At 46.2% G+C, this 268962-nt stretch overlaps 2 protein-coding genes across 2 annotated transcripts; one reads left to right on the top strand and one right to left on the bottom strand.

Moving 5' to 3' along the window:
- Positions 1-52836: 52836 nt before the first annotated feature.
- Positions 52837-204069, top strand: LOC100081634 (cytochrome P450 7B1). Its single transcript, XM_029068605.2, has 6 exons — positions 52837-53045; positions 171529-171665; positions 182564-183154; positions 183608-183814; positions 192543-192721; positions 199929-204069. The coding sequence occupies exons 1-6, from the start codon at positions 52891-52893 to the stop codon at positions 200235-200237; spliced, it is 1578 nt and encodes a 525-aa protein (XP_028924438.1). The 5' UTR covers positions 52837-52890; the 3' UTR covers positions 200238-204069.
- Positions 204070-210630: 6561 nt separating this feature from the next.
- On the bottom strand, positions 210631-212295 carry BHLHE22 (basic helix-loop-helix family member e22). Its single transcript, XM_029068863.1, is given in 2 exon segments — positions 210631-212178; positions 212181-212295. Coding segments are annotated over 2 exon segments (762 nt in total). The 5' UTR covers positions 212281-212295; the 3' UTR covers positions 210631-211516.
- Positions 212296-268962: the final 56667 nt, after the last annotated feature.

Raw genomic sequence — 268962 nt, forward strand, 5'->3', positions numbered from 1 at the left:
CAATGCTTATCAATATTATTATATTTCCATTCGAAAATGTTCTGAATCGAACCCTCCTCGGCCACGGAGCCTGCCACCCGGTCCTGTAGCGCAGATGCCGTATCCGACTTCTAATGGACGTGAGAGGGGAATGCGAAACCTCTGGAGCAAGTGAACGTGGTAAGAGCCCCAAACCGTTGATTGATTGATTGATTGATTGCATTGTCAGGATCAGAGTAGCCCAGAGATACCCTCTAGGTCCCCTTCCTTCTTGGGTCCCACAGGTCCCGCAGAAGCTGCTGAGGTGGGATTTAACCTCCTGTCCCAATCCTGCCACTGATTTAAACTGAGTTGGTTTAAACTTAACAATCGTTCCACCATCCAAGTCATTCCCCATTGCTCCTCAGGGATATTCAGCTGGAGAGATTGTAAGCTTTTTTTCTACATGAAGAGAATGATTGTTCAGTGCATGAAAAGCCCTGGTCTTGAGTGCCCTCTTACCTCTTTGTAATTGTTCACGATGGAAAGAAGACTGATGGCTAGCCCCGCTGGTCCTCCCTGTTGCCTGCAAATGAGCTTCACGGAAGTCGCCCAGAATACGATAGTGTTGTTTCCTCCCTGGGAAAGAATTCACAGGTGGGAACTAGACCTAGTCTCTGTCCTTGGAGGGGCTCACAAGCTAAAAATACCAGCGTGGGGAGGGAATAACTCTGTCATTTTGTACTCTCCTTAGCACTTAGTTCAGGGCTCTGAACGCAGTGAGTGCACGATAACAATAATAATACTAGTATTTGTTAAGCGCTTACTATGTGCCCTACACTGTACTAGGCGCTGGGTAGATACAAGGTAATTGGGTTGGACACAGTCCTTGTCTCACAGAGGGCTCAGAGTCTTAATCCCCATTTTCCAGATGAGGTAACTGAGGCACAGAGAAGCAAAGTGACTTGCCCAAGGTCACACAGCAGATATGTGGTAGAGCCAGGATTAGAACCCAGGTCCTTCTGGCTTCCAGGCCCACGCTCTATCCTCTGAGCCCTGCTGCTTCTCTGTAAATAATAAATTCTATTGATTGAATGATCTTTGCCCTTGTGGGCAGTGGGGTTGGCGGGGGGGTGGGCAGCGGAGACCCCCCGCGGGCTTGGCTGGGCAGGGATCTTCAACTGTGAGCTCGAGGAACGAGAGGGGAAATCATTCCGGCTCATCATTCCCGTTCCCGGGCTTGGCTTTTCGAGAAAGCATCTTGGGGGCGCTCGCTTAAACTGGCATCCCAGCTCATTGTGGTCGAACCTGGAGTGGCTCCAATCCAGTTCCTTTCCTTTTTGACATTTACATCAACACTGCCCTCCCCTTCCTTCCCCCCGGCCCCCTTTTCCTCCGTTTTGGAAGTATTATCCGTGGCTCCGAGTTCCTCACTCTGCTCATTAGCGTGCCATCTGGACAGAGAAAATCGGTTTAGATGGAATTGGTTCAGGCGCTCCCCAGGGTGCTGGGTGGTGTCCTTAAACGACAGCGAGCCAGAGGCAAGAGTGCCCCAGCAACAAGCTTCCTTGGGCCCACCCAAGGCTATCGAGCATAATCAGTTCCTCCACTGGGGCTGAGGGCATTCTAGAGGGGTGGTTCGCCCTCCTCTAGGGGTTAGCCGCCCTGGAGAGGGAAGTGGGGACTCAGGGGAGGAGGAGTCGGATGCAGCAGTTGATCCATTTGCCATGTAACGAGGCTGATGTCTTGACAGCAAACACCACTAACCCTGAAAGTGTGTTCTCTTAAGAGAAGGGAGATTATACCTTTGGACCTTGGGATGTAAGATACCAAGCTCCCAGAAAAAAGAGAATTACTGTAGCCCCAAGTCACAAAGAAATGGAGAAATCCTCCTCTCTTCTTCCAGTGGGTCTCAAGCATGCCAGTAAAATCAATCAATGTGCCCAGGAGGACATAGAGTCCAAAACGAGGTGAACAGAGGATAAAATCACCAAAGAAACAAAAAAACAAAAAACCGACCAAACCAAAAGGACAGCAAGAAGGCCCAGAACCCATCTGCAGCGTAACCATAGGCAACTGCACAAACTCACAGGGAGCGTCAAAGCTACCGAAACAACTGCCTTTGGGGTCTGCCAGGGAGCCAGCTGCCGGTGGGAAGTGACTATTTCCCATAGTTCGACCCTGCCGTCCAGGGCTGCGTGTCCATGGGGCGGGGCTCTCGACCCGCAGAACTTGGCTTTCCTATCGTTCGACTTGCAAAACCTAAAGACCCAGTTGATGACTTATTTGGAAAACCCCCGGATACCCCATTCCAACAAAAGGAGAGGGCGGAATGCAAGTTTGTGTGTTTGTTTTTGAAAGCACATTTCAGTGAACTTTTCCTTCCTTAACTCGAGGCTGCCCTCAGTGATACCGTTCGAGACTTCACCTGAGCGACTGCTTCCTTCCCTAGAAAGAGATATGTGTGTGTGTGTGTGTTTTGTTTTGGAGGGAGGAGGAGCTGGGGGGATGGGTTCCACTTACTCCCGCCCAGGGTTAAATTCTTTTCTTTGATTTTCATTTACATAAGCCCCGGGAAAACAGATGAAGACTCTCTGTTTTTATACCCCCTGGATCCACGAGGGAAATTCGGGAACGTTCGGAAACCAGGGTCCTCGAATCATTTTGGCCAGGAGAGACGCCGCTAGCTCCAGATTGGCGATCTAGAGGTGACAGTGGATTAGGCAGAACTGTGCTTTTTATTTCCTTCCCCACCAGATTAGAGAGTATAAAAGCAGTCACCTGTCAACCCAATCCAGCTATGAAATTCAGCAGGCTATTGTCCCAATCACTGCTTTCAATCACTCTAAACGGTCTCCAGAGACAATCATTATTATAGGACATGTTCCTAAGAGTAGATAAATGGAAGTCGACCTGCCAGCCGGCGGAGGGAAAGATGGACGGTCTTGGCCCAAAATATGAAAGGGCCTGGAGCTTTATTGACATTTACATCAAAAATAGTTAGCAATGAAAGCAGCTGTTGCAGAGAGTTTTCCCCACAACGTGTTTGGAATATGCTGTGAATTGAAATACAGATCTCCAGACAAGCAATTTACCTTCTGTCAGTCTCCATGTGCTTGCAGCATTACTGGGTACTTGCTGTGATAGCCCACTTAAAGCTGCACATGTGTACCGTTTGGATGAAAGATTAACTACAATTTGAGGCAGGAAGTAACGAATTGTGGAGTGTCATTCATAATGGCCTACATTGTCATCTGCAGGGTAAACCACGGCAAGGCAGCGCCTCTGTTGTGACTGGCTTATAGTATCAGATGTCATTCATTCTAATGAAGGTCTGACTACAATTCTAATAAGCAGAGCGCAAGACAGCTCAGGATTAGAAGCATTAATCTGCCTTGTTTGTTGACATTAAAGTGATGGCTAAAATGCCATTATGCAAGAAATTCTTTCAGAAGCGATTAAAAAGGGGCAATCTTAATACAGGGTATTTCATCCCAGAACAAAGGGTGTGCTGGGAGGTAATCTCTCTGTTTACGCTTGTCATTTGCTACTGTATATTGATTTTTTTCCCCTTCTAAATCATTTGTACCACATGAATGTTTCTGAGGTTTCGTGGCCGAACTGCAAATTTCCGGGGCCCGGGACGATTCCGATTCGAGGTCTCTGCGGGGCAAAAATCTGAGTCACATTCCGGGCGAGGTATGTGGAAGTGGGGTGGGTTTTGGCTCAAAACCACAGGATGCGGTATTTAGCGATTCTTTGACGGGAAGAATCAACCTAAACGGTGCTAGTTGTAGACCTGAGGGAAGATGCGTTGGGAGTTGCTGGGGAAGGAGGGAAAAGGGGAGTGGAGGGGAGCAGGAGGGGCGCAACTCAGAAAAGGGGCTGGAAACGGCACTTGGTTTCATCTAAATATAACAAGCCATTGATGGGGTTTGTTTTCTTCTTTCATTCTGGCCTGGGAGTTGGTCATTTTTCCACTGATGAGCTGTCCGAGATTATAGGGTCAGGACAGAACTGCCAAGGCTGATTTTTCCATCGAAATCAAGCTCCTGATCAGTCATTATCAACTGGAACGGAGGTGAATTTCTTTTTCGGGAGGTCTAGGCTGGAGAGTTGCCGTCATTTTCCTCATTCGGCAGAGGAGTTAAGGATTTCCTTCTTTCTCTACCTACTTTGCTGTTGCTTCCCGGGGTGGTGGGAGCAGTTTCTTACTGATTTTGCCCCTGACTTTCTGCAAAATGAAAAAAGAATCGGGAACGACTGTTTTATTTGAGAACCAACCTGTGCAGGAAGATGGCTATTGGTGGAACGCACAAAATATTCCAACTCCCTCCTTGTTTTGAGTGTTTTATCAATTTCCAGAGCTGACAAGTTTTCCAGCTCAGTAGATTGAGCAAGTTTTCCCTTGAATAACCTTTCTCTAGAGGAATGGCGGGCAATGTTTCTGAGCAGAAGAGTCAAACAAAAGCAAATATTTTGAACAGGTCCCAAATAGCCAGTGGGATAATTTAACCACAAATTAACACAACTCTCTTCATTGCTAATCTAAATGTCTCACCCTCTCCTTCCTCCCCCACAACTTCCCCCCGCCACCCCCAGCTCGAGAGCCAGTTTGGTTTGCAGAAAAGCCTGACGTCTCCAGAGCCATAGGTGACAGACCTCTGCTCTACAATCTGAATGGGCAACGTGTTCCAAAAAGCCAACAGGGTCTCTAAAGACAAGATTACTCGCTGTCCTTAAATGTAAATATCGGAGTTCAGGGGCATCAGCTGAAAGTTAGCTAAATTGCTGTGTGTCTGTGGGAAATACCCTGGCCCTCTCTGTGTCTCAGTTTCACCTCCTCCAACAAAAGGATGATATTCTGCCTCAGAAGAAAATAGTGAGATTAAATAGCATGAGGCAGTAAAGCATGTCTGATATCAAGGACTACGCAAATTAAAAAGCAAAGAACCTATATATGAGAAACATACGGTCTGTTCCCCAGAATTTGTTTCAAAGCCCATAAATCTGAGAATCCTTTTTCTGGGATCGGCGCTCCAGAATTCTGGCAAAATTTTGACCAAAATTGCAAACGTGTCCAAATTGTGTTTATTTCACAAAGCATAAGAAGATCCTGCAGGGTGACTTCTGTTTCCAGGGAAAATGCCTTAATTGACTCTTTTAGGGATTTTCTGCCAACAAATAACTGGAGGAAATCACCTGCAGATGTCTGGTTGCTGGCACAGGTGAGCTTTAGGACAGTCATACCAATTGCCATGTGTCTGAAGCGTAAAGAAATGAAATTGGGCAGCCGTCCTTAAAAGAAGCATTCTGAACCCTTGTCTTTTCTACTGCTTTTTGGAAAGGCTTTCAGGGAATTCTGCTGTTGGATGAACTTTGAGTATCACTGGATCCAGGCAGATGCTTGTGGCTTCAAGGTAGTGATGGGGAAGCTGACCGGAGTGGAAAGTGAGGGAAAATTGTGAGGAAAAAAGTGAGGAAAAAATATGTCTGCTGGGTCATCTTGGGCAAGTCAGTTAGCTTCTCTGGGCCTTAGTTACCTCATCTGTAAAATGGGGATTAAGATTGTGAGCCCTAATGGGGCAGAGACTGTGTCCAACCTGATTAGCTTTTATCTATCCCAGCGCTTAGTACAGTGCCTGGCACACAGAAAGTGCTTAAATAAAAAAACCCCTGCAAGACCACTGATACTTTTAATCTTAGGCAACTGGGTTCTAGTGGGCCCCGATCTGTTTTTATTCACACCAATTGGGCAGCATGGCCTAGTGGAAAGTGTGAGTGAGAAAATCCAGCCTGCTGTGGGACTTTGGGTAAATTGATAATCTCTCTGCTCCTAGGTTCTCTCACCCGTAAAACGGGATTAAGATAGCTACTCACTCTCCCTCTTAGACCGCAAGGCTCATGTGGGGCAGGAGCTTTGTCTGATCTGATTATCCTGTGTGAACCCCAGTGCTTAGTCCAGTGCTCAGCACAAATAATTACCATCATTAGCAATCATTATTATAAATCTCTTGCAGGTCATTGCTCCCCTTAGTGTGTTTGCGACTGTGGTGCTTTACAAGCAGTGGGCTCACGCCCTGTGGGGTCATCACCTCTTCAGTCAGTCGAGTGGTCACTTCTCCTGTCGTCCAACCGTGCTATCATGTGGTATCACCAGCAACTCCCACTGTGGACAGAAAGGGGAAGGGGAGAGAGAGAGCGCGCGCTCTCTTCTCCCATACCCCAATCTTTCCTTGGCCTCAATAGCAATGATCAAAACCTTATTAAAGTTCATCTCCTCCAAGAGGCCTTCCCGTACTAGGGCTTCATTTCCTCTTCTTCCACTCCCTCTTTGTCACCTTCTCATTTGGATCTGCACCCTTTACTCACCCCTCCCTCAGCTCCACAGCACCTACATACATATCGGTAGTTTATTTGTTTATAAATAAATAAACAACAAGCTGGACTGTAAGCTCACCGTAGGCAGAGAACAAGGCCAACCAACTCTGTTATACTGTACTCTCCTAAACACTTAGTACAGTGCAGAGCACCCAGGAAGAGCTCGATAAACACGATTGACTGACTGATTGGTTGATTGATCCCATACAATGTGGCTGGCTAGTTGAAGTGATTGGTCGCTAGCTTTTTGTAGATGCTTGGAGCCCCGAGACTAGATCTTATTTTCGCTGCTGGTCTCACTGTAAAATTTTGTATGTCTGTATTCCTCAGTGCAGAGTGAGCTCTTTGTGGGCAGGTGATGTGTCTTAATCAATCAACCAGTAAAATGTACTAAAAGCTTGGAAGAGTACAGTTCAATTGGAAGAGTACAGTTCAACAGAGCTGGTATTGAACACGATCTCAGCTTGCAAGGAGCTTACAGTCTACAGAGAGAGACAGACATCAAAGAAATTAGGGATATGGGAAATAGGAGAGTAAAAGGGTATTTACATAAATGCTGTGAAGCTGAGGTGAGTATCAAAGTCCTTCAGGGCTACATGGCCAAGCTCATAGTTGAGGCAGAGGAGAGGGCAGAGAAGTTACATAAAGGGCTTAGTCTGGGAGGTTTTCTTGAAGGAGGCCTCTTGAGATGCAGTGTTGCCTACTGGTTAGAGCACGGGCCTGGGAGTCAGAAGACCTGGATTCTAAATTCGGCTCTGCCACTGTGACCTTGGACAGTCCCTCAACTTCTCTAGGCCTCAGTTACCTCATCTGTAAAATGGGGACTAAGACTGTGAGCCCCATGTGGGACAGGGACTGTGTCCCACCTGATCAGCTTGTATCTACCCTAGTGCTTAGTACTGTACCTGGCACGTACTAAGCGCTTAGCAAATGCCATAAAAATATGATTATAGGACGGTTTTGAAGGTGGGGAAAGCTGTGGACAGTCGGATATAAAAGGGGGTGGGAGTTCCAGGCCCGAGGGAGAACTTGGGAAAGTGGTCGGTGGCCAGATAAATGAGATTGAGGTAGCGTGAATAGATTGATGTAAGAGGAGCAGAGGGTGTGCAGTAGGAGATGAGCAAGGTTGACTAGTAGGAAGAAGGCTGATTGAGTGCCTTAAAGTTGATGGTGAGAAGTTTCTTTCTGATGCAGAGGTGGATGGGCAACTTTTGGAGTTTCTTGAGGAGTTTTTTGGGAAAATGATCCGGGCAGTTGGCTGAAGTTTGGGCTGGAGAGGGGGGATGTGGGTAGGAGGGGAGACAGGAGGCAGGAAGGTCAGTGTGGAGTCTGATGGAGTAGTCAGGGCAGGAAATGATAAGGGTTTGGATTAGCAAGGTAGCCACTGGGATGGAGAGGAAAAGGCAGATGTAAGACTGACGGGATTTTGTGATAGGATGAATGTGTGGGTTGAATGAGAGAGATGAATTGAGGATAATGCCAAGATTTTGCTGTACTTTCTCAAGGATTAAGGGAGTACACTTCGCTGAGTGACTGCTCAATAAATACTACTATAATTTCTACTAGTACTTTCATCTCCCCCATTTAGACGGCGAGCCCATGATTGGGCAGGGATTGTCTCTGTTGCCGAACTGTACGTTCCAAGTGCTCAGTACAGTGCTCTGCATATAGTAGGCGCTCAATAAATACGACTGACCGAATGAATGAATAATACCGATTCTAATACTACGATGAAATGATCCTGAAATGCCATTCGGGTGACTAAAATCTTCACTCTTACTCCTCATACTAATAATAATTTTGCTTTTATTAAGTACCGTCTGTGTGCTAAAGCACCGTGATAAGTGCCATGAATCAGGTCAGACACTTCCCTGTCCCTCTTGGGGCTCACAATCGAAGGAGAGCAGGGATCCAATCCTCATTTTACGGATGTGGAAACTGAAGCTCAGAGAGCCTACGCGACTTGCCCGAGGTCATCCAGCAAGCCAGTGTCAGAGCTGAGTCTAAAAATCTGGTCTCCTGAAACCCAGTCCCGTGCTCTTTCTTTTAGACCTTGCTCTCTTCCAAAAATCGTCACCCTAGCAAGTGTTCTCCCCAGTCCTTTTACTCATCCAGGCTGCTTTAGTGTAAACAGAGTAGAACAGTGAAGAACTAAGAATCTAAGAAAGTGTTTTTTGGAGAACAGCATGTTTGAGGAAATGCCTTTTCTTATAGTGATTGCCAAAAGTGCAAAGTGCAAGCAAACTAGGCCAACTATGTTGAGAAACTTAGCTTTTTTAACCAAGTTGATTGTCCGTAATTTCGTGGAAATCAGGATTTTGCTTTAAATTTGGCTGGAACATGGACCCAAATAAAACTGTTTCTGGGTTCCTTTTTCCTTCCCTGATTAGACAGTGACATGAAGGACGGAATATTTTCAATCTTTTTCTGCATCATTTTCCTAATTTCAAATTCCTGTGTTTTCATCTTGGCCTTACCCATTCGTCCTTGTATCTCCTTATAGGACCTGGGGGCCAGGTAGCTATTGATGATGACATCAGTGACCTATATCAGTCTCCAAGAGTATGAATGAATCTCTAAGAAAGAATCCAGAAAATAAGGGAATGGGAGAAGCTAGGGCAGTACCCAGAAAGCAGGAAGGAGGGCCGTGACTGAGTTTTCACCTTTCATTGCCAGCTCAGTGTCATTCAGTTAATCGATAGTATTTATTGAGAAGAGCACTCTACTAAATGAGTAAAGAGGGGGTTCAGCGGAGTTAGAAGACTCTGGTCTCTGCCCTCAGGAAGCTTACGTTCTAGCGGTAACTTGAGGTTCACAACTCAAAAGAGAGATGGAGAGAAAAGTTTTTGAAAAGTTGAGCTTTTGCTTCAGATCTGATGACAGATTTATTTACTTATTTATTCATGATAATGGCAAATAAAACCCTTCTCAATTGCACAGTCTTTTTACTCAGAAATTCCCCCAGAAACTCTATCGCTCCATTGGCAAGTGTTTCCATAAGAAGAAAAGTTTATGAAACATGTTTAAATATTTATGGAATGATAAAAATGAGGCATTAATTGGCAAACAACTTAATTAAAATGCCTTCTCAAGTAATTAGCAGCCAATACTTCCCTCTCTGTTTTGCATGCCATTTGTCTTGTTCTGTTTGTTCAAGTCTGCCTGTCAGTCAAACTTTGCTTCAGGTAATTTTTTTAGCTCTGTGGGGAAAATCTTCAAAAATTACATCTGAATTTAAAATATTTTGATTATCATTTTTATCCAACAAATTCTCTTTTTCACTTCATCCTCTATATGTCCCAGTAAAGCGCCACTTGGGGAATTGAAGGCCTGAAGATGAAATTCAGCATCAAGGCATTACAGAGTTTCCAAAAACACTCTCCAGAGAACAAACTGAATCAATCTAGAATCAACAAACAGTGCAGTTAATTAATGAGAACACCATAAGGGAGCTTTTTTAAACAATGTTGACTGCTGCTGCCTCAGGACCAATAGCACCAGAAGTTATTGCTGGTTTGAAAGGAGGGATTCTTTCATTCCCCCAAGGCACCTTTTGCTTCCATTAGCTATTTACCACAACTTTTCCTTTTATTCGCACCCCAGAGGGAAGTCTCCTTATTTGCTAAATTACTTTTTAAGTGATACTTCTTCATGCCAGTAGCCTGAGGTACAGCACTGAAGACGCCGTTGAGTAAATAATGACAGATACAAACTGTATGGAGGTGGGGAAAAAACAACAACTTTAGGTAGATAGTTCCCAAAACGTGAATTTCCAGGTGGCAAATGCGACCTGGAGAAATCTCCTTTTTCTGGCTAAGATGGGGCTTTGTCAGAGAGGATCTGGTTCTCTGGATTCCAGGAATCTGGCTTGAGGCCAACTGGAGGAAATCTAAGATACAGTATCAGTCAACAGACTTTGTGAAATCCAAATCCAAACAAGGCAGGTTGGACAAAATGCTGTTGCCCTGCTGGCCATGGCTGATAGCTTCTTTTCTCTTTCTTCATCCAGTGATCTTCCATATTATTTTGGTTCAAAAAGAGGCTATCCACATTGCTCTCCGACCTTGAGTGCCTTCCCCTTTCCCTCTGGCATCTGTGGGAAAGAGCACAAACTGATGACGCTCTAGCCATGAGGTAAAGGTCTATGTTGAAAATGAGTAAGAATGTCTGTGGTGGCAAGGACAGGGGTCAAAGTGGAGTTTGCTGACCATGTCAACAGGGACTGACATGACTTGAGTATAGTCTGAATGTTTTTCTGAAATTTTCTGGGGCGGCCAACAAAAATCCAGAGTGGACTAGAGTCTCACTTATGTATAGCTCTTTTATTCGAAAAATAAGGAAAGATAGAAAGATTCAGATTCTTGTTTCCCACTTAGCCTCGAGGCACCTTTCTGCTGATGACAATCTCAGGTATATCAGTAGGAGGCTGGGTTGAAGATGATGATACTTATCCAGCTCTTAATATGTGTACTCTTAGGAGTAAATACTCTTTACTTTACTCTTACTCTTTAATACTCTTAGGAGTAAAAACAAGATAAACAGATTTGATACAGTCCCTGTCCCGCCAGGGCTCCCAGCCTAAGAGGAGAACAGAAATTTTATGCCCATTTTACAGATGAGGAACCTGAGGCCCAGAGATGTTACGTGATTTGCCCAAAGTCACACAGCAAGCAGGTAGAGGAGTTGGGACTGAAACCCAGGTCTTCAGATTTGTGTTCTTTCCACTAGGAGTGCAGTCTGGAAGTTAATGTGGAAGGAAACTATAATTTGAATTAAACTTTATCGTCGTGAATTTTTTTTATTGTGATTTTAAATTTAATTCAATAAGATAGCTTTCAAAGAGCTTTCTGACATATTGGGTTTTTTTTCTGTTTTGTTCTTTTGTTTTTTTGAGTATTGAGCACACCCTCAATTTCTCCCAAACAGATGATCCCTGCTATTTTAGTGGGATTCATTAACTCAGAAGTTGTAGTAATGGGATTTATCGACAGCCTACTGACTGCAGTGCCCTCTCCTAAGCAATTGGAAAGCACTGCAGAGTTTGTGAAATGGAGAAAGGCAGCTTTGGAAGCAGATACTGCTATAGGAGACTTCTAGGCCACTGAGTTCTTAGCAGTACAAAAAGGAAAGAAATTTCTATTGAAGGAGAAGCAATCTCATTTCCTGAAATTTGCTTTATTTCATTTTAAGACAACATGCTTTAAAGAAAGATGTGCTCCATCACCACAAAACCAGGATTCAATAAGACAATGTAACTTCTGCTTTATGACTTCCTTTTTTTTATGCTTACAGTCTTAATCCCCACTTTACAGAAGAGGGAACTGAGGCACAGAACAGTGAAGTGACTTGCCCAAGGTCACACAGCAGATGAATGGCAGAATCGGGACTAGAACCCAAGTCCTTCTGACTCCCAGGTCTGTGCTCTATCTGCAAAACCACATTGGCAGAGAGAATCCAACTCTTCATCTCCACTAAAAAGCTTCCTGTAATGCCCTCATTACCCATTCGATCAGAGTTGACCTGAGCTCTCAGTACCTTAGAGAGCCAACGTCATTCTTAGAAGGAAGTCTGTGCGTTCTCTGTTCTGATTTCCTTATACAATCTGCAGTTAGCATTCCCCTACCCCTTTCCCACATGGATTCACTCCCCTCTTCCCTTTCCCTTCCCTTCAGAACAGAGCTGGCAAAAATACCAAAGGCCATCCCTGAAGGCCTCTGTTGAATGATCCCCAAGGGTCACGTCTTTCACTTCCCAAGTATGTTCCCAAGCTTGTCTAGAGTTCATTCCCTAACAGAGCAGCAGCATGGATTCGGGGGAAGAGCACGGGCCCGGAGGTCTGAGGACCCAGGTGCTAATCCCGGCTCAGAGGTAAAGGATATCCAGGAATTCTGATAATATTCCCTCCCACTTAGACTGCAAGCCCCAAGCGACAAATGGACTGGATTTGGCTTGATTATCTTTTATCTACCCCAAGCTCCGTGCTTAGTACGTAGTCTGCACCTAGTAAGGACTCAATATATACCTTTGATTGACTGATAGTAAGCATTTAATAAATACCAATCAGTCGTGTTTATTGAATGTTTACTGTGTGCAGAGCGCCGTACTGAGTTCTTGGGAAAGTACAATATAACAGTACAACAGGCACATTCCCAGCCCACAGCGACCTTCCAGTCCACCTCCATTATTATTATAATGAAAGAATCTCCCACTGAGAATGAAGGATAGACCTTAGTCCAGTCTTAAAAATTTTGGGATACTGAGAAAGAATTGACAACGGTGCCGGTGATTTATGCCGACTCGCACACTCTCACCTCTGCCCGTGGCGTTCCTGCAGGGCCGCGGAGCACTTAGTGCAGTGTTTAGCACATAGTTAGCCCTTAACAAATACCACAATTATTAGAATAATGAGCAAGAAGGGATGCAGGCATGGCAGAGTGCGGGCAAAAATTATCCGAATTTAAACCCCTTTATGGCTCAAGTGACCCCAACATAGTGCTGATGCTGCATGATGGCATCAAAGACTAGCAGAGCTACCTCAGTTGGTCTGGAGTGAGTTCTGAGTCAGGGGTCCCAAAAAACGAAGCGTCCTCTTTGATCTTCCTGGACCTCCAGCTACTTGCTGCGTCGGCAACTCAATAAATACCCTGGGATCTATTTTGCCATTGTGCGTGTCACTCCCATTAGTGTTAATGGAAGTTCTGCCTGTGCATCGAGAGAAGAATATGCCCCTTGTTTCAAGTGCCGGAATTATTTTTTACTTTGCAGGGAATACCATTAGTTATAATGAGAATTTAGGATTCGATGGAGGTGCAGGAGCTTAATGGGGAGAATTTAGTGCACTTTTACAATCTGATTATGTTAAAAATGTCCCAACTTATAGCTTTTTCAAGCAGACATAATGGACCTTATTCAATAAGTTTGCTTAATCAGGTGTTACATGAGGAGAAATATTACTATTCCCCTAAAAGTAAAATATTATGTTTCTTTGCAATATTATAGGGTCTCCTCCCCCACCTCCTCCTCTTCTTCCTTCTTGTTCTCCTCTTCCGCTGTCACCACCCCTATCATCTTGCCATACCGGCTCTGTAGAGTTTAATTTTGGGGGGAAAAATGTTTATTATAATAATGTGTAATTATCTGGCCTCATCTGCAAGTAAAAAAAATCACACTAAAGGTTTCAAAAATATCTTTAAAGCTCATAAATCTGACTCCATATGGAAAAGAAATTTGTCATTTGACTTGGCAAATACACTCTTTATGGAATCTCCACGAAAGACAAAAAAGGGAACATATCTTCTTTTCCATTTTTTCCCCCTTTCCACCGAGGACTATAGAGTCAACTCTGTCAGGGGCGGTTTCAAAGAGGCCAGCAGACGCCTTCACCACGAAACCCTGGTTTTCAGACCTGCAGTGTGAGTCCTGGCGGGTGGAGAGCAGACACTCACTCCTCCCAGGTGGGTTATGGCCCTGCCCACTCCTCTCTGACTTGCTATTGAAGGAATCCCTGGGTTCCATTTTGCAGCTGACTGTAAGCTCTTTATGGGCAGGGAGCGTGTCTATCAGTTCTGTCGTACTGTCTCCCAAACACTTAGTACAGTCCTCTGCATACAGTAAGCTCTCAGTAAATACGTCTGATAGATGGACATACAGATTCAAATTCAGAAGTGCTCGATGAATGAAGGGTATGTACGGAAATGGGACCCCCTGCAGATGCCTGGTTTGCCTATAGCTTGGGCCGGCCCTGCCCCAGTGGAAGGGATTCTAGCAAGTGAGCTCCCCTCTCTCCAACCCTTCTGCCCATCAGTCCACCCCACTTGGGCCAGTTTTATCCCTACTTTTTTACTCCCGTTTCCAGCCACTGACCTTCCCCCTTCACTTCAAAATATCCCCTCTCTTGCCTCACGACTAGGGATGCAAATGGAAAATGTTTCCAAAGCAGAACTGGCTGAACTGGAAGGAGTGTATGGGTGTGGGTGTGGGTGGGGGTGTGGGTGTGGGTGGGGGCACACGCACGTAGGGATGGCCTTCCATCCAGTTTTGTCCTGGATGTCCGTTTTTCAGCTGGTCTGTGCCCTGTTCTGTTCTGATTCGGCACCAGGCACATCGAAATCCTATACTTTGGGTTTGGAAACATGTGCTTCCTTGTGACGCCCCCCCCCCCCCCCTTTGGGTTGTATCCCGTTACATCCACTGGTGCTACAGTTACTGTGAGAACGATGGTCTTGTCTGTTACTAAGGTTCCCTCCGCAGCACAAGCAACTCACCTACTTCCCAGACGATGGCTGATTAAGTCTCAGCTTTGGCAAATTTGCCAGGGTCAGCAAATTCTGCCTTCCAGTCCAAATCCTATGGAGGCCCTGATCCCACCCTCCCCCCCCCCACTTCCACGTGCCCCAGCTCTATCCTTTTTGTTTTCATGATATAAAACTATTAAGAATGATAAAAATAACTGTGCTTTTTGTTGAGAGCATACTATGTGTCAAATATTCTACTAAGTGCTGGGGTAGAGAGAAGATAATACAGTCCCTCTCCCACATGAGACTTAGTCTAAATGGGATGGAGAACAGGTCGTGAATCTCCATTTTAAAGATGAGAAAACTGAGGCACGGAGAGGTTAAGGGACTTGCCCAAGGTCACGAAGCAGGTCAGTGGCAGAGTTGGGACTAGAATCTGGGTGTCCTGACTCTCTGTCCTGGGCGCTCCCACTGAGCCACACTGTAAACCGTGAGCCCGTTGTTGGGTAGAGATAGTCTCTGTTGCCGAACTGTACTTTCCAAGTGCTTAGTATGGTGCTCTGTACACTGTAAGCGCTCAATAAGTACGATTGAATGAAGGAATGAATGAATAGATCACATTGGCTTCCCACCGGGCATCGTTATTGTATACAAGAAATATAAAAGATTAATCACTTAACTATGTTCAAGATTGGAATTGAGGCTTCCCAGGGACTCAACAGCTTGGGTGGTTGGAAGAGGAGTAATAATAGGGTATTTATTGGGCACCCACTGAGAGCAGCACACTCTACTAAGTAATTGGAAAAATACAAGAGAAGCACAAGACATCTTCCCTGTCCATAGTGAGCGTATTCTCTAGCGGAGGAAATCATAATGAATCTTAATGATCATTGGGATATTTGTTAAATGCTTACTATGTGCCAAGTTCTATGCAAAGCACTGGGGCACGTTCAGGCTAATCAGATCAGATACAGACACTGTGTCCCATGGGGCTCACAGTCTGAAACTGTGGGAGAATGCGTACTTTATCCCCATTTTACAGAGAAGGGAACTGAGGGACGTAGTGACTAAGTGGCTTGCCCTGGAATTAGAACCCATCTCTCCCAAATCCTAGTCCAGCGCTCCTTCTAGGTCCCGCTGCCTCCCAAGGCTGAAAGAGTCATGATGGATTCACCTACTCTAGACCTCTCCACCCATTTATGAGCACTCTAATGGGAATGCACAAGGACCCAAATTTGTGAGCCAGAGGAGAGGTGAGCTTGGTGAAGAATGGTATCACCCATTCTTCCCTTTGGGATCGGTTCAAGGAGGGGAGGAAAGATGACTTTTTGAAAAGCATGCATAAGAGAAATTGTTGGATTTCCTAAAAAGAGACTCCGTCATTATGTTTTTACTGTTCAGTCTTGCAGAGCACAGTACAGGAGAAAGCTGATTTTAATAAGCAGAGCTTAAGGGAAAAGCCTTCTCCAGAGGCAGAAAACAAAGACAGGACTGATGCATGGAGCCCATGGGATTAACTCCAGAAATAGTGAGTTCATGGAATAAGTATCTTGGGGAAAATTTGATAAACTCTTGGAAATTAAGGTAGTACTTCAAGTGACCGATATTTGGCTTCCGGTTTCTACTCTCGTGGCCAGATTGAAGTCTATCTTGAAGAGATGTGATGACAAAGTTCTACTGTAATTACAGAGCATGGCTGGGTTCCAACACTGAGGCTACAGTCTTTCCTCAGTAACTCTTAGGTATCTTTAATTAAGCTCAGCTACTTCTTCACACCTATCAATCAATCATATATTTTCTCTCAATCAATCAATCATAATTGATAAGAAGAGCGAAGGCATTCCAAGCCAGAGGCTGGACGTGGACGAGAGGTCGGTGGTGAGATAGATGAGATTGAAGTACAGTGAGTAGGTTGGCATTAGAGGAGCTAAGAGTGCGGGCTGGGTTGTAGTAGAGAGCAACGAGGTGAGATAGGAGGAGGGAAAGTGACTGTGAGATAGGAGGGGCAAAGTGATTGAGTGCCTTAAAACCAATGGTAAGGAATTAGTCTGATGCAGAGGTGGGTGGACAACTACAGGAGGTTCTTGAAGAGTGGGTGAGCACGGACTGAACGTTTCTGTAGAAAAATGATCCGGTTGGCGGGACATCTGAGTAGAGATGTCTTGAAGGTAGGAGGAAATCGAGGGAGAGGGAGAGCTATCAGAGCTGGAGATGTAGAGTTGGGAATCTGCATAGAGGTGAGAATTGACACCACAGGAGTGAGTTCCTGTAATTCATTTTAGTATCTCGTCTCCCCTGCTAGATCGTAACTCTATTGTCATTCATTCAATAGTATTTATTGAGCGCTTACTATGTGCAGAGCACTGTACTAAGCGCTTGGAACGTACAAATCGGTAACAGATAGAGACAGTCCCTGCCCTTTGATGGGCTTATGGTCTTCTAAGTGCTTAGTACGAAAAAAATTAAAAATAATAATAATAGTATTCATTTAACACTAGGTAAGCACTCAATAGATACTATTGGCTGATTGTGGGCAGGATCCTCAGAGAGTTAATGTCGGGATTGAACATTTAGGAAGCCAAACGGAGGCAGGAGGAAGGTGATGTGATTGTGTCCAAGCTCAGTTTTCTCTAGGATTATGTTTCCAACTGGTTTTTGGCTCTGTTTTACATCATGGCTACGGCTTGGGTTTTGTTTTGTTTTCTTGAAGAGTTCTGGGAGAAGAATACTTTCCCACTGTCAATTTGCCATTTTTGTTTAAAAAGCATTTTCGGAAACATATTTTCCATGACTGCAAAGGAACTAAAAGTGTCCAGCTGGGTTGGTTCCAGGTCTTGAGTGATGTCGCGGACGAGAACTTTAAATGAATGTTTTGGGGGCAGAATATTATTAGCTGATGACCAATTAGTTATTGATCAGTCTTAACCATTAAGCAAAGCCCCACCCTGAGACAGACATGATGTAGAAACCCTGTGACCTAGTGTTTATGAACTCATTTATACCATCCTCAGCAGTTTTGTATACGCTTCTTTTCAACTGTCAATTAGATTATTTATCTTGGCTACTCTATTTGTAAATTTTTTCTTTGTCCGTTTCTCCTGTTACAGTGTAAGATCTCTGTGGGCAGGGAATGTAACAATTCTTCATTTTACCCTGACCAAGAGCAGATTGAACACCAAGAGAGTGCTCAATAAATACTAATACTTAGCAAAGTAGTTAAAACCAGCCTCTACCTGTTTGTCTCTATTTTACACTCCACTAGACTGCAAGCTCCTTGTGGGCACGGGTCCTCTCCCAAGAACTAAGTACAGTGCTCTGCACACAGTAGGTGCTCAATAAATACCATTGATTGATTGATTGATTGATTACTCTCCAGGATGTAACCAGCAGGGCAGGAATAAATCTTAGAAAGTATTTTTTCTGTATATCTCACGCAGAGCAAAAGTTTTTTGGAAGGCTGAATCGTTCAAGTTGGGTAAAGGGTATAACTCTGTTTAGTATAGTCTGTTTATAGTTGCCCTGCCCTTTGTAGCTCTTAGTGGTACCAAAGTGAGGGATACAAGTTGATTTAAAATCCATATGGGGGAGTGGGAAATAAGTTTTTCCCCGTTATGGAGCAGTTCCTCTCAAGGCACCAAATAGGGCCAAATCATACCCAAATGTCTTAGAATCTAAGGGGCATTTGATGCTCTAAAAGTTCTGGAATAACAAACTGCAGAAAAGCAAGCTTACTGAAAAGGTGGTGTTTTAAAGACCAAAGAGAAGTGGAAAGGGCTCAGGCCTGGAAGTTGGAGGAGCCGGGTTCTAATCTCAACTCTGCCGATTGCTTGCTGTGTGACCCTGGGTAGGTCAGTTTCCTCAACTGCAAAATGAGGATTAAATGCCCGTTCTCTCCTCTGCTTAGAATGTGTGGAACAGGAACTGTGTCCAGCCTGATTAACTTGTATCTACTCAGTGCTTAGAACGGTGCTTGATTCACGTCTTGCCTTGTCTTATGCTGTCCAGTCGTCTCTGACCCATAGCGACGCCATGGATACGTCTCTCCCTGAACACCTAAACTCCAACTGTCATCATTCTGGTAGTGTATCCAAAGATTTTTCTAGGTAAAAATATGGAAGTGGTTTTCCATTGTCTCCTTCCATGCAGTAAACTTGAGTATCCACCCTTGACTCTCTCCTGTGCCGCTGCTGCCCAGCACAGGTGGGTTTTGACTTGTAGCCGATTGCCTTCCATTCACTAGCCACTGCCCAAGCTATGAATGGAATGGGTAGGCCTCTGCTTGACTCTCCCTCCCGTAGCCGAGACTGGTAACATACTGAAAAGTCTCCAGGTATGTCCCTGAGAGGGGACTTGAGTCATAGTAAGCCCTCAACAAATACCATAGTAATGATGATGACGATAATGACGATAATAAAAAAGACAGATGCTCTCAAAAGGAATCTGCAGTGCTCATCAACATCCCGACCGCAGCAGCACAAAGTGACGCCCACCAGCATTCTGATGCTCTTCCAAGGGGACCTTCAGTGCTCTTGAACAGCCCAATCCCGGCCGCTCAAGGTGATGACCATCAGTTCAGCGATCAATTGCATTTATTGAGCGTTTACTGTGTGCAGAGCACCGTACTAAGCCGATGTCTTCCCGCCGCGACGACGGATGATGGAGTCTCTCGATGGGAATGATGGATGAGCTGCAGCTCTGAGATTTCCAGGCTGAGAAACCTGCACAAAGGAACTGCTTGAAGTGACTGTGCGTGTGCAGTAGGGGTTTCTCATTCTTTTGTCGAGAAGTCCCATGAGGATTAAGTTCCGTGGGCAGCATTTCACTCAACACATGCCTTAAACTCCCTCCCCCTTGTGACATACCTGTTGTCTGCCATTCTCGGGGATGCTACATTGCACCCAGAACACATTTATCAGAAAAAAAGGGGTCCCCGAGCTTGTCAAATCGAACCAGAGCAACGTGGCCTGGTGGATAGAGCGCAGTTCTGGGAGTCACAGGACCTGGGTTCTGATTCTGGTCCGCCTCTTTTCCGCCCTGCATCTTTTGGCAAATCACTTCACTTTTCTGTGCCTAGTTTCCTCATCTGCAAAATGGGGAGTAAGACTGTGAGCCCCGTGTCCAACTGGATTAGCTTCTTTCTATCCCAATGCTCAGTACAGTGACTGATACATAGTAAGTGCTTGATAAATGCCAATAAAAACAATGAGCTACAAGGCAGCATACCTGATATTATAACAGTTGGGCAGAGCAAGCATTCGATGCCAGGGCAAACGAAAGGAACGGAGAATAAAGGTTATAGAGTGGGCCGGGGGTGTTTGTGCCTGTGTTTACGTACCCAGGCTCATGATCACGTGACCGTGTCTTAGTGCAAAGCCTGAAATTCGATTGGTTGCCTCAAGTAGGATTTCAACTGAAATGTTTGAACCTAGGACCGTCCCAAAGTCAGCCACTCAACTGTCACTCTCCCTGCCACACTCGATCAACGGTATCTGTTGAGCGATTACTGTGTGCAGAGCCCTGTACCCAGTGCTTAGGAAAGTACTGTATAATAGAGTCGGTAAACACATTCCCCAGCCATGACCATCTTACAGTCTCGAGGAGGAGGCAGCCCTTAATTTAAATCAATAATCTTCCTGGTGCTTAGTCAAGGGGGTTCTTGTCCTTTTCAGAGCCGCGTTGTGCCCGGTCCCGTTTTTCCATGGCGGCCAACGGTGGGGGGAGGAGAACTCTGTGGGCACTAAATGCCGCCGAACCATGAAGGAAAGAAAGAACCCCAAATCAACCCGCTCGGAGACATTCAGCCGGAGCGGAGCAGGCACTGGTGAGTTGGAACCCGATCATCCTGAGCATCTGCACCGTTCCTCCTCCGAGAGGATATGCTAATCATCTTTCTTCATGGTCACTAACCACATAAGGACAGCACCAGACGATGCCAGAGGTTGTGGTCCTGCCGCACTTCTCCGGCTTTTCCGCAGAAGTCAGAGAATATCCGTCAACCTCGTCTTTGGTCTCCTCTCCTGATGAAGGCAGATGTTTATCTTCTATCTGCACTATCTGTCACCCCAGCGGCTGCCTTCCTCTGGCAGAACTTTGGCCGGATTCTGAGGCCGTCGCCCGCCCCGCTGGAGAGATTACTCTGGTCACTCAAATCGGTTTATGGCTAAAAACATTTATTCTTCATTTTGATAAGCCCTGAACCAATGGAAATTTGCTCCCTCACACTTTTGCCAAGCGGAGGACCATGTTTATTTCCAGCTATATGGGTCATGAAGGATTCCCAGCTGTTCGATCGTCAGTTTTGCATTGCTGCACTCAACAACATCTGTTTCCCAAAAACAGGATCCAGCTTTGAGCGTTCAAATAGAGGTTACACCATATGCCAGCAGACCACTTAGTTTTTACCTTGGGAACCAACTTTACCCCAGTCAAGGTACCAGAGGAAGAGCTGAGTATTTAAATGCTTCCCAGCATCAGTCACAGCTTCCCAGGCTCTTCTCTTTTCCCACTATATATAGTAAAAATTAGTTCCAAACATATACCGCAAGCTGTTCGTCTGTTTAATTATTAACTGGAAGAAAGTTTGTTTGCAAAACAGTCGAGATGTATTTTGTGATAGACTCTGATGCAGGAAGCAGTGCCATGGAATGATTTTTGCAAATGATGAAACGTTGTTAATGTGCCAGCTGATATCAGCGATCGATCTCAGCCCCTCCGGACCAAGAATGTTTGCCGCCCGTCATTAGGACACCAAAATGTCTACAGGCGGAGCGTTTGAAATGACCAGCGGTGTGCTGTGAGAAAGAATGCTTTTACCTCAGGGTGTCGGCTTTGATGGTCAACTGGGTTCTTATAACTTGCTCTTCTGTCTTGCAGATCCTTATCATCGCTGGTTTTCACTGTGTGGTGACTGAATGCAAAGCCCTTGAGGCCTAAGTACATTTTAAGGAAAAACCACAGTGACTAATATCTTGCCTCGATGTAGTCCTTTCCACCATTTCATTTTAGCCTCCCAAGTCCCCGAGAGGTAGGGAGAGGCAGGTATCATTGTCCCTGTTTTACAGATGAGTAAACTCAGGTCTAGAGGGGTTTAATGACTTGCCCAAGGTCACACAGCAGAGTAGTGGCAGAGCCGGGTCTAGATTCCAGGCCTCCTGATTCCCGGCCCCAAGGACTTTCCATAACCTGACTCCCTCTGTGACAGCAGATAAACTCAGTGATCTACCTTTCGTTAGATTTGCATCTCTCTGTCAACGCGGATCCCATCCCAATCCAGAAACCGAATTCATCACCTCAGAAACTTCTTGGCTACTTAGGCTTGCCGTGACAGGCCTGGGCGAGAGCAACACTTCATTTGAAATCCCAAGTTTCTCGCCCGTGCATAGATTTCTAGCCTTGTTGTCAAAGGCAAAGGGAATGTGCGACTCGGAGATTTTTCTGGATTGTCAGAAATTCGTTTGTATGAAATGCTGGAAGCCAGTTTGGGCTTCCTGGACATTTTGTACTCGGGCAAGGCTCCAGATTTTTCCAGATACAATAATAATAAATGATATTTGTTAAGCACTTGGTATGTGCCAAACTGTACTAAGCTCTGGGGTAGATAGAAGCAGCGTGGCTCAGGGGAAAGAGCACGGGCTTTGGAGTCAGAGGTCATGAGTTTGAATCCCAGCTCTGCCACTTGTCAGCTGACTGTGGGCAAGTCACTTAACTTCTCTGTGCCTCGTTACCTCATCTGTAAAATGGGGATTAAGACTGTGAGCCCCACGTGGGACATCCTGATTCCCCTGTGTCTACCCCAGTGCTTAGAACAGTGCTCGGCACATAGTAAGCGCTTAACAAATACCGACATTATTAGATACAAATAATCAGATCAGAGTGCCTTTCCCGCACGGGGCTCACAGCCTAATCCGCTGCCCTTATCAATCAATCAGTCGATCCTATTTATTGAAATCTTGCTGTGAGGAGCACTGTACTAAGTGCTTGAGACAGTACAATACACCAGAGTCGGTAGACTCGTTCCCTAGACCGTTGTCTGCTTTTGTTTATCTTCTCTGTTTTTTCTGCCCTTATCATAGTATTATGAACTAATTGGACCTGGGCCACTATTTCACTATTAACACAGTTCCTCAATTGAGAAACAGCATAGCCTAGTGGGTAGAGCACAGACCTGGGAGTCAGAAGGGCCTGGATTCTAATCCTGGCTCCACCTTTGGTCTGCTGTATGACCCTGGGCAAGTCACTTCACTTCTGTTACCTCAGTTACCTCATCTGTAAAAGGGGGATTTCAACTGGGAGCCCCACGTGGGACGTGGAGTGTGTCCAACCTGATTAGCTCGTATCTACCTCAGTGCTCAGTACGGTGCCTAGAATATAGTAAGCATTTAACAAATACCTTTTAAAAAATTATACTTATTGAACACCTACAGTATGCAGTCAGACAATCAATCAGTGGCATTTACTGACCACTTGCTGTGTGCAGAGCACTGTGCTAAACCCTTGGGAGAGTGCCATCAAGTAAATAGATCTGATCCCCGCCCTCCAACAGAAGTGCTGAATTGGCTGTTGGGAGAGATATAAGGGGGCAGGGGGAGGTTGAGGTAGATGTGATTAATCAGGGAAGACCTCCTAGAGGAGACATCATTTCAGAAAGGCTTTGAACATGGAGAGAGCTGTGGTCTTAGTCCAGTGCTAAGGGCTTAGTACAGTGCTTTGCACACAGTAAGCGCTCAATAAATACGATCGAATGAATTAACGTGAAGGGTGAGGGAGTTCCAGACAGAGCGGAGGGTGTGATCAGGGGGTGGGGGGCAAGAGAGATGAGAATGAGGCCCAGTGAGCAGATTGGCGTAATAATAGTATTTACTAAGCGCTTACTATGTGCAGAGCACTGTACTAAGCACTGAGAGAGAATGCACAGGTTGGAAATAGACATAGTCCCTGTCCCTTGGAGCAACCAAGTGGATGATCTGAGGTGGAATGGGAAAAGGTACAGTCTCATCAGCAGCAGGCGGGTCTTCAGACTGAAAGGTAAACCCCGTTATTCCTACCATGGGATTTATTAAGTGTCTACTACAGAATAGTAGTAAAAGTAACAGTCAATCATTCCTATCTATTGAGCATCCCATGGGAGGGGTGCACTGTGTTAGACGCTTGGGAAGTCTAGAACAAGGGATGTGTTCCCTCCCACAATCAGTTTATACTCTCCTAGGCGTGACAAACATGAAAAAGACAGGATACTATGTGCTTAGTCCTGTGTGGGGGTAGACAATAATCAATTACAGCCTGGCAGCTGCCTGGTGTCCCGGCACACGGATTAATTAGCAGTGTTCTTCTGTTGATTTTTAATTTATGACTCTGGACAGTCCTGAAGTGCGTAGCCAGGGGTGAAAAGACACATCGAGAAGAAATGTCTTTTCAGCAAATTCTTCACCAGTAGTTTGATAACCTGCCGGGTCTTTGTTTACCTGTTTCACACAATTTGCCCACAATTTGCCCGTAAGGAAAGAGAGAGCTGCTGACAAAAGTATTCACGCCTTTATTTGCATTGAGATTTCCAAAGAAACCAATTAGTTGTTACAACTACATCTTGTCTTATTAGTTTAGTTCTTCATTAAAGTTCAGTCATAGTCAAAGGGAAAGGGTGAGCAAGAGAAAACCGATCTGAGTAAATCTTTTGCCCCTATACAAAATCACAAAGCCTAAATTCTAAGCCTGGAAAAGAAATCTGGGAAATGTTTTAAGAATGATTTGGTAATTGAAAATGATCTACCAGAACAAATTAAAATTCTTGAAGTTCTTTGCAGCAGCTCTTTCTTTCCGCAGTTAGCTATGGGCAAGTTGTGTAACCTAGTGGAAAGAGGTTCTAATCCTGTCTCTGCCACTTGCCGGCTGTGTGACCTTGGCCAAGTCACTTAACTTCTCTGGACCTCAGTTTCTTCATGCATTAAATGGACATTCAATCCCTGTTGTCGCTCTTTGGCTGTGAGTTCAATGCGGGACGGGTTCTATGTCCAGCCTGATTACCTTGTATGTACTGCAGTGTATAGTGTAGTCCTTGGCACATAGTAAGAACTTAAGAAATACCACAAGTATTATGGTCATTATTGTGTCGGTGTCTTCTCGGCACTTTTCACGAGCCTCACGCTGTGCTAAGAGCTGCAGTAAATACGGTCAATTAGTTGAGACACAGCCCCTGTCCCCAAAGGGCTATCAATCTAAATTACCCGGAACCATCAGAATGAATCACGGAGATGCAGTTTTGCCTAATGGAAACACCATAGGAATGAGAGTCAGTAAACTCTAGGTCTAGTCCCAGCTCTGCTGCTGGTCCGCTGTGTGACCATGGGCGAGCTTCCCTCCGGAGCTGATCTCAGTGTTTCTCAGAGGTGGGCTGTGATGAAGACCAGGCAATACCTATTTCAGGCCCAATACCATATCTGGCTAAGGCAGGCATCTCCGGCCAAGTTTGGCTTCCCCCCAAAACCCGTTTTTTCCCTTCTTCCACACTGTATGGAGAGAAAAAGGAGTTACAGATAAGGCAGGTGTTAACCTTCCTCCAGATGCAGAAACTATTAGCACCCATGCCTTATCTTTAACACTCCTGCTAGAGGGAGGAGGCTGTTGTCTTCAGTCTGTCACTTTATTCATCAATTACATATGGCCCATTGACAGTTTGCCAATCAAGACGTGAATGGCATGATTATCTGGTAATTATACATTTTGGCTAGAAATCTCCCCTCTAAATGAGAGAACTCACCAGCTTGAGACAAACAGAGGGATGAAACGTTTCATAAGGGTGGGTTGGCTATCCCCATTAAAAAACTAACATGCTTCTATGCTTGGGTTTCCTCCTTATCAAAGCAATTGTTTTCTGAAACATAAACATAGATTAAGTGCACTTGAAGCCTTCGAGAAATAAACTTTAAGGCCATCAGACCACAAGCAATGCCTCACTGGATAAGACCCATGGATGGAGAGTCATCCTACGAGTCTTGGGGAACAGAGCTTGGTTGCTTTGGTTGTCTCCATCAAACCATCAATAAGTGGTATTTATTAATCACATACTGGCTGCAGAGCACTGTACTAAGTGGTTGAAATGGGCCATCCGATATCCCTCACTTTTCCAGCAAATAATCCTCGGGGTTTATTGTTTGTGAATCGAAACCATCTTGAGCCTTCTTCTATCATCCCCAACCTTCCCCATAAAGTCTTAGAAAAGAGATGCCAAAAAACTTTGCCCACACAAGAGAGTGAAGTGAAGATAGTAAAGATAATAAAGCAGCGTGATGTAGTGGATAGAGAACGGGCCTGGGAGTTAGAAGGTCAAGGGTTCTAATCCTGGCTCTGCCACTTGTCTGCTGTGTGACCTTGGGCAAATCACTTTGCTTCTCTGTGCCTCAGTTCCCTCATCTGTAAAATGGGGATTGACACTCTGAGCACCACATGGGACAGGGACTGTGTCCATTCCGAGTTGCTTTTATCAACTCCAGCATTCAGGACAGTGTCCGGCACATAGTAAGGGCTTAACAAATGCCACAATTATTATTATTAAGATTTTGAGCTTCGCGTGGGACAGAGTCCTTGTCTAATTCCCACTGGTATGCTCTTTCCCAGGGTTTAGGACACCGGTCTGCCCAAGTAAGCGCTTCCCTACTAAGTCCTCATTTTCTCTTCTCCCATTCCCTTCTGTGATGCCCTTGCACTTGGTTTTTCTCCCTTTAATCACCCCCTCCCTCATCCCCACAGCATTTATGTAGAGATCCGAAATTTATTTATTTGTATTAACGTCTGCCCGTCTCTCCCTCTGGACTGTAAACTAGTTGTGGGCAGGGAACGTCTCTACCAACTCTTATATTGTACTCTTCAAAGCGTTTAATAAATGACCGATTCATCGATTGAATGCATACTATTACTACTAAAAGCAAAAAGTCCTTGAGTCCTTCAGACATCAGAGGCCAAGCTAGTCATCAACCACAGTTTCATTCTCCTGGGGATTGATTTTTGAAGTCTCTAAAAGCACTTGCTCGTTCATAGCGACCAATCATTCATTCATTCATTCAATAGTATTTATTGAGCGCTTACTATGTGCAGGGCACTGTACTAAGCGTTTGGAATGTACAATTCGGCAACAGATAGAGACAATCCCTGCCCAATGACGGGCTCACAGTCTATCTCAATATTGAGATGACTACTCTGTGCAGAGCACTATATTAAATGCTTTGAGGAAGATGATAGAATTAGTAGATAGGTTTTTGTCATGGTATTTGTTAAGTACTTACTATGTGCCAGGCACTGTACTAAGCGCTGGGATAGAAACAAGGCAATTGGGTTGGGTACAGTCCATGTCCATATGGGGCTCACAATGTAATCCCCATTTTACAGATGAGATATAACAGAGATAAAGAGAAGTTAAGTGACTTGCACAAGGTCGCATAGCAGACAAGTGGCAGAGCCAGGATTAGAATCCAGGTCCTTCTGACTCCCAGGCCCCTTGCTCTATCCATGAGGCCACACTGCTTCTGTGTTATGATCCCTCACAGGAGTTTACAGTCTAGTGAAGGAGAGAGACACAAAGGTAAATTACAACTAGGGGAAGTAATGGAGCATAAGCAGTGGGTTGTGAGTATATACACAATAAGCGCTCAATAAATACGATTGAATGAATGAATGAGTTTATGTGCTTACATGGAGTGCAAATATTGACATTGAAGTTGGGGACATTAGATTCTTGACCCAACAGTTACCTCTAGCACTGAAGTATTTTACTTTATTTTCTATGCTCGGCCCTTATTTACAAATATATGTTTCTATTTGGATTTCAGTGACAATATATATTCAACGACTTAAACCCTGAAGTACTTGAACCACTTCCTGATATGTTCTTCCCCCGTGCCTTGTTTGTAAACAGTTTCTTCCTGTCATCCTGTCTCCTGACTTAGATTGCGAGCTGCTCGAGGGCAGCATCCAAACGTCTTGCTTCTGTTGCACTCCCCTGTGTGATTGGGACGGTGCCTTGCACTCGGTATGCAATCAGTAAACTACAGCGATGGATTGATTGGCTTGGTTTTATCCATCAGTCCATCAATCAGTGGTATTTATTGAGTGTCCACTGGGTAACGAGCACTGTACTAAGTGGTTGGGTTGGACCATCTAATATCCCTCGCTTTTCGAGGCCGGTATCCCTGTTCTCTTCGATAGGTCCCTTTTCTGAACAACCGATCGCTTGAATCCCATGTCGGGCAGGGACTGCTTCCGATCTTATTCTAGTGAACTAGCCAGGTGCTTAACATAGGGCTTGGCACAGAGGAAGTGCTTAACAGATACCAGTTATTATGATCATCATCATCATTATTACCACTATGCCATTCCTCTTTAAAATGTTTGTGGGCTGGATCACTAGCCATTCTTCTTAGTTCATTTCATTCTCTTGTGGTCATTCCTCCATTGTTTTCAAGTGGCATTAGCTAAATGCAACGTGAACTCAGGGCATTTTTGGTTTCCTCTTTTTATCTTTTCATGGTATTTTTACCATGACATCTTGCTACCTTGTTTTTCTCCCTCCCTCCTTATCTCCCTCCCTCCCAATTCTCCACTGACTTCATTTAAACTTCCCCAGGTCTACTGGTTTGGTGAGCTGTGCAGAAAGAAAGCGGGAAAGAGATTAAAAAAAAAAAAGGAGTTGAATATCCAGGTGAGTTTTCCCAAGCTCTCGGCACTCTCATTAGGATCGAGGTTTTTACCGTTACATCTGCGCAGCCCATAAAATCTAAGCAGCAACAGAATGGCAAAGTATGGAGAGGAGCTGTCACAGACACATCTCTTCTCTCCACCTGCCAACGTCCAGATGCGGTACACGATTATGTTCAATATGGGTTTAAGGCCCACGGTGAGATTCAAGATGAAAACCGTAAAGCAGAAAACTCCAAACTCCTCTTTGTCCTTTGTGATTGAACAGTTTTAGAATAAGTCACAAGTACCATCTAGAAGTTTCGAGTTGGATTTTAGGCCATTCTCTTGCTCAACTCTGTCACTTGTAATACCCTGGATTTTATGGTAATGGTAATGATCTTTTATTTTTATGGCATGGCTGAGCTAAGATTCTGGGCAGAATGTTCTCTGCTTGTAGAACTCCCTTCCCCTTCAAATCCACCAGACGACAGCTCTCCCCAACGTCAAAGCCCTCTGACATCATATCTCCTCTTCCAACGAGCCCAGTCAGCCAGTCAGTCGTATTTATTGACCACTGTACTAAGTGTTCGGGAGAGTACAATGTAACTGACACATTCCCTGCCCATAATAAACTTGTAGTCTAAAAGGGAAGACAGACATGATTGATTTTTTTTTTCCCAAGTCATACCCTCCTAACTCCCCCCTCGGTACTTCTGAGTCAACTATGCACTTCTGCACTTAGACCCAGCTATAGCACCTACATATCCTACTATTCAAGTCCTTACTCGATTTTCCTTTCTCTTCTTCTATCTGTAAATCACTTTGGGTCTGTCTCCCCACTGGACTCCTAGAGGGCAGGAATCATATGTTTAACCACTGTAGTCCCCCAAGTACTTAGGTGCCTAAGGTGCCTTAGGTGCCTCCCTGCACCCAGAAGGTGCTCAGTAAATACCACTGATTGATGATGGACTAAGGTCAGAACAAAAAACTCGACCTGGTTCCTACCCAGTGGACCACTAGTTTTTTGTTGTTTTTTTAAAAATGTTAAAATTGTTAAGTGCTTGCTATATGCCAGGGACTGTATTAAATGCTGGGATAACTACAAGCCAATCAGATTGGATACAGTTCATGTCCCATGTGGGCTTTACAATCTTAATCCTCGTTTTACAGATGAGATAACTGAGGCACCGAGAAGTTGAGCGATTTGGCCAGCGTCGCAAAGTAGACAATGGCAGATGTGGGATTAGAACCCAGGTTTTCTGACTCCCGGACCCGTGTTCCTTCCACTAGGCCACAAGATCAAAACTATGGGGGATAGTTTGCTGAGAAGAGTTGCTAAAAGTTGTCATTTTCTTAAATTCTTCTCAAAGGTATAGTCCTTACTACCCAATTTAACTAACTCTGCAAACTCTGTGAGAGTCCACCCAGGCACAGACATGAATCTGGATATAGTTGCCTTGAGTTTAACCCATCTCTCCCTCTCCCCAGTTTACCTGTCTGGAGTGAGGACAGCAGAAATGGGGAGACAAGACTGAGAGTGGTAAAGGTTGGTAAACCCAGCTCAGTTGGAAAAGCCCCTAACAAGCTTAATGTCAGTTGGAAAAGCCCCTAACATTAAGCTTGTCTGGGCAGATCTGGGCCCAGCTAGATTTTTAAAATGTGAGCCCACTGGGGGAAGGGACCGTCTCTCTTTATTGCTGAATTGTACTTTCCAAAAGCTTAGTACAGTGCCCTGCACACAGTAAGCGCTCAATAAACACAATTGATTGAATGCATGCATTTCCCCGCCTCCAAATTGTCTCCCTAAATTTACGGGCTCCATGCAGAAAGAGACAGGACCAAGTCCTACCCGTCAGACTACCAACAAGTCTAAGGTGAAACAGTGCCTCAAGTCTTGACCTCTCTAGGGCCGACAAGAAAGGCAAAAGGCAAAGCAGAAAATGCAGGTATCAGCAGTAAGTAACCTGCCTTGACAAGACGTAGACTGCCGGGTTGAGAATGTGTCAGAACCCAACCCCTAGATCCAACCGGGAATCGGAGAGAAATAATCCCCATTCCTGATTTGGTGCCAGGGTTGTGCCAGAACGGAGAAAGGGCATGAAGATTGAAAAACTCATCAGGACCGACGCCTTACTAGCGCAGGTGTTGCTTGACTGCATCGATCAATCAATCAATCGCATTTATTGAGCGACCAGTGTGTGCCGAGCACTTGGGAGACTACAATATAGCAGAGTTGTTAGACGTAATAATAATAATAATGTTGGTATTTGTTAAGCGCCTCCTATGTGCCGAGCACTGTTCTAAGCGCTGGGGTAGACACGGGAATCAGGTCGTCCCACGTGGGGCTCACAGTCTTAATCCCCTTTTTACAGATGAGGTAACTGAGGCACCGAGAAGTGAAGTGACTTGCCCAAAGTCACACAGCTGACAGGTGGCCGAGCCGGGATTCGAACCCATGACCTCTGACTCCAAAGCCCGGGCTCTTTCCACTGAGCCACGCTGCCACTTGTCAGCTGTGTGACTGTGGGCAAGTCACTCAACTTCTCTGTGCCTCAGTTACCTCATCTGTAAAATGGGGATTAAGACTGTGAGCCCCACGTGGGACAACCTGATTCCCCTGTGTCTCCCCCAGCGCTTAGAACAGTGCTCTGCACATAGTAAGCGCTTAACAAATACCAACATTATTATTAGACATATTTGCCTGCTGATGTCTGGTTTGGTTTTTTTTAAGTAGTTGTTAAGTGCTTACTATGTGCAAAGCACTGTTCTAAGCACTGGGGAGGATACAAGGTGATCAGCTTGTCCCACAGTCTTCATCCCCATTTTACAGACGAGGTAACTGAGGCACAGAGAAGTTAAATGACTTGCCCAAAGTCACACAGCTGACAAGTGGAGGAACAGGGATTAGAACCCATGACCTCTGACTCCCAAGCCCGTGCTCTTTCTACTGAGCCCAAGCTGCTTCTCTATTCTGGACGGAAGGTAATTTGTTAATCGACCAAAAGTATTTATTGAGCGCAGTGCGCTGGACTAAGTGGTCGATAGATTGAAAGATCCTCACAGCAAAACCAGTACAGCTACAGCCTAAAAGGACGGAAGGGTAGGAAGCTCACCGAGCTGGCCAGCAACCCTTGCATGGGAGGATTTAGTTTCATCAAGGAAAGACTCATGACGTGTGATGTAGGCTATTGCCTGGGAAACCATTTTGGGGAGGGAGTCACCAGAAAGAAAGCAAAAGATTCTCTTACTGGAGTCAAGAATCCAGCGGGTAGAGCACAGTAGCCAGTCCTTCTTCCCTCAGTGTTTAATGCTCTGCCCACGAAGCAAATAGGTCAAAATAGGGATGGAAGAATGGTTTGGGGCAACGTATGATGCTCTACCGTTGAAAAAAATCCCGAGGGAACATTCGTTCATTCCTTCAGTCGTATTTATTGAGCACTTACCGTGTGCAGAGCACTGTACTAAGCCCTTGGAAAGTTCAATTTGGCAACAAATAGAGACAATCGCTACCCAACAACGGGCTCACACCCTTAACCTCCCCTTGTTTATCCATTAAATAATACTTAAACTTGTTCATCCACTTATCCCTCTATGTATTCTTGATTTATTTTAGCTTGCACAAATCTTTACATATGCATTTTTTAATACTTCTGCCATCAGATCTGATTGCACTGAACTGCATCTATCCTAATGTTTATAACAGCGCTCGGGCACATATAATTGCTTAACAAATATTACAATTATTATTATCATTGTTATTAGGAGTCTTGTTTCTTTCTCCTCCTCCAGTTTGTGTCCGTCAATCTTCCCCGTTAAAATGTAAAGTCTTTGAGAGCAGAGGATCACGGGGCTCCTTCTCTGCTGACCACGCTTAGTACATCGCTCTCCGTAACGTAGATATTCAATAAATATTATTTAATGGATAAACAAGGGGAGGTTAAGGGTGTGAGCCCGTTGTTGGGTAGCGATTGTCTCTATTTGTTGCCAAATTGAACTTTCCAAGGGCTTAGTACAGTGCTCTGCACACGGTAAGTGCTCAATAAATACGACTGAAGGAATGAACTTAACTGATCAATTGATCACTGGTCCTTTTGAGTACTTAATAATAATGTTGGTATTTGTTAAGCGCTTACTGTGTGCAGAGCACTGTTCTAAGCGCTGGGGTAGACACAGGGGAATCAGGTTGTTCATTCATTCATTCATTCAATAGTATTTATTGAGCGCTTACTATGTGCAGAGCACTGTACTAAGCGCTTGGGATGAACAAGTCGGCAACAGATAGAGACGGTCCCTGCCGTTTGACGGGCTTACGGTCTAATCGGGGGAGACGGACGGACGAGAACGATGGCGATAAATAGAGTCGAGGGGAAGAACGTCTCGTAAAAACAATGGCGACTAAATAGAATCGAGGCGATGTACAATTCATTAACAAAATAAATAGGGTAACGAAAATATATACAGTTGAGCGGACGAGTACAGTGCTGTGGGGATGGGAAGGGAGAGGTGGAGGAGCAGAGGGAAAAGGGGAAAAAGAGGGTTTAGCTGCGGAGAGGTAAAGGGGGGGGGGGGTGGCAGAGGGAGTAGAGGGAGAAGAGGAGCTCAGTCTGGGAGAGGATTTTAATTTCCAGCTCCATACTATTTGTTTTTAACCTTTCCTCCTCCCAACAGTTCATGTACTATATTGGGGGCCCAATTTTAATAATAATAATAATAATGTTAGTATTTGTTAAGCGCTTACTATGTGCCGAGCACTGTTCTAAGCGCTGGGGTATACAGGGTAATCAGGTTGCCCCCCATGGGGCTCACAGTCTTAATCCCCATTTTACAGATGAGGTAACTGAGGCACAGAGAAGTTGAGTGACTTGCCCACAGACACACAGCTGACAAGTGTCAGAGCCGGGATTCGAACCCATGACCTCTGACTCCAAAGCCCGTGCTCTTTCCACTGAGCCACGCCGCTTCTCTGTGCAGAGCATGGTACTAAGTGTTTAGCATATGTAAGTTAATGTTTAAGATCATTATTATTGTATTTATTAATGATAATAATAATGATATTTGTTAAGCACTTACTATGTGACAAGCACTGATCTAAGCGCTGGGGTAGATACAAGGTAATCAGGTTGTCCCACGTGGAGCTCACGGTCTTAATCCCCTCACAGTCTTAATCCCCATTTTACGGATGAGGCAACTGAGGCACAGAGAAGTTAAGTAAGTTGCCCAAGATCACACGGCAGACAAGCGGCTGAGCCGGAATGAGAACCCGCGACCTTCCGATCCCGGGCCCGTGCTCTCTCCACTGTGCCACGCTGCTCGTTACGGGCAGGGACCTTGTCTGATAATCCCGCTGTATGGTACTCTCCCGAGTGCTTAGTAGAATGCTCTGCACATATTAAGTGCTCAATATATCCTATTGGTTGATTTAACTGAGAATATGCAGAAGCGGAAAGGTGAGGTGAACATACGTAAGTGCTAAGGGCAACTGTTGAACGGATGTTACCTGAGAGGTGGAGCTTAATCCTGGAAGGCCCCTAGAAGAGGTGGACTTTTCCTACGTAGGTGAATAAGAATCTAGTCTCTTCATAGAGTATGCCAAGAAACACAATTCCCAACCCTTTCTCCATTAGCCTCCCTGCTGGGAGATTCTTTACTGTTCCTTTAACATAAATCCTTCATACTTCATACTGCGGAGTTCTTATTTGTTAAGCGGCGAACATTTCAACCAACTCGGTCATACTGTACCCTCCCAAGTGCTTAGCACTGTGCTCTGCACACAGTGAGCGCTCAATCGACCAATCGGTGATATTTACTGAGTGCTTACTACGTGCAGAGCTCTGTACTAAGTGCTTGGGAGAGTACAACAGTCTTAGCAGGCACGCGCCCTGCCCGTAACGAGTTTACAATCAGATACAGTTGGTTGATTGACTGATTTTCTCGATCCTCAGTGGAGATGGAGAGGATGGTGTGGGCTCCCGAGGCAACGGGAAGTAAGGTGAGGCAATCCACAGGCACAAAGGTTAATTGTGACCCCAATCCTCATCCCACATCCTCATTCACTCATTAGAGGGTGAAGCTGTTAGCGCTAGTTACCAGTGCCATCTGTTCCCCGTACATTCTTTTTCCCTGCCTTCAGACTCTATCGGGGCATGTCTGGACTCTCACTGAGCAGGCCAGGTATCGCTCTAGTGATTGAATTGAATCGAGGGATTGTTCTTGCTCAGTGGAAAGATCATCGGGTTTGGGAGTCAGAGGATGCGGGTTCTAATCCCAGCTCCGCCCCTTATCTACTGCGTGACCTTCGGCAAGCCACTTCTCCGTGCCTCAGTTACCTCAACTGTAAAATGGGGATTAAGACTGTGAGCCCCACGTGGGACTATCTGATTACCTCGTAGCCCCCCCGCGCTTAGAACAGTGCTTGGCACATAGTAAGCGCTTAACAAATACCATCATCGTTATTATTATTATTACTCCTAGATTTATTAGAACGATAAGTCACGTCCAAACGTTCGCACCTTAGTTCCGGTAAATTAAACCCCCTTCTAGACTGCGAGCCCGTTGCGGGCGGGGACCGTTTCTATTTGTTGCTGAATTGTACTCTCCAAGCTTTTAGTACAGTGCTCTGCACACAGTAAGCGCTCAATAAATACGATCGCATTAAACAGAAGGTTGTGCAGGGATCTCTCTGGAACCGCCTGCTCCCTAGCATTGCCTTGCCCACATCCCGGACGCCGGATTTCCAATCGATCGGCAGTAAATACTGAGAGCCCCGCAGTGCCTGGCGAACACTGTGCGGGGCTTTACCAGACTCTGCCCTTCTGCCAAACCCAATTTTGTCGCGGTTAGGTGGGCTGACTCTGAAATGCTTCACCATTTAGCCTCATGGCCTTCCGCTAATAGGAACCGACGGACTCCGGGAATCCTCAGCTCAGCTCCCCCGGCCCGGATCGTCTATCCACCGGCAAATGCTAAAATCGAACTCGTCCGTCTCCGAGACTCTCTGCGGAGTCGCCTCTGGACCAACGTGCGCTGCTCTGGTAGGGCGCGGCCTACCCTGGCTTCCCAGTGGTAATGACTTGTTCTTTGAATGGCAATTAACCTATTTAAGACCAATTAAGAAACGGCTCTTGAATAAGCCTGCTGTATTATTACAGCCCCACAGAAGATGACAATGATGTTTTAATTAAATATGGGAGCGAAAGGTCTCAGACTGAAGCTTACAGCTAACCAAGCAATAGTCATTTGGTTGCTGAACAGGCAAAGAGCTTTACGGTCTCCTTGCACATAGTCTAATCTCTGCCGTACTCAAGTTTGCTTAAGGCTAAATAGGTTTCTTCACTTGATTCTGTGCAATAAGACCGTGGGTTTTAAGGGCCGCTCGGTAAATGTTTTGCCGGCTCCGATTTTCGCGGTAAGGTTTTATTCGGCCAAATTAACTCGGTTAGTTACATGAGAGATTGAGCTCTATTACCTTATACCAATCGGCAGAGAGTCTCACATAAGGAGAAAATGCCCATCAAGGGCCAATTACACATGAAAAACTACTGATAATTATGGGAGCTGCTTAATATGTCTGAATTATTAAGTCTGACAGCATAATCCTGCTTTCTGTGCTGTTTAGTCTGTTGCTACCAGATGCTTAATGCATAGTAAATGTGACAGTGGAATAGAAGGCTTTCGAAGTTAGCTCGTTCGGCAAAATGAAGAAAACTACTTGGTGGAATGTAAGCGTAATGCACAGATGCTGAAACCTGGAGTCGGCTTCCCGTAATCGGATGGGCCTCGTTTAGAAACCAAACGATTCCCCGTCACTTCTACTCCCTCCTCCTGTGTGCTCAATTTCTTCCCACCAAGACGGCTGGGAAGGGCCGATCCAGCCCCCACCCCTATGTCTGTCTGTCTGGGGTGGCTAACGATCAGCCTCCGGGCCTCTCTGCCAAACCTGCTCTCTCCTCTATTTCCCCAGGTCATCCCTGCCCTGACGGCTTCTGTCGGTTTCCTCAGGTCAGGGTCTCTGTCTCCGTGGGGTTGAAGATGGCGGTGAAGTTCTGGGGCGGTCTTTAAGAAGCAGCAGCGTGGCCTACCGGAAAGAGTACAGGCCTCGGAGTCAGGGGACCAGGGTTCTAATCCTGCCTCTGCCACTTGGGCAAGTCACTCAACTTCTCTGCTCCTCAGTTTCCTCATCTGTAAAATGGGGATACAATAGCCATTCTCTCTCTCTGGAATGTGTGCTCCGTGTGGGATAGGCATTGTGTCTGCTCTGATTATCTTGTATCTACCCCAGCACTTAGAACAACGCTAGGCTCACAGTAAGCACTTAACAATTATTATTATTATTATTATTATTATTATACTAGAGAACAGGTGAGACCCCCCCCCCCAGGCTTAGCATTGAACTTATTCTCCCCAGTTATTCAGGTTAGGTATTTCCAGGATTAAAAGAAAAAGAGAATAGTTCTTGATGAAATATTTGTTCTTCAGTGACATTTGGACTGGAGTCCATGAAGTCACACCAGTCAAGAATGCAAAGGGACAATTATGCATGATATACTATAGATGATTAGGAGAGTTGATTAATATTTCTGAATTATTAAGTCTGACAGAATAATCATGCTTTTTTTCCCTTGTTTCTCCTGTTGACACCAGATGTTTAATGCACAGTAAAATGTGACTGCAGTAGTCTCTACTATTTATGTAGGAAGCACAAAAAGTGCATGCTAACACTGTGTGTGTATGAAGACATTATCGTGGAATTTATAAGACTAAGCAGATGTTCTTTTTTAGGATTTTCACTCATTTAATGTAGGTGGAATTCCCTTTGGAAGATGGGGATGAAAGGGAATTTTCTATGACAGAGGGGAATGAGTTTCTTTTCTAAGTGACACTTTCAGTTAATCAGTAATATTAATTCTAGACGAGAGAGGTTCCTAAATATCTGCCAGACTTGGCTAACACTCATGAAAATTTCTGTGGGTGTCTGCTTTTTCGGCGTTCATGGATTAGCTCATTTTTCCTAGAGTTGTGTATCTACTGAGCGCACATGTATGCATACCACTGTTCTAAGCCCTTGGGAGAGTAATATGTGACAGAGTCGGTAATAATAATAATTATTATTATTGTAATTATTATTATTATGGTATTTGTTGAACGTTTATTATGTGTCAGGCACTGTTCGAAGCTCTGGGGTGGATACAAACAAATCGGGTTGGACACAGATCGTCACCTGTGCCTTCAGCTGAGGGTCTCCAAGTACGGTATCAAATCAGAATTCCTCCCCGCTTTTAATGATATTTGTTAAGTGCTTACTATGTGCCGGGAAGCTCACTAAGCCGATCAGGTTGGGCCTGGGACTCACTGTCTCAATCCCCATTTTACAGATGGCATAACTGAGACCAAGAGAAGCTAAGTGACTTGTGGAAAGTCACCCAGCAGACAAGTGGCAAAACTGGGATTAGAACCCAGGTCTTTTCGACTCCCTGGCCCATGCTCTATCCACTAGGCCACGGTGCTTCTCGACTGTTCCCCTTCCCGGCCCTGCTCCCCCGAGCATCGCAGGAACCGGTTCTGGAAGCAGTACCGAGGAGGGGCGGAATCAGTTTCACATTTTTCCCTGTAGGGAGGAAGAGGTTCTAATTCCAAAGTCACAGGTATTGATTGTTACCTCTGAATAATCACTGTGGAATATTGTGGAGTCGGAAATCAAGTTTTCCTGACTTTCCATTCCCCCGTCTCATACTTTTTTCAAATACTGCACTATTGCCTTTTCTCATGCCCGGTGCAAGTCAATTAAAAACATCCCAATTCCCATTTTGTAAACTCTTTGGTACTTGCATGGCTATCTCCATCAAATGCCACTTTTATTTTCCAGAAATTTAGCGTATAAAGTAACCCGAGGGGATTCATCGAGAGCTCAAAGGGAGACAGTGGTGAATCAAAATCCTGCTTTATTGGTTGAGAATTTTTTTTACCAAATTAAAAGAAAAAGTCAGTTATCCCTTTTTACGAAGCCAGCCTCTCGCCTAGTGCTATATGGAAATCGTCTGCCTAATCTGTTTATTGTACAATCTGGTAATTTGGGGGAAACAGCTGTTTGGCAGACAGCTGTTTAATTTAACAAACAATTGCGGAAACTGGTCTCTTATTTGTAGTAAAAATACAAAAGAAAGTTGGATTTAAAATGATAAGGGCTCTCAGAAGTATTACCCTGTGCATGCTGGGATGAGGCCCCCGGGGGGGGTTAGGCAGGCTTCTCCCGTGGGAACGATAGAAGTGTTTTCTCCAATCCAGTGTTGAATTGGAGAGGAAAGGGAAAGACCTAGTTTTTTTTTTTCTTTGAAAAACATACAACACCCTTCATTGTTCCTGCTGCTGCTTTGAGTTGTGTTCTGCTGAAAGAACTTGCAAAACCAGCTGCAGTTCCCATAATGCAGGTAATAGAAGCAGCGTGGCTCAGTGGAAAGAGCACGGGCTTTGGAGTCAGGGCTCACGAGTTCGAATCCCAGCTCTGCCACTTGTCGGCTGTGTGACTGTGGGCAAGTCACTTCACTTCTCTGTGCCTCAGTTCCCTCATCTGTAAAATGGGGATTAAGACTGTGAGCCCCACGTGGGACAACCTGATTCCCCTATGTCTACCCCAGCGCTTAGAACAGTGCTCGGCACATAGTAAGCGCTTAACAAATACCAACATTATTATTAATAGAGAAACAGTGTGGTTTGGTGGATAGCGCCCGGGCCTGGGCGTCAGAAGGACCTGGGTTTTAATCCTGGCCCCGCCACGTGTCTGCTTTGTGACCTTGGGTAAATAGTCACTTCGCTTCTCTGGGCCTCAGTAACTTCATCTGTAAAATGGGGATTAAAAATGTGATCCCCATGTGGGATAGGGACTGCGTCCAACCTGATTAACTTGTACCTACCCCAGTGTTCAGAACAGTGCTTGGCCCATAGTCAGCGCTTAACAAGTACCGTGATTGTTACAGTGCCGCTCTCATGGAAAAAATCTGGCACCTCACAGACGCGCTGCACGTGTGCAGCAGGTGGGTGGAAATTAGCCATAGTTGGGTGGCCATTTTCTCCAGTGCTGCGTGAACTCTTCATTCATTCACACAAAGCCTCCTTTGAAAATAGAGGTCACTTTCCCTTTTGAATGAGGTACCTTATAAATGGCACGGCCACACCCCTTAAGAGCACGAGAATGACATATCTGAAATGTCATTCCACATGTTCTTCAATCTGGCCGAGATTAAAAGTAATCAATCAGTAGTATTTATTGAACTCTTTATTGAGCATTGAGCGGAGCACTGTAATAAGAGCTTAGGAGAGTGCAAAAAGTGATAAGTGCACTGATTCTAGGGACACAACCTTTCAAGCTTGAAAAGTTATTAGTTCAGAGCAAGAGTAATTGGATCATATGGGGATCCTGCACTGGAATGAACAGGATACAGAAAAGTTAGGGAAAGGTTGTGGAATGCCTCTGTTTGGAAATGTCTTTCTGCTCTTTTGAAAGCAGGCAAACCACCCCAGTTTGTTGTAAATCTGATTATTTATAAACAAACCTGTTTGTTTATAAATGGCCATTTATAAACGAAAGAGTCCCTCACTTGGGGAAGGAAATGATTATACGCCACCATCCTCAGTTGGATTTTTCAAAGCCAGGCAGACCGAGTGATGATGATGAATCAGCCTGGCTCCAACGACAGCACTTTTTGTTTTGGGACATGTGGTGGTGTAACTTTCCCTTGTCTGAGTGTACGCTTTAAAGTGCTGATCCCTGACTGATTTCTTGCTCCAAGTTCTCCCTGATCCGATGGAAACAGTCATTCATTCATTCATTCATTCATTCAATTGTATTTAATGAGCGTTTAGTGTGTGCACAGCACTGTCCTAAGCGCTTGGGAGGGTACAATGCAACAATAAACAGACACATTCCTGCCTACAATGAGCTTACAGCCTAGAACACAATTGGCATGGATATCATTATGCACAAGTGGCCTCCCATCCTTTGGTAGAGATCTGAACCTACCGATCCAACAAACCATACTATATAAGCAATTAACTCATCCACTTCTTCTACCTCTTTACGTGAAAACGTTTTCAGGGGCTGCTTCTGCACCTAACTGTAAGATACTTGCAGGCAAGGATCATATCTACTGAATCTTTCATAGTCTTTCCAGGTAACTTATATGCAGAGCTGTATACATATACGTAATTTATTTATATTAACATCTGTTGCCCTCTCTAGACTGTAAGCTTATTGTGGGCAGGGAATGTATCTGTTTATTGTTGTACTGTACTCTCCCAAGCAGTTAGTACAGTGCTCTGCCTGCAGAAAGGGCTCAATTAATAGGATCGAATGAATGAATGAATGACCCTTTCCTACAGGGACCTTTCAGTCTACAGGGGAAGATAAACATTAAAAATCCTCTCCCTAATTAGAAGTAGCAGTCATGAGTAGTAGTTGTCCTTATAGTAGCGTATATTGAACTCCCATTTGTTTTTGGTGCACTGAGCACTGAGAATAACAAAGTGTCATGTTTCATGCCCACAAGGAGCTATTAACCAAACCCTCCCTCCTCTCTTCCCTCCCTCTTTCTCCAACTGCATCCTTTGGTTGCTGATTCAGGGACTCTCACTTAAAGGAATTTTAGAGGAATAGCTTCACTACCCCTTAGCTGTAAAGGGCTACAGGGCTATATGGCCTCCCCCCAACATCCCCCCTCCTGCTTGGGACACTCCAGACCTTTTCCCATCATTTCTTCAGGGTCTCAGAGGGCTCCAGCGCTTGTAACCCAGGAGCTTAATCAAGTTCCCTCTAGCCTCTGTGTATGACATCCCTGCCTCTACTGGAAGAGTATATCTCTAAGAGAAAAGTGATCTAGGGTCATTTTGAAAAATGATCTAGCAAAACAGTTCACCCTCAGTCAGCAGAACAGAGCTACTCACACTCCACCTGTAAACAGTTTAATCTTTCATTAATATGCTATGTGCTTTTATAGAACCTGCAGTGACTAATAATAATAATAATGTTGGTATTTGTTAAGCGCTTACTATGTGCAGAGCACTGTTCTAAGCGCTGGGGGAGATACAGGGGAATCAGGTTGTCCCACGTGAGGCTCACAGTTAATCCCCATTTTACAGTTGAGGTAACTGAGGCACAGAGAAGTGAAGTGACTTGCCCACAGTCACACAGCTGACAAGTGGCAGAGCCGGGAGTCGAACTCATGACCTCTGACTCCGAAGCCCAGGCTCTTTTCACTGAGCCATGCTGCTTCCCTAGTAGTTTGCTTCTTAGGGAAGACCCACCGTGGGCCCCGGAGAGGAAGTGGTTAAAATAATTAGGAGATACTTGGAAGAGCAAAAGACTTAAGCAATACCTCCTCTGTTCCAAACCCCTCCGTGGGTCATGGGATGGCTGCCAGGATTATCATTTGGGAAAGAAGTCAGAAAGAAACATCCAACAAATTTGGAAAGGCAGACAATGAGGGAAAGGGCACTGAAACGAGAAAAGACGGTGAGAAAACAAAAGGAGAAGTTGTGATTTAAAGGAGGATGATAAAGTTTGGTGTTCAATAGAAAATACTGAGATAATAAGGGTGTCGCAACGATCGTAGGAAGATTAGGAAACGCACCCGAAAAGAAGAAAAGCAAAAAGTACAAATCACAGTCTTTCAGAAAAAATTTACTGCGAGAAAAATAAATGAGGACATTCCATCCAGTGCTGTAGTTCAGGGAAAACCAGGAGAAATAATGAAGATATTGTGGGAGAAAAAATAGGAAAAGAGATAGTGAAAAAGTCTGCTAGAATTAGGAAACAGTTTGAAAATAAAACAAAACTGTTCAAAGAAAATGTTAATTCTAGAATATTAAAATATATCAATATCAACCCGAAGGGTTAGGAAGAGTTCTGTTATGCTGCTGAGTTACAAGGAGTCTTTGGAGATGCCAGGAAATATTTTTTTCTAGAAAAATATCTCCATTGAAGATCGGTGAATCTTCGATTGTCATCAGTGTAGTCTGTAAATATTTTCTTCAGCACCAAAAATGTTTACAGGATTTAAGTATGTTCAAGTCAGCACCCCTCGTGTTCATCCCTGTTGCTGCCTCTGCTCATAATAATAATAATGATAACATAGTAATAGTGGTATTTGTTAAGCACTTACTATGTGCCCACCGCTGTACAAAGCACTGGGATAGATACAAGATAATCAGGTGGGTCACAGACCCTGTCCCACATGGGGCTCAGAGTCTAAGTAGGAGGTACAAGGTATTGAATCCTCCTTTTGCAGATGAAAAACCTGAGTCACAAAGAAGTGACTTGCCCAAGGTCACATCAGTCAGTAAATCAAGCAATGGCATTTATTAAACACTTACTGGCTGCCCAGAAGTATACTAAATGCTTGGGAGAGCACAATACAACAGAGCTGGTAGACACATTCCCTGCCCACAACTAGCTAGAGAAGCAAATGAGGGCAGGCAAGTGAGTCTCCTGAGGGACAGGGACCATGCCAATTCCCATTTGTAAATTCTCTCTCTGTGCTTAGCACAGTGCTTTGCACACAGTTAAGTCCTTAATAAATACTTTTACTATTTCTAAGTAACAGAGCTGAGATTAGAACCCACATCCTCTGACTCCCAGGCCTGTGCTCTTTCCACTCTGTCATACTGTTAAATTTTCAAGCCCCTTTCAGCATTACAAAGAATGTTTTCATCTTGAAGTTTTCTTTCCAAAATCTTTTTGTCTCAATCAGATGCTTGATTCTTCTCACTTGGGAGAAATTTTAAGTGCTTTCTGTTCTTCCCAGAATGCTGCCCTTCCCCCTTTTTTACCCATTATGAAATTGGTGTTACTTCCCAAATATCAGCACTCATCTCTCCCTTGGTTCCAGCTGGAAAATAAAACCTCAGCATCCTTTTTTAATTTAGGCAAATTCGGACTGCCAGTCCCGAACTCCATGTTTCCTTTCCTTCCCAACGTTTTTGTGGTTAGCCTCCCCTCTCTTTCTGGTTTCATTTCAAATCTGTGAGAAGTATATTTCAGAATTTTCTTCTACATATTCACTTCCTATTGTCATGGGAGAGATTCAGTTGCCAAAAAGGAGGCCCTTGCTTGAAACTCTGTGTTTGCAAATGGGCTTTCTTTTTTTATGGTATTTGTTAAGTGCTTACAATATACCCAGCCCCAGGTTAGATACAAGTTAGTTAGGTTGGAAACAGTCCATGTCCCATATGGGGCTCACCGTATAAATTCCCACTTTACAGCGGAGGTAACTGAGGCACAGAGAAGTGAAGTGACTTACCAAAGTCACGGCAGACAAGAGGTGGATTTGGGATTAGGAGAACCCAGTTCCTTCTGACTCTCAGGCCCATGCTCTATCCTCCAGGCTTCCCTGCTCCTCATCACGCTTTCAGTTATATTTTCTGCTTACCCACGTGACTGAGAGTGACATGCTGAAAGCCAAATTACAAAGTAGATTCCTTGAATTCAGGATGAATACATCATAGAACAGGCTTAGGACATTGAATAAATAATTCATTCATTCAGTCCTATTCATTGAGAGTTTACCGTGTGCAGAGCACTGTACTAAGCACTTGGGAGAGTAAAGTACAACAATAAACGGACGCGCTCCCTGCCCACAACGAGCTTACAGTCTAGAGGCGGGGAGACAGACATCAATGCAAATAAAGAAATTACACATATGTACATAAGTTCCGTGGGGCCGGGAGTGGGCAAGAATCAAGGGAGCAAGTCAGGGCGATGCAGGAGGGATGGGAGAAGAGGAAAGGAGGGGCTTAGTCTGGGAAGGCCTCATGGAGGAGATGTGCCTTCAGTAAGACTTTGAATGGGGGGAGAGTCTGTCGGATTTGAGGAGTGAGTGCTTTCCAGGCCAGAGGCAGGACGTGGGCTAGGGGTCAGTGGCGAGACAGCTGATATCGAGGTAAAGTGAGAAAGTTAGCACTAGAGGAGTGAAGCGGGCGGACTGTTTTGTAGAAGGAGAGTAGCGAGGTGAGATAGGAGGGGGCAAGGTGGTGGAATGTCTTAAAGCCAATGGTGAGGAGTTTTTGTTTGATGCGGAGGTGGATAGGCGACCACTGGAGTTTTTTGAGGAGAGGGGTGACATGACCCGAACAGTTTTATAGAAAATGATTTGGGCAGCAGAGTGAAGTATGGACTGGAGCAGGGAGAAGACAGGAGGCTGGGAGGTCAGCAAAGAGGCTGATGCAGTAATCCAGATGAGATAGGATGAACGATTGCATTAACGTGGCAGCAGTCTGGATAGAGGGGAAATGGTGAATTTTAGCCGAAATTGCGAAGGTGGGAGGGACTGGATTTAGTCACGGATTGAATACGTGGATTGAACGAGAGAGAGAAGTCAAGGATAACACCAATTTGTGAGGCGGAAAGGACGGTGGTGCCGGGAAAGTCAGGCGGGAGGACAGGGTTTGGGTGGGAAGATAAGGAGTGCCCTTGGGGAACTTATTCTTTACTCCCATGGCTTCATCTACCACCTCTATGCAGATGATACCCAAATCTACATCTCCAGCCCTGATCTCTCTCTCTCTTTCTGTAGTCTCGCATTTCCTCCTACCTTCAAGACATCTCTACCTGGATGTCCTCAAGCTTAACATGTCCAAAATAGAGTTCCTTATCTTCCCACCCAAACCCTCTCCTCTCCTGGATTTTCTCATCAATGTGGACCCACAGCTATAACAACTTAATCTGATGATACCCAGAGGAGACGGTTGAATTGTCCTTGGGTTTTTGAGAATGAAGAGACCGGCGTTTGGGGGAATCCTGAAGAGATGGTTGGATTGTCCATGGGGGCTACGTAGTGATGAGGCCAGTGAATAGAAGTAAACAGTCTGGGTGGTGATTAATAATAATGATGCTAATGACTGTGGTATTCGTTAAGCGCTTACTGTGTGCCAGGCACTGTTCTAAGCACTGGGGTAGATACAAGATAATCGGGTTGGACGGTCTTAGTACAGTGCCTGGCACATAGTAAGCGCTTAATACCATAATTATTATAAGGCTCACAGTCTTAATCCCCACTTTATAGATGAGGGAACTGAGGCCCAGACACGTAAAGTAACTTGCCCAAGGTCACACAGCAGAGGATTGGCAAATCCGGGATTAGAACCCATGACATTCTGACTCACAGGCCTGTGCTCTAGCCCCTGGGCAACGATGGTCTGCGCCAAGATGTGCCTTCGATACGGTTGGGCAGCGGAGGAGAGCAATCGTCTGTTGGATTTGAGGAGGGTGGGAATTCAAGATGAGAGGCAGGGCATGGAGAGGGGTTGGCGGTGAGATAGATGAGATCAAGGTACAGTGAGAAAGTTTTCTTTACAAGAGCAGAGTGTGCAGGCTGGGTTGTAAAGGGATTATCGTTTCAGCCTTCAGCTAAGTATAAGGTAATTGTAGGCATAATACAAAAGCTCACTTATCTCAAATATACATGTAGTTAGACTGGCTACAGTCACATGCAATCAGTTTGCCCTTTCTTTAGCAATTGTATTTATCAACACCTACTCAGTGTATTATTCCTCCTACCTTCAGAGCCTTATGGAGAGCACATCTCCTCCAAGAGATCCTCCCCGATTAAGCCCTCATTTCCTTTTCTCCCACTCCCACTCCCTGATTTGCTCCTTTTATTCATATCCCCCCCCCCCCCCCCCCCCCCCCCCCCCGGTGCAGCACTTAGGTACATATCTGTAATTGATCAATTTATATCAATTTCTGTCTCCCCCTCTAGACTGCAAACTCCTTGTGGGCAAAGAACGGGTCTGTTGTTATGTTGAACTCTCTCAAGTGCCTTGTATAGTGCTCTGCACAAAGTAAGTGCTCAATAAATACGATTGATTGATTGCTTCGCGCTATGCCGAGTATTTGGGAAAATGCAAGACAGGTTCTCTGCTTACAGTCTTAGGGGCAGTTTTTTGGGCTGCCATGGCTCCTCTATCCATAGTACTTGGCTGTTTATAGCCTTTGAATTTATCATCGCTTTTGATTTTTATGTCGTATTAACGTTTTTATTGTTTCACCTCTCCTTCTGCATCTTTTGCCTGTCCCTTCTCTCCATTTCGTTCTTAAGACTGTGAGGCCCCTGAAAGCCAGGCTCCACGGCTAAGTGAGAATTAGCACGCGACTTTCCAAAGAAGGGCTTAATAAATATTATGGCTACTACTACTAAATCTTCCCATCGTAATAAACATAGCGTGTAAACCTCTGCCTTTTCTGTGGAGCCGCCTAAAGCGTCGGTGGGTTTTCCGGAACAGTTACTGTGTGCAGAGCACTATCCTAAGCACTTGGGGTAGTACAACAGAGTTGGTAGCCATGTTCCCGGATCACAAGAGGCTTACAGTCTAGGGACTTCAGATCAGTGCCAGAGGTAAGCTCCATGTAATAACCTCTGCAGTCTGTGAAAAGAACCAGACATGGGAAAGCTTTTCTAAGCCCCCAGTAACCCACCAAAAGTTGGCTCAGCTTCTCCATTCGTTTCCCCACTCCTCCCTCCCTCCTTGCCTCCTATTATAGACTCATTCAAGTGTCCTTCATTCCTTCAATCGTATTTATCGAGCGCTTACTGTGTGCAGAGCACTGTACTAAGCGCTTGGAAAGTACAATTCGGCAACAAAGACAATCCCTTCCCAACAATGGGCTCGCAATCTAGAAGGGGTAGACAGGCTTCAAAACAAGTAAACGGGCATCAATATCATCAATATAAATAGAATTATAGATATACATACATCGTTAAAAAATAGAATGATAAACATGCACATATCTTTCTTGCTGCCTCTACTTCCTCGCTTCTAGCCGGCTGACGAGATGACCAAGGTGGGAGGGCTTTCATTCCCCACCGCTAATAATAATGATAATAATTATAGTGACCTTTAAGCGGAAACTATGTGGAAATCCCCACGTTGAGTGTAGAAACACACAATCAGATGTCACAGTCCTCGTCCCATCCCGGGCTCACAGTCTAAAGGGGAGGAGAACAGATCGTTCAAGCCCCGTTTTACAGATGAGGAAAAATGAAGGCCCAGAGAAGTTAAGGGATTTGCCCAAGGTCACACCAAAGGCATTCAGAACCTAGGTCTCCTGACTTCCAGGCCTGCGGTCTATTTGTTATATTGCTTCATGCCTCCCCTCGATCGGCAGGATTACGGAAGGTGGTGGTGGGGAGGAATCCCATCCTGTTGAATCATCTGACCCAAAGGACTCTCCAAGACTGGATTAATAATAGCAGCGGTCAGGAGGTAACTGATCTCAAGCAATCAATCATCCATCACTGGTATTTATTGAGCACTTACTGTGTGCAGAGCACTGTACTACACACCTGGCAAAGTACAAAACAGTAGAGTCGGTAGACAGGACCCCTGCCCACAGAGAACTTCAGAAGTGACCAAACACTCAGTACTCATACATTAGGATCACTGGTATCACAGGTGCTTGGTCTAGCTGGGCTGCGTAACCAGGAATTTCAAACTTTTACAAACGTTAGCATCAGCAAGGGTAATTACCCTTGAGAAGCAGCATGGTCTAATGGATAGAGAAGCAGTGTGGCTCAGGGGAAAGAGCCCGGGCTTGGGAGTCAGAGGTCACGGGTTCGAATCCCCGCTCTGCCGCTTACCAGCTGTGTGACTGTTGGCAAGTCACTTAACTTCTCTGTGCCTCAGTTACCTCGTCTGTAAAACGGGGATTAAGACTGTGAGCCCCACGTGGGACAACCTCATCACCTTGTATCCCCCCAGCGCTTAGGACAGTGCTTCGCACACTGTAAGCGCTTCACAAATACCACCATTATTATAGAGCACGAGCTTTGAAGTCAGAAGGACCTGGGTTCTAATCCCGACTCTACCCCATCTGCTGTGTGACCTTGGGTAAGTCACTTCACTTCTCTTGGCCTCGCTTACCCCGTCTGCAAAATGGAGATTAAGATTGTGAGCCTCATTGTGTTTGTGTTTGACCTCATTATCTCGTATCTCCCCCAGTGCTTAGTACAGTGCCTGGCACATATAATGAGTGTTTAACAAATACCATAAAAAAAGGATACTTTATCTCCCTAAACAGATCAGCTATGTGAAAATCATCTCTTATTTTTCTGAAACTAGGCAGATAAAATTAGTTATTATTTTCAGTAAATATGAACAATGCCCAGATCAGTTTTAGAAATAACAAAATTCTAATCCTTTTTTTTTTCTTTCTGGAACATAACCAGAACCATCTGTTCCCATATTCTTATATATTTCAGGAAGTATAGTGTTTAAGAAAGCATTGTGTAGAAACTTCAAAGAACTTTATAGAAGCTTTTCTAAAATTTTTATTTTGATGGGTCAGTGTCATTACAGGCAGTCCTCAGACTTACAACATACTTGAAAACCTCACCTTAAGTCAAAACGTATATTGGTTATACAGATATATCGAGAAGCAGCATGACGTAGTGGATAGAGCACGGGCTCTAATCTCGGCTCTGCCATGCGTCTGCTGTGTGGTCTTGGACAAGTCGCTTCACTTCTCTGTGCCTCAGTTCCCTCATCTGGAAAATGGAGATTAAGACTGTGAGCCCTATGCGGGACCGGGACGAGGTCCAACCCAATTTGCCTGCGTCCACTCCAGCGCATAGAACAGTGCCTGGCACGTAGGAAGCACTTAACCAATACCACAGTAATAATCATTATTATCTTTATTATTGGTAATATAGATAGCGCCAAGGAGCTCTCAATAAATATGACTGAATGGCGTATTGCTACTGAGTCAGAGAGGTTCCAAGATAGGTAACCGATTTTTATTTGATTGGTAGTAAAACGTACGCATTGATCATCGCTGGGGACTTTGCCTGGTGAACAAGTAACTCCCGACTCCAGCCAGCCTCTTTTCCCCCTACTTCCCCCTCCACCGGAGGATTTAAAACTCTTTCCCCACTTCCCCGTGAATCCTACGCACATCTCCAATTACTGCTCGTGCCTTCAGAGCTAGTGGAGTAAAAGGGGCTATCAATCAATCAGGGTATTTTATTAAGCACGTACAACATGCCAAGCACTGTACCAGGTGCTTCGGAGCGAACTGTACAGTACGGATGATGGACATGTTCCCTGATCACAAGTAGAGGGAGAGACGGGCTCTCCTCACCTTCAAAACCATCCTCAAATCACGTGTCTTCCAAGTAAATGGCCTTTCCCAATAAAGCCCTCATCTCTCCTGGCCTCCTTTCTGCATCGCCTATGCACCTGGACCTGGATCTTTTAATCACTCGACCTTCACCCCGCCCTCAGCTCCACCTCACGAACGTACATAGCCATACTTTACAGCTCCCCCCTCTAGACTGTAAGCTTACACAGAACGTGTTTGATCGATTGATTCCCTGTCCCCCAGCCGATGAGGCTTTCATATTTGTAACTCAACCAGCGGTCTTTATTCAGACCTAGAGAATGGCAGCACGGCCTAGTGGACAGAGCACGGGCCTGGGAGTCAGAAGGTTCGAATCCCGGCTCTGACCCTTGTCTGCCGGGTGGCCTTGGGCAAGTCACTTCACCTCTCGGTGCCTCAGTCATCTCATCTGTAAAATGGGATTGAGACTGCGAGTCTCACCTGGGACAGGGACCGTGTCCAACTCGATTTGCTTATATCCACCTCGGCACTTCATACAGTCCCCGGCGCACAATAAGCACTTAACACGTGCCATTGTTATTACTATTCAAATCCTAACTCCAGGGAGTATTCGACTGTTTTATTCAGCCTTCATCACCACTGGTGACTGAGCAGTTGCTCATATCAATCAATGACATGTATTGAGCAAGGGCAGAGGAAGGCTCAACCTAATGAGAGGGGTATTTCCATGTTCGACAAGCAAAACTATGAGGATTTCAGCCTTCCAAAAGTTAGAAAATTCTCTCCAATGCAAACCCCACTTCCTCTTTTAGTTTGTCGTACTCCAGGTTGGAGGCAGAGGGCTGGACACGGTGATCGCTCCCTTTGGTCTTCCGTTCCCCCTCGCTTCCATTCCCCCTCCACAGCACTTGTGTTGACGCCAGACTACTTGTCTCGTTTCGTTTCGTTTCGTTGTCTGTCTCCCCGGCCCAGACCGTGAGCCGAGCCCGTCGTTGGGCAGGGATCGTCTCTATCTGTTGCCGAATTGCACATTCCAAGAGCTTAGTACGGTGCTCTGCACATAGTGAGCGCTCAATAAATACGATTGAATGAATGAATATACGTGCGCATATAGCTATGATTCTATTTATTCCTAGAGACGCCTGTTTATTTGTTTCGATGTCTGTCTCCCCGCCTCTAGACCGTAAGCCCATTGTGGGCAGGGATGGTCTCTATCGCTGAATTGTACTTTCCAAGCGCTCTGCGCCCGGAAAGCGCTCAATAAATACGACTGAATGAAGGAATGATCTCTCAAGCCCCTTCCAGTGTGGGAGCCTGGGTTCCTGTCCCAGTTCGGGGAATTGACCTTTACGACATTTTCCTCCCTTGGAAGGGCGAGAGCCAAGCAGGCAGCTCATTCCTGACTTGTTAGGAAATCCCCGACCTTTTGTCCCCTCTAGGGAATGGCTGTTGGCTGAAGCGTTTGTGTGTTTGCGTGGGACTCTTCCTCCCACCTAAGGATTCTCTCCCTGCCTCACCTCCTTCCCCCCTCAGCTAGGCCCCGGGGAGCGCCAGGTTTCAGGTGAGGAGGAGGAGTGGAGGGTGGAGGTGCAGAGAAGCAGCGTGGCTCAGTGGAAAGAGCACGTGTTTAGGAATCGGAGGTCATGGGTTCTAATCCCGGCTCCGCCCCCTGTCAGCTGTGTGACTCTGGGCAAGTCACTTCACTTCTCGGTGCCTCAGTTCCCTCATCTGTAAAATGGGGATGAAGACTGTGAGCCTCACGTGGGGCAACCCGATGACCTTGTATCTACCCCAGCGCTTAGAACAGTGCTCGGCACATAGTAGGCGCTTAACAAATACCGACATTACTATTTATTGGGGGGATGTGAGAAGCAGCATGGGTTTGGGAGTCAGAGGTCGTGGGTTCTAATCCCCGCTCCACCTGTGTGGTGCTGTGTGACTTTGGGCAGGTCACTCAACTTCTCTGTACCTATTTATTTTGTTAATGAGGTGTCCATCCCCTTGATTCTTTTCATCGTGATTATGTTGTCTTGTTTTTGTCCCTCTGTCTCCCCCGATTAGACCTGGAGCCTGTCACTGGGCCTGGATGGCCTCTATCTGTTGCCCAGTTGTCCATTCCCAGCGCTTAGTCCAGCGCTCTGCACATAGGCAGCACTCAATAAATACTACTGAATGAATGAATGAATAATAATAATCACAATTATGGTATTTGTTAAGCGCAGACTGTGTGCAGAGCACCGTTCTAAGCGCTGGGGTAGATACAGGGTCATCAGAATGTCCCACGTGGGGCTCACAATTTTTAATCCCCATTTCTCCAGATGAGGGAAATGAGTCCCAGAGAAGCGAAGTGCCTTGCCCAAGGTCACCCAGCAGACAATGATAATAATAATAATAATGATTATGGTATTTCTTAAGCATTATGTGCAGAGCACTGTCCTAAGCGCTGGGGTAGATGGAGGGTCATCAGATTGTCCCACCTGGGGCTCACATTTTTCATTCCCCATTTTTGCAGATGAGGTCACTGAGGCCTAGAGCAGCGCAGTGACTTGCCCAAGGTCACCCAGCAGACAAGTGATGGAACCGGGGATTAGAACCCACGACCTCGGACTGCCCAGCCCGGGCTCTTTCCACTGAGCCAGGCTGCCGGGATCAGAACCCATGACCTCAGACTCCCAAGCCCGGCTCTTTCCACGGAGCCACGCTGCCGGGATTAATAATAATAATAACAATGATGATGTTGGCATTTGTTAAGCGCTTCCTATGTGCAGAGCACTGTTCTAAGCGCTGGGGGAGATACAGGGTCATCAGGTGGTCCCACGTGAGGCTCCCAGTCTTCAGTCCCATTTGACAGATGAGCGGACTGAGGCCCAGAGAAGGGAAGTGACAAGTGGCAGAGTCGCGATTCGAACCCCTGACTTCTGACTCCCAAGCCCGGGCTCTTTCCACTGAGCCCCGCTGGCGGGATTAGCACCCACGACCTCGGCCTGGCCAGCCCGGGCTCTTGCCACCGAGCCGCGCTGGCGGGATCAGCACCCACGACCCGGGCCCGGCCGGGTTCTCGCCCCCGAGCCCCGCTGGCGGGATCAGCACCCGGGACCTCGGCCTGGCCGGGCTCTCGCCCCCGAGCCCCGCTGGCGGGATTAGCACCCACGACCTCGGCCTCCCGAGCCCAGGCTCTTTCCACCGAGCCGCGCTGGCGGGATCAGCACCCGGGACCCGGGCCCGGCCGGGCTCTCTCCCCCGAGCCCCGCTGGCGGGATCAGCACCCACGACCCGGGCCTGCCCGGGCTCTCGCCCCCCGAGCTCCGCTGGCGGGATCAGCACCCGGGACCTGGGCCTCCCAAGGCCGGGCTCTCGCCCCCGAGCCCCGCTGCTTCTCGACCGTGAGGAGGAGAGGCAGGTTGGGTGAAAGCCGGAGGTGGTGAGGGGACGAGGCGGGGGCAGGGGGCGGGGCGGCCGGCCTATTTAGCCTCGGCCGCCGCCGCCGCCGCCGACTTGCCCTTCACACCGCTCGCCTCCCCGCCTTCGTCCACCGGCCGCCACCGGGGCCTCATGGCCGCGCCACCGCCCAGCCCGTCCTCCTCCTCCTCCTCCTCCTCCTCCTCCTCCTTCTTCTCCTCCTCCTCCTCCTCCTCCTCCGGTCCGGCCCTCGCCACCGTCACCGCCCTGCTGGTCCTCGCCGTCTGGCTGGTTGGCGGGCGGACAAGGTAAGGGGGGCGTCCCAACCGTAGCCCGGCCTCGGCGTCGCCCCCGGCCCTCCGTGGCTGCCGCCCTCTCGGCTCCTCGATAGCCGTCCCGCTCGTTCTTAAGCGCTTCCTCCGCGCCGGCCACTGTACTGAGCGCCGAGGTGGCTAATTAACTCATCGTGGTATCCGTTCGGCGCTTACTGTGGGCCGGGCGCTTCCCGAGCGCTGGGGTGGATAATTAATTCATTAATTATGGTATCTGTTCGGCGCTGACTATGTGCCGGGCGCTTCCCGAGCGCTGGGGTGGATAATGACTTCATTCAATAGTATTTATTGAGCGCTTACTATGTGCAGAGCACTGTACCAAGCGCTCGGAATGAACAAGTCGGCAACAGATGGAGACGGTCCCCTGCCGTTTGACGGGCTTACGGTCTAATCGGACTGTATTTAATTGTATTTATTCGATTAAATAATTGTATTTAATCGGACTTCATTCATTGTGGTATCCGTTCGGCGCCTACTATGTGCCGGGCGCTTACCGAGCGCTGGGGTGGATAATTAATTCATTAATTATGGTATATCAGTTCGGCGCTTACTATGTGCCGGGCGCTCACTGTGTGCTGTGGTGGACAGTTGATTCGTTAATTATGGTATCTGTTCGGCGCTTACTATGTGCCGGGCGTTTACCGAGCGCTGGGGTGGATAATGACTTCATCAATTATGGTATATCTGTTCGGCGCTTACTATGTGCCGGGCGCTTACCGAGCGCTGGGGTGGATAATCAATTCATCAGTTATGGTATCTGTTCGGCGCTTACTATGTGCCGGGCGCTTACCGAGCGCTAGGGTGGATGATCGCTTCATCAATTATAGTATCTGTTCGGCGCTTACTACGCGCTAGGCACTGTACCAAGCGCTGGGGTGGTTACTTAATTCATTATGGTATCTGTTAAGTGCTGACTATGTGCCGGGCACTTACTAAGCGTTTTAGTTCATTAATTATGGCATTTCTTAAGCACTTACTTCGAGCCAGGCCCTTACCGAGCACTTTAATTCATCGATCATGCTATTTGTTAAGCGCTCACTGTGTGCCAAGCACTTCCCGAGCGCTTTAGTTCATCAATTATGGTATCTGTTAAGCGCTTACTACGTGCCAGGCACTTACTAAGTGCTTTAGTTTATTAATTATGGTATTTCTCAAGTGCTTACTATGAGCCAGGCACTTACCGAGCGCAACAATTCATCAGTTGTGCTATTTGTTAAGCGCTTACTATGTACCAGGCACTTCCTAAGCGCTTTAGCTCATCAAATATGGTGTAAGGGGTTGCTATGGGCCGGGCACTGTACTAAGCACAGAGGTAGGTGCAAGGTAATCGAGTTGTCCCACGTGGGGCTCAGTCTTAGTCCCCATTTTACAGATGAAGGAACTGAGGCACGGAGAAGTGAAGTGGCTTGCCCCAGGTCACACGGCAAACAGATGGAGGCAGGATTAGAACCCACGTCCTCTGACTCCCAAACCCGTGCTCTTTCCACTAAGCCACAAGCAAACCGGGTTGGACGCGGTCCCTGTTCCATGGGGGGCTCAAAGTACTTCAGTGGAAAGAGCCCCGGGCTTGGGAGTCAGAGGTCGTGGGTTCTAATCCCGGCTCCGCCGCTTATCGGCCGTGTGACTTTGGGCAAGGCACTTCACTTTTCTGTACCTCAGATACCTCCTCTGGAAAATGGGGATTAAGACAGTGAGCCCCACGTGGGACAACCTGATTACCTTGTATCTACCCAGCCCTTGGAACAGTGCTTGGCGCATAGTAAGCGCTTAACAAATACCAAAACTATATGAGAAGCACCGTGGCTCTGTGGAAAGAGCCCGGGCTTGGGAGTCAGAGGTCGTGGGTTCTAATCCCGGCTCCGCCGCTTGTCAGCTGTGTGACTGTGGGCGAGTCACTTTGCTTCTCTGTGCCTGAGTTATCTCATGTGTAAAATGGGGATGAAGACTGTGAGCCCCACGTGGGACAACCTGATTCCCCTGTGTCTACCCCAGCGCTTAGAACAGTGCTCTGCACATAGTAAGCGCTTAACAAATACCAGCATATATACTTTTCTGCTTTATCGGTGACTAAGCACCTGTTCCTCCTCCCTCTAGGCCTGTGAGCCCCACTGAAGGACTGGCTCTGGTCTGCTTGTCTTGTATCTACTCTAGTGTTTAGTTCAGTGCTCGGCGTATATTAAAGTGTGTAAGGATTGGAGAGAGGATGAGGACTGGGGCTTGGATCATCCGGTTCATCATCACTTTTAGATTTATCTCCTGTGCTCTCTACCCACAAGTTACATCCTGTAGTCAAACACAATTTTACCACCTTTGGCGATATTATTCCCAATATCCCTCGTTTGTCCTGCATTGTTCTGAGGTGTAAATAGGCCCGTTCAACAGTTGGGACCAGTTTTCTCCCTGCCCTATCGATCGCGTGTTACCGGAGGCCGATCGCGTCTTACCGGAGGTCGATCGCGTCTTACCGGAGGTCGATCGCGTCTTACCGGAGGTCAACCGATCAACAGGAGCCATTGACGGGCTTACTGTACAAAGAACACTGTTCTGGATGCTGATTCTAACTTCCAAGTGTGTTGAAGGCTGCCCATACCCTGAGGAGGCGGCTTGATTGTAAATGGGAACAAGGCCATGAATTGTTTTGTTCGCGGATGGGAACAAGGCCATGAATTGTTTTGTTCGTGGGGTGTTTGAAAGGGTTTAGTGTGTTCCGTTGAATAGGGGAATGTTAGGGAGAGAAGAACGATCATGGAACGAGCGTGAAGTAATTATGGTACTCGTTAGCGCTTACTAATAATAATGTTGGTTTTTAGTTAGGTGCTTCCTATGTGCAGAGCACTGTTCTAAGCGCTGGGGGAGATACAGGGTCATCAGGTTGTCCCACGTGAGGCTCACAGTTAATCCCCATTTTACAGATGAGGGAACTGAGGCGCAGAGAAGTGAAGTGACTTGCCCACGGTCACACAGCTGACAAGTGGCAGAGCCGGGATTCGAGCCCGTGACCTCTGACTCCGAAGCCCAGGCTCTTTCCACCGAGCCACGCTGCAAACACCGTGCCGGGGTAGATCGGTAAGATGCAGTCCATGTCCCACGTAGGGCTCCGAGTCTAAGTAGGAGGGAGGAGTCAGAGAGAAGTTAAATGACTTGCCCAAGGTCAAACAGTAGGCGAGTGGCAGAGCTGCGAATCAGAATCCAGATCCGCTGACTCTCGGGCTCTTCCCACTAGTAGCGTGGGAAGCGCGTGGCTCAGTGGCAAGAGCCCGGGCTTGGGAGCTAGAGGTCATGGGTTCAGATGCCGACTCAGCCACTTGCCAGCTGTGTGACTTTGGGCAGGTCACTAAACCTCTCTGTGCCTCAGTTACCCCATCTGTAAAATGGGGATTAAGACTGTGAGTCCCATGTGGGACAAACTGATTACCTTGTATCTACCCCAGCACTTAGAACAGTGCTTGGCACATAGTAAGCGCCTACCAAATACCAACATTGGTATTATTATTGTTAGCACAGACTGCCTTCACACTGTCCATGGGACTGGAAAAGTACTCTGCGCAAGGTAAGCGCCTAGTAAATCCATCAATTGCACTTACCGAGCACTTGCCGTGTACAGAGTAAATCCAGTCTAACGGAGTTGGACGTTTCCCGCCCACAACATGCTTACAGTCTAGAGGGAGTCAATCAAACCAATCAGATATGATTGATTGAAGGTCAGGTAATCCCGCTTCTAGACTCAGTTTTGCCTCTGTCTCGCTTGACCATGGGCAGGTCCCTTACCCTCTCTGTGCTTTAGTTTCTTCATCTGTTAAATGGACGTGAGATCCCCGCGTGCTTTACCTCCTAGTTTGCAATAGGGACTGAGTCCGATCTGATTATCTAGTATCTGTCCAGTGTTTAGCAGTTTCTTGGGAACCAGGAAGTGTTCATCCCAAATACAATGCGTACGGTAACAAAAATGTTCTCCGTGTGATTTCCGTAGAAGCCTGTCAGAAATTCACGTGCCTTACAGGAATGAACTATGTCACTTGAATATCTGGTTTGCAATTTACGGTTAGCCTCTTGAACTTTGGTAGTGGGGGAAAAAAACTGAATCAAAATAAATTTTACATAGTTTCTCATATTTTTAACATAATAATTGTGGTATTCGGCACCTACTACGTAATAACGGTGGTATTTGTTAAGCGCTTACTATGGGCAAAGCACTGTTTTAAGCACTGGGGAGATACAAGGTCATCAGGTTGTCCCACTTGGGGCTCACAGTTTTAATCCCTATTTAATAGATGAGGTAACTGAGGCACAGAGAAGCAAAGTGACCTGCCCCAAGTCACACAGCTGACAAGCGGCGGAGCCGGGATTAGAACCCGTGACCTCTGACTCCCAAGCCCAGGCTCTGTCCACCGAGCCACGTTGCTTCTCCGGGACCTGTGATGGGGAAGGTGGACATCACCCAGTGTGTGCTAAGTAAAATGCCACCATCCTCAACAGGAGAGTAAACCCACGGAGGAGGGCAGGTTGTGTAGAGGGGGTCGATTTTGCTAAATAGCCCCATTACCCCCAGACCTCACCCAACAGCTGTAGAGAGGCCCCAGAGCTCTTCTCTCTGTGGTGAATGTTATGGAGAAATTCCTCCATCCATTCTTCCTCTGGCCCACAGCCGGGCTTGGAGTTGAAGAGTTGTTGGTGCCAGTCTCTTTTTGTGGTGAATACAGTGTATTAAAATGCTATTAATTAATACATTCATTCAATCGTATTTATTGAGCGTTTCCTGTGTGCAGAGCACTCTACTAAGCGCTTGGAAAGTACAATTCAGCAATAGAGAGAGACAATCCCTGCCCACACCGGGCAATGATAAATTATTATACTGTTGATTTCTAAGCACTCTCCCTGCTACTAGTTCTACCTATAACTTGCAGCAGAGAATGTGGGTAAAGGCTGATTTGTAGATGGGAGGAGATAAGGTAAGTTTTCATTTAATTTTTTAGGTTAGAATAAATATTTTTAGACCAGGCCTTCAGCAGGCAGGCATGAGGATGTGTCTATCCTTGCATAATGGGGTTTTTTGGGGTTTTTTTTTGCTTAGCAGCTGCTCTTATTAAATGCTTTTTTTTTTCCCTTGTGCCTTTCTCCAAAATTTTTCCTACAAATTAATAATGAATTGTTTTCCATAGCTCTTCCTCCTTTCTTCCACACACTATTTTCTGTCCTGAAGGAATTCAGCAATGTTCATTTTTCAGTTAAAGTAGGAAGGGTCTTAAAGTATCAAAAGCCTTCATTTGGAAAGCTCTAAAGAAATAGAGGAGGCAGGGTTTATTGAACATTACAAATGGGAAAAGAATGTATGACTATTTGAGCTAGTCTATTATTAACCCTTACCACTTAAATATTTCAGTCCTATCCTCTGCACTCGTATGAGCTTGGGTTATTTATTTGGACATCCAGTTATTTATTAGTGATTTCATCCTGATTCATTCTTACCCTTTCCTATTAAATCCCGATCTTCCTTCTGCTTCCTCTCTTGGTAAATCATTTTTGTCCGTCTGTTCATCCCATTAGATTGTAAATTCCTAGAGGGCTGTGATCCTGTTGCCGAATTGTATTTTCCAAGCGCACAGTTCAGTGCTCTGCGCACAGTAAGCGCTCAATAAACACGATTGAATGAATGCAGCGCCTTGCTTCTGTTTGTCCTCTTGTACTACAGAAACGTTCAGGACGTGTCCTCAAAAAACTCTAGTGGTCGCCCATCCAACTCCGCATCTAACAAACACGCCTCACCAATGGCTTTAAAACACTCCATCACCTCGCCTCGCTTCTCTCCTTCTACAACCCAGCCTGCAAACTTCGCTCCTCTAATGCTGACCTTTCCGCTGTGCCTCGATCTCGCTGCCGACCCCTAGCCCAGCTCCTGACTCTGGCCTGGAACGCCCTCCCTCCTCAAATCCGACAGACAGTGACTCTCCCCACCTTCAAAGCCTTATTGAGGGCACATCTCCTCCAAGAGGTCTTCCTTGACTAAACCCCTCCTTTCCTCTCTCCCCGCACCCCAGCCCCAAGGCACTTATATACGTATCTGTAATTTATTTGTATTGATGTCTGTCTCCCCAGCCTCGGGATTGCAAGCTCACTGTGGGCTGGGAATATGTCTGTTATACTGTTGTATTGTACTCTCCCAAGCACTTAATACAGTGCTCTGCACACAGTAAGCGCTCAGTAAATAGGATTGAATAGGAATGAGTGAATGCTCTTTCTACATGCTCACACTCAGTAGGCCTGCAGTAAATACTGTCGAGGACTATGATCTTTTAGATTTCTTACACAGAGCCTATTTGCTTTCTACGAAATTCCACAGTATTTCTACAGTGGTGTTCCTGATCGGATAGACTCCGGATTTAAGTTGTGGAAAGTTGATTCTATAGCCAACAGTACTTATTGAGTCCCCACTGGTTACTCACATTTGGTTTGCAAAGCAGATTTCTGTAAGGTCTGGAAAGCAGCTCCTTTGGCTTTCAACATCTTGTTTCCTAAATGCAAAAAAAAAAAAAATCAGCATTGCTTAATATTTTTTGTTTTCTCAGAATAATTTCCAATTGCTCTGATCGTGTGAATGGTGAACCCAAGGGGTGGAAGTTCTGTTTTTCAGCCACTTTGCACAGATGAAATGAATAGGTGGACCTAGGGTGCAGCTGCCCTGCTCCTCCTCCTCATCAAACAGTTTGATTGGCTCGGGCAGCCCCCCGGGGCTGTGGGGGTGACTGGCAAAGCTCCCGAGACCCTGGCAGGGAGGCTTTGCTCTGGGAAGTGGGGTGATCGTAGATCCACAACTCAGGTGTGTTGGACTCATGGACAAGACCTGAGAATTTCCCGTCAGGGCTATAATAATAAGAACGACAGTAGTAATCATTGTGGAATTTGTTAGATGCTTACCATGTGCCAAGCACTGTTTAAACAGTGGGGAAGACACAGATTTATCAGGTCAGACACAGTCCCTGCCCCACGTAGGGCACGCAGTCGAAGTAGGAAAGAAAGCAGATTTCTGAATCCCCATTTCACTGATGAGGAGACTGAGTCTCAGAGGAGTTAAATGACTTGCAGGACCCTTTGCAGAAGACTCTGCTTTACCTTTCGTCTTGGAGCCTGATTTGAAAAGCCTGCTCAAGAAACCCATTGTGAAGCCAAGGTTCTAGCAAGAAAAGGCTCATTTTTTCTCCAGGCTTACAGCAGGAAAGTGACTGTGGGCAAGTCACTTCACTTCTCTGGGCCTCAGTTACCTCATCTGTAAAATGGGGATTAACCGTGAGCCTCACGTGGGACAACCTGATTACCCTGTATCTCCCCCAGCGCTTAGAACAGTGCTCTGCACATAGTAAGCGCTTAACAAATACCAACATTATTATTATTATTATTAAGATGATGAAAATGGACAGTTATCCAGAATTTTCAAACCAAAAATGCAGTTTGCCTCAATCTGGGCATTTCCAACTGTGATATCTGTCAGGAACTCATTCTCGGAGTCATTGCTTTCCAATTTGCTTGGCTTGTGTAAGAGTGGATGAGAGAGATAGTCTCTTTCTTAAACATATCCAACTCAAACTGCCCTCCTGTGAGGTCAATTAGCCCATTGCGCATGGAAGAAAGTTTGAGAACTGATGTGGAGGGGTTTGAAAATTTGGAGTTTCAGGCCTGGAAGAGGAGTGATATGATGAATGCAGAATTGAATTCATTAGGCCTTGCCAAATGGTATAATTTGGCTTGCTGTCTGACTGCCCAGCAAAACAACTTTTAAATTCAGGAGTTGGGAGATTTTTTTTTTTTTCAAGTGCCTAAAGTTTTCCTCTGGGAACTTCAGAAAAACATTAGAGCTTTTATTGGCATGAGATCCCCTTTCCCCTTCTAACAAAATGCAGAGATGTTACAGTCCTTAATGGATTTATTTTCATTTTGGGATAATGTTTTCAAATACATTCGCAGCACGTGGATGTGAAAATAATCCGTAGCAGCGAATGAGAATCTGGACTCTTTGGAAGATACTAGTCCAAAGGTTTTGATATCTAAAGTCTTGTAGATAGGTTCCAAGCTCAGACAGGTGAGTCCCTGGTTACCAGCCTTTCCTGCACCCTCCAGGGCGAAGGTTTTTGGATTGTTGTGAGCCCAGCAATGATAATTTTGGTATCGATTTAAGTGTTTGCTCAGTGCTTGGGTAGGTACGTGATTATCGAATCTCACACGCTCCTCGCCCTAACCCGAGGCTCATAATCTAAGAGGTAAGGAGAGCACGTATCTTCTCTCTCCTTTTTCAGAAGAGGCCAAGAGATGGCAAGTGATTTGCCCAAGGTCACACAACAGGCCGGTGGCAGATCTGACTTTCAAACTAGGTCTCCTGACTCCCAGTCCTACGCAGTTTACACTAGGCCCCACTGCCTGAGTTCAAACATTGAGGATCTTATCGTCAATTTTCTGTTGAATTTCTTAGCCGTGGTGGATTTCTGTTCAAACTCTAGCCCGGCAGGCCTTCTGGGGGCAGGGCCTCTACTAGGCGTATGGAGAACTTAGAGTAGGAATAGTCACTGTCGGGTGAAGGGAGGTGGTGGTGGGGTAAAAAGAGGAGGTAAAGGAAAGGAAAAAGAGGTCCATCTAAATACATGATTGCTTGTTGCATTCAAAGGAAAGGGGGAAGTTACCTTACGTGTAGTGCAGGAAAATGTAATGTAGTGTTTTCCGGCTCAATTATCCAGGTTATGATTACTCAAGGTAATACTGTTAGTATTTAGCGAGCAACCACTAGGGGTGGACCCTGAATTAATCACTCGAGGAGTACAAACAAAAGAAACGGTGTATATTCCATACCCATAAGGAGCTTACACTTTAACAGAGGAGACAAACATAAAAATATTTACTAGGGAAGGGATTTATAGAGCAGATGGGAGGTCTCTTGGGAAACAGCTGGGGAGCGGAAGGATGAAGAAGTAACAGTACAGTGTTGAAGGAGTGATGGGGATTCTTTGGGAAGTTCATTTGTGATGGCTTTGATTTCACCAACAAAGTGGTGGACGTGGTTCTGTTCCCTCCTTTAAATTCCCCTTTTCTAGCCTTTTCCCCATCTTCCCCTTTCCTCCTCTTAATAATAATAATGGTTACACTAGGGGAAAAGGAAATAAAAGGGGGATAAATGGAGCAAGATGAAAAAGTTAGAGGTGAGGAGGAGGAGAGGACAAAGGGGAGAAGAGAGAGATGGAGGAGCAATGTTGTGGAGCCCAGCCCCAGATTGGCGGCACTGGCTCCAAGTGGGAGGCTGGAGCCCAGTTTTAGCTATCTGGGGACGGGGAAGTGGCCAAGAGCCAGTGGCCACAATGGCCCAGAGTCCAGGGGCGACTCCACAGCTACCTCAGGCTCTTCAGGTACGGTGGAGCCGATCCCATATCTGCCCCCTGCCGCTCCCCTCCCTGGGGGCCGTGGGAGAGAGAAAGGAAGGACGGAGAGACGGCCCCCCCCCCCCCCCCGCCTTCCTTGTCCCTCCCCCCTCACCCCTCACCGTAGTGGGCTCAGCGAAGACTCTGGAAACATCCCCCCCACCTCCACTGTCATCTGCACCTCAGACACTCTACCCCGAGCGCTGGTTGGGGCCGGTGAGAACAAGCAAAGCTGTGTGGCTTCATCTTGGGGTCTCGTCACATTCATTCATTCAACAGTATTTATTGAGCGCTTACGATGTGCGGAGCACCGTACTAAACGCTTGGAATGGACAAATCGGTAACAGATAGAGACGGTCCCTGCCCTTTGACGGGCTTACGGTCTAATGGGGGGAGACGGACAGACAAGAACAACAGCAATCAGCTGATTGGGGGGGTTCACAATTCCCAAGCAAGATTCATCTCCTGGGGGAGTGCTGAGATTTTTACACACACGTAAGCTCATCCCCTAGACCGTAAGCTCATCGTGGCCAGGGAATGTGTCTGTTTACTGTTATATTGTACTCTCCCAGCTGCTTAGTACAGTGGTCTGCACTCGGTAGTTGCGATTGAATGAATATGTGCGTGTATTTAATAGATATTTAATATGTATCCACTCCCATCGCTGCCTCCCCAGGCTCTGTTGTTGCAAACCTAAATGCTTAGAACACGGCTAAGCTCTTAAGTACACGGCTCTGCATGCGGTAAGCACTCCATAAATGCTGTCGATTGACCGATTTTACAATTTTTCCCAATCAAATTGCCAGGATTGCCGTTAGGTCCCCTCCTGGTTTCCCAAAGAGGCGATGACGGATGGTTCTGGCCAGTCATGAAGACTTTGAGACTGAGACCTGAGCAGAGAAACCGATTCAAGTGCTAGGTGCCGCTCACGTTCTATCCTCCCGGGCAGCCGTGTTTCCACTGGGCTGCAACTCGTCATCAAGTACACGCAGCGGTGACCGGTTTATGGCCAGAGTGACCGCAGCTGCGCCGTAGCACTGTAGACCGTCGGACAGCTGCCCGGGCAGCCGCTCCGATAGCCACCGACGTCTTCGTCGTTGAGGTTAGCCGGCTCTTTCAAGAATCCTGCTGCCCTCTGTGCCCACCATGCGCGATGCCCTAAGGGGTTCTACAGTCAGCAGCCTCCAACCCTGAACGCACAGCCCCAGGAGGCAGAGGTTTCTGTCACATCACCCAAGCACCTAGTACAGCGCGTTGCTACCGTTAGGCACCCCCTCCGCCAGCGGGGGTCTTCTTGTCCCGGATGGCAGAAATGGGGCCTTAGCCAAGGAGCCGAACTCTGCCCGGTGTGACCCACATCCCAGTATCCCGCATCCAGTGTGAGATGGGAGGATATTGCCTCTTCGCTGGCTTTTGCAGAGACCCCTGGGGGAACGCTGGGCGGCGAGGCAGGAGGAAGCACATGCCCCTAGGCTAAGCGTCGTTGGCCAAAGCCGACTACCGAATCCATTTCCCCTCGCAAGACTCAGAGCTGGGACCATTGTTTTCTATCTGCCCCCTGGGTACCGGGAGAGCTCCCGCACCCTCGGCGGGCTTGGTGGGCACCTGCCAACTCGTGGAAAGCGGCCCTCGATAAAGACGTTTCAAGTACACGGAAGCCCAAACCAGATGAACCCGTGCATCATTTTCCTTTAGTACTGACATTTGGAAAGGCTGTTTAGTTTATCTTGTGGGCCGTTTGGAATGGTTGCACATTATTTTTAATACTTCTGAGACCGTCGTTTAAGAGCCAAGAACACTTCTGCTAGTCTGCTTTTGAGTTGTGCTTTAACAATTATGCAGGCTCTAAAGGACTATTCGCCGAAGGAATGCGGATGGTAAAGCAAAATGACTAATGGAATAGCGGAAAAGATGTTCGATGTTTCTACTCAAAATGAAAACAGCAGGATGGATTTTTGGAATTGTAAACGTTAACAGCGAGGACATAATGAGTTGTTTTGAGATGTTGATTTGTTTGTAGCACTACATGACGGGCCCACTGATTACTAAGTCTTATTAACCATCTTAACCCTTTTGGAACTAGCCCTCCGACAGAGTTTGTTCTCTAAACCTGACTCAGGTGGTCGACGGTAACTGCCGAACTGTCGATCAGCGATATTTACTGAGCACCGACCGTGTGCCGAAGGTGTACTGAGCACTCGGGAGAGTACAGCGCGATAGAGGAGGCAGACACGATCCCTACTCACAAGGAGCATAAAGGCTGGCGGGGGAGAACCGTTCCTTGTTTCGGTCAGTAGCGTTGATCGGACGCTAAGTACAGAACGCTTGGGAGAGTCCAGTAGATACGAAACCAGATCCCTGCCTTCGGAGGGCTTACGGTCCATCGGGGGAGCAGGCCCCAAATAGTTTATACGACTAGATCGGAGGAAGAATTGCTTAAATAACAGGGCGTGTAAATTGGTAAACTGAGCAGTGCTACAGGTGGTTGTGTGTGGATAAGTGTTCTTTCTTTCTAAAAATGAAAACAGCGGAATGGATTTTCCAAGGGCAAAAGTGGGGCGAAATGCAGCCATCCTCATGCTGTGAGGCTGGGTCAGAAATATGAGCAGCTGAATCTAATTAGAGAGTCTTTGTGTGCTTGTCACTGATGGTCTGGAAATTCCCTTCTGATTTCTGACCATGATTTGTTTGCCTTCTTCAACCTCAGTGAGTCCCCCGAGACCAGTGTAAAACCACCCAGATAGCACGTTCGTAGTTGGTGGGGATTGTTAAAAGTGAGTTAGAAGTTAATTGCTGCTAATAGGTTTGTTCAGAGTACTCACTCCGAGATGATCGTTTTCTCCCCGACGGTGAATCATAGATGGGTCTTTATTATTATTGTCGTTACTCTTATTGTCATTATAATTGTGGTATTTATGTGCTTACTATGGGCCGAACATTGTACTAGGCACTAGGGTAGATACAGGATAATCAGGTTGGACCCAGTCCCTATTTCATATGAGAGTCACAGTCTAAGAGGGAGGGTGAGTAGGGATTGAGTCCCCATTTTACAGGTGAGAAAACTGAGGCAGTGAGAAGTTGTGAATTTGCCCAAGATCACTCAGCAGGCAGGTACAGTGTTCATTCAGTTGTATTTTTTGAGTGTTTACCGTGTGCAGAGAAATGTACTAAGCACTCGGAAGAGTACAATATAACAATGAACAGACGCATTTCCTGCCCACAACGAGCTTACAGTCTAGAGTGGGAGACAGATGTTACTATAAACGAATAAATTACAGTTATGGACATAAGTGCTGGGGGGTTGGGGGAGGGGGCGATAAAGGGGCTAAGCAAGCAGTTAGTACAGTGCTTTGCACACAGTAAGTGCTCAGTAAATACAATTGAAAGGGAGCGAGTCAGGCGACGCAGAAGGGAGTGGGAGAAGAAGAAAAGGGGCTTATTCAGGGAAGACCTCTTGGAGGAGATGTGCCTTCAATAAGGCTTTGAAGGGAAGGTAGAGTCATTGTCGGATTTGATGAGGAAGGGAGGATGCGGGTGAGGAGTCGGCAGCTAGACGAGATCGAGGTACGGTGAGGTTAGCATTAGAGGAGCCGAGTGTGTGACGGGACTTCAGCCAATCACCTTTGAGGAAGGACTTTATTAAATACCGCCGACAGCGTGACACCGAGAACTATCCTAGGCCTTTCGGCTGCACGTTTATGAAGCGACATCCCCCAACCCCTCCACACACACCCTGCCACCCTGGGAGCAAACAGACAAAAAAATACCATCACCAGGATCTTATACAAATGAGTTGCCAAAGCATAGGCTTAATTAAGCTAAGTTTCCCGATGGGAAGAATGGATGGGAGAATTAACCCAGTGCTCCCCAAATGGCATACTGGCCTGTAGAAGGGTAGGGTGGGGAGAGGGAAGGGGCAAAAGAATACCTCCTTCTCCACCGGGCCTGACTGATTCAAGACAAGCTCAGATACACTCCCCTGCTCTAGGCAGAAAATTGGGAGAGTTCCTCCAGTCTCCCTAAAAGGGTTGCCTAGAAGTCCATCATTTCCCCCGTGGGCCAACCAGGCGCTCGTACAACAACCCTAATTCACACAACCTAATTCCCTGCAGATATAGATAAAAATAAATGGTGGTATTTGTTAAGCGCTTACTATGTGCAAAACACTGTTCTAAGCACTGGGGGATACAAGGTGATCAGGTTGTCCCACGTGGGGCTCACAGTTTTAATCCCCATTTTACAGATGAGGTAACTGAGGCACAGAGAAGTTAAGTGACTTGCCCAAAGTCACACAGCTGGCAGATATAACAGGAAGGTCTCCTAACCGCCTCGAATTAGGCTACCAAGATCTTTTTTGGAATGAAGAGCAACAAGGCTCTGCTTCTTATTGCTACAGTTGGTAATGGATTCCCAAAAGGGCATAGTCGAAAGTCCAGTGTATACGACGTCAAGGGGGAAGTACAGATGTAGCAAACATAACGACCTGCCACCGCTATAAATCCAAAGACAGAAAACTGACATAAATGAGGATACGAATGCGGAGAGAAATGCAGAATGGTGACAATGAGAAAGTTCAGAGCACATGATTCAGGCATGTTTTCCCTCTATTTCAGCCTCAGTAAAGTTAGTTATGAAACTGCTACGTGTTACCAGGCCCTAAGAGAGGTGGGGAAATGGGCAGCAGCCGGGAGCAACTCCTGTTGGAGGGGAGGAACCAGGTGCGAAGGAGTGCGATTCTTCCCAGTTTTTCTGGCGTCTGACCCTCTGTCTTGGCCAAGGAAACCTCTCCCCCAGCCATATTTTCAAAGCTCTGTTTCTTGAGTACGGTGCCTGGCATAGAGTGAGTGCTTAGCAAATTCCATTTTTTTTTTTTTAAAAAAAAGGCAAGAATTGGAGTTGGGATTAGAACCCAAATCCTTTGACTCCCAGGCCTATGCTCTAGCCACCTGGCCATAATAGTGCTTCTCTTTGGTCTATTGTCTACTAACATCATTCTCATTCCCCGCAGCCACTCAGCACTCTTAACATATTTCCCCCAATAAGTTAAACTGCCTCAGAGCTCCCCTAATTGTCCATTAGCATGGCACCTGAACCCACACTAATGAATTTTTAGCAGCTGGAATCCTGTGGCTTTTAAATCTCCTGGGGACGGCAGGAATTCCTCTAATCCGGTCCTCAGGAAGGGACCCAGTTTTTCCAATGATCTAAAATGCTGGGGTAAGGACTCTTGCCTGGTTTCCTGGCTGGAACCCTTGTCTAGGAGAGGCTTCCATTTCCTTAGGTATTACCAGTTTGTGTTAATCACAGGTGGGCCGGGAAAGGTTAGAAAGGGAAATGAGGGATTGCCCCGTTGCAGCCAGAGTTTGACCCAGGAATAGGCAGGGAGTGTAATAACGATAGTATTACTTGGTGTGTCCCAAAAACTGGGCTGAACACGGAGGTAGGTGCAAGATAAGCAGGTCAGGCAAAGTCCCTGACTACATGAGACTCAACATCTAAAGGAGAGAAAAAGCAGATGTCTTTTCTAAATTTTTCAGATGAGGAAACTCCGGCTCAGGGAATGGTGCGTTTGGGGATTAGAACCTGAGTCTCTTGCCTTTTTTTAAAATGACGTTTGAAAAATCCTTACGTGCCAGGCACTGTACTAAGAACTGGGGTAGATACAACCTAATCAGGTTGGACACATTCCATCTCCCAAATGGGGTTTATGATCGTTAATCCTCATTTTGCAGATTAAGTAATTGAGGTATGTAGAAGTTAAGTGACTTGCCCCAAATCACAGAGCAGACAAGTGGTGGAGCCGGGATTAGAACCCAGATCGTCTGACTCGTAGCCTGTGCTTTTCCCATTAGGCCACACTACATCTCATTAATTAGGAGAAGCAGCGTGGCTCAGTGGAAAGAGCACGGGCTTTGGAGTCAGGGCTCATGAGTTCAAATCCCAGCTCTGCCACTTGTCGGCTGTGTGACTGTGGGCAAGTCACTTAACTTCTCCGTGCCTCAGTTCCCTCATCTGTAAAATGGGGATTAAGACTGTGAGCCCCACGTGGGACAACCTGATTCCCCTATGTCTACCCCAGCGCTTAGAGCAGTGCTCGGCACATAGTAAGCGCTTAACAAATACCAACATTATTATATTATTATTATAATTCCAAATGGCCAGTCTTCTCCCAGCCGCCTCAGTTGTTATGTTGGGGAGCCACCTAGGGATACGTGGCCTCTGAGCATTTCACGGTAGGGACTGTTTTCCAACGCCCTCGGTTATACCTTCCCTCGCTCAAACCCAGACCCCCAGTAGGCTCCCGAGTCATCTCCCCCACAGCATGCCACATTCTAGGATACCGCCTTTAAGGAAGGAGAGCCAGGTGTGACCAGGAGAGGTAAGAAGTTCTTTGCTACACTGCCCCACATCTTATTTTCCTCCAGTGATTGTAGCACAGAGTACTGAAGCAAGAAGGTATCCCTGAGGAGAGGAAACTTTTCCAAGCAAACTTCAAAACATTCAGCGGAAGAGACCTAATGTGGCTTCCACTACCAACTGAAAAAGACAAGGATTAAGGGGAGGGTTGTTTCAACCCTTCCATTATCTTTGATTAGGAAGCCAAAACCCCCAAAATGCAGGTAGGAAAAAAAGGTTTGCTAGGAAAACTTTCTTGTTGTCACCGTTCTGCATTTCTCCCCCCACCCCCCCGTTCGTATCCTCATTTACGTACGTTTTCTGTCTTTGAATTTGTAGCGGTGGCTGGTTGTTATGTTTGCTACATCTGTACTTTGCCATGGCCCTGACTGTAACTTTGCTGCATGATAAGATGAATAGGAAAAGGTGGAGCTTGAAAGAACTAAGGATTGCTCAGACTCAGCTATAGTCGGTGGCAAAGAAAATGAGAAAGAGCAGTCTGAGAGCATAGTGATTCACTAGTCTGATGCATGACATGCTTTTTTCCTGGACTCCTGTTACTGTAGAACGGCAGCATTCCACAGTGCAGGGTAGTTTAGCGTTCTGGATCTCGTGTTAGCAGCATGAATTTTCAAGATTACTATAGCAACTTGCAAGTCATTCCTTATGTTAGTATTTCTCAGCCTAACAGGCTGGGTTCCAACCTGGGAAAGTGCTGGAAAAAATTCAAGATCAATTTGCAGAATCCCTTAAGGAAAATGCGATGCTGCTTTATCGCTTCATGTTATTTATTATTATGGCATTTAAGTGCTTACTATGTGTCAAGCACTGTTCTGGGCGATGGGGTGGATGCAAGTTAATCAGATCAGACACAGTCTCTGTCCCGCACAGTATAAGTGGGGGAGAACAGTCATTGGATTCCCATTTTATGGCTGAGGCCCAGAGAAGTGAAGTGACTTGCCTGAGGTCACACAGCAGGCAATTGGCAGAGCTAGGATTGGAACCTAGGTCTTCTGACTCCCAGGCCGGTGTTCTTTCCATTAGGCCAAGCTGCCCGTCAGTGGCAGGAAAGGGTAAGTTGAGAAGAAGAGATAGTTATAACATACCTTTGTGGCAAGACTTTAATCCTACCCCGAATTTCGAAAATATAGTAAAGACCATTCAAACCATTCATGAACCAGATACGCCTCAAGAAAGCAGATAAGGGCTGGTGTGGCTTTTTTCATTCCTTGTTAATAATTTGAACCTAGGAGTTCACACCCTCCCAACACTCTGTGACACACAGGCATTTCCCATGATAAAGTAGAGTTTTAGATCTCTGTGGATGTTTTAGGGGGTACATTTTCCAATAGACATGTGTTATAGATGGGGTTCCCTTCCAGAACACCTGAAGGAGCAATATGAAATCCCTAAACTATTATTTAATCTCTGTTGAAGCATCACATAATATTTACATTTTTTATCCCAAACCCTCTAAAAAGAAACCAACTCAAAAGTATTAAAATGTCAAAACTAAAGTCAAACAAGAGGAGATTCAAGCCGCTTACTCTGAGACAACCCGGTTATCTCCGTGGTGCCCCCCTGTACTTTCGGACGAGGCGATCAATCAATTGTATTTATTGAGCGCCTATTGTGTGCAGAGCCAGAGCACTGTACTAAGTGCTTGGGAGAGTGCAGTATATCAGACACATTCCCTGCCCACAACGAGCTTATGGTGTAGATGGGGAGATAGATGCTGATCTAAATAAATTATAGATATGTACATCAATTCTGTGGGGGTGAGTGGGGGGGATGAGTAAAGGGAGAAAATCAGGGCAACACGGAAGGGACTGGGAGAAAAGAAAATGAGGGCTTAGTCAGCGAAGACCTCTCGGAGGAGGTGTGCCTTCAATAAGACTTTGAAGTTGGTGAGAGTAATGTCTCTTGATTAGGTTGATTAGCTTGGATCTACCCCAGGACTTAGTAAAGCGCCTGACACATAGTAAGAACAAATACCGTAGAAAAATATAATACAGGAGAATAAAACTTAATTCAGTTCCAATTTGCCAAGTGTCAAAGTGAGACTCCCAAATGTAGAATATTCAAGGTCACTTCTGTAACTGTAATAGACGGCAGTCACGTTGGTGGACCTCAGTCTTCTGGTACTTTGGCTATTTGTAATGCTAGGAGTTGGTGCTTCAGAAATTCCTTACCTTCCCCTTTGAATTTCTTCAAAACTCTTGGGTTGATGCCATCCACTTCAGATGATCTCAAATGATCCAGGAGTTTACAATTTAATCCAGCTTCCTAAGAAAAACAGTTACGGATAGGTATTTGTCTAACACCTTCCTTGTTTAAAGGCCAAACTGAGCATCGGAATGCACCTTTTACATCTGTCACAGGTGGCTTGCGTTATAGCGGTCCAAAAGCCGTAACTGGGAGGGAATGACCGTTCCCTTCCCATGTGACTGATCCCTTTATTGTTGAATCTTCTAAAAATCAATCCTTCCCACTCCCCATAAAATGATCCACTCCATTTTAGGCTCTCAAAATAAGCTGATAAAGCAGTTCAAGGAATCCTTTTTGTAGGGGAAAATTGGAATTTAATAAATTCTAAAGTTTCCGAGCCAACTCAGCTATGCAAAATGCAGGAGTTATTACCTTCCTGCCCTCATTCCATCAGGTTTTTCCTTATGAAATGAAAATGAAAAGGCTGATCCACGATCATAGTATCTCCGGGTTTTGAGCGCTCATGGATAAATGACCAGTAAATCATGTGTTTTCATTGTGGATGTCTCTCTTCTGATAACTCTATCATCTTGTGAAGATTTCTTCCCTTGTTTTGTACATAAGCAGGGGTAACTAGGATGAAGTTTTGAAGATTAGAAGCGATGTAAGAAGTGGAAATTTTATATTTTTCCTCACTCTCCGTTTGGCCTTCGGATGAAATTTGTATTCTAAATTTTTGGAAGGCAATCCACCCTGACTGGATTGCAAAGGGCAGGGCTGTCGCAAACACATGGAAAATTACCACCACCTCCTCGTTTATGATATTTGCCCTGGAGGGCTTGCAGGGCCCCAAACCTGGAGCTCAGCCCAGCCCACGTCTGCAGGGGGTCAGCAGCATCGGTCCTTTGTCCAAATGGAGATTAGATTGGATTTTTTTTTTTTAAATTTTAGCTTTGCCTGGAGCTGAACTGGCTCTTTCAACTTGGCTCAGGCACTCGCTTCAGTCCTTTGCCTGGGGACCACCACGCCTGGGGGTGTTATGGACCCCCTGTGGAGACCACAGACCATGTGAGCCCAGCCTTAAATCGCATTCTATCCTTAGCCCCAGAGTGAGGACGATGTAGATCTCCTGGTCATATCAACCCGTGCCTAAAAAAGCACCTAGAAGAAAAGCATTTGTTATAGCACAGACCTGGGAGTCCGGAGGTCATGGGCTCTAATCCCGGATCCACCGCTTGTCTGCCGTGTGACCTTGCTTAAGTCATTTAACTTCTCTGGGCCTCAGTTACCTCATCTGTAAAATGAGGATTAGATTGTGAGCCCCATGTGGGATAGGGACCGTATCCAACCTGATTAGATTGTGTCTACCCCGGAGCCTAGAACAGTGCTTGACACATAGTAAGCACTTAAATACCATCATTATTATTATTATTTTTATTATTATGATGATTGCTACCTAGACACTCATGGCCATCATCAACCCTCAGGTTTATACATTTATCCAGTTGTACATTTTATGACGTCTCTGTTTATAAATAGCTTTATAATCTGTCACTCCCATTTATGTAAGCTCCCTCTGGGCAGGAAACTCATTGGGATCCTCTTCCCCGGAGTCTCTCAACACTGCCTTTTTCATTTTCACTTCATCAGTAAAGATTTGATGGTACAAGGGCAGGAAGATAGTGACTCCTGCATTTCAGATATCCAAATAGGCTCAGAAACTTTCGAGCGTATTAAACCCCAGTTTTCCACAATAAAAAGGACTCCTTGAACTGCTTTATCACACTGTGGGCAGGGTACGTCTCTACCAACTCCGTTACATTATACTCTCCCAAGCGCTTAGTACAGTCCCTCTGCACCCAATAGGTGCTCAATAAAAACAATTGATTGATTATCAGCAATCTAAAACAGAGTGGATCTTTTACGGGGATCAGAGAGGACTGACTGTAGAGAATTATCTAAAATCTACCTCACGTACCATCCTGGCGTTCAGCTTCTCCAGGCTCCCGGCACTCACTTTCATCAGACAGATTGCCACTCGGATGTCAGTTAGAGTCCGAAGGGTGAGAGAAACTTTGAAGGCTGGCAAAAGCCTGGATTAATATAAGTCTGAAGCCTGTTGGCAGGGGATAAAAAGAGGTATGCTGTTCAGTGGCTCGGACCAGTTCTATTCCTCCAAATCTCCATGACTTTGGTCTGGGTGTAGCCAGGGCTTCGGATGACTTTCTTTTCATCGGCAGTGACGTGGAGCCTTTGCAGTTGAACTAGGCCTCAGCTCTCTGCCTCTGCTTGACCGGCGACGGTGAGGTAAATGGGGTCTAGACTGGGTCTCCAAAAGTGACCAGAAGTGGGCAGGAAATGTGTCTGTTTATTGTTCTATTGCACTCTCCCAAGTGCTTAATAGTGCTCTGCACACCGTATGTGCTCAATAAATACGACTGAATGAATGAATGGCCCAATGATGGGTAGACTGGAGTTGGGACCAAGTGTTGTTTAGGGATACAGTTCGTACTTGCAGACCCGCTGTCGGGGCTGGTATCCGCTGTCTGCATCCTTGAGCAGAAAATAATCCGAAGGGAGGCCACAGGGACCAAGGTGATCACTACAGTATTTATAAAGCACTTCCTACCTGCCGAGCACCAGGGTGCAGACAAGGTGACCGGATAAATTAACCAGTGGGGTTAATTTTTTGCATCCTAACCAAAGTGCAAGTTCGATCAAACTCTTAGTACAGGGCTCTGCACACAGTAAGTGCTCAATAAATATGACTGAATGAATGAGTGAATTGAAAATGGTCCAGGTGACTGTTCTGGGAAAGGCACCGAAAGAGAGCAGAAAAGCCGCTTGTAGAATAAGAGGTGCTGATATCGTTCTATCACACATTTTTATAACCAAAGTGGGTTTTTTTTATAACCTTGCCCTTTTTTCCAAAAGGAAGTGTTTCAAACTTGATTTTATTATTTCATTTCTTGAAGAAAAATGATCTGGATTAATTAAATCTATAATTGCTTTGATGGAAAAAGTTAATAAAAATTTTCATAAGTATACGTTCACCGGAATTCAACTCATTTTCCTAGCTGTGCAAGGACCATAACTTCATCCACTAAGCTAAATCGTCTTGCAGTTTACTTGAAAATTAAAAAGAAAAAATATATATTTTTTTTTAGGGGGAGGGCTAGAGATTGACGCTAGCATCTCTCCAAACCCAATAAGAAAGTATTTTAAAATGCAGGAACAAGTATCTAAAAAATTGGATTTAAAGGCTATAAATAAAATGCCTCATTCTATTTTTTCATTTTTCTTGACTTCTTAAGAACCTAGTTAGTTTTCAGCCCCAATTAAAAACCAAGACGACAGTTAGTGAGGACATGCCAGTATCCTCCAATGGAGGAGAGAGATTCTCTTGGTACGATGTTTGCCTTGACCTCAGTCCCTTGGGACGACATCCTGAGGGAGATGCCAGCCCCGCCGAGCCCCTGGAGCTCAGCGAGCTGTCTTGTGGGTTCACCCGCCACCTCTCGGGATCGTCTCCCTTGGATGGCCCCACTGGGGCAACTTGGGCTGGATCGGCTCTTGGGATCCCAAGGGGAAGAGTGGGAAGATGGCCAGGCTTGGATTATTCCCAGGGTGCTGGGGTGGCCTTGGGGAATTAATAATGATGATGGTATTTGTTAAGCGCTTACTATGTGCAAAGCACTGTTCTAAATGCTAGTGGGGATACAAGGTGATCAGGTTGTCCCACGTGGTGCTGACAGTCTTAATGCCCATTTTACAGATGAGGCAACTGAGGCACAGAGAAGTTAAGTGACTTGCCTAAAGTCACACAGCTGACAGTCGGCGGAGCCGGGATTAGGACCCATGACCTCTGACTCCCAAGCCCGTGCTCTTTCCACTGAGCCACGCTGAATTAGTGTGTGGGTTTCTTCTCCTCCATACTGGTAACTTCCCCCGTGGGCAGGGCTGGGCCCCTGAAGTCCTCCAGTACCGTGAGCTGAGTGGGGCCTTGCCAATCCCAGAAGAACCTAAAACTGGGATGGCTCACTGGGGTGGGTTTGGTTCTTGTGGCCAATCCTTGGCCCCAGATAATCATTATTACTGTTATTATGGTATTTGTTAAGTGCTTACTATGTGCCAGGCACTATGCCTTCTGACTCCCAGGTCTATGATCTATCCACTGCACCGTGCTCCTTCCCCAATCCCAAAATCTGTGTACTCCCCTACATTCAGGAAATTGAGAGGAATAATCAATCCTTCCACTCAGCAAAAACGGGCAGAGGGGAGCCTTTTCTTCCTCCTTTTTTTAATGATGTCGATTAAATTCTCATTACGTGTCAAGCACTGTCCTGAGCGCTGGAGCAGATATAAGATAATCAGGTTAGACTCAGTCCCTGTCCCACGTAAAACTCACGGTCTAAGAGGGAGGAAGAGTTAATTCTCATTTTACAGATGAGGTAAATGAGGCATAGAGAAGCAGCTTGGCTCAGTGGAAAGAGCCCGGCCTTGGGAGTCAAAGGTCATGGGTTCTAATTCCAGCTCCGCCACTTGTCGGCTGTGTGACTTTGGGCCAGTCACTTAACTTCTCTGGGCCTCAGTTACCTCATCTATAAAATGGGGATTGAGACTGTGAGCGCTACGTGGGACAGGGACTGTGTCCAACCCGATTTGCTTGTATCCACCCCAGCGCTTAGTACAGCGCCTGGAACATAGTTAAGCACTTAACAAATCCCATAATTATTATTATTATTATAGAGACGTTAAGTGACTTGCTCAGGGTCACACAGCGGACAAGTGGCAGAGTCAGGATTAGAACCCACTTCCTCTGGCTCCCAGACCTGTGCCCTTTCCACTAAGCCACGCTATTTTCCCCACTGCTCCTCCTCGGGGAGTCAGAGCTTGGTCTCGTTGTTGTTCCCGAAAAACTGACTACTTACACTCTTCGTTGCCGTTCTGCTGGTTGACGAAGTGCCCACCTATGCCGGAGCAGATTGCCACCACTGCCTTAGGTCCAGGAGGAAGTCTTACCGATCCATCCAGGCACGATGGTGTCATCTCGGGACTGGCGTTTGTCTGGAGTTCGTGGGGAGACTCCAGGGTCAATGGAAAGCTGAGACCAGCTGTATGGTACAGTGCCTTTTTGTTTTAATGATATTTCTTAAGTGCTCACTATGGGCCAATCACTGTACTCAGCGCTCGGGTCTTCTGCAGATGTCTTAGAGTCGTTTCCGATTCACAGAGACTTTATGGATTATCCTTAGAGTTTTCTTGGTTAAAAAAAAAATACAGAAGTCATTAACCATTGCCTTTTTCCATTGTGTAAAAGCCTAAGTCTCTGCTGTTGTCTTTGATCAACTTTTTGACTTTTGACTCTTTCCCAGCGCCGTTGCTGCCCAGCAGCACAGGTGGATCGACTTTGCGTGACTCTTGGGCTTAGACCTTTCCATTACGGGTAACCCCGACGAGAGAATATCTGATCATGGCATGGCTCTAAGCTTCACTGACCTACCCAAACTCTTCTGCCAGGGTAAGGCGTTGTTTCATGGAGTAGAAGCGCAGGGGCAGATACAAGCTAATCAGGTCGGACAGAGTCCAGGTCCCGCTTGAGGCTCATAGTCTCAATCCCCATTTACAGGTGCGGTAACTGAAGCACAGAGACGTGACGTCGCTCTGCTCGAGGTCTCACGGCGAACAAGTGGCGGAGCCAGGATTAGAATCCAGGTCCTTCTGTCTCCCAGGCCCACGCTCTATCCATTAGGCCACGCTGCTTCTCCTTTCGTCTCTCATTGTATCTCATTCCTTCTGGTCCTTGGCACGATAATCTTCAAAAACAGGATGTAGTCAGATTTCTTATTTTGGAAGGCTAATCAGGCTGCCTTGGGGAAAAGCACAATTGCTTATAAATTTAGTTGAATCTTGGAATTGAGGTCACTAACTCTACATTTATCCAAAGGAATACGTTTGGGTTGGGTTGTCTTTCTCCCCCGTGCCCCTGGAGACCTTCCGGGAGTGGGGTTTCGGTGGTGAATGATCCCTGCCAGGAAATAATAATGATGGCATTTGTTAAGCTCTTACTAAGTGCAAAGCACTGCTCTAAACGCTGGGGAAGATACAAGGTGAGATGAAGGGAGTGGCATCAGTTTAAGGGGGATGATCATAAATTTGTGCCGTCCACTCTCGAGGCCAAAAACGTGCAGAAGAACTGCTGGGACGCGTAGGTTCTCCAGTTGCTGGAGTTGGAGGTGTTGACTTTTTTCATAATGGGTAGATAATGTTCCAGAGCTGCTTGAGAGTTAATACCAGTGCCAGGAGTTTACTATTCTGGGCAGATTTAACCTTTTATCGAAGAGATTTCTGTACTCAAAGCTAATTAAAACCAGATTCCCTTATCCTGCTGGAAAATAATACATTAAAATATAGTTGGAGTGAGGTAGGAGAATGAACTCTTGCCCATATCTTTGGCTTTTAATGTAAGTCAGGAAGTGGGCTGATTGGGAATCGGTCAGTGGTTTCAGCGGCTCTGGAATTCAGTCATTATTTTCTGCTGTTTCTCTTTGGTTTGGTTTTCATGGGAATCTGCAAATCTACAAGATTCAGCTCATGTGTTTCCTGCTGGGTGATGGGGAGACAGTAGGAGCTGTAAAAGCTGTTAGTCTCCCTCATTAGAGTGTAAGCTCTTTGTGGGCAGGCATCCTGTTACTTCTTTTTGTTGTACTTTCTAAAGGCTTAATCAGTGCATCCTACCCAGTGGGTGCTCAAAAAAAATCGTTAGTACTATTACTGTTCCTGTTGATGATGCAGTGAGGCAAACTAGGAGCCTTAATTAGTTTAATGGTCTGGAAACTCTGGGAGAATTGTGCATTTGTAGATAACCCATATCATGAGAAGAAGCAGAGGCCTAGTGGCAAGAGCCTGGGGCCTTAGAGTTAGGACCTGGGTTCTAATCCCGTAATCCCAGCTCTGCTTCGTTGCCTACTACCTTGGGCAAGTCACTTAACTTCTTTGCACCTCAGTTTCCTCAACTGTATAATAGGATTAAAAATCTGTTCTTTCTCCTACTTAGACAGTGAATCTCATTTGGGACAGGGACTCTGTTCAATCTGATGAACTTGTATGCATCCCAGCGCTTAGTCGGGCTCGACACGTAGTAAGCGGATAACAAATGCCATAAAAAAAAAACCCAGCCTCGGTTTACTGTTAAATTTGAAGAGCAATACTAAATAAATCAGAGCAAACACCATTCCCGTAGAGTTTGAGAACAACATCTTGTCTAAGTTGGCCATTTGTCTGGTTTCCAGTTGGTCCAGTATAATTCGATACCGGACACCTCTATGTCTGGTATTTCTATTCTAAGCACCAAGCCTTCCCGGACTCAATGCCTGTGGCCAAGTCCCATGACCTAGAAGGGGTGCCCATGTGGACAGGCACTTGGGAAAGGGGATCGCCCCATCTACTCCAGCACTTAGAACAGTGCTTGGCATATAGTAAGTACTTAACAAATTACAATAATAATTATTATTACAAAGGTTCCAGAGCAAGATGGGGTCTGGAGACCTACCGTAAGGCGCTTTGGTAATAGAAGGACCAAATAGATACAAAGTTATTTTCGAGGCCTTCCCTGACTGAGCCCTCCCATTTCCTCATATCCCACTCCCTTCTGCATCGCCCTGACTTGCTCCCTTTATTCTTCCCCTTCTCCAGCCCAAAGAATTTAGGTACATATCTGTAATTTATATTAATGTCTGTCTCCCCCTGTAGACTGTAAGTTTGTTGTGGGCAAGGAATGTGTCCGTTGATGTACTCTCCCAAACGCTTAGTACAGTGCTCCACAAACAGTAAGTGCTCAGTAAATACGATTGAATGAATGAAATATGACACCAGATGCCTTTTTAAGTCTGGTATTTTTCTTCTAAGCACTTCAGCCTTCCCTGGACTCAACTCCTGTTGCCAAGTTCCATGGCACAGAAGGAGATCGCAAAGGTTCTGGAGCAAGACGGGGTCTGGAGACTTACTCCATGCCCTGTAGATTTCTGTAAGAGGTTCGAAAGTCATGACATCGCATTGCCTAACCTGCGTACCTCTGCACAGAGCATTATGTGGGTCTGTTACTTCTAGGGTGGCAAAGGGATGTCTGGAGTTTGTAAGGGGTGAAGACGTATCTAAGAGAAGAGCCAACGGGCTGGCAATGAGCACCTGGAAAAAAAAAATCAAATGGAGGAAGGCACTCTTTTCCCTTAAAGATACAACTATGAAGCTTTGTCCTGATTTACTTACAGAATCTTTGACTCTGAGCCATTTTGGGTTGTAGAAGGTAAAGGAAATTGTGGGACACTGCGAATTCATTAGGCTGTTGAGAACGTCTCTTGTTTTAACAACTCTAAAGTGTCACGTGCAAGTGGTTGCGTATGACTTTACTATAGTTACTGCTGTGCTCGGCAAAGCGGCGATTAACTATTGAGTGAAAAAGCAAGAGTTACATTCTGCTCAAATAATACCCGCAACCTGGTACAAGTTCGTGGTACTCCTCACGCCCGTTATGGGGTGCTTTTTCTAATTTCAATTTTTGGTTGTGACTTTGGGATTTAAAATGGTATTTTTTAAAATGATCACAGAAATTCATATTTATATTTCCTTATATTTCTAAACAGTCATAGAATTTCTTTCTCATATAGACAGCGTGTGTATGTGTGTATACATATATATATATACACACACACACACACATATATATATGTGTGTACATTTCAATCTAGTTCTACCCTTTTTGCTTGTCAGTGTGTTGTACCATATGGCACAGAGCAGCATGCCAAAAGATAAAAATATTCCTAGAACATATGATATCATCAGTCACTTCAAAAGGGGTGAAGTCTCCTGACCAAAGCAGTTGCGACTTTTATACATTAACATTCATACATTGCATATTTCCAGAAAACCTCAAAATATACCCAACAAGCTTTCATTTTACTTTTAAAGCTCTATGTTCTAAATATATATGCGTTCCGAGAGCAAAATCATATTCTTTAAGAGAAATTAATAGTTTTCTCTTCGTCTCCTACACCAAAATCCCCGTGGTTCATGGTTCAAAATCCCCATCTTCACTTCTCTTGTAGTTTCTCTACAAAGGAAGCAGCTCTCGTGGAAATTCTGGTTTGCCGAGGCTCGTAACCTTGGGTTCCACTGGAGGTCTGTTGCGTCATTAGGCTGATTACAATGATGATGGACTCTCCAGTCCCGTTCTCCCGGCCTTCTATACTGTAAGCTCTTTGTGGGCTGAGAACGTGTCTCTACTCTCCCAAACGCTTAGTACGGTGCTCTTACCCAGTAAGAGCTCCAACAATACTCTTGCTTGATCGATAGACCCGGGCACGCCCCCGTACTAACACCTGTGCGGAAGAACTGATGATAGTGATATTAGTCTGCTCAGTGCCACATGTGCTGTCTCTTCCCTGTCACTCATGTTCCCCCAGGGACATGGAGTAGCTGCTTTCAGGACTCTTTTGGATAGCGCTGTTCCACTGAAGATGAAAAATGGGAGAGAACAAAATGCAGAAGTGGGAAACGCTCTTTTTCGGGAAACTGGAAAAGCAGTCATGGGATTTATTGTACTTTACCAACTGCTCGGTACAGTGTTCTGCGTATAGTAGATACCGTTGATTGATTTGGGAACAAAAGGCCAGTTAGAGTGGCTATTAATGCAGTTTTATACTGAAAAACAGACTGCCTGATACAAAACTGGACAAATCCCCCCCCGCCCAAATTGAGCCTTTCTTTTTCTTGGCTATTCTGGGTAGGCAAGGGACACCTGGGATCTTTGAGTGTCATCAGCAGCTACCGTAGGTCCAGGAGATCATCTTCTTCAATAAGTAGGAATAAGGTCATTGAAAGAAAGTAATGGTGCCCTGATGTGTTGATCTCACTTCCCCAGGTGATCCACGTTTCCTGAAGCCATGGCAGACAAAGCTTCACAGTTGTATGTTTAAGGGAAAACAATGCCTCCTTCCATTCGATTTTTTTTTCCAATTGCTCATCGCCAGCCTGTTGGCTCTCTTCCTTTGAGTAGTGGTGTGAATCTTTTGACTTGATGGTTATTGGTCTTCCCAGGTGTAATCCTTATGGATCTAGATAAGAATTATCATCCTACAGGGATGGAAAAGCCAGACTAATGCCATCTGACTTGAAAGATAGTCAGGCCCCAGTTCGCTGCGGCTTAGATCTTTACAAAGTATACTTACATCGTTTCAGAAGTACTTAAGATGGATTCTCACTGGTCTCGAGCCATCATTCAGATAATTTATTGAGCATTTAATATGCACCCAAAGCACCGCATTAATAGTTAGGGGGTGTTATCCCTGCCCTCGGGAAGCTTACGGTATAACGGGGAAGACAAGACAGTAAACCTGACGATTATACGGGTTAAAAGAAAGCAAGAAGGGATGAAAGTAACCAACCCAAGAAGATAGATCGATAAATTCCGAAATAATCCGGCGCAAACTATCGGTCACTCCCAGAATGGGGGAAAATTAACGTCCTTCAGATCCGAGGGCTGCTTGTGGCCCACGGTGCTGGACCCCGGATGGCGTATGGACCCAATCGAGCTATTTAAGTGCTTACTTCGGGCCAAGCACTGCACTGAGCGCTGGGGTAGGTACAAGATAATCGGATCCAACTCACTAAACAGCTGGGAGAGTACGGTGTAACTGGGTTGGTAGACTTGGTCCCTGCCCTCCAGGAGCTTATAATCTACCAACTATAAGGTGATTACAGTGAGGAGAAGGTCACGCACCCTGCTCCTGAGGGGCCTGACTCCGCTTCTCAGTTATCCTGTCTGCATCTTGCTTCCCCTTCCCTCTTCGGAAGTCCTTCTCCTTACCGCCCCCTTGGACTTCTCTCCCGTCTCTGCCTCCTCCCTGACCCATTGTCTTTTTTGCCTCAGAGAGGGCCCCGGTAGTAGAGCCTGTTTGCCCCATGCTGGGGTTCTGCTTTTCCCATCCAAGGCCCTCTTCCTTGGGAAGTGACGGCTTTCCTACTGCCAAGGGGACTGTTCCTTGAGGTCCCAAGGACTGATCTGTTGGTGGCTGCTGTTGTTGTGTGGGTGACTCCTAGTGGCTAAACTAGGAATCGCTCCCTCAGGGCCAGGAATAATAATAATAATAATGTTGGTATTTATTAAGCGCCTACTAGGTGCAAAACACTGTTCTAAGCGCTGGGGGGATACAAGGCGATCAGCTCGGCCCTCTTGAGGTTCCCGGTCTTCATCCCCATTTTACCGAGGCCCGGAGAAGTGAAGTGACTTGCCCAGAGTCCCACCGCTGACAGGTGGCGGAGTGGGATTATTCATTCATTCAGTTCATTCAATAGTATTTATTGAGCGCTTACTATGTGCAGAGCACTGTACTAAGCCCTTGGAACGAACAGGTCGGCAACAGATAGAGACGGTCCCTGCCGTTTGACGGGCTTACGGTCTAATCGGGGGCGACGGACGGACGAGAACGATGGCGAAAAATAGAGTCGAGGGGAGGAACATCTCGTAAAAACAATGGCAACTAAATAGAATCGAGGCGATGTACATTTCATTAACAAAATGAATAGGGTAATAAATATATACAGTTGAGCAGACGAGTACAGTGCTGAGAACCCGTGACCTCTGACTCCCAAGCCCCCGCTCTTTGCACTGAGCCACGCTGCTTCTCTAGACTCCTGAGAGTCTTCCTACCGGTACTGTTTCAAGGGAGCAGGTCATGGAGGCCTCTGAGGTGGCCCACGTTAATCCAAGCACCTAACCTATCTCACCTTGATTACGATATCAGCCTCCTCGCTGAGCCGCCTCCCCTCTCACCTCACTCCACTTCATACTCGAACCCTGGGCCGGTACTCGAACCCTGGGCCGGACAAGGTCAGAGCCCTGCAAACCCTGGCTGCTTCCCCAATCCACGGAGAGGTGCAGCTAGAGAGGGGCTGTGGTAGAGGGAACTCCTCCCCGCTCCCCTCCCCGCCTTACTCTCCTGTCCTTCCTCGGACCGCTGTCCACTGTCAGAGTCCAGCCAGGATGCCCCAAGGAGAGAGACAGAACACCTGTCCCCGCACAGCGCTGCTCATGCGGACGGGGAACGGGAGAGCCCTTTCCCCACTTATACTGTCATCAAAGATGACACTCCTGACTGAGAAATTCACCTGTAGGCGGTTGGGTACTTCCTCATGTAAAAGTGCTTGGATCGTGTCTTCTAACTCATTTTGTACGCTCCTAAACACTTGGTACGGTGCCCCGCACGCTTGTGTGCTCAATAAATACTATTCGATGATGATGATGCTTGAACGCACACAGAGTTGAGCCCTCCTGAGCAGCCCTTGGACTTATTTTGCTCCCACGCCATCTTGGACACATAAACCCTTTATGATCTGCAGCCTCGGTCCTTATCCCTTTACATACCCCGTTCGGGGGGTGCTGGACCGTGATGATGGGGAGGGCCGGGGAAGGAAACTGGCCTTAGGAGCCAGGGGCAGAGAGGGAAGAGAAGGATTGGATTTAAGGTTGAAAGTGACTCATTTCACTTGCTTGGGTTTTGAGTGATATTTTCAGAGTCCTTTGGAGTAACGCATCGGGAAATGTACTTCTACTCTTGTTAAACGGAATAAAAACGAGTGAAAGGCCAGAAAGGAAAATAACTTTGTTGATATTTAACAATCCAAGCCCTGATTACATTTCTATGTAGAAGTGATAAACCCCGCTATAAAATAGAGTAAGTGTTATCTCGGCTTTCCTGAATGGTGAAGGTCTAATTTCACCCTTCAACTCTTAACTGGCAATGACTATTTCCAATAAATAATGGCTTTTCATAACTGGCTCGTTCATAGAAGGAACCCATCTGCAGTGTGTTCGTACTGGATAGTATCGTTACAAATGTGCCGGTAATGGAATATTCTCTCAGAATGTAGCCTTATTGAGACCCTCCTCCACCCCCGCCTCCTTACTTGTTCTGTGTCGTCTGACCCTTGTTACGCCTGCTTTAGCAAGCCCTTGTTTTTGGATTATGAGAAGAATGACTTTGGGAGCATTATTCCTGGAACCCTCATGTATTTTATTTGCCAACTTGTAATCTCTGATTTTTTTTTTCTTTTTTACCAAGATGCTCCATAGACCCTGAGACGTAAGAGAGACTCAGCACTGGGGAATATCTATTTTCAGTTCCCAGAAATTCATTAAAAAATAAGATAAAGCGGAATCAAAGTGGACATTTTAAATTTTCTTAATTACACCATATATAAAGATTTATGCAAATGATGTATCACTTAAAATTCAAATTGAATATTTTTAGAGAAACCACTCCCCTGACTTGTAGATTAAATAACTGATTCATATCAGCTTCCTTAAACTGCATCAGCTGAAACGCAGAAAAAGGTCCTGCCAGATACGTAACGCTAGTCAAATTTTTATAGCTCTGACTGAAAACAATTTGCGAGACACCTAAGAGATAAATGAAAGAACTCTATACTCCACTGTTCTGGGGAAGGACCGTTATACCTCTCTTGCCCCGATCTGCTCCCTTTATTCACGCCACCCTCCCAGCCCCACAGCATTTACGTACATAGCCGTAATTTATTTATATTAACGTCCGTCTCCCCTCTAAACTGTAAGCCTGTTGTGGGCAGGGAGTGTGTCTACCAACTCTGTTATATTGTATTCTCCTAAGCATTTAGTTCAGTTCTCTGCACACAGTAAGGCCTCAATAAAAATGATGGATTACCACCATCGTAAGAGGAAGCTAAGCATTTAGATTGACGGTTTTTATAGATTGGTCATATGTTTGCAAAGTGGTCAATGTATTAGTGTTTATCGAGTGCCAGTTTGATTCAGTGCACTGAACTAGGCCCTTGGGAAGAACAGAATAAAGAAGTGACGCATTCCCTGCCATCACGGGGCGTGCACTTTAATGTAAGCATTGCGATATGCCTGAAATCCATTGGTTTAGAGGGAGTTGAGCATTCTGAGATCCCTATCAAATTTTGAGTAGGGTCTCCTGCCATCATCTGAGAAACTTTTGCTTGGAGAGTCTCATTGTTAATGATAAAAATAATAAAGATTTACTTAATGCCAAGCACTGTACTAAGCGCTGGAGTGGATACCAGATAATCAGGTCAGAAACAGTCCCTGATCCACGAGGGGCACACGGTGTAAGAGGAAGGAAGAACAGGTATTGAATCCATTTTCCAGACGAGGAAACGGAGACCAGAGAAGTGAGGTGTCTTGCCCAAGGTCACACAGCAGGCCCGTGGCAGAGTCAGGATTAGAACTCAAGTCTCCTGACTCTCAGGGCTGTGATCTTTCCACTCGGCTTGTCGTCACTCCTCAAGTGCCATAGAGCCAATTAGAACATAGAAAGGAAATTGTCCCTACCCTTGAATAGGTTACAACTCTTGATTTGGTCCCCAAATGATTAATTTCTCCATGTTATGCAGAAAATTATTCTTGGACTCTTCCACATCACTTCGAGTATGTTCAGTGTAGGAAAATGCCGAGTTGCCAAAGTGAGTGTGGGAATATCTGTGTGTAATAGAGAAGCAGCGTGGCTCAGTGGAAAGAGCACGGGCTTAGGACTCAGTGGTCATGGGTTCTAATCCCTGCTCCGCCACATCAGCTGTGTGACTTAGGGCAAGGCACTTAACTTCTCGGTGCCTCCGTTACCTCATCTGTAAAATAGAGATAAAGACTGTGAGCCCCACGTGGGATAACCTGATCGCTTGTATTCCCCCACCAGCGCTTAGAACAGTGCTCGGCACATAGTAAGCGCTTAACAAATACCAACATTGTTATTATTATATATGCATATGTAATACTGTTCAGCTATAAAACTATGACACCCATGCCGAGGCCAACTAGTTAATCAAAGATTGGGAGGGTTCATTGACTCCTACTGTTTGAACCTAATTGCTGAGGAGCTGATTCTGTAAAACTTACTACTGAACTGATGGAAACGTTAACTTGACTTTATTAACTCTCGTGCCTAAATGAGGCCACAGAATCCATTCTCTTGGTTTTCTCTCCAGCTGATTGTTTTAACACCTCAGCCAGCCAATGTAGGAATGACAATGATACCACCGAGCAAAGAATGTGATTTCAACTGAGGAATAAACAGCGAAGCAGATGAATTTGTCTCCCCGAGTCCTGCCAAAGATCTTCGCAGCTGAAAACCAACACCTCAGGTGCTGGCCCACCAAAGTGGTATTTCATTTTGAAGGGTCAGCATTCCAGTGTGGGATAGCACCATCGAGAGGTTTAAAACCATCAAGATTCCACTGTATTAAGTAGCCTTCAGGTGCTCGGTTACATCTGTCATTCGTACAAACTATTTTAATTCGCGGCCATTTGTACGGAAATGGGGAGCCGCAACGGCAGACAGAGCCTCGGTACGTATCACAGTAACGAGACTGGTAAGAAGGTGTCCTGTTAAACCAAACCCAAAATGCTACAGAGCCCTGGGAAGAAATTGGGATTCGTAGAGAAAGTGGCGAGAAGGCCAGATGATTTAAGAAGAGTAGGAAGAAGTAGTGGGATTTGGTAGGGACAAAATTAGAAAAGTAAAGCTGAGGGGTAGATTAAAGCTAGCTCAAAATGAAAAAGGTAACAGGTCTGTTTTTGAGTCATCTTGGGCAAAAGAGGAGGCCCAAGGAAACACCTGCCTTGAAATGTGGGCAGTGTGGACTAGTGGAAAGAGACCTAGTTCCACCACTGGCCTGCAGTGTAAGACCATGGGGCCAGTGCCATCCGAAGCTCCACCCTCCCACTTAGACTGTGCACCCCATGTAGGACGAGGATCCTATGTGATCTGTTGGCCTTGGCTCTACCTTGTGCTTTGCACGATAATAATTATTATTGAAGTTGTTGAACCAGACCCCTAGCCTCGATCACCCGAGGCCCCTGACATCACCCAAATTTGCCAGGAAAGGCAGACGAGACCCAGGTGGTGACTTTTTGCCTCTTGGCTCTTTGATATCAATCTCTTCTCAGTCCTCATCTCCCTCTCTCCTGCAAAATCTCCACCCCTTTTAGCCCCCACACCCAATATAAGAAGTTGGCACCTATGCTTGCTTTCGAGGACCTAGTGGAAAGGAAAAGCAGTCCCTGAAAATAAGAAAAGAGTAGATTGCCCCATTTTAAAAAAGGGCAAAAGGATGACACTGATATATTCAACTTCTTCCCCTTCTAAGCCCACGCCCTTTCTGTTTCTTGCTCCTCAGTGAAAATCGACTCTGAGAAAATTGGTCGGCATATCCATCTGTCTTTGAGGTCCTAGATTCATGGGCCTGAGCTTAATCTGCTGAGGCTAATGCAGCTTGGAGTGTAGCAATTAGAAATAGGGTAATTGTCTTAGAGCAGCGGCTCTGAGAAAAACAGGGAGCCAAAATGGAGAAATGAAAATGTTAGCATGTACCCAAAGTACTTAAAAGCAATAGGGAGCAACCTTTACGCGAATATGAAGAGAGGGAGGTTGCCAGTCACGCATCTGTCCCCTTAGCCACACTTGCATACACCTAATAAGTCTTCATCAGTTACTTCATCTTCTCATCTTCCCTCCCCAAGGTCACCACGTATGAAATATCTCTCCCTTTCTTTCTCCCTGCCCTCTCTCTCCCCGACCCACCCTTCTCTGTATATAGATATATACACACTATATTAACTCTGGCCACGAGGGTTCCAATTAGTAAAACTACTAATTCAAGATGTTAATCGGTACACAAGTAACCTGATATGATTAACGTGGCTTCTGAGAGTCCCCGTTTCCTCATCGGTGCAAGAAAATCAGATAAATGTGTATACGATGTCCTGAACGATCTTGTGGATTTTTTTTTTTTTTATTGTTGCTATCCGATCTCGACTTGTCTCTTTCCTCCTTAGTATCCCTTTGCAGAGATTGGATATTGACGATCTGAATTTCTGCCTCTATCTTGGGGTGTTTTGGGAGCACATCAGGCTTTATTCTTATGGAATATACTTCCACTAGGGGGAGAATGTTTCTGTTTTCCACACTTGGGATCCTGAGTTACGAACGAGTGGCAGTTAAAAGGATGAAAATAAAATAATATCCATTCTCCTACATCACAGGGCTCTTATTGTTGCAAAACCCAACTGTCTGTTGTGTTTCAGATGTCCGATACTATGTGCACACGCTCATGAGCCACTACGTCCAACACCCCAGCGGCCCGGACCCAGACTCATGCCGTCGGAGAGACGTTACCTGGTTCTCTAACATTCTAGCCAGTAGCTTGTGATGAAAGTTGCCTGCTCTGGCGTAACCAAGGATTCTCAACTTTAGTGACTTGTCTGTTACTAGAAAAAGTGTACTGGTACCATTTTGCACCGTATCGGCCTTTTCAAATCTTGCTGGCTTCATGAATGATGAAATCGCGTGGCCTAGTGGATGGAGCTCAGGCCTGGAAGTCAGAAGGACTCGGGTTCTGATTCCGGCTCCACCACCTGTCTGCTCTGTGACCTTGGACAAGTCACTTCACTTCTCTGTGCTTCAGTTACTCCTCTGTAAAACGGGGAATAAGACTGTTAGCCCCAAGTGGGACATGGACTGTGTCCGTTCTGATAAACATGTATCTATCCAGTGCCTGGCACATAGTAAGCACTTAACAAATGCCATTGATTTTCCTAAAAAGCAGGAAATCTAGCCGTGATTACAAAGTCTTTTATTGACTCTTTACAGCTCGGCTTTAGATGAAATTATTTATAGTCCTCGATCACTGTGTAGTCTGCAGAGATATCGAATGCACTGTTAAAGCTCAGTGAAGAAATCTGTTTTGTTGCCCTAATGTGGTTTATTATCTCTCAGAATGAATTCAGTTAAAGATTGCTAATCTGTTCTTTGAAATCTCTGCATTGAATTAAGAAATTTAAGATTTCTCTGTCCAGTTCTTTTGCTAAGAAACTCCAATAAAAGCCAGTAGTTGGAGAAGAGTTATAGAATGAATTTTATAGATATATGGGCCCTTTAAAAACTCTGCTTATTTTGAGCTTGAAATGTTTTCAATTGATGAAAATTTCCCCCAAATGTACTTTTGCAAATTCCCATTAGGGGAAATGTCTGCAATGAAACTTTCAATGAATTGTCTGTTCAAAATTACGATGTATTAGATTTCAAATGGATTGTTTTTCATTCTTATCCTGGGCAGCCCACTTCTCACACCCTTCTCTCTTCTAGGTTGACTCCTCTAGACTGGAAGCTCACTGTAGACAACCTGTCTGCTAACTCTATTGTGTTGTACTCTCCCAAGAACTTAGTACAGTGCTCTGCATCGCGGCTCTGCCACTTGTCTGCTGGGTGGCCTTGGGCAAGTCACTTCACTTCTCTCTGCCTCAGTTCCCTCATCTGTAAAATGGGGATTGAGACCGCGAGCCCCACGTGGGATGAGGACTGTGCCCAACCCAATATGCTTGTGTCCACTCCAGCGTAAGCACTTGACAAATACCACAATTATTATTATTGTTCCACTCTCCCCCCCTTAATCTGCACTGCCTAAGGGGTTTGAGTTCTAACGGATGAGTTGCATGAAGTAAAGTACACAAACCAAACAGAGTATTGTGAAAGGCTAATGCTGTATCTTCAGCCATATGGTGTGATGAATTTTTTTAAGATGGGGTGGGGGGGAATCGTGAAATAGTAATGTTCTATCATCTTCCTAGTAACGTACTTCTCCAAATATCAGTGTGTGCATTTGCTTGGGTAAAGCTCCACGAAGAAGTGTTTTTAGATGGTCAGCAGAGGGCAGGCACATTTTATTTCTAAAGAAATCTTTGGATTTTTCCCATTACTTAATCTAGTGAGACATTTGAGGCTATTTTGTCATGTGCCAACAATATAAACCAATAGGGAGGTTTTACAAAAGACCTCTTCAATCCCTGTAAAGAACCAAGTGCTCAATTTAAAGCCAGAGTCATAGAGACTATGAGTAAAGCAACTGAATCCCTGGATATCAGTGGGGAAAAAAAACTGCAAGTTCTTTAGGCAATACTGGTGTTTCCTCAGAATTTAGAGGGGTCTCCCCAAGTAGTAGAAATGGCACCTACTGAATACACTGTACTAAATGCTTCAACATTAAAGCCTGCATAAATTGACCACCAAATTCAAAATGAACAATATAAGTAATAAACATAAGATAATGGGGGTTTGGGTAAGTACCTAAATACAGTGCTTAACTTAGGTGGGTTAAGTATTTAATTTAGTACAGTGCTTAACTAGGAAAGACTAATCAATCAAGGCTATTTATTGAGTGTTCACTGTGTCCAGAGCACTGAAGTAAGCTCTAGGGAGACAGTACAATACAAAAGAGTTGGTAGACACATTCCCTGACCACAGGGAGCTTGTAGTCTAGACATGCACGATGATTAGGTGAGACCTAGTTCCTGTGCTATATAGGACAGTCTACGTAGTTGGGAGAATGATAGTCGTAGTAATAGTATTTATTAAGCACTTACTGTGTGCAGAGCACTATATTAAGCAGGTGTTTAATCCTTATTTTACCAATCAGGAAACTGAGGCCCAGAGAAGTCAAGTGGCCTCCACTTTCCACTAGGCTGCAGAAACAACATGGCCTAGGGGAAAGAGCACAGACCTGGGAGTCAGAGAACCCGGGTTCTAATCCCAGCTCTGCTATTTGTCTGCTGTGTGGCCTTGGGCAAGTCATTTAACTTCTCTGTGCCCCACAGAGGGATTAAACTTGTAAAAGAGGGACTGTGTCCAACCTCATTATCTTGTATCTCTGCCAGCACCTACTACAGTGCCTGGCGTGTAGTAAGTGCTTAACAAATACCTTAAAAACAAAAACAAATAAACCAAATTGTTTTTGTCCATGAGCATGTTGAGCTGGCCGAAGGTGAGGAGTGAACCAGAAAGCTTGAGGGGATTATTTGGAGAAGACCGTTTAGGGAGGCTTTGAAGGCGGGAGAGAACAGGTGTGGTAAAGCTGAAGAGGAGGGCGTTCTGGGAAGGGGGAGAGAGCATGACCCATGGGTCAGGAAGTGGACAAGTTGAGACTGAGGAATGGTAAGGAGGTTTACTTAGAAGGAGCATGGCCTAATGGGAAGAGCACAGAATTGGTAGCTAGGAAATTCAGGCTCTAATCACAACTCTGATGCTGGCCTTCTTGGTGTCCTGGGGCAAGTCCTTGACCTTCTCTATGCCACAATGTTTTCATCAGAAAAAAGGGGATGAAATAACTCTTCCCCCTCCCTCTTAGACCGTGAGTCCTACAGGGGCCAGAGGACTGAATCTAATCTGATTACCTTGTAACTTCCCCAGTGCTTAGCATAGTGCCTGGCTTATAGTAATGCCATCATCCTTCATCTCCTACTATTCACATTATGGAGCAAGGAGCACGAGCTGAGATGTCGTAGGGATTTAGGTTCACCACAGAAAACTAATGGAGAGATGTAACTGCAGGCCCAAGTGATCGCCCAAGAGCCCCGCTCTGACATGGCATCCAGTATGTGAGAGTCTTTGCAGTCTCCAGATGTTCAACCTGCCCCGCAATAATAATAACTGTGGTATATGTTAAGCGCTTATGTTATACGTTAAGCTTGCAGTCTAAAGGGGTGTGAGAACAAGCGTTCAAACCCAATTCTGTAGATGTGGAAACTGAGTCACAGAAGTCAAATGACTTGCTCGAGGTTATGCAACAGGCAAGTGGAAGAGCAGGGATTAGGACCCAGGTCCCCTAACTTCCAGGCCTATTATCTTACTACTAGGCTGCACTGCTTCCCACAGCCCCTACACACTCTAATGGGAAAGATGAGGAATTTTAATTCTTCCAAAACATTTCTTATATAGAGTAGGGAAGTTGGAAAGTGAAAATGTGACTAAAGTTATTTTTAGACATGAGCGTGAACGAGTCTTTTACAAGAGGTTTATGAATTATGTGTGTCTTTTCTAACTTGGCTCTAGTTAATGGTATGACAGTCACTTTACCTGTGTTTGTCAAAGAACTCTGGAATAGATTCAGTTGCGTGGAAAAAAAACAAATGAGCAATAGTAACACCTGTTCTTGTGTTGCAGACTGCTCACATTATAAATTGGAAAGGTAAGTTTGGGGCGGGAAAGGCTGTGGGCATTGAGAATTTGGGAAATTGTGGGAATTGGTTGTGCGATGACGCGGAATGCATTCCCGGCAACGGTTGCAATGTTGCAACATTGGAAGGGGAGAACCCTAGCTGGCCTGATGGGAGATGGGGAGAAATTATTTTGGGATTTAATATTTGGTCCTAAGTCCAAGCCAGATGAACAGGGGAGTCTCTCCTAGATAGGTACGACCCCTCTCATAGGTTCACAGCCAAGATGGATTATAAACCCATTTATAATGTGGAGGTGCTGCCATTTAAGCAAGCAAGGCTTAAACAGTGCCTGACACATAATAAGCGCTTAACAAATATCACAGCAATAATAATAACATTATTATTCAGCTCCGTGAGCCCCTCTTAAATCTGACATGGGATTCATGGGATATAGTGGGTATATCACTCTTCACTCGGCACCACGTACCCGTCATTGCATCCTGATCAACAGTAAGAGAATCAAGTGCAACTAGTAAAATAAATGTTCTAATTGCCCCTAAAAAAATTAAAAAATGAATAAATGTCTTTCGCTTCACCACAGAGTGGAGTGTAGCCTTCAGGAATTCCAAGAGTGGTAGTGTTTCTTTACCTCAGTTAATGCTCAACATTGTAAACACAAAGTCTGGTAGATTTAAAAAGGATAATCAGATGCCCTGTCGGGATCTAATGATAATAAAATGGTACTTGTTTCTCTCTGGTTTTTTTTTTTAAGCTCTCCAATTCTACAGAATATTTAAATTTGGTGGAGTGCAAATTGAGAGCAACTGGAGACCATTTCAAGAGCTCAGAGTGGGTCTGAAAGAAGAATAAATTTGCTTTTGATTTGAGGTTCTTGGACCATATGAGTGCATGTTACTAAATTAGCAGTAATGTTATCTGCTAGTTCCTCCGATCAGATGGAACAGATATCTGTATGTAGACTATTGAGAACCCAGAATTGACACAGTATACTGTAGGCTCATCCTATGTAAAACCCCTGCTCTATTTCATTTTAATTTGCCTTTAAACTGAATTTATCAGGTATGGAATAAGTATAGTGATGAATTTTGAGTGTTGCCAGATAGTTTTTCCAAAAGACACTTGAGGAAAATATCTAGACCTGCTCAGCCCCAAAGGATAACGAGAGTAAGACACTAGTAATAGTAATAATAATTATGGTATTTAAGTGCCAGGCACTGTACTAAGCACTGGGATGATTACAAACAGATTGGATTGGACACGGTCCCTGTCCCACCTGGGCTTCACAGTTTCAATCCCCACTTTTGCCTACTTACAAGCATAAGGAAGAACTTCTTGATATTCAAAGTTGCCTAAACCTGAAATGGATTCATTGGAAGATTGCAAGTTGCTTTCTCTGGAGGTTTCAAAAATAGAATCAATAACTCAATCAATCAGTGGTATTTACTGACTGCTTACTGTGTGTGTGTGTGTAGGGAACTGCATTGAGCCTTGGGAGAATATAATACAGTGGACTTGGTAGACAGAATCTCAGCAGTCAAGGAGTTTACAGCCTAGTGGCGGGAAAAACCTTAAAATAAATTAGAGGTAGTGGAATCACCACAGTCTAAGGATAAGTAATTAAGGGCTGTGGGGTTGAGTGCAAAACTGCTTAGGGAGTACAGGCCCAAGTGAATAATCTACTGAGGAGGGAAGGAGAATAGGGTAGGGAGTGGAGAGCCTCGTCAGGGAAGGTTTCTAGGAGGAGATATGATTTTAGAAGGACTTTGACTCAGTCAGTCTATGTTATTTTTTGAGCACTTGCACTGTGGTAAGAGCTTGGGAGAGTACAATACAACAGTCAGTAGACACATTCCCTGCCCACAACGAGCTTACCGTGTAGAAGGGGGGAGAGACATTAATATAAACAAATATTTAAAGATAGGTACGTAAGCGCCGTGGGGCTGAAATTTAATGTGATGTCTGAGCCCAGAGGATTAGGGAGCAAAAGAAGAGTATAGGCCAGTGTGGTCACTATGGCACTCAAGAATGTTAGCTACCGCTTACCTGATCCACCCTCACCCCCACACATAGTGCTAGATGAGCCAGACCAGCTGGAAATCAGACCGATAACCCTGACATCCATTGAGGTGGCGGCGGCTGCCAGGATTCCTCCTGCCGCTACTCCAGACAGCCACATGTTTTTCATGGATATTATGGATGGTACTAATTTTTACTGATGATCTGTGGGTTTAGACGGTTGGCAGTCCTGTCCGTTCGCCTCCGTGATTCACTTGCACAACCTGATCGGTTGTGATAACTGATTTTTCATAGTTCATGCACTGAGCAAATAAAGTTTCTTCATCGTAATAAAATGAGCAAAAAAACAGTGCAAAACTACCTTGCCCAAGCTTACACGGGCCCTAAGGGGGTTGCTGCCCCTCCCCTTCTTGTCCCAGGGCCCATATATTCTCTTGTAAGTTTATCTACTGAAACCTGCCAGGCTGAGGTCTTTCTGGACAGGTCACTGTGCCTCATCATTTTCTTCATGAACTCCAGCTCCTCAGGGCTCTCCAGAGGGTTACTTGTTCTTCTGTGTCCAGAAGCTCATGTCTGTCTGTTTTTGCCCCCCTTTTCCCCTACCCTCTTTGTCTTCTCTCATCTTTTGCTTTTTCTCACTCTCTTTTCCTTTTTCTTGCTCCTTCTCTCTCTTTACCCATCTTTTTCTCTCTCTCTCAAACATGAATTAGATATTTTAAACACTTAGTACAGTGATAGGTGCACAGTAAGAGCTCAATAGATGTGATTGATATTACTATAAACACTTTCAGCCTCTTTCTTGAGTACCTCTCTGACTGACTGACTGACTTTTCAGGGATGGCCCGGTGGGGTTTGCAATAAATAATTAACGTTTAATGCAGATTAGTTTTTTTTCTTTTGGGAGGGGCTGTCTTCTGAGCCATTTTCCTATTAACGAGATTTGCTTTGGGAGGGAAAACCAAGAAAAAGTGGTATCTTTCTGGTTTCTTGTATTTCTGTGAAGGTACTTGAAGATTGTCACTCTAATAAAATAGGCATCTTCCTGTCTCCACTGTGTTTGTGTGGGAACCCTCCTGGTCTCTCCGGCCAATAGTAGATGACTTCTTGGCCCAAACTTCTAAATTTTCTCAGTTTCCAAATTGAAGATTATCTAGGATGACTCTCACAGTATTAACACATTCAATTTAGTTGGTGAAGACCTCGATCAACTCTTGTTGAAATGTTTCTGACTGAACTCTGTTATGGCTGTAGAAAGTTTTGAATCTAAAATCGTTCGTGCTATTTGTCAGTCATCCTAGATGGACTGACAGATAGAGGGATGTGTTCATGGTAACTGTGATGTAAAATACATAATTGCTTTGACCTAATAAATAATTCCATGTGAAGTCATGGAGTGCATTCAAGGTGGAAGCAATTATATTAGGGTGTATTTCATTCTATCATAGTCCTTCCATGATATTTATTGAGCACCGGCTAGTTGCTAAACACTGTATCAAGCACCACGTATGGGAAGAATAGGAAGAAGGATAAATAATGAGTTATTTAGCCATTTATGATAGCGAATTAGAATAATTTCAGTTTACAATATTAATTTCCTGTTCCCGATGAAAGGTGGTTGAACATCAAAACCGAAGGTGATATGCACAATCAAAGACCAGGGAATTAAAAATTTTTTGTTTGCTAAGTTTAACTAAACTTACAATATGTAGGGGCAGTATTCTATATTAAAGTGATGTACCATGGTTTTAAAATACTGAATGTTCTGTCAAAAATAATTCTTATTGAAGGAGGGACAAGTTCATAGGTAGAGGACAGGGATCATAGTTAATCTCTAATGATCCCAAATGCTAAGTTAAATATTAATTGAGTATTGCTGACCGATGATAGAATCCTGAACATCACCAAATCTTTCATCTGGAAAGGTATTCTTTTCAGAATAAATTGGTGAAACCTTATGAAATTTCAAGCTGAAGAAGAATGGTTTGGGTGGTACTACGGTACTTTTTACAACTCCAAAACATACGTGTTGCCCAGACTTTGATTATCTTCTAATAGAATGGTTTTGATTTTTTTAAAAAGTTAGGACAATCTAATCATTCATATTTACGGTTATGGTCCTCAAGTGTTTAGCAGGTGACATCCTTCATGCTATTGGTGCCAAAGGCCGGTGCAGTAAGAATTTTTTTTTTAACATAAGCACTTTTGTGTTCTTTTGAAGAAATGACCTGCTTCTAAAATAGGTTCAGAATTGGCAAAACCGCACACAACTGAACCACCTCCTGGGTTCTACCTGATGCGGTGTCTGCTGTACATAGAAAACCCAAGCCCAAAAACTTCCCAGTGAATTTTAAGAAAATTCAAAGGCCTAAAATACCCTGAACTAGAGAGATCAAATGTGGGGATCGCCCTCCATCATCAACTCACCCCTTTATGTCTCATTATTAGTGCACATATGATATGTAAGGTGGTCTATAATAGCTGATTGAAGAAGGGTGGGATTACAATATCCCCTTTAAAATTCTTCCCCCTTTCTTATTTGTTTGTTTGTTTTAGTGTAGATCCATTTGTGGGCCAGGGGAGAGAATTTTACAATGTATTTCAGATTTTTTTATCAAAGAGAAAAAGCCCCATTATCAAGTAGATGATAAAAAAAAGTCTTGAATAGTTGACTCCAGGGCTTTCCCTAAACTACCCATGAATGCCGAAACCATCTGTTTTTCTGGACGTTTGTCAGGGTGAGTGTGGCGGAGGCAGCTGTTTGAAAAGGGACGTTTTGGATGATGAAGCAGCCCATTGTTTCTGAGCAATTCACTGGTATTCAGAGGCTCTACCCAAGCGTGCTACAGAGCAATCAAAATCAAACTATTGTTTGTACCAATCATATTGATCTGAAAAGAACGTGGTGGTATGACCCTATTGTAGATGCAAATAGTTGTTCAGAGCAGCTGTATACTGGCCGATATGTACCGCAGTAGGACACAGACTTGGAAGCCAGAGGACTCGCTGCACCCTGCAGAGGGAGAAGAAAAGATGATTTCAGATTGAAGTGTAGTCTAAAGCAAAGAAAAAAAATGAAGACACAGGTCTCTTGGTATTGCTGGGAATTTCCTTTCGTGAAAGTGGTTGACATTAACACTGTGGTGCCAAAGAGACTCCCAAATTAAAGCTGATCGGTTTTGCTCTCCGCAAACCGAAAACTCCGGCGGTCTTCCTAAATGAGATAATTACTGAAAATGCAAGCATGAAGGATGAGTTGTTTGGATATCAGGTGTCAACTGTTGGTTACTTCTGGAGACCAGCCAATCGACACTTTTAGTTTAAGAGGATTTCCGCCATCCTAAAATATTGTAATGTCTTGGCAGCTCTTGAAAGTGTGGAGAAGGATTCGTATGAGTATTCCAAAGATCTAGTCTTTCTCTGCAGAAAATAAGGGAAAAGGTAACCTTTAGTGCATGTAATGAATATTATAACTCTCAGTTTTTAGAGCAACTGAGAGCCACACTTCATCCATTAACATTTAAGCTTTTTAGTTGTCCTTGTCACTTCATTGCATGCATGCTAATATCTTCTCATATAAAATTTAATCTGTCGAACTAAATGAAGGAATTAGTAACTGAAAGACATCTTTCATTAAGCAATTAACGAATCTCTCTAACAAATCCACAAAACCATATGTGTTTATATTTAATAAGTATTTGTATGATCAGCCAGTTATAACACACGAGTACATTTTGTTTTAACTTTAATAATTCAGTATCCAGAGTTTAATCCAATGCATGCTAGCAGTGTAGAAATACCTGGTACGTGTCAGAAAGAGTGAGTGAATTTTAGCTTGGATTTAAGTTTAGAGATTTATTGTCTTTCAGAAGCCTTGTTTGGCTCCTGCAGAGGCTCTACTGTTTTTCTCTTCGGGTTCTGCTCCGGATTGCAGCAACGAGAAAGTTAGCAACCGTGGAAGCAAAAAAGCACACCTCTTAAAAGACTAAGAGATCCTTGGGGTGAATATCAATGTGAATGGGCTAGGCTTTGACCTTCTGTACCTGTGAACTCAGGAAAGAAACGTCCGTTGTGTTCTCTTCAGTTTAGTCAATTAATGTCATTTAGTCAATCAGTGGTATTTATTGAGCACTGTCTCTGTGTAGACCATTGTACTAAGAATTTGGCAAAAGTACAGTTCAAAATTGGTAGACGTGTCCCCTGCCCACAAAGAGTCTACAGTCTACAGACGGAGGCAGACGTTAATACACGATATGGATAGAGAAATGGTAGAGTGTAAGATTATTTACAAATATGCTGTGGGGATAGGGTTTGTGTCAAAGTGCTTTAGGGGTACAGAGCCAAGCACATAGTTGACGCAGATAGGGAAGATAAATGGCTTAGTCTGGGAAGTCCTCTTGGGGTAGATGTGATTTTTAGGAAGATTTTGAAGATGGGGAGAGAGGTGAACTAAAGGATATGAGTGGGAGGGAGTTCCAGGCCCAAGGGAGAATGTAGACAAGGAGTCAGTGGCAAGATAGATGAGATCGAGGAACAGAGAGTAGGCTGGTGTTAGTGGAACAGAGTGTGTGGGTTGGGATGTAGGAAGAGCTTGGCAAGGTTAGTTATGAGGGAGAGAGTTGATTGTGTGTCTTAAAGCCGATGGTGATGAGTTTCTGTTTCATGCGGAGTTAGTAGAAAGCCTGTGTTTGGTGTGACACCTTATGACTGAATACCTTCATCGCCTCATGATGAGTGGTGGTGAACCAGAGATTGTTCGATGGGGAAAATGGTGGCTAATAAAGTGTCCGAGTGACACCCGCCTCTGAGAGGCCAAGTAGGACATACTACCACTAATAATCGTGGTGTTTATTGAGGACTCACTGGATGTAGTGCTTGGAAAGTGCTAAACAAAGAAGGGACATATTCGCTGCCCTCCAGAAGTGGACAATCTAAAGGGGAGGACATAAAACTATATACAAAAGAGCTCTCCCTCTTGTCCCTGAGGTCCTTGTGGGTACCTTCGTAGTATTTGCTGAACACCTATTAAGTGTGACACTAAGCCCACCTACCAAGCATCCACCTATCATTCTTAAATATATGCACCGTATCTGTCAATAGCCTGATATTTTAATATGCGACTAAAAACACAGATTTATTTTTACCAAATTGCGTGGCTCCTCCAAAGAAATTAATTTTTTGTGTGGGGTTTCATCTGCAAAATGAAAGGATTAGATTTATGTAGACATCCCCTAAAGATTTAAAGCTAATCCAATCTCTGGAATGTCCAAATTAAGATGTTTCCTGGTCAGGTTGGGGTGAAAATAGAACAGAAGCAGCGAAGAGAGAGAGAGAGACCTACAGACCTTCTTTCTGTTCACTGTCAATACTTGATCATTCTGGGACTTTCTGTCCACTTTATGCATTATCCAATCCCCAACTCCCACTTTGTCTTCCTTTCTCAAGCCAGCACAAAGTGCCGTCTCTGCGTTAGAATTTTTGCAAGGGAGAAATGAGAAGGGGTGAAACGCACACCAGTTCTTTTTGCTACTTGTGTTCCGAACGATCTTCCGGGGGAAGCACAGGTCGCTCAAACACGGGGAAGCAGGACCCACTGGTGTGAGTTTTAGTAGAACTGATTTTGGAGACAAGCATCGCTTCTTAGCTGGAGCCTGCACAGTAGTAACATTCCACAAGCAGCAATATCCCCGTACTTGGGGAGGCTACCGTCACTGCGGATGGAAGGTGATCAAGCTTCCGAGGACCGACTGCAGTCTCTTCGTTCATAGTGATGTCCAATGGTGCCTGAGGAGTGAGGGGCGGGGCGGGAGCTTTTCACTTCTATAGTGAGGTGCACATGTGTGGTCTCTACTTCCTCCCACTGATTGGTTAGTTAGATTTCTGTCTCCTAGTCAGGATTCTGTTGCCCCCAAATCATGGGCTGTCTAGTCACCGCCAGCTCTGCCACGTGTCTGCTGTGTGACCTCGGGCAAGTCTCTTAACTTCTTTGTGCCTCAGTTACCTCATCTGTAAAGTGGGGATCACAGTCTTGATCACAGTGGCCCAGGGACTGTGTCCAAACTGATTATCTTGTATATACCCTAGCGCTGAGAACAGTGCTTGGCACATAGTAAACGCTTAACAAATACCACAATTATTGTTGTTATTATTATTACTATTACCACTTAGCAACGTTATGTCGGCGGTGTGTAGGTTTGGCCTTGACCTAGAGAGAGCAGAGCGGAACCGTGCCTCCTTCTATACTGGTCTTCCGGGTTACCCACCAATTTGGAATCCGGGGGTTTTTCTTCCTCTGAGAAAAGTTTCCAGGACTAGTAATTACTGGCCAAAGCCTGGCTATGAGGATTTGGGTTGAGTGCCTCTGAACAACTGCTTGGTTGGTGAGAAAACAGCCCACCCCTTCAAGACAAAAAAAGCACCTCTTTCCCTTATCGCTGACCGGTTTTCCCCTGGCCAGTTTTTCCTTCTGCAGTAGCTGTCGAACCTTATTGAATTCCGACTTTGTTCCTCCTCTTCGTTAACAGAAGTACGAGTCTGCACTTCTCGTGTATTCCTGCAGGAAAAATTTCCTTGTTAGCGGTTGAATAGAAGACGTGGTCAGAGACTGGAAGGGGCCGCCAATGATCTTTAGATGATCCGGGGAAACCATTCATCTGTTTGCAAGCTACCCTGTCAGACTAGTAGCTCACTTCTCCTTTGGAACACGTAGAAATCCTCACAGTGTGTCTTCCTTGGGTCCTATTCGTCTCAGAGATGTGAGGAGAATTCCTAACTCCCAGTTTGTTGCTCTGGCATCAGGTCACACTAACCGCCTGAGGGGGGCTGTGGTGAACGTTGGGTTAGAGACCTGTTTCGCATAAGTAGATTTCCCCATTCCTTGGTGGTGGCAGATACTGAGCAGGAATTGTGGGTGGTGAATTGATTACTCCGCTTTGTCCAATTAAATAGGCTGCCTACTAGTGCGTCTCTAATCCAATTAACGGATTCTGTGAGGAACAGACAGACTCTCAGACAAGTGGAGCCTCGTTGTGATGGATACAGGATGTGCTCGCCCTGACCTGGTGGGATGAACATGGGACTGGGAGTCAGAAAACCTGGGTTCTACTGCTTGGGCTCCACCCTTCCTTGCTATATGGCCTTGGTCAAGTTTCTTAACCCTTCTTACTTCATTCGCTCATTCATTCATTGTCAAGAGGCAGCGAGGCTCAGTGGAAAGAGCACGGGCTTGGGAGCCGGTGGTCGTGGGTTCTAATCCCGGCTCCGCCATTTGTCTGCTGCTGTGTGACCTTGGGCAAGTCACTAAACTCCTCTGTGCCTCACTTCCCTCATCTGTAAAATGGGGATTAAGACTGTGTGCCCCAGGTGGCACAACCTGATTACCTTGTATCTTTTCCAGGGTTTAGAAGAGTACTTGGCACATAGTAAACGCTTAACAAATACCACCGTTATTCTTATTATTCAATTGTATTTATTGAGCACTTTCCTCATCTGCAAAGTGGGGATGTTATCCATATCTAATCTTTTTTGCCTCTTAGTCTGTGATTCTGTGATGGGTATTAGCACTGGTGTTCTTAGACCCACCCAATGCTGAAATCCTTTGTTGCATTATTGCTTAGGCAAATGGAGATTTGAGCTGACAGCTAGTTCTTTTCTTTCACCAATCACTGATCTTTTATTGAGCACTTATTCCTTGCAGAACAATTTACTGAGTGTTTGGGAGAGTGCAAAAGCATTAAAAGTCATAATTCCTGCCCTCAAGAATTTTATAATCTAGCACGGGAAGGCAGACACAAAAATTAACTACAGATCAGGAGATGTGACAGGAGTCTCGAAATGTGGGCAACAGGGTTGGCTGAAAGTACCTAAATGTGAGACCTCAGGAGCAACAGAAATTGCTGTTCTCTTCCCTCATTCCTCTGGCTGTTGTTGACTGTGGTAGTAATAATAGTAATAGTATTTAAGCGCTTACTATGTGCCAAACACTATTCTAAGCCCTGGGGTAGATACAAGGTAATCAGGTTGTCCTATGTGGGGCTCACAGTGTGGTGTTTATTAAGCACTTACTGTATGCCAAGCACTGTACTAAGTGCTTGAGAGAGACTGTGAGACCGTCGTTGGGCAGGGATCCATCTATCTGTTGCCGAATTGTACATTCCAAGCGCTTAGTACAGTGCTCTGCACACAGTAAGCTCTCAATAAATACGATTGAATGAATGAATATAGTTCATAGACATGATGCCCACTCCCAAGGAGTTTACAATCTAGTGTCTACTCATTGCTGTACTCAATACAGAGCGCTGCCTGGAAGCAGCATGGCTTAGTGGAAAGGGCACAGGCTTGGGAGTCAGAGGTCGTAGGTTTAGTCCCGGCTCTGCCATTTGTCAGCTGTGTGACCTTGGGGGAGTCACTTCACTTCTCTGTGCCTCAGTTACCCCATCTGGAAAATGGGGATGAGGACTGTGAGCCCCATGTGGGACAAACTGTTTACCTTATATCTACTCCAGCGCTTAGAACAGTGCTTGGCACATAGTAAACGCTAACAAATACCAACATTATTATTATTATTATTAATAATAACAATAATAATAATAATAGTCCCCATTTAAGGGGGGACATGGGGAGGCCATGGCTGAGAAGAAGACCTGCGAAGAAACACAACTTCTGCCCAGGTGGTTCTGGTGTCCACCCAAAGTGTTCCCCAATCGTTCACCCATTTTCCAAACATAAAGAAGGCTCAAGGAAAAATGCACAGAGTCTGCTAACTCTGTTGTATTATACTCTCCCAAACACTTAGTACAGTGCTTTTCACATAGTAAACTCTCAATACCACTGATGATGATGATGATGATGTATTTTCCTACCAGGAATTGACCTGAAATGGCCTCTTTCCTCGAATATTTCTATCTTTCACAAAATTAGAGGGGGGAAAAAAACTGAAACAAATCTGGCTCCCTGCAAATTTCTGAAGAACAATTTCCATGGAAACATTCAATTCCTTCTTTGTGAGAAAACTACTGTTTTATACACATGCAATAATTTCCATCAACCTTTAAAATAGCATGGTATTTCATCTTCTCCCATCCCAGCTATTTCTTTTATAATGTGGGGGTTGTGCCCTGCTGTGTGACCATGGATGAGTCATGTAATAATTGTGATATTTGTTAAGCATTTACTTTGTGCCAGGCATTGTGTCTGCGTTATCTCAAACTGTAAAATGGGGGTTAAGACTGTGATCCTCACGTGGGCCAATGGGCTGTGTCCAAATTGACTCTCTTATGTCTACCCCAGTGCTTAGTACTCTACCTGGCCCTTAGTAAACACTTAACAAATGCCATAAAAAAACCATAGTAGCCATTAACTCTATGGGAATTCGTGAGTTAGGGAGCAGGCGGTTCAAAGATAACAACGTGACTGACATTTTGATACAGATATGTACTGTGTATTCACCATTTATACCCTTACCACTCATTATTTTATTGTAGGAAATACTGTTAACTTGCAAAAATCCTGTCCAGTACATACCAGAACTGAGGAAGCGGCTGCCTTGACCTATGTCTCTCTCATGTGTACGGTTGTTTCTCTTCCTCCACCAGTCTGTGGATCGTGTTGTACCAGGAGAGACTCATAGAGTGGAAGAACATTCTCTAATACTTTCATCATGTTTTATCCAAATCGGGTTAAGAAAACGTGCATTCTAGCCGGACGGACTAGACATCGGTTCCGAGGTTCATTTTCTTTGCAGACGGGAGATCCGTGTTCTAGTGTCAGCTCTGCCACTGGCTTGCAGTGTGACTGTGGGCCTTTTCAGGCCTCACTGGACTCTCCTGTTAAGTAGGAATAAGATACCAGCTCTCCCTAGCTCTTAGATGTGAGTCCCATGCAGACGGGAGATCCGTGTTCTAGTGTCAGCTCTGCCACTGGCTTGCAGTGTGACTGTGGGCCTTTTCAGGCCTCACTGGACTCTCCTGTTAAGTAGGAATAAGATACCAGCTCTCCCTAGCTCTTAGATGTGAGTCCCATGCAGCACAAGGACCTGTGTCCAAACTAATGATCTTGTAGCTAGCTACCCCAGTGCTGAGTGCTTGACAACTAATCAGCACTTAATAAATGTCATGGTTAACTAACTCCGTAAAGTTCAGTAGGTTATCCAACAGGGCTTAAGCGTCCCTGCAGTTGTTCTTGGAGCATGAACCTGGGAAGATGACTAATGTAGCGATTTGCAATCTAACTGCAAAAGGCACCGGTCTTTTATGTCTTAGAACTACTAGGCCACCTGCATATTCAATTTTACCTCCGCCCAACAGGTAACAAGTTCTAGTGATTATCTTGGAAAATAAGCTATGAAAACACACACACACATACGAAGCAAAAGACAGCTGAATATTTTTGACAATACATTTCCAGTAGAGGGAGAAAAATATATCTTTCCCCTAAGAAAAGCCCCAAGTACTCTATCTGCTTCATTCTCTGCATTCCTATGAGTTAGAGAATCCTTTCATATAGAGTGACGGCTTCTATTGCCTGTAGGAGCTGTCTAGGTACACCCGTTGAAAGAAGAATATGGTCTCCAGCATGTCCAGTGGCCCCAATTTAAGGCTGAAGACTTTTTTGTCTTCTGACTGGCATGTATAACTCTCCCATTCGGAGTGGTGAATGAGAGAATGAGGGATTAACTATGACAGTGAGATAAGGTTAATTTAATTGCCTTTGCACACATTATCTACCTTTGTGAAACCTTAGAGATCCATTTCAATGGCCCACTTAGCTTCTTGCAAGGTTGAAAGTCAAGTGAGGTTGCATAATGACAATATCCTGAATTCCAGATTAGATTCTCCCCCCTCCCCCACTACACACAGACTGTCCGAATGCCCTGTTTGGCTGGCATTCCTCATTCTGTGATTCAGTCCTTTTAGCCTCCGAAAGCTTCAGCTTGAGAAACAGCGTGGCTTAGTGGGTAGAGCGCAGGCTTCGGAGTCAGAAGGACCTGGGTTTTAATTCCGGCTCCACCAGATGTCTGTTGGGTGAAGTTGGACGAGTCGCTCGACTTCTCCGGGCCTCAGTTACCTCATCTGTACAATGGGGATTAAGATTGTGAGCCCCACGTGGCACAGGGACTGTGTACAACCTGATTAACTTGTATCTACTTCAGCACTTAGAACCGTCCTTGGCACACCGTAAATTCTTAACAAGTATTATTATTATTCAGGTCACTTTCATCTGCCTGTCTTAAAGAGCATGTCCACTCTTCTAGAGTGTAAACTCATAATAGGCAGGGAATGTGACTGCTAATACTCTTGAGTTGTACTCTCCTAGGCACTTAAAACAGTGCTGTGCAAAAATAAGTGCTCAATAAATGCCATTGATTGGTTGCCCTTTAGCAGCCGTAATTTGACAGCTCCCTTTACCAAAAAGTGGTGTCTTCTTGGCTAACCACTATGATCTTGACCAGTTGACAGAGTAGAAGAGACAGATGCTGAGAGTTACTTTGGAAGCCAAAATTTTCACTATGTTGACTGTTTCTGAATGTAACGTCTTATTATCTTTTTATGATCCCAGCGCTTGCAGTATAAAGATGTCCCTTCACGAGCATGAGAAACAGCCAAGGGCGCTAATCGGTTTCAGTGGGGGGCGGGGGGGGAAAAGACTTTGGAAAATAATTTGAAAGAGAGAAATGTCGTTTAATTTGGAGCAGTGGATTTTTAACTTTATATTATCTGGGAGCTCAGCCAGGCAATGAGAAGGGAATAATGAACTCTCACTTATTGCCTCAAAGGTGATGGAAGAAACAGGTGGAGGAAAAACTCTAATGCACAAGTAGGATTCCGGGTAGGAAAATGATGATAGTTGAAGTCATCAGGAGCGATTACTATAAGAAATTGAAATCCCTTTTAATCCAGTTGGTTCATTTCAAAACGTACCAGCCTTCTTCGGGTAGTCATTGGGCCTAGAGGCCCATATTCTTGGGTTAAAAGATTTCACCTGAAGGTGGTGTAAGAAGGTACTTATTTCCTGGCACTGCATTAAAGGTCTGAGATATCATATCTGATAGATAGACCTTATTTCTTATGGAGGCATTCTGATTCTTTCTGGCTCAGGACATTCTGTTCAGCTGATTTTGGGACAGTGATTTGCTGTGCTCCTCTTATGAGCAAAGCCTAGGCAATGACTTCATTATAATGAGGTCGTAATAGTAAATAAGTATGCACTCCCCTAAGCACTTGGAAAAATACAGCAGAAACCTGAAACGGGACCCCTGCCCGCAAGGAGTTTACACTCTAATAGTGGTGACTGATATGACAATATTTACAGATAGGGCAATTGGATTAAGCAGTTTGCCTCTACAATTGATTATTTTTCTTATTATAATCATAAAGGCTGAGCCATTTGTGCATTACAATATCCTATACTGTGTACGGCATCTGCTAATTCTGTTGTATCGAAGCAGCGTGGTGTAGCAGATAGAGCACGGGCCTGGGAGTCAGAAGGTCGAGGGTTCTAATCCTAGCTCTGCCACTTGTCTGCTCTGTGACCTTGGGCAAGTCACTTCACTTCTCTGGGCCTCAGTTACCTCACCTGTAAAATTGGGAGTGAGACTGTGAACCCCATGTGGGACAGGGACTATGTCCAACCCAATTTGCTTGTATCCACTCCAGTGCTTAGTATTGTGCCTGGCACATAGTAAGCGCTTAACAAACACCACGTTATCATTATTATCGTACTCTCGCAAGCGCTTAGTACAGTGCTCTGCACATAGTAAGTGAGAAGCAGCGTGGCTCAGTGGAAAGAGCACGGGCTTTGGAGTCAGGGCTCATGAGTTCGAATCCCAGCTCTGCCACTTGTCGGCTGTGTGACTGTGGGCAAGTCACTTAACTTCTCTGTGCCTCAGTTCCCTCATCTGTAAAATGGGGATGAAGACTGTGAGCCCCACGTGGGACAACCTGATTCCCCTGTGTCTACCCCAGCGCTTAGAACAGTGCTCGGCACATAGTAAGCGCTTAACAAATACCAACACTCTATAAATACTGATTAATTGATTGATGAGGTGCTAGAAGTGACTGAAGGACAGATGTGATTTTCGGTTTTGAGAGTTAATCGAGGAAGGTCTTCAAATGGACAAAACTTTGATAAACACAGGGGGTACCTGCTGAACCATTTGCGTTCAAGTCCCTAAAGGCAGGTTTCTCTGGAGAATACTCATTTCTTAGTATAATGATATTTGTTCAGGGCTTACTATGTGCCAACTACTGAACGCTGGAGTAGATACAAGTTAATCAGGTCAGACACAGTCCCTGTCCCACATGAGGCTTCCAGTCTATGTAGCAAGGAGAATACTTGCTAACCAAAGCATACTTGCTAACCCCAAACTTCCAACCACTATTAAACAAGGCAGCATCTTAGAAGCTGCATGGAGTCTTCTTTGGCAAGCTTAGCGGTAGCTCTCTCTCCCCCGTTTAGACCGTGAGCCCGTCGTTGGGCAGGGATTGTCTCTATCTGTTACCGAATTGTACATCCCAAGCGCTTAGTACAGTGCTCTGCACATAGTAAGCATTCAATAAATACCATTGAATGAATGAATGAACTCGTCTAGGCTGAAAGCTCCTAGATGTGTTTTCCGAGTGCGTCTACCAACTCTGTTGTTTGGTACTCTCCCAAGACCTTAGTATAGTGCTCTTCACAAAGTAAGCACTCAGTAAATGCCACTGATTGATTGATTGGGGTTTTTAATGGATTTTAGAGAATTAGCATCAACCTGGATAAGGAAGGATTCTTGTGAACTTGTCAAATGTCCAAAAGGAGAGAGTTTTGGAGTTTGTTTTTTTACACCTTAGATGTTCACTCAAGAAGACTTCACCTTAATTAACCTCCAACAGACCAACTTAATTAGAAATTGTCAGTCAGATTGTTCAAGGGGGAGCAGCTAGCCATGAAGCATGCCTTCTGCCTTCACCCTGATCACACACAAAACCTCCTGCATCTTTTAGGTGAATGCACGGTGGTGGCTGTGAGCAGAGCCAAGCGTATAATCTTCAGCTGCTAGAAAGATGTAAGGGAGTCTTAGTCGTGATGGCAGTAATAGTAGTAACAACTTAAAGGTTGAGTGGTCAAAACTCCATCTGGAGAATCCTTTCTCCAAATTACAAGATGCAGTAAATGTCCAGATGAATTGGAGACTTTCCTCTAGCCTCTGTCGGCTGCACCAAGATATCGATTCTCATCCTCAATCCCACTTTATGATGTCAGTTCAACAGGCCAGTGCAGTTTCTTGAAGGCAGTGTGGTCTAGTGGAATGAGTATAAATCTGGGACTCAGAGGACATGAGTTCTAATCTCAGCTCTTCCACTAGCCCGCTGTGGGACCTCAAGCTAGCCATTTAGCCTCTCTGTGCTTCAGTTTCCTTATGTGTAAAATGGCGGGGGTAAAAATTACCCGCTGGGATATTGGGAAGACAAACTGAGACAAGTATCATATAAGAAAAATAAAAGCACCCTACAAATACAAGGTATAAGAAAGCTCAATTAACAAAATGATATTTGTCAACAGTCCAATAAGTTTCTGCACCCTCGTACACAGACCATAGTCAATAATGTTTATTGAGTGCTTACTGTGTGCTGAGCACTTGGGAAACTACAATACAACAGTTTTGTTAGACATGTTTCTTGCCCACAAGGACCACTCATGCTTACCTTCTGTACGTTACATGCTAATCCCCAAATTCCCCTCGGAAAACACATCTGTAAAAAAAAAAAAATCTGGCCATCGTTAGGCTTATATAGAATACTGATTTTTAAAAAAACTACCAATCTATTGTGCTTGCGTATGTAATTTATATAATGCCTTACCAAATGGAATGGATTTGCTTGGAAAGGGGCCAGTGCAATATGATATTTTAAAGTATGATTGATTAGCCACAACTTGTCAAAATTAAGAAAGTAGCTTTAAATTTCTGGGCATAAAAATTGATGACACATTTGCTGAGTAACTATTTGGCAGCATTTTGAGCCCGGCGCGGTTTTAAAGGCTTTTATGAGTGTTTTTCCAAACTTTCAAAACCTTTCAATGAATGAGACGTTTATTTAAATTTACTTTAAAGACCACTGGTTCAGGGCTAATGAATGTATGGTTTATTAATCAAATGTATTTAGCCCAAAAGAAGCCAGCTACAATTCACTCACAATTGAGATTTTACTCTATTTTAACGTTATTTTAATGAGCTACAGATTTGAATGTGGGCTTTGTTCATCTGTTGCTTCCGCTCAATTGCAGTTTCACCCTAAGAAGACACAAGACAGATTGATCAGGCTTCCAGTCATTGTGAGACTTAAATGAAGTGAACAGGGCCTTATGTTTCAAAACCAAATGAGAGGATTAAGGCAAAAAAGAAAAAAAATATATATCCTTCCAGTTTTCTGCCTGCTGTTCTGCTGTTCTTAAATTTGATTAAGCCACTTCTCACTAGACATTCTCGGTCTCACTGTAAAAGCATTAAGAGAGAGAGGCATTAAAATTTATAATTAAAAATGGTGGGGAATCCAGTCACCCACCTTTTTGTAACCTGTTAAGTCGGGCAAGTTGCAGGGAATGCCCATTTCCAAAAATACAGATTTGCTACCAAGAGCAGAAGTCTTTTCTTCCAGGAGAAAATCACGTGAACTTGTAACGATTCACAAATGATAACTTAAAAATTTGAAAGGGGTACTAGTTGGAAGGTTATTTTTATTTCTTGGCGTATATGGAATGATCTGAGCGTATTTCTGGCAGTAGGTAGACGAGACACCACTTGGGCAAACAGGATGGTGTTGGCAAATTCCCAGAAGTCTAAAGCTGTGGCTTGATTTGCATTTATTGGAGAGTTGCAGCCACCCTCATTTTCAAGATGGAAGTGAAGCCTGGGAAGACTACAATTCCCAGGATGCAGTTCTCCAATGCCATTTCCACCCCCTGGTCCTCAGATGATGATGATGTTGGTATTTGTCAAGCGCTTACTACGTGCAGAGCACTGTTCTAAGCGCTGGGGTAGATACAGGAAAATCAGGTTTTCCCACGTGAGGCTCACAGTCTTAATCCCCATTTTACAGATGAGGGAACTGAGGCACAGAAAAGTTAAGTGACTTGCCCACAGTCACACAGCTGACAAGTGGCACAGCCGGGATTCGAACCCATGACCTCTGACTCCCAAGCCCGTGCTCTTTCCACTGAGCCATGCTGCTTCCCAGATCAAAATGACACCTCACATGCTGGAAATTCACCCAGCTTGAACCCCCCTCCCATTTAATGGGTGGACATCCATAGAGAAACTGGAGCCAACCAAGTACTAAAGGATTTGTCACCTCTGACATGGTCTTCTTGTAATGAGAGAGCTGTGATGTGTTTTAATTCATTGCCAGTGGAGTACCTATTTTTCCACTGTGCTTTTTTCCTCTTCATTTTTTGAGCCCATCATAAACCCTATGCAAAAAAGATAGTGTGTATACAAATTACAATTTATGACACTGGCTCTGACAGAAAGGCTTGCAGCGGAATTCGTGTTCTAGTATTTTCCTTTAAAAGTTGATATTAATCCAGATAAGACATCTAGGGTGTTTTCAAAAATCCTCGCTCTGTTAAATATTAGCTTTTTCTTAGGCTCCCTCCTAAAATGCAAAAAGTGGAAATACTTCAAATTCATAGGTGAGAAACCTAATAATGAAGTCCACTGATTTTTTTTTTTTAATTTTTCTTACCTAACATTTTCCTCACTAAGACCGTGTCTTTAAGAAAAATCATCTCAATTTCTGCCATTTCAGGATTTGGTTCTTTTTGAACTTCAGTTTTTTGTATGAAAAAGTAAATATTTTTTACTTCAGCAGTTTATAATAAACTGAATTGAAGAAGTTTGATTTGCCTGAATATGCCTTTGTGTTTTAAAAAGGAAAGTGCTCATTGTTTTTGTTTACAGAAACTCAGAAAATGTGCATGAATGCATTGAGGTGTTCTTGAAGAATTAGTTGCTTCATAAATTTCTAATGTCATAAACCAATCTTTTTCTTTTGAACAATAACGACCGTATTCGGTGTTTACTATGTGCCAAGCACTGTGTTAAGGTCTGGCTTAGTCAGAGGTAATCGGATGAACCACAGTCCCCGTCCCATATAGGACTCAAAATCTGGGTTTAAGATGTGGCTCTTACGAACTGGTGCTAAGAGCACGAGCGTAAGAAGGAAAAAGCACAATATACAATGGAAAAAGAAGTCATCGTTCTATAGTGTCAGGTGAACTTCATTCAAGTCAGGGGAAAGGTTTGTGTAGCAGTATTGACTGAAAATTTTTCGTGGCTTTTGGGGTTATTGATTTTTCTGTTATGGTTCACTTATATAAAGTGAAAGCCTTCAAACAAGTAGTAGCCGGTTTGCTAGGGCTAGGTGAGCTGTTCGTTTTCCGGCAGGCGTTAATTGGTTTAAAGTCTTCATGTAGTCTGGAAATTCCTCTGTTGGTTATGCTTTTGGTCTTATTGTTCCTTATCCACAATTTTTACCCTTCGAATAAGTTCAAGGTGAAGTTTCCAGGCAGTGAACTGCAAGTCGATTTTCATATAAGCACTTTAGAAAAGCAGTGTGGACATAAACAGCTCCCGCCGTCTTGGTGTGCGATTTAAACGGCGACACCTGCTTTTTTGCATTTACAGGAGGTGCGTTTAAACATATTTAAGATATTTAAAACTTCCCACGAACATATGTAAAATGGTCGCAGTGGATCTGCGGATAAAGGCCAGTAGGACCCACAAAAAGGACTATGTTGAAACTCAAAAGATAAAGGTCCAAGAGGGGCGATTGAAAGGTTCAGATACTGTGTTCTAATCAGGCTCAATAAGGGCTGAATTCCTATTATGTTCCCGAAAGCCTCCAAAAAGACATGGGAAGGAACCAAGAGTTAAAGTCAAATAAAAAGCACTTAAGCCAGGAGCACATGAATGTATAGCCGGGTAATGGACCTTTCATCCCCGAAATAAAAACAGTTCAATTCAATTGGAACCAGAGTTTCCCCCCTTTGAAAAAGTTTATTTTAATGAGTTTCCATTTTATGCGTGGGCCGTTCTTTAATCGATGCTGCTCCATTGAAGTTCTACCCAATGAAGACGCAAGACAGATTGTCCGAGCTTGCGGCTATTGTTAGGAGTTGATGAAGTGTATGGGGCCTTATGGTTGATAACAGAAGTAGATGGTCAAAGCCAATAAATAAAACTTTAACTCTGATTGTTGGGCGCTTTATGCTGAAAAGCTTTCGATTAGCATGAATCTTTGGTTTTGAAGGACTTGTGAACCCAAAGGCAGCTCAGAGCTCTGTCACACAAACTAAATCGGCCAGACAAGCAGCAATCTGTCCTATCCGATAAACCCCATTTTGTCTTTAAAATTCTAGACTACTCTTCACAAGTCAACATGCTTAATATCTTGACAGACCATTAACTTTATAATATGTGAATCTGCTGTGCCGTTGATTTATCATGGAAATGTGATTTTAGTAGAGGTTAAATTGCAGCGTGCTCTGAAGTGTCTTAATGATGTAAATTTCAGAATGAACAATCTAGCGATTTGAAACTTAGTACATTTGGAGAGAGATTTCGGAAAGAATGTGAGCGAGAGTAACAGCCCAAATGAATTAAACACAAATTTCCCGTTCCTAAGGTTGGCTAAGGTTCCTATCCTTACCGAATCTCAGTTGTTCTATTTTTTTTCTGGTGTAGGAGCAAACCACTTTTGTATGCCCTGTGTATATAAGTATTTATTGACTCCATTTGTAACTTTTTATGTCTGTGTCTCTAGTTTGGCTTTTAACCTACTGGTGAAAAGGGAACATGGTTCTTTGTTTTGTACTTCCCAGGTGCTTAGTAACCTGATTAACTTCTATCTACCCCACTGTCTATTACAGTGCTTGGCATGTAGAAAGCACTTGAGTACCATGATTATTATTAGTACTAGAGTGCTTTGCGTGCCGTGGATGTTCAATACCGTACTATTTTTTAAATAGTATTTTGTAAGCGCTTACTACGGTGTCAGGCACTGTAATAAACGCTGGGGTAGAGTCCAGCTAATCAGGTTGGACACAGTCCATGTCGCACCTGGGGTTTGCAGTATTAATCACTTTACAGATGAGGTAACTGAGTCCCAGAGAGGTTAAGTGACTTGCCCAAGGTCACACAGCAGGCTAGTGGCAGAACCGGGATTAGAATCCAGGTCCTTCTGACTCCAGTCCCATGGACTATCCACTAGGTCACACTATTTCTCAATACTGTTTTGCTAATGCACATATGATGCGTCTGTAACATGTGCTAAGAAAATTACTAGGGCTGGTTACCCTTAGTTTGAGAAGCAGAGAAGCAGCAGAAGCAGCGTGGCTCAGTGGAAAGAGCACGGGCTTTGGAGTCAGGGCTCATGAGTTCGAATCCCAGCTCTGCCACTTGTCGGCTGTGTGACTGTGGGCAAGTCACTTAACTTCTCTGTGCCTCAGTTCCCTCATCTGTAAAATGGGGATTAAGACTGTGAGCCCCACGTGGGACAACCTGATTCCCCTATGTCTACCCCAGCGCTTAGAACAGTGCTCGGCACATAGTAAGCGCTTAACAGATACCAACATTAATTAATTAGTTTAAACCTCCTGGCATTTAAGCTGCCCTTTGTGAAGCCACATTTCCCCTGACTTTGTTTCAGGAATGACTGACAAAACCAATGTAAAACATCATCGGGCAGTGTAAACAGACAGCATCAGAATTGTGTAAAAACTTTACAGGTTCATCAGCTTTGAGGAAAACGCGACCTATTCACTAGAGAGTGTCTAGGAACTGTGCAGTCCAGTTAGCACGGGCACTTCAATCACAGACCGTGGCCTGGTTTAAAAAGCTTAGCATGGGGTGGCCCAGCCCTCCTGGCAAGATTAAATCTGTCAGGGAACTAATATTTCCAGGTCCGGGGGAGGGAGGGGTGATTTTAAGGCCGGATCAAGTAACACTGCTCCTAAACCACCTCCCCCCAATTCCCCTTGATCTTCAATAACGTGATATTTGGGTGTCTGGCTAGTGATAGTTGTTTCTTTAATCTGGGAGCCCTTGTGTTGTGTCCTGATCTGCCTGACCCTGCCAAATATCCTCCACCCAGCCAGAAAGGGAATTACCGTTCAGGTTTCCAACACATTGACACAGGCCGACAGCCATAAACTGGCTCTCTAGGATTAGCTCCACCGGGATCCACCAGTGGTATTTATTGACTGACTACTGAGTGCCCAACACCATGTTAAGCGCTTGGGTAACTATTACAGAAGCAAGACATATCCCCTGACCATATGAAACTTACAGTCTAATGGGAAAACTGTCAAAAACTATTTACTAATAGTGAAAGGAGGAGATAGAACAGGAGAAAAGAGGAAGTAGGGCAAAAATATTGGGTTGAAATAACTGCGTAATAATAATAATAATGTTGGTATTTGTTAAGCGCTTACTACGTGCAGAGCACTGTTCTAAGCGCTGGGGTAGATACAGGGGAATGAGGTTGTCCCACGTGAGGCTCACAGTCTTCATCCCCATTTTACAGATGAGGGAACTGAGGTGAGGCACAGAGAAGTGACTTGCCCACAGTCACACAGCTGACAAGGGGCAATAACTGAATGTAAACAATAAGCTTTTTGTGGGCGGGGTATGTGTCTCTTACATTGTTGTGTTGTACTTTTCCTTAATACAGTGCTCTGCACACAGAAAGCAGAAAACGTACTGAATACGTACAATTGTTTGAAATATATGTACCTAAATGCTGATGGAGCCAGGATTCTTCTTAATTAACCCCAGTGTCAAGGTGTCTTGAACTTTTCAAACAGTTCCTGCTTGTGAAGGAGTTTAGTCTATGGAGTGAGAGAGCTAGACCAAATATTGGTATCACATTTTTGAAGAAGTGCACATTGTTACCCAAACTTAGAGTTAAGGACTGTACATTTCCCAGAACCCGTGTGCTGACACTAAGATGTTCAGCGTGTAGTCAAGAGAATTGTTAGAGATGTACTTTTCTCAGGTCAATCAGTGGTGTTTGTTGAATGCTTACCATGTGCCGAGCACTGTACTAAGCGTTTGGGAGAGTACAGTGCAACACATTCCCTACCCAGAGAAGGAGCTTTCAGCCCAGAGGGGAAGACAGACATTAATATAAATAAATTATGGATATGAACATTAGTGCTGAGGGCCTGAGGGTGGGGTGAATAACAAGTGCTTTAAAGGGTACAGATCAAAACGCCTTGACAATGGAGAAGGGAGAAGGAGGTAAGGAATTTTTCTAAAAAAAAAGTTGGTTAATGTTGTAGTCATAACTTATAAATTTCTTTCAAGCTGTGATGTTACTGGCATTGGCTGTGCTGGGTTTTTTTTCAGTTTTCTTCCTGACGAGAAAGGAAAAAAGAATCTTTCAGAGATGTACATCAGAATTGACAAGGTAAACTGTAACGGTTCTAAACATGTCAATTCACATTTGCAGACTTTCTAAAATCTGGAATATGTAAATATGTGTTTAGGAAATGTTTAAAATGTGGATTATTAAATTGATAGACCCCAGTGGCTCTCATAAAGCAGTTAAGACCTAGCAGTAAACACAAGCTTAGACAATTTTCACAGCACATGTTAAGCTGCTTAGCAAGAATTCTTTTGACAAGAAGTTTATGCATGAGGAATAGAACTGACAGTTCAGAACTTCACTTATGGTCTCTTATTTAACCCTTTCTCCTCCCCCCCCCCCCACCGAGGATTTTCCCAGCACTCTGTTTACTTGCTACCACCTTGATCTTTCCTGCACTCTGAGGAGTTGGGTGGAGCACAGGAAAGGTTAGAGTTGATGCCAAGTTAGATTCCATTAGACTGTGAGTGCTAAGGGGATACAAAAGTGGCGGTAGCTGGGGGGAAATGGGGTGGGAAGATTAGAGGTTAATCACAGAAGTTCTATCTCCTTTGTTCTTCGCCCCCTCTGAATTCTCCTTCTTTTACCATAATAGACACTGATAGCAATATGTCTGTCCAAAGTGTCAATTTAGCGGCCTATGGAGGATGGGCTGACTTCTAAAAGAGATTCACGATGTCTTTGATTCTTGTGGTTTCCCTGAGCTTCCTTTATACTGTGCCTTTCCAGTCAGAGCACCTGCCCTTTTTATGTCTCCTCTTAAAATGAACCCGTTCCCCCCGTATTTTTATTATATTTAGAAGTGGTTACATTTACCCTAGTTTTCAACTTATCCGGTGCACTGAACTCTGTATTCTTATTCTAATTTAAATGTTTGAGAGAGTGATTGATGTGTATTATAGAGTGGACATCCAGGTTGTGTTTCGGAGCCAGAGTGGCATCCTCAATCTACCTGGGCCCTTGATTTCTCCATGTACCTCCATCACTAAAGTGCTGGAATCATTCATTCATTCAATAATATTTATTGAGCGCTTACTATTTGCAGAGCACTATACTAAGCCTTGGAACGTACAATTCAGCAACAGATAGAGACCATCCCTCCCCAGTGACGGGCTCACAGTCTAAATGGGGGAGACAGCAAAGCAAAGCTAAAACCTCCAAAACTCTGTTTTCTCTTTCTGATACTTATACAGACACACACACACACACACAGCCCTTTTTTTTAAAAATGGAACTGTTTTCCTCATACATTTTCATCTGTGGTGCTCTGAAGTCGCATACTTGTTAGTGGCAAAATGTTAGCATCACTGCAATAAAATACCTGCTAATTTACTTTTCTTAGTGATAAAGGTACTTTTCAGACAATAATTCTATCAGTGAAAAAGTGAAAAGATATACTCCACATTAATCCCTAACGTTTTCCATAGCGGCACCGTCTCTGACCAGGCAGCACCCTGTTCAAGAAAACTGAGAGATCCATTTTCCATTGACCTTGGAGAAATTTAAAGATCTGGGAGAAAAGTTTTTATTCCATTCATTCAGTTGTATTTATTGAGTGTTTACTGTGTGCAGAGCACTGTACTAAGCACTTGGGAGAGTACAATATAAAAATGAACAGACACATTTCCTGCCCCCAATGAGCCAGGGGTAAATTGTCCAGTTTGATCATTTCAGTAATGCCATTTGTTTTTCTTTTGTCTAATCCCACTATCTCCATGTGTGGGTCATAAAGGTAAAAGGTAGTCATTTGTTTCCGAGATGTGAAGTAATAAGGACATCTGCTTTCATATGGCGCTTGACACACAGTAGCAGAAACTTGATGTCATGCTGTCCAAACTTGTACATCATTGTGCAATAGCTTTAGACTTTCTGATTGATTCTGACAAGTCACTGACAGCTTTTGAGGTGAAGCACATACATGACAAAGGGCAGACAGAGGCTGCATATGTCAGCTGGAATACTCCCCAGCCTGGAAGGCGGAAATGGCTGACCGTCTCTTGTCGTCGAATGGCCCCCCGATTTCTGTCAAGGCTGCAGGTGCACAAACCCCTCCCAGGCCCAGAGCCCCTAGTGACCGGGTGAGTGGTTATTGATATTTCTTTAGGTGCTGTAGAACCTGACCCAATTTGCAGTTGAATGATTACACCTAGACTGCAAATGGTTTAGCGCCTCATGAGACAGAACCTCGGACCACACTGCATCCCAGTTGAAAACGGCGAGATGGTTGCAGAGGATAGAGCAGAGTAGCCTATCTGCTCTACCAAGCTAGCTACCAAGCTACCAAGCTTGGTAGCTACCAAGAGAGAAGAGGCTCTTTTTTGAGCAAAGCGTTCGTTAGGAGGGAGAGGCAAAGAAGCAAAAGAGAAAACAGCACCGGGCACTGCAAACATGAAGCATCACAAGCGTTCTGAAGACAGCAAGCTCTTGTGGGCGGACATCGTGTCTTCCTAGTGCTTAGTGTGCAGTGCTCTGCACACAGTAAGTTTTTAAATACCACTGATTGATTCCAATCCTGCAAGAGCAGCCTTTTTATCTGTACAGTGTGGCCAGGCCTGTGTGTCTCTCTCATTGGCCTTCTCAGCCACATATGCCCTCTTAGGTGAATTTCACAGTCCGTGGAGTTTTCCCCCCAAATAAAGGACAATTATATACTATGCCTAGACTTTCTAGGTACCACAGAGTGTTCAATTCTGTTTGCAGTTGTAGTGGTAGATTAAAGCAGCGTCTTTGGATCTTTTCCCCAGCATTTAAATCTGTACCAAAAAATTCTTTATTTTCCTTTCTCAGGAGCATCCCTGCTAAGGCAGTGGCGCATAGGGTATGGCATTGTGGAAAAAACACGGGCCTGCGAGTCAGAGGACCTGGGATCTAATCCCGGTTCTACCACTTGTCTGCTGTGTAACCTTGGGCAAGTCCCTTAACTTCTCCGTGCCTGTTTCCTCATCTGTAAAATGGGGATTAAGACTGCGAGCCCCATGTGAGACAGGGACCGTGTCCAACCCGATGATCTTGTGTCTTCCCCAGTGCCCGTCACATAGTAAGTACGTAACAAATACTATTATCGTTATTATTATTATTATTATTGTAATTATTATTATTCAGCGGGGTTGGGGCGATTGGCAACCATTAACAAAACAGCAACCCATCTAGTACAGTGTTCTGTCCTCAGGATGGCCTGAACAACTGCTTCTGTGTTTGTTTCAGGAGTGCCACCAATGATTCGTTTCCTGCTTGAGCCACTGTTTGCCACCATCATAATAATAATAGTGGTATTTGTTAAGTGCTTACTATGTACCAGGCACTATACTAAGCGCTCAGCTGGATACAAGCCAATTGGGTAGTACACAGTCCCTGTCCCACATGGGGCTCACAGTCTTAATCCCCAGTTTATAGATGAGGTAACTGAGGCTCAGAGAAGTGATGTGACTTGCCCAAGGTCACATAGCAGACAAGTGGGGTAGCTGGGATGAGCACCCAGGTCCTTCTGACTTCCAGACCCGTGCTCTGTCAATTAGGCCACGCTGTTGTTTTCTGAGTTTTTTTCTGGGTGGGTTATTAGAATGGGTTCTCTCCTGTAACACGATGATTTGAGCTTGTGGTTTCCTCTTATGTCTGAAATGGAAAATGGGAGGACCTGAAAGCCTCCCGATTGGGATGTAATCTCTTTCTCTCTATGCCCGTAGAGTCTGCTGTCCTAGATTCCATAGCATGTTTTTGTACTTTTATTTCTTGTAGGTAGTGCACAATAAGGAGGAGAGTACATCTTAGTAAAATTAACTTTAATCCAAATCTTCAAGTCAGAATTACTCTCCGCTCTCAGGCCAGCCCGTCAACTCCGGATTTTCCAGCCATTTTTAGGAACTTAGTCTCGAGGCGTCTTGGACTAGATTGCAGTACTTACTGTCTCCTGTTCCTTCTCCTTCTCTCTTCCACAGTCTCATTGCTCTCTCACTCAGTCACAGGAGTGCGTGTTCTAGCCAGCGGCAAGGGATACCAAAGAGCAGCAGCAGGAGCAGGTGAGCCCATAAACTTAATGCTCCTGCCACCCCAACCAATTCCCCAAAGTTTGGGCTTTCAGAACTGTGGGATTCTTTCTTGCTGTGTTCCTGAAAGAGGCAGAAACTCTAGGAAGCCAGGAGCAACGGCGGGATCAAGGACTACTTTGAGAAGCAGCGTAGCTTAGAGGCAAAAGCACAGACTTGGGAATCGGAGGAGGTGGGTTCTAATCCCGGCTCTGTCATGTGTCTGCAGTGTTACCTTAGGCAGGTCTCTTCTCTGTGCCTCAGTTCCCTCATCTGTAAAATGGGGATTAAGACCGTGAGCCCCACATGGGACAACCCGATTACCTTGTATCTGCCCCAGCGCTTAGAACAGTGCTTGGCACATAGTAAGCGCTTAACACATTTCATTATTATTATTATTATTATTACTCTTGCTTTGTTCCCAAAAGAAGCCAGGCAACCAACAGGATGGCAGCAGCAGAGGCGGGTCCTCTTCTCATCAGTGTGCTCTGCTTCTTTCTGGGCTTCTTGGGGTTCTACCTTCCTTGGAGAACAACAACATCAACAATAATAATAATAAAAATAAAATGATGGTATTTGTTGAGCACTTACTCTATGCCAGCCACCGTACTAAGTGCTTGGGTGGTTAAAAGCAAATCGGGTCGGACACGGTCCTTGTCCCACGTGGGGCTCCCAGTCTCAATCCCCATTTCACTGCTGAGATAACCGAGGCATAGAGAAGTTAAGTGACGTGCCCAGGGTCACACAGCAGACAGGTGGGAGAACTCAGAAAGAAGCAGGTCGAGAAGGATAGGAGCTGCAGCTGTCGCTGTCATTATAGCCATCCACAGCGTGATACCGTTAGCTGAGTTACTGTAATATCCCATCAGAGAAATAAATTCTCCTAGGAAATGTGGCTAGAGATTTCAGAAAGAACAAAGATACAGGAGGCAAAGGGAACTCTTCAACATAATGAGGTCTTTTTAAGTCAGTAAAGCAATCGTCGGAATTTACTGAGCCCATACCGTGTGCAGAGCACTGTACTAAACCCTTAGCCTGGGCTGAGTCCTGACATTAGTGCTTTCCGAGGTGGAAAATCAGGGTAAAGCTTCCACTCAGAAAGTAGCCTGTCTCTCTTTTACAAGAATCCTCAACACTGTTTGCCCTGTGTACTATATTGAAGGGTAGACTTGTCCAAGAAATCTAAAGAGAGAGTGTTACAGCTGAGCCCAGGACAGGAATAGCCGACCAGATTTCATGGCAGTTGTCACATTAAAAAATCTCCCTTTGTTTTCAGACTGTCGGACATGTAATTTTGTAGACTTTCATCCATCCACCTCCTTCCTTCCAGTTTCACTGACAGGAAAAAAAACGTGGAGTGTGGCCCAATTTTAAAGGCTCATTTAAAGGGACTTTGCATTAAAGATGGCCTCTCTTAATTAGCCCCTGCCAACAAATGATCTTACATTTCCCCAGGCAAAACCCAACCCTTTTCTGCCTTCCGAGGCAGTTATGCCAATGGCTTAGGGATAATTGATACTCTATGTGAAAGGATGGCTAAAAATCTTGAGACCAAAAAAATAGGAGTTAATGAGTTCATTTGGTAATTTTAATGGTAATCCACCAGACCATAACTCTGCCCATCTTCAATTCTCCCCTAAAATTCCTCCTCCTCCCAGAAAACTTTCCCATTAATTCACAGCAACCGTTCAACCACCTTAGTGCTTTAGGTATTCTATGCCTCGCCTTAGCCCTCAAGTATATATGTATATTTTGCATTTATTTGTTCATTCAATTCTTCAGCTAGTCCATCATGATCTTTTTGTGCTGTTTCCTGTCTTGACCTTGTTCTTCCTCCTCTACTCACTATTAGTAATTTCTGTCTGCCCGTCTCCCTATTTAGATTGTAAATGCCTTGAGGTTAGGAATTTGTCTTGATTCTCTATTATATCAGCTGACTCTCTTCTATTCTCCCAAGTGCTTAGTTCAGAGTACGTGCTCAAAAAATGCAATTAATTGATTATACTCTCCCAAACACTTATAAAAGAACCTTTACCGTTATTCTTCCATTAATATCTTCCCTTTTAATGTGGAAATGAAATCTTCTCAGTGGTCTTTGGATTACAATGTAGAAACAAGTGCTAACGTGTAGCCACATTTTAAGATCTTTGCAGCAGCCTTACTGTGTTGGGGCCAGTCCAGAACCAGATAATTGTCAAAATCCTGCTCCCGATCAAGCCGGTCTGCTTCCCGAAAGGAGACCCAGGTCAATCGGAAGTATTTGTTGAGTGCCTACTGTGTGACGAGCACTATACTGAGCCCTTGTATAGTACGTGTCTGATCATGGAAGGATCCAAAGTTGTTTACCCTCTTAAAGGGATGGCCACCTCACCTTTGATTGAACACAATCCGGATAGCAGCTCTACATCTGACGAATCGATCAATCACCCCTATTTATTGAGTGCTTACTGTGTGAAGAGCGCTACACTGAGTGATTTGGAGAATGCAACACAATATAACAGGCAGTGAGTTTGACGAAGGTAGAAAGGTCTCCAATTGGTGGTGGGAGGGGGGGGGCGCTTCTCAGACAGAAGCTAGTTCAGCCGCTTGTGGGAACTTCAGAAAAAGAAGGCTCTGACCCCATGGCCCCAATTTCAGATCAAGACCTCTATAGGATTCAAGGCCAGGACAGTTCTTCATTCCTTACCATTTATTGAGCACCTACTTGGTGCAGACCAGTGTACTGAATACTTGGGGGAGTAAAATAAAATCGGAAGTGGGTTGGGGGAGATTTCTGGGCCCTAAGATCTGAAAATTCCTAAGGTGAGACCTGCCAACTTGTGAAGCAGCAGCTGCTCCCAGTTCTGATTCTCAGTTGCCCTCTTCTGTCATTCCTGAATGGAGACTCCATCATCATTGCCCTTTAATGCCGAAACTGTTTGCTGTCTCACACTGAGGTAACCCCAAACTTGTAAAGTTACCTTAGCCTTAGATCAGCGTGGCCTACTGGTTGGAGCACGGGCCTGGGTGTCACAAGGAGCTGGGTTCTAATCCCGGATCCTCCACCTGCCTGCCGTGTGACCCTGGACAAGTCACTTAACTCCTTGGTGTTTGTTACCTCATTTGTAAAATGGGTATTAAGACCGTGAGCCCTTTGTGGGACAACTAGATATCTCCTCCTCTAGATGATTGAAAACTCGCTGTGGGCAGGGAATGTGTCTGTTATACTGTTATATTGTACTCTCTCAAGCACTTGGTACAGTTCTCTGCACACAGTAAGCACTCAATAAATATGATAGATTGATTGCTTAAACACTCCTCTTGCTCTCCTCCCCAACCTTTGATGCAGTTGAACTGATCTCAGTAGCATGATTAGATCCCATTTCAATCGGGAAATAGATTATGGCAAGAAACTTAGCATAGATAATGACATCTGTGGTCTATTAGCCCAGTGTGTCTTTTGCTGAATATGATATGAAAAATAGCCCTTTGAAAGTAAACTATTATACTTACATATGTGCGCATAAAAATAATCTAATAAAATCTAATAATCTTAATAGCGGTAGATATTTCATTGCTCTTTGATGCTGTAAGTAATCTTATTGTGTTTTTTTTTTAATTAACCGTAGTATTCCTTAAGCTCTTACTGTGTGCTAAGTGCTGTACTAGCCCTGGGGCAGATACTATCAGATGCAGTCCCTGTCCCATCCAGGGCTCACAGTCAAAGGGGAGGGAGGACAGGTATTTAATTTTTATTTTACAGTTGAGAAAAGTGAAGAACAGAGAAGTTAAGTGACTTACCCAAGGTCACGCAGCAAGCAAGCGACAGAGCAGGGACTAGAATCCGGTCTCTTGATTCCACTGGGCTTCCCTGCTTCTCTGTGTTTTTATCAGTGTTTGTTGATATCATTATATTGTTTTGGTCAATTTTTTAAATCTCAGGAACTCATTAGTGCACATTACATTATCCCCTCTGGGAAACTACTCTTCGATGAGCGCACTTTCGCTTGACTCTCAGTTTTCATGGACCCAATTAAAACTGCTCACCGGGTAGAGCGGTATTGTTGTGTTTTAGCCTCATAATTAGTGTCAGTTTGTGCCGCGCGCACATGCAGCGTCTCTCCCTTTCTGTCGTAGCAGTCGCCCTCTCGGAGGAGACGGCTTGGGATCGGGGGTTACGGCAGCCCCAATCCGGGGCGGGGGAAGGCCCTCTCCGCTGTGCCTTCTCAGCTCGTGGTCTCGGGAAAGGCAGCCAGGGCTGTCAGGGCCATTTACCGTTTCAAAAGGAACAGCGAAAAAGCCCGAGGATTAGGATCTGTGTAATTAAAGCCCTTATGTGCCCCCTCTGCCCACCATATGCCAGCGTGTATGCACACTTCTCCAGAAATGGATATTGTCTGGTTCTGAGCTCTCCACAGTTGGGCTCGCCCCATTTCCCAGGCCCACTCTCCATTAACCCCCGCGCAGAGAATCAGTGTGTGTGTATGCCGGGAGGGTGGGTGATCAGTCATGCCTCGAAGAGACTTTCTTTATTCCTCGAAGAAGCCGATTTGAACTAACAAAATCATCGTTTCATTACCGTTTCATAAAGCTTTAAAAGATAGGGCACTCTCGATTTGAGCTATTTCATTGCTTCCAATCAGGGTTTCTTTTCCACTCAAAATGGTGGCTCCACGCCTGAACAGTCTGGCCTTTGTATTTATTTATTTGAACATAACATCCTGACAGAGACACTGGTTTTTTCTTGTGAAGTTTTTAGGGGCTTGAGGGTAAATGGCATTGAAAGGCATTGATCTAAGGGATGACTTTAAGGGTGAGCCATCCTCCCTCCCCTGCCTAGTGGGAGATCCACTGTAATCATCAATGGCGCACCCTCACACAGTCGCTCTTACTGCCACGCTTCTGAACTCCAGTTAGCCCTGGCCGTGCCAGGATGCCCAGGGCACTTATGGAAGCGGAGTGGCATGGGTATATCAGAGACTAGCATGGGGCAGACTTTGCCTCTGACCTGCTACTTTCTTGTGCCCTAAGCTGGCCTTGCTGTTATGAAGATGTTGTAGTCGGAAAAGGAGATTCGGATCAAGAAGGAAATGGAGAATCAGCATCACCTTGAGGTTTGGCAAAGATGATGCTCACGTTAGCGCGTTAAATGATGATGGAGTCTCCCGTCAACTGCTGTGGATGAGCCTCAGTGGCACTACTTCTGGGGCATTATGAGGTGTATGCAGGGGCCAACATATGGGGGCCCGTGGCCGATCGTGAGAACGTATGAAAGTCAGTGCCAGTTGTTTTGCGGGATTATCGATCACTGGTATTTATTGAGCACTTATTGTGTGCAGAGCACTGTACTCAGCACTGGGAGAGTGCAGTTCAACAAATTTGTTAACACATTCCCTGCCTGTAACGAGCTCGCAGTCTAGAAGCCACCTTTGCCATAGCATGTTTCTCCCTTGCCATGACAACGCTCTGGAACTGAGCGGCCAAGAGGCAGATCTAAGCAGCTCACGCTGTTCAGGAGAGTTTTGTTTTACTTAATGATGCCTTATCAGAGGGAAATCTTGGGTTCTTTCAGGTTGTTGTGTCCTTTGACCTTGAAGTGCTTAGCGATAGTCCCATCATCGAGAGAGGTGAGAATTATAAGATTTGTGGACATACACGTCCCGTAAAGCCAGAATCGTCTGAAGGAATTTGCCATATCGTCCCTTGACGTAGCGAATGTACCAACTGAGTTAAAGGACACGTGGCATTAAAATTGAGCCTGCAAGGATCCATAATGCTCAAATTCTTGCTCGTGGAGCAAGTGGGTAGGCTCTCATTTCCCGGATGAAACCGGTAGACATAATGTGTATCCCAGGGCTGTCAATAGATTGGAGTAACCTAAAGCATATTTGTAGGCCCACTGTGGGCAGGGATTATCTCTCTTTATTGCCATATTGTACTTTCCAAGTGCCAAGTACAGTGCTCTGCACAAAGTTAGTGCTTAATAAATACGATCGAATGAATGAATGAATATTTCTGTTTATCTTGCTATCACAAACTAGCTGATATAAGAAGGCAGGGCAATCGGTGGTATTTATCGAGCATACTGAGCGTCAAAGGACTGTAGGGACTGTCTCTATCTGTTACTGATTTGTACATTCCAAGCGCTTAGTATGGTGCTCTGCACATAGCAAGCGCTCAATAAATACTATTGAATGAATACTAAGCTCTTGGGAGAGAACAGCAGAAGCAAGACATAATAATGTCGGTATTTGTTAAGCGCTTACTAGGTGCGGAGCACTGTTCTAAGCGCTGGGGTGGATACTGGGTAATCAGGTTGTCCCACGTGAGGCTCACAGTTAATCCCCATTTTACAGATGTGGTAACTGAGGCACAGAGAAGTTAAATGACTTGCCCACAGTCACACAGCTGACAAGTGGCGGATCTGGGATTCGAACCCATGACCTCTGACTCCCAAGCCCGTGCTCTTTCCACCGAGCCTGCCTTTCAAGGGTCAAACAGTCTAGACCTGGGTCCCGTTTGCCACCAGGGTTGGGTCCAGGGAACCCTCGGGGCTGGGATCTGGGCATCCTTTATACAGTGAATGATGGCAGTGGAGCTGGCAGTGAGTTGTGATTGCGACCAATCACTTCCCACAGATGGCGATTGAAACTAATCTGTTGTTTTTCACTTTCAAGGAGTGCTGACAGTAACCAGCGCCTGCTAACAGTCTTTAGTGATTGCTGACAATCACTCCTCGCATATGGTGATCGGGAGAAACGGAACTGGGGCGTTATCCCTAAAAGACATGGGAAAGCAGTCTGTATTTTGCATGTTGTGTAGTCTCTTGTGATGATTATTGCTAGCGAGTATAGGAAATGCTTTGTGTTTTCCATCATTCGGGGAATGTTAACAGTCGCTGGTGAACGTTGCCAAAAACGGATTTTTCACTTTTACGGTCCCACTGCTAGGACTCGAATGCTTAAAATGTCTAAGTGCCTATCTTCTGTATCTCACTGTATCTATAGTGTTGAGCTGTATTACCTAACTCCCAATTTTTTGACATTTCTCAAATTCTCAGGGTGATTATTGGAGCACTTAATGGTTAGGGGAAATAGAAATAACTTCAGTAATGGATGAAATCTTTAACCTTTTCATTGTTAAACATTTCAGAGTGAGTCCAGAACGTCACAAATGAGAAGGTCATACTATTTCTCTTTAAGTAACCGCAACTTCAACTCGTACACAGAGTTGACTCTGTGTACTTCCCCTCGACTCTATTTATTGCCATTGTTCTCGTCTGTCCGTCTCCCCCGATTAGACCCTAAGCCCGTCAAACGGCAGGGACTGTCTCTATCTGTTGCCGACTTGTTCATCCCAAGCGCTTAGTACAGTGCTCTGCACATAGTAAGCGCTCAATAAATACTATTGAATGAATGAATGAATACACAGAGACAATGCCTCTCTTCTGCAAAGGGTTGGGTTGAGAAGCAGGGTGGCCTAGTGTAAGGAGCACGGGCCTGGGAGTCAGAGGACCTGGGTTCTAATCCCAGCCGTGCCACTTTCATTCATTCAGTCGTATTAATTGAGTGCTTATATTTTTTGAGCGCTTATTGTGTGTACTAAGTGCTTGGAAAGTACAGTTCGGCAACGAATAGAGACAATCCCCACCCAACAACGGGCTCACAGTCTAGAAGCGGGGAGGCAGACAACAAAACAAGTAGGCAGGCATCAATAATATCAATATAAATAAATATACTTATAGATATATACACATCATTAATGAAACAGAGTAATAAATATGCATGCTTGCTGTGTGACCTTGGGCAAGTCACTTCATTTCTCTCTGCCTCAGTTCCCTCATCTGTAAAATGGGGATTAAGACTGTGAGCCCTTTGTGGGACAGAGACTGTGTCCAACCCAGTGATCTTATGTCTACCCCAGTGCCTAGTGCAGTATCTAGCACATAGTAAGTGCTTAACAGATGCCATAAAAAATTTTGGAAACATCAGGAATCTTAAATAATTTTCAAAACATCCATAACGCCACAGAACTTCAAGAAACTGCCAGAGGGCTGGTCTTGTGGCAGTAGAAATTGTTTATTAAAACTCCATTTACAGAGTCACTTCCAAGATTAGATAGAAATGGAATTGTGTAGTATAATATATGGAGTCCCGGTCCACCTTGAACTAATGTCCCATGGGATAGACTTAGAAATTCATTGACAGAGGGGGAAAAAAGTAATTAATTACTTGAATTATAGCATTTATTTATCATGCACTATGTGCTGAACACTGGACTAGAGAGGTTAGAAGATCAGACACAAGTCCTGTCCCACATGGGATTCAAACTCTATCTTTCCCCGTCTTACAGATGAAGAAACTGAGGCCTAGAGAGGTTAGGTCAATCACCCAGGATCATATGATAAGCCAGTGGTGGAGCTAGGACTTGATCCCGGGTTTTCGGATTCCTAGTCACGTGTTCTTTCCATTTGGCCACACTGCCTCCCATCCAGGGAAAGTACTGGAAATGTTGAAATGTCCGTTTAGCATCTTTCTCCCTTATAGATGTCTGTATTGACTAACTGGACTTTCTCCGAGTAATGGGATAATTGAACCCGGGTTGATTTTTTGACTGCAAAAACCAAATGTCAGACAAAATGCTTTCGCAGAGCCGGAATGCTGTCCAGCAATCAGTCAATAGATTTTGAGTGCTTACTGTTCCCTGGGCAATATTAATATCATTTTTCACACTTTTTATATTCCATTGCACTGTGTTCTCCCCACACACAATAAACATGTAAGAACAAGCACCTACACAGAGTTATAAATAAATAAGGTAACTTGAGAATAGTATCTGTTTAACCATGCAGATAACCTCCCTAAGATGAGTAAGTGTAATCCGTGGATGTTTTACACGTCTTTAAATTAGCTGAAACATGGGTAAGGTTGTATTAGGAGCCAAGCAGGTCATGCCTACTCTTTAAATGACCAGATTAAGTTTCAGCCCCAAGGCATTTATGTACATATCTGCAATTTATATTAATGCCTGTCTCCCCGTCTAGACTGTAAGCTCACTGTGGCCAGGGATCCAACTCGGTTATATTGTACTCTCCCAAGCGTTTAGTGCAGCGCTCTGCTCATAGTAAGTTCTCAATGAATACAATGGATTGATTGATACGGAGGATCTTCAGTTGACGTTTTGGCCGGAAACCTGATTAGGAAAGTGGAGAAAATCCGGTTAGTGCTCAGCGTGCCACATTGTCGAAGAAACCGCTCCCGTGCTTGCGTGCGGGGTGGAGGGGGCGAGCTCCGCAGCGAGAGGAGTCGTGAGCCCGAGACCCTGCCGTAGCAGGAGAACCGAGTGGGTCTGGTGGCCCGAATGAAAAGTGCTGGGTCAGGACTCCCCCCGACAGACCCTGCGTGACCAAGGGTTACGACTGGCCACAATTACCTCTCCTCAAAGGCATCTTTTTCTTTGACCTCGGAGCAGGTAGACGGGGCCAGTTTCAGGCATGGACTGTTTATGACCCTTAAAAGATGCAAACATTTCCTTTTTATAATGAGCAGACGTGAGCTGGATCAAACCTTCTTTCATCACGCCTGAAGCTTTGCTTTCCCCCACCTCCCCACGAGGCAACACCTCTGCCGATTCCCCCTCCAGGACACGATGTCGCCCACATTCCTCTTATTTGGGTCACCCTGACTTCTGGTGGCCGTGTTATCAGCCCCATAGATTCCTGAAATCAGAGACATCAGATGGATCTTGTCTTTAAATCTGAAAAATTAACGAGAAGGAACTCTATTCCTCTCCTTGCCACCCCCTGCCATTTTCAAGTCTTATTTAGGGAAACTGTTAGTGTGGTTTATTTTAATGTTGTCCTAAAATAGCATTTGCATGGGGGGTGGGGGGAGAAGTCAAGTATATGAGAGGCAGACAGTTTCATAGGCGCAGTATGAGTTTGATCACTCTGAAGGTTATTCGAGGCTTCAGTTAGGTAGCTCTGAGATGGCCCGTAAATTAAGATGATTTGTCTCCGCAGTCAGAATGTATCCGTCTCTGCTCCCAAATATGGGTGCGCTGCGATTCTGGAAAATTAACCTTGCTTAATAATATATCGCGGAGGGGCACCAGAGTCCGCTGTCTCCGGAAGGTTTGCATTGTGCGGGGAGGAATGAGAGGCAAAGCGAAGCCGCCCTCCTTTTACAAGATCTGAAAAAGCCTGTCTGGAGACATTGTGACATTGCTACCGACACGCTTTGTCATCCATAAATTTACAGCTTATTCCGGTCTCTTCATAAATTGACTAAATTCTTTTGAAGGGACAAAAATATATATAGGTGTATAAAACATCCAGTTACAGGTTGTGTTCTATTTAGCCCTTGATTGAAACGTATTGCTCCTCAGTATCTTTTAGCTATGAAAATTATAATATGGAACAGAGATTAGAATGAAATTATCATGGCTTGGAGGCATTTACTCAGTGATGGCAGCCACATAAACCTGGGCTCTGAGAATGATGATAATACATTAGGTTCTGCATGCCCGGTATTATTGCCGTACATTATGTATGTTTCATTTATACTATTTCGCACACACCAGCAACGCTGACAGATAGGTAATTACTCTCTGCTCCAATGAACACTTATCAGCACCAGCGCTGTTTATTGCTGGAATGAAGTGCGCTTGTCACTCAAGGTCACCGGTTTGTGGGTCCCCTTGAATAGTTCCTTCACAGTTATTGAACTTCGCATACAGTTCGTATGGCGGGGTTCCTGGAGGTTACTTTAACTACATAATGGGTTTCCTGGGTTATCAAAGTCACGTGTATTTATCCCTTTAATGGATAAACAACCAGGTTGCAGGAAGCAGAGCCGAGGGCGTGAACGAGCATATTTTGCTCGTCAGCTGATCCCAGAAGGTACTCGGTAACGAATGACCTCAAAAAGAGGCGTGCGCCGGAGAGCCCACTACCTCCGATGCTAGTCTAGTCCGACGCGGTCCTGATCCCGGCTCCGCCACTTGTCCGCTGTGTGACCTTGGGCAAGTCGCTTCACTTCTCTGGGCTTCAGCTACCTCATCTGGAAAATCGGGGTTAAGAATGTGATCCCCATGAGGGACAGGGTCTGTGCCCAACCCGATTAACTCGTACCTACCCCAGCGCGGCCCATGGCAAGTGCTTGACGAATGCCATTGTGTCCTTAACCAAGAACCATAATTTCATCTGCTGGCGGATACCAACCGAGGCGCCCCGACCCCTCCTTGGGTTTACATTGGGGTCCCCGGTACTATGTGGGCTCTGGTTCACGCTCAAGAGACCATGGCGTGATGTCCATGCCTGGCACATTTCCAGAATGGAGCAGATCCATTTAGTCTGGCTCTGGACTTATTTTAGTTTCCGTTCGGGCCACTGAGATTCAGTGCCCATAAAAAGCAAGATCAGTCAGCTCCTGCCTATCGCCATGATGTCAGAGTCCCGATCTCACCCGAACGTGAACACGGTGTGGTGTGGGTTTTTGAAAATAAAAATAATTTCAATATCAACGTGTCCATCCTTTCCAGTTTATAAAGGAAAGGATGGAAAATTCTTAAGCATTTTCTGTGGTTGCCACGATGCGGGGGGCGACACGGGAGCTTTATTAGAAACCAGAATAACCTCCAGGATATAATCATTTATCCAGTCAAGATAACCGGAGCTATTTCCTTAAGCCCATAATCAGCCCGAGTTTGTGTGTTGTGAGATTTATACCGCTGCTGCTTATTACCAAAGAAACAGTTAAACAGGATTTATGTAGTGCATGTTATGTGCGAGTCTGGAATTTTTGTATATTTGTTGACTTCCATCTTCACCTATCTCCTTCATCCATTTAGAACAGGGCTTATTGGGAAGTGGGGTCTCGACCGGTATTTCCAATTACACGTAAATTGTATTCGGCAGAATATTACGACAGAATCACATTCATTCCTTACACCAATGATTCTTTATTTGGTAAAAATAGATCAGCTTGCCGTCGCCTCCTTTGCTCTTGCTGAAGAGCTTCCACTTGGGCCAAAGTCTGATCGTTTCACCGTTTCAAGTATTAAACTTTCCCAAAGATTCTCGGTGCCCGGGAATCCTGCAGCGAATTGGATTTTACCCAGGGAAGAGGAGTAGAATTCCACAGCAGGCGGAATCCCCCGACTCTCAAGGCCGGCGCTAATATGCTTCTGAGCCTTGGCTTGCCCCGGGAGGGGTGGACGTCGCTGGTGATTTGGGTTTTACAGCGGCCGTTGGGCGGACCTGAACAGTTCCGTTCACGCCACCATTCCTCCACGTTTTCAGACCACTTCCTTTCCTTAGTTCTTAGTTACCAGAGTGTTACAAAGAAAGGGTTTTGATCTCATGTAGATAGCATAGCATTAATTACCCTGACACTAATTAAACTGCATCAAACAAATACCACCGTGTTCCTCAGGGGGACAACAGAAGGCAGTTTAAAATAATTACTGGAGCTTCATGCATGTGTGAAGTTTTCATTACTCTTAGGACACAAGCAAAAGAGATTTGATATCATTAAAATCCCCCCTTTAGTGATTGCAAAAAATGACTAAAATTTCCTCAGAGTATATTGATGTCTAAATAGTCGTGATTTCGATTCTTGCGAATAGTCGCTTTTCGTCAAGAATTGTAAGTCTGTGCAGCGGGAACAGGTGTTCCAGTTCAAATTCTGGTATGATTATGTATTAGCTTATGTTTGTCAGACCATTTCATTAACCACCCACCGCTATCACATATACATATACTTTGTTCTTCCTGAACCGTGAAATGAAATGCATAGATCTTCACTAATGCTTGCTATCAATGTAAATGAGAAAAGGAGGCTTATTACCAATCACCGCTGCTGAGAAGCACACACCTCTGTACGGTTACAGGTAATAAACATCGTTTTGTAAGTAGGAAGCAAGATATATGGAGTTCTGCTTAGAATAAGAAACACCGGTCTCTTCCGGCATTCGCCTTAATGGATCGCGGTTCCCATACGTAGTTTCACGTGCGACGGGACCATCCTTAAGCATGTTTCTGATCTCTGCCCCAGGCATCGTTCTTCCCTCTCCTGGTCGTTTCCATCCCGCAAGAAAAAATTTTCTGAGCAGGATTGCACCCTCCACACTTTTGGAGGAAAATTAGGGTCTGCTTGTATCCAACCCAGTGCTTAGAACAGTGCTTGACGCAGTAAGCGCTCGACGACTACCATCATCACTATTATTCCATGGTTTAGTGGACAGCACGGGCCTGGGAGCCCAGAGGGCCTGGGTTCTAATCCCAGCTCCGCCACATGTCTGCAGAGTGACTTTGGGCAAATCACTTCACTTCTCTGGGCCTCCATTCCCTTGTCTGTAAAATGGGGATTAAGAGCGTGAGGCCCACGTGGGACAGGGACTGTGTCCAACCTGATCATCTTGTATCTACCCCAGTGCTTAGAACCGTGCTTGGCAACTTGACAACTTAGAGTAAGTGCTTAACATGTAGCGTTATCATTATTATTATTATCATTTTTACCATTGAGCTAGGGACTCTCTCTGGAATTGAGGTGCTGGTATTAGTCTTGGTATTTTAAGAGAACATTTATTAAGGCCAGCAATGTGTCAAACCCTGGGGTAGAGACAAGGTTTTGAGATCAGACCCAGTCCCTATTCCAAAGAGGGCTCACAATCTGTCGTATCCTGATTTTACAGTTGGGGAAACTGAGCCCCAGAGAGATTAAGCGACTTTCCCGGGGCCACAGGATAGACCGGGGCGGAGCTGGGACTGGGGGTCTCCTGACTCCGAGTCCCCTGCTCTTTCCACTAGGCCACATTGTGCCGCACACTGGGTTGGGAAAGTGAGGGTTCTAAGATGGCAGAGGCAGTTTTGGGGGAGAAACTAGGGTAACGGGGTTGGAGGGCAGAGGCGCCGAGCTGGAGAAAAAGGGGTGATGGGACAGGGTGCAAAGTGTTAGGTGTCACCCGCTTTCATGGCGGATGAAAGGGGCACACGTGCTCAGAGGGCAAATGGAAGTCTTGCTTCATCCCGGATTCCCACCCCCTCGAGGACCACGTCAATTTCCGCAGATTTGATTTCACGAGGTCACGTGTCCTGTTTATTTCAGTGACAAATGAGCAGTGCTAGCGAAGTTCCTTGGATTTAACACGGTTGCCAGTCACCCGCAGTGGGAGGTTTTGGGGAGACAGGCATCTCCAGACTTCTGCGACTCATATGTCACTCCTCAGATGGCTCTGTCTTTAATAATTAAAGGATTTGGGTGTGCAATACCATACATCATAGGCCATTTATTTTCGTCTCCCTTCTGAAAGCAATAATGTAAGAGAATTATGCGTCGTGAACATTTTCAGTGGGGTTTTTTTTTTTAATTAAAAGCATGTCAGATATTTTAAGAAACCTGTTTGGCAATAGAGTCCTGAATTAGGGCTTTGCAGTTGCCATACTAAGCAGAGATGGATCAAAATGGTTGTGGAGAACAGAAAAGAAAAAAAAAAGCACCCAGTTGTAGGGATTCTGCAAATCTAACAAAGATGCGAAGATGCTTTTGTTCCTTTGCGGCCAGATGGTTAGCCCTATTTTAAGCTGATAGTAGTTTCATACATTTCCTTGAATGTCATTGGTTTTAACTGGCAGACTGTATCTACTATTAGAACTTTCCTTATTCCTGGATGATTTCGAGTATATTTCGGGCTCATTTGGAGACTCGCACCCTACACCGACTAAAATTTTCCTTGCACTTAGCTCACCCTTGAGAGTGTTTATATAATAAAAACTCTAAAAATGAACAGTTCTTTTTTCCTCCCTTTGACATGATGTTGACAGAAGTCGCTTTGATGTAGTTTAGAGTCATGAATTTTCTATCTGTTCTGTTTTTCCTGGGGCTTCATCTATCCAGACATCCTGATCTGTCATTTTGCAACACTTTGTGAAAAGCTTGACAGAGAGTGGTTTTGACAAGTACTGGACATCAGCAGCAATTCAGAATAAACAGTGTCTATTTCTCCAGGTAAAGTGACAAAACGTCTAACAGACTAAGAAAAACTGGGTGGCCTTCAATCACATCTAATGTCATAAAGCAAGACTTTCTGCCTTCCTTATTTGTTTCAGCAATGTGCAGTTGCAAAGACTTAGGACTTCACCAGAATTTTGGATGAAGGCTATTTCTCCATACTTAGGACTACGTCTGAGGTAACAAGGACACTTTTGGTTAATACAGCACAAGTCTACAGGCTGTGATGGTGTCTGAGAAGGGATCCAGGGTGACATGATAGAGCGATCGTTTCTCCAACTAAAAATATTTAGATCCACTGGATTGTAAACTCCACTAGATGGTAAAATCCTTGAGGGCAAGGACTGTGCCTATTTACTCTGTTATTCTCTTGGAAACACTTAGTGTAATGCACTGCACATCCAGCGCTTAGAACAGTGCTTGGCACATAGTAAGCGCCTAACAAATGCCGTAATCATTATTATAGTAAATGCTCAACAAATTTCATTCGTTGCTTGATGATTTCAGGCCCATCTGACTAACTGTTCATGGCGAACCTCCATAATGCATTGACTAGTCATCCTCATTATCTGATGCACAAGGGATGGTCATGAGAAGCCATCCCGACTTAGGGGTTAGCGTAATCAGTGATTCCATCTCGTATATTTAAAGGTAGAACATCTCGTATAATTATTTTGCATCTGTAGTCACTCCAGAAACAGCTGTTGAAAGTTGAGTGGGATACAAAATGGCACAGCCCGAAGACTTCCTTGTTCATTCGGCTAACTCCCTTTTGATGTGATGCCTACTGGCAGGCTTGTGTGGTGAATTCAACTTGTCTGACAGCCATCGGCTCTGCTGACCGGTGGTTCCTATTTTGAAGGGAGGGGAGGAGAAAAGGAAAGGGGGAGTGGGGGGGGGGAATAATCCCCTATTTAGAATTTGTTTTCAGCTGCTCGATCGAAAGACCCTGCCAGCTGCTATCTGAATCAACACCGTGCCAACGTGCTCGATGGTCCGAAGGTCACTAGAACATCTGGCCCCAAAGTCGTGTTCTTTAAGGGTCGTCACCGGGCAGCATCTGTTTCTAGATTCTTCCTCAACCTCACTTTGATCACTTTGACAGCAAAAAGAAGCTTCCATCACCCTCGATGGGTTGGAAGGAAAAAATCGGGCAGAGTCGCCATTAGAAAACGGGTGGGATTTGGGGCAACGACTCTCGGCCTTTTTTCGTCCTCCAAGGGTAGCGTTGAACCTGACACAGGACGGTGGAGTCAAGTGGTCCTCTCGGCTCTCGAGGTTCAGAGAAATATTGTCACAGCCAATAAGTTCAGCCGGTGAAAATGACTGGGGTAAGCAGGACTTGTCTGGTGGGAGCTAAGTCAGCAGAGGACGGGGGAAAAGTTTTAAGGGAACAGCACAGATCTGCTTAGCCTTTGTTTGTTCATAAAGGCGCCTCTCTAGTTAGTAGTGTAGTCATAGTAATAATGTATTTAATTGAGCGAACTACACTTGAGAAAGTATAACAGAAGCACGGGACGTGTTCCCTGACCACGAGGAACTTCACTTTAATGGGGGGAGGGGAGAGAGGGAGAGACATAAAACACTTAGGAATAGAATAATCAGAAGTGCTGACGAAGAGGATAAATAAATGGGTAAGTCCTAGAGGTGGCTAGCTCTTCATCAAAAAGATGGGCAACTAGACTAGTCCCTGCTCCTCTTCATTTTCACACCAGTGTATGCCAGTATAATTGGACAGTTTGCATTTTCCATGAGCAGCCTTCTGTACGGCATTGACTCAGTCTAAACGAGTGCTAAGAACTTCTGTGATGCGCTTCGGTTTTTCCATTTCTGTAATTCTCAATTTCTCAGGGCCACCAGCTATTAAGAGATCTGCAATTGATTCTCTGTGACCAGGAGGGTTTGCCTGGATTTTTTTCCTGATTTTCTTCCATTTGTACTGCTTTGTTTAGTTTCAGGAGCCCCCTGCAAGGGGAAATACACCCAAACCAGTTCGGTTCTCTGTAGGCTGGTCACCGACGGCCTGTGCTGATTCCGGACAAGGAGATGTTCGTGACACCACGCGGTGCCCCAGTTACCTCATCTGTAAAATGGGAATTAAGACTGTGAGCCTCCCATGGGACAACCTGATGACCCTGTATCTACCCCAGTGCTTAGAACAGTGATCGGCATATAGTAAGCGCTTAACAAATACCAACATTATCATTATTATTATTATAATCAGGTCGGACACAGTCCCAGGCACTGGGGGTAGATTCAAGATAATCAGGTTGGACACAGTCCCCGTCCCACAAAAGGGCTGACGGGTTTAATCCCCATTTTACAGGTGAGGCAACTGAGGCACAGAAAAGTAAAGTGACTTCTCCAAGGTCACCCAGCAGGCAAGTGGAGGAATCAGGTTTAGAACCCAGATCCTTCTGACTTCCTGACCTGCGCTGTATTCACTAGGCCATGCTGCTTCTCGATTTAAGAGCGTGGTCTCCTAAGGTGCTGGTGAGGGGTGTGATCTCTCTGAGCCATTGCTTCCTGTTTGGGACCACACCTTCCAGCAACAGTGGAGAGGGAATGCTGACCAACGCACCCGTGAGAAGGTCTCGGTGACCCAAGAATTCACGAGAAGCAGCGTGGCTCAGTGGAAAGAGCCTGAGCTTGGGAGTCAGAGGTCATGGGTTCGACTCCCGGCTCTGCCACTTGTCAGCTGTGTGACTGTGGGCGAGTCACTTCACTTCTCTGTGCCTCAGTTACCTCATCTGTAAAATGGGGATTAACTGTGAGGCTCACGTGAGACAACCTGATCACCGTGTATCCACCCCAGCGCTTAGAACAGTGCTCTGCACATAAGCGCTTAACAAATACCAACATTATTATGACAATTCGGGGGAACATCTAAGTAGGGATGGGGCAGAACAGGAAAAGGGGTTGTTGTCCTGAATAAGTAAGGAATTTGCTTGAGTCAAGTTGTTACAAGAAAATTTCCTTAGCACAAATAGCAATTTAAGTCCAATATCCTTCTGCATTGGGGAGAAGTCTCCTTATAACTCTTTGAACTATATAAAAGAAAGGAGCATTTAGGCATCTTTGCTAGTCAGCAATAATTCAACTGGGCACACGTGTGCAGATGATACGCGTGTATGAATAAACTCTTTTGGGATATTTTTCCAAATGTTCCGTAATGGGACTAAAATAGACAGTTTATCTGAAATGTAAATCTGGTGGCTTAATCAAAAATCATTGTTTCACATTCTCTTTTGTATTTGTATACGTTTATCTGATTGAAAATGCTGCAGTGGTTAGAAAGGAGCTCAGCAAGAATGTGGCATCAAAGCCAGAAGATAAAGGTGTCATCTTTTTAAATAGCTTTTTTTTTTTTGGTTTGGTTCTCTTGGGATTGTAGAAGTATTATTTTGCCCACCAGAGGGAGTCTATTATAGTGAATGCGAGGGAAACCTTTTAAAGTTTAAAAAAGAAAGAAAAATGGAAAATAAAAACTGAAGGTGTCCCGACTTGTTTTAGGGTCTGGAAATAAAGCTGCTTATGCAACCAAAACTGTCATGATAATCGCAATTAATGTACAGTGATTCTATCCAGCAGGAGAGGGAAGAGATCTGTTTTTCTATCGTTCCTTCTATAGAGCGCCTAAAATCCCCAGTGCACGGTTTCGGCAATCCGTCCATCAATCAGTCATATTTATTGAGTGCTCACTGTGTGCAGAGGAATGTACTAAGTGCCTGGGAGAGTCCAACACAACAATAAAACAGACACATTCCCTGCCTCCAGAGAATAGTTTAAGGTAACAAAAACAAGGTTTATTTTGTTTTTACAAGTGCTTAGTACAGTGCTCTGCACCCAGCGGTCACTGTAATAATAATAATAATAATGATAGCAATAACAATCATTGTGGTATTTAAGCACTTACTGTGTGCTAAGCACTGGGGTAGATACAATGTAGTCAGATTGGACACAGATCCTGTCCTACAGGAAGCACTCAATCTGTGTAGGAGGGAGAAAATAAATACTATTGATGGATCGTCATATGCCAAGAGAAAGTGTCAGAGGTTGCAGTCAGGCTGTCCCATCTTTCCCACCTCCCATCCTAATGGTCTTTATTCCCAAGTCCTCAAATTTCAAATTCCTCATCAAAATCTTTCAAGGCTTCTAAACCTCGATGAGAAATTTTCAAAAGAGATCTTAAACGTTATTTTCCACCATTGAGTTTCTAGTTTAGGGTATTTCCTCAACGTTTAAGGGATTCATTTAGTAATCCATATGTCTAGTAACAGAAACCCAAATCCTTTTAGAACAGTGTTATTCCCGTGTACTCATTCCGCCCATTAGACCGCTCGGACATGTTTCGAAGAAATTGAGGACGGAAAGTCAGTGGAGCTCAGGAGTCTGACGCTGAGGATGAGATTTCTTTTTTTTAAGGTGAATTTCACCGCCGGTGAAAGTCGTTCACTGATTCCCTTTCTGCCCGCACCCGAATCGAAGCCTCCTCCCTGCCCACTGCCCCTCTCAGTCATGCTCCACTCTGGCAGCAGCTGTACGAGCTTTTTTCCTACTGACCCTACTGCTGTGTATCACCCCTAACCTGCGGGGACTTCCCGCTCGGGTGAGAGGGTAATTGAGTCTCATGTCCGGTCAGCGCTTGGCTCCTCTTCTGAGACTGCCTAACGGTGGCGACCGGGGCACGAGGCTTGGCAAAGAGGTTTTATAAATGAGGAACTGGGCTGGGACCACCTGCTCATTTCACCTCAGCCATCAAAGAGCAGCGAGGCGGCAGCAACTTTCATTCACTTCCGAGCATGGCTGGATTTTAGTCAGGAATTTAAAGTTGAAAGGCCTAGTAATTCAAGGCTCCTGTCTTATTAGGGTTTTTTTGTGTGTGTTTTGGCAAGGCACAGGAAAAACCACTGGCCTTGGATCAGTAGCTTTCCCCTTGGTCCAGAGCGATCCAAGACAGTGTGGTCTAGTGGAGAGAGCAAAGGACTGGGAGTCGAGAGACGCGGTTTCCAGTCCCAGCCGTGCCGCTGGCCCTGAGGAAGCCACATAACTAAGCCTCGGTTTTCTCGCCTGCAAAATGGGGATCATAGGCCTGCTCCTCGGTTCGGAGTTAGGAGGCTGCTCTAATGCCATTCCAGACCACCATGACCGGCTTGAACTCACATGCCAGTTCTCTGCAAGTGAAGGGCCACCTCGTCAAAAGAAGGTAGTCATCTTTAATTTGTCAGAGGATTGTAAACAGTGGAGGACGGCATTAGCGTCTCAAAGCGTGATGGGCTAAGGGAAGGCTGTGGGGTGATAGTGTGACTAATTATAGGACATGTATTACTCAGATCATGTAGCCCTTACGTGCATATTCCATATGTGCTATTCTTTCCTCCCAGCTGTAATTTATTTAAGTGTCTATATCCCTTACTAAATAGTAAATTCCTTCAGGGCAGGGATCACTTCTACTCTTGAACTCACCCAAGCACAGAGTAGGCAGGCAATATATGCTGTTGATTGATAGCCAAATCTGCCTTCACCTCTAGACTGTTAGCTTGACCTCTAGACTGTAAGCTCGTTGAGGGCGGGGAATGTCACTGTTTACTGTTGCATTGTACTCTCCCAAGCACTTAGTACAGTGCTCTGCACAGAGTAAGTGCTCAATAAATGTGAGTGGATGAATGAATTACTCCTCCATCAGTCAGTGGATTATATTTGTTGAGTGCTTATTGGCTGCAGAGCAGTGTGCCTACCAAGGGCTTGGGAGAGTATGGTATAACGGAGTTGGTAGACACGTTCCCCGACCGTAACGAGCTTTCAGTCTAGATGGGGAAACAGGCTTTAATATAAAGAAATGACGGGTATGTACATAAGTGCTGTGGGGCTGAGGAAGGGGTGAATAAAGGGTGTAAATCTAATTGTGAGGGTGACACAGAAGGGAGTGGCAGAAGACGAAATGAGGACTTAGGGAAATCCTCTTGAAGGAGATGTACTTTTAATTAAGGCTTTGAAGACAGGGAGAGTGATCGTTTGATGGATGCGAAGAGGGAGGGCATTCCGGGCCAGAGGCAGGATGTAGGCGAGGAGGTCAGCGGCAACGTAGATGGGTTCGAAGTACTGAATAGGTTGTGGGCTGGGAAATCAGGAAGGAAAGGTAGGAGGGGACAAGGTGATTGAGTGGTCCAAAGCCTTCGGTGAGGAGTTTCCGGTCGTGGAGGTGGATGGACAGCCATTGGAGGTTCTTGAGTGGGGAAACACAGACGGAACGATTTTGTGGAAAAATGATCTGGCCAGCTGAGGGAAGTATGGACTGAAGTGGAGTGAGGCAGCAAGGAAGGCTGATGCAGTAATCAAGGTGGGGTAGGATCAGTGCTTAGATTAACACAGTGGCGGTCCAGATGGAGAGGAAAGGGTGGATTTTAGCGATATTGTGAAGGTTAATAATAATAATAATAATAATGTTGGTATTTGTTAAGCGCTTACTATGTGCCGGGCACTGTTCTAAGCGCTGGGGTGGACACAGGGGAATCAGGTTGTCCCACGTGGGGCTCACGGTCTTCATCCTCATTTTACAGATGAGGTAACTGAGGCACCGAGAAGTTGTGACTTGCCCAAAGTCACACAGCTGATAAGTGGCTGAGCCGGGATTCGAACCCATGACCTCGTTGAGTCGACAGGATTTGGCGACAAATATTTGGGTTGCATGAGAGAGATTAGGCAAAGTCACAAGTGTGTGAGACGGGATAGTGGTGCTGTCTACAGTGTTGGGAAAGCCGGGAAGGACGAGGAGAAGAGGGCATTCTAAAGCAGGCTAGGATACCTAATAGAGATTAAGGGCTGCGGGAAAGAAGTGATGAATAAATATTGTGTACAATGACACATGTGGCGATTTGTTCAAGCCACTAGTGTTCTGTTATATTTCTCACCAGAAGGCATGGAACTAATTGCTTATGTGCATCTTCTAACCAGCAAACCGTACTGGCAGAAAGTTAGTGCCTGGGGATATTTGTATCCACAAACTGCTGTGAAGTTAACAGGATCAGTAGTTTCTGGCGAGGGAGAAGCAGAAGTACTGCAACTCAGAGTCTTGAAAAGTTTCTTCTATTTTTAAAAAATTTATGTGGTTCTATTTTATTACCTCTTTATTTGAATAGAGCTGGTCTCGAGCATCTGACATGTTCAAGCTTCCAAAGATTATATATTATTGAAACTTAGCGGGTGATTTCTTTGAATTGCCGGGAAAATACAAGTGACTCCCCTTCTTAAAATCACACACTTTCAAAGCAGAGACACCAAAGGAGAATTTGAAATGAACAAGGGTCCTTTCAGTTTCTTCTTCAAATAGGGCCAAGCATAAAAAGTAGATTCAACCTATTAAATAGCTCTGGCATCAGATTTTTAAGTGGTCACTGTTTTTTCGCTTTCCTCTGGGAAAATAGGGAAGTACTTAATAATCATGGAAAAACCATCCTCTATAGAGATATAGTTCTATATATTTTTACGTAGAACAATATTTTGTAAAACAAATTAGATATAATTTATTTGAGGCATCTCGTGATTGGAATGGTGATAGAAACCCACGATTAAATTACTCTCTGGCTATTGTATTAGGCTGTTATGGATTGTTTAGCATACATTTCAAAAAGCATTTTGAAGAAACGATGTTCATTTAAATTTCATCCTACCAGAGAAATAAAGATCATATGATGAAGATGGGAAAATCCTCCTGTGGAGGAAGTGTTGTAATCGACATTGCCTTGATCTGTGTATGTTCAGGGTCATGTGTGTGTGACGAACAAGTAATTTACATTTTGGGAACAATATCGCCAGCGTCGATCCAACAGCCACTTTTAGCACTTATGTATTTTATTCCTATACTCGGCACTTACGTACACCTGTTTAGTCAATTACTGATTCCGTCGTCCTACTATAGTTTACTACTTAGCATAATGTTGTTTCTTCCTTCTGCTCTCTCTATTTGTAAATCATTTTTGTCAGTCTGTCTCCCCTATTAGATTGGGCAGGTAAAGTATGCCTTGCTTTTGTGGTTCTTTCTCTAGTGCTTAAAAAATTGTTTCACATTCAATATGTATCATTGATGTATTGATTGATGTTTGACTGAGCACTTGCAGGAAGCAGCACACTGAAGTTGGTGCTTGGGGGAACGTACACAAAAGGTAAAAGACTTCATCCTTGCTACTTCGCTTATAATATGAAAGGGAAGACAGATATAAAGTGAGAACTATACAATTGTAGGGGGTAAGAGTAAATATAAATAACAGACTCTCTGGTGCAATGCTTAATGCTCTGTCTCCCCCCTGTAGAACATAAGCTCCTTATGGGCAGTGGTTAGGTCTACCAACTCACAGTAAGCGCCCAATAAATACCATGATTGAGTGAACTCTGTTCATCTTCTCAATCAACACTATTTATAGAGGTCCTATTCTGTGCAGAGAGTTGTCCTAAGTGCTTCAGAGAGTACAATAAAATTAAGGACATGATGCCCGCTCTCAAAGAGCTAACAATCCAGCAGGTATGACAGACATTAAAGTCGATTATGGATTGGAGTTTGAGGTCTTGGGAGTTGGGAGAAAGGGATCTTGTTTTAGTATCTGTTTCGGCCACCCTTAGGGAGTGGGGAGTTCAGGACTGGAGCTGTCAATGGAGGGTGGGCTTAGTGAGAATATTGTTGTTGTATTGCACTCTCCCAAGCGCTTAGTACAGTGCTTTGCACACAGCAAGTACTCAGTAAATATAATTGAATGAATGAACAATAATTACGGCGATAGTTGTTAAGCACTTACTATGTCCCAAACACTGTTCTAAACAGTGGGACAACAAGGTAATCAGGTCAGGAACATAATAAAAATAATAGTAGTAATGGTGGCATTGGTTACGCACTCACTGTGTGCAAGGCACTGTACCAAGCGCTGTGGTGAATACAAAGCAAATCGGTTCGGACGCAATCCCTGTCCCACATGGAGCTCGTAGTCTCGATCCCCATTTTACAGATGAGATAACTGAGGCTCAGAGAAGTGAAGTGACTTGCCTAAGGTCACACAGCAGACAAATGATGGAGCCAGGTTTAGAACCCAGGTCCTTCTGACTCCAAGGTCTGTGATCCATCCACTAGGCCCCCCGGGGCTCCCAGTCTACGGAGGAGGGAGAACAGAGGTCGAGTCCCTATTTTACGGAGTAGGAGCCCAGGCAACCCAGTTGGTCCTCCCCGTGAGGTCCCACGTGGAATCCCTGGCCCAAGAGCCAGCCCAGCCTGGGTCCCCTGAGGATTCTGGAGGTCTCCAGCTCCATCTGGCCCACCACGCTGCCTGGTAACCCAAGGCATGGAATTGCCACCGGAGCAAACCCGGCACATCCCGTCCTTAACCGTGGCACCGCTGAGGGTGTGGTGGGAGACCCTATTCCTCTAGGAGGCTCCCAGGGTGCATTACTGAAGCCCCAAGAACTGTCTAGGAGGCAAATGGTCTGTAGTAATAGGTAGGTAGGTAGGTTAAGAAAGCTATAAAATAAGGAGAAACAACTGAAAGAGCATTTCTGGAATAAAAGAAAAAAACTCGGCAGCTCAAATCTGCTCCAAAGCTTGGGTGCCAGAGTAAAGAAGAGAATTGTGTCAAATGGACTGCACCTTAGCAGGAAATACAAGGACGGTAGCCTGATTAAATGATTCGGGGAGTTAACGAGGTGCCGGACTCGTCAATTCCAAGAATCTAGATTATTTTCCTGCTGTCATAAAATTGGGAAATTAGAGTCTCTCCGTGGCTAAATGAGCTGGAAGTCTAAGCAGCCACCCTTGAGGGCTATTATTTGGGGTTTGAATTATTTGTCTTTCTAGCATTGCAAGATAATAAAGCCCCACAAAGGCAGGAGCAGAAACCCAAGTCTCCCGGAGCTGGAAATATGGATATCAAGGGTTTTATTAAATCAACTGGTTATGAATTTGTTGACTTTTCTTTGGCTCTTCATCTCTGTGTTAATTCTGTAGTGTTCTCAAGTAAACCATTTTCACAAGGAAGAGGGTTTATTTGATGCACAATCTCCGTGTTTGGGCAACATAACTACTGAGGGAGGGAGGTTGGCGGCCCAATTTGTTGTGAAGTACCTCATCCTGTTTGCCTCTCTTTTCACAGGGGTGGTGGAAGAGGGAACTTCCTCCCTCATATAGATGGGCTAGCTCATACTGTATCTGAAAAAAGACTATAAATCGCCAAGTTGGGATACTGCTAGAGGATCTTTGGGATAGGGATCCTCTCCATTTTTGGATGGATTGTTCATGGAGTGGAAGGTGGAGCTCAAAGCCTTTTCTCTATTAATAGTAATGTTGGTATTTGTTAAGCGCTTACTATCTGCCAAGCACTGTTCTAAGCGCCGGGGTAGATACAAGGTAATCAGGTTGTCCCACGTGGGGCTCACAGTCTTAATCTCCATTTCACAGATGTAGGAACTGAGGCACAGAGAAGTTAAGTGACTTGCCCAAGGTCACACAGCTGACAAGGGGCGGAACCGGGATTAGAACCCATGACCTCTGACTCCCAAGCCCAGGCTCTTTCTACTGAGCCACACTGCTTGGTCTGGTGAATAGAGCATGGGTCTGGGAGTCAGAGGACCTGGGTTCTAACCCTACTTGGGCAATCACTTCTCTGTGCCTCAGTTACCTCATCTGTAAAATGAGGAATAAGACTGTGAGCTCCATGTGGAACGGGCACTGTGTCCTACCTGATTAGCTTGTATCTACCCCAGCGCTAAGTACAGTGCCCGGCATATAGTGAGTGCTTAACAAATATCATAAAAAACCCAACAACAAGAACAAAAAACAAATCATGTAGAAATCACTGTAATATAGGGTAGCAAAATTGTTCACCATCCCCATGCTTAAGGTATTCAAATAAGATCATCTTCAGTTCTGGCAACGTTTCTTCAGGGGAGGAAATGGGAGGTTCGTTCCTCTCCAGGAGAGCTGCAGAAATGGAGCCCCCCCCCCCACCCTGGGCAACTCCCCATTTTGGCCAGCTCCAGAGTTGACAGATTCCCAGGGCAGGTCAGGCAAGTAGCTGTCTCCCTGGCCTGCGTTTGACTGTAAAGAGTGGTACCTGCCACTGGTTTATCCTGGTCCCCTTCCATTCTCAAAGAGGGAGAAAATGATCAGCAATTGAAGCAATTTGCCAACAGTACACCCACCCGACTACTTCCCATCATCTCTGTCTTGGGACCGCTACTCTCTGCCCTGTATTTTGTTCTGGATTTTTGCAATATTGTGGAAATTTTTTCATTTTCTAAATGAAATGATGCCCCCTGGTGCTCCGGGAAACAAAAGGTTTCATTGTCAATTTTCCATTTCATGGAAATCGATAGAGTCCCAAGCCATGACTTTCTCCCTCCTTCAGTGTCCGGCCCCATCTTGAGACCGTGAGAGCACTCGGGGAAGGGCAATCCTGCACCCGAGAGCTGAAGAAAGAATGGAAATATGGCTTCGAGTGGAGAGATCTGTGGGCCAGGCTGACTCTCCTGAGTATGATGGTGCTTGAGGAGAGGGGAAAAAAAATGGGTCAACGAGAGAAATGAGAAACCCACAAAACCCTAGATAAAGTAGGAAGTAAATTGTAAGCTGCTAAAGAAGTGCAAGGTCAGACAATATGCAGAAGGAATAATAAATTATAGCTTTTATTAGGCACTTACTATGTGCCAAGCAGTGTGCTAAGCACAAGATAATCAGATCAGCCCCAGCTCCACATGGGGCTCACTGAGTGGTAGGGAGAGCATCTATTTTGTCCCTTTTACAGGTGAGGAAACTGAGGCCCAGAGAGACTAAAGGAGTTGCCTAAGGCCCAGGGCCGGCTGGTGGCAGGGCTGGGACTTTGAGTCTCTTGTTCTTTCCACTAGGCCAAGCCCCTTCAGATTGCCTGAAGAAGCAGCTTTGAGGGAGATAAAATTTCCGGGTGAAACTCCCAATCCTGACCTTTTGATTTGAAGACCCTAAAGACCGGCTTATCCTCACAGAGCCCGAGCTGACCAGCTAAGCTGAATGGCATTGCCCTCTGCAAGTTGGTTTTGGAAAGACTGTGGAACACAGAGACAGACTTAGAAACCGGCCAGCCAGTGGCAAATCCATCCATCCATCCATCCATCCATCCATCCATCCATCCATCCATCCATCCATCCATCCATCCTTCCAACCATCCATCAGTAGTGTTTACTGACCTCCTACTGTGTGCAGATTACTCTGTGAAGTACTTGGGAAAGTACAATAGAAGTGAAACACCCTCCTCCTGCCCTCAAGCAGTTTAGGGTCTCGCAGGGGAGGCAAGCACAAAATTATTTATGAATAAGAAGGGAAAAATGGGTAGGGAAATGAGCAGCAGCACAGCGGAGGTTGATTTTTCCCAGTCCCATAGAGAATGGAGTGTCGGTTTCTCTCACGCACACACGCATACATACACACACCTTTCTGGTCGCACCTGTCCACATGAAAAGTTGTTTATGTCAGCCTTAAAATTGACTTTTTTTGTCAGCCTGATTTGGGCTGTGGTAGGTGGGTGCTTTGCTGGAGCTCTGGCCTGGGCAGATTTTTTTTTTTCTTTTTTAACTGGTATTTGTTAAGCACTTATTATGGGCCAGAGACCTTAGTACGCGGTGGGGTAGGTACAAGATAATCAGGTTGGACACAGTCTTGTCCCACATAGGGGTCACAATCTTATTTTACAGATGAGATACAGAGAAGTGAAGTGAATTGCCCAAGGTCACACGACGGACGAGTGGCCGAGCCGGGATCACTACCCAAGTCCTCTGACTCCCAGACCCATTCTCTTTTCACTAGACCGTGCTCCTTCTCAACATTTCTCTCGCAGATTTGGAGTCCAGAGTAATATTTTCTATGCAAAGATTGCTTACCCTGTGGGATGACTGAAATACATAGTGGAAATGAAGTCAAATTTAGCTCAGATCTCCTTAATTTGATCATAGAAGCAAATAAATGGATTTGGGGGGCCAGAAGGATCTGGTGGGGTCTTCACTGTGATCACATTACCCAGATGATTGCCCAATTTTTCCTTCGCTGCTTCTGGGCTAGAGACTTTTTGGTACAACTTTGGCTCCCATTGGCAAAGCGCATCTGAAACCACAAAACAAGCCAGCTGCTGTGGAGCCTTCAGCTTCAATGCTTCACTGCCGGGGTCCCACGGAATCCACAGTCGCAATGTTGTCCTGTCAGTGTCCTCTCCTGACTGTGGCTAATCATTTTCTTTCCTCCACATTCTAAGCGGCGTATAGCTTTTCAGCATCGATCCCAAGAGAGCCACCTATGTAAAATGCTTTTATTCTTCTCAGCACGTCACCTTTGACGACGTCTGAAGAATCCTAAATTTTCCTCCAAAGCTATTGGCTACGCGGCTTTAAATTGGATTTTTAATGTGCATGAGCTCTAGAGTTTTTACTGACCTTGCTCTACCCTTACGCTGTTGAGTGTGAACTGTTAGTCTTGAATGTAATTACCCTTTATCTGGTAATCTGCTAAAGTAAACAGCAGGAAATCATTTAATCTTTTAGCTCCTGAAGTTTTACGATGTCTTTCAGTGTATTTCCCTCCTTTCCCTTCTTGTCTCTGTGTGTGGTTTGCCTCGGAGCCCAACTTTTCTCTGAAGACTGATGTGCAGCGACAGTAATTTCTTTTTCTTTTGTAGTTTGGTTTCTGAACTATTGGTTGCGAATGAGGGTAGGTCAGGGTTAGGAGTAGCTATAAGAAAGTGTAGATACAAGAAAGGTAATTGACTTTTCATCCTCGAATTTATCATTCTGCCTCCACGCAGATGTTCTAGCATGTTTTAAATGTCTACATGTAAATATATTTTGCCATCTTGGGGTATTCCAGTTAACATTCACAAATTCTTGTTTCCCATCATAATGCGATGCTTTGTACAGTAGAACAAAAGCTCTCCGTTGCCAGTTCGTAAACTGACAATAACCGGTTTTGTCTCCTAATTGGAAAAGAGAATAGAGCTATGTAGAGGTGTCAATAAAGTGACAGATGTATCATTAGCAGAAGGCTAAGATGGATCATTTTGGTGCACATACTTGGATTGGGATGAATCGAAATTTCCCCAAGCAAGTTTAAACGGAGTTTCCTAGACCCAATTTCAGTGTTTTTCCAGCAGCGCACACTCAAAACTTTAAGCACCAACTACGGTTTAAGAGCAGAGCCTCTTGAGAGTTGGGAAACCTCTGAAGCTTCCCTATGACAAAGGGAAAAACGGGAAAGGGGAAGAGAATGCGAAAACTCAAACTTGACTAGAGAGTGAGGCGAAGAGATTTGCCACTAAATGCCTTCTATACAATTTACACTTCATGCATAATTACTGCTTAGAATGGAAATACGATTACGCACACAAAATGTCTATTTGAGGTGCCTTTCTTTGAACTCTCTTGAAGTGTTTTTCATGTGGTAAATAATTTTATCCTCCCAAAATGCATCACACTGATTGAGAAGAGAGTAACCCATATGGGGGAAGTGGGAGGTGCAATGAGCCAAATACTGCAGTAGGACTTGGGATCTGGGACTTGAGTGGAAAGAGCAAGGGCCTGGGAGTCAGAAGACCTGGGTTCTAATTCTGGCTCTGCCCCTTGCCTGTTGCGTGATCTTAAGCAAGTCACTTAACTTCTGTGTGCCTCTGTTTCCTCATATGTGAAATGGGGATTCAACATCTGTTCTCCTTCCTACTTAGACTGTGAACCCCGTGTGGGACAGGGACTGTCTGACCTGATTAACTTGAATCTACAACGGTTCTTAAACTTATACTTGACACACAGTGAGTATTTAACAAATGCCTTATACTGGAAGGATGTCAGCGACACTCATTCTTCACATGAAGGAGTGAGGACCCTTCCTTGCATTTCCCCCTGATTTTCCTCTCCACCCAGGCTTTGAGTAGCCAAAAGAGAGAATCATTTTCCAGGTGTTGGTGACCAATCCAGACACCAGCCAAAAATAAGCTTGGTTTTGCCCCCCTTCAAGCTGGCCCAACAGAGCTGCCAGCTTAGTACAGTGAACTAGTGCATAGAGCATGGGCCTGGGAGTCAGAGGTTCATGGATTCTAATCCCGGCTGCACCACGTACCTGCCGGGTGACCTTGGGCCAGTCACTTAACTTCTCTGTGCCTCGGTTCCCTCCTCTGTAAAATTGGGGAGTAAGACTGTAAGCCCTATGGGGGACGGGGACTATCTCCAATCCGATTATCTCGTATCTACCGCAGTGTTTGGCACATAGTAAGCACTTAGCAAATACTGTCATCATCATCATCATTATTATTATTAATAATAACTTCACTCAGAAGAGCCTCAGCAAATCATTCAATGGTATTTATTGAGCATTTACTGTGGTGATGATGCTGATGATGGTAATGGTTGTGCACTTACTACGTGTCAAGCACTGTTCTAAGCGCCAAGGTAGATACAAACTAATCAGGTCCGGCACCTTCCCTGTCCCACGTGGGCCTCATCTTAATCCCCATCTTACAGATGAGGTAACTGAGGCACAGTGCAATTAAGTGACAGACCCAAGGTCACACAGCAGACAAGTGGAAGAGCTGAGATGAAAACCCAGATCTTTCTGACTCCCAAGCCCATGCTCTACTCATTAGGCCCTGATGCTTCTCTATGTCTAGAGTACGATAGTAAGCGCCTGGGAGAGTACAATATAACAGAATTAACTGACATGCTCCCTGCTCATAATGAGCTTATAGTTTAGTGGAGGAGACGGACATTAATATAAGTAAATAATTGTCATTATTATCTCCACTACTCTATTTACTACGGCTGCTTCTTTTGCTGTACAGGAGTGTACTGGAGGTCACAATGGAAACGGGAGAATTGCTTTTCCTGACCCACCACTGGCCCTGGGCCTGGACTCATTTCCCACCTTCTTGAGATGGCAGACTCTCCAAGGTCAATCGATCAATCAGTCGATCGGTCTTATTTAGTGCAGAGCAAGAACCGTATCTTCAATTTCCTCTTCCCCCATAGCAGTAGCATTTATTGAGAGCCCACTGGGAGAAATACACTCTACTAAATTCTTGAGGAGAACACAACGAAGTGATATAGTCCCCGCTCAAAGAGCTTGCACTCAAATGGGCTGGGATGATGGTCACGTAGTTGTGGAAGGTGTCGACAGACTACCCAATTCTGTGGTATCCATGGGAAATTCATTGTCGTATTTATTGAGTGCTTACTGTGTGCAGAGCACTGTGCCGAGCACAGTGGTTAGGTCCGTGGTTTGAAAATGAGGGATTGAGGTTGGATGAAAAGCATTCTTTTGAAATGAGAAGCACTTGGGAAGTTATGCCCGTTATGATGGCTTCAAAGGGTACTGACTTGCCTTTGAAGGATTTACTTGATTTCTTTAGGGGGAAAAAATGTGCTATAAGTTAGTTTCCTCTTGTCTCCCTATTATAATGAATCTCTCAAGTGAGCCAAAGTAGGCCATCGATTCTACATGACCCCTTTTAATGGCCGTATTTTCAAGCGCCATAAACTCCCGAAGTCATTTATTTACACCACTATTGGGTAGTGTAGTGATAGAAAAACATCAAAAGAAATATGCATCAAGACTCTCCCTTTGACGTTTGTAAGGACACGAAAAGCATAACCCCCCGGTTTCCCTGCCTCTTCCTGGTATTTGTGGTAGCTTACCTTATTCATTCAGTTGTTCATTTATTCAATCATATTTATTGAGTGCTTACTGTGTGCAGAGCACTGTACTAAGCGCTTGGGAAGTAGAATTCTCCTCCTCCTCAACACACTGACTTAGTAGGCACACTGCAATAAGCAAGCCCTGTACTAGTGGCTGGGTAAATCGGTAGAAAAATAGAAGACATGATCCTTGCCCCCAGGTAGCTCCACAGTCTACACTGGGGGGTGTAAGAGGAGATAACACAGAGAAGGAGTCTGTGTGCCTTAAGAGTGCAGGCCTGGGAGTCAGTAATAGTAGTATGATCCATCCTTGTCCAGAGGCAACTTTGGAAAGGGACAGAGAGCCCAGTCCACTGTGAAATGTGTGTAAGTGATAGGACATGAGAAGCAGGAATGTCCAACATGGCAGACGAACTCTCCGATGGAATCCTCCGTAGCTTTTAGCTCTTCCTTTTAACTGAGGCTGAGAGAATTTGACCATTCAGAAATACACACTCCTGTTCTGCCCTCGGTTGTTCAACTGCGCATTACCCGCTTTTCAGAGAGCTATTAGAAGCAGTGGGAAGGAGCTCTGCTTTAGTTAATTGGTCTGTCCTCATCCTGCCCGGCAACCTTAATTACTTCTAAGCCAATTAGGTTGGAGACTAAAAATTCACCTTCCTTGGTGGCGCCCTGTGGACCCTTGGCATGGTTTAATGCCTGATTCTCTCCTACCCTTCTCTTCCCCGCCCCCCAGAAGGAGGTTCTGGAAATTTTGGAGGCTCCCAGGAGTGTTGGCTCCATGCCCCTTTCAGGTGGGAATGTGCCACCCTCACATTATCTCTGGTGGGGAGAGGGGTCTGGTAGTAGCATGGCTGCCATTTTTTTGAGGAGGAGCTAGGCCTAGGGAGTTTATGTAGCCTGTGCCGGATCCTTTGAAGGTTCATGAGGGAGCCAGACCTTCCAACCTCTCCCCCGGGATGGCACGGAAGGGACAACAGGAGGACGGGAACTTGACACGCCGCCATCTAGGGTGCGGGTCCCTTTGGTTGTACATGGTAGGGACACCTTCGGAGGTACACTTGAACCTTTAGAGAAGCTTCTCCTGGACCCTGCAATTCTTCTGGTACCCACCGAGGTAGCACAGATAGGGGAAAATGTTGAGGAGGAGTCCGAGTTTCTAGCACAGCTTCCCACAGATCTGCTTTCCATTCATTTATAGTCTTTTGGCTGCAGTCGATGCTGTCGTGCTAGCTGGCTGGCCATAGTAATAATTATGGTATTTGTTAAGCGCTTATTTATGTGCCAAGCACTGTTCAATAATGAAGAATCATAGGTTGTTTGATCTGTTTAAAGGGCTCAGATCTGTGGAAGAGGATGTAAATGCCGAATTTCCAGATCGGTTTCGTTTGGCGGCACTCTACCAGTAGGCCAAGGGGCCGCATCCTTGATTTCCGGGCATCTCCGTATCCTTCTCCCGGTAGTTGAGCTGGTGCGGGGGGCTGACACGGCTAGTGGGCGGAATACCTTACTCTGAGAGAGTTCTTATTTCAAATACCTCTCATTCCAGTCATCACTGGCAAACCAGCCTGTCACCAGGTAGCAAGACCTCCTAAGTAAATGTCTCTGAGGAAGAAGATTTAGGGCAATTTAATGATCATTTAAATTTATAACACTCTTCCTCTTCAAGGGGGCTTGAGGACCCACGTAATCGGCTGAACAAAAATGCAATTTAAAACACTGTGAACCAGATAATATAAACTGGCTAAGAAGAATAAAATATGAGCATTATAGATGGTGGTCTTTCACATTCAAAGATGACACATTCATATTAGTTATCAGTTCAACAAGTTTTTACTGTATTTTATTTTTACCTCTCTGAAGCCTTCTCCTGATAGATGATGCCTAAGATATACAGGGAACGTCCTTTCAGTAACATGAGAGTGATGAAAGGCAAAACAAAATAATCTATCACATCAACTACATGAATCCCTATAAATTTGGACGACGATGGATGTGGGGACCAATGCAGCCCGGCACGTCACCCGCCCAATAGACAGCACAAGCATACACAACCCGAGATGTCCACAGCCTGTGGGAACTTACATAGGAAGGTGGATTTTTCTATGCTTAAGAGAATTGACCTCGTTGCACGGTGAAACTGTCCTCGGGCAAGTTGAAGAGTTGTTGTCAACCTGGAGAAATCACTATTCACTGGACAGCTTGGGACTGAGGGAAGACCTCTCAAAGATCCTTTCACCACCCCAGACCCTTTGTAATTGGTGACCTATCCAGTCAATCAATCAGCGGTATTTTTTGAGTGCTTACTATGTGCAGAGCACTGTACTAAGCATTTGGGAGAGTAAGACGGAGTCAGCAGACACGTTCCCTGCCCACAGTGAGCTCACTAAGGAAGCAAATTCCATTAGGGCAGAAAAACTGAGTCTAAATCCTTTTCAAAGGCAGCCTCTACCTTCCCATAAATTTTCCTCTTCAATTGGTTTGGAATAGGAATGTCTTTATATACATTTACGTGCAAAGAGATGTCCACCCAGGAAGCTTTGCAACAGGATTAGAATTCACTTAACCCTATAGGTTAAGGTTCTGTTTTATTCGATTAGAACCCAAATGCACTTGGGGCAGCCCCGTGCACTTGGGAACTATTGCATGGAAGAAATCTCTAGGTGAATGGATCTGAACGGTAGTTGGCCTCTAAATTATTTGGGCTCCTTCCCAAAGGTGTGGTTTGGACAGGATAGACATGACATAAATGTCACATTTTCGTCTTTATCACCCTTCTCATCGACAACAAATAATATTTATTGAGAACCCACAGGCCGATGGCACTGTATCAAGCGTTTTATGGTCCCTTGAAAGGCACAAGCATAGACTTTTACAGAACATAAAAAAAGAGTTTACAAGCTCATTTTCTTTCCTACCCAACCATCCTCGTCTCACAAAAAGGACTCGAGATACTTTTTTTTTAATCCACTGTCGGATTTCCACAGTGACATCCCCACAAGCACAGGGGAGCAGCATTTGAACTGCTGAATGAGAAAAACAGAAGAAACTCACCCAGCACCAATACCCATTGTTCAAGTTTCCCATTTGTCCTACAGAATGGATCCTGGTCAGATTATTGCTTTTCTCATGTTTCTTTTACTAGAGTTCAGTACTAGAGTTCAGCACATTGCATCTAGTAGGATCTCAGTAGATAATATTGTTATAACTATTACTATTCAGTCAATCAGTCGTATCTATTGACTTACTACACCAAGCACGTGGGAGAGTACAGTGTTACAGAATTGGTAGACGTGTTCCCTGCCCATAAGCTTACAGTCTAGAGCAGGGAGAGTAACAGTAGGAAAGCTTTCACTAATGAGTTAACCACTGTATGTTTGTCGAAGATGTTGCCATTAGAAGGTATTTTAGAAAGGTTTAATAATTCCCATAACACATCCTTGAGGATGTAAGTTTCTTGTAAGTTGTAAGTTTCTTGAGGGCAGGGATCATGTCCGCTATCTCTGTTGTACTCTCCCGAGCACTCAGTACAGTGCTCTGCACGGGGTAGGTGCTCAAAAAATCAAATTGATTGATTGGACAAGAACCATCTTATCTTAAAGCTTCCCTCAAGATTGATCAATCATTTGTTGCCAAATTGTACTTTCCAATGTACAGGGCTCTGCATTGAGGAAGCGCTCAATAAGTGCGGCTGAACGAATGAATTGATCTGACCTCATTGGATGATTATATTTTAGCCTCGAGTTGAGAAAAAGAACCGGGGGTCAATGTCGGATCTTCGGCACCTGTATCAGGACAACCGAGCTCAGGTTGTAAGCTCGAGGGCAGGGAACGTGGTTACTTCTTTGTGTTATATTTTCCCAAGCCTTTAATACATTGCACTGTACCTGTTGGTCCCTCAATCAATCCTACTAATATTCTTTAAAATTGAGTTAAATACCATTTTAATCTGGTCCTTGCAGAAATAATAATCAACTCTTTGACAGCTTTAAAAGCCACTGGAGTCCTTGTAGACAGAGTAATTGACTCTCCTACGGCTTTAAAGGCATTGAAGCAATTCAAACTAATGAGGTCTTCATTAGAGATTAGTCAGTTAGCACCATTAAAATAAACCTTCCTGTACCCTGCAAACAAACATATTTTTGTCAGCCCAGTTCTGACTTTTCTCTTACCAGTCAGCTGTAGCTCAGCTTACTCAATGGCAGGCTCTTTGGCTACAGAGAAATCTTGTTTATAGTTTTTAATTGGGTTTGGAAGCTTTTTTTTGTAATGCATTAAGAAGAGCTTGAAAATATACTCTTCCCATTCACTTATTCTCCTGTGAATCCGAAATTTTTGTGGCTGGTCTCAGCCCAGATGTCTTTTATTGGGGTGGAAAGTTTGAGTGAATTACACTCATTTGCTTCAGAGTGACAGGGCTGAGAATAAATAATAAAATTCAGTTTTATGCCTGGGTATATTTGTTAGTCATCAGTATTTATTTCTGTTTAACTCAGTCATCCCTGTACCTGGATTCATCAAATTCTCCTTGAATCGATTCCCTTTTGGTTACTGCAAGTGTTCGGGAAAGGCTTCTTTCAAAAGAAGAGCCATGCACAATTAGAATACAGGTTTTTGAAAATGGTCTGTTAGGCTCTCAGCTTTTCTATAGCAAAGCTCTTCAGTTAATCGGGAGAGAAATACCCCTCAGTGGAGTGTTGCAGGAGGGAGAGCTCCCGCTAGAAAAATTTAGTGGAAGGAAGGGGGGACTTTAGAAGAGTCCCTGTACTTTCCACAATGAAACAGCTATTCAAAGATCTAATCAGTAAATGGTATGTATTTATTGAGTACCTACTCTGTGCAGAGCACAGTGCTAAGAGCCTGGGATTATGTTGACATGACTCCTGCCTTCAGGGAGCATAGAGTAAAGTAGATCTCAGCTCCAGCTTTCTCTCATGCTCTTGTAGAAATTAGCATTTTAAAAGTTGATTTAAAAAAAAACTGTCTCCTCTTTTTATATTCTTCTGGGATTTTTTTCCCCACAAGATCTAGCTGAGCAGAAGTATTTCTAACAAACAAGATTATTGTTTGCAAGAATATGGTTAGAATGAAAAAAAAAATCAAATTGAATTTCCAAACTGCTGCCATCTTAAAGGAAAAAACCTCAACCCCAACAGAAGGATTAAAACCCATTTGGAAAAGGTAGGGCTGCCCAGGCTGGTTTGCATGAACAAAGGGAACCAAAGTGCGGTCTTGGGACTGTGTAGGTTTCCGAAGGCTAAATTAAACTTTTGCCAGGGTTGTTCTCAAGATGAATCCAATCTAGGCAGTTGATCGATTTCCATATGACAAATTTTCCCAGTATCCAGCTCAGCCTAAGTTGTAAGTATGCATATACGCATATATTTATACATGCATACTCACATATGGGTGCATATTGGAATGGAATAGTGTAATATAAACATCCAGCAAATTGAATGTTGTAATGACACATTGCATTTTGTCAATTTAGCTAAGAGAACAAAACTTTCATTCTGTGGCAAATGGTTTGCCGGGCATTATTTGTGGCCATCAGCTGAGCTTTGAAGGCCCAATCCATCTTGACTACCCTATTAAAAAGTTGTTTTCTAGAAAATGCTTTGTAGGGAGTGTTGGCTCACACCTCTGAATGTGTCTTTTTGGAGCTCACCTGGTTTCTTCACTTTTCACTATCGCCTTCTAGATTAGTCGTCAAACCACTTTAACGAAAACCTACCCCCGACCCCCATTGGAGAACAGTGAACCAGGAAAATCCTCCCCTGGAGATGGAACAGTGGGGGCTTACGTTGGACCACGTCGACCAGGAATGCCTCAGCCCAAACCCCAGTTCCCCATCAAGATCCCTTTGAAGTCCCTCCTTAAAGCTTACGCTCTAAAGGGTTACTCAGACGTACTAGACCTATCAGATATGCATATATACAAAAATGCTGAGGATGGACACAGATAAGGGCCAGAGGAGACTGAATGGTTGCTAAAAATCAGGTAATAATTAGTCACGGAAGGTTTGGAGGAGGAGGTGAGGTTTTAGGAGAGCTTTGAAGGTAAGGATGGCTGAAATCCTGTAGATAGTGGGGAAAGCAGAGTTCATGGGCCTGGGGACAAGGTGAACTAAGGGTTGGAGTCAGACAAGATGCCAGTAGGGTACAAGCAAAGCAGGAGGCAAGTCTCAATCTTCGAAGGGGAGCAAATATCTCCTTTTCCCAGATGAGGAAACTGAGAGCCCAGGTGTTTAAAGTGACCTGGCCAGCAGCAGAAAGCTGAGCCTAGAACCTGGGTCTCTTCAGGCCAAACCCATGATCTTTCCACTGGGCCATCCTGCTGTTGTGTAACTAACTACCTCCTCCACTTGGCCTGGGTTAATAAATGAGCTTTTCACCGAGCTCCTCTCAGAAAGAACCGCTACCCCATAGTCTTGCTTCTCCAGAATCCCCTCTCTCGGTTCGTAAGGGCCAGTTGCCTTCAAACTGATCCCTGCCTGGTTGGCGGGAGAAAACTAGCCCCGAGACAGCCAGTCCCAGAGTTCGTGATGTACATTTTGCTAATTGTCCCCACCTCTTTGGAATTGTAATGTTCTTTGTTCATCCATCTGTATGGATGTTTTGAAACCTAGTCATTCCCAGTTGTAAAATCACCATATTATGCAACTGTTTGGATTGAGTATAGCCCTGGGCTATCAAATTCCGAAAACCTAAAACAGTGACTATAATTCAACGGGGAGGCAGAATTTTCTGTCTTCTAGTCTTCTCTTTGGGAAGCGGAAGGCATGTTCAGCAAATATGAGGTCATTGGAGCTCTTAGCACTGATGAATAATACCCATCCACAGCATGTATGGATCTCTAAATATTTATTCATTTATATTATGACATTTGGGCTAACTTTAGATCCTTGTTCTCCCCTGCTTTCACTGTTTGTAAATGGTTTTTCTGCCTGACTCCCCCATTAGATTGTAAGCCCCCAGAGGACAAGGACCGTGGTTTTTAATTCTGATGTTCTCTTCTGAGGATCTAGCGGAATGTTCTGCCCACAGTAGTGGCACAGAAAATCACAATGGTGATATTTCCAACTCTCCCTATTCCAACAGTGGTAAAAATTAGAAAAATTGTGAGCCCCATGAGGGTCAGGGACTATGTCCAATCTATCTTGTATCTAGCCCTTAGAACAGTGCCTGGCATACAGTAAACACTTAACAAATACCATTTAAAAAAAGAAAGAGGACCCTGTCTTTAAGGAGTCATGCTTTTTATAAAATATATGAAGTCATTTTAATATGAGATAGCGTTTCAAACAGCTGCAACATACATTACTAAAGGTCAGAGAAAGTAAATGGAAGTACAAGACACGTTCCCTGCCCAAAAGGAGCTTACACTCAAGCGCTTAGTACAGTGGTGTGCACACATTAAGCACACACTAAATACCATTGATTGAATATCTCGGTAGCTCAGCTTTCCAAATATTAGAGGAAGTAAGCTGCGTTTGTTCGTGTTTGAGGAAGGTCTCATTTTCCCTGCCATGTTTATTCTCAGTTCCAATAGCTCTGTTCTTTTTCGTTTTCCAGATTAATTTAGCTCTGTCTCCTGCTGAAACTGGGCGACTTAGGTACTCACCCCCTTCCCCACTCCCACAGTGTTTATTTATATATGTTCTCATACTAAATTCCTTCCCCTACCTGTAATTTATTTTGATGTCTGTCTCCCTCATTAGATTGTGAGCTCTCTGACAGCCGGGATTGTGTCTACCAACTGTATTGTACTCTCCCAAGGGCATAGTTCAGTGTTCTGCACACAGTAAGTGCTCACTAAATAGCATTGATCGTGCATGACAAGGGTGGAAATCTGAGGCTCGGGAGTCCTCAGCTGCTACATTGCCCTCTTCTTGACTCTCGGTGCTGTGACGCTTTTTGCTTTGCATAAATCTGTGAAGGTGAACAGCAGGTGTCTTCCCCGGAATCATAGACCGATGGCTCTCATTTGGATTGAACCAAAGGTGTGGTTCTGGCAGGCTTATTTCAGTGTGTCCCATATTTCCTTGTTTCTTAGCATCTATAGCAAAAGAATCCCATCAACCCATCATCCTATGGGTTGATGAATCCCACCAACCTATGGGATTTTTTTGCTGTAGATGCAAAGAAACAAGGAATTATAGGATATACTGAAGTGGGTCGATGGAGGGCCCACGAACACCCTGAACAGTGCTCTTTCCAGAGAGGGAAAAGAACAGCTGTGGCAGAGTAGAGTCCGAGCCCAAGGGTCAGAAGGCCGTGGGTTCTAATCGCGGCTCTGCCACTTGTCTGCTGTGTAGTAGCCTAGAGCAAATCACTTAACTTCTCTGTGCCTCAGTCCTCCATCTGTAAAATGGGGATTAAGACTATGAGCCCCATGTGGGACAGGGATTGTGTCCAACCCGATTAGTTTGGATCTACCCCAGTGCTTAGTTCAGTGCCTGGAACATACTAAGTGCTTAATAAGTACCATTAAAAAAATTGTAGTAGATTGGTCCAGAAGGGAGTGAATCATTTGTTCTTATCAACAAAGGCCTCATCCCTTTAGCACTGTATTTAATTTGGTTCATTTATTCCTGGTTTGCTCACACAATTATGTTGTGGATATAGCCACCTGGCCGGTGAAAGCCTACCCTGTAGAGTGAGAGCCTGGTTCAGAAGTGCCTGCATTTCCACCCCTCTATCCATCTCTGCAAGCTGTTTGGAATAATCCTCCAGCTGCTTACAGATTATTGCAATGGAAAAAGAAAAAAAACAATTCAAAGGTATAGGGTTTGCCATAAAAAATGAAAGAATACTTCTTATAGCATCCTTAATCAGCATCCTTATTCTGTAGTCACTGCTCACCCACCAAGCAATTTAACTGTGAGCTAAAATTGAGTAATTTTGAGGGCTGTTAACATTCTGCAAATTTATGCAGCACAAAGTTATTTAGTACAGATAATTCTGCTCATCAAGACTCCTTTTATTCGTAATTCTAATGGCTACTTTTCCACTCATAGAATGACAGCTACACATAAATATATTTACATAATACATATATGTATGTATGAATCTGTATAAATATGCAAAGCCTTCTGATTCTTTGGGATATGTTTTATATCAGTAGCACGATACCTGGAGAGCACCTACTGTGTGCGGAGCACTGTGCTGGATGATTGGGGAATATATAAAATAAATAAAAGACATGATCGTTGCCCTGGAGAAACTTAACAGTCTACTGGGAAAGACCGGGAACAAAAAATTGACGAAGAGACCCTAGTCATGAGTGAGAGACTAGACGTTAATAATAGACTCAAGTGAATAAATGAATAAATATAACCAACAGATAAATCCATGAGAATTCTCTTCTGTTTATTAGAGGAAGTATCCTGGCTGTATATGAGAGTTCCTCACTTTCTGCTCAGCACTGCAAGGGTACCGCAAGAATCCTTCATTCATTACTCATTCAATCGATCATACTTATTGAGCCCTTAGTGTGTGCAGAGTACTTCACAAGCCGCTTGAGAGAGTACAGTACAACAATAAACCCGTTCCCCGCCCTCGGAGAGCTTACAATCTGGCGGGGGGGGGGGGGGGAGGGAGACATATTTATATAAATAAATGACAGATATGTACATAAGTGCTGTGGGGCCGGGAGGAAGGATGAACAAAGGGAGCAAGTCAGGGTGATGCAGAAGGGAGTGGGAGATGAGGAAAGGGGGGATTGGTCAGGGAAAGCCTCATTTTTAACGAGGAGTCATTTTTAAAGAAAGCAAAGTCCTGTCCTTATCCCAGAAAAGTTTTCCTCAAGTGACTTCAACAGCCAAATGATTTAAAACCTCCAAAAAGTCAGCTCCCAGAACTCAGATTCAGTTTCCGTAAGTATGCAAGTTTATAAAGCGTCCGACGTCCCACCACTTAACTGTGGAAGATGGACTCTGAAGAAATGGCTTTGGTGGTGAGCTCTGGATTGAAGCCCAGACCATGTGTATCCACATTGCATTTCTGGCCTCGACATGAATCAGACCCAAGGGGCAAAGGCCTCTTCAGACAGCTATCCCAAAGAACTCATTTAAAACAGGATGCCTGAACCAAGGAGTAATTATTTGTCTAGTTGCAATCTGATGAAAGGGTTTGGCTACACTGTACCCAGACAATTTGGCACTCTGTATCTTCAAAGTGATTGGCTTTGTCTCCGAACACCCCTAAGGCAGGCATGAAAGTGATCATTCTTCTACATGTGCATATAGGCTGGGAGTAGTGAAACTCTGCATGACCAAAGGGGAACTGGGGAAGCCCGTTTTTCAACCACAATCTCTCAATGAGCAGATCCAGTGTAGATCCCTAGAAAATGTGACTTTTCCCAAGTGGTGGTGGCTTGGAGGGAACTGTCCCCTGTAAGCTTCCTGGGGGGCTGGGATTGTGTTCTCCTATGATTGCACTCTCCCGACCGCTTAGAACAGTGTGCTGTCCATAGTAGGTGTTTGGTAATCGTTACTGATTGATTGATTGATTGAACTAAAATGTTGGAATCCCATCAGGGCATGAGACTGTGTGCTAATGAAGCTATGGAAATGTTCAGTCTTTCTTAAAGCACAGTGAATCTGGCTCTCCACTATTCTCCACCTCCACCAGGTCCACGCCGTCGTCTGACTCTCTCAGCGACAGATGGAAAAGTGTCGGAATCTCTTGCAGCTTGAGCCTTCTCCTCTGGTGCGGACAAGTGCAGGAGATTGCGAAGAAAAGTTTCTTAGATTCGGCAAGTTCAGCACTCTGTCGATAGGTGCTTCTGTTTGCTATGCGGCATGCCGAATCGTTTGCCTTTGACTTCCCAGCCATAAAAGCGTTCTGGACTCGAGACTGCTGCCGGCTATCTGGGCAAATGTGGTCCTATTTCCGGCCGATACAGCAATGACCATCTGGCTTTCCGAAGTCAGTAGTTTACCTTTAGAGAGAAAGGCTCTATCGAAGATCCCTGAAGTGGTCCTTGTCCTTCCCTCCCCAACAGCTGATCCAGTTTAGAAATTTAAGTTTCAAACTGCCCAGTTGCTTCCTACCAGGATTTCTCTGTTTCCCACAAGTCCTGGTAGAGTTTGTCTGCACCGGGGCCATTTTGCTTACGTATCACTGGATACGAAACCTTCCTAGAAAGTGAGGCAAGGTATTGGAAAGGAGGGGGAAGGGAGACTAAGGAGTTAGGGCTAGTGGCTACATGTTTTCAGATATTTTGGACAGCCCAGAATTTTTTTATAGCATTCGTTAAGTACTTACTATGTGCCAGGCACTGTATTAAGTGCTGGCGTAGATCCAGGTTGTACACAGACCATGTTATACATGGGGCTCACAGTCTTAATCCTCATTTTTACAGACGAGGTAACTGAAGTGCAGAGAAGTGAAGTGACTTGCCCAAGGTCACATGGCAGACAAGTGGCAGAGCAGGGATTATAACGCAGTTCCTGCTGACTCACAGGCCCGAGTTCTATCCACTAGGGCACACTGCTCCACCAATAATAATTGTGGTATTTGTTAAGCCCTTACTATGTGACAAGCACTGTTCTAAGCACTGGAATAGATGCAAGGTAATCAGGTTGTCCCACGTGGGGCTCACAGTCTTAATCCCCATTTTATAGATGAGGGAACTGAAGCACAGAAGGCAAGTGCCTTGCCCAAGGTCACACAGCAGACAAGTGGCAGAGCCGGGATTAGAACCCACATCCTCTGACTCCTAAGCCCGTGCTCTTTCCATTAAACCATAATTTCCTGTCCTTCTCTCAGAACGGCTGCCTTGACACCAAATATGAACCCAAAGAGAGAATCCATGAGACAAGTGGAGGAAAAGGTTTCCTCTCCTCTGCTTTCTAAATACATTTTCATTTGAAGCCATGACTAACAATTAACTAGGAAAGTAACCACTGAAAGGAAACTTCAGCGTAATAAAAACGCCCATTAACTTAGAGCCATTTTGATACGGGAAGCATCCGAGCATTTTGGTCCGGTTTGCTAATTTTTATTTATAATCATTTTGTTTTGGAGTAAAATCGCTGCAAAAACAAAAAAAGAACTAGGGTAAATGTTCTTCAGAAAACATTTGTAGGAAGGAGGAAAACGGATTGCATTTTAAGTGTCGGCTAAGGTTCATTAAGTGAGGGGAATTAAATTAGTGAATTGAGGACTTTAAAATTCTGAGTAGAATGGCCCAGAGTCATGTCCGGTCAGTCATGTCCAGGAGCTGAGGATCATATCCAAGCGTACTGAAGGTGAAAGAACAATGGTGAACCTGATCTTGGTCCAGGCCTGGGGAGACCGCCGAATCCCTCCTGTTCTATCAGTCGGTAGGTAATTTTTATTAAGTGCTTTCTATGTGCAGAGCACTGTACCGAGCGCTTGAGAGAGTACAATACAGCAGAATAAGCAGACACGTTCCCTGCCCCTTTACTCTTCCCAGAACTTCCTTACCCTGACCAGTGTAACCAGAGGCAAACTCCTCCATGCTCCCTGTCTCTCCCCATTCCAGTCCATACGCCACTCTGCCGCCTTGATCATTTTTCTAAAAAATGATTCAGTTCTCATCTCCCCACTCCTCAGAACCTCCCATGGTTGCCCATTCATCTCTGCATCAATCAGAAATTTCTTACCATTAACTTTAAAGCACTCAGTTAAAGCATCAACTTTAAAGCCAGAATTAGAACCTAGGTCCTCAGACTCCCAGGCCTGTGCTCTTCCCACTACTAATAATAATAATCATGGTATTTGTTAACGCTTACCATGTGCCAGGTACTGTACTAAGCACTGGGGTGAATATAAGCAAACTGGATTGGACACAGTCCCTGTCCCACGTGGGGCTCACAGTCTCAATCCCCATTTTACAGATGAGGTAACTAAGGCACAGAGAAGTTAAGTGTCATGCCCAAGGTCACACAGCAGACTAGTGGAGGAGCTGGGAACAGAACCCATGACCTTCTGACTCCCAGGCCCCTGTTCTATCCACCACACCATGCTGCTTTCCCTGGGAAGATTAAGGTTAAGGCGTGGGAAAAAATTACATGTTAATTCACTAATTCAGGAGCCATTCTTTTTGGGAGCCAGGTGATTCAAGATTCCCAAACTCATTTGCAGTAAAGAAACTGAGACTCTAGGAAACTCTGCTCCTCTAGACCACTCAACCATTCTTAATGCTCAGTAGAAACGTGACTCTGTGTGACCTTCAGTTTCCCTAACTCCATTTTCAATTACAATGATAACATGGATTCTAAGATCTTCATCCTGTAAAAGATGAGAGAATGCAAGGTTTTGTATGTATTAGGATGGGGAGATCGAGGCTCATCAAAGGGATAGTGATGCATAAAAACTGAGAGACCATGCCCCTTGAGCATTGAGATGAAAATTCATACAATTCATTCAATAGTATTTATTGAGCGCTTACTATGTGCAGAGCACTGTACTAAGCGCTTGGAACGAACAAGTCGGCAACAGATAGATATACAAGGGTCAGTTCATTTTGGAAGATTCAATTTAAACGCAATTGCTGGCTCTAGGGACACGAGTGATATTTGTCACTTTTTTTTTTTTTGGTATTTAAGCACACGCTTACTACATGCCAAGCACTGTACTAAGAGTTGGGGCAGATAAAAGATACGTCCCACATGAGGTTCACAGTCTAGGCAGGAGGGAGGACAGGTATTGAATCCCCATTTTGCAGATGAGGGAACTGAGGCACAGAGAGGTGAACTTGCCCATGGCCATAAAGCAGACAAGTGGCAGAGGTGGGAATTAGAACCTCGGTCCTCTGACTCCTAGGCCTGTGCTCTTCCCACTAGGTGTGCTTGAGTAATGAAATCTTTACCGAGAAATTAAACCCGGCTTAGAAATCAATTGTTTTATTCATAGGGCCGAAATTTCAAGAAGAAACCTCTACTTTATGACACGCGATGATATCACTCTTTTCTTCTTCCTTCTGCAGGAGTTTTGAATCTGCTGAATTTTTCTGTTGTTCTTTGTGTCGCAAAGGCTGCGGTAACACAAGATGCCAATTGCGCACTGCCATTGGATTTGCAAGATTATAGGACTAGAAAAAAACACGAAGGTTAAGCACAGGGCACAATAGAGATTACTTTTGGTAATGACTTGTATAATTTTTTTAGACGGATCCGGATTAATGTTCATCCTGGCCAGAGATTATACTGTATGTCTGATTCTTGCTGAAACAGGCTTTATTAAAGAGAACATCTATGTTCTCCATATGACACAAAGGTAGGGCATTTATGACTTAAGACTTGCAATGAGAAAAATTAACCTCTTTCATTAAGATACACTGGAGAATTGTTAGGAAGCGGAGCATTTTTAACATTGCGTAGGGACTCTGTCGACAGTCCTCTAGACTGGAAGCTACTGGTAGGGAGGAAACATGTCTGCCAACTCTTTATATTGTACTGTCCTGAGCACTTAGGACAGTGCTCTGCACACAGTAAGCGCTCAAAAAATACCACTGATTGATTGATACTGACTTGGCATGATGTGACCCACTTGCTGGTGAGGGGGGCCGTTATAGTGTACTCTCCTGAGCACTTAGTACACACAATACTAAGCACACAGTAAGGACTCAATAAATAGAACTGAATGAATGGATGAATGACAGTGAAAATTCACAGAACTGGCCCCACCCCATCCCCCCTGGACCATTCAGCTCTGGTCTTCCATCCCTGCCTGGGGCTGGGAACCCACCCACCCCCTGCCAGTCTAAGAAGCTTCCTGCCTAGCACCAAACTGGTGCCTCAGCTCCAAGCAGGAAGGCTCACTGTGGGGTAGGGGTAAGCCAGGATTCCCACCACAGAGCCAGCCCTGGCTCTCAGAGAGTGGGGGCCATCTCAACAGCTGCTCTGAGGAGGGCTGGGGCGGAACTGGGAGTGATGGGAACACCACCGGCTCTGGTTTGGAGCCTGCCGGCCAGGAGGTGGAGATTCTCGTTGATTTCAGGGGAGTTTCTGGCTGTCTCTGTACACCCATTTTTTCATCTACCAAATCAGAAAGTGAGCACTAGTCGGATGGTACGCCATTCACGCCTCTAAAACATTCAGGACACCCCTTTGCATTGCTACCCGGTGTAACACAACGTAAGGAAGACACACACACAAAAAGGTTTTCTGTAGAAGCTTTCATGTCCTAGAAGCTTTCGTGTCCCCGGCTAGGTTGCGACCCACTCCCTTGTTCCAGAATTACTGGCTTCCCCTCCAGTTAGTCAGTGGCATTTATTTCGCACTTACGATGTGCAGAAAGTTGTACTAAGCACCTGGAAAAGTACAATACTGTAGAGTTGGTAGACATGATTACTGCCCTTAGGAAGCTTACAGTCTCCGGGGGGAGACAGATATTTAAATAAATTGCAGATAGGAGAAATAGAGTATAAGAATATGTACATAAGATCTCCAGGGTTGGGGTGGGTATCAGATTGCTTAAGGGGTACACAGCCAACTGTATGGGTGAAACAGAGGAGAGTCCGGAGAGGGGAAGGGAGGGCTTAGTCAGGGAAGGTCTCTGAGGAGATGGGATTTCAGGAGGATTTTGAAGGTGGACTGTCGGCTACTGAGGCCCAGGAGAGGCCGTGGCAAGGGGTCAGTGGCGCGATAGGTGATATCGAGGTACAGAGAATAGGTTGGCGTTAGAGCAGTGAAGTGTGCAGACTGAGTAACGGTAGGAAATCAACGAGTTAAGATAAACTGGGGAGAGCTGATTGAGTGCCTTAAAGCAATGGAGAGATATGGACTGAATATTTTTTTTCAGCACAATGATCCAGGCAGCAGAGTGAAGTATGGACAGGAGAGGGGAGAGGCAGAGAGGCCAGCGAGGAGGTTGACAAAGTAGTCAAGGTGGGATATGAAAGGTGCCACTCACGAATAAGAGCCACTCAGGTGACCTCCTTCCTAAGTGAAAGGAAGCTGGAAGCGAAGAGGCTTTTCCGTTTTCACACTTCAGCGGGATGTAAGGAAAACTATTGTTCCAGTTCCTCTTAGAACATACAGACCTTGATCCAGTGTTGAGCAGCGTTAAGCTTATTGCTCCTGAACTAAACACGTCCGATGCCAAGGATGACCCTCCCGTCTCTGTGAGAGCAGAATGTCTGCCCGATGTGATCCCGCCTTCTTGGTGCATTAAGTTAATTTCCCTCCAGATCTCTGAGCTGCGTCCATTTTCCTCCCTGCAGAAACCTTGTGAAGAATACAGCTTTTGACCGAATGACAGAACGTGGGAGGTGAAATTAGATGCAATAAATTAGTAGATGACAAAAAAGCCTAGCTAGATATTTGTCACACAGGCTGTGAGTTGGGTACCACGATGTCCAGTCCGGGCCAAGACGGTTGGCCATCGCAGAGATTCTGTTGGTTTTTCAACGCTGGATTATCATCTGGATTGTTTACAAACTTGAGCATAGCAATTGAGGGTCTAGTGGGAGTCACGGGGGCAGGGATGCCCATTTTGGGGGGATCACTCTCTCCCTCTCAGATTGTATCTTGCATCCCTGTCATGGCAGAATTAACCTCCCCCACCCAAGTTTTCCATCTCTGGGACTATTTTGCCCTACAAGAAGGTCTGCTACTCATTCCTAGAGGTTGCAAACATAAAAATGTGGAAGATTTTTTCTTTTTTCTTTTGGCCCCTGGAGTGGATGCTTATCTTACTTTTACTGACATGGCATTGTAAGGATCCCACATCCCTAAACATCTACAAAACAATATGGCCTAATGGATAGAGGAAAGGGTTGGGATTCAAAGGATGTGGGTTCTAACCCAGCTCCGCCACTTGACTGCTGTGTGACCTTGGGTAAGTCACTTAACTTCTCTGTGCCTCAGTTACCTCATCTGTAAAATGGGGACTAAGACTGTGAGCCCCACGTGGGACAACCTGGTTACCTTGTATCTACCCCAGCGCTTAGAACAGTGCTTGGCACAAAGCAAGAGCACTTAAAAACCATCATCATCTTCAAAACAAAATTACATATTGATGGAACCGATGGAACAAAATTATATTTCAGTTAGTAGATGGGCATTTTACTAAGGAAAAATCATAGCATCTTCTGGCACTTCCGGCCCCATGTTATTATTTTATCGTTAAAAAATCCGAATATTTGAAACTTCTCTTTCTTTGGTTTTGTTTTATTATGATGGTAGATGGTAAAACCTAAGTCCCTGATAGGGTTAATCCAACTACAGGAATTTCCATGCTGTGTATGATAGTAGTAAAGCTTGTGATCCCTTGATCTTTGATTAGATCTGAGCTAGTAAATATCTTGCGATTAATCAAAATGGGTTGTTCTGCGTGTAGTGTAAGTCACCTCCACAGATGGGATGGAGCATCAGAGTTCTTCGTGAATATTTTCTCTTAATCCGTACTAGAACAGGCTTTTTTTCTGTTACTGAGTTCAAATCGGATTTAGGCAACTAAACAACAGTTCTGGGAAGAAATTGGGACTTAAAGAGAACTGTGCCTGTGAAAAATATGGCAGTAGGTCTAGGGAAGAAACTCGTTCATTCTCCAACTTTTAAAAATAGTCATATGTTAAGCCAAAAATGTGAGACATGTACAGGCTTTTAGTAAAATTAAAAATATAACTTGTATTGATCCAGATTCATACTTTCAGTTAGGGTAAATTGAGAAAATCCAAAGTTGAGATGTTCGTCGTTCTCTGTTTTAAACTGCATTTATGCCCCAAGTTATAGATTTCTCCCTCCGAATTGTATTGTTCCGGCTTAGTTGCTGGATAACAACCAGCCTTACTTACCTAAGCAAAGTGTCTGAATTTTGTGAAAAGACGCTCCATGAATTCAGAGGTATTTATTGAGCACTTGCTGTGTACACAGTACTGTACTTAGCTTTTGGAAGAATACAGTATGACAGAGTTGGTAGACGTTGATCCCGGACCACAAGGAGCTTCCTTGAAGCCTTAGGGTATCCAACGTTTACCATCACTTTCCGTTTTCTACTGTTCCCAAACTATTTTCTTTCATCTTTCTGTTGTGTGTCTTCAAAAATAAGGGGGCGATATCTGGGAAAATCCTAAAATGGTTAATAAAAGATTGCAGAACCTATCATTTTATTACACCAAAGAACAGATCTTTTGTATATAGGAACCTGTCTAGCTTTAACCTACTGTCGTATGAAGAACTGCGTATTATTGAGCCTTGTTCTTAGAGCACAGGAATTGCAACTGGGGAGAAAAAGAGCAGGACTAATAGTATGCCATCCCTGGATGGTGTGGGGCCCAGGGAGACCCCCCCAAAAAAAACAGGGAGTAGGTTACTCTAGAATTGGAGCTAGTGTCAGATGCTGGAGGCCAGCGTGGCCTAGTGGAAAGGGAGTGCTCCATAATGTTAGTCTGGTGCTTAGGGTGAAATCTACTCCACTTGAGTAGGGCAGAAACAAGAATTTCTCCTGGAAATTGACCTTCCCCAAATCTCCTTCTTCAGACAGCCTTGGAAGTGTGGTCTAGTAGAAAGAGTACCTGGGGGAATGGGATGATCATCCTAGCTCTGCCACAGGCCTGCTGTGTGATCTTTGGCAAGTCTCTTAAACTCTCTGGGCCTTGGTTTCTTCATTTGCAAAATGCATATAAGATAACTACTCTCTCTGCCTCTTAAATGTCCCCCGTGTGGGGCAGGGACTGTGACTGATCTGATTACCTTGTGTTTACCCCAGTGCTTAGCACATTAGCACTTAATTGGTATTAAAGATAGGAAATTTCACTTTTTCTTTTTTTTTTTTGAAGTTCTGTCCCACTCTCGGACAGCGACAGGGAGTGATCTGTTTCTGTGTTTTCTTTGCCCTTTGGTGAGGGGGGTGTTTGGAGAGTAGGTTCCTGTATTCATTTAGTCGTGTTTATTGGGCACTTACTGTGTGCAGAGCACTGTACTAAGCACTTGGAAAGTTCAATTCAGCAATAAAGAGAGACAAATCCTGCCCACACCAGGTTTAAAATCTAGAATGGGGCTATCTTGGGGCCTACAGCAGTTGCCTAAATTTATGACCCCAGGAAGGGTCTGACCATATACAAAACTGTCCTCTATGTGAGGACAAGTCAGGAGATGACTTGGTGGATAGATGCTTGCTGCTGACTGATGTTGCTAATAATAATAATAATTCTGATATTTCTTAAGCACTTTCTATGTGCTAGGCATTGTACTAAGCCCTAGGATGGATACAAGGACATTGGGTTGGACACAGTCCCTGTCCCGCATGGGGCTAAGACCTTTAATCCCCGTTTTACAGATGAGATAACTGAAGCACTGAAAAGTGAAGTGACTTGTCCAAGGCCACAGAGCAGACAAATGGCAGAGCCGGGATTAGAACCCATGACCTTCTGACTCCCAGGCCCGTGCTCTAGCCACTGTGCCATGCTGGTGTGCCTGAAGAGGCCACTGAGCGGACTAGGACCAGAACAATTAGTCACCTGGGCAACCACGACCTGTCATCCATCCTCCCTGGGAGAGCAAGCTCAGCTTGAGAAAAGAAGGCATAACTCCATGGGGTCTTTTGGAAAGTGAATGTTGGCCCTCTGATTTTCTCTTCCCAAGGGAAATCCCCAAGAACCAACTTTCCAGTGTCCCAAAAGCTCGGAAGACCAACCCGTTCCCTGGATGAACTGCCACCCTGGGAAGTTAAGGAAAAGTCACCAGTCAATAATATTTACTGAATTTCTCCTGTGGGCAGAGCACCAAACTAAGCACTTGGGAGAGGACAATAGAGTTAGTGTGACACTAGTCCTTCCCTCAAGTGGCTTTCGGTCTAGTAGGGGAAATAGACACAAAATAAATTACAGATAGAAGAAAGGAAAAGAAAAATGGATTTGTGGATGAGTAAATGCTTAAATAGTACGTAAACTGATGTGAACTGAAATAAGGCTAGTGTTTATGGAGTGTCCGTGCAGTTCAGTGCACCATACAAAGACTTGGGGATTGCAGAACGAGGAGTGGTACATGCCCTGCCCACCAGGAGCTTACACTCTAATGTTGCCAAGGGTGGGAGTGAGTGCATAGTTGTATAATTGTCCCCCAGGTGCTGATGTGGCAGCTGTGGGGCTATGAATGTCAAAAATGCCAAAACACCAGCCCTCGCCTCCCGTCCACGCTCATTTCCGCAACACTCCCCGTCGCCCGTGGTGAAGACAACCTGAGGATCAGAAAGGAGGAAGTAATCTCCAGTCCATTTGGTCCATCCCCTTGTTCCAAGACTGGCCTGGACCCTCACTCAACTCGTGAAGTATTTGTCATTCCAAAGTTTACTTTTCTCCCTGATCTTTTAAACAGGAGACCGAAAGAACCTCCCCTCGTGCCTAGTTGGATTCCTTTCCTTGGGAGAGCCTTGCAATTCAAGAATGATCCCTATCACTTCTTAAAAGCTCAGCAGAAAATTCATGGCGATGTTTTCACTGTCCTCTTTGTCGGTAAGAAGCCCTTTCAATAATGCCCTTGTCCTGCTCTATTATGTTTGTTTTATTTTTGCATCATTCGTTTTTATTCTCTTCCATGGAAATCAAGCGTTATACATGACATTTACACACACTGCCTTGGGCATATACCGCCAAGGTTAGACCAGGTCATGTGGGGAGGGAGGGTGCACTGAGCTGGGGGAACAGGCAAGGGGATGGAGGTGGGCTGGTCAAGAGCAAGGCACAGCTAGAAGGTTGACTTGGCAAAGAGCAGGTGAAGAGAGGTAAAGGGGGGCCAGGTGGTGGAGAGCCTTTTCCTGTGGAAAATTTTTACTCGATGTGAATTTGTAGCAGCGAGTCTGTGAAATCTAATGCCTAAATCAAAATGGTCAACGAGTTCCAATCCCCGAAGGTTTTCAAAATGGAAATTAGTTCATTTGTAGTGTCAGTTCCCGAAAATCAGATCTGCTCAGATCAAAGGGTCACAGGCCACCAGCCGTAACCACTTGCTGTCAAACAGAGGGGCCCCAGCTGGGCCCTTAATAATTAAATAATGGTTATGGTGTGTTAAGCGCTTACTATGTGTCAAGCGCTATTCTAAGCTCTGGAGTAGATGCAGGTTAATCAGGTCAGACCCTCAACCGGAACACTGATCTGTACCCCCTCACCCTACCTACCCTAACCTTGGTTCAGTTTGGGTTTGGCTTTCTCCCCTCCAGCGTACTCCTGAGTGAAAGCGGCCGTGCCAATTCATTCATTCAATCGTATTTATTAAGCGCTTAGTGTGTGCAGAGCACTGTACTAAGCACTTGGAGAGTACACTTCGGCAACAAATAGAGACAATCCGTACCCAGCAGCGGGCTCACACTCTAGAAGGAGGGAGACGGACAACAGAACAAAGCAAAACAAGTAGACAGGCATCAATAGCATCAATATCAATTAATAGAATTTTAGATATATACATCATTAATAAAATAAATAGAATAATAAATATGGACATATATACCCAAGTGCTTGTCTCGTCCACAGCTGAACTGGACAGTTGATGGCCGTCCCAGATTGATACATCTGTTCTTGACCGATCGATTTTTTTAACTTTATCATCCTGATTATTAATAATAGCGATGGCATGAAAACCTATGTGCCAGTCACTAAGCCAAGAGCCGGGGTAAGTCCAAAATAATCAGATCAGAGACAGTCCCTGGCTCACAATTTTAGAGTGAGAGCAGCTCTTAATCCCACTTTGCAGCTGAGAAAGCAGAGGCACAAAGAGGTTAAGGGACTTGCACGAGGTCACAATGCAGACCATTAGCAGGGTTGGGATGAGCACATAGGTCTTTCTACTAAGCCACTCTGCCTCCACCTACTTTAGATACTTAATTTATTCTCCCTGCTCCTTAATAAGATGATAAATTTTTAGATTTTAAAATGACATCCTGCCATTCCAACAGGTGAAGGTGGGAATAAAATGCATGATGCATGATAGCTGTCACCTAGACCAAGCTGTGGTCAACCCTAGACTTAAGGCTCTTTCTCAGTGGCAAATATTATTCTGGCAATGGGTAAAGAAATCTCCAAGAAAACAATGCCTCAAAGTTAGGAGTGGAAAAAAGAGCATAAAAAGACAAATAAAATATGTCCCCTTCTTGCCCCCCTTTACTTTGGTAGCTTGGCAAGGCGGTTGAAGGGCGTGTCATGTGATCCATCAGTTTTGTCAGGATCAGAACCCTGAATTCTTCAGGCTCCCAGTAGTCTTCTCGTGCTAGAAACTTCCAGAAAACTTTGCAGAAACTGACTCAGGCAAGAAAGTGAAGGGTGATGTACATGGCGCCTACATCATTTAGGCCTTTGTAGACTGAAGGCAGTGCTCTGCAGATTTTATAGGGAGGCACTTTCAGTGGTAATCAGCCATGAAAATAATCTGTAGGCTTCCCAAACGTAACTGGTCAAAACTCGATAAAGAATTAAGCACTTTAAAACTCATCCCAGTCCCAGAGTACTTCAGTACATATTTGTTTACTCTACTATTTCCCTTATTGACAATAATCTATTTTAATGTCTGTCTCCCCCTCTAAACTGTAAGCTCCATTTGGGCAAGGATCTGGTTTACCAACTCAGTGGTAAACCTTAAATGCTTAGTACAGTGCTTAGTACAAGTGCTTAGTACATTTTTTAATGCTTAGTCCAGTGTTCAAGTGCTTCATACTGTGCTCCACACATAGTAAGTGCTCAGTACCTACCATCGATTGACTGATTGATTAAAATGCATTTGTAACTTTCCCATTGAACCCTCCTGTTGTGGGAAAAGTTGACTCACCATGAACTAGCCAGTATTATTGGCAAGACTTTCTTTGCCCTAATACAAGTCCAATGAAAGGATTTCTTACCATTCCTTCTGCAATCACGCTATTTGTTAATCACTTACTACAAGCTGAATGGCGGTTTAGAGGTACAAGATGATCAGATTGGACCCGGTTCCTTCTCTCCAAGGGAGCTCACAGTTTAAGAAAAAAAATGATGGAGGTTTCTAGGGAGGAAAGGTCATTTTGGGCAGTTTCTTCAGTTATTCCCAAAAGGACTTCATCTCAACAGCCTCTGTTCCAATTGTTGCCGCCGCTGCTTCTAATGATAATGATGGAAATGAAGAACTTGGCCAGACCACTGATCACAAATCTGGCCCAGAGGGAGGATTCTTGGAAAACTAAGGGAAAACAGGAAACAATCTTTTCTTATCTTTGCTTTTAAACCCTTATTTAATCTTTGAAGATTAAATTTCTTCATTTGTTCCAAAAATCAGATTTTTTCTACGGGTTGTATCAGGATATCAAATTGCGTTATCTCTCTGCAATCTGATTCTGGATTGTGCATTTTTATACTCTGTTTTAATTCTCCAGCCAAAGATTTTGGGTTTAAAGCATATTTTTCTCCTCTGCTTTTGTCCCATTTTTATCTGGTTAAATCTCAGTCGTTTTTTATCTGAGACTGTGAGAGCCCTGGCAATGAGGAAATTCCTGCTCTTTGAAAAAGGCATTTCTATATTGGAATCATTAGTGAAAGGAAACTCAGTAGGAACCTCTAGGTTTCTTCCTTAACCCATTTCACTGCAACTGAATTAAAGATGCCCCAAACACTGGTTCATCCCACTTGTCCCTGCAGTATAGAGGCAGAGATGCTTCCATCTTAGAGCCTTTTCCAAGTCTTTTCTAATGTAATTTAGTTCATTTTTCTGAAGCTCAACGTGGTCGGGATCCTGAATCAAATGAGAAATTCTCAACCCTTCTAAGCTTACCTCTTTATAAAAGAATATATTGGCCTCACTCTCACATCAGTTGCTAATAATAACAATAATAATGATATTTCTTAAGCACTTACTGTGTGCCAAGCACTGTTCTAAGCGTTGGGGTAGATACAAGGTAAGCAGGTTGTCCCACGTGAGGCTCACGGTCTAAATTCCCGTTTTACAGACGATGTAACTGAACCACAGAGAACTTAAATGGCTTGTCCAAAGTCACACAGCTTACAGGTGGCGGAGGCGGGATTAGAACCCACATCCTCTGACTCCAAGCTTGTGCTCTTTCCACTAAGCCACGCCACACTGGAATCTTCTGCTGTTTGAATAGTGGGCAAAGAAGACTTTCTCTGCGTATGGCAAGAGATCATCCTGCCTTGTAGATATGTCTTCTTACCAGCCTTTCCTCTCCCCATTATGAGAATTCGTGTGCCGTCGGTAGAGTCTACTGATGCAGCCAGCCTAGCGGAAAGAGCAAAGACCTGGGTTCGAATCCCAGCCTTGCCACTTGCCTGCTGGGTAACCTTGGAAAGTCAACCGATTTGTTTATATCCACCCCAGCGTTTAGTACAGCGCCTGGCACATAGTGAGCCTTTAACAAACACCACAATTATTATTCCTATCATTATTATTATTATTACTTCTCCATGTTTCAATTTCCTCATCTGAACAATAGGGATTCAATAACTGTTCTCCCTCCCCTTTAGAGCGTGAGCCCCATTTGGGGCAGGGATTGGATCTGACCTGGTTATCTTGAATCTACCCCAGCACATAGTAAATGCTTTGTAAATTCCACAATTATTATTATTATCATCATCACCATCATCGATGTATATTGTTCTAATGATCGGTTCTCAAAGTAGTTCATTTGGAAAATGGGGACCGATGCGGTTGAGTCGCTGGCTCTGACCCATACCGGTAATGCGATTCTGCTGGTGATGAGCAAATGATTGTCATGCCCAAAAGTCACAAGGGACGTGGATGTCATCTTAATCAAGAAATTAAAAGGCACATCTTTCCACGAGAAACAATGTAAATTCCTGACCTGTCGCAGAAAATAGTTCTCTAATTGGTTTTGTGTGGTGGTGCAGCAGAATCGTTTTCCCCAAACGTCACACCGGAGAAGCACTGCTGTACATCATTGTCAACAGTTCAGGGAAATCTCCCTAATAAGAGCATGATTACGTAAATGCGATCGTCTTCGAAAGAGAGAAAATAAGTTGTCCCTCTATTGTAGTGGCCCCCCAACCAACCTTTCTGGCTCTATAAGAATAAAAAATGGGTTAGATTAAACTAAATTAAGAACTTGGAAGCAGTACGCCCTAGAGGAAAAACCATGGGACTGAGGATCAGAGGACCTGGGTTCCAATCCTGGCTCTTGGTCCGCTGTGACCTTGGTAAGTCACTTTACTTCTCTGTGCCTCAATTACCTCATCTGTAAAATGGAGGTTAACACTGTGAACCCCAAGGGGGACATGAACTGTGTCCAACCTGATTATCTTGCTTCTACCCCAGCGCTTAGTGCAGTTTCCAGCACACAGTAATCGCTTACCTTTAAAAAAAAGAAATGAAATGAAAAAAACTTGAATCTCGAAGTACAGTCAACATTTTCATTGGTTCCCAAATTTTTGTCTATTAGTAAATATTGGGATAATAGGGAGCAGAACATGTGAGTCACCAGTCTCATTCAAAAAATCACGTGTACTCCTCGTCACTGGTTCCGAGCACACTAAGGCTTCTTTTGAGTGCACAGGTTTCTATCAAATGTACAGAACAGTGGGTTAAAAGTTGCATTTTGAATAAAGATGAGTTTTGCCGGAGTGCTTCCGCCATTTAGTTCCTAGTAAAAACAAATTTGGAAAGCCACTATAAAGCGTGAATTGCCTTTGATCGGGAACATTTTGAGAATTCTAGGGTGATCCATTAGCATAATTTCATAACTCTCATCCAAATTCTGGTTTCTTCAGGGGAACTCATCCCTTAAGAATTCCTCTATTGAATTCACAGTTGACATTTTCCAATTTGTCACACTGGTCTTCTGTTCTCAGCATTCTACGTACTGGATTAGCCTAGCCATTTCTGGGACTAGAAGTAGTAAAACTAGAGCCATAGACATAGTAAAGGAGCATTTTTTTAGTTATATACCCTTAAATTGTGAGGTCTTAGACTCTGAGCCTCATGTGAGATGGGAAAAGTTCTGGGCATATAATACATGCTAAATAAATGCTATAATGATTAATACCTCCTCTCCTCGAATTATCTTCTAGAGAACATGGGTATGGATTTATCATCAGAACCCGAAACTTTGGGTCCGGTTTCTGTTGATGTGGGTAAATAGTCTATCACAGGAAATTCCTACAGATAGGCTAGAATTCAAATGCTTTAGGAAACTGATGTCTTCACTCTCACACTGTGGGCCATATTTAGCCCACTGCTAGAAGTATCAGTGTGGCAATCTCTAAATATGAGATGAGGCAGCAACTTGCTACCTCTGGAATGGCACTGATGAAAATGTGTTTGACTTTGAGGTCGTGGGTTTGGGCTTAAATGATCAAATAATCCATTAATGATACTTACTGAGCACTTACTGTGCGCAGAGGACTCTGCTAAGCATTTTGGAGACTACGTTAGAGTTAGAAGACATGGTCAGAGATGCCAACTTTTCCATTTGAGCTCTGGAGCAGAGACGTGGCAGGAATTTTAGGTGAGATGAGGGGAAGGGGAGGGTCAGGATTTAAAAAAGTCAGTAGGCTAGAAAAAGGCACTCGTTTGGGTCATATAGGCTCTGATGAGATACTCGGATCTTTGCAGAGACCTCAGATGAGCAAGTCAGTGTCTAAGCTTAAAAAGCTAAGGGGCGATCACCCACACTCGCCCCAGTGGAATGGGCACCTATGCGTCTGATCCCTGCCTTCCAGAAGTAGACAGTATGGCAGGGGAGACAGATGCAGAATAATTTACAGAAATGCTTGTGATTCATTCAGAAAAATATGTATGTATATATATATGGTCCTAGGTTTGAATCCTGCTCTGTAAGAGTCTGACTGCAGGCTGAGGAAACCCTCAGCTCCATAAATTGACTTCTCCTAGCTGTTTTCAATTCCAAAAGAGGCATTGGAAGTTGGATAGATCTGTAAAGGAGATTTGCAAAATTTAAAAGAAAAAAACCCAATATAGGTTATTTAAAAATTTGCAATTTCCTGTAAATCTGAATTCCATCTGATTTCAGGAAGAATAAAATGAATAAAAAGTTTTCTTGGAGCATCACTGTTTAGCAAGTGATGAAAGAATCAACCAAATTTTCATTCTTAATTTAAAACTAATGGAATTTAGGAATGGAGAATTAAACAGTTAACGAATACAGCTATTATTATTATTGTTGTTATTACTGTGTTTTAATTTCTTGTTTTGTGACATGGAGGCACTTGGAAAGTATTGCTATTGAGTGCTTTAGAGCTTATTGTTAGAGATTGTTTTTTTAGAAGCTCCACCAATAGTCACATCCCAACTCTGAGTCCTTAAAGGGATTTCTGATAATGAATGTTTGGCCCCGGCACGTTATTCATCTGGCCTGGAGTTCATTTTCCATAGAATTTGAGGGAAGCATGTTATACGGTCTTCCTTGATTGACATCAAGAGGCAAGGCTAGTGGGATAGTAGGGAATAGTGGGAAATCTACTCTCTGGTGGTTCTTGATGAAAAAAGAAGTATAGATAGCCAGTACAGTCGAATCTTCGGCCCTACTGGTCAGCGCTTGTCAATATTACACATTTCAGATGAGTCAGTGGCCCAGAGTTTCATGGTGGGAGAGATGGATGCCATTTTTGCCCAATAGTATTTTAACCAGATATATCCAAAAACTCTCCAAGGAATAGTATTTATTCTTCAGTGAGTGCCGACAACATCCTTATCTCTGTCGATAACAGAGCAAGAGATACAGTCCCTGCCAAGTGATCTGTCTGAAGGACTTGAGAGAATGTTGCGTCCGATATTTTCTTTGTCTTCACGAAACCTCTTTCAAGCATCTATCAGCCATTTGTGCCCTTCAGAACAACTTTTTCTCGTGAGCTTTCTTTGTTAGGAGGAAATTGAAATTCATTTTATGAATGTATGTGTGTTTGCTAAATGTCTGATTAAAGATCACAAAGAAACTCATATTTTGCATCTCAAATTAGCAGATGGTGGACAGATGGTTTAAATTAATATTAATTAAAAAAAACTTAACTTAAATTGTTTACACTGCAGATTCAAAGTTGGAGAGCCAGCTAACATCTCCAGGGTTATTAGCACTCTAAAACCTACTTGTAAGAAAAAAAGTCAATCAAAACCAGGCACCTCAAAAGAAAATTTAGTCCAGATCTCAGTCGGAAAGATGGCGACAAAGATTAAATGTCTTGAGGTGGAGAGGGTGGAGATTGGGTTTGGGGGAGAGAGAGAGAAAGAGAGACTGACTTTGGGGTGCAGCCAGAATTGTGGAGTCCATGAAGAAAGGGAGAGGAAAAATAAATTATAAAAATGTGTGCCAGCCCTAAAATAATGTGTGAAGTTTAAAAGACACTCGTCTACTGTATTATGAAATGAAATTGACACGATAAAACTCTCATTTGAAGAAAATAGTAACTGACCTGTTTGGGTGCCCTGTTTCTCTCCGAATCGATGCAGAGACGTGAGAGATTGATCAATCAGTGTTAATTATGGAGTGCCCGATTTATGCAGAACACTGTACTAAGCCCTTATGGCAGGCAGGCTTCAAAGAGCTCCACTTGGAACCTGTCAGGCCTCCCAGCAGCTGTGAGGCATGAAAGGCTGGTAGCCCATCCCTGAAAGCCGCAGCCCTACTTTCCTCCCCTCCCCCCTCCTCCATTGCATTCCCACCGGGGAGAGGGCCCCCGTGCTGATTTTTTTTCCCACTTCACCTTTGAACAAACCAAACAGTTTTTTGGGTTGGTTTTTTTTTTTTTTCAAATTCGTTGGCAGTTACTCAGCTTTTCAAATTCCCATTAAGGCATATCATCTGGGCTCGGTATAGAAATAGTGATGTGAAATGTGGTTCATTTTAAAACGCGTCCCTAGGAGAGGGTACACCAGAAAATTGAAACCTACTGGGTCCGCTTTAAGGCAGCCCTCAGAAAGTTAAGGTCAGTACCCAGAGATTCAGAAGAGGGTTCACACCAGCCATGGCTAATTATCTCCTTCCTAGGAAAATGGATTCCACTGAAAAGGAGAGAAAATGAGATGTCGGATAATGGGTGCATAAGAGGCAGCATGGTCTAAGAAGAAAAGGTGTTCATTTGTGAGTCAGGAGATCCGGGTTCTAGTCCCAAATCGACCCTTGACCTGCTGGGTGACCTTGGGTGAGTCACTCACCCTCCCTGGTCCTCGCTTAAATCTTTTAACTGAAGATAAGTCCTGGTCTGAGACTAAAATGAGAAAACTGATGCCTGAACCCTTTGGAAAAATAAGTGCCATACTAGTTTATAGTTTTAGGACTTTCTAGACAACCCCGCTGTTCTGAGGACGGTTTGGGGGCTCTTCCGAAGAGGCGACCCTCGAAGTGACCCCCAGACTAGGGCTTGGAGAGAAGAAAGCACCACCATCCTGTCATAAGCGCAGGGATGAGTAACTCCAAATTCCCCTTGAAAAGTCAGCAAGCATGTTAATTAGTTTCTTATGACTCCATTTCCCATCGAGTGTACTGGAATGGGGGTAATAATTTTCTCTTGACACCCCCAGTTCTTCTCTGAGGTGGGGCACCATCTCTGTAGAACCAGCATTAAGGAAAACTCGGCCTGGAGAATGTACCCGACGCTACTGACAGCCGCACAACCGACCCTACGGTGTGCTGTGTCCCAAGACACGCGTGGTTTGGAGAGCATTTCCTCGGCCCGCCCTCGCCTTCTAATCGAAATGTGTAGTGTTCTAGCAGTGCTGAGAGTATTTGATCATTCGCGTCCCATACCGAAAATATAACATGGGAGGAGAATCTTTGATCTTGCCAGATGATCCCTTGAGGGCGGGGATCACGTCTACCTACTCTGCCGTTCTCTCGCAAGTGCTTAATGCAGTGCTCTGCAAAGAGTAAGCCCTCGATAAATGCCATTTGATTTTTTATGGTATTTCTTAAGTGCTTTTTTATGTATCAAGCACTGTTCTAAGCGCTGACTCAAATGCCATCGAGTCATTCCCAGTTCATAGCCACTCTATGGATATATTTTCTCCAGAACGTCCTGTCTTCTGACATAATCCATAGCCTTGCCGACATTTCTTCTGTTATCGTCGTTATGGTTTCTACCCTTTAGCTGCCGGTCTGCCTCTTCCATGTTTTCCCTGGACTTTTCCTAGCGCTGGGGCAGATGCAGATTAATCAGTTTGGACACAGTCCGTGACCCACATTGGGCTCACAGTCTAAATAGGAAGGAGAACAGGTATTGAATCCCCGTTTTACAGTTGAGGAAACGGAGGCACCAAGGAGCCAGTTTGCTCGAGGTCACACAGCAGAGTCATGATTAGATTTGATATTTGACACTTGATCTTCACTCCACTCCCAACCCCACAGCACTTATATACATGTCTTTAAATTATTTATTATTAATTACTCATTTATTCATATGAATGTCTGTCTCCCCCTCTAGACCGTATGCTCATTATGGGCAGGGAACGTATCTGCTAATTCTCTTGTGTCGTACTATCCCAAGCGCTTAAAATAGTGCTTTGCGCATAATAAGCACTCAATAAATAGGATTGATTGATTGATTCTAGGCCCGTGCCTTTCCGCTAGGCCACATTGCTCCCCTAAATTCAATGATAGTAAATCACTGGGGACGGGATACGGGGCAGCGCTTCTGATGGTTTGGCCCAACTAGGCCATCCCCAACCCCCGACTCCATCCCCAAGAACCGGAGGGAAGGTTAGGAGGGTGCCAGAGAGACCCTCTTGCCTTGAGCTTCCTCTGCATCTTCAAGTCATCTGTCAGCCACATGTAATCTCCATTTTCTCTCTCTGATTTTGCCTTCAGTTGTTAAGCACTGTCTCTTCTCATTAAATACTGAAGAAGGTAAGATAGTAGAGTGCTCTTGCCATCCCAAGCCAGTTGTATTGTTCTATCTTCCAGCTCTCGATACGTGCTGTTTGTAGATGAGAGTGAAGAGTCAGGAAACTGGGCGAGGAGACAAGCAAGGAGGAGAAATGTTTCCATGCGGTAACCGGGCCCTAGTGAACGGTGAAACAAATGAAGTAAATAAAGTCTAGTGCAGTAATGTGACCAGAACAGGACAGAAGTAAAAAATAAAAAAATAAAACGGATATTTTCTATAATGGAATCACTTTTGTCAATAGGAACATTATTAAAAAAAACACCACCTTCGCTCTTTTTTTCAACGTTCAGAAATTCCACCTTCACCTCACTTTCTCTTTCCAATAAAGATTTTGAGACTAGTTATTACAATGCTGAATGAATTGCGTAAAAATATCCAGTTCCTGTCTTTTCTTGGGTTAAGTGAACTCAACATGCTTAAGTAACGTTTCGGAATTCATGCCCAAGTATTGTTTTCTACTGGTCCAATATGGCTTTCAAATTCAGTATTGTCCCAGGAATCCTTTTTTCTGTTCTCTTCTCTGCCTTCAGGAAAATACATTACATTCATCCTGGACCCATTCCAGTTTCCCACGATCACCAGAACCAGCAAGCATTTTGACTTCAAAGGGTTTGCAAACCACCTGGGCCAAAAAATCTTTAACTACCAGTCCTTGTACACCATACCGAACCTCAGCAAAGACATCCACGAGTCTTTCCGTTACCTCCAGGGCAAACCTTTGGACAAACTGGTAAGCCAGGTGATGCACAGTCTTCAGTGTATATTTAAGGAGAAGTTTTCCAGAATGGCAGATTGGGAAACAGAACAAATGTACACGTTCTGCCACGCTGTAATATTTGAAGCCACGTTTACAACCTTTTATGGAAAGTATCCTACTGCAGATGGCCACAAAGTTATTAATGAAATAAGAGAAACATTTGCAAAGTTCGATGCCAACTTTCCGAAGTTAGCAGCAAACATACCGATCGAGTTGCTAGGCTCCACCAAGAAGAATCGCGAGTTCCTTATACGACAGTTTACGCCTGAGCTCATGGTCAAGAGGCAACCACTTGCTGAGATTATACAATTTAGAAGAGAGTTCTTGGAGAAATACAAGTTGCTCCAGGATTATAGCAAAGCAGGTAGGAAGTATGTGAGTGATTACTTGTCTAAAATCAAATAATTTACTAGAGACCTTTGAAATAAAAAGGCAAAATGGCGACCTTGAAATGTTTTATGCTCTTTCTAATTGACTAATGATAAAATGTTTTACTCCGAAACAACCCTCTATGATAATTGATTTTTTTTTTGCTGAGGTGGTAAAACAAGATACTTAATGGTGATAATGAGAAAGATTATAACTGAGCTGCATTTACTCCCCTTATCCTCTCCCTCCCCTCCCCCCCACCCCCCGACATTACATTTTAAACTATTCTCATTAAGCAGAAAATTAGACTTCAGAAGCCTATTGGTCCTCATTAGCATTCACTGATCCTTGGCTGGGTCTGTGTCCTAACATCTTTTAATTAGCACACTGCAAATCTAATCAGTGTAATAAACGCTATTAATCTTCCTTTTCACTTATTTTCTCCCAGCACATCATTTTGGCTTTCTGTGGGCCTCTGTGGGAAACACAATTCCAGCTTCATTCTGGGCCCTGTATTATCTTCTGCGGCACCCAGAAGCCCTGGCAGTGGTGCGTGACGAAATTGACCATTTGCTGCAGTCAACAGGTCAGGCGAACAGGCCGGGCAGCTTCATCTACCTCACCAGAGAACAATTGGACAACCTGGTCTACCTAGGTAATTTATTTTTATCTGTTCTGAAGAAAAGAAGGAACCACTCGGCAAAGTCCGTTCATCACTCGTCTCTGTTTACGGGAAGGTGGAGGACACAGCTGCTTAATTGACATAATAACACCCATTTACATCAATTATAAATTAGGTAGTTTATAGCTGTAGATACTCTCCTCGCATGTAAACATTAAGGCCTAGGTAATTAACTATGCAAGGTATGCAAAAGGCTCAATCAAAGCTTTGCAATTATTTGAAAAAAGTTTATGCCTATTAAGTTGTTTGATTCTGAGCATCTGCTGGAGTGATAATGCATTTCAACCAGTTCTGCGCTGCATCGTCAAGATAGGTATTTTTCGGGATTAAAAGGAAAATTTTTAAGAAAATCAATTTGTGTTTACAACGTAATTGATGTGCCTATCTCTTCAGGCCTAAAATGTTAAGATCACACCCACCTTCCCACTCTCTTTTTCCTCCCATTTGAAATTCATTTTGTGTCTGTCTCCCCGATTAGGCCCTAAACTTCTTGCAGGCTGTTAGTTACATGTGTCTTCCAACTCTGTGAATGTTACCGATTGACTACGTTCCTCATGCCTTTTGCAGGATGAGAAACAAAATTAATCCATCAGTGGTATTTATTGAGTGTTTACTGTGTGCGGTGCACTGTACAAAGCACCGGGGAGAACGTAGTACAGTAGAGTAGGTAGTCACGATCCCTAAACCTCTGCGACTATTGGGAATAACTCTTGAAATAAATTCTAGCCAAAGTCCGAAGTCTTAATTTAGGTCATCAGAATTAATACGTGTATGTTACAGTGTGAAGACGATAAGCACTCCCTCAATGGGTGATGCATTTTACTCTCCAGACTTCTTGGAGTTGCCTGCAGTTATTATTATTATTATTATTATTATTATTATGGTATTTGTTAAGCACTTACTATGTGTCAGGCTGGAAATGTTGAACTGTTATTGCAATGTAGCCACGCATTTCCTTCCAACAACAATAATTCTACCTAAAATGATTGCTTCTGCAACAGAGAAATTCTGGCTCTTCCACAGGCGAGGAGATCTTACTTAATCAAGTGTCTTGGGATTTTTTTAATTTGGGGGGGGTTGGGGTTTTTTGTTGTTGTTGTTGTTCTTGTTTTTGTTAAATGGCAAATACAGCACTGGTCTGTGTAGAAAGGTTGAAATGATAAAAGGATTCATTCATTCAGTCAGTCGTATTTATTGAGCGCTTACTGTGTGCAGAGCCCTGTACTACTAATAATAATAATAATGTTGGTATTTGTTAAGCGCTTACTATGTGCAGAGCACTGTTCTAAGTGCTGGGGTAGATACAGGGGAATCAGGTTGTCCCATGTGAGGCCCCCAGTCTTAATCCCCGTTTTACAGATGAGGGAACTGAGGCACAGAGAAGCTAAGTAATAATAATAATAATGTTGGTATTTGTTAAGCGCTTACTATGTGCCGAGCACTGTTCTAAGCGCTGGGGTAGACACAAGGGAATCAGGTTGTCCCACGTGGGGCTCACAGTCTTAATCCCCATTTTACAGATGAGGTAACTGAGGCACCGAGAAGTGAAGTGACTCGCCCCCGGTCACACAGCTGACAAGTGGCAGAGCCTGGCTTCGAACCCATGACCTCTGACTCCCAAGCCCGTGCTCTTTCCACTGCGCCACGCCGCTTCTCTTCCTAAGCACTTGGAAAGTACAGTTCAGCAATAAAGAGAGACAATCCCTGTCCACACCAGGCTTACAGTCTAGAAGCGGGGAGACAGACATCAAAACAAGTAGCCAGGCATCAGTATAAATAAATCGAATTATAGATATATACTAATCAAAACAAGTAACCAGGCATCAATATAAATAAATAGAATAATAGATATATACATATATACAAAAGTGCTGTGGGGTGGGAGGGAGGGCAAAGATAGCGAGTCGAGGTGGCGTGGAAGTGAGGGGGAGCTGAGGAGAAGGGGATTGTTTGGCTCTAGAGGACTCGTGGGCAGGGAATGTGTCTACCAACTCTGTTGTATTATACTCTTCCAAGCACTTAGTACAGTGCTCTGCACACAGCAAATGCTTAATGAATAGGATTGATTTATAGGGACCACACTCTGAATGTCAATTAATATGTATTCACTCTAGTGCTTAGTACAGCGCTCAGCACAAAGGTGTTGGATAATAATAATGTTGGTATTTGTTAAGCGCTTACTATGTGCAGAGCACTGTTCTAAGCGCTGGGGGAGATACAGGGTAATCAGGTTGTCCCACGTGAGGCTCACAGTCTTAATCCCCATTTTCCAGATGAGGTAACTGAGGCACAGAGAAGTTAAGTGACTTGCCCAAGGTCACACAGCTGACAAGTGGGGAGCTGGGATTCGAACCCGTGACCTCTGACTCCTAAGCCCGTGCTCTTTCCACTGAGCCACGCTGCTTCTCTATGTCATTACTATACTGCTCCTGCTTTTGCTCCTATTGTTATGTTGGTCAATAGAAGGTCAATCTCCTCTCCACTTTAGGCACCTAATTTTGTGATAAATTTTCTATTGCTTTGGCCGAGGGAGGAAAGTCGCCAGTACTTCTGATCAGTACGGTACAAGTGGCAGTTAATTTTTTTTCTTTCATGGAAGTCTCCCAGGGCCAGTTTAGGCACTTTGATGAAAGTAGGTAAAATCCTGGCCACTTGATGGATCAATCAGTCAGTAGTATTTATTGAGCGTTAATTGTGTGCCACACCCTGACCTGTGTATTTGAGAGAGTTTCTTGCCCTTGAAGAGCTTCTAGTCTAGTGGGCGGGACAGACACTGCACTAATTTGCAGATAGGCAGAAGAAAGAATATATATATACATATATTTTTCCTCCTTTAGGGATGTACTGTTACTGGTGAGATCTGTTTTAGGTTTTGCTGTAGGCGGAAAAGGTTTCTAGCAAGGGTGATGAGCTAAGTGATTTCTAGATAGTTTTGCGTGGGTTCCCAAATGTATTTCACCCAAGAGCATATGTTTTCATTTATTAAATCTATCACCTGAGCATCTGGGCACATGTAAAATGGGAAAAATTTACTTAATGTCTGGCACTCACCAACCAAGTTCTCACCACCCCTCTCAGCATCACTCTGTTCCTATGTCAATCAAACAGAAGCCTGATAAAACAGATGGGCTCTTCATTGGACTCCAAGGTCAAACAATTGAGCCCTCTTTTAAGCCAAAAGAAATGAATAGTTCCAGAAGTTTGGGGCTTCTCATACAGCTTCTGATGTTCATAGCCGAAGATTTCCACATTTACCTCTCTCCCCTGTTTCCATCTTAAGGAAGAGTGGGGGGGGGTAGTTGTGTGTGTATGTGTGTGTGTGTGCGTGTGTGAGAGAGACAGAGAAAGAGAAAGAGAGAAAGAGAAGAGAAGTATCTCCAAATGGCGAGGCAGCCAAACCATCTGGATTTTCCTAGATCAACATGGATATTGAAACAAACCACCAATCAGGGTAGACAAGATGTACCAGTGAAATGAGTTCCGTGGGGTCAGTTGTGTATATGTGGTGTTTCTTCCATCATTTTTTAAACCTCTAAAGAAACGGACAGCACGTGGGATTCTGTGATTTCTTAATCAACTCCTCTAATTACGACTGAAAATCATCACGGTTTAACAGCACGCTGCCGTTTTCACCAGTTGGAGAACCTGGAAGCTAGGAAGGGGGAGAGGGTGGTATTACGGCGTTAGCACCTACCTGATCATTACGGGACGAGAGCATGACTAAGGTCAAGAAATTGGTAACCCTTTCGTAGACCCAAATCGCTTTCCTGTTCTGGAGTTACCGTAGAAGACCGTGTCCAAAAGGGATACTCTTTAGTGGTGATGCACTTAAGCCCAGGTTGGTGACTCTGGGGCTCATTCGCACAGGAAATCCACACAGGTACCCAGCTCACCTCACTGTCATTTGATGTCAGAGGTTATATATGTGTACAAGGCCACAATATGGGAGCCTTTTAAACCCGCAGCAACTAATTGTCACGAGAGGGTCGAATGAGTGCATTTTAAGTTCTCAGAAATACTGTGCCTGAAAATTTTACCAGAAAAACCTTCATGAAAACATCCAACTTTTGAAAAAATGAGCCAGAGTCTACTTAGAAGTGAGTTGTTTGCTGAGGCTTCTTTTAGTTTAACGTTCCCAATGAACTGGGAGGGGTGCAAAGAGAAATTAGCATTCTGTTTTGTGAACATCTTATTTATGAATGTTCAGAAACAGTCTCCACAAATGGTAGGAATCTAAATATTCTCTATCCCACTCTGGGTCCAAAGAGGAAAAAAAAACACCTTAGGAATCGTATTATTGTTTGGCGAGTTTTTTGAAGTCCCACGTGTGAACAGTGACCTGAAGAGGAAGCTTTTCTCTTTCAAGCCACAATTCTAATGGTGTAGGAACCTTCATCTCCCAGGTCAATCAGAAAGAACGTCGATGGAATTGACCTTTCCCTGCCTGGCCACCTCGGTGCCCCAGTTGCCTCCTCTTTCACCAACTTCCCAGCGGAATCCCGGTGCCAAGTACCGAGCTGCATTTTTCTGCTTCCCCCGGAGTCCTCCAGTTGCTTTCCCGCCTTTTCCTCTGCAGAAATTAGGAGGTCACCGAGTTCTCCCAGGAACATACATTAATGATCATTTTGAGTTGCAGCAGCACTTTAGTACAGTCAATGATACATGCGAATGGCCCTTCGGTTTTTACAGCCAAAGGGGAAAATCCGAGAGTGGGAGAGCGAGCGAGGGTGAGGCTCAGTTCCCATGTCAATGGCATGTCCTTCCCCTCACAGTTTTTGGCAGGTGGGTACTTTGGCACTCATTCTTGCCTCGTGACACCCCCGCGACTCAGGGTGGGAGAGAGCGCCGCCCGGAAAAATCACCGCGTGGCCAGAAAGGGGAAGTAAAGTGCAATTCTGAACTGGACGAGGACTCCCGTCTCGGTGACGCCCGGACTCCGGGCGGTGGAGAGGCTCGAGGGCTTCTGGGATTGGCGCGGTTCCTTAGCTGGTGCCGCCAGGTCAGCCTCTCTTTGTTCTGCGTGAAGACCTAAACGTCCTCATTCCGGTCGTTACCACGACTGTGGGAGCCCGGCAGTCCTCGGTGTCAATTGTCACCAAAAATATTTGCATACCTGATAGCTATTTTCCACACTACCCCTCTTAATAATTACACTTCCTTATTACCTGCTAAATGTGAGTATAAATTAGCAATCCATTATGGGCAATAAGTTTTATAAAACATTTGCAGATAGAAATCATGTTTAATTAAAATGAACCGGCCCGGGGAAGCCAAATGCACTAATGATGGCCCGTGACCTTTTATTACCTGCGGTCCCTTGTTTTGGCTGGATGATTGACAGCTTGCTGTTTGGCTACCATGTTGTATTTCAGCTGACAAGACTTTTCATTTTAACTCAATTTGCCTGCCTATCACAAGCTGGTGGCAGGCCAGGCTCCAGTTCCCCAGCTTTGCCTCAGCAGCTTGCTCTATTTCTCATTAGTACGCATTTATTCAGTGGAAATTGGAAGACAAATGCTTGAAGGCATGTGAACTAAGTATAGCAAATTAGGTTTAAAGACTGAATATTTATAAGTATATTGAAACAGTTTAAAAAAAAATGAGAGTGAATTGGGAACGGAGTGCTAGCTGGGGTATAAGAGCAATGAAGATAGAAGTAGGAGGATGCTAAGAATAACGATACTATGAGCCGCCTCTTTCGGCAGAGGCGAAGCGCAAGGTCTCTCTGACAACACCTAGTCGGAGAGCGGCCCGGCTTCTCCCCTGGGAGCGTGCGGGGAGACGTTGGGTGTGGCGCGAGGGCCGGAAGGGGAAGAAAAGGGGGGTGGCGTTCATTCGCCGCTCGGTTGTCCCCCGGTAGGCTTTAAATTGGCTTGTTTGTTCGGCACTCGCACAGAAACAGATGTTGCTCTACCGTGCCGGATGATTTACGGCTCCTCGCGATGCCGAGGGGAGGCCTCCACCGCGCCCCAGCTGGCCCGACGGGGGGCCCCGGCTGGTGTCCGCCGAACTCCGACAACTGCGCTGGGTCGGCCTGCCGTCGTCGGCCCGGGCCCGCGGGCGGCCCCCTCGTTTGTCCCGGGGGCCGGTGGAGGAGCGAGGGCCTCTTTCTTCATGTTAGTCCGCCGTCTCCTTTGTTGCTCGTAACGCGACTCGTTACTTTTGTCATCTAATGATTATCGGCATGATCGCTCAGACCGGGAGCCAAGCCCGCCTTCCGCACGTAACTGGTCCTGGAAGGTAAAACAGATTTGTCATTTACGATCTGACCGCGAAGCCACACTCTGTGCTCCATTATTGTGATTAACTTCTGCCTAAGATATGCTTGCCCAATTGTCATTTGTGATACTGCAGCGGGCCCAGGCTGTCACGCTGCCCAGGAGCCCGTCGGCCAATCGGAGGGGACCGTGTTGCTGGGATCGCTGAGTGCGAACCTGCCATTTCGCAGCAGCCGCCCGGCTTGAATGATTTTGCTTTCCTTTCCCTTCCTCGGTAGATTTCCTCGACGAGCGGTGCCGACCCGAATGTCAGCTACCGTTTTCCGACTGCAGGCTAGGATGGGGTTTCCTCAAGTGGCTCTTCGGGGGCGGCCGAGCCGTGCCTCGGTGCCACGCGGGGGTTCCGATGCCGGCGCCCTGCCGGTTGGAATCTATCGTGTCACATGCCTCGTGGCTATCTGCGGACGCGGCCACGTTCTGGGGACCCAAACCCTTTCCCGGCCCCGTCACCACCCAGCCGAATTGACTCTGCCTGATTAGAGTAACGAAGGCAGTCCGAGGGACTCTGCCCGGGCTCACAATATGGACGTCGCGTCGAATCACGGCCCTGGCCTCGGGGGGGCCAGACCGCAGCCTCATTTCTTCAGACAGAGTCTCGCTTAAGGAAAGGCCTCCTGTGAGAACACATCCCCAGTTCTGTCGCCCGCCTGGCGTGCACGCGCCAGTTTAAATTTTTAGTGAAATCGGGTGGCGTGGGCTGCCTATGGCTGACATAGGACTGGCGAGGAGCGTCTGCCTTTTAATAAGCCAACCTAGGGGCGGGGAAGAGGGACGGTGAAGGGGTGGGGAACAGACCTCTCCCGGAGCCCGGGAGAGAAGGGGGCTTGGTGTGATTTCGCTTTTTTAGTGCACGCCGTCAACATCCCGGCTGTTTGTTAACGTTTGACGAGGAAACTCTGGTTATTGGGGATTTTTCACCCCGGTGGTTAGGAAGAGCTAGGCCCCCCATTAAGGCGGCCATACACGCCGGTGGAGAGAGAGTCAGTTTTGATTACAAAGTGAAAGATGCAGCCATAGACAGGAGCTACATGCTGATGTGCATGCTATCAGAATGATTTATGCAAATTATGCATATTATTCCCAAAGGAATCCCTCCTCAAACTGCCAGGATAAATTGCCGGAAATTAGCCATAAAATCTGTCGTGCTAGGAGCAAAAGGTGAAGGCCATTGGGAGAGCAAGGACGTTTGGATTCTCGAGCCTTCCAGGATGCAGTGGGGTCTGATTATTCTCTCCTGGTTTGGCGGGAAGACGTTTTGCCCCTGAAACCCGAAAATCTGTCAACGGCCAGGCAGATGCTGAATCCCCTGTCATCCCCGCTGCCGACATAGAGACCTAGGGGCTGAGCTTGGTGTGGCTAAGAGTTTTCAGAACTATCAATCCTATAATAATAATAATAATAAGGGTACTTGTTCAGTGCTTACTTTGTGCCAAGCACTCTTCTAAGCACTGGGGTAGATAAATGTTAATCGGGTTGGACACAGTCCCTGTCCCACAAGGGGCTTATGGTCTTAATCCTCATTTTACAGATGAGGTGACTCAGGCCCAGAGATATTAAGTGACTTGCCCCAGGTCACACAGCAGACTTACGGCAGATCCGGTATTAGAACCCAGGCCCTTCTGCCTCCCAGGCTCATGATCTATCCACTAAGCCACGCTGCTTCTTTTCATCACACTGTTCCCAGCCCAAAGGTTGGCTTGAAATCTGACCGGCTTCAGGCCGGCTTCTGGATCTTTTGGAGGCTGATGGTGCGAGCTGCAGTTGTGGGCGGGCTTTGGGCGGTCTCCTCTTTCTCCCTCCCGGACGTATGGACGTGGAGAAATCATTCAACCCTCATCACTCTTTTGCTTCCTTCAAGGAGTGCGGGGTAGTGAAAAGAGTGCGCTACCCAAGAATCAGAAGGTTCGATATTCAATCACGGTTCTCCCGTTGGCCTGCTGGGTCACCTTCAGCAAGTGACTTAACCTCTCTGGGCCTCGGTTTCCTCCATCTGTCCGATGGGGACGAGATACCTGCTCTCCCTTCCTCTTAGCCTGGGAGCCGTGAGTGGGGTGGAGGCTGGTGTCCCATCTGATTACCTTCTATCTACCCCAGCCTTTAGTACACAGTAATTTCTTAATAAGTGGTGTGATTACTGTCCTTGTTAATATGATTCATGTTGTTATTTTTGCCAATAATAATAATTTCTGTCTAAGTCTTACCAGGGCCTACACCCTGGTAGATTTTCCCGAACTCTTAGCAAGAATTGTGCCTAGAGGTTCATGTGCACAACTCCCCGCACTGCCCCTGCTAGCCCCTCCACTTGGGGTGAGGGTATGCGAGCACCCATTGGTGGCCGGCATCTGTGACTAGATTTACCTGTTCACCCTCCTCATTATTTCAAATGCGTTCTCCACGCTGCTTTTCATCTCTTCCCGCCACAGATAGCCTCATCTTGGAGAGTTTTCGGTTAAACTCGGCGTCCACCAACTTTCGGATCATCCAGGAAGATTTCACTCTCCAGCTGGAGGATGGCAGGGATTTCAACCTTCGGAAAGGAGACTGGCTGGCCCTTTTCCCTCAGACCATGCACAGAGACCCCGAGATCTTCGAAGATCCTGAGGTAAGCGCTCATCGGTGGTGCTCCTCGGGCCTCCGGGCCCGAGACCCAGGAGCAGTGGGTCCTCCCCAGATCGGAGTCGGCAGCAGTGATGGAGCACCCGCAGGATGCAGAGCACGGCGAGAGGAGCTTGAGAACCTGCTGTACGAGTATTCGGGATGGGGCCTGCCCCTGGGAAGTTTATAGTCTAATGGGGAAGGCCAGCCAACAAAAATGGGCAACTCTAAAAGAATCGGAGGAGCGGGAGAGTGGGTACAAATGCAGCTGAACAGATCTACGGAACTGATTAATGCCGAAGGAGGCTGAGGTATGGACCTTTTTAAAAAATGGTTCTTCCTGTGGTGCCATCAACTGTAAGCTCCTGAAGGGCAGGAGATGCGTGTCCTGCTTTCAAGTGCTAAGCATAGCGCTTCACACTGGGTAGGCTCTCAATAAATAGCGCTGACAGTGCCGTGTTTTCAAGAGTCAGATAGATCAAAGGCTCAGAGCCCGAAGAGAGAATGATAAGTGATGAGGCCGACCATACCTCCTTTCAGAGGCAGTGGCAAAATATTATCGACCTGTCAGGTAATAGCAGGCTTGGTTTGGTGGTGGATCGTTTGAGAGCCGAGAGAATCTGGGAAATAGAAGGGCGCTTTACCGGACCCTAAGGTGAGACCCTCAGCCGCACGTCCGCCCGGCGCCGGGGCCTTAACGAAACTCAGCGGCCACGGTGTCTCTCCTGAGTCCCTCGCTTTCTCACCCCGTCGTCGCGGGGGTGGGGTGGCTGGCCCTTCTTGATCTGCTGCTACTCTCTGGTGATGCTCTGAGGGTAATTGTGTCGTCTCCTTGTATTTTTTTTCTGAAGCTAGAGTTAATGAGTATCAAAGACGGGAAATTAATCCACCCTGGCTCATCCTTAATACAGCTTCAGAAGTTCACCACCTGCATGCAAATTGAATAGCGTCAACCCGGTCCCCGGTTCTGACTGAAGTCGCGTGGTTGCTACTGCGGGTGCTGAACGTGAAATGTGATTTCACGTAGGGAGGCGCCGCTGTTCTTGGGTAGTAGTCGAGGACGGCGTCATTTTTCATTTCCACTTCTTAAGCCGCTAAATAAACAGCCCGGATTAGAACGCTGATGAATTTAAAGTTAATCCAAAACGAATGGCTCTCAAGTGCCCAAACGATCACTGATAAATTCACTTTTTAAAATAACGGGCTTAGATAGCTTTCAGGAGCATAGGCACACCTTATAAGTGAGGGAAAAGTACATATAGGTATGTAAATGCCTCCTTCCCCTTCTACCCCGCCAAAAGAGGAACAAGATAAGCAGTTCTGCAGATTACAGAAATAATTAGGAAAAATATCCTCATCACATAACATTAGCAGGGCACCTGAATATATCTTCAAAAGTCAAACCTGTCTAGAAGTCCGATGGTTTGTTTTAATATAATTCATTAGACTGAAATTAATCACCAATATTTTCTGATTATTAGGTCTTCTAGCTTTAAAATGATTTAAAACATTCAAATATTTCTGTGTCTACCAGACTGAAAACCGTTTCGGGGCGGCGATCGTTATCTACCAACTGTGTTGTACCCTCCCAAGGGCTTAGGACAGTGCTCTATGTAAAAGTGCTCAATAATGTCATTGACTGATGGGGATTGATTGGTTGCTATCTGTCACTTTTGATTTCCACAAGTGAAACCTGGGGGAAGAGTGTAAAAGCTCTATGGCCAGGAGCTACATTACAAATCTTCTCTGCCTGTGAAAAGCCACAGCAAAGCCTTTAGCAAATCCTCCTCATTCCCTTTTCTTCATCTGCCTGGGAGGGCATCACCCTACCTTAGACTTTGGGGATTCATCCAGCTGGGGGTAAACCAGGTCCCTGCCCTCTAGATGCTTACAGTATAAAGGAAGAAGAGGGAATGTAATGTTTTTGGTCTTCCAGTTGAACTTTTATCCTTTATGTTTTAACGGTGATCCAGAAAAAAAGCAGTGAGGCTTTTCATCTTCCATTTTTCTCATTTCGCCCCATTTCCCTCGGAATGTTCGGACTTGCCACTTAGCCTTTCAACAGCTCCGGGTCCCAGGCGGGCTCTCCCCCCAGCGACCCCAGGCTCTTAGCCTGCTCTCTTCTTTCAACCCTCTCGATCCTTTCCCTGAGCCCATTGCCCACTAGTCCTCTAGACTGTAAGCTCCTTGTGGGCAGGGATATGGCTTACTAATCATCCTATCATACTGTATACTCTCCCAAGTGCTTACACAGTGCTCTGCACACAGTAAGTGCTCAATAAATACCGCTCATTGAGTGATTTGATTGATGGCTCTTCCCATCTGCCGGACCCATCAACTTCCCTTCTTTCTTTTCCCTCTCCTTCTGCCACACATGCTTAGCTGCAGTGGGACCGAGTCAGCAGTATTAGTTTTAAGATTTTAGGTGTGCGTGTTTGCCAATTTGTAAAATATCCTAAGAAGGTTGCAGATGGTAACATGAAAGGAGACAGCTGACTTTTCAACTGTGTGAAAGAATACTTTGGAGCTTGATTTCCTCAAACTTAGCGGTAAACCTGGACAGGGAATAAGTTGCTCAAGGAGGGAAGAGCCCGGCGTTAACCTGGAAAAGCCCTGGGGACCTGGGGCCTGCAGGGACCAGTGTGAGTCAAGTCTGGCTCCATGGTCCTTCTCACTTGCTTCGAGTTCCAGTCAGACAAGGAGCCGCTCAGAGCCAGAGAGATGTGGCAGATGGAAATACTGAGGAACTTTGTCTCCTTTAGCCCCTTTCCAATCACCACTCTCCTCCCTGGATTTCATTCATTCATTCAGTCGTATTTATTGAGCACTTACTGCGTGCGGAGCACTTTACTAAGCACTTGGAAAGTACAATTCGGCAATCCCTACCCAACAACAGGCTCACCGTCTAGAAGGATTTCCCCAAATTCACCCCTTCAACCAGCTCAATAGCAACCATTCGCACGGAAATTCCGCACCTCCTCTCCAACCGTGCAGCAGCTAGCACAGCTCTTCAAACCGGACTCAGTTGCCTTGGTTCCAATCTGATGTTCCGGCAGAGCGTGGTCACTCTTGTTTTGTTTGTTTTATGGAACGGGTTAAGTTCGTACTATGTTCCAGGCATTGTACTAAGCGCTGGGATAGACAGAAGATAATTGGGTGGGACACAGACCCTGTCCACATAGAGCTCACAGTCTTTATCCCCATTTTACGGATGAGGAAACTGAAGCACAGAGAAGTAAAGTAACTTCAGTACAGTGCTGTGCACACAGTAAGCACTCAATAAATACAGTTGACTGACTGACTTGCCCAAGGTCACCCAGAAGGTGCAAGGCAGAGCTGGGATTAGAACTCAGGTCTTCTGACTGCAAGGCCCGTGCTCTTTCCACTAGACAATGCTGTTTCTCCAGCCTAGTTCTCTAGCCAGCCTTCTCTGGCGGGTACACGGTTATCAGCCTTTGTTTTTTCATCCCCACTCCCGCCAGCCAGTGACCTCCCTCTGGGGGTCCCTGAGGGGTCATTTCTGTGTTCTTGAGTTTTGTACACCAGAGAGTGGGACACAGTACTCAGTATGACGTCAAGCAGGAGTGCATTTTTTCTCTATAGAAAGCTCAAATGAAGCAAGGTTTTCCTGACTGAATTCCAATCCCTCTTCAATCTCAGATTGCACTATTCCTAAAAATTGCACCTCAAAGGTTGATGGCTGATACGTCGCTCTAAGGAAGGAGCATGGCCTAGTGAAGAGAGCACAGGTCGCGGAGTCAGAGGACCTCCCTCGCACTCACCATCTCAAGCTTAATATTCACTTCCGTGTTCCTTTGGTTTCGGCTCAGGAAGATAGCCGAATATCCGGCAAAATGCCGGCCCATCTGAAATATCTCCTAAACCCTGGATTTCTGTTTCTCATCAGGAATGCCAGGATTTTTAGGGTCCGTGAGGCAGTCTTTAGGACTGGGACTGTTAGGAACTCGTTCAGTCTGAGGTCTTAAAATGAGAAACAGCATGATATTCCAAGGCTCTGGGGATTCCTGTCACTTTGGTTTTTCATTGGGATTTTTCTGTATTCCTATTCTTCTGGCTTGGAGATCGGGCCAGGTAGGGAGTTGAGCCCCACCAAGTGTTCCACTAGATCCTCCAGGATAGAAGGACTCCCCAGGGAATGTCCCGATTGGCTTTTTAAGGAAACCAGCAAGCCAGAGGAGCCCTGAAATAATGAATAATTGAAGATATGTGAACGGGTTGCTGTGTGGTCCACAAAGCAACTAAAGAAGAGCCACAGTTTGGCCACCCTGGTTAAGCTATTTACCAAAATAGGCATTCTGGTCTGGGATAAAGTAGCATGTAAAGTCCTTGACTGCTCAGAGTTTCTTCGTGAGGCTAGGGAGTTCTAGTATCCAGACCCAGCTCAGAACACTAGAGAAGCAGGGTGGCGCAGTGGAAAGAGCACGGGCTTTGGAGTCAGGGCTCATGAGTTCGAATCCCAGCTCTACCACTTGTCAGCTGTGTGACTGTGGGCAAGTCACTCAACTTCTCTGTGCCTCAGTTCCCTCATCTGTAAAATGGGGATTAAGACTGTGAGCCCCACGTGGGACAACCTGATTCCCCTGTGTTTACCCCAGCGCTTAGAACAGTGCTCTGCACATAGTAAGCGCTTAACAAATACCAACATTATTAACACTATGTCTCTCCTGGCTCTATCGGTACCACCTTCCACTGTTACCATTATTCATCGCACAGGTGCTTTCTCTCTTTCTCTCTAAGTCCTTCAGTTTTCCCACTTGAAAATGGATCTATTCACAGTTACTGCCCACTTTATGCAATTTGCAAGAATTAATGAGAGCTTTTCCCTGAACCTGAGTTTTCAGGCCTTCAGGAGGCAGGTGGCATATGCTTTATTCTGCAGGGTTTTTTTGTTTTTCCCCTAGTTTCTGCAAGACAGTGGAAAAGAACTCCCACCCTTTTTAAGCCACTCTGCGCACCACACTCAGCTATAGCCCTCCAAATGGGCACAGAGGGGCCTGCCGCTCATGACTTCCCAGAGATCTTCCATCTTCCGGCTACCAACTACACCCGTACTCCCTACCAGGCATCTTGCAATGCTCCTGCCTCAGAGGGCTTGGGTGAGAGAGTGTGGACGGTTCAGTCCAAACCATCACCGCTCATAAAAATGCACTCAAGTTCATGGCCTGCCGGCAGTAAGACATACCTTTGCTGCCTTAACCGTCGGAGTTTGTCCGAGTCGTGCTCACCCGAATGGCAAAGGGCCCGAAAAGATGCCCTACTAAATTTTCATGTATCACATTTATAAGAGATTCTCTCTCTTGAAGACACTCAGTATTGTCTTTCACAGAAAAAAAAAAATGCTACTATTTTGACGTTAACTTCCATGCTGGTCAGAATGATTAGTGCCTCTCACTTAGCTCAACTTAGCGCTTGTAAAATTACTGGCGTTAAAGGGTAGAAGGGAAGAACCATTATTGCTCCAAAATTTAGGAGAAAAATGATTATATATCAGTAATAATAATAATAATGACATTTGTTAAGGACTTACTCTGTGTTAAATACTGTACTAAACATTGGGGCAGATAACAAGATAATCAAGTCAGACACGGTCCCTGGCCCACATGGAGCTCACAGTATAAGGGGGAGGAAGAATAAGTATTTTATCCCCATTTTATAGATGAGGTAACTGAGGCACAGACGAGTGCAGTGACATGCCCAAGGCAAGGACTGGAGCCAGGACTAGAACCCACATCATCTGACTCCTAGGTCCATGTTCATTCCCCTAGATGCTGCTGCTTCTGCTTCTCAATCAATCAACGAAGCAGACTATGTATTGAGCCCTAACTTTGTGCAGAGCACTTCACTAAGCGCCTGAGAAGGTACAATTTAATAGAGTTAATAAACATGATACCCGCCCCACAAGGTGCTTAGAGTCATTGTCAGAAAGAGACAATTATGAAAAATAAATTACATATAGGGAAAATAGTGGAGTATAGTGATATTTATCCAAGTGCTGTGGAGCTGGGGAGAGTATCAGTAGTGCTTCAGGGGTGCTTAGCCAAGTGCATAATTGACACTGAGGGGAGGGAGAGTTGGGGAAATCAGGGATTAGTCAGGGAAGGCCTGTAGGAGGAGATGTGATTTTAGGAGGGTTTTGAAGCTTCTGCTTCTGAGAAAAAAATGATTTAAGTGATGCCCAGAAAAAGCAAGGGTGTTATTTTTTCAAGGGCTAAGCAGAAATCTGATACACAGAACTGATTTTACTGATCTCCAAGTAGATAGGCACTTCTAAACCAGGTGCTCAGTAAACCGTCTTTTCCGTGATGTGGATTTGAGGACATCCTCAGGAGCCCGTCTTTGCTTTCGGGCAGTCAGGTTTTGGAGGTTTTTTAAGAAACTCTGTGCCAAGCGGTATGAACGCTAATCCAGAGGGTCAACACAGGAAATACTTTGTCATTTTCATTCATTCCAAGTGGGATAATTTAATCAATGGTTTAATGCATCATGGGCTGAAATAAGTTTACTCAATTTCCTTCTTTCAGTAGTTTAAGGTGGACCCGGAACTACGGGCAACATAAGAGGCTGAGGTTAAAATTGCAGGGGGTAGCCTGAAGGGATGTAAATTCTGTAATATCGATTCCTCTCTACAGGTTATTTTAGAAGCTGTGAGCCAAAATGAGCCTGTTCAGTTAAGAAAAAGTTTAAATGGCTCGAGGCCATTCCAGTGGCCATCTCACCATCACCATCATCATCACCCTCCTCATTATCTGTGGCATTGACTTAATGCCTATTGGGTGCAGAGCATTAGGTGCCAGGGAGCCTAAAATCTAGAGGAAAGTCAGGGGCAGTGCCTTCGGGAGCCTACGATGTAGTCGGGGCAACGAGAAAACACAAACTGTAATCCTACAGTTTTTGTCAGGGTGGTCGGTGGGTTTAATCAGGAAGTGCCTCCAGAAGAAGGTGGTGTTTTGGAAAGGCTTTGAAGGTGAGGAGCTTTTTCCGTATCTTCTACCTGGGGTGGGTGAGCCATTTACTGTTTGGGCAAGAATCCACATTCCGCTTCCTCTTAATCGGGGGAGACTTCATGTAGGAGGCAGGATTTACCCAGGGATTTGCTGGACTGGAGGGCGGGGCCTTGACTAGTGTGGACTTGAACTTGGAATTCTGCCTTCATTCAGCTCCTCTAACTCTGACCATCTCCTCGTGGCGCACAGGTGTTTAAGTTTGATCGTTTTGTGGAAAACGGCAAGAAGAAAACCACCTTCTTCAAAAGAGGAAGAAAGCTAAAATATTTCCTGATGCCATTTGGATCTGGAGTCAGCATGTGTCCCGGCCGCTTCTTCGCCGTGAGTGAGATAAAGCAGTTCCTGATTTTGTTACTAGTTCACTTGGAGGCCGAAATCATCGAAGAGAAGAATTTGGTGTCTAACAACGAACGCCTGGGCTTCGGGATCCTTTATCCAAATTCAGATATTTCTTTTAGGTACAGGTGGAAAGGTTGCGGGTCAAGCTTAGTCTGCTAATTGATGGTGGTGAATATTTTCTTGACAAGGTTTGTTTCCACCCTGGTGTGTGACTCTCTTTCCATTATTCTCTGGGTTGCAGGACAAAGCGTCATACCAGTCAATCTATCAGTTGTATTTTTTGAGCACTTATTGTGTGCAGAGCACTGTACTAAACGCTTCGGAGCTCATGTCCCCTGAGCTCATATCCCCTGAGCTCATATCAGATCATCTAAAAATGTGAATTGTCAGATCCCCCAAAGCCACATAGACTTTTCTCTCCTTGGATTTCCTGGATGGGCAGATTTGAATTCCGGAGTGTTTTAGGATTTCCATCTTTTTGGACCATTTTCATGTTCGTTAGTGGTATTTAGATGATTTTTCACCAGGCTCTCTGCAGTTAGGCCCGGGGGGGTGGAGGGGGGGGCGCGCGTGTAGGCATAATAGGCGTGTTCTCCTGCAGACATTTCTCCTCAACATCATGTTGTTTTAAACAGACGCCCCTTCTGGGACTAATAATACTATTGTAATAATCTGTTTTATGGTAAAGACGTATTCCCCCGGTTCCAACCACAGTATGCAAAATGAGGAGACCCATCCAGCGCAAGTTGAAGACATTGCCCAGGGTCCGTAAGTCCGGCCCAGCAATTTGTCCTTTCAGCTCGGGAGAGCCAATTCCCTCTCAGTCCCTTTCCTCCCTTTCACCATTCGGTTCCTGCCCTCCCCGGGCCTGAGAGGTTTTTAGGCAACCCTCACCCTGATCCCTCTGGGCCCTCCTCCCCAGCTTCCCTGGCTTCGCCCAGGTCCCATTCCCGGGCTCCGGGACTGTACGGTATTTTTAAAGCCACCTTGGGCTACGTGGAAGGCTTCTACCTTTGGAAGCTGCCGAGACCCACGAGATCCTTCACCTCGGCCGTTGGCAGGCCTCGCGAGCCCTTGCCGCCGATGCCACTGCTAGAAGTCCCAGGAACCACCCTCCCCGTGGCTGGGGGAAGCGGTTAGGCGGCTTCCCTGTTGACCAGGTCGAGTACGCTTTTCCCCAGCCCTCCTGAGCCAGCTCTAGAGCGCTTCCTCTCCTGCCACAATCACCACAATGTCCCGGCGTTCCCTTTCCCACACTCCTTCACGTCCTGATCCCGGTGGTTTCGAGCCAAGTGTGATTCTGTGGTTATGCAGACAGATTTGGAATTGGAAAACAGGGTGGGCTCTCCCACCCGTTTCAAAGCCAGCTAACCCTAGCTTCAAACCAACGTCAAAGCTGTCCGGTTCATGAAGTCGACAACACAGCAAGAGAACATTCTTGGTGATCATGTCTGACTAAAATTAGAAATTCTTCTTTGAGAAAGGAAAGGAAAATGGTTCAATCCTTCCTCCCCAAAGACATTCCTCCTCTCAGCAGTCTTGCAACTCGCTTCCCTCCACTTGTTCATTATCGAGTGTTATCTCCCCCCACCCCGCCCCCATCCTTTCATTTAATTACTAGATTATTTACGTGCATGCTTCTAATACTAGTAAAACATTATGATAGAAAATGGACACAGCCAACGGGATCCGAATCCTCAGAGAAGAAAATTTAATTTCTCTCGGATACATTGGATGAAAATGTTCTCTTCATGTATAATATCAATAATCTCTACTTTGCCGGTGTACAATTTTGCATTAAATGGGTTTTGCAGTTGATTAAATGCCTCAACTTTGCTTCAACATTTAATCAACCGTAAACGATCTTTATTGCTCTGTATACTCTAGCTCAATAGAACAAAATTTGTTTTTATATAGGGCCTCTAATGTTCAGGTTAGATTCTGAGAGTGCTTAACTGTGTAAGAAAACACAGAATCCATTACACTCTCAGCAATTGCTCCAGACATTAGAACCAGTTTTATCGAGGGAGGGAATGTTGTCCTCATTACCGAATTGTCTGTGGACATTATGGCATCCGTGTTTGCACTAAAACATCCTGTGTCAAAAATCAATGTGTCCTGCCTTCCTCTTGAACAAATTGTGAAAACGAACAGGTGTTTGTATGAGACACGGCACCCTTTTTTTTTTTTAAAGTATTTTGAGCCTTTTTATTTTGAATTGCAATACTCTGTGATTAGAGTATATTTTGATACAACACACTGTGACATAGTGCCAACACTGAAAGCATTTGTAATTTCAGATTACTAAATGATCAGCTGGTATATGAAAGAAGATGAAGCGGAGATGATATCTATAAACAGACAGATCCAAGGTAGGATCGTCTGCCCACGGTCCAGCTCTAAGCCTCGCTAGAGATGGGATAGAAACCTCTGAGCCATAGTGTATACTGTAGTCCCTAAAATCTGAGTCCATATACGCCAAATGCGGAACCACCCCCCGATTCTGGTCGTGCGCTATAAGGGAGGTCCATGACGGAAGGGTTCCGACAGACAGTTGTGAGTAGCACAGTGGGGTGTATATGAACCACGGTTCTCACCATGGAAAAAAAGGAAGGGGACACTCTCCCCCCTTCACCCCCTCCCCAGGACGTTCGGTACCTACTACAGGGGCAAAACCCTCCGGGCCTCCTCTTTGAATCACTTCTTCCTCAAAAGGAAAGGCGTCTCAAAATCCCAGCCGAACTGTCTGATTCTCACTGGGTTCCTTCACAGCGCCTTCCGGCTTACCTGAGGAGACTCTCACTGTGAAAGAAAGACACAAATCATCCGAACTCTTCTGGGTCTGTCGTGTACAGTGGTGAAAGCTCTGTCCTCTCGGTGAGCCGAGAAGCTTCCCTCTACGACAGCCACCTCAATACCCTGGCTCTTTGGGGGGAAGAGGAAAAAGAGAAAGGCTCTAGGTAGCAGTAGCTGTTTTTGAGCCAAACCTAAATTCAATGCTTTTCCCCGTGAGTCTTCCCAAATTTCCAAGTAAAATTTGAAATCACAGGTGTGGTATTTAGTAAGCACTTACTCTGTGCTTAGTGTTTTGCTAGGTGACAAAATAACCCATCGATCCGACCAGAAACTAAAGCTAAAAATGTACCCGTTTGGCTCACGCGCCCGGTTAAACAATGTGAATAATAACAACAACAACAAAAAAATCTCGTATCGTGCTGCCTCCCTCGCAAAAGCGATTTTGAGCCTAATAGTATATGAAGTGACATTAGACCGTTTCCATGATCACTGTTACAATATCTCCATATACACAATTAAGAAGTTTGCCCGCTAAGACTCCTAATGCCTTCGTTTTGTGTAATGCTTTTATTCCCAAAGTACCCTCGCATTAATTACCTCATTTTCGCCTTCACGACGAGCCTGCGAGGTAGGTAGAAAGGCAGGTTTCATTATCCCCATTTTGCCAATGAAACCGAGGTTCAGAGAGGTCACACAGCCGCCTGGTGACAGAGCTTAGGCTCAAACTCAGATCCTCCGGCTTCCAGACTGGCACTCTTCCCCGTGACCCTGCTGCTGCTGACTCTGCTTGGGTTTAATTGGAGTGAGGGATTACCAAGGTATTTTTTTTTTTTTTTTGTCATTTCATACAACTCTGGATTCGTGTTGGTCTTCCGTCACAGGACTTGATATCTGAATTAATTTTTTACTTTAAATGTTTCATCAGCCCGTGAATGAAAATGAGAGTTGGTAGCGCTACTTTGTAGCAGGAAACAGTTCTTCGATCTTTAGGTGCCAGATACGAGGCAACAGGTGATATATAAAGAATTCTTATCTGATTATTGTGACATTATCTTCTGGAATCAGAAAGATGGGTGTGAATTTGAGGAAAAATAAAATTCTCTAAAGGAATGTCAGCTGGATGGTTCATGTGCTTTGCAAACGTAATAATCTTGTGTTTCAAAGAGGTAATGGAATAAATCAACTTTAAAAGTGACTGGCTCTGCCTTTTTATTTCAAACCCGAGGAGAAGTTGAAGGAAAGGAAGTCAATTATAAATGGTGTAAAATTATCTGGGAAATAGATCTGCCGCCTGAACAGCAGCAGCAGATCCTGCCTTTCCAAATCTCAAACTTCCCCCCGAAAACAGATTCCTAGTTGTTTTCATCACAATTTCTCCACAGCATGATGTTGTGTTACTTCTGTGAGAAGCTGTTTCCACCAGAAAAGCTCCCTGAGTCATTATTGGCTAAAAACTAATAACCAGTGGGTATTTTCATAGTCAGTCGGAGCCTGCCAGAACTCAATCATTAACAATTGTTATGCTTTAAGGAGAGGAGGAGGAGGAGATAGAGGCATGCCAGGGATGTCGTACCAGATTCGGTCTTTGACTTCTACAGATTTCCACCTCCCACACCAGATCTGACCCGACGTGAAATGATACACTCTATGCCTGGTTCATTGGTGGAAATGAGCTACAGACTCAGACGGGAACACATCATTCAGAAAGCTACCAATGGAAAATGTAAACCCTTAAAAGGTCGTTAATATGAAAAAAAGCAATAAAATTTGGCTCCTGCTGTACACAGCGTAACATATGGTACTGCACTAGGAAACTTGGCTTTTCTAGGAAACACTTGTAGTTCTGACGGTGCCGAAAGAAACTCCACCAGGCTCGGAGACGCTGAAGGGGTTGTTCCCTGTCCACGGAGGAAGGGATTTGGACCGCGCGTCACGTTAGTATTGTTTGTTGAGCGTGTCTTTGGCTTGCACGGTGTGGCGAAATTGTATAAATAAATGGGCAATCCAGGAAAACGCACGAGCACCTCTGCTTTCAAAATATTGCTTGTTTTAAAACCACTCACTTTTTCATGAGTAATAAAAATTGCAGAGGTGAGTGGGATTCATGAACTAGATATTATCACTGTGGCAAATGATACGTGTTTTGCTGCCCTTAAAGCCACTTATGTCATTAAGCAGAAAGACCCCGAGTTCACCATACTCATGTTCTTTTCTTTTCACAATATTTGATCCTGCAAGATACTCAAAATACAGTTCGGGTTTTAAAGTACTGTGTGATGCTCTTAGAGGCAGCTGGGGGAGGGATCTAATTCACTGTATAGTCAGATAGGTATAAAACGTTCAGGGAAAGATATATGGAACGTTTTAAATGCCATTTGTTTTATTTTGACAATCCTAGTAATTTGTGATTATAGAAGAGACACGACTTCCAAATTTGAGCTGTCATCTCTGTGAGGTACGTGGAGAGCGAAAAAACCACAACACTTTTATTTATGGGTAAGAAACACCACCCTAATGGCTACAAAATGTCCACCCATAAAAAGCTAGCTAAGTATGATTTGAAGTAAGGCATCGATCACTAATACCGGGGCGCTATTAAGTAAGTTTTAGATTCTTTGCTGTAACTAGGTGATGAATAAAAATAAATTAGAAATCCTCGTACTCTGCTGTTCAGATCTTCGGTTGAGTTGCCACGATCCTAAGATCTTATCTTGTCATAATTCTCTGGCTGAATCATTTAAGGATCATAAAGGCATTCTGCACATAGTTCAGCTGATTTCTGAAAAGCGAGACCATCTTTCAAAAAAAGGGTTTTTTTAGGAGGTTCCACCAGCTTTTGTAGAGTCGGGGTCTTCAAGATGTGAATATGAAAGAATTGACTCTGGCATGGAGTAAAGTTTACCCCCTCAAAAAGGAGTCTGGGGCAGGTGTGACTTGAATCGTTTCCCCGGACCTCAGAACTCGTAAATGATGCCGCCCCCACCGCCCCCGTTTTGTTTTGTTGTTTTTTTTTTTCATTTTCCGCACACACGAAACAGTTGATTACAAGTCTGGGGCAACTCTTTCATTTCCCTAAACTTTGCCCGTTCTATATTTGGGATGATGTAACCGTACTCCACTGGTGGAATTTCCCTAGCATATATACGCTTTAGTTAGATTGCCATAAAAATGTCTTCTCATGTGACCGGGGAACTGTGGATATTTCATCAAAACTCCTAAAACAAGTTCTCGAATAATTGGCGGAAGGGAAGAGACGAAACGTTGGGCGGCGAAGCAGTCGGACCGAATGCTCCGTCCGCAGACCTCTCCCTAAATACTTCCATTATGGTGAATCCGTTTGGATGGAGAGAAATCTCTAATGCAATATAAGTTTAGGACGCCGGCGCATCTGTCAAGAAGGAGGATTTTAAATATCCGGGAACTTTATTCAGAAACTTCTCAGGAGAAATAATAATAATTGCTTTGGATAACCACTCGTACCCCTTCAGCGTTTGATGAAGATGTTAATTTAGGGTCGGCTGGCGGTTTATAGCCGTCATTAGTTTTTCGGTTTGGTCCATATTTGAAATCTATTTTTCTTTTTTATTTTAACCCGAGACAATTATATCAGGAGATAGTTCTGCTTTATCGAAAACGTATCATTCCGCTATAGCATCGCAAATTATTCACAGATCGTAGTTCTTATATGTGCATATATGAATTTAAAAATACAGCCATAAAATGCTCGAAACAGATCATAAATTTGCCGCCTATTTTATTGCGGGTCTCCGAATCGGGTTGAAAAGACAAGGGCAACTAGGGGGTCGGGGAGAGGTTTAACTCTGGGCAGGCTGAGGAGCGGGGGGAGGGGGGTCGCTGGGGAAGGGAGGGTGTCTGCCCACCCCCATCTTGCCGGAGGGTCAAGGGTCAGGGAGGCCTCGGCCAGAGAAGCAGCGTGGCTCACTGGAAAGAGCACGGGCTTTGGAGTCGGAGGTCATGGGTTCGAACCCCGGCTCTGCCACTTGCCAGCTGTGTGACTTTGGGCAAGTCACTTAACTTCTCGGTGCCTCAGTTCCCTCACCTGTAAAATGGGGATGAAGGCTGTGAGCCCCACGTGGGACAACCTGATTCCCCTGTGTCTACCCCAGCGCTTAGAACAGTGCTCGGCACATAGTAAGCGCTTAACAAATACCAACATTATTAGGAGGGCCGTCTGGCCGCGGGGCTCGGGCCCAGCGGGGCCGCCCAGGCCTTGCGGGCCGCCCGCTCGCCCGCCCGCTCGCCCGCTCGCCCGCTCGCCCGGGGCCCGGTGGCGCCCCCTCGCGCTCGCCCGGAGCGCCACCCCGGAGTTTCCGTCCGAGCCCAAGTTTTTGTTGGCGTCGTTGGTATTCTGTTAAACGCTTACTAGGTGCCAAGCACCGTTCTAAGCGCTGGGGGTGGGGGGGGGGGGGAGATACCAGGTCATCAGATCGTCCCACGTGGGGCTCACAGTCTTCTTCCCCATTTTCCAGATGAGGTCACTGAGGCCCAGAGAAGCGAAGCGACTTAATAATAATAATAATGTTGGTATTTGTTAAGCGCTTACTATGTGCCGAGCACTGTTCTAAGCGCTGGGGTAGATACAGGGTCATCAGGTTGTCCCACGTGAGGCTCACAGTTAATCCCCATTTTACAGATGAGGTAACTGAGGCACCGAGAAGTGAAGTGACTTGCCCACAGTCACACAGCTGTCAAGTGGCAGAGCTGGGATTCGAACTCATGACCTCTGACTCCCAAGCCCGTGCTCTTTCCACTGAGCCAGACTTACCCAAAGCTGACCAGCGGCAGAGCCGGGATTAGAACCCATGACCTCCGACTCCCAAACCCTGGCTCTTGCCACTGAGCCATGCTGAGAAGAGGAAGCCCCCCCCACCCCCCACGACACCCCCCGCGCCCCTGAGAAGGTGAGAAATGGCAGCCAGGCCTTCCGCACGTGGCTGCCGGTCGGGTCCCGTAGCCCGGACCCCCAGCTTCTGCCGAGCGGGGAAGGGGTTACGATCACCCTATTTATTTTGGTAATGAGGTGTGCATCCCCCTCGCTTCTATTCATCCCGATCGTGTTGTCTTTTGGCTTCGCTCTGCCGTGCGTCTCCCCCGTTTAGACGGTGAGCCCGGCACTGGGCCGGGATGGCCTCTGTGGCCGAATCGTACCTTCCAAGCGCTTAGTCCAGTCCATAGTCAGCGCTCAATCGATACGATTGAATGAATGAATGGGTCCGCAGTCGGCTCCGGGACGGGAAAGAGCCCGGGAAGAGGATTCGGGGGGGGTGGGCCTAGAGACCCCCCCCCCTTTCCAGCAGCCGCCGGCCAAACGGCCTTGGGGGGCAGCTGTGCCCAAAGCGGCAGAAAAGTCTCTGGGAGTCGGCCCGGCCTCGGTGGGCGGAATTGGGCCAAATCGGGGAGAAGGACTGGCCGGGGATGGGGGGTGGGGTGGGGAGGTGGGAATCCTTGTCCCCCTTGGCCATCCGGGATGTTGGCCTTTCGACGCTATTTCTAAGAAGAGTCGAGCCGCCCCGCGCCTTTTCCAAGTTGAAGCCTCCTCGCAGGGAGAAACACTCAACGGTCAAACGGGAGCGAACCGCGTCCCCGCAATGTTAATAACGCACAAGGAACTGGTGGCGGTGTTTAATTCCTAATCAGAGTGATGGACAGCAGAGACGGAACAATACAAACTAATGGCTGTGTTGCCGATCACTTTACCTCTTGATTAAAGACACCCAATTACGGCGCGGAACAGTGTCGTGATTATGTTCCTTAATCACATCCAGGAGGTTTAATTGCCTTAACGATGTGTTTCATTAAATGAATTTAGGTATTATAGTCGACAGTTTTCATACACAGTTGTTTTCAAATTAACATAATATTAGACATCGTCATGGAAATCGTTTTAATAATCATAATTAGACGCACCCGGGCTCTGTGTGGGAAACGCCGAGAGACGGGTCTCCCTCCGCCCCGGGGGGGGTTTTCCTCCACCCCCCCCCGTCTTGGACCGGCCTGCCCTCACTTTCCCGGCCCTTCCCAGTGACGTTTCCTGAAAAGTTGCGGGTTCGGATGAATCTTTTCCGAAGGCGAGTGGGGCGGAAAAACAGGCATCCCCCCCGTCTCGTGGCATTTAGGGATCTCATCAGGAGCCCAGGCCGAACGGAGCTAATGAATTGGACGGGCCGGGCGCAGAGGAGAAGGGGGGGAAATCTTCCCCGTCGCCCCCGTCTCCCCCATCCGACCGAATCTGGGCCATCGGGGGGCAGCCCGGAGGAGCCCCCTCCATACGTTTTCCCTCGGCAACTCCGGCTCAGGTTGGGTTTGGCCTCCCGCCCTAATTCCCTCCCTCCCCCCCCCGCCCCCCAGAAATCGACGTTTGATTCTATCCGTCGTTCACACGGCCCCAACTTCTGGTAAGCACCGAGGACAGGGCCATCCCTTCTCCTTACAGTGATGGCGACGGCGTCCGTTGGGCGCTTACTCTCTGCCGAGCGCTGTCCTAAGCGCCGGGGTGGACACGAGGTAGCCGGGTCGTCCCACGTGGGGCTCACCCTCTCCATCCCCGTTTTACGGATGACGGTCACTGAGGCCCAGAGAGGTTCGGCGGCTCGCCGCAGGTCCCACGGCAGACGAGCGGCGGAGGCGGGATTCGAACCCACGGCCTCTGACCGCCCAGCCCGGGCTCTTGCCACTAAGCGACGGGGTTTCTCCGGGAGGTTGATCCAGGACACGTGGGCGCAGGCCCCGCCACCGGCCCTGCCCCTCTCGCCGGTCCCTAGCCGGAGGAGAAGCGCCAGGGGAGGCCCCGGCACCAGGTGTCTGCAAAGCGATGGAGGCCAGGAATTCCCGGGGCCTCCGGGTCATTCCCGCCTCCGCCTCTCTCCTCCTTCCAGGATTCGGCCCCAGGTCCATTAGGCAAGATGGAGAAGAAGAACGCGTTAGTTTACACGACTCGAGTTCCTCTTTCGCCGAAACCCCAGTCGCCGGACGGGTGGCACCGGTCCTGCCAGGCAAGGGGAGGTGGGGGGGGCGAGGGGGCGGGACTCCTGCCGCAAAGCACAGCCTCGGGAAAAGAAGAAAAAAGAAAAACAACGTTTGTTCAAAATATTTTAATAAAGATTCTTTCCGACGGAGATACGCGTACAGACGATCGCACATCGCTGTCATCGTCCGATCGACCTGTTTAATATATATCGCTCTTTACCCATCCGTGACCTGCCGACTGATTCCCGGTTTACCACCCGAACCTGACAGACCGAATCTGCATTATCCGCAAGGAGTGGAAAACGGCAAGACTCGTTTTGGACAAGATTTTCTTGAATGATTTACAAATGGCAGAGGCAAGCACCCAACCATGCAAACTAAAACTGAAAGCTCACTTTGGATAAATAGCTTCTTCTCGCTCTTCCTCGGTTTTATTTTCCCTTTCTTTTTTTTTTTTTAGAAAAATAACCAAAGATTTCACACTTTATGCAAATCAAACCAGGCTTTCAACTTAAAGAATATCCCCACAGTTAAAATAAGTTTTATACATATTCAAAGCAATGAAATTAGACCTTTTAAAAATGCACGACACGGCCTGAAAAAACAGTCGCTTGACTTTCACGGTTGGGTTTTTTTCATATATATATATATATACGAATCGGATCTATCGCTGCGATGCCTTGGAAAACACCTAGTTCCCCTCGAATGCAACGAGTCCCCTTTTCCAAAAAGAGAGCGATTCATTCGGCAATTAAGAATACGCCTTTCCTGTAGTTTTTTTGGACTGAAGCAATTTATTAAAGCTCAATTCGAATACAGGGACGATGCGACTCGAAAAAAAAAATGCAGGTGACCTTTCAGAAACCTAAGCGGCTCCGATACATCAATATTTCCGTTTACCGATGTCGGCCAAGAGCTCCTTGGAACACTGGGTACACGTTATAAATCAATCCATAGGACGAAACTTTAGAGGCATAAAAAAAGAATCTGCACATTAAAACCAGCGACCTTAACATATGATAAATACCGTTGTTGGGGGGGGGGGCGGGAGGGGGGAGGAAGGGGTCGTTGAGTCTTAACAAATAAATAGCATGTCTCGTTCGTACATCATCGCGAAGTGGAAAGTAAGAAGGTGCACATAAATACTTTCGATGCCATACTTTCGGCCCCCACGAGTCCCTTTCGGCATCCCTCTCGCCCCACCTCTGCGCCTCTTCACCTGTCCGGGTCGAGAGACAATAAAAAAGGCAAGTCTTTGAGAGCAACGCGCCAGTCCCTCTTTGCTTTCAACGCGTCTCCCAAGTTTCTTGGCTTCTCCCGGCCGACAATCCCCAGATCCCGAATTTCCCACGCCCTTGGCCGTCCGTCCGCGTGACTCTCCGGAGGGGGGGGGGCACCGCACCTTTCTCCTCCCAACCCCCCCCACCCCCCAAAAAAACCCCGCACCCCCACCCGGTCCTCCCCAGGCGCGCCAAGGAGAGCGAGTTGGGGGGAAAGGGAGGGGGGGTGGGTGATGGGACCGGCCGCCCCTCCGTCCCCGGGAATCGTGTCCCCATCCCTCCCCACGAAGGGTCCCGGTGGGAGTCGGGGGGTCGACGGGCGCATGGCCGGCCGGGCCCTCGGCCCCCGCCCCCCGGCCCCCGCCCCCCGGCGGGCTAAGGCTTGTCCGTGCACTGTTTGCAGAGGCTGGAGGAGACGCCGTTGAAGAGGGCGCACTTGTCCGGGCAGGAGGCGGCGGGGGGCAGGCCGGCGCCGAAGGGGTAGCCCGCCGCCTGGTCGTAAGCGCCCAGCGCAGGGTGCAGCGCCGCGGCCGCCGCCGCCGCCGCGGCCGCCGAGCTGGGCAGGGAGGCGGCCGAGATGGCCTGGCCCTGGTTGAGGTAGGCGACGAGGCGCCGCATCTCCTCCAGGGCCTGCGCCTGCATGAGGATGTAGTTCTTGGCGAGCAGCAGCGTGGCGATCTTGGAGAGCTTGCGCACCGAGGGGCTGTGCGCGTAGGGGATGACGGCCCGCAGCTCGTCCAGGGCGTCGTTGAGGTCGTGCATGCGCCGCCGCTCCCGGGCGTTGATGTTCAACCGCAGCGCCTTCTGCTCTTTGGACTTCTTGCCGCCGCCCGGCGGGACGGCGCTCCCGGGCCCCGGCGGGACCGGCCGGGCCTCGGCCGCCGGGCCTCCCGCCGCCACGCCGGGCCTCCGCCCCGGCTCGCCGCGCCCGTCGCTGTCGTCGTCGGGGCTCTGCTCGCCGCCGCTGCTGTCGGGGCCCCGGCCGTCGGCGAAGACCCCCCCGCCGCCGCCGCCGCCGCCGCCCCCGCCGGGACCCCGGCCCCGCCGCCCTCGGGCTCGGCGGGCTGGAAGCGGGTCGGGGGAGAGGACGACGAGGACGACGAGGAGGAGCGGCCGTCCCTCGGGGCCGCCGGCTCCATGGCCGGGGGCGGCGGCGGCGGCTGCGGGGGCGGCGGCGGGACCGGCGGCGGGGGGCGGAAGGCGGGGTCCGGACGCTGGGGGGCCGCGCCCGCCGGGCCCTGGGGCAGGAACGGGGGGTCGTCGGCCGGCGCTGCCAGGTGCAGAGCCCGCTCCATGGGCCGCCCCCGCGGGACCCCTCAGCGGGCGTCGGGGCTCCGCTCCTGGCTCCTCCTCCTCTTCTTCCTCCTCTTCCTCCGCCGCTCCGCCGCCTCCGGCCGATGGCGCAGCCTGCCGGGGCTCAACATGGGCCGCGCCCGGGCCGGCCTGGGGGGCAGCCCGGCCCTCCTCCTCCTCCTCCTCCTCCCGGCTGCGCCGTCCCTCCTGCTCCCGGCTGCGCCGTCCCTCCTGCTCCCGGCTGCGCCGTCCTTCCTGCTCCCGGCTGCGCCGTCCCTCCTCCTCCCGGTTGCGCCGTCCCTCCTGCTCCCGGCTGCACCGTCCCTCCTGCTCCCGGTTGCACCGTCCCTCCTGCTCCCGGCTGCACCGTCCCTCCTCCCCCCGCCTGCACCGTCCCTCCTGCTCCCGGCTGCACCGTCCCTCCTCCTCCTCCTCCTCCTCCTCCTCCTCCCGGTTGCCCCGTCCCCCCCTCCCGCCTCGCCTTCAGCCCGCCCGCCCGCCGCCCCAGACGGGCGAGCCTCTTCCCATCGCTCGGCTCCCACCACCTTATTATGGGGAAGACTCGCCCGTGGGGACGGAGCTCCGCCACCCAATCCGGTGAGCGTCGTAATTAAGAGGATTAAAAAGGGCCGCAAACGTTTCCTCCTCCCCGCCCCCCCTCCCCCCCCCAACACACCCAACCCGCACCGCCCGGCCCCGCGTCTGAGCCCCGGAGCCGTCGCCTGGCGGCTGTGCGGCCGGGCGGTCGCTAGGGCTTTATAAGAGGCGCCCGCCCCATTCTTCTCGCTGCCATCTGCAGCCCCGGCCCCGCGCATATGTTTGCAAGGCGCCGGGGCCCTCTTAGGAAACCCAACGACTGCCTTTCGCTTGACATGGGTGGCGACTTTCACTCCTCACTGAGCACTCTAAAAAGCCCCCCGCTCCCCTGTGAGGATGGGCTTCGCCTCCTTCAGCAAATTGCAACTCGGCTCCGACGCGGTTTTTTCCTCCCCCCCGCCCCCCCTCCCGCCCCCATCCCGTCCTATCCCATCTCCCGCCAGGGCAACCACCGGACTTCCAAGTTACCCTCCGAGTAGAGAGGGGCCTCTCCCCCTCCCCCTTTTACAGAATAACGCCTCTTCAGAGAGGGGGAGGATGATAACGGTCCCCCAAAGCGGGTGCGGAACTCCGATCGTTGGGCCAGAAGTTTGTCTTGAGAGTTTGGGGCCCCGGGGAAACGGCCGGGCGACCCTCACTTCCCCACCTTCGACACCCCCCGCCCCATCGAGACTCGAAGGCGAGATGGATTTGCCTTTGCGGTCTTCCAGCTCCTGCGTGCCTTCGCGAAATAACCGAAACGAAGAGGCACGGTGCTGGCGGGGTGAGGGTCAGGGAGCCCATCCCTTCGGGTACCAAAACAGCGGCCCTCTCCCCCTCTCCCCCAACTTCCCTAAAACTGATTCCCGGGAAGAAGCTTCCTGGCTCCAGCTCACTCCCAGAGCCCTGTCCGGGTTCAACCAGCCCACATCTCCGGGCGCTTTGACCTTGGGGTTGGTTTCTTTGGCCGGATAACGTAACTTCTACCTCACCCGTCCAAGGTAGACCGGGTTCTGCCTCGGGAGAGGGTAGCCAGGGCCCAAACCGAGCCGACAGAGCCTCGGCTTTTTGGTGGCCCGGATTACCCGTGGATTTAAGTCCCCGCGAAGGCAGGTGACATTCGGAGGCAGGGGTTCGCTCCTAACGGCCTCAGCAAAGACAATATTTCCCAACACCTCCGGTAAATCACTCTTACGTGGCAGGCTCCCGGAGAGCTATTTGGGGTTTCTCTGGTTTCATTAAAAACCTTTTAATTGTGTCTTTCAGACTTGGCCGCAGGTGCTGGACTCTTTTCATTACATTTTGCTCTAATGTGATGAAATTCTAATTCTCTCCTTACCATATGGTTAAATTTCCCCACTGAGAATTAGTTGAAAAAGGAGAAATAATCTATTAATCTCAGTAATAGATTCACAAATGAGGTTCGCCACAGAACCTGTTTCTGAATGGCACGAGCAGAACAGTTGGGCGCCCGATGCCATAAAGAGGGCGAGGGCGACGGGGGCAGAAGCGTTGGCGCTTTCACCTGGAAAGGACGAAGGAGGGACCGAGGGGCGTCTTTCCCAAATCCCTTCCGGAGCTGTTTTCCGGCAAGTAGGGGAAAGCCGGCACCGATTTCCCCCCCACCCCCACAGCCCCCCCGGGCACATCTGTTAATCTCAGTCGCTATTAATCCGAAAACATGCCAGGGTTATTGTTTTCCCATTAGCAGCTTCCCTTTCCCTCCGATTTGATGCAGGGACCCTCCCAGATCCAGGTAGGGCGAGTCTGCTGTACATCAACGTGTGGGACCACTCCCCGGACCCCGAAGAATCCGTCGATCAATCAGTGCTATTTAGTGAGCGTTTACTATGTGCAGAGCACTGTACTAGCCGCCTGGGAGACTGCGATACAACAGAATTAGTGAACTTCCTCCCTGCCCAGAACGAGAAGAACGGTAACTCATGAGAATGGTCTCGGGTTCGAATCCCATTCTGCCACTTGTCAGCTGTGGGACTTGGAGCGAGTCAGTTCACTTCTCTGTGCCTCAGTTACCCCATCTGTAAAATGGGGATGAAGACAGTGAGGCCCACGTGGGACGACCTGATCACCTTGTATCCTCCCCAGCGCTTAGAACAGTGCTTTGCACATAGTAAGCGCTTAACAAATGCCATTATTATTAACTCATAGGATTGGGGGAAGAGAGAGCTCGGAAAGGCAGAGGGCCTGTAGTTTGGGAGAGGGGCCGGGGAGATAATAATAATAATGATGATGATGGTATTTGTTAGGCGTTTATTATGTGCCAAGCACCGTTCTAAGCGCTAGGGCAGATACAGGGTGATCCAGTTGTCCCACGTGGGGCGCACAGTCTTAATCCCCATGTTACAGATGAGGGCACTGAAGCCCAGAGAAGTGAATGGTTTGCCCAAGGTCACACAGCAGCAGACAGGTGGCGGAACCGGGTTTGGACTCCAAGTCCTCTGACTCCCAAGCCCGTGCTCTTTCCACTAAACCACGCAGCTTCTCAGAGATAACGGTGACATTCGTTAAGCGCTTACTGTGTGCAAAGCACTGGTCAGGGATGGTTCCATCAGCTCGGGGTTCCTCTCGAATGCCAAACTTTCCGGGGGTCCCGGCGGGGGGCGACGGCTCCTTGGCCACCCAAGAAGACTCGGGGTTGCCGGGGGCTACGAAAGGGCCTGGGCGGGCCGGTGAGGCTACGACAGGTGCCTCTTGGAAGCGTCTTCCCGGGCAACCGGGGGGGGGGGGGTCCCCAACCCACCCCCCAACAGGCCGACCACCTCGCAGGCGGTGAGATCTGGGGAGCTCAGGGGGTGAAAGCGTCTCCCCCACCGCCCAGCTCACTACTTGGGCTCCCCCCTTCCGCTCCGGGCGACCCAAACTTTCACGCGACTTGGACTTTTCAAAGAAGAGGCGTCTCTCCCGGCTGAGTTTTCGCCGCCGAGGGCTGTTTAGAGGCCTCCGGGAGGCTGGCTTTGGAGCGCCGACAGAATTTATAGAAAGCTCCAAGTGCGGGGCTTATAAAACCAGCCGAGGACCGGTCTTTGAGGTTTATGCACTCGTAAACTTTTGCTGATTGCTTCTGGGAAGTTGTCAGGCATTTAACACTGCATTTATCTTGCAGGGCAATGAAAATCCATCTGCCCGATGTCTCGTTACCTGCTTTAATTGTGGCCCAGCCCTATGTCACCATCCAGGCGTCGTCGCGCCCGTTATTTGGGAACAAAGCAGAAACAAAGCTTGGCCCCGAGGCTGAGTGGTCCCCGGGCGGCTGCAGGGGCAGAGAGGGAGGGAAGGACGGACGGACTGACAGATAATAATAATGAGGATGGTATTTGTTAAGCGCTTACTACGTGCCGAGCACTGTTCTAAGCGCTGGGGTAGATTCAGGGTAATCAGGTGGTCCCACGTTGGGGCTCACTCTTTTAATCCCCATTTTACAGTTGAGGTCACTGAGGCACAGAGAAGCGAAGTCACTTGCCCAAGGTAACACAGGAGACAAGCGGCGGGACGGGATTAGAATCCACGTCCTCCGACTCACAAGCCCGGGAATCTTTCTTTTAAACCACTGTGCTTCGTGGACGGGCGGGCTGATGGATGGATGAGGTCGCAGGGACAGCTGCTAGGTGGGAAAAGAGAGGGAGTGGGGAAAGCATGACCATTCTGAGGGATGGGTTCAAGGCCCAAAGCCTTAATAGTCCGAAGGGACCGCTGGCATATAATAAGAAGGGTGGCCTAGTGGCTAGAGCTAGGGCCTGGGAGTCTAAAGAACCTGGGTTCTAATTCCGGCCCCGCCACTCGTCTCCTGGGTAATAAATCATTTCACTTCTCTGGGCCTCAATTACCTCATCTGTAAAATGAGGATTAAGACTGTGAGCCCCATGTGGGATATGGTCTGCATCCAACTTGATTTTCTTGTACCTACCTCAGTGCTTAGTATAGTGCCTGGCACGTAGCAAACGCTTAACAAATATCATAAAAATGTAATAATTGTATTTGTTAAATGTTTACTATGTAGCAAGCAGTATACTGAGCACTGGAGTGGGTACAAGTTAATCAGGTCCCACTGAGGCTGACAGGTTAAGAAGAAGGGAGAACGGGATTGAATCCCCATTTTACAGATGAGGGAATCGATGCAACAGAAAAGTTAAGTGATTTAAGGTCACATGGCAGACAAGAGGAAGAATCAGGATTAGAACCCAGGAATTTGGACTTCCAGCCCCGTGCTCCTTCCACTTGGCCACGCTCCTTCTCTACCCGCTAACGATGGTATTGATTATGCACTACTTGATGCCAAGCACTATAGGCACTGAGGAGATATGAGCTGGTCAGAATAGTCACAGTTCCTGTTCGACCCCCGAGTTGCAGCCCAAGAGGGACAGGAGACAGGGATTTTATCCCCAGTTTACAGATGAGGAAACTGGAGCCCGGAGAGGGGAAGTAACTTTCCCAAGGCCAACCAGCTGGCAAGTGGCAGATCCGAAGCTAGAACCCGGATCTGCTGACTTCCAAGCTCGGGCTCTTTCCACTAGGCCACGATGCTTCCTTCTCCACGAGCAATTTCGGGGCACATACTTCCCAGTGGAGAAACCGAAGGGGTAAATAATTCCCAGTGGGGAAACCGAAGGTAAGGCCTTTGACTCCAGCCCACGTCGGCGCCGGCGGAGGGATCCGAATCCCTCCGCCCAACTAAGGGAAACGCCTCTTCACGTGTGCTAGACGCCCTTTCCCTTCGGCGAGTGGGTCAGGTTTAGATCGCTGACTTTAAAACAAGAGGTTATAAAGAAATGAAGACGGTTTCCGGGCCCCGATGACCTGTCGGGCCTCCTTCCTAACCAGAGCCTCTTCACCCGTCTCCTGCCCCGCACCTCCGGAAAACCGAGCCCAGGGTAAGGCATCCCAAAGCTGAGCCAGGATTTGCTTTTTCCAGCTTTATTTGGAGAAGGTGGACCCCACCGCTCGCTACTTTTTGGCCGCGGAGCACTTAGAAGACGCAGGTGAGATGGGTTCGAATCCCGGCTCTGCCCCTCGGCAGCTGTGTGATTGTGGGCAAGTCCCTTAACTTCTCTGTGCCTCAGTGACCTCATCTGTAAAATGGGGGTGAAGACTGGGAGCCTCACGTGGGACAGCCTGATGACCCTGTATCTCCCCAGCGCTTAGAACAGTGCTCTGCACATAGTAAGCGCTTAACAAATACCAACTTTATTATTATTGTTTGTTGGGTCTAGAAGCAGGATGAAGGCCAAGTGCGCAGTCTAATAGGGAAGCAGTGTGGGTCAGTGGAAAGAGCCCGGGCTTGGGAGTCAGAGGTCATGGGTTCGAATTCCGCCTCTGCCACTTGTCAGCTGTGTGACTGGGCAAGTCATTTCACTTCTCGGTGCCTCAGTGACCTCATCTGTAAAATGGGGATGAAGACTGTGAGCCTCACGTGGGCCAACCTGATTACCCTGTATCTCCCCCAGCGCTTAGAACAGTGCTCTGCACATAGTAAGCGCTTAACAAATACCAACATTATTATTATTGAAATGGGGATTAAGGCTGTGAGCCCCACGTGGGACAACATGTATCTCCCCCCAGCGCTTAGAAATGTGTTTGGCACATAGTAAGCACATAATAAATGCCATTATTATTATGAATAATAATGATGATTATGATAATGCCAAATCTGGGCTATCCTGGGGATGCCACCAGGCCCTGATTCCCTGGCAGGCCCCTCAACACCCCCATTACACTGCCCTTTCCGATTAGACTGTAAACCCTTCAGTGGGCAAGGACTGTCTCTATCTGTTGCCCAATTGTACATTCCAAGCGCCTAGTACAGTGCTCTGCACATAGGAAGCGCTCAATAAATACTATTGAATGAATGAATGAATAAAAAGGCGCTGGGGGGGTGGTGCGGCGCGCTCGCCGAGTGCCGAGATTTAAAAGCCACAGCGCCACCTCCCGGCCAGCTCGACAATCGCGACGGGAAAACTCAATTCCCCGACGCAGAGGCGAAGGTCGAGTTGGAAGCAAAAGATAAGAAGAAGAATAATGTTGGTATTTGTTAAGCGCTTACTATATGCCAAGCACTACTCTAAGCGCTGGGGAGGATTCAAGGTGATCAGGTTGTCCCACGTGGGGCTCACAGTCTTAATCCCCATTTTTACAGATGAGGGAACTGAGGCCCAGAGAAGTGAAGTGACTTGCCCAAAGTCACACAGCTGACAAGTGGCGGAGCTGGGATTAGAACTCACGACCTCTGACTCCCAAGCCCGGGCTCTTTCCACCAAGCCACGCTGCTCAATCAGGGGTATTTATTGAACGCTTCTTACGTGCAGAGTACTACGCTAAGCCCTTGGGAGAGTAACAGAATGAGCAGACACCTTCCCTACACAGTGCAACACAATTAGCAGTCACATTCCCTGCCCTTAACGAGCTTATAGTCTACAGGACGTACCTTTTTTATTGGTATTAGTTCATTCATTCAGCCGTATTTATTGAACGCTTTCTATGTGCAGAGCACTGTACTAAGCCTTTGGGAGAGTACAGTGCAACAGATTTAGCAGACGCATTCCCTGCCCATAATGAGCTTACAGTCTGGAGGATGTAGCTTTTTAAATTTTTTTTAATTGGTATCTGTTAAGTCCTTATACGTGCCAGGCACTGTACTAAGCATTGGGGTAGATACAAGATAATCGGGTTCAACACAGTCCATATCCCACATGGGGTTTACGGTCTTAATTCCCATTGTACAGATGAGGTAATTGAGCCCCAGAGCAGTTAAGTGACTCGCCCAAGGTCACACGGTAGACAAGTAGCCAGAGAAGCAGCATGGTGTAGTGGATAGAGCACGGGTCTGGGAGCCAGAAGGACCTGAGTTCTAATTCCGGCTCCACCATTTATCCGCTGTGTGATCTTGGGTAGCTCACTTATCTGGGCCTCAGTTACCTCATCTGTAAAATGGGGATTAAGACTGTGAGCCCCATGTGGGACAGGGACTGCATTCAGCCTGATCACCTTGTTCCCTAGCCTAGCACTTAGAACAGTGTTTGGCACATAATAAGCGCTTAACAAAAATTGTTGTTATTATTAAATGGCGGAGCTGGGATTAGAACCCAGGTCCTCTGACTCCCAAGTCAGTGCTCTTTCCACTGGGCCACACTGCTCCTCTGAGCTTTAGTGGGAATCTCAACCCTTGTAAAAACAGGTTATTGATGATGTCTTTATGAAGCAATCGAGCCACTTTTCCCATTTAGAGATTCCTAGAATAATAATAATAATAATAATGTTGGTATTTGTTAAGCGCTTACTATGTGCCGAGCACTGTTCTAAGCACTGGGGTAGACATAGGGGAATCAGGTCGTCCCACGTGGGGCTCACAGTCTTAATCCCCATTTTAATAATAATAATGTTGGTATTTGTTAAGCGCTTACTATGTGCAGAGCACTGTTCTAAGCGCTGGGGTAAACACAGGGGAATCAGGTTGTCCCACGTGGGGCTCACAGTCTTAATCCCCATTTTACAGATGAGGGAACTGAGGCACAGAGAAGTTAAGTGACTTGCCCAGAGTCACACAGCTGACAAGTGGCAGAGCTGGGATTTGAACTCATGAGCCCTGACTCCAAAGCCCGTGCTCTTTCCACTGCGCCATGCTGCTCCTCTACAGCGCCACGCTGCTCCTCATTTTACAGATGAGGGAACTGAGGCACAGAGAAGTTAAGTGACTCGCCCACAGTCACACAGCCGACAAGTGGCAGAGCTGGGATTCGAACTCATGAGCCCTGACTCCAAAGCCCGTGCTCTTTCCACTGAGCCACGCTGCTTCTCAAGAAGAAATAGTAAAGCTAAAAGTAAACTTAAAGGTGTGAACGGAAGTCAGTGAAATATCTGTTAAGATATACAAATGCATGTACGTGCTGCAGAGATGGCCATTATTCTGGAGGTTACTAAGTACAAAAATGATTTATTGTAAAGTACATTTTTCAGATATTTTGGTCGGGGAACTAATGAAATAGTAACTTGAAGCTTCTAATCATCACAAGGTATATGATTCTACTTTGCACTCCACATGAAATTACACATAAATTCATGTGATGCTCATCACACCAGACCATTACGGTAAAATCTTCATTGACAAAGTGAGAGGAGAATCGAGGCAGTCGTCTGGACGATTTGGGCCTGGATATAATCTTTGACTATTTGTGGCAAAAATATTCTTTTGTGGGAGAGGGAATAATTGTTGATGTTTTCAGTTTTGCCATGAAGTGGTCGTAGTAGTATTTCTTGAGTGCCCACTGGGTGCAATACACTGTAGTAAGCACATGGGAAGTGCAAAATAAGCAAGTGACATATTCGCTGCTTACACTCTAAGGAGAGGAGCAGAGTCTGCCTGTTATTATAAAAGTGCCTGTCACGAGCTTTTATCCTTCGTGAGTTCACAGACATCCTAGAAGGCCTCAGTTGCAGTAGAAATGACCGACTCTGCATGAGCACAGAGGCTTGGAGGAGGAATAAAACAAATATTCCCTGGGGCCTCCGATTCAATCGGTGGTATTTATTGAGTGCTTACTGTGTGCAGAGCACTGTACTAAGCACTTGGGAGAGTACAATATGAGAGAGTCGGCAGGCACGTTTCCTGCCCACAACGCGCTCCCCAGTCTGGAGAGGGAGTCGGACATTAATATAAATGAGTTAGGGATATGTTCATAAATACTGTGGGGCTGAGGGAGGGGTGAATAAAAGAGCAAATCTGAGTGCAAGGGCGATGCAGAAGGGAGGGGGAGAAGAGGAAATGAGGGCCTAGCCAGAGAAGGCCTCTTGGAGATGTGCCTTCAGTAAGGCTTCGAAGGTGGGGAGAGTGATCGATTCCAGTTGGCACATCTCTCTGCCTTCAGCCACCCCTCTTTTCAGAGGAGTTATACCAATCCCAGGCATTATCGCGACAGGCATCTACTATAGATGCTCACCACGGCAGATGGGAAAGTTCATGGATCCCTCTCTCTGTGAGTGGTTGGGAATCACCAGCCTCAGCTTTCCCGCGAAAATCTGGGGCTCGGAGCAGGTGCTTTCAGTGCAGTTCGGTCCAGGTCGCAGTCCAATCCGGGGTGAGAAAATAGTTCAGTGGGATAGAGCAGTCAGGACAGCTGTGCGGGGGGGTGGCCTTTTTCACCTCTGACTGACCCAGGGCTCTCTAGTGCTGACAGCCGTTGATGCTGGAGGGATGCCAAGAAGATCTCCGCCTCCTTGGGCAGAAATGGAGACATCGGGCCTCCTGGGGCTCGGGCCTGGTAGTCTGTTCTGTCTACCCAGTGCAGGCACTGCTACTATTAGCATGGTGCTGTGAAAATCACTGGCACTGTAATCCATCGCTTGTGCGGGTTCTTGGTTCTAATCAGTCAATGGTATTTAAGTGCTTACTGTGTGCAGAGCACTCTACTAAATACTTGGGAGAGTACAACAGAGATGGTAGACACAATCTCTGCCCACTAGGAGCTCACGGTCTTGCGGGAGAGACCGACATTGAACCGCGTATATGTTGTAAATAAATGATGTGGGGTGAATATCAAGTGCTTAAATTGTTTAGGAGACACACAAGGGAGAGGGAGTAGGGGAAATTAGGACTTAGTCATGGCCTCTAGGAAGAGATGTGATTTTAATAAGGCTCTGAAGGTGAGGAGAATGACGATCTGTCGTATATGAAGGAGGAGGGAGCCCCAGGCCGGAGGGATGACGGGAAAGCCAAGGGTCGGTGCCGAGATAGACGAGATCAGGGTACAGTGAGTCGGTTGGTGTCAGAGGAGTGAGGCGTGCGTGCAGACCGGGTTGTAGTAGGAGGCCAAGTTAAGGCACCTAGAGAGCAGAGTCAGAGAGGTTAAAAGACCCAAGGAGAGTTTGGTGTCTTCATGCTTATGGGAGGGAAGGTAGGGATGTTTTGTTTTCTTTTTTTTTGGTATTTAAGCGCTTGCTATGTGTGACTCTTCTAAGCGCTGGGGTAGGTACAAGTTAATTAGGTTGGTCACTGTCACTGTCCTTCATAGGGCTCAGGGTTTAGGTAGGTGGAAGAATAGGCCTCCCCTTTTTGCAGTTGGGAAACTGAGGCACAGAAAAGTTGTGACTTGCTCAAGGTCACACAGCAAGGAATTGGCGGAGCTGGGATTAGAACTCAGGTCCTCCGACTCCCAAGCCCGTGCTCTTTCCACTGGGCCATGCTCTTAGTTGGTCCTTGCTCATCAGGAAGTTGACTCTGTGAAGGGGAAAGCAATCACCACACCACCCCTTCAGACATCCAGCAGTGGGACTGGGTGGACCATTGGCCTGGTCTAGGATGGCACAGCTAATGGACTTTCATCAATCAGTAGTATCTATTGAGCACCCACTCAGGGTAGAGCCCCAAGCGTTGTACCAAATGCTGGGGTAGATACAGGTTAATCAGGTTGGACATGGTCCCTGTGAGCCCCATGGGGCTCGCAATCGAAGTAGGAGGGAGAACAGATATTGACTCCCTAGTTTACAAATGAGGAAACGGAGCCACAGCAAAGTGAATAACTTGCCTAAGGTCACATAGCCTGCAAGAGTTCAGTAGAATCAGTAGACGTGATTCCTGCCCTCAAGGAGCTTATAATCAGGGAAGACAGACGGTAAAATGACTAACAGATAGGAAAGAGGAAAAAAGAATACGTGCATAAATTAGCACCCAAGAAATAACGAGTGTGTGTGTGTGTGTGTGTGTGTATATTTAATCTCCTTTACAGATCCACGGGATTTTCTTTTGGCAGTCACTCAATCAATAATATTCATTCATTCATATTTATTGAGCACTTACTGTGTGCAGAGCACTGTACTAAGCACTTGGGAGAGTACAACAATAAAGAGACACATTCCCTGCCTCCAATTAGCTTACTGCCTAGAGTGTGCAAAGCACTGCACTGAGCATTCCTCCACCTTTTTTCCACTTCATCATTCAGGCGTTGCAGGATTCCACAGGGGTTCTATTGGTCCTTTTTAAGGAGATCTCTGTACTGAAGAGGGCAGGCTGCCCTGAACTGACAGTTACTGATGTTCTGCTCGCTTGTTTATCACTTGGGGGATAGTGGCAGGAAGTTCTATCCGGGTGGCATTTCTGCATAGGTGGTGGTTGTCTGTCTTCCCAAAGACGGGTCCCCAGGTCATCCTCTGGTGGGATTTTCCATAAGGAAACTCCAGATTACAGGATGGGGAGAAAGGATATGGCTTCGAAAGGTTTACGTTGCATTTCAGAGCGACCATGCCTTCTAAGCGGCCCTACCAGCTCCCCGCAGAGAGCGCAACCGATCGCCCGGATGTCCTTACTCAATCTAAAATTGACCGTGGCGGTGATGTAATTAGGGTGGCTTTGTGGATTGACTGAAGACCACTGGATAGCTGAGATAGTGAAAAAAACTTAGAGGAATTTTTTTAAATTACATTTTGGGGAGTCGTTTCCCAAAATGCGCTCGGGAGGGGAAATACGGTTAGATTCGGTAAAAAAAACCCCAAACCCACCCCCTAGTCGTTGAACCCTGGGGACAGTTGGCTGGAGGAGGAGCCGTCACACCGAAGGCGGAGCGAACAGAAGGGTGCTCGCCCCGAGAGGCGGGAGAGACGTGTTTGGGACCTGTGGGAGCTGAGTCTGGACCTCTCACACTGAAACCAGTGACTGACCCCAGAGGTCTTCTGCCACTCGGGTTCCCGCACGCTTCCTTTCGTGCCCAGGTGACCGGCCCGGAGACCGAGGTCGCTATGGCGAAGGGCCCAGCGGGCAGCAGCTGCTGGCCAGAAGCTGGGCAGAGCTTCTTGCACTGGGGAGGACAGGGCGGTAGAGGACCTGCTGAACTGCCAGCCACACTTGTAATGCAAAGGAAATAATCCTGTCAGCAGCATCATCCCCAAATAGGCAGCACGATATATAGAGCCTCACATTTTTCGGATGTAAAATTCCCCACAGAAGGCTGAGGCCGAGGCCACGGCATAAATTGGAAGTAGATATTTCTGAAATAAAATCTTTTCAAGATCACCCTGATGAATAAATGTCAAGTGTTAATCGATTAAGTTGCTTTTCATGGTTTCATCTCCCCCAAATCCTCACGCCTCCAGTCTTAGCAGAGGGAAGATTACTCTGTTCCACATAAAGTCCAGAGAGAATAAAAAGGATATAGGAGAGAAAAAATACGACGCAAAGAATGGCGGACTTTCTTCGAGCCTTGCATCAAATGTGCCTGGAGACCCCAGGAAGGTGAAAATGGATTGAGATGTCTCTGTTCCTGCTAACCTGCTCTTCTCGAGATGATGTTACTTTCATATTTTCTAAACTTTGCGATATAAACAGCCAACCTAATTCAGCAAAAAGCCACCCCCACACCTGATTACCATAACCAGGAGCGCACACATTTAAATCAAAAGTCACTTGAGTTGGAAAAGGTTTAAGTTTTTTCAATAAATTATTTTTTATAATGACTATAAAAGTTATATAGCACACAGAGACTCGCCGGAGGTTGATGCTTTACTATACCTGAATTGCTAGCAACACTTTCTGAGATATAAAGCTGACAATCAGCCCTCTGAGTGTGCTTGGTGAAAGGCGCCCGCAGAGAGATTAAAGGATGAATTTTGTAAGAAAAAAAAAGGGGGGGGGGGTAAAGAGCAGGCCCACTGTCCACTTATACTCCAGCAGGGTGGGACAACTTTCATTTTAAGGAGAAAATGAAGGAAACGGTAGCGGGTCTCTCAGTGCTTCCCATCCGGCAAGATGAAATCTCCCCTTCCCTTGGGAGAGTCTGTTATCTCTGTCATCCGCTTTAAACACGTTGACCTCCGGTTTGGTTAGCAGCTCTATATAGTGACCTTATTAATAGGGTAAAGTCAACTTCCTCTTTATTAATAATCCAGTAATGTCGCCGGCGTCACTTTCAGGGGGCCCCTCTGTTTTTGACACCGTAACTTTTTTTGGAATACGCATCTTGTATTTGGAGGGAAAATGGGGCCTAGGGAGAGAATAAACCCGTGACCGGATGAATGAGATAAACAATGGGCGGGAAGTGAACGGACTTGGGTTACTGGCATTTAAAGAACAGAGAGGTGTTAGAGCAGATCATAGGAGAACGGTTTTAAAATGTGAAAAGGAACATAGAACGGACAAGTAGTGAACGGCCATCAGCTCAGGTCTCGCAGATGGGGGTCAGCTCTCAGCCATATGGAACCGTCACATCTGTTGTTACGGGAAAGTATGGCAATCCTGTGCCAAAGAGGAGAAAAATGGTCGTAGCACTCACCGCCCGGGTAACCGAACCCCAAACGCAGGGAAGGTCCCCGGGAAGAACGATTGGTCAGCGTCTGGGGGGAGGTCACGAGACCAAGTGGCTGCAAATAGCCCAGGTTCATAAAGAGCGACTAATTCCCGACAAACATGATTGCCCGTCCTTGATTAGAATAACAAAATTGGCGGACGCGGGAAGACGAGGGATGTTATAAATTCAGAACTTTGACTGGGTGTCTCAATAAATCTTTCATGGAAAACGACTCCAAATTGCCTCGGAGATGAACGGTGTCCAAATGAGTTGGAAATTGTCTGACGAGCCATCGACAGGGGAAGGATGTTGCCATCCACGCAGCCCGCCGTGGCTGTGACGCACAAAGATGCTAGGCCTGGCCTTCTTCTGCTCCCCTGTTCCTGAACTGGACCGAGAGGGAGTAAGGGCGGAGGATTAAATCAGTAGAAGGCGCTTAGTACACTGCTCTGCCCACAGTAAGTGCTTTATAAATGTCATTGATTGATTAGCTGGACGGGCGTTGTCCTCTCTGGCCAGGAGTGACCATTCGTGCTCATATCTGGTGGTGTGTCACCATTTTTCTCAAACCAGTAGAGAGCCAATCCTCCAGTGTTATTGAGCGAGCACCTGCTGAACGCAAAGCACTGTACTAAGCACTCAGGAGAATATACCAGAAGCACGGTCCCCCGTTTCTTCTGCAGGAGACGGTAGGCTCTCTTGTCATAAGCACACATTCGCACACTCTGAAGATGGCTCTTCACAGCATAAGCCTGCTGCAGCTGCAGTGAATTTTTCAGTGGTTATTTACCGTTTCCGGCACACATCTTAGCCTAGTTGGGGCCGAACGATAGCTCTAACCCGCTTAGCTTTCACTTCTCACACCTTTTTAGTGTGAGGCAGGCTGCCTGCCCCTAATTGCCACTTGTCGGTCTACGTACCCGTCTGGCCCCAGCAGATGGAACAAAGACACCTTCAAAGAGGATCGTTAGTGTGAGCGCATGGTAGAGGGGACAACAGGATTGGAAGAGAATGATGAAATCTGTTGGTGGAACTTTTGCAGTACGTGAACAACCTGGAAAATGAGGTGGTCAGAGAAGTGGTGAGCTTAGTACTAGACCCAGGCTCAGAAATGCAGAGAGCCGAAGAGGTGCCCCCGGAACAGATGGAAAGACTTTATATTATTAGACGTAAAGGTTTCTTCTGAAGCTTCTCTTAGTTGCCAACCCACAGGGCCAGGTGAGGGGGGCTGGGGAAGACGGGCGTACTGGTCCCCTTCTGTCCCTGCCTCAAACCTCCTTACCTTTTTTTGGACCACATTTCATCGGGCACGGCCCCTTCCCCATCCTCCCCCCAACTTCCAACCCCATGGAGACAGTCCGTAGGGATACCCGAGCCCCATAGGAAGGGGCTTGGCCAACGCAGGCCTGGACCCCAAGCTTCAGGGATCCTCCTCACATCATGGCACGGTTTTTCCCATTTATGTCTGTCCTATTTACGTGCCCGCACTCCTCCCAAGGTGTGAGGGGGGCAAAGCCAGTGTTTCCCTGTGGCGAAAGGGAGAGCAGAGCCGGTTATTTGCCACCTCCGCCATCCTCATCATAGGGCAGATCGAGGTCGTTTGAGTGCAGAACACTGTGCTAGATGTTGGGAATGTAAGATGTGAACGTGCTCGCCAAAGGAAAGGTGACAGATCGGTAGAGTTCAATCGTTAACTCTTGCTCCTTCTCTTCCCCCTCCCCCCCCATATCCCCACCATTAAAAAAATCCCTCAATTATAGACATGTTTGATTGAATTAATTAGATGTATCCCTCAGTTCTTCATCTGTTTTGCCCCGGAGACCTAGCACCCCCCCATCTTAAGACCCTTCTTGAAATCCCCCACCTCTCCTTCAGGAGGCCATCTCCAATTAATTTTCTTCTCCTTGGGTCACACCCTCCCAACTTCCATCTTGGCATATACTCTTTCAGCCACCTCTATCATTTTTGTACATGTTGATTGATAAACGCCAGTAAATCGATCCATAGTACTTTCTGAGCGCATATACTGTGTGCGGAGCACTGTACCGAGCACTTGGAAAGGTGCGTTACAGTAAAGTTGATAGACGCAATCCCTGCCCGCAAGGAGTTCGCAGTCTTTTATTCCAAGTGACACGCAGGGTAGCCTAGTGGAAAGGGTGTGGGCCTGGGAGGCGGAGGACCTGCGTTCTAATCCCGGCCCTGCCACTTGACCGCTGCGGAACCTTAGGCGAGCCATTTAACTTCTCTGTGCCTCAGTTACCACATCTGTAAAATGGGGATGAAGACCGTGAGCTCCATGTGGGATATGGACTGTGTCCAACCTGATGAGCTCGTATCTACGCAACGCTCAGTACAGTGCCTGGCGCACGTAAGCGCTTAACAGATACCGTTAAAAAAGACAGGCGTTAGGATAGATGAATAGATAAGTGCTTCTACTCCATTATTTAAGCATGTATTAATTCACCTGTCCATTTTTCCATTTTTTCTCCTATGTACATTTTAAAAATTATTATTATTGTATTTGTCTCCCCTGTTACATTTTAAGCACCTCGAGGGCTGGGATTGTGTCTTTCACCCCTCTCTTTCTTGTCCGGATGCTTAGGACGGTGCCCCGCCCGCAGTCGGCCTGCGATAAACAGTCCCGATCGGTCGAACCGCCGGCCCACTCGATCCTCCCGACCGTCCCGAGGAGAGACGGTAAGCGAGATTAGATAGTCCTGATCGGTCGTACCGCCGGCCCGCTCGGTCCTCCCGACTCCCCTGAGAAGAGACGGTAAGCGAGATTGGGTGCCGAGGCCGGTACCATCTGCCTTGCTTGCACGCGGCAGGGAGCGGCGACGGAGCTGCCGTCCGAAGGGCCCTCCCGTATTCCCCCGGCGGCCCACCGCTTCCGTCGGAGGCGTCTCGGGGGCAGGGATCGCATCTCTCGTTCGGCCGCCGGTGTCCCTCACCCAGGAGATGGTGCTGGGGGAGAGGGACGACGACGACGAGGTCGCCCGTGTGCTGTGAGTGGTTTGTAACCGGGAATTCCGGCTCGGGGGCTTTTGCTGCCACTCAGTGGCCGAACTCAGTTTACATCCAGTTGTTCCAGAAAAGTCCGCATTTGCAAAGCGCCTCGTCCCTGGACTCTCTGGGCAACAGAGGCGAGGGCCAGCCGGTCCTCTGGGGTCCGGTCGGGCAAGGCCGAAGGGAGTCCCCTGGCCCCGAGAGTCTCCCCGGTGAAGAGGGATTAGTGGCGTTCCCGGGAACAACGGAGCCGAGGTCTCGCAGGGTGAAGTAGAGCGGATTAGAAGAGGCCCACTGGAAATAACGTCGGGATTAAGCGCTCACTATGTGCAGAGCAGCGCTCTAAGCGCCGAGCCAGATACGGAGTCGTCAGGTCGTCCCCCGTGAGGCTCCCGGTTAATCCCCATTTTACGGTTGAGGTAACCGAGGCACGGAGAAGTCAAGTGACTTGCCCACAGTCCCACAGCTGACAAATGGCAGAGCCGGCATTCGAACCCGTGACCTCCGACTCCCAAGCCCGGGCTCTTTCCGCTGAGCCGCGCCGCTTCAAGACAGCCGCTCCTGAAACTCCCGAGGGGGAGATGAGTAAAGGGAACAAGTCAGGGTGTCGCGGAACTGAGTGGGAGACGAGGAAAGGACGGGTTATGCATTTATTCATTCAATCATTTTTATGGAGCGCTTTTTGTACTAAGCGCTTGGAAAGTCCAGTTCAGCAACAGATAGAGACGATCCCTACCCGACGACGGGTTCGCAGTCTAGAAGCGGGGAGGCAGACGACAAAACAAAATGAGTAGGCAGACATCAACAGCATTATACGATAGCGTGATAGGTTAGTCAGGGAAGGCCTCTTGGAGGAGATGGGCCTTCGGTAAGGCTTTGAAGGAGGGGAGAGCATTGTCTGTCAGATATGAGGAAGGACGTGCAGCGGCGCTGGCTGTAATATTGTAACACTGAAGACTGGGAGAGGATCCCAGGCCCCGGTGACAGGTCTGTAAATTGGTGCAGTGCCTAGAGGGTCTGCGAGGTGTCCAGTGACTCCAGTGTCCAGAACTGGCGGTGGCTGAAAGGTGCTTGGGTGAGGACTGGGAAGTTCCGAGGACTTTTCTGGGGTTGGGGGTCTACCTGTTGTTTCATGGTGAACTTGGGGACTTGGGTGTGTTCCTCGCGACTCGGCTAATAAGCGCCCCCTGACGCGGATCGGTCGCCGAGGGCCCCCCGACACCGGCCGGGGCCCCAGGTGTTGGGTTGGGACTGGAGTATGGGCAGGGGGCGTGTCTACCAACTCCGTTATATTATACTCTCCCAAGGGCTTAGTACAGTGTTCTGAACACAGTAAATGCTCAGTAAATACCATTGATCGATAGATCGATCAGCAGACGTCGGGAGGAGCTCGTTACGGTGACCCGGTCGTTCTGCCAGCTCGGCAGATCACCCGCTCTGGGCCGTCCCTAGCCGGGGAACCAGTCGGGACATTGACCGGGCTCTGCCCCGAGGGGGAACTAGCCAAGTGTCGCCCCTGTCTGCCCTGCCCAGGTGGCAGCTCTCAAGAGACCCACCTAGGAGAGTGGGAGATTCCCCAGGACCTGGTGCCAGGGCTGACTGGAGTCCCACTCTGTTTTTGGGGTACTAGCACAGTGTCAGTCGTGGGCTTGGGGGCGGGGGGGAGATTTAAGGGTAGTTAGCATCCCCTTTATCGCTCAGGCCTCACGCTTCAGTCGATCAAATTTATTAACCACTTACCGTGGGCAGAGCACTGTACTAAGTGCTTGGGAGAGTACAGTGCTTGGGGAAGCAGCGTGGCTCAGTGGAAAAGAGCCTGGGCTTCGGAGTCAGGGGTCATGAGTTCGACGCCCGGCTCTGCCACTTGTCAGCTGTGTGACTGTGGGCAAGTCACTTAACTTCTCTGTGCCTCAGTTCCCTCATCTGTAAAATGGGGATTAACTGTGAGCCTCACGTGGGACAACCTGATTACCCTGTATCTCCCCCAGCGCTTAGAACAGTGCTCGGCACATAGCAAGCGCTTAACAAATCCCAACATTTTTTTTTTTTTACAGTATGACAGAGTTGACAGACACGTTCCCTGCCCACAGGGAGCTTACAGTCTAGAGGGTAAGACAGGCATTGATATAAATAAATATATTATGGATATGTACGTAAGTGCCGTGGGACTGAGGGAGGGGTGAATAAAGGATGCAAATCCAAGTCCCTGTGTCCAACCCGATTAGCTCGTATCTACTCAGCACTTAGTACAGTGCCTGGTACATAGTTAGCGCTTAACAAATACCATGAAAAAATCCCCGAGTCCAGTTCTCCCCACACACAGACAGGGACGGGAGGGGTGATAACCCCAGTCGGCCGACACTGGTCCATTAGGTGACTTAATATTTCAATGCACTGATGATTCGAAAGGATTGCAGCGCGCTTCCAGAAGTGTCTTCTGGCCCGGATGCTGTGGGGGAGGACTTTAATCACCAGCGGGATCCAGTCCATTAGGTAGCGTGAAACATGACTCTACCTGGAGAAATGCATGACGTTTGGAAAGAAAGCTGGTTCTTTATCGGTCGCTTCACTTCTACCATCCCGTGGCACTTGAGTTTCCCGGATTTTGCAAGTTTATGTACAGCCTAGTCATTTTTGTAATTCTGGAACATTTTTTGGACTCGTGTTGGGGACTATAAGGAGTTGAGGCCACTTTATATGCAGAATGCATACTCCAGAAATAGGGTTCCAATTCAATATTGCACCAGATGTACACACTCCATACATGCAGTTTGCTGACTGCACATGGTGCATATTGTGATTTCCTGTTGAGATCTAAAACTGTGAACTTTGTTTGAATATGCATTATTTTGCTTTCAATCTCTCAATTCCACTTATATTGAAAATGTAAATACAACTGTCAGATTTTTAAAGTGGCGTTCCTTCAGATCTTGGAAGAGGTGGGCAGAGAAGGGGTCGCAGTGGAGAGCTTGGGAGAAAGCCATAGAAAAGGTTTCCGCCTCGGTTAGGCCGAACCGCCGGGTTTAGCGCAACATCGATTCCGTCGCCTTTGCCTGTTATAGACAGGGACAAGGAGAAGGGTTTAGTGTCGTAATTCAGGGGAGAGGTATTCAGTCTCCTTCGTCCCACCCACAAGTCTCCACTTTCACCCCCTCACTGCTCACACACAAACGTACACATCACATACAAACATGCAGACATACACACATACGTGCTGACAGCAGCCGCTGGTACAATCAATTGTATTTATTGAGCGTTTACTGTGTGCGAAGCACAGCGCTCGGCATTTGGAAGAGTACAATATTAGAGATCTGGTAGACATATTCTCTGCCTTCACTGAGCTTACAGTCTAGAAGGGAAGTCAGGTATTAATAGAAGTAAATTATGGTTATATGAATAAGTACTGTGGGGATGAGGGAGGGGTAAATAAAGGGTTCAAAACCAAGTGCAAGGCCGAGGCAGAAGCGAGTGGGAGCAAAGGAAATGAGGTCTTAGGGAAGGTCTCTTGGAGGAGATGTGCTTTTAATAAGTGCTCTCAATAAACACCATCGATAACGATGGATGAATAAGGCTTTGGAGGTGGGGAGGGCGATCGTCTCTTGGATATGATGAGGGAGGACGTTCCAGGCCAGAGGCAGGACGTGGATGAGTGGATGGTGCCTACGAGAGGAGGAATAGCAGAGATCGAGCTTCTGGGGCAATGGAGCAGCTTCTTGCCGTGCTTCTGAAAGAGGCACAAACTCCAGGAAGGAGGTAAGGAGAGGAGTAGGAGCGGGTTTTCCATTCACCTGCTCCAGTTCCCCAGATTTCTGAGCTCATCAGGGAGTCAGCAAGAAGCCACTCTCAGCAGTGGCAGGAGTTTGGATGCTCCTTTTGCCATAATGACTGTATTGCCAGTGGCCCTTCACAGCATCTTCGAGAGCATTTATAGCACAGGAAAATGGGAGCCAGCAGGTTAACAAAGTCATGGCCAGCAGAAATGGACCCGGATGGGGCCGAGGGAGGTAGCAGGTCCTTCCCCAACTACAGACGTGTGTGGAGGCTACGAAACCACACTTCGGCCAAAGTGGAATTGTTCGTCAAACCCCAGGCCTCCGGGGCAAGGCTCATCTTTTGAAGACTGAAGGTGGCAGGTTCAGAACAATCCAAAGGAAACACTTTCCTCTCCAGTGGATGGTACATAGAGTTAATTACCAAGAGAAATTGTGAGGCCAAAAATATGAATATATTTTGGTATTCCCCCTTGGTGTTGAGGGTTTCCAAAGATGGGGTAAGCAGAGAGATTAGTAATAATAACGTTGGTATTTGTTAAGCGCTTACTATGTGCAGAGCACTGTTCTAAGTGCTGGGCTAGACACAGGGGAATCAGATTGTCCCACGTGGGGCTCACGGTATTAATTCCCATTTTACAGATGAGGTAATTGAGGCACAGAGAAATTAAGTGACTTGCCCACAGTCACACAGCTGACAGGTGGCAGAGCGGGGATCTGAACCCACGACCTCCGACTCCAAAGCCGCTGCTCTTTCCACTGAGCCACGCTGCAGTACTGAAAAGGACCCATTGTGTTTATGTATACATTTGGGGTGCAACACTATTCTCTTCAGGGAATGGAGGCTCAGGTTGGGTTCTGAAATAAAAACATTTCCCTGTCATGTTCTGACACTGCTCGGGGGAATCCTTGAACCAGTGTCTGGTCCTGACTTTCCTGCTAGCTTGAAAGGCAGGAAGGGCAACTCAAGAACCCAATCCCTTTTCTTCACTTAATCAGTGATTCAGAAAACCCAATTTCCTCAGGCTGTATTTTCCAGGAACATCACTGTGAGGCTAGATGGGATTTTCTGGAATTCAGGATCTGGGAGTGACCGGTAATTAAATCCTTTTGGCTGTCCCACCAGTGATCACTATTAGTAGAGCATGTTTCATTAGAGATGCTAATGGATTTAATGTTATAATTAGGACTTGGGGAATGCAACCCATCGACCAATGACAAGACTTCTCTGCATCTCTCGTTAACTGGAAAGCCTTCCGCTACCTCTCCGCCTCATTGCTTCTCCATTTCTCTTCACATCTCACCGGTCAGGCCCACAGCACTTATGTACGCATCTGTCATTTATTTATTTATGTTAATGCCTGTCTCCCCCTCTAGACTGAAAGCTCGTTGCGGGCGGGGAATGTGTTATATTATCGTGTTGTACTCTCCCAAGTGCTTAGCACAGTGCCCTGCACAGCAAGCACTCCATAAATACAATTGATTGATTGATTAATCTCACCCACAAACATCTCCTGCCTCTGGCACATGCCTCTTCATTCATTTCTCCCCCGTTCTTTATTACTTAACACCACTGATTAATTTAATCACTTTTGGATATTGAAGATGCTGCCCGAAGTCAACTTGTCTTCTCTATCAAGAGTATTTATTGAGTTCTTTCGGTGGGTAGAGCACCTCACCGGGTACTTGGATGAGTACAGTAGCTTTGAAGGATATGGCCCTTGCTCTCAAGAAGCTTACAGTCTAGTGATTTGAAATGCTTAGCATCCATAACTTACAACATATTTCCAAAGCCCCTAACATCGATGGTGACGGAGTCTCCTTTTGGGAACGACAAATGATCCTCGGTCCGGTCGTGAAGATTTCGGGAATGAGGTGCTGGGTGAAGGCAGTGATTGGAGGGCTGGTGGTTTGCCTAGCGCCACTCACTCTCTCTTCCCTACCAGTCACGTTCTTGCTGAAGCACGGAGTATGTGTGTTAACTGGTGAATCATCTCTGCCCTTTCTGTAGTGAGAATCCAAGGGGTGAGAATTAGAATCACTCCCTGACTTTTGGGGGGTTTTGTTTGTTTTTATGGTATTTGTCAAGTGCTCGCTAGGTGCCATGTAGGCCCTGTTCTAAGCCCTGGTGTAGATGCAGTGCTCTGCACACAGTAAGTGCCCAATAAATACAACTGAATGAATGAATGCATGATAATTAAGTTCGTCACAGTCCATGTCCCACATGGGTCTCACAGTCTAAATCCCTATTTTGACCAGTGACGTAACTGAGGCACAGAGAAGTTAAATGACTTTCCCAAGGTCACACAGTAGACAAGTGGCAAAGCCGGGATTAAAGCCCACGTCCTCTGACTCCCAGGCCCAGGCTCTTTCCACTAGGCGACGCTGCTTCTGGCACTTTTTCCAAAATGCAGCCAGAGCGCTAGACAATGAAATATTTCGGTGGGCCACGGGAGTATCCCTGCTAGATTGGTTTCTTTTAGTCCACCACCTGGAAATTCAGGGCACAGAATACTCTGATATAGATGAGGACCATCCAGGTCAGTTTTCTTCTTGTCCCTCCTATATCACTCCAACAGATCAAGGGAAATAAGATTGTCTGTGGGCAATTCGGGGAGAAGGTTTATAGAGAGAAGGGGCTATAATGACGGTTCCGGATAATCTATGGATTCCAGCTATTTGGCCTCATCCTGTCTCTCCCACCCCATCCATCCACACCTGTGCCTCCCCAGACTGGGAGAACCTGATTGGCTGAACTCCAAGTAGACTTCTGAGAGGCTGTTAAAGACATAACCTGGTAATGAACTGAAGCTGAGGGCCCTTGTTCAGGAGCTCATAATGATATTTGAGAGGTCTAGTGGAAAGAGTGTAGGGCTATGAATCAAAAGACTTGGGTTCTAATCCCCCGGCTTGCTTAGTAACCTTGGTTAAGTCACTTATCCTCTCACTTCTTCAGTGTCCTCATCTGTAAAATGGAGAGAAGAAGCCTGCTCTCTCCCCACATCCTAGATTGCAAACGTCACATTGGAACAGGGGCTGTGTCTGATCTGAATATCTTGTATCTACCTCAGTGTTTAGCTTAGTGCTGGGCATGTAGTAAGTGCTTAATACATTTTTTAATTATTAGTCACCAACTGGAAGGATAAAGTTTGCTTGCCCCCGGAGGTTGTCACCGAGTCTTTAGTGATGTGGCACGGTTCTAGCGGTCCAGCCGGCCAAGAAAGGTGGCCAAGAATGATGATAGACTGAGTCCCAGAGGAACGGATCTGATGGTTTTTTAAATCATTTTCAGAGGAAGTGATGGATGCTAGACAAGAGGCATTTTTAATATTCCAGAATTATTTGCAGCAAGATCATAAAATTTCATTAATATCAAGCCACTCTTAGGTTCACGAGGTATTCCAGCATTTTTCAAGTGAAATTCGTGCAAGACACTTTGGAAGAGAGAGGGGAGGGAGGCAGGAGGGGCAGATCTGTTTCTCAGTATGATTCTCCCTCTCATTTTCAGAGCACATAGTCTGCTAGGCCTGCTGCAGGCATCTTCCCCCTAGCTGGGCTGGAGAGGGATGTGGTAAGGGAGCGGGAGAGGAAGTCTCAAAGAGCAGGTCATCTCCCCGCTCCCAGCCCCACACAGAGGAGGGATTGTGCGTCTTGCTTCAGCTGCACTCTCCCAAGTGTTTAGAACAGTGCTTTGCACTCGGGAGGCATCCGATAAATACCATTCACCCTGCCCCTGTCGCTGACGACAGGGTGGTTGAAAGAGTATCACTCGGCCCAGTCCTCCAAGTGGTCGATCAGCTCCGCCGATTTCTTCGGCCAGTTAGCTCTGAAGCTCAGAGTTCCAGAAAGGCAGGTCGGCTACGACGTGGCATGAAGTTGGGCAGGACAGGAGACCGACATTCAGAAATGCCGGGCCCTCTGGATCCGGCGGATGAAGGCTAAATCCCAGGGAGACGCGAATCTCTCATCTCCTCTGGGAGTGTTTCGGCTCAGGGCCCAAGGGTGGGCAGGTCTGACCGCCACCACTTCGTCGACAGCCCGCTACCGTTCTTAGCTCCCTCTCCCTTCACGGAAGCAGGCGCGGAGCGGCAAGAACAGGCACGCTCTCTGGTGCGATGCGACTGACTCCACGGTTGCCTGGCAAAGGTGCTTTCTCAGCGGAAAGTAAATGGTGCTTTATGTGTGTTCTCTAGATAGAGAAAGGAGCTTAAAACAGTGGTGGGGAAGGGCAGGAAATATGTGATAAAGCAAGCGGTTTCGAAACTGATTTTATTACTAAAGTTCAAACATTATTTTTCCTCGTCGGCGGACTCCGGTAAATTAAGATGGAAGCATTTGGATGGGGCAGACCCGAGGAGGGCAGAATGCTTCGGGGACTTCTTCTCTAAGGGTTATTAACCACAATTCGGCTCTGTCAGTCTCCCATTTGTCTGTGTTTCATCAGATCCGAGGATCCCGAGTCCTGACATCTTGTAGGACCTGTCCTTGTTTGACCTTCCGGAGGGTGTGCTGTCTTCTCGGCCGGGGGCTCGTTGGCGTCCCACGGGCGTCGTGGACAGACCGAGGTCACCCCCGCCTCTGACCCCCAGCTCCTGTCCTCCGCCTCTAGAGTCACTCCCAAAAGGCCAGAAAAGTATCCCCAGCACCCCGTGGTTGGGAGGAAACTGTATGGCTTGGTGAGGTGGGTGGGGAGAGTGACACGACTAACAGACTGTAGACGATAAGTGCTTACTATGTGCCGAGCACCGTTCTAAGCGATGGGCTAGATACAAAGCTATCAGGTTGTCCCACGTGGGGCTTACAGTCTTAATCCCCGTTTTACAGATGAGGTAACTGAGACACAGAGAAGTCGAGTGACTTGCCCAAAGTCACACAGCTGACAGGTGGTGGAGGCGGAATTAGAACCCACGACCTCTGACTCCCAAGCCCGGGCTTTTTCCACTAAGCCACGCTGTGACGGTGCAGTGGGTGCAGGGCACGGTACTAAGTGCTTGGCCTAGTGGCAAGGGCCCGGGCCTGAGAGTCAGAGGACCGGGGTTCTAATCTCCACTCTGCCCCTTGCCTGCTGTGAGACCTTGGGCAAGTCATTTAACTTGGCTCCTCAGTTTCCTCATCTGGAAAATGGAGATTCAATACCTGTTCTCCCTTCTCTTTAGACTGTGAGTCGCATGTGGGGCAGGACCTCATATGTGTAAAATGGGGATTAAGGCTGTGAGCCCCATGTGAGACGTGGACTGTGCCCAACCTGGTATCTGCCCCAGCGCTTAGTACATTACTCGAGCTTTAGAAAATGCTTAACAGATACCGTAAAAACGGGGGACTGAGATATGATTATCTACCCAAGTGCTTAGTACAGCATCAGGTCTATGGCGAGCACTTAAAAAGTACCAGAATTATTACTGTCAATAGTGGAGTCGATCTGAGTTCGGTCACTTCAGCAGATGTAGCAGGTTGTTTGTTTGATGAAGTGAAAACAAGGTTGGTTTATACCTAGGAAACGGGTCGGGACATCAGCAGAATTGGAGACAGCAGTTTCATTGATCTTTTTCCCAGGTCATGCCACCGCCCTTCTAACACCCGAACCCCTCCTGCCTCAAATATGCACTTTTGCACCCTCTCTGCTCCAGGTCGACTTACAGACACTCCTGTTCAAACACTGGCTCATCTACATATCCGTTTTTCTCTTCTTTCTCTGTAAGTCACTTTTTGCTTCTCGTTGTAGGCAAGGAATGTGACTGTTTATTGTTGTACTGTACTCTCCCGAGCGCTTAATACGTTGCTCTGCACGCAGGAAGCGCTCAATAAGGTGGACATTGTCTTCTAACTCCATTGTATTCTCCCCACCTCTAAGTACAGCGCTCTGCACATAGTAGACATTCAATAAGTTGAATCGATTGACCGATTGGAACTAATTCCCACACAACTTTCCCAATTTCTTCTGCCTCACGGAAACTGACAGACTAGTTTTCTGCCAGGCATCTTAGCTTGCCTCTAATGCCTTATAGGACTGTGTCTTTTCTGAGATCTCGGAATCATTCTGGATCCCTGCCCATCTTGGGTATCTAAAGTGCCCCTCAAGGTAGAAAAATCTGCCAGTTCTACTAATGTGCCATTCTAAATTGCCCATAAAAAATTAAGTAGATGAGGATGTAAGCGAGACCCCTGACTACTTAATAAGTTGGTTAGTTAATTCCCTGGACATTGAAGGATCTGTAATCAGTAGAAGCTGTGGATTCGTATGTCTGGATTTTCTGTAAAAAAAACTCTTCCTTGCTACCTACCGGCCCCAGTAATGGTTTAAAGGTCTTTTACTTTTCATTGTTCCCAGAAATCGAGACATCCTCGAAGTCTCTTCCTTCATTTAGGAGTCTATAAGGTTCTCAGAAATGGTTGTTGCCCACCCAGCGATGAGTTAAATTTCTGAAATATGCTTTTCTTGAAGAGGAAATGAAGCCGAGTGTTCTGGGCAATTCTGGCCTGTGATTCCAGCAGTTTATTGTGACGGACAGTAGAGTTGTAAAACATTTTTATATCCAGTGCCTTTCCTCCCCAAATTCATGGGCCTCCCCTGGTTGACATTCATTTTTCTGAACCATTAAGTTACCTTCTATGTGACTTAGTAGGTTTGGTTTATGGCAGTTCTAGCTCTGCTGAGGTAGTTGCTTTCTTTTTGGCATAAAAATGACTGTGTTGTCACACCAAAGTATGCAGTTAGGGTTGGAATTTCTGGGACAATAAGGACATTTGTCAAAATAGAGTTGATTTTGATCTCTGAAATGGGATTAAACTTTTCAGATTTTATTCATTAGAGCAGGGAAAACTTAAGCAGATTTCTTCTAAATATATCAGATGAAGCAGTTGGTACCATTCATTTGGGGATTGTCACGCCAGTTTCTTCCTAAAATAATTTCTCAAAACTATTTTGAGTCCGGTGCAGTACAGTATTCTGGACAATAGGGGGCGCCAGCTCTGACAATTGACTCTTCCCTGCACCCCCCCCCCCCGCCCCCCGCCCCTTCTGAACCTACTGTTTGACCAAATAATGCTGGCAAGTTAGAGAAGCAGGGTGGCTCAGTGGAAGGAGCACAGGCTTGGGAGTCAGAGGCCATGGGTTCTAATCCCGGCTCCGCCGCTTGTCAGCTGTGTGACTTTGGGCAAATCACTTCACTTCTCTGGGCCTCAGTTGCCTCATCTGTAACATGGGGATGAAGACTGTGAGCCCCACGTGGGACAACCTGATTACCTTGTATCTCTCCCAGCTCTTAGAAGAGTGCTTGGCACGTAGTAATTTTTATAGAGAAACAGCATGGCTCAGTGGAAAGAGCCCGGGCTTGCGAGTCAGAGGTCGTGGGTTGTAATCCCGGCTCTGCCACTTGTCAGCTGTGTGACTTTGGACGGGTCACTTAACTTCTCTGGGCCTCAGTTGCCTCATCTGTAACATGGGGATGAAGACTGTGAGCCCCACGTGGCACATAGTAATTTTTGTAGAGAAGCAGGAAAGAGCCTGGACTTGGGAGTCAGAGGTCGTGGATTCTAATCCCAGCTCTGCCACTTGTCAGCTGTGAGACTTTGGGCAGGTCACTTAACTTCTCTGGGCCTCAGTTGCCTCATCTGTAAAATGGGGATGAAGACTGTGAGCCCCACGTGGGACAACCTGATTAACTTGTATCTCCCCCAGCCCTTTGCACATAGTAAGCGCTTAACAAATACCGTCATTATTATTATTAGGACAAGCGATCTGGTTAAACTTCCTTGGGAATGAGGGATCAGAATTTTGGGGGGGGGGGGGTTCGTATTCCCAAATCCATTTTCCACGCCAGCTCAAGGGGCAACACTTCCGCATTGGTTCGGTGGGTGGCAGCGAGGCTAGTAGTGCCAGTGATCGATTGTTTCAACATCCCTAACGTTCCTCTCCGGGTCTCTAACTTTCCTTCCAGGGGCCCAGCTATGGACGCTCATCTATGAGTTTCCCCACGCCCCTCCAGCCGACCGACACTTCTGTCCAGAGGACACCCCGACGGAATGAGAGCCATCTCCTCCCCCGCTGGCCGCGTCTCCCGGACCGTGGCCACTCCCGGCAGGCCCGGGCGCAGCAGCGGCGGGCGACATCGGACCAACTCGGGGGCAGACGCGGGGCCCCGGGGCCTGCCCCACCGAAGGCAAGTGTCTTTCCATTTTTCCCTTTTGGCTCTTTAAGCTTAGGGTTTCATATCTTGGTGTCTGAAGCCTCATTTTGCCAGGGTGGAAAGGGGGCCGTAGGCTTCCCAGCTACTCCCTTTGCCTTCGGAGAAGGGTTCGCATCGCTCCCGCCCCGTTCTTTCGGGTTTGGCCTGTAGGGTTACAGAGGCCTGGTAATAATAATAATTGTGGTGTTTGTTAAGTGCTTTCTACGTGCCAGGCACTGTACTAAGTGCTGGGGTGAATACAAGCACATCAGGTTGGACACGGACCCTGGCCTGCCTGGGGCTCACGGTCTTAATCCCCATTTTACAGATGAGGTAACTGAGGCCCAGAGAAGTGAAGTGGCTTGCCCGAGGCCACACAGCAGACGAGTGGCAAAGCCGGCATTAGAACCTATGACCCTGCTACTCCCAGGCCCAGGCTCTCTCCACCGTGTCATGCTGCTTCCCTGGTGACCATGTGTGTAAGGAGAAAAGGAGTGTGGGACTTGATCTGCAGGTTTTAGTGGTGTGTTGTCAGCGATATTTATTAAGACCCTGTCACGTGCAAAGCGCTGAACTAAGTGCCTGGGTAGTAAAGGGCAACAACAGTATCGATCGAGCAGCTACCGTGTGCAGAGCACTGAACTAACCGGTAAAGTAAAATGGAGGTAAAATTCACGATCAGTCGATCAACAGTGAAAGCTGAGTACCTGCCGTGTATGGAGCACTAAACTAAGCACTTGGGAGAGTTCAGTGAAGGTAAAAGACTCAGTCTCTGCCTTTGGGTTGCTTATAATCTAATGGGGAAGGTGGGTACACACGAAAGGATTTAGTGTTGGGAAGAAATAGGGAGAAGTGGAATAGATATGTAAATAAATATCAGAGGGTGAAAACTATCAGCGTAAGGGATGAGGTGCAGGTGAGTGACTGCCTGGGCATCCGGCATGAAATGAAAGACGGCTCGTTCAGCTGACCCAAATCTGGTTTGTTGTCCGTCTCTCCCAGACCGTCCGTCAGCCAGGCCACAGGTGGGGCTCACGTAAGTCACGGCATGCCGCTGGAAGGGTTCGGCCCCATTCAGCCCCTGGCTGAGGAGGATCCAGGATTAGTTATGCCATTTGTTGACCATTTAACTGTGTGCTAAGGACTGTACTAAGCACCTGGACAGTTGGGATTCATTCTCTAAGAGTTCTACTGGGAAGGAAACCAAGGCCCAGAGAGATTATGGGACTTGCCCGGGGTCACCCAGCAGGCCAGTGGCAGAGCTGGGATGAGAACGCAGATCTCCCGACTCCCGGTCCCTTGCTCTTATGCTGGGACACGCAGTTTCCCAACTCAGTGAGTGGGAAGTGAATTCCAGTCAATCAATAGTATTTATCGAGCACCTATTGGCTGCAGGCCACTGTACTAAGCACTTGGGAGAGTACATACCAGCAGTCACCGTCCCGCCTCCTACCTCACCTCACTACTCTCCTACTACAAACCAGCTGTCACACTTGGCTCCCCTAATGCTAACCTTCTTACTGTACCTCAGTTTCTTCTGTCTCTCTTACCCACGTCGTGCCTCTGGTCTGGAACGCCCCTACCTCTTCATATCTGCCAGTTATCCTCCCCCACAAAGCCTTCTTTCATTCATTCCTTCATTCAATAGTATTTATTGAGCGCTTACTATGTGCAGAGCACTGTACTAAGCGCTCGGAATGTACAAATCGGTAACAGATAGAGACGGTCCCTGCCCTTTGACGGGCTTACGGTCTGATCGGGGGGAGAAAGACAAAAACAATAGCAATAAATAGAGTCAAGGTGATGAACATCTCATTAAAACGCTAGCAAATAAATAGAATCAAGGTGATGTACATCTCATTAACAAAATAAATAGGGTGATGAAAATATATACAGTTGAGCGGTTGAGTACGGTGCTGAGGGGAGGGGAGAGGGGGAGGAGCAGAGGGAAAGAGGGGAAAAGAGGGCTTAGCTGAGGGGAGGTGAAGGGGGGCTAGAGGGGAAGCAGAGGGAAAAGGGGGAGCTCAGTCTGGGAAGGCCTCTTGGAGGAGGTGAGCTCTAAGTAGGGTTTCGAAGAGGGGAAGAGAATTAGTTTGTGAAGACACATCTCCTCCGAGAGGCCTTCCCCGACTAAACGCTCCTTTCCTCTTCTCCCACTTCCTTCTGCATCACCCTGACTCGCTCCCTTCATTCATCCCCCATCCCAGCCGCACAGTACCAAAGTCCAAATCTGTAATTTATTTATATGATTGCCCGTCTCCCCCTCCAGACTGTAAGCTCACTGTGGGCAGGGAATGTGTCCGTTTGTTATTACATTGTACTCTCCCAAGCACTTAGTACAGTGCTGTGCACACAGTAAACACTCAGTAAATGCGACTGACTGGCCTTATACTAGCAGACCCTCGGGGAGCTTAGGGCCTAGCGGGGCACAGACCGTTTCCGGTTGAACGTCCCCCTCGGAGCACGCGCCAAGCCTGACCTGGAGGCGCCGCTTCCTGGGAGCCGCCGAACAGATGAAGGAGCGGCTGCTCCCCTCCCGGGCGGCAAAGACGAGTGACGAGAGAGAGTGGCAGCAAGAAGCCAGCAGCTGGAACCAACCCCAAATAGAACGACACCTCCAGAGCGGCGAGAACTGCCGCTGGAGCGGAGATGGAACGGGGGTGTCTGCAGCCCTTCAATCTCTAATCGGGAAGCGTGGCAGAAAGCCGAAGGGAGGTGAGAACCGGCGGTCATCGAGCGACAGGCGAAAAACGAGAACCAGCAGCCCTGCCCTTCCCAGATGCCGCTGTTGCCAAACCCACCGCCCCCCGACCCAGCCTTGGAAGGCAGAGCCGGAGCCTACCTATACGGTGGCACACGGTACGCATATGTAAGCCCGCTGTGGATTAAAACAGGAACACATCCGTGGGGTGAAACCCGGTGTCCGTCTGGGTTACAGCCTGGTGCTGGCCGGGCGTCCGAGCGGATCCAGCGTTGCCCCGTGGAGATGGTGACCTCTCCTGACCTCTCCCTTCCTTTGCAGCTGCTCCCATCCCCAAACCAGGGCCTTCCCTCGAACCAGAGGAGCTGAGGACAGCCTTCTCCCTCAGTCGGTCAATCATTCAATCATATGTATTGAGTGCTTATTGTGGGCGGGGCACTGTACTAAGAGCTTGGGAGAGTACAACACAACACTGTAAAGATACATTTCCCAACTTCAAGAGCCAGCTGGGGAGCTCCAGGACCCAGACAGTAGGCTGCACCCCAAAACCCTGCCAGGCTCTATCGCTCTGTCGTCCTGGGCCGGATTCTGGGGCCAGGCACCTAGAGCCTAGCACCTGGCAGCAGAGACGGTGGTGAAGCGACGCTCCATCGCACCCGCCCCCTCGGCGGGGCAGAATGAGGCACTGAGATCTGGTAGCCCACTGCTTTAAAAGCCCCCAGAAACAGGGAAGCTATTCGTCGGGACAGAGAAGCAGTCCATCCGTCGGTGGCATTTATTGAGTACCCACGGTGTGCGCTGAACTGAGTACTCATGAGAGGACAATAGAGTTAGTAGGTACAGTCCCTTCCTGCGAGGAGCTGACGATCTAACAGGGGACACAGGCAGTTCAAAGAGTTTACGGTGAGTTGGAACAGAAAAAAAGAGCAACGCTGTGTTGGCAGAGAACACCCTTGATCGTGGTCATGTGACTGATGCCCCTGTCGCATTACAAGGAAAGACCGGAACCTCCATAGGCTGGGACCAGGGCTCAGCATTATTCTTTATGCTTGGAAAAAGTCTTAAGTGAATCTCAAGATCAGAGAGGCCAGCTCATTTTGTGTTTGTGTCTCATTTAAAAACCCCAAACCACTGAGGAACCAGCCTCCCCTAAGCATTCTTTTGCTAAAAACGAGCACGCAGTGACTCCCCGCAAAATGGCTTTCAGTGTGATGGGTCCTGAGAGACTTCCCCGCGCACAAATCAAGCCAACTTTAAGGACACAATCATCATTGCCCCCAGCCACCGTGAAAGTGATCGGATCGGCCTCTGGCCCAGAGAGGAGCCGCGGGCTCCTCTGCCCGAGCCAGCCGGCGATGACAGGGAGATGCCCGGTGAGAACGACGATAGAGGTGACTCTCCCTCCCCACTTTTGATCGGCTGCAAAATCAGCAAGCGGCACCGTGGGCGCCGGCCTCGCCTCCCTCTCCGCAGGCAGGCGAAGCTGCCTCCCGTTCGCCACTGTCCTTGTGCCCTTAAGAACCTCTAAGCTGATGTCGTCGTTTCCATCTGCGCGGGCCTCCTTCTCTTTACGTGGGTTCTTTCGTTCGTTCATTCGTATTTACTGAGCACTCCCCATGTGCAGAGCGCCACACTGAGCACTTGGGAGAGCACAGTCTAGCAATAAACAGACACACTCCCTGCCCACAATGAGCTTTACACAGCCGTAACCCCAACAGCCACCCCGCCCTAGATGGGGTTGTCCGAGGGGCGGTCAGACGTAACAACGAACACAGTAATTCGGGTCTTCGCTCTTTTCACGCTTCCTGCTTTCTCCCTGCCCCTTCCCCCTCTCCTTTAGTACCACGGCTACCCCGACGCTTCTCTCCCTCCCTCACGGGCGGCGGCAACAGCGTGAACCGAGCTTGCGCTTCCCGTTTGAGCAAGTCCCTTGGCTTCGTCGAGCCCGTCATCCCGTATTGCCGAGTCCGCGTGACCGGTACCGTGTCCGCAAGGGCCTGGGGACCCGTGGATCTATGCCTGAACAGCTGCTGGTGAGCTGGGGGAGCACACTGTAACTGCTTACAGGTGGGGAGCACGCTCCCGGGTTTTATGAATGCTCGGCTGCCATATGGACTCTTTGAAATATCCATAACTCTTTGTCCCAGTTTGGGTCTCTTGGTGGCTTAACAAGCAACCACTGATGAAACAGTGAAGTTCCTAATTCCCAGAGAAGCAGCAGAGCCTAGTGCCGTAGAGCACAGATCTAGGTTTCGGAAGAACCTGGGTTCATCGGGGCCTAAGGGATAGAGCACAGGCCTGGGAGTCAGAAGGACCTGGGTTCTAATTCTGGCTCCGCCACTCATCTGCTGGGTGACTCTGGACGAGTCATTTCACTTCTCTGGGCCTCAGTTACCTCATCTGCAAAATGGGGATTGAGTGTGTGGGCCACAGTTACCTCATCTGTAAAATGGGGATTAAGAGTGTGAGCCCCATGCGAGGCAGGGACTGTGTCCAACCTGATTAATTTGTATCTACCCCAGTGCTTAGAACAGTGCCTGGCATATAGTAAGCACTTAAGTACCATAATTATTATCATTATTATTATTCTAATCCCAGCTCTGCTACTTGTCTGCTGTGTGGCTTGGGCAAGGGAGTAACTTCTGTGCTGGTTACCTCATCTGTAAAATGGGGATTAAGACTTTGAGTCCCATGTGGAACAGAGACTGGGTTCAAACTGATTAGCTTGTGCCTATCCCAGCACTGGATACAGTGCCTGGCACAGAGTAAGCTCCTTATGAGAAGCAGAATGGCATAGTGGGACCTGGAGTCAGAAGGTCGTGGGTTCTAATCCCGGCTCTGCCACTTGTCTGCTGTCTAATCTTGGGCAAGTTACTTCACTTCTCTATGCCTCAGGTACCTCATCTGTAAAATGGGGATTGAGACTGTGAAGCCCAGTGTGAGACAGGGTCCGTGTTCAACCTGATTTGCTTGTATCCACCCCAGGGTTCAGTACGGTGCCTGGCACACAGTAAGCACTTAATAAATGCCACAGTTATTATTGGTAATAATAATAATAATAAATGCCATAAAAAAAAACAACAGGAAACATTCCACTCCCAGAGACCCGTTCACCTCTTGTCTTTCACCTGGTCTCTGAATTGTAGAGAAAATACTTGTGGTGGAAATGGAGTTGGTTGAGATGGGCCGTAGGTCCCCACTATTGAGGGGATTTGGTTCCCTCCTGGAAATCCAGTGCCTCAGTAGATCCACCCCCTGAACGAGAAGCAGATTGACCTAGTGACGGAACCCGGGTCTGGGAGACAGAGGGCCTGGGTTCTAATCCTGGCTCTGACACCTCTATGCTGTGCAGCCTGGTTAAGTCGCTTCTCTGTGCCTTAGTTTCAGAATGGGGATTCGATACCTGTTCTCCCCCCGGCTTCAGGTGTAAGCTCCCATGTGGGACAGGGACTGTGTCTGATCTGATTTCTTACTGTCTACCTCACCGCTTGTACGGTGCGTCTGGCTCAGTGGAAAGAGCACGGGCTTTGGAGTCAGAGGTCATGGGTTCGAATCCCAGCTCTGCCACTTGTCAGCTGTGTGACTGTGGGCAAGTCACTTAACTTCTCTGTGCCTCAGTTACCTCATCTGTAAAATGGGGATTAAGACTGTGAGCCCCACGTGGGACAACCTGATTCCCCTGTGTCTACCCCAGCGCTTAGAACAGTGCTCTGCACATAGTAAGCGCTTAACAAATACCAACATTATTATTATTATATAGTGTTTAACAAATTCTACAGTTACTGTTTTAAACACTTATTATTAATAATTACTACAGTTATTAAAATCAGTGGCCTACCCATTCCATTCCTACTTTGGACAGTGACTAGCGAGTGGAAGACAATCCGCTACAAGTCAAAACTCCCCTTTGCAGGGCAGCGGCGGCACGGGAGAAAGTTGAGGGTGGAGACTCGGGTTCACTGAGCAGAAGGAGGCAGTGGTAAACCACTTCCGGATTTTTACCAAGAAAATTCTATGGATACGCTCCCAGAATGATTGCAGATGGAGTCGGGGTGTTCTGGGAGAGCTGTGTCCACGGTGTCGCAATGGGTCGGAGACGACTCGATGGCATAAGATGATAAGACAAGACATTTATCAGTGATATACAGAGAGGTCACCGGATCGGTCATCGGTGTTATTGAGCGGCTACTCTGTGCTGAGCACTGTACTGTGCGCTTGGGTCCTAACTTCTAGGAGCTTACATTCTAACGGAGGAGACAAGCAAACACCACATACATAGCCGATCTCAGTGGGCCGATCCGATAGTGCCAAGCAAGAGAGGGCAGAGTGATCCTCGCCTCCCTCGTCCGTCTGGGCTCCGCAGCTCGATTTCCTTCCTTGGACCTTCGGGCTCGTTCTTGGAGTTTTTCCTCAGAGTCCGAGGGGAGCGCCCAGGGCTGCTTGTGTGTTTGGGGAGTGGGGAAGCAGAGGCACCCAGCTCCCCCTGGGAATAGCTCACTGGAACCGGTCTGCTGCTTGTTCACACTGCGCTGCCTTAGCAGTTGTTCGTGTTTTGCCGGGGTCTATTTGCAAGCTTAGAAAATCACCACACACAGTTCACCATATGGCATGAGCAGTTTGGCTGAGGGGAACAGCGGGTTTGAAATTTCACAAAAATGCACCCAAGCCCCCCACCAAAAGAAAAAAAAAGCCCACCTAAGTCATTTTGCACTGCCCTTGTTTCCATGACAACTCTTCTACAACATTTCCCAGCCCCGATACGATTCGTGAAAGTGGCAAAAGGTTTTTAACAGGGAAACGACAAAGCGGGAAGCCAAAAAAAAACCCCATGTCCCTGGATCCTTGGTGAATCTAACAAACTCAGCTCTGTGCCTCAAGTGCCTGAGACTCATCCTGGTCGTGTGGATCCCAAAGGAGGAGTTCTCCGGCAAGGCCAGGGATGTCGGGGTGAAAACTGGGTCGTGTTCAACGCCTCACGCTCAGCTGGGAATAGCCCACCCAGTGACAGAAACCAGTCGATGGGCCTTTCACCGAAGTTGTGGGTTCGCCTGGCTTCCAGCTGCTCGGGGCAGATTTAGCCCTTGTCCCCAAATAGGGTGCCTAAGGGTGGCCTGCAGTGAAACATCGAGGTTAGAGCTCCCATTTTGTGGAATTAGACTGGTTTTATGCAATCCCAGAGTGTGTACTGCGGGGCGGGGAGCACCCTCTGAATCCCCGCACTTGCCCCAGAGCCTCTGTGCCCCTTCCCAGCTCCGATTCCACCGTTGGTACTGCAGACCCTAGCAGCAGCAGGTTTGGCCCCGAAAACTAGACTAAAGGGCTTAGAAGTGTTCTGTGACCTTTCAAAGTTGCACAGGGGACAGGTCAACTGCAAACCCGACTGTCCCGTCCTACTGGTCACCCTGCGCACAAGATCAAACCCGATTTTTCCCACAGACCAGCTATGGCCTGTCAAAATCAGGGTGCTGCCACATGGGCTTTTCTAGGTGTTGTACTTGGCAGAACCTTCAAACTGGGACCGATCTCACCTGGCTCTGCCACTTACTTTGTGCGTGACGTACGGCAAGTCATTTAATGTCTCTGTCCCTCGGTTTCCTCATCTGTAAAATGGGAGTTCAATACCTATCCAGTGCTTAGTACAGAGCTTAGCACGTCGTAAGCGCTCGACGAGAACCATAATTATTATTATATTTATTCTCTTTCCACACGAACTGTGTCCCACCTGATTATCTTGTATCACCCCCCATGCTTAGGACGATGCTCGGCACATAGTGAGCACTTAATATCATTATAATTATCATTGTTATTAAGCACACCCAGCCCATGGTGAGGCACAAAAGCTCCCCGCCCCCGGTCTCTGCTAAGCACTGTGATAGAGCTCTCACAGGGGAAGCGCTTCGGAAGGCTGCAGCTGGGCCTTGTCTCCTCCTCCGCACCCATTTTAATCATTTAACCCCTTTTCCATCGGTAATTAATGCCACTGAAATTGGACCGGAATGAAGCCTCGTGGACAGTAGAAGTTGCAGTGAAAGCCGGGGGTCACTGGGGATGCGGGAGAGGGAGGTTTCAGTTTTGAGCTGAGAAGGAAGGAGCCCAAGAGGGCTCTGGGAGAAATCCTGGCTGTCCGGGAGGGTGGCAGAGAAGCCTAGCCAGAGGAGGTTGAAGACATCTCACAGGCCCCTTCTCAATCAGTTGTATTTATCATATTTATTGAGCGCTTACTGTGTGCAGAGAACTGTACTACACACTTGGGAGAGTGCAGTATGACAGTATTAGCAGACGTTCCCTGCCTATAAGGAGCTTCCAGTCTAGAGATTCTCCCCAAGAATCTACATGGTCCGTGCTCCCAGCCCTGCTAAGCCCCTGCCATCACCCGCCCCCTCCTCTTTAGGCCAAGGACATCCGTGCTGGCCACTGACTGCTGCTCTGTCTGCATTCCCCTCCTCCTCCTTCCCCTCCACAGAGCAGGCTGAGCGGGGAGGCAAGGAGCTGGGCTGCGGATATGAGGCTTTCACATATGTGCTGGCGGGGATCAAGGTGGCAGAGAGGTGGAAAGAGGAGAGCCGCACGGCTGAACCTACTTTATTTCCAGGGGGTGCCGAGGGGAGAACGGCAGGACTTCCGAGAAGCTGTTGGTAAGGTGGAAACTGTCCGAATAAGCAGAACAGTTGCTCATCTTCTATGAGAATGAGTGGTCAGGCACCAACCTCGGCAGTGCTCCTTCCAGCTTAGAATTGAGGCTGGGCTTCCTCCTGTGGCTGTGTGGCCTAGTGGAAAGGGGTGGGACGGAGAGAAGACCTGCGTTCTAGTCTAGCCTCTGTCTCCAGCCTGCTAGGTGACCTGACTTATTCAACCTCTCTGGATCTCAGTTTTCTCAGCTGTAAAAGGGGGATGACTGTAAAAGGGGGATGACCATAATAATCACTGTGGTATTTGTTAAGCAAGTAAACGCTCGGAGAAGCAGCGTGGCCTAGTGCGTAGAGCGTGGGCCTGGGAGTCCTAAGGTCTTGGCTTCTAATCCTATCTCCGCCACCTGTCTGCTGTGTAGCTTTGGGCGAGTCACTTCACTTCTCTGTGCCTCAGTTACCTCATTTGTAAAATGGGGATGGAGACCGTGCGCCCCACGTGGAACAGGGACCTGTCTCTATCTGTTACCGATTTGTACATTCCAAGCGCTTAGTACAGTGCTCTGCACGTAGTAAGCGCTCAATAAATACTATCGAATGAATTTGCTTACATCCACCCCAGCACTCAGTATAGTGCAGTGCATGGCACGTAGTAAGTGCTTAACAAATACCACAATTATTTCTATTGTTATTGTGTGCAAACCACCGTATAAAGCCCTGGGATAGATGCATTACAAGCAGTTAGGAGACAGGCCCTGCCCATATGGGGCTCACAGTCTAAGCAGGAGGGAAAACTGGTATTTCATCCCCATTTTACAGATGAGGAAACGGAGGCATAGAGGAAGTGAAGTGATTTGCTCAAAGTCACCCGGGACTTAGGTGATGTACCTGGTATCAAAACCCCGGTCCTCTGATTCCTGGGTCTGTGCTTTTTCCACTAGGTCATAATACCTGCCTCTCCCTGCTTCACAGGGATTTTGTGAGGATAAATGAAATAATTAATATGAAAACCCATGTAGGGGAGAAGTGGATTTCTGAGAAGTCAATCACTGCAGGTTTCGGAAAGCAGATCATTTGGAAGACTAAACAGTGCCCGAGGAAACCCAGGCGGTGTTTAGAGCATAAAAATCTGCTCACTTATTAAGGGTTGCGAGTGCCTACCCCAGAGTACAGAACTTCATCATCATCAGTGGTATTTATTGAGCACTTACTCTGTGCAGAACACCTTGCAAGCACTTGCGAGAGTATAATACAATAGAGTTGCCACTTAGCAAGTGCTTAGTCAACACCATCACTAAGTTTCTGCTGAACCTTAAAATGGTAAATGACAAAATGCACAAGGGAGGGTGATTTTAAGCAGTGCGATGTATTGAGCACCCAGGGATGGCTTAGTTCTACCATAGCCTTCTCCCCATCTTACCCATCTTAGTAGGTACCTGGCGTTTCACCCGCTAAGGAAAGTGATTGAGTTCATCCCGACGTACGCAGGAGGCAGAGCAGCATCGTAGTGGAGTCTGGGCTCTGAGAAGGGAGAAGCAAACACCAGGGCCTCTCTGATCTTCCCTCCGTTGCCGCCGCATCCGTGCAGTCCGCTCGTGGTTAAGGTTGCCAGGCAAGTAATTACCAGAATGGAGTGCTAAGCAAGCAGTCCCGGTGTCAAAGAATCTGACCTTGCGAAGATAATGAGACAAGGAGAATTCAGAACAGATGAAAGCCAAGAGCACCTACTTTATCTACTGACAGTCAGGGAACACCTTCATGCTCAATCAGTTCCTACTAATGAGACAAGATGGGGCAAGATGGTAAAACAGCAGTAACAGGCAAACTTTTTTTTTTTCTCGGCCTAATGATCTATAACTTGGTTGGATAAAATCGCCGTTTCAACCCGGGGTGAGATGCACCAGGGCTCAGAGATAACAGAGGCGTCTGGTCCATTTTGGGTTTGTTTGCTTGGTAAAAAAGCTAATGTAGTAGCAGGCCGTCGAGAAATGTGTGAACTACGGGAATACCGTTTCTGATGGTGTCATCTGAGGAGATGGTTTCACCTTTCATTCAGTGGTATTGAACATTTATTGTGGACAAAGCACTGTACTAAGCGCTGGGGAAGAATGCAACAGCGAATAAGTGGAAGAAAAAATGGATAAATAAGTGGAAGAAGCATTCATTAGGGGAGCGGCGCTGCCTAGTGGAAAGGGTTTGGACCCGGGAGTCAGAAGGCTAGGGTTCTGATCCCAGCTCCACCATTTTTCTGCTGTGTGTGGCTGTGGACAAGCAGCTCCACCACTTGTCTGTTGAGTGTGACCTTGGACAAGTCACTGAACTTCTCTGTGCCTCAGTTCCCTCTTCTGCAAAGTGGGGATTTAATACCTGTTCTCCCTCCCACGTGGAGTGTGAGCCCCATGTGGGACTCGGATTATCTTGTATCTTCCCCAGTGCTTAGTTCAGTACTTCGTACATAGGTAGCTCTTAAACAAATATTATTATTTTTACTTTTGAGGATAAATAATGCAGTTGCATCAAACGGCTTAAAATCACCCGCCTTTGTGCATTTTGTCCTTTACCATTTTAAAGTTCAGCAGAATTTAGTGATGGTATTGACTAAGCACTTACTAGGTGCCAAGTCTAGTACTGTACTCTCACAAGCGTTTAGTTCAGCGCTCTGCATATAGTAAGCACTCGATAAATACTATTGATGATGAGGAGATACTGTACTCTGGGGTAGGCAATGACAGCCCCTTGTAGTGAACAGATTTTTATGCTCTACTGCTTCCTTGAAGCTGTAATTTATTTTAGTGTCTGCTTGTCCCACTAGTTTGTAAGCTCCTTAGGGCAGGGAGCATGTCTGCTTACCCTATTGTACTCTCCCAAGTGTTTAATACAGTACACTGCCCACGGAAGGCACTCAGTAATTACCGTTGATTGATTGATGATTGTCAATTGATTGTCAATTGATTGTCAGAGGCCTGTTTCATTCACTGGCATTTAATGAGTGCTTACTATGGACAAGGCACTGCCTTTAGCAGTGAGGCAGGTACTTAAAACATTCGGTGGAATTAATTGAGCACCTACTATGTGCCAAACACCCAACTAAGCCCTGGAGAAGGATACAATAGAAGATTAATAAATACGGTCTCCAACCCCCAGGGAGCTCACAGTCTTAGAGATAGGGAGAGCAGGAGCAGGTATCCTCTCCCCATTTTACAGGTGGTGATAGAGACGCACTGGTGAACTCGTGTCCCGCAAACACCTGGGGAATTGAGGCAAGTGTAGACTGGCTTCCAAAAGTCAGTGTGTAGCGGCATCGTCTTCTTTACGAGCCCCGTGAGCTCTCCTATCTTGTGAGGAGACTTGGAGGGGCCCAGAGACGGAGCTATGTTAAAAGGAGCCGGGAAAGAGGCCCTACATTGTCCTTTGAACCGTGTCTGCCACCTCCTATGAGTTTTCTAGGCGTGATGGATCACCGGGATGGCAGACAACATCTGCTCCAGGCGGCTGGTTGGGTTATCAAGCTGTGAGACGGTGGGGACCGGGGGGCCACGCCCAGCACAGAGTCAGGGAACATGAATCTAAGCCCGGTTTTGCCCTTCAACTTGCCGTGTGACCTTGAGGCAGCACTTAAACTGATCTTGTTCCTCAGTTTTTATCATCCATTATCAGGGGAGCGATGGAGGGGGTGGAGGTGACTCTTTCCTCTCTATCTCTGGAGGGTTAGCTAATCAATCGTGGGAACGGGCTTGACCAATGGAAAGGGAAGAGAAATGCCGCAGAACGATGGCTGGACAAGGTAGCTGGAGACTTTCGGCTCTCCCTGCTTACCCCGACGAGGGCTGAACCTCAGTGCATGGGAGGAGAAACTAGTTTTTAAACATTTTTCAAAAGAAAAGGAGCTTTCATTATGATCTCGGGGATAAAAATGAAATCTCCTTTGCTTGCCTCAGATTGTGGACTATGCTTTTCCCAGAGGAAGTGAGGGTGTGGCCAGTTTACCACTCCTTCCATCCGAAATGGCGGTTTCTTCCTGCCGCGAGCCAGATGGGCACTGGGAACACAGCAACCCTGAACGGCGGCAGAAGCGGGCTGGGAGGGGGCTCCGGGCCACAGTGGAGGCCGAGGGGAACAGGGCCAAGAGGCACTGAAGCACCTGCAGGAGTAATTGCTCCTAGGAAGCTCCTATTGTGCGTAAAGCACTGTACTAAGCGCTGGAAAAGAATACCCAGGTGAGATGTAGACATGGCCCCTGGTCCCCGGGGAACTCAAAGTCTAAGTGTACCAGAGCGATAGACAGGAAAAGAAAGGTAGAAACGGCAAAGCATCATTGACAAGCAAGAGTAGGGCATCGTGGATAGGGGAGCAGCAGTGTGTGCCGCCGCCCCCTCCCCGTCCCGCCCGGGCACCCGGCCTGTGTCCTGGATCGGCAGCAGTGGCGTCGTCTCCGTGGATTGCATAACGTGGGGAGGCTGGGTCTGTTGGGCCTACTAGACTCTGGACAGCCCCGCCAGAAGCAGGAAGGGGTCCAGAAAATGGCCCCACAAACTGCAGGGCTCGGGAGCTCTTGTAGCGTTTGTCGTGGTCTTTGTGTTCTTATGTTGTTGTAGCTTTATGGATTTCTCTTGGGTATGTCTGTTGCCAACCTCTCAGCAACCCCCCCCCCCACTTAAATGGTGAGCCCCCCCCTCGGTCCAGGGACAAAGGCTTATTTATCCTTTAGTGTATTCTTCCCCAGTGTTTGGGCATAGTGGATTCTCAATAAATGCTACTGAACGAATGGATGGATGGACGGATGGACGGCCTGAGGGGGAAATTGAGAATTGATTCCTGCAGGACCGGCTGTTTGGGAACTACATTTCCCAGAGTCTTCTGGGAATGAGAGTCAATCAGAAAGCTGGTTGGAACTGGAAACTCTTACTTCCTGGTGGAGTACATTCTGGGTAGACCAGCTGGGTGTCCCGCTCCTTGTGCTGACTTGTGAACGCACACACTGGGAACTTGGTCCGGGTAGTTAAGGACTTTGGCTTGCATGATTATAGCAGTTTGCATTTGTATCAAAGCCTGCATAGCTGGTGGTGTATAAGCATTTGGATTTGATTCAACTTGTCCCTTTTCCTCCCCCTCTGCTTTACCGAAACTTTTATGGCTGTGTTGCGACAGAGGTCCGGAGAGCACATAGATTCTTCTCAGGTTCTCCTGCCAATAACCTCGAGAATCCATTCTCACTAAATGACACGTAGCGATTACAGAGAATACATAGCATAGCAGAGGAGCGGCGTCGCTTAGTGGAAAGAGCCTGGGCTTGGGAGTCGGAGGTCATGGGTTCTGATCTTACCTCCACCACTTATCAGCTTTTTGACTTTGGGCAAGTCACTTAACTTCTCTGTTCCTCAGATACCTCATCTGTAAAATGGGGGTTAAGACTGTGAGCCCCACGTAAGACAACATTACCTTGGCACAGTGTTTGGCACACAGTAAGAGCTTAACAAATACCATCATTATTAATTGCGGTCCTGTGGTATTAAACAATAATAACTATAGTAATCGTGTTTGGAATAGAGTAACTGTATTTGTTAAGTGCTTACTATGTGCTAAGCACTGTACCGAGCGCTGGGATACGTACAATATCGTCAGGTCCCAGTGGGGCTCACAGTCTAAGTAGGAGGAAGAGCAGGTATTAATTCCCCATTTTGCAGAGGAGGGAACCAAGGCACAGAGAAGTTTCTTGACTTGTCCAAGGTTAAAGAGCAGGTAAGTGACAGCTAGGATTAGAACCCAGATCCTCTGACTCCCAGGCCCATGTTCTTTCCACTAGGCCGTGCCGCTTTCCTTAAAGAACCTGGAGTGTGACAACTGGGGGAAAATGGCTTTTAATAAGGATTTTCTCAGAAAATTCATAAACGGTGCAGATGACTAGAGAAGCAGCGTGGCGCAGTGGCGAGAGCATGGGCTTTGGAGTCAGGGCTCATGGGTTCGAATCCCAGCTCTGCCACTTGTCAGCTGTGTGACTGTGGGCAAGTCACTTAACTTCTCTGTGCCTCAGTTCCCTCATCTGTAAAATGGGGATGAAGACTGTGAGCCCCACGTGGGACAACCTGATTCCCCTGTGTTTACCCCAGCGCTTAGAACAGTGCTCTGCACATAGTAAGCGCTTAACAAATACCAACATTATTATTATTATTATGACTTATTTGTAAATCTTTTTCTTTTCTCAAGAAACTGCCCACCTCCCAAGAGTGCAAATAGATGTTTTCTAGTGTAAATTCTGATCCATTCATCTGATTCGGTGTGACATTACTATATATGTTTGTTCAGGTTGTGTTTGTTTCTCCCTCAGGAGTATAATCTGGTGGCAGGTATTTGAATGTCAAACAAATACTTGGTTTTCTAAACGAAGGGGACTCGGGTTGTGCACGCCCAGAATGATGAATTCAGTATCCTTGAGGCAGAAAATGTAGAAATGGAAACGAAAGAGAAAACCCAAGAGGTCCATCCCCCTTGTCCATTTTACTGGCTAGTGTACCCCAAAATGCTGCTGCTGCCTCTGAGTTTCACACTGGATGGAAATCTAATAGGGGCGAGTTGGTAACTGTCTCTTTGGGCTGATATCATACCTTCTGGCTGCAGGCAGGGCTGAGAGACAGGAAAACAAGGAAGACCCGTTTGACTGGGAATTGTGGGGGCCTTCATTGAATAGGGTTTCCTGAAGTCCTACTTGGAAATTTCAGTTTCTAGGATACAGGTGGTATAAAAAAAAAAAGCTCCTTTAGCATCTTATTGGTCAAGGTCCCCACTTCAAACAAAGCTAATTGAAAATGGTAATATTGTAACTGCTCCATCGGGGCTTTCAGGCTCAGAAAGTGGAGCAAGCCATCTTTTTACATTTTCTCAGTGTTATGCCAAGAATCCCCATAACTTATATGAAAAACCCTCCTTCCTCCCCCGTCCCCCTCACTTTCCCTAACCCCCACCAAAAAGTTTCCTGATTAAGCCATTAAGAGTCTGCAGAGGTCCGTAGAGAATTGGGGGACAAAGCCGTGCAGTTTCTGTTACACAAATTCTTCAGAACATTAATTTAACATCTTGTTCTCTAAAATGTGTTCCCTTTTGTGGGGATAATTATTGAGGGTGTGAGCGAAGCAGAGTTTGAATCATTTAAGACCTCAACATCCATAAATAATGCTCAACAGGCTCTATTTCTAAGATAGACATTTAGACGGTAATTCAAATAATGAAGTCCTGTTGTGTTTCGAGAAAATCAGCAACCAAGCAAACAGCTTGTACTGTATTTAGATGATTAAGTGAGATGTTCTGTGAAGATTAGCGCTCTCTCAATCCAGTTAGAGGCTATTACTGGAACAACTCTGGGTAAAATGGTGTGACGTTTCAATGGATATGGACTGCTTAGGGTGTCCTCGGGTCACAGGAGAAGTTTGCAACAAATCCCAAACTGCAACAGCCAAGTTAATCCAGTTGAATTCAGTCAAACTAAAGTGCGTGGCTTAATGCGAGCAGAATTGCAAATGTTCCCGAGGAGGGATTGAGCGAAGTTAATTATTTTGATGCTTTTTTGGGCCGTTTAAGATTTCATATTTGTAATCACCTGGACCTGTTAGATTTTTTTGTTGGAATGAGTCATTGTGAGCCTTCTGGAGCTAAAACCACTGGATGGTAAGCAGAAGCTTTATTGGGCAGGAGCAGGGTGGCCTCTGGAAACATTAAAGAATACCAGATATCCCTTTTTCTGGCCACTCACCCCCACCCTCATACAGCGGACGGAAGTCCACCACACCGCATGCGTACCCGCCGGGCATGCCGAGTAACACGATGATGTAACATGTGCCACTTGGGGGAAGTCTATCCCAGGCGACCCGAACCTAGGGCGCTTATCCGGAGGAGCCAATGACCCGCCCTAACTTGCTCCGGAGCCTGAGTGCCCCCCTCCTGGGCCCCAGTTCACACAGGTGCCACCTCCTGCTGCAGAACCTGGGCGCGAAGACCACAGTGGAGGGAGGCTGGATGCTTAAATTAAAAATATGGACATGAAATCATCCGGAGCTGTATCAGAGGTGGACGGGGGTAGATCTGCTGAAAATCAGACTGACCGGTATAAAATGGGATCAGCGACCACATCATCCGGCCCTAGGGCAAACAAAGAAGGTTGCCTTCCCTGGCCCCAGAGGGCAGAGGGACCTCCAAGCCCAGGGAAGACCTCCAAGTCCAAGAGAAGCAGTGTGGCTTAGTGGATGGAACAAGATCCTGAGAATCAGAAGGACCTGGGTTCAAATCCCGCCTCTGCCATTTGTCTGCTGCAAGACCTTGGGCAAGACACTTCACTTCTCTGTGCCTCAGTTACCTCATCTGTACAATGGGGATTAAGACCGTGAGCCCCATGTGGGACATGGACTGTGTCCAACCGGATTAGCTGGTATCCACCCCAGTGCCTAGTACAGTGCCTGCCGTATAGTAAGTGCTCAACAAATACCATTTTTAAAAAGAGGTCTAATCCTGGAGCCACTGAAGCCTTGTCTAAATTCACTCAGTGACTTAGAGGACTCATGCAGAGTCCAGCTCCTCAGGGGAGCACAAATCTTCACAGTATTTTTCTGCAAACAAAATGTAGTATCTCTCCCTGGCAGTAAGAAGGCAAAGTGAATGTGAAGTGAGGAGGCTGTTAGGGCAATTCAGGTCAAGGGGTTAGGAGGCTTCAGTGATCCACGTGGACAATTGCCATTAATTGTGAAGTCCATCACAAAGGGACTTCAAGGTGCACACCATCAAGCACACATCTGGGTAAATAATTGTTCCTTGTCCTTTTCACTTCCTGCCTCTCCTGGCACTTCCCTTAGAGAAGTTGCCTTTACCCATGATGGTCGGGACACCTTCCTCTCACCCCATTCATTGGTTTTTATTAATCACTCAAAGAATCATCCCTTGTAATATTTCAAATTAGGGTGGCCCCGCTCTTCGGGGCATGAGTGCCAAATCTTTGGGAGTGGCGGAGGGGGATGAAAAGAGGTTTTAGTGGGGATGGAGACAGAGAGGGGAAGGCCTCGGGAGCGAATGTGCTAGATAGCCACCACCTGGAGGCTTCTCAGCCCCAACAGGAAACCGAGAAGCAGCTTGGCCTAGTGGTTAGAGCACCGGCCTAAAGTCAGAAGGACCTGGGTCCTAATCCTGGCTCTGCCACTTGTGTGCTGTGTAACTTTGGGGAAGTCACTTCACTTGTCTGGGCCTCAGTTACCTCATCTGTCAAATGGGGATTAAGACTGTGAACCCCGTGTGGGACAGGGACTGGGTCCAACCTAATTAACTTTTGTCTACTCCAGTGCTTAAAACAGTGCCTGGGACATAGTAAACGCTTAACAGATACCGTAGAAAACTAGAAACTGCCATGGCTTGTCGGAGACCAGGGGTGTGTGAAGCTGGGAGACCATCTCAAACAGCTAGGGAAGCCATTTCCACCACCACTTTCATAGTGGTTTAAAGTATTGTTGCATTGGGGGTTTTAACAGTGATTTTCACCATCAGTATTGTCCTTTGAACAATCCAGTAAAGTCTGTATGTGTGTGTAATTGGGGAAGCAAAAGGAGGGACAACCTGGTCTGGAGGGAATCTGTCCTTTCCAGCTATTCTCTTAGCTACTTGTGAAACACCTGGAACCTCTTGGAATAAGTAGGATAAGTTGGTGTAATAGCAGAAAGCATCGTTTCTGATTTTAGTCTCACTTTTTTATTGTATTTATCAAGTTCATTCCACTCCATATGTACGATGCGACAATCCATCATTGCAGCCCCCACCAAGTTTCTTAAGAAAACAACTGCAGTGTGTTTTCCCGATATTAAATGTAAAAATATTCTCGGGCAAATAAAAATAGCAACTTGTTAGATTGGCCGTCTGACTAGAGAAAGCAGCTGGACAGCACTGACTGTGCAAATATCACAGTCAAGCAATTAAATTGCAGAGGGAATATGAGACTAGACTAGGAATCGCAGAACCTGGTCCCCTGTACCGGACTGCAGAAAAACAGGAGGGATCTTTGGAAACGATAAGGTCCGGGTGAGAAGGAAGAGGGAAAATGAAGCAGCCAAGATCCCATTTCAGTGACACAAATTGGCTTTGCAATGCAGAAGTCAGTGTGTGTCAGAGGGAGAGACTGCCCAGAGTTAGAAGCATTTCTTTGCCTGGAAACATTTCTCCCAATCCGTAAAATCTTCCCCAGCCTTGACCATTCTTAGTATCTCCTTTCCAAGTAATGATACAGCTAGTGGTTTAAGGAATTCTAATACTTGTCCTCAGTTACAGGCAATAAATAGATCAGCTTTTAAAAGGTGTATTAAAGCCCTTCCTAATCTGGAGATTGTGAGCCTCAGGGTTTGACCTGATTTTGTTGTATTTACCACAACATTTAGTGCGGTGCTTGACACAGTTACCACCTTAGTCCAAGCATTTATCCTATCCCACCTTGATACTGTATCAACCGCCTTGCCGGCCTCCCAGCCTCCTGTCTCTCCCAACTCCAGTCCATACTTCACACTGCTGCCAAGATAATTTTTCTACAAAACCCTTCAGGCCATGTTTCCCCTCGAGAACCTCCAGTGGTTGCCCATCCACCTCCACAGAAACTCTTCACCATTGACGTTAAAGCACTCGATCACCTTGTCCCCTCCTACCTCATGTCACTACTCTCCTACTACAACCCAGCCCGCACACTTTCCTCCTGTAAAGCTAACCTTCTCACTATAGCTCTTTCTCATCTATCTACCTCTCGCCTGCCTCAGGCCTAGTACGCCCTCCCTCATATCTGACAGACAGTTTCTCTCCCCAGCTTCAAAGTCTTATCGAAGGCACATCTCTTCCAAGAGGCCTTCCCTGACTAAGCCCTCCCCTGACTAAGCCCTCTTTTCCTTTTCTTCAACTCCCTTCTGCGTCACCCTGACTAGCTCCTTTATATTCATCCCCCCTCCCAGCCCCACAGCACTTATGTACATATTTGTAATTTATTTTATATTAATGTCTGTCTGGACTATAAGCTCATTTTGGGTAGGGAATGTGTCTGTGATATTGTTATATTGTACTCTCCCAAGCGCTTAGTACATTGCTCAGTAAATACGATTAACTGAGTGACATAGTAAGTGCTTAACAAGCAGCATATTATTATTATTATCATTATTCAGTCCCTGACCTCTCTGAAGTATTTCAGAGGCTTGATCTTCAGATTCATTTAATTCCTTGGGGAATTTAGAGGTTGGGTTTGGTTCAGCAGAATGTTAAGACTTTATAAGTCTTCTAGACTGGTAAGATCCTTTGGGCAGGGAACATATCCACCGACTCTGTTGTATTGTACTCTCCCAAGTGCTTAGTATAGTGCTCTGCACACGGTGCTCAATAAAGACCCTTGATTAATTAATTCTAGTAAATAGTTGATATTGTGTTTGTTAAAGATCCAGGGAAACATCCTTAGGTTGTGAGTCCGTTATTGGGCACGGATTGTCTCTATCTGTTGCTGAATTGTACATTCCAAGCACTTAGTACAGTGCTCTGCACATAGTAAACACTCAATAAATACTATTGAATGAATGCCTTTCTCTTCCTCTCCCTTCCTTTCCCTCCTTCCCCCTCCTTTCTCCCTCTCCTCTTTCTCTTTCTCTCCCTCCCTCCTTCTCCCTTTCTTTCTCACTCTCTCACGTTTTTAGTCTACCTTTCTTTCTCCTTTTCTCCCTCCCTCCCCTTTCCTCTCCTCTCCCTCTTTCCCTCTGTCCTCCCTTTCTCTCTATTTTCCTCTTTCTCCTTTTCTCTCTCACTCTCTCATTTTAAACTTTTTCCTTTTCTCCCTCCTTTCCTCAGTGAGTTTATGAGCCACTGATCAACAGGGGGAGAGAATGAATGTCCAAGAAGGCAATCATCACCCAATAATTATTAATTATTATTAATTTTTAGACCCACCAAGCATCCTGTTATCACTGTTGATTATTGTGGTATTGAGTGCTTATTTCATGCAGTGCACTGTACTGAACACCAGGGTAGATGTTCGTTGAAAAGGGAACTGGGGTTCAAATGCAGATGCTGCCAAGGCCTTGGGTAAATTGTTCGAATTCCCAGTGCCAGTTTCCTTATTTCTAAAATGGGGTTTCAATTCCCGTTCTCCTTTCCCGTTAGATCGTGAGCCCCATGTGAGGGAGGGGCTGCGTCTGACCTGGTTATCTTGTAATGGTCCCAGCGCTCAGTAGTGCTTAAAAAGTACCTCTGTTATTATTATTATTGATTAATGGTTAATGTATTAATTATCAATAATCAAAACTTAGTCCCCGTCCCTCCGGGCTCACAGTCTAACCAAACTGAGTTGCATCTGATTCGTTTGACGACATGAGTCCGCTCCAATTTATGTCCTTCTGGTTTGATTTGAACAGATTTTACCCTCTAATGCAAAATTCTCGATTCATTTTAATCATGTCATCTCGAAGCTTACTAAAGGAGGGAGATGATTTTATATAATGGAAACAATTTTCCTGATAGTCTGTTTTTTCCACACACTTGGGTGCAGTTTTGACAGCATCACAGAAGGAACATTCAGTTAAACATAAACCCTAGAAAAAATAATTAATTCAAAGTAAGTTAGAATACCACCATCCAGCTCCCAGATTCCCGGGGCCCCGGCCTGCTGATGGAAGAGAGGCTTGATAAAGATGTTATCCAGGGAACCGCCAAGGTGATTCGAGCCCAACCGAGTTTTACCTGAAAGAGTGGTTTTCTTCCGGGCTGTTCGCCGAGGTATCAAATTGCAGTTCTGGGAGGCGGCCACTAAGTGTCAGACATTGTATAGTCTATCCACACTCCTTGGGTGTTGATAATTTTCCCCAAACAGGTCTAGTCCGATCCTGACAGTCTATCCGCACTCCTTGGGTGTCCATAATTTTCCCCAAACAGGTCTAATCCGATCCTGACAGTCTATCCGCACTCCTTGGGTGTCCATAATTTTCCCCAAACAGGTCTAATCCGATCCTGACAGTCTATCCGCACTCCTTGGGTGTCCATAATTTTCCCAAAACAGGTCTAATCCGATCCTGACAGTCTATCCGCACTCCTTGGGTGTCGATAATTTTCCCCAAACAGGTCTAATCCGATCCTGTTAGTCTATCCGCACTCGTTGGGTGTCCATAATTTTCCCCAAACAGGTCTAATCCGATCCTGACAGTCTATCCGCACTCCTTGGGTGTCCATAATTTTCCCCAAACAGGTCTAATCCGATCCTGATAGTCTATCCGCACTCCTTGGGTGTCGATAATTTTCCCCAGACAGGTCTAATCCGATCCTGATAGTCTATCCGCACTCCTTGGGTGTCCATAATTTTCCCCAGACAGGTCTAATCCGATCCTGATAGTCTATCCGCACTCCTTGGTTGTCGATAATTTTCCCCAGACAGGTCTAATCCGATCCTGATAGTCTATCCGCACTCCTTGGGTGTCGATAATTTTCCCCAGACAGGTTTAATCCGATCCTGATAGTCTATCCGCACTCCTTGGGTGTCGATAATTTTCCCCAAACAGGTCTAATCCGATCCTGATAGTCTATCCGCACTCCTTGGGTTTCCATAATTTTCCCCAAACAGGTCTAATCCGATCCCGAGATCCTACCATCAGTCCCTCTCCTCCCCGCTTTATACTCCTGCTCCTTCAGTTGGTAAATCTGCTCGTGGTTTTTAAGAAAATATTAAATTGATTCAGTGTACAAAAGGTCCATACGCCCTGAAAATGCAGCCACGTCCTTCCCGGAATCCTCCCCCAAAATTATCCTATAAACGAAAGACTCTCAGTCCATATCCCATTGCTCATTAATAATAATAATAATAATAATGTTGGTATTTGTTAAGGGCTTACTATGTGCCAAGCACTGATCCAAGCGCGGGGTAGCTACAGGGTCGTCAGGTTGTCCCATGTGGGGTTCACAGTCTTGATCCCCATTTTACAGAGAAGTTACGTGACTTGCCCAAAGTCGCACAGCGGACAAGTGGCGGAGCTGGGATAATTAGAACCCACGACCTCCGACTCCCAACCCCGGGCCCTTTCCACTGAGCCACGCTGCTTCTCTTCATTATCCACTTCCTGAAGAGAGGGGCCTGGATGATGAACTGAAGATAGTCGTATTGGGGCTCCGTCATGAAGAAATCTAATGGGGACACAGCGAACAAACTGATTTGATATTTTAAAGCTTTTCGGGAGCGGGGTCCTCTTCACAGCCTCTTGATATAGATCGATAAGGAATTCCTTGGGGAATGGATTGGTGGTGGTTGTGGCTTTATCTAGACTAAGTAATAATAGTAATGATAGCATTTATTAAGCACACGCTGAACGCAAAACACTGTACTGAGCTCTCAGAAAACAATAACCCAGTGAGAAATAGACGCAGTCACTGACCTCAAGGGGCTCCAGCCTAAGAGTAAGGGGGAGGAGGTGGGCAGCGGACACACAAGGACACACGTTACTATCGTGACGATGATGCTTGTTAAGCGATTACTCTGTGCCAGTGACTGTTCTAAACAACAGAGGAGATACGAGTTAATCAGATCGGACACAGTCACTGTCCCACATGGGGCTCACAGCCTAAGCAGGAGGGGGAACACATATTTAAACCCCATTTTACAGGTGAGGTGAGTGAGGCACAGAGAAGGTCGGCGATCTGATCAAGGTAATACAGCAGACGTATGACAGAGCTGGGATTAGAATCCAAGTCCTCTGACTCCCAGGCCCATGCTCTTTCCACTAATCCACACCGCTTCTCCAGTCAGAAGAACAAGGACAAGAATGCAAAGGCAATTTCCCTTCCTCTTCTCTGTGTTACTCCAGTAACTCCAGTTACTCCAGTTCTATTATTATGGAAAGGTAAAGCTCTTTATGGGCAGGAAACGTGCCTGTTCTTTATAATAATGATAATTATAATATTTGTGGTGTCCGTTAAGCATCTACTATGTGCCAGGCACTGTACTAAGCACTGGGGTGGATATGAGCCACGAATGGGGGGCAGGTTCTGCAACCTTCTGGGAGGACACATTCCATTGTTCCACTCCTCTCTCAGCTAGGAAGCTCTCCATAATACTTTATGTAACAAACTCAAGTGATAGTGAGTAAAATAACCTTTGAAAGAAATCCATCCTCTTAGGGACAACTACAGAAGGGAGAGGGAGTAAGGGGATTGAGGGCCTTAGTCGGGGAAAGCTTCTTGGAGATGAGATTCTCATGAGGCTTTGAAAATGGAGAGAGCAGTGGTCTGCGCGGCACAGTGGATAGAGCACGGGCCTGGGAGTCAGAAAGGTCATGGGTTCTAATCCCGGCTCTGCCACTTGTCTGCTGTGTGACCTTGGGCCAGTCACTTCACTTTTCTATGCCTCAGTTACCTCATCTGTAAAATAGGGATCGAGACTGTGAGTCCCACTGTGTCCATCCCGATTTGCATGTGTCCAACCCCGGGGCTTAGTACAGTGCCTGTACGTAGTAAGCGCTTAACAGATACAGTAATTATTATTATCAATATTATTATTATCATGAAGCCAACATGCCGTGATCATCCTGATGGCCAGTAGGGGTGGTGTGGGGAACTAAGATCCCAAAATGAGATAAAGCTTGTTGTGGGCAGGGAGCGTAGTACAGAGCTCTGCACACAGTAAGCGTTCAATAACTATGATTGACGACTGACTGAAGGACAGTCACTCATCCATTTCCTTTTCCCCAGGCCAATGGTGTTTTTCCTCGGCCTCCCCTCTCCTCTACGCAGGAGTCACGTGTAGATTTAAAAACCTCTGAGACCCAGATAGTCAGCCCATCTAGGGTCCCTTGGGGGCAGGGGATCTTACGGGGGGAGGAACCACATGATTGTATTAGATTACCACTTCTCATGTTGGGATTCTCCCCTAACTGTATTTACATTAATGCCTGTCTCCCCCTCTAGACTGTAAGCTCATTGTGGGCAGGGAATGTATCTGCTTATTGTTGTATCGCAGTCTCCCAGGCGCTTAGTATAGCGCTCTGCACACAGTAAGCATTCAAGAAATACGATTGACTGAATGGATGAATCTCATTTTTCTCATCTCTAAACTCGGGCCGAGACACCTATCGTTCATCCTCTCTTCTTGACCGTGAGCCTAGTGTGGGACTGCGTCCTGTATATGCCAGTGCTTAGCACAGGACTCAGCACCTAGTAACTGCTTTTTTTAGTGGTATTTTTTAAGTGCTTACTATGTGCCAGGCAGTGTACTAACTATTGGGGCAGATACAATTTAATCAGGTTGGACACCATCCCCGTCCCACATGGGCGACATAGTCATGATCCCCATTTTACAGATGAGCCGCCGCTTGTCTGACAAGTGACCTTGGGCAAGTCACTTAACTTCTCTGTGCCTCAGTTTCCTCATCTGTAAAATGGGGATTGAGACTGTGAGCCCCACATGGGAGGGGGACTGTGTCCAACCTGATTTGCTTGTATCCGCCCCAGCGCTTAGTACGCTGCCAAGCACATAGTAAGCACTTAACAAATACCATGAGTATTTTTAGCAAATACCGTGAGGGAACTGAGGCACAGAGAAGTGAAGTGACTTGCCCAAGGTCACACTGCAGACAAGTGGCGGAGCTGGGATTAGAACCCAGATCTTCCTAACTCCAAGGCCTGGACTCTCATCTATTAGACACACTGCTTCTCTAATGCTTGATAGATAAAAGTGCTTTAGTGCTTGATAAATGGCATCTAGTGGGGAGGGGCGGGTGGGTGGTGGGTGGAGACCTGTGACCTGCAAAAGAAAATTTTCCTGCTTGGTGCTAATTATGCTTAGCGTGTTATCCCCCCCACACACCTTCCCTCTGAAAGGGACTCATTTCCCTTGAAATGCACCGTAGCGGGAGGGACCCTAGTCTAAGGACGAATCTCAAGGTAGCAAATTTAAAGCTTTCCCGTTTGTGGAGACAGAGCGGATGGCACAGGCCACCTTGGGCCACACAAACAAGGTGACCTACCAAGGGTGGCCACTCCGATCATGGCAAAAACCCAGCTGGGATCTCGGGGAAGTCCCCCGGGCAGGATCCGGGCCCGATCACGTAGGAAGATGCTCCCGCGGCGTACTTAGATGGCGCGGGCACCTGGGAGAGCCAGACGCGACGGGGCGGCCGAGGCCTGTGCAGAAGTAACCCGCGAAAACCCCGCCGAAAATAGAAAATCAGCTCCCGGGCCTGATGGCGTGGGGGAGGATAGGGATGTCAGAGTCCATTTGGGATGCTCCTATTTATATGGACATGAACAGACGCTCCCCACCCTAGAGAGTAGAGCCAACACACTGTCTCCACTAACCACCTGATGGCGGAGAGAGGGGAGACGGTGAATCTGGAGGAAGAATGCCTCCCCCGGGCATTGCTGGGGAGAGGGCAGAAGTGGTCTTGTGCCCCCTGCTGAGCCCACGAAGGTTTCCCTCCTGCCAGTGGAGACTCTGCCCAGGGCTCGATTTTCGTTCGGCTTTATTGTGACGAGCATCGCCGTACCGAGCTCCGGAAAGAATTTTGGGACGCGTGCCTTGGAAAGTTGTTTTTTCTTTCTTTTTTTTTTTTTTTTTGGTGGTCCATCTGTTTTGCTCGTCGCAATCCCTGTTTGTTTAGGAAGCGCGTGTGCCAGAACTGGGGAAAGAATGTGTACAGCGACAAGTGATGGAGCCATTTTCACACTGGACTTATGAGAGACATGTGTTGCCCATCTGTGAGATTCTCATCTTATGCAAATTTAGACAATATATTCTTATGTCATGGTGTCTGAGGGCCCAGGGGTGGGTGGGAGCTTACAAACGGTGGGACGGGGGAGGGAGAGGGAGAAAATGCCTCTCATGCCAGCGGGGGTCGGGGGGGAAGGGGAATTGGGCATCAGGGTTTTGCCTGCTGAGGCTGGCTATTTCGGAAACCTACGGGCCTGAAGGTCCAGGTCGCAATGACAGTCTCTTTGTGGCATTTGGGATTTCAGAGCTCAGGTTCTCATCTGGGGCTATAAGGCGGGTTGCGGTCTCGGAGTGACCTTGAGCCCAGAGTGTTTTGAGGTGGTGGATGATCAGGATGGTCAGTTGCAGTCTGTCAAGGCCAGTCAGCCTTCAACTGCCCGACTGGGCCCCAGGCTGTGTTTTGCTGTCATGAACTGCAAAGGGGAAATGAACGGGTCCATTCAGGAATCCACTTGTAGAGCCAGAGGGGCGATTTGGGGGTGTTCGCTATGTCTTCTTCTCCACAGATAACCAAGCTCCTTGTGTCTCTCTCACCAAAGCCAAGGAAGACAGCTATATTTCCTGGGCGGTTAGCCGCACCCCTGGCAGGGAGGAGGAGAGAAATCCGAAGAGAAAGGTTTTCCCTAGAGCCCCTTCCTTGACAGTGGCAGCCACAGTGGTCCTGCTTGAT

This window comes from Ornithorhynchus anatinus, chromosome 7 (assembly GCF_004115215.2).
Source record: "Ornithorhynchus anatinus isolate Pmale09 chromosome 7, mOrnAna1.pri.v4, whole genome shotgun sequence".
NCBI lineage: Eukaryota > Metazoa > Chordata > Mammalia > Monotremata > Ornithorhynchidae > Ornithorhynchus > Ornithorhynchus anatinus.

Coding starts and splice junctions, on each gene's coding strand:
- LOC100081634 (XM_029068605.2), top strand. CDS start 52,891: ATGGCCGCGCCACCGCCCAGCCCGTCCTCCTCCTCCTCCTCCTCCTCC. Junction 53,046..171,528: donor CTGGTTGGCGGGCGGACAAG/GTAAGGGGGGCG, acceptor TCTTTTAAACAG/GAGACCGAAAGAACCTCCCC. Junction 183,815..192,542: donor GGACAACCTGGTCTACCTAG/GTAATTTATTTT, acceptor TTCCCGCCACAG/ATAGCCTCATCTTGGAGAGT.